The 288,358-nt window shown below is 37.9% G+C and overlaps 4 protein-coding genes across 5 annotated transcripts; 2 read left to right on the top strand and 2 right to left on the bottom strand.

Annotated features, from left to right (window-relative positions):
* Positions 1 to 35,263: 35,263 nt before the first annotated feature.
* Positions 35,264 to 91,497, bottom strand: LIPI (lipase I). The gene is made up of 9 exons (XM_068968023.1): positions 91,120 to 91,497; positions 88,298 to 88,406; positions 82,044 to 82,145; positions 70,439 to 70,528; positions 69,187 to 69,354; positions 67,373 to 67,477; positions 59,894 to 60,005; positions 55,152 to 55,328; positions 35,264 to 35,342 (listed from the first exon to the last, which is right to left on the bottom strand). Exons 1-9 carry the CDS (start codon positions 91,429 to 91,431, stop codon positions 35,264 to 35,266), a joined length of 1,254 nt encoding a protein of 417 aa, XP_068824124.1. The 5' UTR covers positions 91,432 to 91,497.
* Positions 91,498 to 115,456: 23,959 nt separating this feature from the next.
* On the top strand, positions 115,457 to 132,309 carry RBM11 (RNA binding motif protein 11). Of its 2 annotated transcripts, none has more exons than XM_068981542.1 (5): positions 115,457 to 115,575; positions 119,389 to 119,551; positions 120,854 to 120,926; positions 128,016 to 128,112; positions 131,029 to 132,309. In XM_068981542.1, the coding sequence occupies exons 1-5, from the start codon at positions 115,480 to 115,482 to the stop codon at positions 131,338 to 131,340; spliced, it is 741 nt and encodes a 246-aa protein (XP_068837643.1). In that variant the 5' UTR covers positions 115,457 to 115,479; the 3' UTR covers positions 131,341 to 132,309. The 2 variants fall into 2 exon arrangements, with proteins under 2 accessions (XP_068837643.1, XP_068837644.1); XM_068981543.1 differs by having other exon boundaries at positions 115,480 to 115,565; positions 119,379 to 119,551.
* Positions 132,310 to 172,178: 39,869 nt separating this feature from the next.
* LOC138077595 (multidrug resistance-associated protein 1-like) lies at positions 172,179 to 264,659 on the top strand. Its single transcript, XM_068969683.1, has 28 exons — positions 172,179 to 172,299; positions 179,181 to 179,242; positions 189,713 to 189,860; positions 190,534 to 190,676; positions 196,137 to 196,314; positions 203,618 to 203,872; positions 206,329 to 206,394; positions 212,448 to 212,585; positions 213,949 to 214,095; positions 215,751 to 215,835; positions 215,931 to 215,997; positions 216,403 to 216,529; positions 219,508 to 219,684; positions 223,536 to 223,703; positions 225,779 to 225,941; positions 230,361 to 230,436; positions 237,885 to 237,945; positions 238,442 to 238,661; positions 245,076 to 245,230; positions 246,576 to 246,731; positions 250,026 to 250,225; positions 251,509 to 251,635; positions 255,005 to 255,106; positions 257,556 to 257,699; positions 260,011 to 260,169; positions 261,674 to 261,840; positions 262,882 to 263,076; positions 263,418 to 264,659. Exons 1-28 carry the CDS (start codon positions 172,237 to 172,239, stop codon positions 263,572 to 263,574), a joined length of 3,906 nt encoding a protein of 1,301 aa, XP_068825784.1. The 5' UTR covers positions 172,179 to 172,236; the 3' UTR covers positions 263,575 to 264,659.
* Positions 264,660 to 271,722: 7,063 nt separating this feature from the next.
* Positions 271,723 to 285,007, bottom strand: HSPA13 (heat shock protein family A (Hsp70) member 13). Its single transcript, XM_068970987.1, has 5 exons — positions 284,983 to 285,007; positions 282,071 to 282,411; positions 279,112 to 279,325; positions 276,188 to 276,355; positions 271,723 to 275,024 (listed from the first exon to the last, which is right to left on the bottom strand). Exons 1-5 carry the CDS (start codon positions 285,005 to 285,007, stop codon positions 274,357 to 274,359), a joined length of 1,416 nt encoding a protein of 471 aa, XP_068827088.1. The 3' UTR covers positions 271,723 to 274,356.
* Positions 285,008 to 288,358: the final 3,351 nt, after the last annotated feature.

The following is a 288,358-nucleotide window of genomic DNA, read 5'->3' as shown; positions in this document are numbered from 1 at the left end:
CCTTCAGGGTTCTAATAGCCTAAACCCCCTCCTTGAGTGTCTCAAAATCACCAACACTTTTTCCAGTAAGATCCTTAGAAGACTTCTTGATAGTGTATTTATCTTCCATTTGAATTATTTTATAGCAAGGAAGATAGAACATTATCTTTCCCCAACCTAAACTCAATTACAGTTTGTATCATCGAGGACCTATCCTAAATACCAGAGGTCTTGTAGCTCAGCTGATAAACAATCTGCTTGCAATGCCTGAAACCCCCATTCAATCATCTGGAGAAGAGATAAGCTACCCAATCCACTATTCACGGGCTTCCCTGGTGGCTCAGATTTTAAGAATCTGCCTGTAGTATGGGAGACTTGGATTTGATCCCTGGATTGGGAAGATCCCCTGGAAGAGGGCATGGCAATCCACTCCAGTATTCTTGCCTGGAGAATCCCCATGGATGGAGAAGCCAGGTGGGCTACAGTCCATGGGGTCGAAAAGAGTCAGACACAACTGAGTGACTAAGTACAGCACTTCTTTTATAAATTTTAGTCTTGGAAATAATTTCTGGCTTCTCTATAAATTTAATCAGAATCCTTAACCTTTACTTGTATTCTGCTATTATGAGAATTATATAATATGTTAAAGACTAAAACCTGCCAAATCTGATTAGATTAATTTGAGAATAGGATTTTTTTTCTTTTCTTGTAACTAGGCAAAGATCCTGATTTTTCATGCAAAAATCCAGGCATACTCAATTATTCAAGATCCTAAGGAACTTGGTGCAATAATTTGGCTTTGAGTAGTTCTAGTTTCTAAAGTATGTGGTTGTGGTTTAGTTGCTAAGTCATGTCTGGCTCTTGTAACCCCACGGACTGTAGCCCACCAGGCTCCTCTGTTGCATGAGATTTCCCAGGCAAGAATACTAGAACAGGTTGTCATTTCCTTCTCCAGGGGATAGTCCTGACCCAGGAATAGAATCTAGGTCTCCTGTATTGCAGGCAGATTCTTTACCAACTGAGCTGTGAGGGAAGCTCATCTCTAAATTATAACATGGGCATATAAACATAAAGAGGAAAATCAACTGATTATTTTGTAAACTTCCTGATATCCAAGGGAAACTATATACCATGTGCTTGGGCTCACAAAGCAAGAGATTTCTTTAGCTATGATTTCACTAATGAAGATTTTTTGTAACTATTCATAGAATTTGAAAACATTTAAGCTATCTTGGGCTTCACCAGTGGCTCAGACCTTAAGGAATCTACCTACAATGTGGAAGACCTGGATTCAGTCCCTAGGTTGGGAAGATCCCGTAGAGAAGGGAATGGCTACTCACTCAAGTATCCTTGCCTGGAGAATTCCATGGACAGAGGCTACAGTCCAGTTCAGTTCAGTTCATTCGCTCAGTCATGTCGAACTCTTTGCAACCCCATGAATCGCAGCATGCCAGGCCTCCCTGTCCATCACCAACTCCCAGAGTTCACTCAGACTCACGTCCATCCAGTCAGTGATGCCATCCAGCCATCTCATCCTCTGTTGTCCCCTTTTCCTCCTGCCCCCAATCCCTCCCAGCATCAGAGTCTTTTCCAAAGAGTCAACTTTTCGCATGAGGTGGCCAAAGTACTGGAGTTTCAGCTTTAGCATCACTCCTTCCAAAGAAATCCCAGGGCTGATCTCCTTCAGAATGGACTGGTTGGATCTCCTTGCAGTCCAAGGGACTCTCAAGAGTCTTCTCCAACACCGCAGTTCAAAAGCATCAATTCTTTGGTGCTCAGCCTTCTTCACAGTCCAACTCTCACATCCATACATGACCACTGGGAAAACCATAGCCTTGACTAGACGGACCTTAGTAGGCAAAGTAATGTCTCTGCTTTTGAATATGCTATCTAGGTTGGTCGTAACTTTTCTTTCAAGGAGTAAGCATCTTTTAATTTCATGGCTGCACTCACCATCTGCAGTGATTTTGGAGCCCCCAAAAATAAAGTCTGACATTGTTTCCACTGTTTCCCCATCTATTTCCCGTGAAGTGATGGGACTGGATGCCATGATCTTCGTTTTCTGAATGTTGGTTTCAAAGAGTTGGACAGGACTGAGCAAGAAACACAAGCTATCTTGACAGTAGGACCCTGGGGAAAAGAACACATGGAAAGCTAGTTGTTCTTTGATTTGGCATTCCTCTGGATTAATTCAGCACTTTCTTCTAAACTCTCTTCCTTTGTAGGCGATGTGTAATAAACTTTCTACCTGTACAAGCAGAGCTACTTCCATAGGAAGGAATGGAAAACCCAGCACCCAACAGGGATACTTTGCTTGATACAGCCAAGCTAGAGCAATCTCTAAAGATGTGTCCAAACAATGTTCTTTCAGATTGATTTATTCATCCAAGCATACCCTGAAAATCCTGTTTATAAAGCTAAACTAAGAGGTTACAAGTGTAACATTCACAGACTTCAGAATCTAACAAAAAATGATTCCACCCAGTTCAGAGATTTTTTTTTTCCTTGTCTGTTTTATGCTTCTGCACACAGTCATAATGCTGTTTTGCTAACTGCCCTCTAGGAACAAATTCATACCAGCCACAAATATAGACCCTGAAAGAGAGATGTTTATTAATCTGCTATGAATTCTATCTCCTATTATGCTTTCAGAATGCTACAAACTTGAGCCATTACTATGTAGATGACATTTCTAGCAAGTCCCCAAATAATGTTTTATGAGATTTCAAATGCTATGATTATGAGACAGTAAAAGATTTAAGGAAAATAAAGGAAAGCACAGTATATATATATATGTATATATATTATATATAGGTGTGATTAATGTATACATTTGCAATTATAAAAACATAATAGTAGCAAGCTTTATTTTAAACACCAGTTAAATCAGAACCACCACACAGGGAATAAAAGTGAATATTAAACTACTGTACCAACAGTACTGAAACTTTCTCCTATGTGATGGAATTCAGCATTTACTAAGGAAAGTGTAAAATTAGATTATCTAAGAATTCTTCTATCAAACTTAAGAACTGCATAGCCTGGCAAATAAGTAAATAAAAAGAAATAGAAAATAAGTATTAGTCAACAACTAATTACATTTATTACCTTTATGTTAATAATATTTTAGCATTATTAAGCACTAACATTTCATTCTCTGAGCCAAAACATACGTAACACCAGCCATAGACAGCAGCGATATACTACTGAGAAAACAAAAGATTACCATCTTCCAGCTCCTTCTAAATCCTGTACATGTTATTTCAGGCAATAATTACAATAAAGCTATGAGGTATACACTGACTTTATACAGAGTACGTTGTAATGACATCCAGATAATCAGTGGCATAGTTGAGGCCTGAAGTCATCAACTATTAGAGATTAATTTAGGAAAGAAATATAAATGATGGATAAGAGCATGGGCTCTGGATTCAAATTCTAGACGATCTCCCTTAGTATCTGTGTGATTTGGGGGAAAGTTCCCTTACTTCTCTATGTCTTAGCTTTACATGCACACCAGTTTGTGCCTCTTCTGTGAGCTGGTGGGTATTATACTAGCTTATGCTTCCAGGACACTCAGACCGTGCCTGGCTCCTGATAAAGATTAGCCATCTTGTACCATTTTCTTTACCTTGAATAGTTTATGGCCTGATAGAAATCAATGTCAATATGGATAAATGCTTATAAAGGCAACGGGAGGAAATATAAAACCATATAAACAACTACATTTTACTGGAAAGGCTATTGAAAGCTTGTTAAATTGAGAAGGGGAAGGGAAAGCCTCTAAGGATGAGATCACAGTTGGGAATCAGTGACTGGAAACTGACCAGGCTTGTCTGGAATAATCTCTTGGAGACCGTGAGACTTTAAAGTTTTGACAGAGGAAAAAGGATGATTGAACAGTGTTGGGAAAAGACATTTCTTAAGTCAGCAGATATGACAGTTCAATAACAAGCAAGACAAATGCAGTAAGGGAAACAAGTAATAACATACTTGAAGTGCTTTCTAAAGGGCAACGTGTGTAAAACCTGTTACATGTAAGTTGTTATGATTATAGGATCATTTCCTGGCTGATACAGCTACAGCTGTGTCACCTAGCCACGTGAGAGCAACTGCCTATGCCTCAGAATACCAATAACATCTAATCAGAAGTATCAGTAATATCTGTCCAGGGCTGAGGAGACCCTTACAGCTAAGGTGAAATTGTCTTTAAATGCCACTTTTAAGATTTAAAAATCTGTTGTCAGTGAGTAAAGTGGGGATTACCACCAACACCTTTACCTTTAGTGGGTTCTCAAGTCATGGGCATGCTAAGTTGCTTCAGTCGTGTCCAGCTCTTTGAGACCCTATGAACTGTAGCCTGCCAGGTTTCTTTCTCCACGGAATTCTCCAGGCAAGAATACTAGAGAGGGTTGCCCTGCCCTCCTCCAGGGGATCTTTCTGACCCAGGGATGGAACCTACATCTCTTAAGTCTCCTGCATTGACGGGGGCTGGGGGGGGGGGGGGGGGGGCGGGGCGGTTCTTTACCACTAGCACCACCTGGAAAGACCTGTCAGATCACATTACAGTGCATATAACAATGTAACTATTTATCTTCTGTCACATTCCAGACATTCTTTCTTCCTGTGCAAACATCTTCTGTGAAGATCATGGCATCTCTACACCTTTGAGGTCTGTCATCCACAGACCATCAGCCTCTTGCTTGGTCTTCTGTTTAATCCTGAATTCTGTTTGTCCTGTGTCGGTCCTCTCCTGCAATGCATGTTCTTGACTGTATTTCTAGTAGTGACTGTGGTTACTTGGTTCTGTTTCCCACTCCATTTCCTGAGCTATGTCTTTAAGTATTTCTCTCTGAACTTTACCTCTAAGCCCCTAGAATCAGTTTCTTGTTTGCTGACTATACTTTCTTTCCCAGTGTTCTGCATATCACCTATTATCTCTTCTACTCCTGCTTTTTACAAATGCAAAATTTATTGACCCTCTAACTGATCACATTTTTTTATTTACTCCAAGCCATGTGTCCCTGCAATGTGTACATGTCCTCAGGAATTACGGCCCCACAGTATATTTATGACAATAGATCCTATATTAGGCATTATAAAGTAATGAATATTACTAAGGCTAAGAACAAATATTACTAAGGCTAAGGCTAAGAATAAATCCTAGTCTCTGCCTATAAGCAGCTAGTTTCCAGTCTGAAATACTGACAAGAAATGAAAATGCAGAATGGTAAATCTCCAGAAGCTGATGAGCACGTACCCAGTTGAGACTGAGAATATTAAGGAAAAATTCTCAAAAGTGATGATAATGTGCTGTGACCAGAAGAACAATAAAGACAGAAGTAAATGGAAATAGAGGACTATATGGGCATCAGTGTAGGGAAAGGCCGTCCATGTGGGCCAAAGGACCTTGGAGATGAGACAGGTGTGAGAGCATATAGGAAGTTCATTAGCATAATATGGCTGGAGGAAAGCTTGTGAAAGGAAAATCATGAGAGGAGGCTATACAGATAGTAAAATGTTCTGACACCAGGGTTTACATAAAATGCCAAGCTGTTTGGACTTCTTTATGGCTGTAAGAAGACCTAGAAGAACTTGATATACAAGAAAGCTAAGCTTAGACGTGTGTCTTAGAGCACTCACACAGCAGTGTGGAAGGTGTTGAGGAAGGAGGAAAAACTTCCAATGACTTGAGATTCTAAAATCAGGTACCCTCAGAGGAGATGGAAAGAACAGGTCATAGAAGCTAAAGAGTTGAAAGAGATAGACTATGGAGGAAGTGCGTGGGAGAAGAGGAAAAAATGCTGGGCATGACCCATGGCTGAAGGTGGATAACCGAGCGTCAGTGGTAACTTTCACAAAAGATGGAGCGGTAACAGCCAGCGAAGTAAGGAGAAAATTATTGGAGTGTTATATTTCCTTTTAAGTGGAAATCTAAGTAAAACTTTTATGTTTTAAAAAGGCCAAACACTTGATCTTTTAACTAATCTTTGCTTATATAGCTCCTGAATTAATATACATTTCAGTCTGAAAAACTTAACATTTTTGGCTACCAAGTTTGCTATTATATCCACATATTTCTGCTAATACCAGCTGAAGTGTAGGTTTGCCAAGGATGTCTAACTTGTTCTCTAATATATGCAGTATTTTCTCTTGTCATTATATGTAGAGATGTATTTAAATATTATGAACAGCAATAACATGAGTATAAATTTAGTTGTAAATACTGCAAAGGTTACATTGATACTTTTTCAATGGCTGTCACATCTTAGACATTGAGTTTTGAGTATGTGTTTCTAATAAATAGAATAATTACACAAACTATCTGATTTATGACTGTCTATAGCGGAGAGGGAGAAGGCAATGGCACCCCACTCCAGTACTGTTGCCTGGAGAATCCCATGGGCGGAGGAGCCTGGTAGGCTATAGTCCATGGGGTCACTAGGAGTCGGACACGCCTGAGTGACTTCACTTTCAGTTTTCACTTTCCATTCTCATGCATTGGAGAAGGAAATGGCAACCCACTCCAGTGTTCTTGCCTGGAGAATCCAAGGGACAGGGGAGCCTGGTGGGCTGCCATCTAGGGGGTCGCACAGAGTCGGACACGACTGAAATGACTTAGCAGCAGCATAGGGGAGAGACTTAATATTGTTCTGAAACTTAGGGAACAAAGGACCAGCAAATGAGTAAATGGTGATTCAGAGCCTGTACAACCTTAGCATAAAACACAGTTCACCTAAGTCAAACATTATTGCCTTAGGGAATTACACTCTTTAGTCAGTTCCAAAAATTAACCGTTTCAAAAATTAGACATTGGTCTGGGAAATTGCCATTGTATATATGAAAAGGTATAGAAATCTTCCTGAACATAGAAATTTTAATTATTTCCTTCATCAGTTATTTCCAAATGTGAGTCCATAGAAAACATACATAAAGGTTATTTGGAAAGATGTAAAAGAAATACACATCCCCAGCTCCCCAACCCAGAAATCTATGAGAAAGGCTAAAACCCTGCCCAATCATAGATAGAGATCTCTATGCTATAGTGTTGCTAGTAAAGGCCTCTAATCATGCCTATTGGTTACATCAAATTTAACTATTAAAATGACTGAAAGACTCTCACAAATGGTACTTACTATCCACATGATATATCAAAACAACATTCCTCAAATCAAGCATTGTCTTTCATGATAAATAGCCACAAAGTCATGACCCAAGCTTAGTTTATAATGACTGCCAAAACATTCAAGACAGATCAATGCCTCCTCAGTTTAGAGATTAAAAAGAAAGTGCACACTCTTAAAATGCAAAAATTTATCTTATTTGATAACAGGTAACCATTAGGCAGCAATAGAGAATTCTAGAATGTGTGAGATTCCAGTTTCTCAGGAAGCTGACATTTCAAGAGAAAGCCATGAGGGAAGGAAGAAAGTCATCTCCCATTTCAGGTAATCAGAACTTAGCAAACACCCTTCCTTTGTTGAATTTGCAACCGGCACTTCAGTGCCACTAGCGCTCCATCACAAATAGAAACAAGGTCTTGTTTATGATAAGAATCCCCATAAAAACACAGTTGTAAGATCACATCTCCCAGATAATTCACTTATTACCTCTACTGATAATGAATTGTCTGATCAGCATTCCTGTATGTTCACCTGTTCACATTTGATTCCATCATTCTGTGCATTGTTACAGAAGCTTCTTACATTAATGTCCTAACTACTGATTCAGATAATGTCACCATGCCATCTTGAGCAACAAAAAATGGGTCTCACTCATTGATGTGATGTAGGCGCTGGTCAGTGAAGTCTTGCTTATATATGACACCATATTCTACCAACGCCAAAGGCAGCCATACCTACAACCATCTAGAGAACACTGAAATGGGACAGTCCATAGATAAAAATGGAATAATAAAGGGTTAGGCTACCCGGCCTCCTGCTTAATCCAAAGCTAAATAGATTCAAAGTGCTATTGTCATTTATGCCTCATCAACAGTTCCAGATATATCTGGGCTACACTTTCCACTGCTAAAGTTACTCAATGTAGAGAAAATACTGAATGTTGATAACCTCATTCTGTACTTTTGACTGCCTTTATCTACAGTTGTGTGTTCCAATTATCTAATTTAGGTTTAAACCCTAAACTTTACTTGCCTTGATAAGGAACAGTTGTTAAGATTCTGCTTATTTATTGATTCTTGTTAGATCAATACTTGACTTACTGAATTCAATAGTGAGAATAATACATTCTTTTGTAACAAATAAATATGTCTTGTAAGCTGAGCACATCTTAACCAGGCATATTTCTTGGTCTTGCTTTGTACAGAAGTGTGCAGAGATAGATAGCCTGCAGTGTTGTGCTTGTTGCCTATGAGATCGAAATGCTGGCTACAGAGATTTGCTTATGCAAGGCACATTTCCCACCAGCAATTTTGAGAAGTTTTACCCACAGTGCATATATCTTTCGATACGTGAGTTACTTCTAAGGAAGAAAAACTCTGAAAGCAAGCATCAACTTTCCATAGAGCTGGACCTGTCCCAAAGCTTTTGCATAAATTTGCTTATTAAGCAACTGTTGTACATGGGCACATTCACACCATCAGACTTCAAAACAAGAGACCAAAATGTATATTCTGTGTTTTATAAAATTTGGTAAAAATATTTTTAAGCTTTGTTGTTGTTGTTCGGTTGCTAAGTTGTGTCCAACTCTTGAGACCCCGTGGACTGCAGCATGCCAGGCTTCCCTGTCCTTCACTGTCTCCTGTGGTTTGCTCAAATGCATTCACTTTTATGTTTACACTCTTACAAATGCTGTTATTAGATTTTTATGTCATATTAGGATATGCCAATTGGGAGATTACTTTCAATTTAATTTAACCAGACCCCTGGAGGTGGGCTAGTTAGTATACATCACCGTTATATTGGTGGCCATGAGTCTCACAAAAAGGTCTCATAAGTGTTGCTCCATCTACAAGGCATAAATGACTAGACTTAGGAAAATTAATACTTACAAAGGAAGAACTTTTGTAACCTAGCTTTTCACTTGTAAGAGCCAATTAAATTTGCCACTTAATATTTTATTCTGGTAGGCATTCCTCTTAAAAACCTGTAAGAATAGCAGAACTTGAAACTTGCTGAAAATCCAACTATAAGTGTGATATACACTTTGATAGAGGTAGCTATTTCAAGTTGACCTTTTGCAAATTAGATACCCTCAAAAATCTGTTGGGGATATTTTCAGGAGGTCATCACACTGTCCATAAATCAAGGTTACTGATTTTAACATAAATATAAAGACTTCATTAACTATCAACCACTTTGAAGAGTGCAATAAACAGTGCTTATTGCTTGTTGCACTGGCATGATCTACATAAAAAGATGAGCCATATTCTGTGGTATATTCAGAAAGCCCTACCTGGTAAAGTCAAGTTTTGAAGTTACCTTTCCTCTGATAATTTTTTATAAGATCATATCCACTTGAAGGCCTATTTCTGTTTTTCCTCATTTTCACTTCCACCCCATCTTTTGCCTCCCGCCTTTACCTCATGATCTGGGCCTTATAGCCTTAAGTATTCTGGAAACCCTTCAACATAAACAGACATAGGGAGAAAAGCACTTTATTAAACTCTGCTTCGTTCATGGATGTCTGGATGTGCTCACCTACAGATAACTATTTATAGATTCCATATGCTATTTATATGCATTTTTGAAGAAATTCCTTTAACATCAGAAGTTTTACAAAATTTAAATTGCCTGCTATTGTTACTATACAATGCTTCCACTTGTATTTCAAAGTTAAACATTGCAGGAATCAGTGTCCAGTTGCATCAGTTCAGTTCAGTTCATTTCAGTCGCTCAGTCGTATCCGACTCTTTGCGACCCCATGAATCGCAGCACGCCAGGCCTCCCTGTCCATCACCAACTCCCGGAGTTCACTCAGACTCGCGACCATCGAGTCCGTGATGCCATCCAGCCATCTCATCCTCTGTCGTCCCCTTCTCCTCCTGCCCCCAATCCCTCCCAGCATCAGAGTCTTTTCGAATGAGTCAACTCTTCTCATGAGGTGGCCGAAGTACTGGAGCTTCAGCTTTAGCAGCATTCCTTCCAAAGAAATCCCAGGGTTGATCTCCTTCAGAATGGACTGGTTGGATCTCCTTGCATAGGATTTATAATATAAGCACAAAGGTTGCTACAGAAAGCTGTCTTCCATATACATGTGCCTAATGACTGTTTATATAATTTTATATATACCAGTAACTCTGGAGGCCTGGGCTAGTCAATAATTACATTAAACAAAAGAAAGATTGCTCAAATTTCAACAAACAGCCATACTGAAAAGCTTATCCCTTTGAATAAAAATATTAGACAGCCTTTAAAATTAAATATTTTAACTATTTTAAGAAATTATATAACCATCAGAGGATGAAGGAAAAAATGAAATAATTTACTTTAACTTTTTAAATTTCATTAACCAGAGAGTGCTTATACCCTAACTTCATTAGTGTCATTTAGAGTTAAAAAGAAAACTTGTTTTTGAAAATTCACACAAATAAATTAATGTTGGCATTCATTTGAGGACTGTTTAACCTCTCAGACAACATTTTGAGAACTCATTAGCCAAATATCATCATAATGCAAGCAAGTAATACATGGAAATAATGATTTCATTGTGAAGTTTAAATCAATGCTAGCATCATCAGGAAATTTCATTAACCTAGAATGCTTAACTAGCTCTAGAGGTGAAAAAGAAAGATAAAAACCACTTCATATATTAGTAAAAAAACAAAGTAGAACATAAATTTATAAACTACTGCTGTTCCTTTGCTATTAAGAATCAATGAAATCTATAATTAGGGAACATTATGAAAAGGTTAAAGATGAGAATACATGCAGTCTGTCTACAGGAAATCTAAATTTTTTAGGTTAATGAAATGTCTGTGAAAGTCATACTAATTAGTAAGTTCGTGGGAACCTAACTTTAATTTTACAAATGCCATGATGGGAAGTATTACGGCTCCATGCATACCTGTGTCCCAGCTAGATGACTGCACAGTGCTACCTCTTTCAAATTTCTCTTCATTTCCCCCTCAGTGATCTGGATGCTACTAAGTATAACACATTTCTGAAAATTCTTCATGATTTAATGATATAGATTTTAAGATGATGAGAAACAGAAACTTTCTATTTTTTAGATAAGAGGATTGTTGAAGTTTCACTGTTGCACTAACATAACAAGATGCCATATTTCCTTATTTTCTTTTATTATTTCTAATATCAACCAAAACAATTTTTTCATTCAAAAGTGAAAAGTTTGCCCATAAATATCTAGTGTAAACTGGGGGAAAAAAGCTATAATAGAATCATATGTGAGGGATTGATTATAGAGTAAGTAGCAGGGATACAAAAAAGAAAAAAAAAAAAACAGAATGTTACCAAAATCAATCATTACCACAAAAACAATTTCAGTTCTGTACCATGAAGTTAACCTCTTATTCATAGTCACTGAAGACAGAATTCTTTGGTGAAAGGTAATTATTGTTGTCATTCCAAGTATCAAGTAAAATAATATCTATGAACAATATCTTTTATCACTTTTCTTACTTTCAAATGTATGGGCATATCTGATTAGCTGACCCTAAGTTTCGTGTGCACATCTGCCTACAAGGGATGTTGGTAATTCAAACCTTGATTCTATTTACAGAAAGATTGACAACTTGGAAACTTTATTAAATTTTAGAAAAGTTTTTCAAAATATGATATTCAAATGTTTAAATTACAATGATGTGGTAATAGCTTTATCTGACTAACTCAAATGCAGAGAAAAAATGATAAACTCTGATAAACCATTTTAAAAACACATTTGATGTAACGGAATGCAAGAGAAAATAGGTAGAGATCAGTTTAGTCAGTTCACGTTAGTCACTCAGTCGTGTCTGACTCTTTGCAGCCCCATGGACTGCAGCACAACAAGCCTCTCTGTCCATCACCAACTCCTGCAGTTTACTCAAACTCATGTCCATTGAGTTGGTGATGCCAACCAACCATCTCATCCTCTGTTGTCCCCATCTCCTTCTGCCTTCAATCTTTCCCAGCATGAGTCTTTTCAAATGAGTCAGCTATTCATATCGGGTGGCCGAAGTGTTGAAGTTTCAGCTTCAACATCAGCCCTACCAATGAATACAGAGGACTGATTTCCTTTAGGATGGACTGGTTAGATCTCCTTGCAGTCCAAGGGACTCTCAAAAGTCTTCTGCAACACCACAGTTCAAAAGCATCAATTCCAGTGTTCAGCTTTCTTTAGAGTCCAGTTCTCACATCCATACATGACCACTGGAAAAACCATAGCCTTGACTAGATGGACATTTGTTGGCAAAGTAATGTCTCTGCTTTTTAATATGCTGTCTAGTTTGGTCATAGTTTTTCTTCCAAGGAGTCAGCGTCTTTTAATTTCATGGCTGCAGTCACCATCTGCAGTGATTTTGGAGCTTAAAAAAATAAAGTCTGCCACTGTTTCCACTGTTTCCCCATCGATTTGCCATAAAGTGATGGGACCAGATGCCATGATCTTTGTTTTCTGAATGTTGAGCTTTAAGCCAACTTTTTCACTCTCCTCTTTCTCTTTTATCAAGAGGCTCTTAAATTCTTCTTCACTTTCTGCCATAAGGGTGGTGTCATCTGCATATCTGAGGTTATTGATATTTCTCCAGGCAATCTTTATTCCAGTTTGTGCTTCTTCCAGTCCAGCATTTCTCATGATGTACTCTGCATATAAGTTAAATAAGCAGGGTGACAATATACAGCCTTGACATACTCCTTTCCCTATTTGGAGCCAGTCTGTTGTTCCATGTCCAGTTCTAACTGCTGCTTCCTGACCTCCATACAGATTTCTCAAGAGGCAGGTCAGTTGGTCTGGTGTTCCCACCTCTTTCAGAATTTTCCAGATTTTATTGTGGTCCACATAGTCACACAGCTTTGGCATAGTCAACAAAGAGAAATAGATGTTTTTCTGGAACTCTTGCTTTTTCCATGATCCTGCGGATGTTGGCCATTTGATCTCTGGCTCCTCTGCCTTTTCTAAGTCCAGCTTGAACATCTGGAAGGTCACAGTTCACGTATTGCTGAAGCCTGGCTTGGAGAATTTTGAGCATTCCTTTACTAGCATGTGAGATGAGGGCAACTGTGCAGTAGTTTGAGCATTCTTTGGCATTGCCTTTCTCTGGGATTGGAATTAAAACTGACTTTTCCAGTCCTGTGGCCACTGCTGAGTTTTCCAAATTTGCTGGCATTTTGAGTGCAGCACTTTCACAGCATCATCTTTCAGGATTTGAAATAGCTCTACTGGAATTCTATCACCTCCACTAGCTTTGTTCATAGTGATGCTTTCTAAGGCCCACTTGACTTCACATTCCAGGATGTCTGGCTCTAGGTGAGTTATCACAGCATCATGATTATCTGGGTCATGAAGATCTTTTTTGTACAGTTCTATGTATTCTTGTCACCTCTTCTTAATATCTTCTGCTTCTGTTAGATCCATACGATTTCTGTCCTTTATTGAACCCATCTTTGCATGAAATGTTCCCTTGGCATCTCTAATTTTCTTGAAGAGATCTCTAGTCTTTCCCATTCTATTGTTTTCCTCTACTTCTTTGCACTGATCACTGAGGAAGGCTTTCTTATCTCTCCTTGCTATTCTTGGAACTCTGCATTCACTTCTCCTCTTTTCACAGCTATTTGTAAGGCCTCCTCAGACAGCTATTTTGCTTTTTTGCATTTCTTTTTCCTGGGGATGGTCTTTATCCCTGTCTCCTGTACAATGTCATGAACCTCAGTCTACAGTTCATCAGGCACTCTATCAGATCTAGTCCCTTAAATCTATTTCTCACTTCCAATGTATAATCATAAGGGATTTGATTTCAGTCATAACTGAATGGTCTGGCTGTTTCCCCTATTTTCTTCAATCTAAGTCTGATTTGGCAATAAGGAGCCACAGTCAGCCTCCAGTCTTGTTTTTGCTGACTGTATAGAACTTCTCAGAGTACAAAGGGAGATAACTGTGTTGGATAAGTATGCATTAATTCAGTGTTATCATCTAATGATGTTCTGCAATCTGTGGAGAACTGAATGACTGTATGAAACAGCACTGTTTTTCCAGTTTGAGGAATAAGTACATAGTTCCAGATTGAAAGAACAGAAGAGCTGGGAAATTGAATGTGGTGGGAGATGATACCATGCAAATAAAAGTCACAAAGGAAAATGAAGATTTGAACTACGTATCTAAGCACCATTCAAATTATGAGTAACTTCTAAATTGCACACCCATAGAGGAAATGCCATTAGACCCCAACAGAAACCAATAGCTCAGGAATTAGAGCAGAGATTTCAATATTACCCACTACAAAGGAACAAAATTCTGATGTTTGAGTACAGATAGATGGATAATACTAGAAAAGGATCATTCTTCAAGGAAAATAACAGAACGCAGAGTCTCTACAATATATGAGCCATAAAACCTAGTATATTATTGAAAATAACCAAATGTAAAAGAAATTGGAAAATATGATATTTTAACAAAAGCAAACAGTAGAAAGAGACATTGAGATGGTGTACATGTTGGAATTTGAACACAAGAACTTTAAATTAACTATTATAAGTATGTTCAAGATTAAAGGAATGCATTGTCATACATATATATATATATATATATATATACACACACACACATATATGGGGAATTTCAAGCAAGAAATAAAAACTGCGGAGAAATAAGGAAATAGAAGTTATAAAACTGAGGAATACAATATCTGATATGAAAATTTTCTTTGATGGGCTTACCAGAGCTATCAGAAGAAAATATCAGTAAACTTGAAGACAGGTCAAGAGGAATTTCCAATATGAAGAATACAGAGGGAAAAATACTAATTACATTCTACACTTTCTAAATAATGGAATGTAATTTCTTAAATCGACTGGAATGTTCATTGTCATATCATTTGCAACTCTCTTCACTTAAAATCCAGTGCTCTTCAAACCACAGCAGATTTGCTTGAAAATTTTAATACATCTGTAAGAACTGAATTAGTCTCTTGGAGGATAACACCCAGGCTTCTAAATTTTTGTTGTTGTCAGTTCCCCAGTGATTCCACTATGCAGTCTAGCTCTGCCTTATTCAACCACATGCACCTCATTAATTTTTTCCAAATTAAATTTTCTTTTCTATGTGAAAGCCAATTTTGACCATAAACTTGACCATTTAGTTACTTTGCAACTACAGTACATCCATTTATTCAACAAACATTGACAACTGACTATATTTTCAGTTATATGCTAGACCCAGAAATGGAGTTGAGAATTATCTAAGTTATTTTGTGTTGGCTTAAAGATAAAAAGAGAGGTATACTCAGTTTATCAAAAAGAAATGTAAATTTCCAAGAATAGAACTACATTATTCCATGAAATTCCCAACTGCTTTTATAATATGGGCTGAAGTTCTGCTAATATACAAGATTATGACTACACCATGCCACATAGAAATGGTTTAACTTTTAGGTAAATAATCTTCAAGCATTAAAAAAATTCTATCAATGCCTTTAAAAGATATTTTATTTATAGATGCTTTTTTTGGAGTTTGCTGGTCTAAAAATCCTTTAATCATAAGTGCATAAATGATTATCTATTTTCAAGTTATGAAATGCTAATTAATGTGGCACAGGCTTGGATTATAAAATAGAGATTTTTTAAAATTAGCCAAGTTCATAACATACATGATATAGATGTATACATATTTAAAATTATTATCATTAATAATTCTCTTCTGCTTTAGTCAAATTTGTTCTAGTTTGAGACCAAAGTTGACTGTAGTGATTAGATTAAATGCTTTACATGTTTCACAGATATACTATCCAAGATCCCTCATAAATTATATTTTAAACTTTCACTTTTAGTTCTTCCAGAATTTAATGAGTTTTTCCCCTGATACAAAATAAGTTTAATGAAGCTCAAAATGCATTGAAATATTTATGTTTTTGATTGAAAATTGATGAGTTACTATGATTTTTATCAACAGGAGACAAAATGTAGATTTTTAAATCTTACTCATTTAAGTATGTTCTGCTCTATCTCACATAAACATTAGCTGTGTACGTGGCGTCAGTCTTCAGGAGTAAAAAACATCCTGTGCTCTATGCTTAAATCTGCCTTGACAAGTATGTAAAGTTTCCCATCATTTTTAAATTTATAAAGGTGAGGGTCACATTATACTCAGAAAGTTATTTTCTCCTGGTGGCAAGGCTGAGAATTGGTGTAAATTGCCACCAAATGGGGACGGTGGCTGAGGCATGTACAGTCACGTGCACAGCCAGTAGACAGGAAAATCTGTCATGTTCTCCTTCACCCTCTCCTCAGAATTGAACATAGATTCCAAGACCATGGAAGGTGTTTTCTATATTGCTGAGATTTTGCAGTGGGTGGGAAGGAGTACAAAGTGTTAACCACCTAGATAGACTTACTCTTACTAGGTTTTCAGTCATTAGTCCATGAGGATCACTGCTGTGTCCACTTTGTTCCAAACGCAACCATAAGACCTCTCCAGACCTGCCAGGTCAGTGGAACACGTATTTCTGAGATCAGGTCCACCGGCTTGTGATGAAGCGCCCTTGTCACTCCACCAACTGCACTAATTTGGCTGAGATGCCTCACTTTTTCTTGAGAGCCAGTGTCCAGAACAAGGGCATAAAGTGTCCTCAGGCCGATCTGATTCCACCGCACGGCAGATATGTCTCCCGCTCCTATAACAGCTGGTACAGGGGAACTTTAGGAACTTTTTTTTTTTTTTTGAATTCTCCATTTCCAACCATCACTCCTGAATACCAGTTTCAATCTGAAGTGAAGAGAGGTCCTCACCATCCATTTCTAAGCTATCTTAGAAACTGCTTTCTATGTGGCTTCTCTTCCTTACCCACACCCTAACCCAGGGAATCAAGGGGAAGACATCTATCACACCAAAATATTTGCGTCCTGACCCAGGTTTTAAAACCCAAGAGCCTGAAAAAAACTTGACTGTTTTATTTTTCCCTCTTATTTTGCCCTACGCAGTGTCATCCATATTCAAACGAAATAACATTTGCCTTCACAGTTATGTGAAGTTTGTAGTGTATTTCTGTCTCCTATTTTGGAAAAAGTTCATGCCTTCTTCCTACGATATATTTTTAAACACATTGTGTTAGTCGCTCAGTCTTATCTGACTCTTTGTGACTCCATGGACTGTAACCTGCTAGGCTCCTCTGTCATTGGGATTCTCCAGGCAAGACTATTGGAGTGGGTAGCCATTCCCTTCTCCAGGGCATCTTCCCAACCCAGGGGTCAAACCCTGGTCTTCTGCATTGCAGGCAGATTCTTTACCATCTGAGTATAAACGGTGATAAAATTTAGTTTCCTCTCAGGGAATGGATGTTTTATCTGAAATCCTAGAGTAATACTCAAATTCTTTCAAACTGGCTTAGTTGGTATCAAGGTCATCTACAATTTCCACTTGCAGTCCAAAAAAGGAACATTAAGAGGAAGAATAGTTCTTCACTCATTAAAGGAAAAAGGAAAAAAAGCTGTCAAAACTCACAAGCCAGTGAGTATAGTTGAACAATTAAAGATCTATCAGGAAAGAAAAAAATTATTATTTCCCTCCCCTTTACACTACAATTCCATATGTAAGGAAGGCTTATTTCAGTTTGTATTAACCCCAGGAACTGTGCAGGCTCATGAGCATTATCTTGGAATTTTGTGGGGCATATCTAGTTACTGGGAGACAAGCTAGGTAAGGAGGGAAAGGCCTTGCTCTGATATAAAGTCCGCACAAGGAGTAGGTTACATGTTGTTAGATAGACAACCACCCCCCAGCCCTTCCCACCTTCGGAGTTGGATTCGCAGGGGACACAGTGGTAAAGAGTCTGTTTGCCAATGCAGGAGATATAAGAGACTTGAGTTCGATCCCTGGGTCAGGAAGATCCCCCTGCAGGAGAAAATGACAACCTACTCCAGTATTCTTGCTGCAGAATTCCATGAACAGAGGAGCCTGGTGGGCTACAGTCCATAGGGTTGCAAACAGTCTGACACAATTGAGTGGTTCAGCATGTACACTTCCAGGGTTTGGGAAAGAAGGTCCTCTCTACTGGAAAATAGGTGAGGTGAAGTCACTCAGTCGTGTCTGACTCTTTGCGACCCTGTGGACTGTAACCTACTAGGCTTCTCCTTCCTTCTCCAGGGGATCTTCCTGACCCAGGGATTGAACCCAGGTCTCCCGCAATGGAGGCAGACGCTTTAACCTCTGAGCCACCAGGAAAGCCCCCTACTGGAAAATGATACAGAGTAAACTAATTAATTACATCCAAGAAAAGTAGATTAGCAACAGTGTCTCAGATGAAAAAGTCTATCTCCCACAAAAGGACATTTAAAGCAGTCAATACTTGAAATTCAGAAAGAATTTAGACCTTTAGATTGAGTGAAACATGCAGGAAAAAAGCAGAGATCCAGCTTTAGAATAAAATTAGATTCTACAAAGATATATAATTCAAAAATTTAGAAGCAGCCAAGGCAGAAGGCTTTCTGCCGGGCCTCCAGGCAGTGAGAATGACTGGACTACTAAGCCAATTACCAAAACATGAGTGCAGGAATATAGATTCTTTGGGGACAGAAACTTACTTGCCAAATTATTCAGATAATTATAAGGTAGAAAGTGGTAGAGAGGAAGAGAAGAAGACTGGAAATAAATGGGGCAGCCTAAGAACATCGTTGGAAAACTCCATAACGTCAGAGTTGATGCAGAAATAAAATCCCTGGATTGGTCCTAGAGACAGGGAGAGAGAGAAAATCTACGGACAAGTGTGCATTCACAGCAGAGACCAGGCTATGGATCAGTTCAGTTTAGTAGCTCAATAGTGTCTGACTCTCTGCGACTCCATGAACTGCAGCACGCCAGGCTTCCCTGTCCATCACCAACTCCTGGAGCTTGCTCAAACTCGTGTCCATCAAGTCAGTGATGCCATCCAACCATCTCATTCTCTGTTGTCCCCTTCTCCTCCTCCCTTCAATCTTTCCCATCATCAGGGTCTTTTCCAATCAGTCAGTTCTTTGCATCGGGTGTCCAAAGTACTGGAACTTCCACTTCAGCATCAGTCCTTCCAAAGAATATTCAGTACTGATCTTTAGGATTGACTGGTTTGATCTCCTTACAGTCCAAGGGAGTCTTTTCTCAAGAGTCTTCTCCAACACCACAGTTCAAAAGATTCAATCCTTCAGCAAAGAATTCGCCAAAGAACTGAGGCTGAGGATAGAAAGTACTAACGCTAAAAACTCATTCAGTCTTTAAACTCCACAGGGCTATTTGGTCTTCGTTGCTGTCTGCCAGCAGCTTCCAGTAGTTCTCAATCAGAGTTACCTGGAGGGCTTGTGAAACCACAGTTGGCTGGGAGGGTTTCCGATTCTGTAAGAAGCCCAAATTGGAACAAGTTGGGGCAGGATGGACATTTATAGCACTGTGGGCTTCTCCTGAAAAGAACATTGACTTTGAGAGAAGTAACTGGTCAGCTTCGGACCGGGGCAGACAGCCAGCCTGGGAGAGATATGACATTGCTGATCTGAGGGTGCCCTCTCTGTGTCTTACAAACAAGACCAGCCATCCACCAAGAAATGGTGCTCGTTATCAATATGTCCAAATAGCACTGTGTCTTTAGGCAGTGTCTAAGATAAAAATTGGAAACATACATCCACTGACATTCATTTGCCTGTGGGTAATATATCAGTCTGGATCCTTCCAGCTTGCCCTTTCTTGGTTAGAATTTTGGGTAGCTCAGAGGAGAATTTCACATTTGATCACATGAGATTTTGGTGCACTCAACCCAGCCACTGACCTTCAGTTGATATTTAAAAGATACAACCTATATAAACCCTTCTTTCTACATGAAACAATTCAGTTCTTATTTTCCCTGTGGGTTTTAAATATTTTTATTAGTAATAATACAAAACAAAATATGCACAATGCAAAATATATGCTTGAATATTTTGTATTGTTTTATCATTATTTAGTTACATGGATTAAACTGTCTTAAATTATCAAGGAATGGCTTCAGATTGAGAAACAATCCTTGTTAAAAGGCTGCCCTCTTGTGACAATGTGTTGTATGTTTCATTGGTAAAACTTGACCTTATACCCCTTAAAAATCAATTCATAGTAGTATTAAAAAGAAATAAAACTTGATTGTATTCGGGGATATTTTAAAAGTATTTGTTTATATGGAAATTTTGGATAATGGATAGTTCTGATTACATAGATGTTCCAGGGAACCAAAGGTTTAAACCTCTCTCATTATTTAACTCACCTAACGGATATATTTCTAACATTGGTAAACCACTCTTCTGTTTAAAAATAAATAAATAAGTTTCACTCTAGATCATGTATCAGTGGCACACATCATATAACTTAATAACTTATCATCAATTTTACTGTAACTGTAAATGTCACCTCCAGATTAAAGAATCAGTTAATCAGTAAACATCACTAATGGAATGGTGAATGGTACCTATCTCCTGGTTTAGGTCTTCTTCCCCAGTTTTAGGAGCAAAACTATTTTGGGCTCACTGATTTAGACAAATAGCAAAGAAGGAAGAATTTCATGGAAAGAAATAAAAGCCTGCAACTCTTTCTGTCTTTTGACATCTTGAATCCTAAGCCTTACGGAGAATTTAGAAGCATCAGGAAACTGGTGGGGATAAGTATTTTGCTGAGTGAGAAAGACTTGTATAAATTAGGAAAGAGAAAGACTGTCCCCAGATTAGGAAAAAAATTCAGTTTCTGTATCTCTACATTCTCTCCCCGTAGTTCAGATGAGGGAAAACAGAGGGGCCTCTTGATGGACCATAGCGATCTAAGAGTAGCTCTCTAGAAATATCCTAGGATATGTAAAGTTCCCAGAAAAAGAAAAAAAAAAAGACAGCAACAAGGTAGAAGGGGTAGGTAGAAGAGGCCATGGGGTGACTCATGGAGGATTTTTGCACTCCAAGTATGATAACCTGAGCTGGTTGTCCTAAATGTCTCATGTAGGAATGGACGAAGAAAGGCCAGCAGACTGTGTGGACAGATGGCCAAGCACTAAATGCCTACCCACCACCGATCCCCATGCTCTGCTCCCCAAGGCTATGCTCTGCCACCTCATGCCATCTGCAGGACTAAGACACCATTCTTCTTGCTCATGGGAGCGTTGACAGCTGACTCCTTGCAATAATGCCCCCAGATAAATAGAATGATCTCATCCCAGTTCACAGCCCCTTCCCATGGACAGCCCATAGCCAAGGACTGGTCATGTGGGCCTAAAAGATGTGACTTCTTTGGAAGACTGATTTGGAAGATATTTTGGGCCCTCTCAGAGTCAAAAGAGGAGTAAATTAATTTTACCAAAGACTTGATAATTAATCCTAATAGTGTGAATCAAAATTGCAATTTAACACGGCACTTCATGATTATTGAAATGATTAGTTTTAACTCCAGATACAAGATAGCTGGATATATAGGAAATTGGTAATAGTTTTGTCTCTGGAGCAAGAATTCTAAATATACGTCCTTCTAGTGCTCTTTTATTCTTCATCATATTGAGACAGAAACCCTTAAACGAGCAATAGGAAATTCCCTATAACATTACGTATAGGTTCCAAAAGTTCTGCAGTTTATACGACTTAGAGAAGACAAAAAAACTATGGCCTAGGAAACTCTGTTAGGTAACTTTAAAGAGGGCCTAATTGATTTAAAAGATATATTTATATAAAAAATTCATGTGAAGAGCTTGGGTAAATTACCCATAAAATGTGAGAATTTCTAAATCAGCATGTCATTCTACATAATGTATATAATTCATAAATCTTAGATATTTAACTTTTCTGTACAGTGTAACTTCTATATTCAATTTACATATTCAATATTGTTCACATGAAAAACCAGATCTTCTCAGTGGGAAATTTTGGGAGATCTCTAATGCCTCTAATACCCCCCTTTCCCCTCACAGGGACATAAGTTTGTGTGTGTGTGTGTGTGTGTGTGTGTGTGATTTTTTAATAGGAAGAAAGAGAAAATAAAAATAACACTTAAAACCATTATCAGGATTTCTTTCAAAAACTGAGCAAATGAAAGTTACTCTGTTCTGGAAAAGGAATTGCAGAGATATGATGCAATTTTGACCTAGAGAGTATAGATCTAACTCCTTTGGGATCTGGCAGGTCCCATCCAGACTTTATTATGTAAGTCAACTCAATCTGCCATGTTCCTCGAGTCCCTGCTATTGTCAGGGAAAAAAAAAAAAAAGCCTACGTGCTTTTTCAGATTAAAACCCATACAACTTTCAAGTGGATGGTATGCAGCAATCCTTCATCATTTCTCTTGTTTTTACTCATTACATTTCAGGACATTTAATTGGACTCCTACTAGGTTTTCCCTTTGGAGCTCAAAAGGGGGGTCTCAAAATGTTTTAGAGAAGGGATGAAGAAAATTATGTCACATTAAAGGGCCACATCTACACAACATATGAACTTTTCCTTTGTTTTTGCCAGGCTGTTGAGGGAAAACTCCAGTGCATCTCTGTGCTGAGTCTCTCCATCTTATTCCACTTGTTTACCTAGTGTCTCTTTTTATTATCCTGCCTTGGTATGCTCAGGACACCAGCAGAGGCGTTGGTAACATCCTCTCCAATTAGGCATTTGAGAGATATCTCTTTTTAAAAACACAAGTGTGCTCATGCCCTGTTCTCACTTGTTAATCTTAAATAGCTCCTGACTAGAATAGCTCCTTTCCACAACATACACAACTTTATATAAATTGACCTACATGTGTCACACCTGTTCTCCTTCTTCCTCATACTCAACATCTAGAAAAAGCTACATTCTCCTCTCTAGCTCCCTCTTTACATGAGCTAGTCCCTAAACATCCATCAAGAACCAATATCATCTTTATCCAGTCAAACCGTCACACACTTCCACTACAGCTGATACTCAGCCTCTGTTCCATACCAGCCCTCAGAATCATCATCATTTCTGCAATAATCATGGGGTATGACAACATGTGTTCAACCAGGTAGCTTTCCTAATAGAATACAACTTCGTTGAGTCTAAGAATTCAAATTATTCTATTTTCTATGTTCCAAATACCTGTCCTACTTGAGCAAGGCTCATTGTCAAATACACATTAATCTCATTCTTTTTGGACAGGTACATGATGAACACATGAGTGTTTTGAAATCTTTTAAAGCTGAAAATACAAGTCTGAAGGGGTATACTCTCTCAAACCTATTTCAAGGAATAGGTAGCACAATACTGAAGGAAATGCACAGCATTGGAGGACTGACTGCTCCACTGTCAGACTTACTATGAAAGTGTAAAGTGAAAGTGAAAGTCGCTCAGTCGTGTCTGACTCTGTATAGTCCATGGAATTCTCCAGGCCAGAACACTGGAGTGGGTAGCCTTTCCCTTCTCCAGGGGATCTTCCCAACTCAGGGATAGAACCCAGGTCTCCCGCATTGCAGGCGGATTCTTCACCAGCTGATCCACAAGGGGAAGCAAAGACTTGCTATAAATCTACAGTAATCAAGATGGTGCAGTGAAAGGATGGACAACTAGATTGAGGGAACAGGATAGACATCCCAGAAACAGATCTGTAGAAATAGTCTACAGATCCTTGTCAGAGGAGCAAAGGCAATACAATGAGCAAAGGTCAATTTTTCAACAACAGTACTGGGACATTTGGACGTCAACATCCAAAAGAATTAACTTAGACAAAAACCTTACCTTTCACAAAAACTAATTATCAAAATGGATTACAGACCTAGATGTGAAATGCAAAGCTGTTAAACTCCTCCAAGATACATAGAAGAAAACCTAGATGACCTTTTTCATGTCCATTACTCCAAAGGTATGATCCATGAAAGAAGTCATTGATAAGCTGGACTTCATTGAAATTAAAAACTCTGCTCTTCAAAAGACAATGCCAAGAGAATGAAAAAATAAACCACAGACTGGGAGAAAATATTTACAAAAGACACATCTGATAAAAGACTTATCCAAAATATACAGAGAACTCTTAAAACTCAACAATAAGAAAATATGGATGGGGAAAGACCTTGATACCTCACCAAAGAAGATACAAGGATGACAAATAAGGGTACTGAAAATACTTAACGTCATATGTCATCAGAAAAATTTAAATTGAAACAATGATGAGATTTTACTACACATCTATAGAAAGTGAAAGTGAAGTCGCTCAGTCATGTCCGACTCTTTGCGACCCCATTTCCTTCTCCAGGCGATCTTCCTGACCCAGAGATCGAACCCAGGTCTCCCGCATTGTGCAGCAGACGCTTTTCCTCTGAGCCACCAGGGAAGCCCCACACATCTCTAAGAATGGCTCAAATCCAGAACACTGACAACACCAAATGCTGGTAAGATGTGTAGCAACAGGAACTCTCATTCATTACCAGTAGCAATGCAAACTGGTACAGCCACTTTAGATGGCAGTTTTATGGTTTTCTTGCAAAACTAAACACACTCTTACCATATGATCCGGCAATTGTGCTCCTTGATATTTACTCAAAAGAACAGAAAACTTATGTCTACACAAAAACCTACACATGGAGGTTTATAACAGTTTTATTCATAGTTGCCAAAACTTGGAAGCAACCAAGATGTCCCTCAGTAGGTGAATGGATAAATAAACTGTGATATATCCAGACAATAGAATATTTTTTGGCACTAAGAGGAAATGAGCTACCAAGCTATGAAAACACGTGGAGGAAACGTAAATGCATATACCTGAGGGAAAAAGCCAATCTGAAAAGGCTGCATACTGTATGATTCCAACGATATAGCATTCTGGAAAAAGTACGGCTATGGAATTTTCCCAAACATAGAATGTACAGTGCTAAGATTGAACCACAATGTAAGCTACGGGCTTTTGGTGTTTATGCTGTGTGGATTCATCAACTGTAGCAAATGTTCCACTCTGGTGGGGTGTGTTGATAATGCCGTTGACTCTGTAAGTACATGAGCAGGGAGCATGTGGAAAATCTCTGTACCTTCCTCTCAGTCTTACTGTGAAGCTTGAACTGCTTTTAAAATGTTAAGTCTTCATAAAATTTTCAGGCGATATTCAAATTGAGACCACCTCGCTTATGACAAAGCCAAAGGACCAGCTTTCAGCAATGTCTGAGCAGAATCTTACCCTGACATATATCGACCACTGCTCCATAGCTCCAGCAGTAGCTGACCCCAATGGCCAGTGTCCTGCTTCTAGTCTCTACTGTGCACACAGGTAATAGTTGTAATAATTACAATAGCTCTGTGAGTTCTGTCATTGTGTTCTAGACATTTTACTTATTTAATCCTCACACCAACCCTGTGAAGAAAGCATAATTAATACCACCACTTCTCAGTTAAGGAAACTGCGGTACAGGGGACTTAAGCAGTCAGGTGAAAAGCACCCAGATGGCAACGGTAAATCCAAGACTTGGACTCAGGAGGACTATTGCCCAGGCTTGTATTTGAAACCACGCTTGAGCACCACATCCCTGTTGCAGGAGCCATCTTCCAACAAAGTCAGAACCCCAGATACTCTGGTCCTGCGAAATGCATTCAGAACTGCTCAAGACATGAAGGCCCTGAAGGATGCCCAACGTCCTTCTGTGGCTTTAGTTTGTAAGATGAGATTTCAGGGAAAAAAACAGTGATGGTGAGAGAGGCACTGCATTGTTTTCTCCCATACATTTGTTCATCACAAGGTTTTATGGCTAAACACATATTTGCATGTTCGTTCCATAGATATTTTTGTAACTATACATCTCTCCTACCCAGTGTTAAAGAGAAACATAACATGGAATATTAAAGAGTAAAAAGAATGCTTTGAAAACTGATGGCAAGTTCCACTGACAAAGTTTCAGTGGTTTCAGAATCTATGCCTGCAGTAGACTTTATTTTTTTAATCTTCAAATTGTTTATTTTCCCAGAGAATTACTAAGGAAAAACCTGAAATTTATAATTCACCTGTGTTTAGAATGTTAACATTTTAATGCTTTAACAATATATGGGAAAGAAGTTTCAAATTTAATTATAAATGCAAATTATTCTTCAGTACTATATCTGTCTTGACTAAAATCATCTAATATGAAAATCATATCTGGTTTTACTACATTCTTAGAAAATAATGTAAGACAAAGAAAATCTTAAATTTGCTGTACTATGAGAGCTCTCTGATCTCAAACCAGAACCACTTGAAACATTTTGTTCTTCTAAATAGCCAGCAGTCACGTATCTGCCCACTCTTCCAGAGCTAAGCCAAAAAAGAGGCTGCTTAATTTTTTAAATTTTGTATTTATCATTCAACAAATGTTTTTGGAGCCCATGGAATATTCCAGGCAATTATCTAGACCGTGAAAATACAAAAATATGTATATAACACAAAATTTCTTGCTCTCAAGATTATGTTTTAGTGCTGGACACAAATAAGCAAAGTGCCCTAACAGAGACATGAAATATCACCTTTAAGAAGCAGAGGAGGAGCAAAAGCAAAGTGAGGAATGAGTTTGGGAGAGATAAATTAACAACAGAAAAGGCCAAGAAAGGGACCAAGTGGGAAGGAAGTTGGGAGGGCAAACCTGAGTTAAGAACTGTAAGGCGCTGCCAGGGATCCATAGGAAATCTGGAAGAATATTCAACAGGGCCCTGGTGAACCTGGGTGAGTGATCTGTTGCTTTGAATCTTCAAACACTTCCTGCAATGTTATGTTCCAGTGAAAGCACTTTAATCATGACTGCTAGCCTACATGCAAACACATTCTCCCATGTCCCTGTGAGATATACAATCCTACCCCTAGCCAAGAGACCTACATTCCAGAAACTTAAGTCATGGTACAGAAATCCAGATTCAACTCATCAACACCATCTGCATGACCAGCTGTTCACCTCCCGTATTTCCTTCTTTTTTCATGTAACGCATGTTCATAGGGAAAAAAGAAATCATGAATGAAAATGTTATCTGTGCTTTGAAGTCCTACATTTCATAATGCCAACGTCATCCCCAAATGTTCTCTGACAATGTTGTTTATGCCACCTGGAGAGGCAGGTTATATTATCTTGGGTAAAATTTCAGGTATTTGGTAACTGTTAGCAGTGTCTTCATCCTCAGATCCTGACAGCGCAGAACAGAAAACCAGCACGTGTGTCTGAGGACTCACCAGGATGTTTCCAGGTTACTGCTCCAAGGCTATTGGCAGGCACTCACTAACCACATTACGGTTTCTCAGGGCCAGGGTCTGCCTTTTGTCCTATGCCTTTTTATCCAAAGGATCTGATTTCCTGTTCACCCATCCATCCCTTGATTCATTCGCAAGCATTTGCAGAATGCCTAATATATATTCAACAGATAACTATCAAAACACAACATGTCTTCCAGGTATTGAAATAAATAATCTGACAGATTTTCTTCTCCACTTCTCCCCTCTGTCACAGAAGGTGAAAAAGCTACATACCTGATGAGGCATTTGTAAGGACTAAATGAAATATTGAAAGTCAAGGACTTAAAACACAGATTGGCACATTGTAATTACTCGTTACGTATTTGTTGTTACTATTATCATTATTATGTGAAAAAGCAGGATTAATGCATAGATGCTATCACCCACAACAACACTTACATGATTATAGCTGATTATAAGCATTACTACATAATTGTGCCTCTCTGCAGCTTTCTGTATCTGACCCAGACAGAGCTTCTTCAAAGTAGCCAGGTGTAACCCATTTTGTGCATAATGGCTATCTGTTCCTTCTGTTGTCGTACATGATTGCTATAAAATATCTGTGCTTCATCAGTCCTCCAGAAACTGCACTTTTCCCTCTCACTACTATTTTTGATCTATGATTTCTACAAATTTTGGAAAAAATGTGATTAAAAACATTGTTTGAAGACTATGAACTTGTGGGTCAGAGGAGTTTACTTCCTCTCATCCCCAAGACAAGTTCCAAAGTCTTCCTTTCATTGTTCATCATGAAAAAAAAGTAGAGGGAATTAGGACACTGGAGAAGACACTGCAGTATTGTTGTTATTGTTCAGTTGCTAAGCCGTGTCTGACTCTTTACGACTCCATGAACTGCGGCTCGCCAGGCTTCTCTGTCCTTCACTATCTCCTGTAGTTTGCTCAAACTTATATCCAGTTAATGATGTCATCCAACCATCTTGTCCTCTGCTGTCCTCCTCTCCTCTTGCTATCAATCTTTCCCAGCATTAGGGTCTTTTCCAATGAGTCAGCTCTTCCCATCAGGTGGCCAAAGTATTGGAGCCTCAGCTTCAGCATTAGTCCTTCTAATGAATATTCAGTATTGACTTCCTTTAGGATTGACTGGTTTGACCTTGGCAGTCCAAGGACTCTCAAGAGTCTTCTCCAGTACCACAGTTCAAAAGCATCAATTCTTCAGTGCTCAGCCTTCTTTGTGGCCCAACCCTCACATCCGTAATGACTGCTGGAAAACCATAGCTTTAACTATGTGGACCTTTGTTGGCAAAATGATGTCTCTGCTTTTTAAAACGCTGTTTAGGTTTGACATAGCTTTTCTTCCAAGCAGTATATTTTAATTTCATGGCTGCAGTCACCATCCAAGTTGACTTTGGAGCTAAAGAAAATGAAATCTGACACTGTTTCCACATTTTCCCCATCTGATTGCCCTGAAGTGATAGGAGTAGATGCCATGATCTTAGTTTTTTGAATGTTGAGTTTTAAGCCAGCTTTTTCACTCCCCTCTTTCATCTTCATCAAGAGGCTCATTAATTCCTCTTAACTTTCTGCCATTAAAGTGGTATCATCTGCATATCTGAGGCTGTTGATATTTCTCCCAGATATTGCAGTATGGAAACCTATAAACATTTCATAAGTTTATATCTTCAAGTTATCCTTGAAGGATCCCATCACCTTTGACAAGGAAATTTTGTTATGAGAGTTACAGGGTCTTTAATAAGCTATGAGACAGCTCAGGTACTGTTTCTCTGTTATCCAAAGTCCCTAAGCAGTCTCAAATGCTCGAATTCTCCCCCTAGGAAGATATCTCTAATGCCCTTTATTTAATTTTAAATGCCATTAATATCACAAACTAAGATTTAGAATTTCTGGGGCTATCTGGAAAACTAATTGAGGGGTGTGGGAAAAGTGAAATTACAAAAGGGTTTCTAGTTTTGTTTTAGAATAGGGGGAGTTTGTGAGCCAATACCTAAGTGTCAGAAAGGAGAGAGAATGTGTTTCTATTGATTGGAGTCAGAGGCCTATGGACCAAACGGCTGAGGCAGTCACTGAAGAAGGAATGTCCGACAGTAGGGATGCAGGGAGACTGCTAAAATCCCTAAGCAAAATGTGGAAAGCCTTCTACAAGTTTCTGCCTGGAACACATTTCTAATATATTGAGTCTTCACATACCAGTTTCTCAGGTAGGTATCAATAAGGGTCCCAATTCACCTTCAAATGCCACATTAGGCAAAGATGATCATTCTGGTCTTTCATACAGTTCATGAGATTCTCACAGCAAGTATACTGGGGTGGTTTGCCATTTCCTCCTCCAGTGTATCATATTTTGTCAGAACTCTCTGCTATGACCTGTCCATCTTGGGTGGCCCTGCATGGCATGGCTCTTAGCTTCATTGAGACACAAGCCCCTTCACCATGACAAGTGATCCATGAAGGGGAAAAATGCTGAAGAGATCAAGAAAAGGTAGCAAGAATACGTGAAAGGTGAAGGTGAAGTCCCTCAGTCGTGTCCAGCTCTTTGCAACCCCATGGACTGGAGCCCACCAGGCTCCTCCATCCATGGAATTTTCCAGGCAAGAGTATTGGAGTTGGTTGCCATTTCCTTCTCCAGGAATACATGAAAGAACTGTATAAAAGGACCCTAATGAACCGGACTACTACAATGGTGTGATTAGTCACTCAGAGCCAGACATTCTGGAGTATGAAGACAAGTGGGCCTTAAGAAGCACAGCAGTTAATAAAGCTAATGGATGTGAAGAAATTCCAGCAGAACTATTCAAATCCCTAAAGGAGGATGCCATCAAAGTTTTGCATTCATTACGTCAACAAATGTGGAAGACCCAGCAGTAGCCACAGGACTGGAAAAAGCCAGTCCTCATCCCAGTTTCCAAGAAGGATAGTACCAGAGAATATGCTGACCATAAGACAATTGCATTCATCTCCCAGGCTAGTAAGGTTATGCTTAAAATCTTGCAAGTTGGCTTCAGCATTATGCGAAACAAGAACTTCCAGATGTCCACACTGGGTTTAGAAAAGGAAGAGGAACTAGAAATCAAATTGCCAACATTCACTGGATTATAGAGAAAGCAAGGGGATGTCAGAAAAACATCTATCTCAGTTTCATTGACTAGGCTAACACCTTTATGGATCATGATAAACTGTGGAAAACTTTTAGAGAGATGGGAATACCAGACTATCTTACCTGTCTTCTGAGAAACCTGTATGCAGGTCAAGAAGCAACAGTTAGAACCCTGTATGGAACAACTTATTGGTTCAAAATTGAGAAAAAAGTACAAGACTGTCTGCTGTCACCCTGTTTGTTTAACCTATACCCTGAGCACATCATGAGGAATGCCAGGCCGGGTGAGTTACAAGCCGGAATCAAGATAGGTGGGAGAAACATCAACAACCTCAGATATGCAGATGATACCGCCCTAATAGCAGAAAGTGAAGAGGGACTTCACATCCTCTTGATTATGGTAAAGAGAGGGAAAGAGCCAGTTTAACACTAAATATTTAAAAAAAACTAAGATCATGGCATTCAGCCCCATTACTTCATGGCAAATAGAAGGGGAAAACGTGGAAGTAGTGACATATTCTTTCTCTTGGACTCCAAAATCACTGCATATGGTGACTGCAGCCATGAAATCAAAAGACGATTGCTTCTTTTTTTTTTAATTAATTTTTTTATTTAATTTTAAAATCTTTAATTCTTACATGTGTTCCCAAACATGAAACCCCCTCCCACCTCCCTCCCCATAACATCTCTGTGGGTCATCCCCATGCACCAGCCCCAAGCATGCTGTATCCTGCGTCAGACACAGACGATTGCTTCTTGGCAGGAAAGCAATGACAAACCTAGACAGTGTGTTGAAAAGCAGAGACATTACTCTGCCGACAAAGGTCCATATAGTCAAGTCTTCCCAGTGGTCATGTACTGTTGTAAGAGCTGGACCTTAAAGAGGGAAGAACACCAAAGAATTGATGCCTTTGAACTGTGGTGCTGGAGAAGACCCTTGAAGTCTCTTGGACAGCAAGGAGGTCAAACCAGTCAATCTTAAGGGAGAGCAACCTGAATATTCACTGGAAGGACTGATGCTGAAGTCAAAGCTCCAGCATTTTGGTCATCTGTTGCTCACACATGATTCATTGGAAAAGTCCCTGATGCTGGAAAAGATCGAGGGCAGAAGGAGAAGAGGGCATCAGAAGATGAGCTGGCTGGACGGCATCACCGATGCAATGACCATGAACTAGGAAAAACTCCTCCAAGGAGATGGTGAGGGACAGGAAGGGCCAGCCATGCTGCAGTCTGTGGGGTCACAAAGAGGTGGACACAACTGGGCAACTGAACAACAGCAACAATCATTGTGGTGCTAATGAGTGATGGGCAGTATTATGAGATGAATTCCCAGGACCTCAGAATGTGACTTTATTTAGAGGCAGGGTCTGTAAAGAGGTGATTAAGTTAAAATGAGCTCATTAGAGTAGGCTGTACTCTCATAAGGACACCAGTCAATTCTAATTTTGTATGAAATCCTGGGTAAGTTAAGTCAACATTTCTATGGCCTCCATTCCTGTATCAGTGGAGAGGAAAAGGCTAATCTCATAGGATTTTTGTAGGGGATTAAATGAATTGATATATGATAGTTGATATATACATATATATATATACATACATCAATAAATATAAATAAATATATATGTATATATATATATAAAGTATTAAACTGTAGCAAGAATACACTGCTACAGTGATATTAATAATCCTTATAAGAAAGTGATATTAATAATCCTTATAAGAAAAGGAAATCAAGACACACAAAAGAGAAACCAAGCACAGAGGAAAGGAAATGTTAGGACACAGCAAGGAAGTGGCCACCTGCAAATAAAGAGAGAGGTCTCAGGGAAACCAGACCTGCCAACACCTTGACCTTCGACTTCTAGCCTCCAGAACTGTAAGAAAATTAACTGTGTTGCTTAAGCCATCTTATCAGTAATTTTTTAATGAAAGTTCCAGCAAACTAATATAGCAGGAAATCAAAAGCATAGAGACTGTGACTGTAGTTGACAGACTAGTTTAGAAACTCACATAAAACAAATCTTGGGAGCTTTCAGACACAAGTGAGAGGGAGCTGAGGACCAGGAATTCCTGGACTGAATGGATAAATGGGAGAATGCCACGGGCATTTAGATTATTATCAATGACTCTTGAGCAACATAGGTTTGAACTGCATGGGTTCCACTTACAGAGGGTTTTTTCTCCCAATATATACTATAGCACTATGTAATCTGTGCTTGGTTGAATCCATGCATGTGGAACCACAGATAATGAGAACCAACTATGGGATGTGAACATCAGTGGATTTTGGTGTTTGTGGTGGGTCCTGGAACCAATCCCCCAAGGATAACTAGGGATGACTGTATTTCATAACTGATCATTTATAAATATCACAATTAACATGTATTGAACTTTGGAGAAACATGTGAAAGTCACTCAGTCATGCCTGACTCTTGTGACCCCAAGGACTATAGCCACCAGGCTCTATCCATGGGGATTCTCCAGGCAGTAATACTGGAGTAGGTTGCCATGCGCTCCTCCAGGGGATCTTCCCAACCCAGGGATCAAATCCAGGTCTCCCGCATTGCAGGCAGATTCTTTACCAACTGATCCACCAGGGAAGCATGGAGAAACATGAATAGGGGTTAAAAACCACAGACTCAAGAGACTTAGGTTTCAGTTTTGGTTTTGTACACAATCCTGGGTAGGTTAGTTAACATTTCTATGTCTCAGTTTATTCTTCAGTAGAGATAACAAGGCCAATCTCAGAAGGTTTCTTTGGGGATTAAATTGGCCCAGTATTAAACTGGGCCAAGAATACAGTGATGCATGTGTTAGCTGTTATCATTTTTATTATCATTATGGGCAGACACTAGTCAAAGTGTTGAATCAATATTCACAGACATTTTTAGGTGCCTGATATATGGTGAAGTAAATTTCGTTATTCATGATCATGCCATTAGTAAATGAATAAGTGGTAGACCCGAGATCTGACATTAATGATTATGGGCCATAGATTATTGTGCTCCATGAAACAAAGCCTTCATTTACAAAGCATTCAGTTCAATTCAGTCGCTCAGTTGTGTCTAACTTTTTGCAACCCCATGAATCCCAGTACGTCAGACATCTCTGTCCATCACCAACTCCCGGAGTTCACTCAAACTCACATCCATCGAGTCGGTGATGCCATCCAGCCATCTCATCCTCTGTCATCCCCTTCTCCTCCTGCCCCCAATCCCTCCCAGCATCAGGGTCTTTTCCAATAAGTCAACTCTTTGCATGAGGTGGCCAAAGTACTGGAGTTTCAGCTTTAGCATCATTCCTTCCAAAGAACACCCAGGACTGAATGGACTGGTTGGATCTTCTTGCAGTCCAAGGAACTCTCAAGAGTCTTCTCCAACACCACAGTTCAAAAGCATCAATTCTTTGGTGCTCAGCTTTCTTCACAGTCCAACTCTCACATCCACACATGACAACTGGAAAAACCATAGCCTTAACTAGACAGACCTTTGTTGGCAAAGTAATGTCTCTGCTTTTCAATATGCTATCTAGGTTAGTCATAACTTTCCTTCCAAGGAGTAAGTGTCTTTTAATTTCATGGCTGCAGTCACCATCTGCAGTGATTTTGGAGCCCCCAGAAATAAAGTCTGACACTGTTTCCACTGTTTCCCCATCGATTTCCCATGAAGTGATGGGACCGGATGCCATGATCTTCATTTTCTGAATGTTGAGCTTTAAGCCAACTTTTTCACTTTCCTCTTTCACTTTCATCAAGAGGCTTTTAGTTCCTCTTCACTTTCTGCCATAAGGGTGGTGTCATCTGCATATCTGAGGTTATTGATATTTCTCCCAGCAATCTTGATTTCAGCTTGTGCTTCTTCCAGCCCAGTGTTTCTCATGATGTACTCTGCATATAAGTTAAGTAAGCAGGGTGACAATATACAGCCTTGACGTACTCCTTTTCTTATTTGGAACCAGTCTATTGTTTCATGTCCAGTTCTAACTGTTGCTTCCTGACCTGCCTATAGGTTTCTCAAGAGGTATTCCCATCTGGTATTCCCATCTCTTTCAGAATTTTCCACAGTTTATTGTGATCCACACAGTCAAAGGCTTTGGCATAGTCAATAAAGCAGAAAGAGATGTTTTTCTGGAACTCTCTTGCTTTTTCCATGATCCAGTGGATGTTGGCAATTTGATCTCTGGTTCCTCTGCCTTTTGTAAAACCAGCTGAACATCTGGAATTTCACATTTCACGTATTGCTGAAGCCTGGCTTGGAGAATTTTGAGCATTACTTTACTAGCATGTGAGATGAGTTCCATTGTGCAGTAGTTTGAGCCTTCTTTGGTATTGCCTTTTTTTGGGATTGGAATGAAAACTGATCTTTTCAAGTCTTGTGGTCACTGCTGAGTTTTCCAAATTTGTTGGCATATTGAGTGCAGCACTTTCATATAAAATGCCAAATGGATCCCTAAACAGGTATATTTCTGTTTACAGGATTTACATGAATCCAAGGAACTTCTCAAAATTTACACAGTTTTTAAATATTCATTTATTTCATTACTGCATTATAGGTGGAGAATGATACTATTTAGATAGTGTGTTGAAGAAATAAGCTTCTTTTTTTTTCTAAAGATATGTTATCTGTTAATAATAAAAAAGGAAAACATTCAAAGAGAAACATTTGATTAAGGTAAACAGAAATAAACAGCTTTAAAATATATTCAAAATGCTTCACCATATGTATCTTAAAATATTCTATATCTTTGATTCTTAAAAACTTATACAGGAAGAAGAAATATACAAATTTCAGATTGAACAATGCAGTCTAAAAGAAATACTAATTGCATTGTTTCCATTTACAAGTTTTTCAATTCACAAACAAGCTGTTACATTTGATGGATGAAGGCATTTTATATTTCCTATGGTTTGCATGTGCTTGGAGTGAGAAATAGTTCCTTGCTTTCTTTAAGTACAAAATTATAGATGCATAGTGGTGGTCTGTGAAAGAGAAAAAAAAAGAGAGAAAAAAATAACTGTTAGTAAAACAGCAAAGTTTATTTTATTCTCATAAATATTAGAATATCCTATGCCTATAACTGGCTCAGACAATAAAGAATCTGCCTGCAATGTGTGATCCATCCCTATGTTTGATCCCTGGGTTGGGAAGATCCTGTGGAGGAGGGTAGGGAAACCCACTCCAGTATTCTTGCCTAGAGAATCCCCATGGACAGAGGAGCCTGGCAGGCTACAGTCCATGGGATCACAAAGAGTAGGACATGGACTAAGCATAGCACATACCTATAACTAACAAGTTCTCTAAAAGCAGGGAGTTGAAAAAACCTATAGGATCATTTCTGCTCCATCTCATTTGTCTATGTAAAGATGAACAGACATAGTGTTTGTGATAAAGAAAAAATTCTCTGTACTTCAACGTCCTCTCTCCTTGCTCCTTCACTGGAATACTATTTTGGGATACTGAAACAGCTAAAAACTGAACTCAACTCTTAGTGGCTAGGCCACTTCTATCATGATAGCCACCATGGAAGAGTTGGACTGAATTCACAAACAATTTTGCCAAAATGTTTAATCAATTCTCTGCCACCTGCTAAAATGGAAATAATAACATTTAAACATTCTATATCTTGGAGAAATTGTGTATTCAGTATTTCAAGATTTCTGAGAATTCAAGTCACTGTGGTGAATCATGTCCAATAATTTATCTTCTTTTTAATATCTTGAAACCCTCAAAAAAGTAATCAACTAAAATAAACAAAGATTGGTCAAAGTTGAGGAAAGGAGCTAAAGGAAAAAATGGTAGAAATAAATGGAAATTCCCAGTATCAGCCATACTAATTTAATCAGGAAAAGGGGACAATTCAACTGCACAGGTGCTGGTCAGTCGGTCAGTCAGTTCAGTTGCTTTGTCGTGTTCAACTCTTCGCAACCCCACGAACCGCAGCACGTCAGGCTTCCCTGTTCATCACCAACTCCCGGAGTTTACCCAAACTCATGTCCATTGAGTTGGTGATGTCATCTAACCATCTCATCCTCTGTCATCCCCTTCTCCTCCTGCCTTCAATCTTTCCCAACATCAGGGGCTTTTCAAATGAGTCAGTTTTTGCATCACGTGGCCAAAATATTGGAATTTTCAGCTTCAACATCAGTCCTTCCAATGAACACCCAGGGCTGATCTCCTTTAGGATGGACTGGTTGGATCTCCTTGTAGTCCAAGGGACTCTCAAGAGTCTTCTCCAACACCACAGTTCAAAAGCAACAATTCTTCGGTGCTCAGCTTTCTTTATAGTCCAGCTCTCACATCCATACATAACTCCTGGAAAAACCATAGCCTTGACTAGATGGACCTTTGTTGACAAAGTAATGTCTCTGCTGGTAGCTCACCCTTATTTGACATGTGCACTGCTCTAGATCAAGAGATATATTGCTCCCCATCTTCTTCTATCTTGAGACATGACTAAACACATTTTAAAATATTCAACAATATTGTTAGGTTAAATTCTTCCATTTTAAATCAACTTCCTACATCTGATAATATTTGAAAAGTAATAAAATATGGACACATTTATCTTCAATTATGAAAGCTGATATAGAATATTACAGTATTTTTCCACTTGAAGTAATAAATGCGTTTGAAAATTTAATAGTATAGAAGTGTGAAATATCAATAATTCAGTCTTAAAAGATTCTTAGATATTAGCAAAAGTAGCTTTTTGGTAAATTGTCAGAGACCAGAATGTAATTGAAAAATCAGACATAATCCTTTCTCTATTATTAAGTGGAAGAATGACTTTAACACTTCCGCTAACAAATGCATATATTCTTATATCAATTTTTAATTTTGCCTGCTAAATTAAAGACTTTTTCACTGAGTGAGCCCTCAATGGTCTGGATGTCCCTAATTCACCTCAGTTTTAAGTTGTCAGAGTCAGACAGGGTGTCAGATTTATTATCAGGTGAAAATGCATTATTGGTTATAATTATAAATATATTATTGGTGAGAATGTAACTGTGGATTCAGACTGTGAATTTTAAATCACTGTAACTAGGCTCAAACACATCTTTATTAAACAAAATAGGAACCATTAAAATCAACACACTTTTGCCAATGAGAAATAAGTTTGTTTATTCCTGTAGTATAAAAACCCATGCTTCAGTATTTGATGAACTCTTGGAAAGCATTTTCTGTCTCCTGCTGGTTATGGAAGTATCTTCCCTGCAAAAAGTTGTTGAGACACTTGAAGAAGTGGCAGTCAGTTGGTGAGAAGTCAGGTGTGTATAGTGGGTGAGGCGAAACTTCTCTAACCCAGTTCCTTCAAATTTTGAAGCATTTGTTTTGTGATGTGTGGTCAGGCGTTGTCATGGAGAAGAACTGGGCCCTTTCAGTTGACCAGTGCTGGCTGCAGGCATTGCAGTTGTCAATGCATCTCATCCATTTGCTGAGCATACTTCTCACATGTAATGGTTTCTCTGGGCTTCAGAAACCTTAGGTGGATCAGACAGGCAGCAGAGCACCAAACAGACCATTTTTGGTGAATATTTGGCTTTGGGAAGTGCTCTGGAGCTTCTTCTTGTTCTAAACACTGAGCTGATAATCAATGGTTGTCATATAAAATCCACTTTTCATTGCATGCCAAAATCCGATTGAGAAATGGTTCATTATTGCATAGAATAAGAGAAGACAACACTCAAAGGATGATTTTTTTGACCTTCAGTCAGCCTGAGGCACCCACTTATTGAGCTTTTTCACCATTCCAATTTGCTTCAAAAGCCAAACGACCATAGAACGGTCAACACTGGGTTCTTCAGCAGCTTTTTGTGCCGTTGTAAGTGGATCAGCTTTGATGATGGCTCTCAGTTGGTTGTTGTCAACTTCCTATGGTTGGCCACTCTGCTCCTTGTGTTCAAGGCTCTCGTCTCCTTTGCAAAGCTTCTTGAATCACCACTGCACTGTATGTTCCTTAGCAGTTCGGGGGCCAAACATGTTGTTGATGTTGCTGCTTTCTGACCCATTTTGAACTCAAATCACTCACATTGCTTTCTGTCTAACATAATTTCCCTAGTCTAAAATAAATATAAAATAAACAGGAAGTATTAAGTCATTAGCAAAAATATGAATAAATAAGGTGAGAAATGTGCATTAAAATGATGTATAATTACATTTATTTAAGAATGTCTCTCCGACATAAATCACAGCAGGATCCTCTATGATCCACCTCCCAGAATTCTGGAAATAAAAGCAAAAATAAACAAATGGGATCTAATTAAAATTAAAAGCTTCTGCACAACAAAGGAAACTATAAGCAAGGTGAAAAGACAGCCTTCTGAATGGGAGAAAATAATAGCAAATGAAGCAACTGACAAACAACTAATCTCAAAAATATACAAGCAACTTATGCAGCTCAATTCCAGAAAAATAAACGACCCAATCAAAAAATGGGCCAAAGAACTAAATAGACATTTCTCCAAAGAAGACATACGGATGGCTAACAAACACATGAAAAGATGCTCAACATCACTCATTATCAGAGAAATGCAAATCAAAACCACAATGAGGTACCACTTCACACCAGTCAGAATGGCTGCGATCCAACAATCTGCAAGCAATAAATGCTGGAGAGGGTGTGGAGAAAAGGGAACCCTCCTACACTGTTGGTGGGAATGCAAACTAGTACAGCCACTATGGAGAACAGTGTGGAGATTCCTTAAAAAATTGCAAATAGAACTACCTTATGACCCAGCAATCCCACTGCTGGGCATACACACCGAGGAAACCAGAATTGAAAGAGACACATGTACCCCAATGTTCATCACAGCACTGTTGATAATAGCCAGGACATGGAAACAACCTAGATGTCCATCAGCAGATGAATAGATAAGAAAGCTTTGGTACATGTACACAATGGAGTATTAGCCGTTAAAAAGAATTCATTTGAATCAGTTCTGATGAGATGGATGAAACTGGAGCCGATTATACAGAGTGAAGTAAGCCAGAAAGAAAAACACCAATACAGTATACTAACACATATATATGGAATTTAGAAAGATGGCAATGACGACCCTGTATGCAAGACAGGAAAAAAGACACAGCGGTGTATAATGGACTTTTGGACTCAGAGGGAGAGGGAGAGGGTGGGATGATTTGGGAGAATGGCATTCTATCATGTATACTATCATGTAAGAATTGAATCGCCAGTCTATGTCAGACCCTGGATACAGCATGCTTGGGGCTGGTGCATGGGGATGACCCACAGAGATGTTATGGGGAGGGAGGTGGGAGGGGGGTTCATGTTTGGGAACACATGTAAGAATTAAAGATTTTAAAATTAAATTAAAAAAATAATTATTTAAAAAAAAAAAAGAATGTATTCCAATATCAAATGGCAAAGTTCAACAACGCAAAACTGCAATTACTTTTGCACCAACCTAATAATAAATTGTATCTGTCATCAAGTAATTGTCCTACTAACATATTTTTAATACAACCTTAAAGCAAGTGTGTTTTCATTTATTTTCTACAATAAAATGAAAGCTCACAATCCTATTATGATTGACATATTTTCAATATATTAAATGCATATCTTTTATTAAATATTCCACATTTTACAAAGCTTCCACAAGCATTATAAAACAATTTGGTCAGGTTCATTACAGCTTCCAAAGTTAAATTTTACCAAAATATATGAGGAAAATTAATTTTCCTGTTTTTACATTGTGAAAGCTTATATAGTTCTATTGCCAGGAGACTAATATTGAGATCATTTATCCTATGTTATTAATAGCTCCTTGTCCCCAGGATAAAAAAAATGTAAACTGTATAATTAGAAAATATATGTGATATATGTTGAAATATTATAGGAATAAGAATATTTAGTGTTTTTTCAAATAAAAAAGCATTGGATGTTGCATTTCTAAAGCTTTGTTTACCACAAATTAGCAGAAATGAGCACAGTACATTGATAAAGTATAAACTATACTAAAAACACAGAAGAAATTCAAGGGTTAAAAAAATCTCTAAAATTCAAATATAAATAGTTTTTAATTTTAATCCATCTATATTTCACAAAATACAAAAAATATACACACTTCTTTATTTCTAAAATGTCTCCCCTAAGCTCTTGTACAACATATCACATTTATGCATCTAGTGTTCTTTTAAATAGTTACTTAGGATAAGGTTCCTACCACTAACAAAGGTATTTGTTCCTACCTGCAGGTAACTGAGTAAAGAGAATAGAATGATCTTGGCTTAGTAGTGGGAATTATTACCCATAAAGTTAGCATGATTCCAGTCCTACCTAAAAAACTTTGAAAGCAGAACCTGAAAGAACCAATCTTCCTAAAAGTAACTAAACAGTACCTTGAGAATAAAAGAAGAATATTTATAATAATACAAAAATATGGAGGACCTAACATGATAAAATACACAGTGTCTGCCATCTAACCAAGAATGATCAAGCATGCAAAACAGCAGGAAAATGGACCCATATGAAGGCAACCAATTGAAATCAACCAAGAGCTAGCACAGATGTGAGAATCAGCAAAGACATTATTGTTGGTGGTGTTGTTCAGTTGCTAAGTTGTGTCCGACTCTTTGCGACCCCATGGATTGCAGCACACCAGGCTTCCCTGGCTTTCATTATCTCCTGGAGCATGCTTAAACTCATGTCCATTGAAAAAGTGATGCCATCGAACCAACTCATCCTCTGTTGTCCCCTTCTCCTCTTGCCTTCAATCTTTCCCAGCATCAGGGTCTTTTCCAATGAGTCAGCTCTTCCCTTCAGGTGCCCAAAGTATTGGAGCTTCAGCTCAGCATCAGTCCTGCCAATGAATATTCAGAGTTGGTTTCCTTTAGGGTTGATGGTTACATCTCCTTGCAGTCCTAGGGACTCTCAAGAGTCTTCTCCAACACCACAGTTCAAAAGCATCAATTTGTCATTGCTCAGCTTTCTTTATGGTCCAACTCTCACATCCATACATGACTACTGCAAAAAACCATAGCTTTGACTATACGAACCTTTGTCGATGAAGTAATGTCTCTGCTTTTTAATATGCTGTCTAGGTTTGTCATAGTTTTTCTTCCAAAATGCAAGCGTCTTTTAATTTTGTGGCTGCAGTCACTATCTGCAGTGATTTTGGAAAGCAAGAAAATAAAGTCTGTCACTGTTTCTGTCGTTTCCCCATCTGTTTGCCATGAAGTGATAGGACCTGACGCCATGATCTCAAATTTTTGGATGCTGACTTTTGAGGCAAATTTTTCACTCTCCTTTTTCACTTTCTTCAAGATGCTCTTTAGTTCCTTTTTGCTTTCTGCCACAAGGGTGATATCATCTGCATACCTGAGGTTATTGATATTTCCCCCAGCAATCTTGATTCCAGGTGGTGCTACATCCAGCCTGGCATTTTGCATGATGTATTCCGCATATATGTTAAACAAGCAGAGTGACAATATACAGCCTTAATATCAGTTCAGTTCGTCACTCAGTTGTGTCCAACTCTTTGTGACCCAATGGACTGCAGCACACCAGATTTCCCTGTCCATCACCAACTCCTGGAGTTTACTGAAACTCATGTCCATTGAGTCGGTGATGCCATCCAACCATCTCATCTGGTGTAATCCCCTTCTCTTCCTGCCTTCAATCTTTCCCAGCATCAGGTCTTTTCCAGAGGTTCAGTTTTGCGCATCAGGTGGCCAAAGTATTGGAGTTTTACCATGAACATCAGTCGTTCCGATGAACATTCAGGTCTGATTTCCTTTCAGATGGACTGGTTGGATTTCCTTGCAGCCCAAGGGACTCTCAAGAGTCTTCTCCAACACCACAGTTCAAAAGCAACAATTCTTTGGTGCTCAGCTTTCTTTATAGTCCAACTCTCACATCCATACATGATTACAGGAAAAACCATAGCCTCGACTAGATGGACCTTTGTTGGCAAAGTAATGTCTCTGCTTTTTAATATGCTGTCTAGGTTGGGCATAACTTTTCCTCCAATGAGTAAGCATTTAATTTCATGGCTGCAATCACCATCTGCAGTGATTTCGGACCCCCTCAAAATAAAGTCTGACACTGTTTCCACTGTTTCCCCGTCTATTTCCCATCAAGTGATGGGACTGGATGCCATGATCTTAGTTTTCTGAATATTGAGCTTCAAGCCAACTTTTTCACTTTCCTCTTTCACTTTTACCAAGAGGCTCTTTAGTTCTTCTTCACTTTCTGCCATAAGGGTGGTGTAATCTGCATATCTGAAGTTATTGATATTTCTCCCGGCAATCTTGATTCCAGCTTGTGCTTCCTTCACCCCAGCATTTCTCATGATGTACTCTGCATGTAAGTTGAATAAGCAGGGTGACAGTATACAGCCTTGATGTACTCCTTTTCCTATTTGGAACCAGTTTGTTGTTCCATGTCCAATTCTAACTGTTGCTTCCTGACCTGCATACAGATTTCTCAAGAGGCAGGTCAGGTGGTCTAGTATTCCCATGTCTTGAAGAATCTTCCACAGTTTATTGTGATCCACACAGTCAAAGGTTTTGGCATAGTCAAGAAAGTAGAAATAGATGTTTTTCTGGAACTCTCTTGCTTTTTCCATGATCCAGTGGATGTTGGCAATTTGATCTCTGGTTCCTCTGCCTGTTCTAAAACTAACTTGAACATCTGGAAGTTCACGGTTCATGTACTGCTGAAGCCTGGCTTGGAGAATTTTGAGCATTACTTTACTAGCCTGTGAGATGAGTGCAGTTGTGCAGTAGTTTAAGCCTTCTTTGGCATTGCCTTGCTTTGGGATTGGAATGAAAACTGACCTTTTCCAGTCCTGTGGTCACTGCTGAGTTGTCCAAATTTGCTGTTGTATTGAGTGCAGCACTTTTACAGCATCATCTTTCAGGATTTGAAATAGCTCAACTGGAATTCTATCCCCTCCACTAGTTTGCTCATAGTGATGCTTCCTAAGGTACACTTGACTTCACATTCCAGGATGACTGGAGTCCGAAATGCAGTACTTAGATGCAGTCTCAAAAACAACAGATTGATCTCTGTTCATTTCCACCGCAAACCATTCAGTACCATGGTAATCCAAGCCTATGCCCCAACGAGTAATACTGAAGGAGCTGAAGTTGAACAGTTCTATGAAGACCTACAAGATCTTCTAGAACTAACACCCCAAAAAGATGTCCTTCTCATTATAGGCAACTGGAATGCAAAAGTAGGAAGTCAAGAAACACCTGGAGTAACAGGCAATTTTGGCCTTGGAGTACAGAATGAAGCAAGGCAAAGGCTAATAGAGTTCTGCCAACAGAATGCACTGGTCATAGCAAACATCCTCTTCCAACAACACAAGAGAAGACTCTACACATGGACATCACCAGATGGTCAACAGCGAAATCTGGTTATATTCTTTGCAGCCTTGACATACTCCTTTACCAATTTGGAAGCAGTCTGTTGTTCCAAATCCAGTTCAAACTCTTGCTTCTTGATTTGCGTACAGGTTTCCCAGATGGGTAAGGTGGTCTGATATTCCGATCTCTTTAAGAATTTTCCAGTTTGTTGTGATCTACACAGTCAAAGGCTTTAGCATAGTCAATGAAGCAGAAGTACACGTTTTTCTAAAATTCTCTTGCTTTTTCTGTTTTCCAACAGATGGCAATTCCCTGGTGGCTCCAACAGTAAAGGTATTGAAAGAGTTACTCTAATTGTATTTCTTGTGTTCAAATAGGTAAGTAGAGACATGAAACATATTCACAGATTAAAATGAAACATCCATAGGTGAAAAGTACAATATCTGAGATGAAAAATGCCCTATAATGGTTAAATAGCAGCTTAGACATTGCAGAAGGAAAGAATAATGAACTCGAAGACATAGCAAGAGAAACATTCAAAATGAAATGCAGGGAGAAAATTAAATTTAAAAATTCACGGAGCATCTGTGAACAGTGGGACACCTTCAAATAACCTAATAAATTTGAAATTAGAGTCCTCAAAGAGATACTAGACAGTAGGGACACAGCAAGAGATATTTCAAAATAAGTGAAAAGTTTAGATAAAATCTGATGAAATCTATAAACCCATGGATCCAAAAAAGGTCAACAAACACTAATCACAAGAGGTATGGAAAAACTTTCAAAAAGTCACATCAAATTAAACTGCTTAAAATCTGTGATAAGGAGAAACTCTTAAAACCAGTCAGAGAAAAGAGTTTTGTTTTGTTCATAGCAACAAAGGAAGGATAGTAATAAATTTCTCACTAAACACAATGCATGGTTTAAGACAGCACAGTAACATCCCTAAAGTATTGAAAGTAAAAGAACAACTGTCAAACTAGAATTCTATACCCAGAGAAATTATCTTTAAAAATAAGACATCATGAAAATGCACAAAAGTTGAAAGCATTCACAACTATCAGATCTTACAAAAAAATCTTAAAGGAGCTCCTTTTGTCATAAGGTAAATTGCACCAGGCTAAAATATACATCTAACAAGGGTTAGAAGTACACCAGAAATGGTAAATGTATGAAAAAATATGTAAGACTTTCTAATTATTCATGTATTTTAATAGAAACATCTCTTTAAAAAAAAGTGATGCACTTTACAGAGATTTTAGCACATGTATGAGAGAAAAGGAAGTATACTACTATAAGGTCCTCATGTTACAAGTGAAGTGCTAAAATTCACTTGAGGCAGACTGTGATTGCAGGCTTCTCTGGTGGCTCAGACGGTAAAGCGTTTGCCTGCAATGTGGGAGACCCGGGTTCCATCACTGGGTTGGGAAGATCCCCTGGAGAAGGAAATGGCAACCCACCCCAGTACTCTTGCCTGGAAAATCCCATGGACAGAAGAGCCTGGTAGGTTACAGTCCATGGGGTCGCAAAGAGTTGGACACGACTGAGCAACTTCACTTTCACTTTCAGGCTGTGATATAATGAAGATTATAATATAACTCCATAGAAACCACTAATAATCAACTTCTTCCATTGATAAAGACGCTTAAATGGAATCATAAGCATGCGTGCTAAGTTGCTTCTGTCATGTCCGACTCCGAGTAACCCTGTGGACTATAGTCTGCCAGGCTCCTCTGTCCTTGGGATTCTCCAGGGAAGAATATTGTAGTGGGTTGCCATGTCCTCCTCTGGATGGAATCATAGACTCAATTTATCCAAAAGGCAGACAATGAGAAAATGGGAACAAAGAAAAGATGGGACAAACAGAAAACAAAAGAGCAAGATGGCGGATTTAAACCCAACTGTACCTACAATTGGAGAAGGCAATGGCACCCCACTCCAGTACTCTTGCCTGGAAAATCCCATGGATGGAGGAGCCTGGTAGGCTGCAGTCCATGGGGTCGCTAGGAGTCAGACACGACTGACCGACTTCACTTTCACTTTTCACTTTCATGCATTGGAGAAGGAAATGGCAACCCACTCCAGTGTTCTTGCCTGGAGAATCCCAGGGACGGAGGAGCCTGGTGGGCTGCCAACTGTGGGGTTGCACAGAGTCGGACACGACTGAAGCAACTTAGCAGCAGCAGTGGTACCTACAATTACATTAAATTTAAAGATGCAGATACTCTCAATTAAATGGCAGAGGTCATCAACATCATTTGTCATTTGAGAAATACAAGTTAAAAACATAGTGAACAGAAGTGTTTTGTTTTCTACACAAGTATTAGAATAGCAAAATCAACAACAAAAAAACTGGTGAAGGTGCAGTTTTGGGTGTAAGAGAGCAATGGAACTCTGGTAAGTGCCAATGGGGATGCAAAATATTTTTGGAAAACAGCCTGGCAGTTGCTTATAAGGTTAAACATACACTCACAATGAACGTGAAAAGTGAATATGTTAGTCGCTCCATCATGTCTGCCTCATTGTTACCCCATGGACTGTAGCCCACCAGGCTTCTCTGTCCCCGGAATTCTCCAGGCAAGAATACTGGAGTGGGTAGCCATTCCCTTCTCCAGGGGATCTTCCCAACCCGAGGATCAAACCTGGGTCTCCGGCATTGCTGGCAGATTCTTACCATCTGAGCCACCAGGGAAGCCCCGACACTCACAATATGACCTTACAATCTCTAGGAACTTAAAATAAATGAAAACTTAGGTTCACATAAAAAGCTGCAGGTAAATATTTATTTTGGCTTTATCCTGGACAGATATAAAAAATTATGAACAAATTATATTTTTGCTCCAACTAGGATAAAGGAACTGTGGTATATACATACAATGAAATACTATGCATCAATAACATTCCATTGATATAAGCAACAACATGGGTGAGTTTTAAATGTCTAAAGCTAAGTGAAATAAGCGATATTTAAAAGGCAATATAAAGTTCTGGAAAAGGCAAATCTAGGTGCAGAGGTTGCCAGAGAGCAGGTGTGGGGAGTTGGAAATAAAGGGACAGCACAAGGCAGTTTTTGTGATTGATGAAAATGTTCTGTATATTAATTGTGGTGGTGGTTACATGACTCTATGTGCTTACTAACACTCACAGAACTATATGCCGAAAAGATTTTACTCATTAAGGAAACACTTTTAAAGTAGATTTAATTCAACTTTTCTCAGGAAGTCACCCAGGTACCTTCACTACAAATATTCCTCTCAGTCCCTAAGTTTGAAAGGCTAGTCTACTGGAAATGCTCAGAAGAACTATATTGTTTGTGTAGTCTCCATCATTGTTTGTTATAGACAGCTAATTATTGACTGAGTTAGATACACAGTTTATTCTGGACCATAAGGCATCACACTTTTATCACTCATATTCCCAATAGTTTGGCAGTGCTAATTCTCATTAATTGCACATTATCTGTATGGACAGATCCAAACAGGAAAAGCAACTAAATGGTTACTGCAATTATCTAGATAATTAAACTTAAAGCATGCATTTCATTCAAGCATCTGTTAGCATCCACAGTCAACAGGGAATGTTAAGAGTTCTGTTAACCACCCACAAAATGTATTTTAGTTTTTTCCCTGAATACAAGTAACTGCATCTAAATTTGATAAATTTAGCAAATTTTCATAGTCTATGTATTTAGATAGATTTTACATAAAAATTCTGCTTAGATTTTACATAAAAATTAAAATGACACACATGCTTATTTTTTTCCTCTGTGACATATCCTAATGACTTTCTGTTTAGAATATACATAAAACTTAAAATGACACTATTTAGAGTGTAGATTTTAGATTTTACATAAAAATTAAAATTACTTAGATTTTACATAAAAATTAAAAATTTTTATGTAAAAAAAGCTTAGATTTTTATATAAAAATTAAAATAACACACATGCTTATTTTTTCCTTTGTGGCATATCCTAATGACTTTACTCTATTTCTACTTAACCAGCGATGGAGTTGTATGTAACACTTGTCTATGTAAAACACGATTAAGAAGACAGTGAATCAAATAATTAGATTCATGATTCAACCATAGCATGTGTGATTATAAGTAAACATGACAAAATACTAATGGTATTATCTCTTAATTATAGGACTACATGTAAATTAATTTCCCAAATGTCCCACAATGAGAATGACTGACTATATTAATTAGTGAAAAACTTTATTCCTATAAAAATAGTAGCAACTAAAAATGAAGGAAACAACAAATGAAAAAAACCAAGAAAAGTTTGGCTTCCTGTCATGACGAAGGCAATTCTCAGCTAAGAGACCTTAGATATGTTATTTTAAACCTCTGAGTTTCTGTTCCTTTACTAACAAAACAAAGAAAATACTTAACTCATAGAGTTGTTGCAAAGATTGTAAAAATAGTATTTGAGATGTAGTAGATGCTAAATAAATTTATAGAAGACTGAACGCTGAAGAATTAATGCTTTGAACTATGGTGTTGGAGAAGGCTCTTGAGAGGAGATCCAACCAGTCCATCCTAAAGGAAATCAACTCTGAATACTCATTAGGAGGACTGATGCTGAAGCTGAAGCTCCAATTCTTGGGCCACCTGAAGGGAAGAGCTGACTCACTGGAAAAGACCCTGATGCTGGGAAAGACTGAAGGCTGGAGGAGAAGGGGACGACAGAGACAAGAGGGTTGGATGGTATCACTGACTCAACGGACATGAGTTTGAACAAGATCTGGGAGGTGATGAAAGACAGGGAAGCCTGGCATGCTGCAGTCCATGGGGTCACAAGGACTGAGAGATTGAACAACAACTCAAAATAAATTTAACCACTATTATTCACCTTATAAGAAGTTCACTAATAGTAAAACAAGCCAAACTTCTCTGGGATTCCCTTTAATGCTTAAATCTTCAATTAAGTCATCAATCCTTTATATACAATAATTTTTCCTTAAATCATATACATCATCCAAAAAATACACCTTGGTAAAAAAATAAAAAATCTTTCTTATATCATTTCAGTTCAGTTGCTCAGTTATGTCCAACTCTTTGCAATCCCATGGACTGCAGCACACCAGGCATCCCTGTCTATCACCAACTCCCGGAGCTTGTGCAAAGTCATGTCCATCAAGTTGATGATGCCACCCAACCATCTCGTCCTCTGTTGTCTCCTTCTCTCTCCCCACTGCCTTCAGTCTTTCCCCCCTGCCTTCAGTCTTTCCCAGCATCAGGGTCTCCAAGGAGTCAGTTTTTCACATTAGCTGGCCGAAGTATTGGAGTTTCAGCTTCAGCATCAGTCCTTCCAATGAATATTCAGGACTAATTTCCTTTAGGATTGACTGATTTGATCTCCTTGCAGTTCAAGGGACTCTCAAGTGTCTTCTCCAACACTTTTTTAAATACTCGTTCCCTAAAAGAGAAGCTTGAATTGAATTTAGGGCAAATAACTCACAAGATAAATTCCATTTTATCAGATAAATTTTTAATCAATGCAGATTTCTTTTTCTGAAGTTCTTAACTCTGCTCAGAGTCTTCCTATATGCCCAACAACGCTGATGGATGAGGATTATTCCAATCACTAAATTAAAAGAGTGAGAAGTGTGGTAGAAGTGAATATAGTGTTTGGATAAGAAGTTTACAAATTAGCAATGAATGAAACTTTTACAAAAAGGTACAGGTGTTTATCGGAGAAGGCAATGGCACCTCACTCCAGTACTCTTGTCTGGAAAATCCCATGGACGGAGGAGGCTGGTACTGCAGTCCCTGGGGTCCCTTCGAGTCGGACATGACTAAGCGGCTTCACTTTCACTTTTTACTTTCATCATTGGAGAAGGAAATGGCAACCCACTCCAGTGTTCTTGCCTGGAGAATCCCAGAGACGGGGGCGCCTGATGGGTTGCAGTTTATGGGGTCACACAGAGTCAGACACGACTGAAGCAACTTAGCAGAGGTGTTTATGAGGTTGCAGAATGAGACATAGCTTCACAGAATTTGGAGGAACAAAGCATTTTATTGATGAGTTATTTTGGCTAAACAGACCAATATTTTTCATATAATTATTGACTTGTCCAGTCTGTTGCTTGAAAAATATGTGTATAGATAAAATGAGTATAAGAAAACTTAAATTGGGGACCAACAAGAGAAGGGAATGAAAATGAAAAGAAAGGACTGCTATAAATTGAGCATCTGTGCATGAGTGCTAAGTCACTTCAGTTGTGTCCGACTCTTTGTGACCCTATGGATGTAGCGCACCAGGCTCCTCTATCCATGGGATTTTCCAGGCAAGAATACTGAATTCTCCATCCCTTCCTACAGGGGCTCTTCCCAACCCAGGGATCGAACCTGCATCTCTCCTGCATTGCCAGGCAGGTTCTTTACCACTAGCACCACCTGGGAAGCCCCCAGTCAAGCATCTGCTAGAAATCAAATACATATTTTACAAATGACACTGAAAAGCTATGGAACGTATTACAAGGCAAAAATATTTTTAAAAAGCAACTATTTTATGAATGAGGATTGATTATAAAATACATTTATATTTAGTTACTATTTTATTTATATATTTATTTATATAATTTACTTTCAATCAAACTTTGTTAAGGTGTGTATTGATTACTTGGTATTTATATAAGTATAATTGCATCTTATAGCATTGCATGCTTCGTTGCTCAGTTGTGTCTAACTCTTTGCTACCCTTTGGATTACAGCCCACTAGGCTCCTCTGTCCATGGGATTTTTCAGGCAAGAATACTGCAGTGGGTTGCCATTCCCTCCTCCAGGGGATCTTCCTGGCCCAGGGACTGAACCTATGTCACCCAGGTTTCCTATCTTGCAAGTGGACTCTTTACCTACTGAGCATAGTTACTAAGCATAGTTACTGAAAATATATGTGCTGTAGTTTTTAGAATTTTTAAATTTATTTATTTTAATTGGAGGCTAATTACTTTACAATAATTTTAACCTGAACCTTCCTGCTTACATTATCCAATTATACAATTATCAAGTAAAATTATGTCATAATTTTAGACAATTTAAAAAGATAATCACTTATCCTAATTATCAAACTTTTTCAAAAATCATATACACTTTTTTATCACAACAAAGCTTTAATCTAAAACAATTTTAGAAGTAGAAAATAATATCTTGTCCCTTAATATGGTAATTAAAATGCTAGATTTCTAAAAACATTTAGGTATAATAACCATCATGTTCAATACTCTAATGGTATATAAAAAAGCTCATATCCAGTCATCCTGCCGCCGCCGCTGCTGCAGCTGCTAAGTTGAATCAGTTGTGTCCGACTCTGTGTGACCCCATAGATGGCAGCCCAAGAGGCTCCTCTGTCCCTGGGATTCTCCAGGCAAGAACACTGGAGTAGGTTGCCATTGCCTTCTCCCAGTCATCCTAAAACCACATAATTCATATATGAGGCATAGCTTATATTGCAAATATAAATAGAAACACACAGTGGCTGTTCACACTGTTGACACTGTTTAGAGTTCTTAATCTGTATCACCTGTCAACATTACACTGACCTAGAACATCATTTGAGGATCGAGAAGAAAATGGAGCATGGACAGTGAAGATGGTGGACAAGTCTCAGAATGAATGAACAAACTTTGTTAAAAATGTAAAATAGTTTTGCCAAAATTGCTTCCTTTAAACACCCTTCAGAATTCTAGAGTTTCAATTCCCACAGTCTCCCAGGGTAACTTGGACTTTTAATTGGGAAGTTTAAAAGACAAAATGAAGTGTTAATGACTTCAGCACAAATAGCATAACTGTGAATTGGTTTTCTGAGGTTACTCTCTAAAGATAGTTTTTGGATCTTCTTAGCCAAATACTTAACCTCATTAAATCTAAACTTCATTTATAACGTTTTCAATATTATAAATTCAATATTTTTATATTTTTCAAAAGAACCTTGAAAATATTTAATGAAACCAATGCTGAATTAACAAGAGAAGTTATTCTAAAGTAAGTAAAACATAAAGGCCAAGCTACAAAATTAGATTTAAATGTTTAATTAATTTGATAAAAGAAAAATGTCTAAATTTGTACATAAACCCTCTATGTCACTGGAGTAAATTATTTGAGGAGTTACTTCAATGTTTATTCTTACCTGTCTTATCAGTCAAAATATTAAATTATATCCATGCAGGAACATAAACATACCTATTTAAGAAACCTAACCCTCAACTGTTTGAACTACTGAGATCTTAAGTGATCTTAATTTGCATGCTCTAGCTTACCTATTCATTTATTGCCTTCATTTACAAGTTAACTGTGTCAGCCAGTCTAAATTATGGTTTATAGTAAAATCAATATTTAACTTTAGTAGGATATATTGGACTTCCCTGGCGGCTCAGATGATAAAGAATCTGCCTGCAATACAGGAGAACTCAGTTGATCCCTGGGTTGGGAAGATCCCTGGAGAAGGGAATGGCAACCCAGTACAGTATTCTTGCCTGGAAAATCCCATGGACAGAGGAGCCTGGTGCGCTATAGTCCATGAGGTTACAGAGTCAGACACGGCTAAGTGACTAACACACACACAGGATATATTACAAGGAGGACAACCTATGTTTTGTAGGGAACTAGGTATAAGGAAGGTTGAGAAGTGCTTGCAAACGAGACTCTCAACCAGGGCTGAACATTCTTGCAAACGAGATGTTCAGCTAAGAATCCTCTGTTTGTTCCCGTGGGAAAAGAACATTTCTTACACACAAGGATGTTTCTCTGATTTCTCAAAAGGAACAGACCCAGGGACAAAACGGATTCTAAGTTGATAAGGAAGTTCCGCAAAACAAAGTCTTAGCTGCAGTAAATAAGTCAAGGTAAAGGTTATCTTGCCCTGCGCCTGCGCACTGTATAGTCTCTGAATCATAGTGCTTGGCAGCTTGCCCTGTAGGTTGTTGTGCAAGGGATATAAAATAAAGCAGTTGTAAGAAGCAAGTGTTAAAACATAAAGATTCAAACCACTCTGCAGTGTTGGTGTTTCATTCCGTCGCCAGCAATGTTTAATTAATGTTTTGCCTGATATCAAAATATTTTCAGTCTCTCTGTAGCGGCCTGTGATTTTTGTCACCAACCATCTATCCCTTTCATGTAATAATACCCTCATCTTTCTTTACTCTACCCTCAGTCTATAAACTTTGGATAAACTTGATCCCATCTTGTCTCAAAGTTAAGCATAAACCAATGAAGGAACTTATTTCCCTGGACAATCAGAAGAATCGAATTCCCTGAACACAGTGTGAGGTTCAGAGATATGAATTTGCCCAATGAAAACCAGTGAGATGCAGTGGGATCTTAAAACTTTATTTCTTTTCCTGTGGGATTTGAACTTGGAATCAAGTAGGTATGGGCAACCGACTTGATACCATGAAGACTGAGAATGAAGCAATGTTAATGCCTGAGCCAAGAGATACCCTGCAAAAATCCTTCATCCTCTGAATGCAGCCAAGCCAGAAGCCACATCTCCCATGGGATTTTCTATTACAACTGGCTACATAGCCCCTTGAGCTTCCCAGGCACCCCTAGTGATAAAGAACTCACCTGCCAATGCAGGAGAAAAAAGAGATGCAGGTTTGATCAGTAGGTCAGGAAGATACCCTGGAGAAGAAAACAGCAACCCACTCCATTGTTCTTGCCTAGAGAATCCCATGAACAGAGGAGCCTGGCTGGCTACAGTCCATTGGGTCACAAAGTCAGACATGACTGAAACAACTTAGCATGCACATATCCCCTTTATCTTTAGGAATTTGAGGTTGGATATTCTGTCTTTTGTAAGTTTTTTTTTGAACCCTCACCCCCTACAGTGGGAGTGCGGTCTTTTTTTTTTTTTTTTTTAATCGTATTTACTTATGTCTGTGCTGGGTCTTTGTTGCTGCACATGCTTTTCCCTAGTTGTGGTGAACAAGGGCTACTCTCTAGTTGCCCTGTGCAGGCTTTTCTTTGCAGTGGCTTCTCTTGTTGCAGGGCTTCAGGCTTCAGTAGTTGCATGGGCTCAGTAGTTGTGGCTCCTAAGCTCTAGGGCACAAGCTCAGTAGTTGTGGCATACAGACTTAGTTGCTCCAGGCATGTGGAATCCCACGGGATCAGGGATCAGGGATTGAACCCAGGTCTCCTGCATTGGTAGGCAGATGCTTTACTACTGAGATGCCAGGAAAGCCCTGCACAGGTTTTCGTTTGCTTGTTTTTGCCTGCTGTAAACTTCATGCCTATTATAAATACTGTATTGCGCACTTAAAACTTTGCCAAGAAGGTTGATCTCACTTGAGGTTTTCTTACCACAGTGACAACAATGAATAAGTTAGACAAAGGGGGCAGAGGGAGGGAGCTGGCCTTTTGCTTTACCTTTGAAGAGTGGGAGATCTTTAATGAGCAAGTTATTTGGTGAAATCTGTACAGCAGGGGTGTACTGATACCATTGAAGTGCCAGAAACAGAGCGTGTAAGACTACAGCAACTACACTTCTTTATTTATATTTACCATCCTGAGGCTCAGAGAGATATTAATGGAGGAGACCAGCGGAATATGATGGTGCAATAAACTTGACCTCTCTAAGATCTGTTTTTTGAGCACTACAAATATAGTTTCTACTTATATTTAGTGTATACTTTACATAGTTGAAAATAATAGATACAGAGATCAGTTGAAGATTAAAAATCTTGCAGCTCTAGTCCTTTATATATGACTGCCCTCCCCGCCACCAAAGTTTCTTTCTGTCTCTGATATATTTGTCAGGCAATGGTGTTGCTAATATTCCTAACTGATGATGCCCATATATTTGATATTTTTGTAAGTATTTCAGTCAATGGCAAAAGCAAAATTACCCTTTGATTTTTTTCCATTACAGTAACTTTTCACCCATTAACTTTTGAATGACTAAATAGTCTCATGCCAAAAGCTTACAAAATAATTTATAAATTATTTCAAAGAATTTTCTAGCCCCCCTCTGTGAATATAGACCTCATTTAAATGAATATTCTTACCACTTACCATTTTTATCATTTTTATTCTCCAAAAGTTCTTATTTACTATGTTCAACATTCACAAAAAGGTAATTGGGAAATCAAGTATATAAATATAGGAACATAAAGAGAAAGTGTTGCAGTCAACAAAGGAAGAGACGTTTTTAGCAATCCAGAACCCTATTGAAATAACTGTTAAAATGCAGGTTTATGTTTAACTTTTTTCATGTACACTGTATCTCATGAAGTAATTATATATCTTTTTTTTCTCTGCTTGGATAATGTGATTCCAAAATAAATCTCATTTAAGCCAAGAAATTCTATATACCTTTTAGATTGTCTACTGTTTTTATAAAATAATCTAAAATATACAGTAAACATTTGAGGACATGAATTTTTAAACCACTCTTTAGCAAAGGAATATTTTCAAGTTTAAAAGATAACATTGGAATTAGAGTTTAGTTTTCTTACCTTTCTGGATATGTAAGAGATTTTAGCTTGAGAAGCTGAATAGTGTATTTGCACGTGGAACATTGTTGATTTGAGCTTTGAAAATACGCCAAACCAATGCTTGAAATATTTGCAACATCATTTAAAAATTGACCAAGAATCTTGAATTCTTGAAGTTTGTAAAATATTTTGTGCCTCCTAAATATAAAATTTGATATCTCATCATATTAGTAATTTGAAATGTAATACAACTTTAAAATCAATACAACCTTATCAGTGTTAGGTAGAAATACCAATCTTACAGTGAAAAGGCCAAACAATAAAATATGTGACATTTATTAAAATAATATAAACTAATTAAAAACAAGATAAAGTAAAAAGATATGTAACTCCCACACTCAAATATTTGGGGAAAATATTTTGGAGAAAAATTGGGACGTCTTGTCTTTCCGCCTCGGTGTCTAGATTCTACACTTGTCTAAGATTAGAGAATCCGTATTTTGCTACTTTCTATTGGCCCCTGAACAGCTATCACCATTCTTTGAATGGACTGGACCACAAATAATAATCCTTTCCTGTTCTGTGCCACTCTGTCATATCATGGGTCTGCCTGCCTCTAAAGGAAAGAACAAGAGAGGAGGAGGGAAAATAAGAAAGAAGAGGAGGAGGAAAGAAAGGGAAGGAGGAGGGGAGAGAGGATGGGTGGGAGACATGAAGGAAAGAAGGAAGGAAGGAGAGAAGAGAAGGAAAGGGGAGCAGGGAAGGGAAAGGAAAAGTAGAGGACCGGAAATTTTTTTAAAAATCTGTTAAAGAAGTTCTTTGTTTGAGGCAACTGTCACACACAGAACGGCTGAAAAGCAACCGGCGGCACACCCAGCACTTGTGCCATCTTATATTTGGCCTGTTGCCTTCTCCTTTGGATTCTCCAAAGCATCTAGACCCCAGAAAGTTTGTTATCACTCCCCTCAAAACCCACCCCTGTCAGGGTGACTACCTCCTCTTTCACAGAACATGTCATTGGTCACATCTCTAACTTCTGTCCAAGAACTTATCTAGATTTCTCAGAGATACTTCAAAGTCAGCATATCCAGATGAAAACATGTTGTCTTCTCCACAAAACTCATATCTACTCCATTTACTCCAGATACCGACTGTTTGCTCCTGATCACCACGTCTCTACCTCCAGCTGAGCCCTGTCTAATGAGACCCAGACAACTGTTATTCACCATGTCTACTTGGATATCTCAAGAATGCCTAAAGCTCAGTAAATTCAAATTTAATGACATCTTCCCCAACACTCACCAAAAACCCTATAGCTTAGAAATTTCCTTATAATTTTACATGGAACCACAATGCACTGTCCATACCAGACAACTAGACTTCACCCTTCAGATCATCCTCTCTTTCAACTCCTACATCTAATCTATCCTATGTGCCTACACTCAGTGGGATATCTTGAATCTTCTTTGCATCCATCCTCATTCTCATTTTTTCATTTCCACTGAAAACACTTTATCTCAGGGCATTGTTTTTCTGTGCCTTTATTCTTGCAACAGCATCCTGTCTTTTCACTCTCCAGTCCACTCTGGTCAAACTGTTTTTCCAAAACAAAACCCCAGTCCTGGCTCTATCCAGACTGCCCCAAAGCAAATACTTTATTGGTTTTCATTTGCTCATGTGACTAACATAAAAACCCTTCAACATGTCCTACAAATTCGAATTCCTACAAAATCTAGGTGCTTTCTGTCTCATCATTCTCTTCCTTTCCCTGCCTCTGTTCTCAGACATATTAAAGTTCCTTCAGCTCCTGAAATGGACTACACTTCCTCCTGCTTCAGGAGTTTTGCCTTTGTTGGCCCTCCTGCCTGGAATCAGCAGAGCAGATTAACTTTGGCTCCTCAGTTTTGTCTCAACAAATATAAAAAGTCCTTAGAAAAAGCTTTAGTGACTCCACTATTTAATGTTCCCATACGTTTTAAGGTTTGCCTCTAGACACTTTTCACAGACAGATCTTATTTACATAATTTTATCACTACTCGTTTATTTTATATCCTTTATTAGACTATAAATTTAACGAGGGTAGTATCATGTTTTTCTCATCCTAGCATATTCAGCTCCTGGTACAGTGCCTAGCTCAATATGGTGGTGGTGGTTTAGTCACTAAGTCATGTCTAATTCTTGTGACCCCATGGACTGTAGCCACCAGGCTCCTCAGTCCATGGGATTCTCCAGGGAAGAATACTGGTGTGCATTGCCGTTTCCTTCTCCAGGGCTCAATATAGATATTAAAAGTTAGTTTGGAAACGGAAATAGTGAACATCATTATTTTATTTGTATTATGTACAGGAAGTTCCCCACATACGAATCTTCAAGTTGTGAAGTTTCAAAGACGTGAACATGTGTTCTCATGTCCAGTCACATGTTAGTTCATGTGTCTGGTGTACACTGCCCCATGCATTAATCTTCTACAAGTAGCTGTGCCTAATAAAGTACACAAAAGCACTGTGTAGAGTACAGGAGCACAGCATCGTTATCTCAAGCAGGATGTAAAAAAGCAAGTGTAAAGGCAGCAGAGGTGTAGCTGGTACTACTGTTCTTTTCAAAGTACTGCACTGTAAGATTAAAAATGTCTTTATTTATTTTTGTCTGTTTGTGTTTTATGTATTACTTGTGTGAAAAGTATTATAAACCTTACAGTACAGTACTAGGTAGCCAATTGTGTTAGTTGGGTACCTAGGCTAACTTATGAACATACTCTTGGAATGGAACTTATGAACTTACTCTTATGGAACTCATCCATATGTAGGGAACTTACTGTGTTTGTAAACTCTATCTGCTCTCTAGACTAAAAGTATGAAGGAACAGAAATCTAATTTTCCCTAAATTTGTCCTTAATTTCTAGTATAGTTCAAGAAATGTTATTGAATGGTTATATTGGTTCCTCTCCTTGTATCTCCTAGCTCAGTGAATGACACCATAATTCAAATAGGCACAAAATTTAAAGCTCAAAGTCACTCCTAATCACTGTTCCCTTCACGTTCACATTTAATTAATCACAAAAACAAATCTATTCTATATCCTATATTCCCACTTCCGTTGTCTTGATCCAAGCCCCCATTATCTTTCATATAAATTATTATGATAGCGACCACTCTGCACCTGTTTCACACTAATCTCCCCATTACTTATCATGTGAGGAGTCAATCTAACCTGAATACACAATATTGACACTCGGTTTTAAATCCTATATTGGTATATCAATATATTTGGCATCATATTACAATGTGTAAGTGATTTTTGGTGACATGGTAAAAAAAAAAAAAAGCTATATCATTCAGTATAAAGAGAGCAGAACACATTTGCAAAAATATCCTAATTTGCTAAGTGAAAAAATAACATATGCATGCACAGGGCCATATATAAGAATAAGAAAGAGGAGGAAAAGGAAGAGATTGGGGTGGAAGGGAAGGAGAAACAGGAGGAGGAGGGGAAGGAGAAAGAGGAATGGTTATAAACTAACTGGTAAATGGGAGTATCCCTGCATGATGTAATTATAGATTATTTTCACTTTCTACTGTATAGCACATTTTCTCCAGCAAGAAAATACTCCTATTTTAATTTTGAAAAGGGAAGTAAAAGATCATTTAAAAGTTTCTTACTCCCATGGCATCTAAAACAGTTAATATCCCAAAGCATGACTAAATTCATTAGCAAAGAATTATTAATAGAAAAACATTAAGGCCATTGGTCAGGCTTAGATGGACAGATTTACCTTGCGTATGGGTTTCATATTTTCACATTTTTTATGAAAAACGTACTCATCAGGTGTTTGAATAAAATGCATCAGTATTTAAAATAGTATTCTGCACAGAACATGATTCTTTGAAATCAAGACTCATAATGTGTTTGCCTCCTGAACAAGCTTGAAACAACTGCTCTAGGACCGCAGTCTGTGTGCTGTTACTGAACTCAGCCACTTTCTATCTGCATGCCTTTGAAAGCACCCTCATCCATTCCCTGATGATAATACCATCCTTTTGAACATTTCCTTGCTTCTCCCTCTGGACTCCCATAGCTCATGAGTGTTCTGTTACTCTAAGACTCATTACCGAAGCCTATAATTATGCATTAGTCTACTTCAGTATTCTGTGACCTCCTCGAGAATGGTCACATTGCTATTTCAGTTTGGATCCCCATTATTTAGTGAAACACCTGAATACATTTGGTTGGTGCTAAATAACACTTGTTAAATAAGTAAATTTAAAAGCTAACAGAGCATGTGTCTGATAAGAAAAAGTAATGAATCACAAATATGTGTGTGCATGGGTATATACATATATACACAATTTTAAGCAATTTAAAGTAATAAACTATTGGGTTGGTCAAAAAAGTTCACTTGGGTTTTTCCACAAGATGTTACAGAAAAATCTGGAAGAACGTTTTTGGCCAACTCAATATTATGGAATAATATCAATAGTTATTATAACAAATCCTAGCAGTGCTCAAAATTAGGTGGAAAGTTTTTTTATTTTAACTCTTGCAGTAGCTAGATGTATAACATGAACAAATTATTTCATTTCTTCCATATTTTGTATCTCCACTCATAGAGTGAGTGAATTAGAATATGACAACCAGAGATCCATTTAATATTTAACAATTTAAGACTCACTGCATAGAAAATTTATATTGCTTGGATTATCTTGCAAGGTGGATGCTTGAGAAAATATATCTTACAAAAGAAAGAGACACTAAATCATACTTACTCATAGAGCCTTGGCTCTTCAGCAATTCCGAGTTGGTTTAATAATTTAAATGTAACATAGCCATCCTTCATATTTTTATCCAGAACAATTATACTGAGAACAAAATAATAGGCTACAAAACAAAAATGTGGAATGCAATTCATGTTATTTTTAAAACTTTATTTTGGTGCAGGTATGCATGTAAATATATATTTATATAATCTAGGCACATATTATATCTGCAAATAATATTGAGAGGCACTCATTTGGTACACAAGTAATAGATTTTCCCTTTTGTTAAATTTTCACTAGTCTTGAAAAAATGAGGAATGAATGCTTACCAGTCAGTCATGAGTATAGTGAAAAGCTGGTCAAATAATCCATAAATACTAACTGGTCTCAAAACCAAAAAATATCAGAATTTAGGTCAATTAATTTTTCTCTATCAGTACATCTAAGGTAAGTATTATAAGGTTCCTTAATTATATGATTAATAGTCCTACCTATATTTGCTTGACAAATATAATTCCTAATTTCACTTGCTGTTTAGGAATGACAGTAAAATTGTTATTTCATCAGTAAGTCATGTGCAATTCTTTTGTGACTCCATGGACCATGGCCTGCCAGGCTCCTCTGTCCATGGGATTTTCCAAGCAAGAAGACTGGAGTGGGTTGCCATTTCATTCTCCAGGGGATCTTCCCAAGCCAGGGATGGAACCCTCATCTCCTGCACTGACAGACGGATTCTTTACCACTGAGCCACCAGGGAAGCCAGACAATAAAATTAGACAATCCTATATAGAGTGAGATCACAGTATCTCTTTTTCAAAATGTCATTACAAAAATTGATACAACTTTCAGAGGAAAAGATGCTGAACTCATCCCTTTACCCATTATTGTCTGGGCTACACAGAAATTTCCTACTCTCTGTGAATTTTCCCAAGTATTGTGCAAAACTCTTGGAAGACAATGTATATAAACAGAATGTGGAATAGATGAACTTTTCTTCTGAGATACATATGTACAAAAATTGTGCATGTTAGCTGTTAAATGTTTCTATTAAACAGCTAAGAGTACTTAGATCCTTAGTACACCTCAAAGTAATTGGCCCTTATCAATTGATAGCACAAAAGACATAAAGGAACACTTTTTACTTTTCAGTGACTGCCCAGCATTAGATAAAATATCTTGGTCCCCTCACCCAAAAAAGTGGGTACTCATACTGCTCAGATGATTCCTGGAAGTATGATATATTGAGATGTTACATAATTATCCTGACTCCTGGTATAATTACATAGAAATTCTGGGTTAAAATTCATAAATTAGATATATAACCAAGCACAGATGAAGAAAGACCAAATACTAGGAGGCAGCAATGAAGAGAAATTAAAGGCAAGTCTCAAGAATTGAAGCCCTGGGTCTCTAAAGGACTTGAGAACTGGTTGTAGCATGGAGACAGAGACGGAAGTGTCAACTTCCATGCAACACTGAGGGATGGAGCCTAAATGAAAAACCCTGCACAGAGTCAGGGACCGTAACTCTCTACTTTGTCATTGAAAGAGAAACTTGGAAAATTCTTCCTACTGGTTGTGTATTAGTCTTAAGTGGAAAAAAAAAAATTCCCTGAGACTAAAATAAACTCCAGGTAACAGAATTTAAATTTACAAGTCCCTATTGGTTAAGGAGTTACATAAATTTACATGAAAAATCCTCCAGGGTTATGGTACATAAATTCTGGAAAAAACAAAATCCACCTTGTTTTGAAGGGAGAATTTTGAAGAGCAGAGTGATGAGAGTTTTCTACGATAAAATGTGGCATGAATATTTATTTTGAAATAACACACACATTTTTCATTTAATTTTAATAGAGACTTGGATTCAATATCGAGACTAGAAAATGATAATAAATCATGACTAAATTATTAGATGAATAAATAAATATATATACACATATATAAGTTTAACCAGAAGAAAACAATAGATTATTTAAATTAACAGATTAATAAATACATATATACATATATAAGTGTAACAAGAATAAAACTGTAGATTATCTCCATTAGATTACTAATAAATGAAAATATAAATTTATATTAAAACAAGATAATTACTATCTTTAAAGTATTCAATGAAAATGACTCTCAGTGTAGAATTCTATTCTGGACTAAAATTGCACTCCAGAGTAAGAAAACGATAAGGACATTTTCAGGGAAACAAACTGAGAGACATTACTTAGTGAAAAGTTGTTAAGGATCTATTTTAGCAAGATAAAGATTAAGTCCAAAAGGAAGGAGATGAGGAGGGAAAAAAGGACAAATTAAAATGTAGAAAACTGAAAGTGGTAAATATAAGTAAACATCTGATTAATGATAATATTCATAATTATTCTTTGTTAAATAAGTGAAATAAAATACTACAGAATATATATTAAAGATAGAAAAAAAAGCACAAGATTTAAAGGCTTTATGAAATAAATTGTTGTTGTGTCAGAATCGGATAAATGTCTGTGAGGCAAAAAATGATGCATTTCTAATTATGAAGCAAAAAAAATAACCAAGTCACCAGGAAAATATGAAAATCCTGAAACTATATAGCTAAAACTCACAGCTTCAGAATACATAAAGCTAAAACCTAAACAATGTAACTCCTGCTAAAATAAAAGATTTAAACAGCATTTGAATTGTCACATAGAGAAAATGTCCACGATGTGACTGAAAATTATCTGTTATACCAAGAACAAAGAAAATCACAACTCTGGTGAGAAAAGACAATAACTAATGCCAGCGCTGAGATGAATTAGATGCTGGGAAAATCTGACAAGGATTTTAAAGGAACCATCATAAAAATGCTTCAGAGTCAGAGGCTGCTGAAAAAAGATGAAGGAATAGAAAAATCTCAGCCAAGAAATAGACACTATAAAAGAAAATAAAGTAGACATTACATAAATGACAGCTACCATAATGGACTCAGAACTTGTGGGATAGTCTCAGTAGTAGAGTGGAAATAATAGAGGACAGAAATCAGTGAACTGGATGACAGATCAATCTGCCGCTCAACCTGAAAACAGAGAAAAAACAGACTGAGAGAAAAATGGACAGAGCCCCAGGGACCTGTCAGACTATAGCAAAAAAAATTATAATCAAGCTTCAGAACACTAAAAGGAAACAGAAAAATATCCTGAAAGCGGCCAAAGAGAAATGATGTGTTATCTACAGAACAACCAATTGAGTTACAATGAATCTGAAACCACAGAGGCCAAAAAGAAGTGATAACAACACTTTTCAAGTGCTGAAAGAAGGAACTCAACTCTAATTCTTATACACAGAAAAACTATACTTTGAGAATAAAGGAGGAATAGAGACATTTTCAAAGAAAACGAATTTCTCTTTAGCAGATTCATTCTTACATATTGTGAGAAACAACACAGAGGAATTGATGAAGTAAATAATTCTGGAGTATCAGAAACAAAAAGGGGAAAATGGGAAAAGAAAAAATATGGGTACACACAATAAAGTGGGCTTTTCTGGTAGCTCAGACTGTAAAGAATCTGCGTGCAGTGAGGGAGGCCTGGGTTAAATCCCTGGATTGGGAAGATCCCCTGAAGAAGGGAATGGCAGCCCACTTCAGTATTCTTGCCTGGAGAATTCCATGGACAGGGGAGCCTGGCGGGCTACAGACCATGGGGTCGCAGAGGACTGAGTGACTAGCACCTTCACAATAAATTATCCTTACCCTTGTGAATTTATATCATATTTGATACTTAAATAAAAATTATCACATGATCTGATATTCGAGATAATAATATTAAAAAGTGGAGAATGTAAAGTAACCTAAATGGAAGTGAAGTTCTCACATTTCACTTGAAGTGATAAATATTGATACCAGTAGACTGTGAAAACTCACATATGTATATTTAATGGTAGTAGACCTCCCCAAATATGTCCATGTCCTAATCTCTGGACTTGTGAATATGTTACCTGAAATGTCAAAGAATAATTAAGAATGCAAATGGAATTAAGGTTGCTAATAAGCTGCCCTTAGAAGAGAGGGGTTATCTTGAATTACCCAAGTAGGCATAATACAGTTCCAAAGATTGTAATCACCAAGCCTTAAAGGTGGAAGAGGAGGACAGAAGAAGAGAATCAGAAAAAGAGTTACAATGCAGCAGGATGGTCAAAGTGATTGCTCCTTCTTTATTCTTCTTTGTAATAATTATTTTAGATATTCTAAGATATGTGCTTTTCAATATAAATTTAAAACAAGATTGTCTATGTTTAAAGGAACACATATAATTATATAACTGTTAGAAAAAAAATTGAGTGAAAATCTTTAGGACTGAGGGCTCATCAAAGAGTTCTTAGATGTCAAAAGAATATTCCTTGGAAAAAAAAGTGATAAATTAGACTTCATCAAAAGTAAACCCTTTTGTCCTTGTGAAAGCCCTTGTGAGGAAGATGAAATGACACTCAAGTTTCAAACTAGGAAAAAATATTGGCAGACCAAATCTTCAACAAGGAAAGAAGGACTACCAATAAAAATATATGAAGAACCCTCAAAAGCCAATAGTTTAAAAAATCCAATTGGAAAATGAGCAAAAGACTCAAACACAGTTCACCATACAGAGAAGTTATGTAAACTCATAAGCCATTAGGGTGACAAAAATTAAAACCTTAACAAGATAATGACAACACCAAATGCTAGTAAGAAATCACTCATTAGATCACTCATACTTTGCTGCGGGTAATATAAGATGGTCAGCCATGCTAAAAAGTTCTCAATTTCTTATAAGGCTAAATGTGAATTTAACTTCTGATTCTTTATTTATATTCCTGAGACTTTATACCAGAGAAATTATAAGTTCACATGAAAACTTGTATACAAATAGCCAAAGTAACTTTAATATAATAGCCCAACCTAAAAACATCCCTAATGTTCTACAACATATGAATAATAAAACAAACTTTAGTGCATACATGCCATGGAATACTATTCAGCAATAAAAAGGAATGAATTATTGATACTTGGCACAATACAAATGAACCTCCAGAAATTATGCTGAGTTTAAAAAGTTCAGTTAAAAAGTAACATAATGAATGCTGCTGTTGCTGCTGCTGCTGCTAAGTCGCTTCAATTGTGTCCGACTCCATGCAACCCCATAGACAGCAGCCCACCAGGCTCCCCTGTCCTTGGGATTCTCCAGGCAAGAACACTGGAGTGGATTGCCACTTCCTTCTCCAATGCATGAAGGTGAAAAGTGAAAGTGAAGTCACTCAATCATGTTTGACTCTTAGTGACCCCATGAACTGCAGCCTACCAGGCTCCTCCGTCCATGGAATTTTCCAGACAAGAGTACTGGAGTGGGTTGCCATTGCCTTCTCCGAACATAGTGAATAATTCCCTTTATATAACATTTTTCAAAATGACAAATTTTTAGGAATATATTAATGGATGTCAAGGATTAGAAACAGCAGGATATGAAGGTGGTATTAATATTTATAGCTATAAAAGTGCCACCCAAGAGGTCTGATAGTGATGGAACATTTCAATATCTTCACTGGGATGATAGATACAGAGCTCTATATTTGATGGTTAAGTTATAGAGAACTAGACACACACACACACACACACACACACACCACTGAGGAAATGTAAATAAGATGGATGGATTGTAGCAATATCGTGTGATAGCTGGACATGACTCAGCGACTGAATTGAGTGATATATTTATTCTATAGTGTTACAAAATTTTACAACTGAATAAAGTGTACACTGGATCCCTCTGCATTGGTTCTTACATCTGCATGTGAATCTAAATTTCATTCAATAAAAATTTTAATGAAAAAAATGGATGAGCCCAATTCTGAATTTGAAAGAGCCTCTTGAGGGCAGGAAAGGAAAGTGAAAAAGCCTGCTTAAATTTCAACATTCAGAAAAACTAAGATCATGGCATTTGGTCCCATCACTTTATGGCATATAAATGAGGGAAAAGTGGAAATAGTGGCAGATTTTGTATTATTGGGCTCCAATCACTGTTGACAGTGACTGCAGCTACAAAATTAAAAGACACTTGCTCTTTGGAAGAAAAGCTGTGACAAACCTAACAATGTATCAAAAAGCAAAGACCTCCTTGATGACAAAGCTCCACATAGTCAAAGCTATGGTTTTTCCAGTAGTCATGTCTGGATGAGAGAGCTGCACCATAAAGAAGGCTGATCGCTGAAGAATTGATACTGCTGAACTCTAGTGTTGGGAGAGGCCTTTGGACAGCAAGGATATCAAACCAATCAATCCTAACGAAGAGCAACCCTGAATATTCATAGAAGCACTGATAATGAAGATGAAGCTTCAGTACTTTGGCCACCTGATGGGAAGAGCCACCTCATTGGAAAAGATCCTGATGCTAGGAAAGATCGAGGGTAGGAGGAGAAAGGGGTGACAAAGGATGAGATGGTTGGATGGCATCACTGATTCAATGGACATGAGTTTGAGCAAACTCCAGGATATAGTGAAAGACAGGGAAGCCTGGTATGCTGCAGCCCATGGGGTTGCAGAGTCGGACACGACTTAGTGACTGAACAATTCTGAATAACAGGACACCTCAAAAACATTTAAAATTCTTAAAAATTGATAACAACTTTGACTGCAAAATATCTACAGTGGAGGTGAGGTGAAGTCGCTCAGTCGTGTTCGACTCTTTGCGACCCCATGGACTGTAGCCTATCAGGCTCCTCCCTCCATGGGATTCTCCAGGCAAGAGTACTGGAGTGGGTTGCCATTGCCTTCTCCAGGAGATCTTCTCAACCCAGGGATCGAACCCGGGTCTCCCGCATTCCAGGCGGATGCTTTAACCTCTAAGCCACCAGGGAAGCCCATACCTACAATAACTGACCAAAAATATCTTATTGGGTCTATTTCAAATATTTATTCCTCAGGAACCAGAATCAATGGCAAACTTATGGTAACGTATTTCATAATATTTTCATATAATAGTGTTTGCTTTATTTAAACCACTTTAAGCTCCTGATTGCTAAACAGAATAATTTTACTTTTTTTTAATACTTCCTCATAAATCTAATTATTTAATAAGTTTCTGAGATTTTCTCCTGTTCTCCAAATTTTCTCTTATTTAACTCTAAATAAATTGGGAAGATTATTATTTACTTGCACATTTTGTATTTATATAATTTAGTTTCAGTTTCCAAAGGGGAGCTAATAGTGTAGATAGATGTCTTAAACTCTGTGAGTTGTTATATGCTGACATAACACTAAACATGGGAGAATAGTCATGGAAATTGAGGGGAAAACAAAAGACATTGATTGTTTTTTGGAAGAATATTACCCAAAGCATATGCTCATTTTATTTGCATTTGTACAACTGACCCTCTAGCAAATTTTAAAGTTCCTTGAAAGCACATAATGAAATTTGCATTTCGGATAAAAATTGAAATTAGTGTATAAAAACTAATAATTAGTTCATTTGTTAAAAAAATGTTAACTTACTACAGAATGGATTTGTTCCAACAGTATCCAAAAATACAGTCGTCCTGAGAGTTGTGTTTTCTATCCTTTCTTTCAAAATATCTTTCCATAGCTCAGTTTGATAACCTGAGATTTGAGAAATAGAATATTAGTCACTGAATTTGCATCAAATATAAAATATAAAAACATCTAATTACTGAAAAGAACTAAAGGATCAATGTATTATAATAATAATTACAATTTATGGATTTTTATAACTTAAAATCACTTTTCAAAGAATTTCACATCCTATTTATTTCAACTATAACAACTCTTAGATTGAAGATTCACAAATAAATCTACACACTGGAAATCATATCAGATCTTTGCATACTCCATATGGTTAAAGTCCATTTGCCAAAGTTTTTATTTATAAGTTGGTAACTTTACCTGAAACTCCTTTTAGTGAATTCAGCAGAATAAACTGATTAGATAAAACTTGAACATAAAATTTAACTCCATGAGCACAGCCTCCAATTCTCTTATATACATATTCATGCTGATACAGCATGTATATGTACACATTATACATACAAGGTATATAGTATAGATATCACCTCTATTATATGTGAAATATATATATCATCTATGCTATTTATATATAATACTATATATTGTATGTATAGTACATATTTCAGATATAAATCTTATTTGTACATATAGAATATGTAATATACACACACATATCTAAGATGCTTCCTACTTCATGTATGTGTCTATTTCTATATTGCTACCTCCGAATTTGAAATCTGAATGCAGTAGACAGAATATTGAATTGAAAATTCAGAGATTTAACTCTAGTTTTCACTTGTGCCCTTAAGCAATCCACATGTTCACCCTGGGTCACAATTTACTTTGGAAAAGCCATAGGACCAGAAAAGCAATCGCCAACATGAGGGCTGAAGAAAACCAATCCCACTAAGATATATTATATAAACTAAAATATATTCTAGACAGAGAGGTCTATGAGGAAATAAGTCTAGCAAAGCCTGCAGATTGCTTGCCTCTTCTAGTGATTCTCTACATTTGTTAGTATATACCTCCTATGAAAGAAAATCACAGGAGGCTGTTTAATTCAGACTTTGTCATTGCTACCCATTTAATTGAAGCTACTTGGCTTTGGAAACATTTCTAGTAGACCTGTCGTCATACAATTAGATGTCTACATGCTCCTGACACACTTGGGGTCTGGTATTGTCTTTGGCAAACACTGAACAAGCAGCCTCTGAGATTCATTTCCAGCTTTAAAATTCTATTTTTATGTGGATTCTTTTTTCCCTATAATTTCCCACAGTCAGCCTTCAGTTCATCAAAAGTTGCAATACTTAACTGTTCTTACCAAGTTTATTGATTTAGAAAGTATAAACCATGGGTGATTCATATCTACTTGCTAAATAACAAATGCTAACCATGGCTCATACCTCTTCTTCACTTCTTAAGACTTCCCTTAAAAATACAAAGTAACAGCATCACTAAATAAGAATAAGTTTCTTTCTTTAGTGGAAACATAGATGGATGATAGATCCTTCTGTGTGTTAAGAACAAGGATCATCAAAAGGCCACCACATGCATACACTACACGCAGCATGGAAAAGAGGTTGACCAAGTTCCTGTCACTAAGAACCTTAAAAACATTTACTAGGAAATGAATTATTTTCTCTGTCCTACAGAAGACTTTTCCAACAAATGTTAGTATATTAACAAGTAAACATGAAAGCTTCCAGCAGAAAATAATAACACAATTATGTTGTTCACTTTCCACAAAGAATTAGAGTAATTATAACAATCTCTCTTACCTAGTTTAGGACATGATTTTTCCTTAAAGTCAGCACAATCCGCACATAAACCAGTCTTATAATCTTTGTATGAACGACAAGAAAATGAAATAAAATTGCAGCTCGTTTCCAAAGCTGCCATGAATAAGTAAACTGCTCTCTGGTGGTCACATTTAATAAATTCAAGTCCTTAAGTGTTAAAAATCAAGCAGTTAGATCAAGTTCAAGTAAATTAGAAAAAAAATTAAAGATTAAATTCTACCTAATTCTGTGCACTGTATGAATATCACAGTGCTGACTACAATGCAGTTTTATCTCAGGCAACTTAATAAATGGTACCAATGAAAGCTTAAATATAGTATGCCTTTTACATGAAACATATAAGAAAATTTTCTAAAGTAATTAAAGTAGCAAAAATGTTTAATTTCAGTACTTTGACAAATTACACACACAGGGCTACCATATTTAATTATTAGTGTACTCATCACTCCCTTCTAAACTCTCACCCCTAACATTCCTACTCAATGTCAAAGATACCTATGCAAACAGGTGACATTAAAGATTTATCATGTCCCTTTCCTTTCCTAACTTCTCACATTCCTGTTCCTTTGATTAAACTACTCTAGTTTTTGTGAACTTTAAAGATGTGGTTCTTGACCAGTTCCCACTGTAGATCTCAGGACATTTCTCACTGTGGCTCTAAAGTAAGCCAACTTCCACACAGAGAGCAGTTGTTTAGCTCTTTATGTACAGAATGACCAAGTGCAAAAGTTCACAATCTGTGAATAACACACAATAAAACTATGGTAATGTTTGGAGAAGAAAATGGCAACCCACTCCAGCATTCTTGCCTGGGAAACCCCATGGACAGAGGAGCCTGGTGGGTTATAGTCTATGGGGTCACAAAACAGTCAGTCACAACTTAGCAACTAAACAACAACAACAATGGTAAAAATTAAATCCTGAAACCAAAATTGTGTTATATGATACTTTGGCTACACATGCTTCTTCACTGACATAACTTCTAATGTTTAAACTGATAAACTCAAAATGTTGAGACTATAAGATAATAGGTTTCATCCACAATCAAATGAGATGTCTACTGTCAACATTTATGAACTCAGAAGGATCAAATTAGACCATTTCCACCAGTAACTCCTGAATAATGAGCAGTGGTGAAAAACTGTTGACCACAGATTAAAAAGGAAAAAAACGGATTTTCTTTCATTCTTTTGAAGCATGCACAATTTATTCTAAAATATTTTTTGTATACCTGAAAAAATTGATTTAGGACAGCCAGGTTGCTTTTTACCTCCATTTGGATAAAAATCGATATGTCCCAAGGGTTGTTTAATGCCTAAACCTGAGAAGAAAAGACCCAAGAATCACAAAGTATGTATAATCAGTTCAGCAACACATATAAAACAAAGTTTCCTATAAAATTCATTGACAGTAACTCAAAATGTGAATTGAAAATAAAAATCTCTTTTTCAAAAGATGACTTTTTTTGGTATCATTTCCTCAATTTAACATCTCATGCAAATTATATTTCATTAATTTAATACATTTACATGTGATCAGTGTATTATGGGCCCATAACAGTTCTTTGTGTTATGAATATATCAATACAACTGAAAAAGGAAGAGCAAAAAATACTCATTGTAGTGGAAATTACATCCTAGTGGAAGAAAGACATCATAAACAAGTAAAAATGCAGTATGTCAGATAATAATAAGTGCTACAGAGAAAAATTAAGCAGAATAAGGGACAGTGAATGTGGCAGGTTGCACTTTTAAATAGTTTGGGAAATTTCTTACTGATGAGGTGAGAATTGAACAAAGATGTGAAGTGTGAAGGATGTGAGTGAGGCAGAATCAAGCAGATATCTGTGAGCATATGGGCTATTTAAAGAATCCAGTTTATCTGGTATAACATGTGAGAGAGAGCACTGGAGGAAATGAAGCTAAGTCATTTAGGACTTTTTAGGTGTGATCTTTCACTCTCATTCTGGATAATAATGCATAGCATTTGATGCTAGACTCACTAACTGGAAAAATCAAAAGATGCTACTTCAACTGGAACAAGTTGGGCCAGAGTGACATGAAACATGTAGCTATGATTTAAGAATGTCTGTATACATTCATCCATTGGCATCCATGCGGTATTGGTTCCAGGAACTCCCCTCCATCTCCCACTCTCCCACAGAGACATGAAAATTTGAGGATGCTCAAGTCTGTTATACAAAATGGTACAACACAGTCATCCCCACTTGCCCATAAGTCCCACATTCATGCATATGGACAGCCAACTGTATCTGTAGAACCTTGGGACATTAGGGGAGGTGCAATTTCTAGGTATATTAACCAATATGGGGTCTGTAACCTAGGGGAGCCATAGAAATTAAAAAAAAAAAAAAGGTAGCAAGCTCAGAATATTTGGGACTGTGATCTAACTGCCAAGTAAGATAACAGTGCTTTGGCTTGGGTTTCAAGAAATTTCCTACAACACAATGAACTCTTCAGAGAGATCAGCAATAGACTGAGCACAGCAAAGATAAATACTTGGGTCTGACAGTAAGGATCAAGATGCAGCTACTTGATTTAGTTCTAGTTACTATCAGAACAAGATAACAGCCCTGCATTACCAGGGCATGGGGACAGTGGGCATTGAGCATTACAGGGAAGGGGATACAGGGTATAAGGAGAGACAAAAGGCAACTTGGGTGACTTCCTCAGAATTCCCTGGAATCCAGGGAAGTGCATGTAGGATTTGATTGTGTCAGCGGGGAGGATAAACTAACCAACTCCTCCTCCCATCCCATCCCCCACTTAGCTTGTAGAATTTTAGTAAGGAAGAACAGTCTTCTAAATGTAACCCCCAATAAGCCCAATAATTTTGGAGATCTTTAAAAATTCTTCATATTTGAACTCATCATAAGAGTTCTGAAACTAGGGGGCTTCAGGTTTAGAGCCATCGTTTTCTCCAATCTGCATCTGAAGTAGAATCAAAACTAAGAAGACTGCTCAGGAATCAGGAAGAAGCAAAAGATATTTATTATTAACTTACAAGTAGCCCTTGATTCAGGCATGTGTTTTCCCTTTTATCAGATGGAAGGGGCAGGGCAGTTGAGTCTGCTTGGGCCATTCATTCTCTTGGTTTCAAGAAGGGTGGGGAGAGCAGATATGTTTTTTTTTTTTTAATTTTCTTTTTATTGTAAAATATAACACATACATGCAGAAAAGAATATAAGACATAAAACTAAAGATTAATTAATGAATATAAAGCCAACAGCCACTTAGCTACCAAACCAATGTCAGGAAATAACCCAATAACAAGCACCTTACTTTTCTATAAAAATAAAAACCACTTTTTCTTTTCATACTTTTTCCTACTTCTATTCTTTACTTATAAGGATGCTTCCAAAACAATATATTTTATATTAGCTCATTGTGGAAATATGTTTAAATTGACTCATATTTCAAGCATGCTTTTGTGTCTGGCTTCTTTCAGTTATCAGTATATTTGTGATATTAGACCACATTGTCAGGTATAAATGTAGTCACTCATTTGCAATGATTCATTGCTATACAGTATTTCATTGACAAACCTACCACAACTTATTTATCCATTCTTCTGTTGATGGACATATGTTGTTTCAAATTTAAGGTTAATATATATTAATACTATGAACATCCTTGAACACATACATTAATGCATATTTGAAAGCATAAGTGTTGGTCACATACCTAGGAATAGAATTGCTGTGTTATAGAATGTGAGTATATTCAATTTTAATAAATGATCCTAAATAAATTGCCAAAGAGGTTATATCAATTTATACCACTACCAACAACATACAAGTATCTCTGCTGTTTTACATACCCTCTAATAGATGGTCTTGTCAGGCTTTTTAATTTTAGTCATTCTGGTAGGCATGTGGTATTACACGAGGTTTTAATTTACATGTTTCTGCTTACTGAAGATTTTAAGAACTTTCCAGTGCCTAGTTGGAATTTCCCTTTTGTAAAATGTCTGATCAAGTCTTGATTTAATTAAGTTCGATTTTTCTCTATTACTGATGTAAAGGACTTACTTACCTGTTTTCCTGTTTTGGCTTGGTGTTAGCTTTCATGAGGTTCTTTAATGAGTTCTTAATTTTAATATAATCAGACATCTTAATGTTTCAATTTGGGTTATGGATTTTCATGTACACTTTAGAAAAATGTTATGTTACAAATATTTTTAAAATAATAGTTCATAATATGTTTATTGCTTTTTCTTTCACCATAGGAAAAAAATTTTCCTATATATTTCCTACATTTTCCTATTTTGTGTTTTATGGGCATTAGAGATATATTATTTCATTTAGAGTTTTCAGTTGACTGACACAGAACCACTAACCAAAAAGTCCATAAATAACAAATGTTGGAGATGACATTAAGAAAAGGGAACCCTCATACACTATTGATGGGAATATAAATTGGTGCAGCCACTAAGGAAAACAGTATGGAAATTCCTTTAAAAAAAACACTAAAAACAGAACTACCATTGATCCAGCAGTTCCATTCCTGGGTATATATCTGGAGTAAATGAAAACACTAATTTAAAAAGATACATGCTCTCTAGTGTTCACAGTAGTACTATGTACAAGAGCCATGACAGGAAGCAACCCAAGTGCCCATCAACAGACTACTGGATTAAGAAGTGAATGGAATATTAGACAGCCATAAAGTGAAGTACTGCCATCTGCAGCAACGTGGACAGATCTAGAGACTATGCATAGTGAAATAAGTCAAAGAAAAACAAATACCATATGATATCACTTATAGGTGCAACCTAAAATATAATACAAATAAATGTATATAAAAAACAGAAACAGAGTCACAGATATAGAAAACAAAACTACCAAAGGGGAGAAAACAGGGGGAGGGACAAACTAGGAGCATGGGATTAATACATTAAACAGACAAGCAACAGGGCTTTACTGCATAGCATGGGGAGTGATACCCAATATCTTGTAATAACCTATGGTGGAATATAATCTGTAAAACAAACAAACAGAAACACTATGAAGTGTATCTGAAACTTACGCAATATTGTAAATCAACTCTTCTTCAATTTAAAAAATGAAACCCAGAAAAAATGAGAATCACTTTCATATTGTCCAGCAGTATCAAAATCATAATAAATCTAAATAAGTCCATAACTCTGTATTTTGTTTTACTGACTTTTTGTCTACCCTTACACTAATATGACACTGTCTTCATTACTACCATAAGATGTAAAAACTGGAAGAGCGTGTCTTTGTGTTTTTTTTTCTCTTCAAGAATACTTCAATGGTACTTGACCCTTAGCATTTCACGTTAATCTTATAATCAGCTTGTGAGGTTATTTTTTTAATGATTGGCTTTTAATAAAATTGCACTAAGGCTGCTAGTTAGCTTGTAAAAAATTGGCACGTATATAATATTCATGTTTGTATATGTGGTTTGCTTTCTTTTGCTCACTTTTTGGTCTGCAATGTTTAGCGGTTTTCTGCATAACGTGTTTAAGCAGTTTTATTGAATTATTACCAGGTACGCCATATTTTATTACAATGGTATAATTCTAGAATTTTATTTGCTAAGTCCTATTGCTGGTTTATAGAAAGCATTGAATTTTGTATATATAACTTATATTCAACAACCTTGTTAGTTTTTCCTGTGAATTCTAATTAATTATCTGGAGATTCTTTGGGGTTATCTGTTCATGCAAACATATCATCTGAAAATGATGTTATACTCTTATATCTTTTAATTCATTTCTCCCCTTACTACACTGAAGTCATACAGTTAAATGTTGCTGCAGAATGACAAGGACGGGTATCCTTGCCCAGTCCCCAGTCTCAAAAAGAAAGTCTTCCATATTCCATTGGCAATGTGACATTTTCTATTGATTTTTGAATAGATCTGTTCTACCAGATTGTGGACTTTTACTTTTGTTTCCAATTTGCCAATTTTTACCATACATAAATCCTCCCTAGAGCTTTTTCTATATTTACATGAGATCACTAAATGAATTTTCTCTTCTTTTGATGAGATGAATTAAGAAGTTGATTTTTGAATGGTAAACTAAATTTGCTTCTTAATAATAAATCCAAATTGGATGTGATTTGATACCAACTTTATATGTTGCTGGTTTACTAGTGTGATACTTGATACAGAACGTTTGCATCTTTGTTTTTAACAGAGAATGTCCAGCAAACTATCTTTCTGCAGTGTCTTTCTTTTGACATTAAGTTTGTGATGGCCTTCTCAAACATTTACAAACCATTTCCTATTTACTTTTTATTACCTGAAAGTGTGTGTAAAAGTGGTCTTATTTATTACTTGTTTAGTAGAGAACAAAAATTTGCCTGGGTATTTAGTTGGAAGGCTTTAAACTGCAGTGTCTATTTCATCAATAATTATAAAACTCTTCAAATTTTCCCTTTTCACTTGTCAGAAAATGCTTTTGCCTTTTCACAAGAATTTTTCTACTTTACATACCATAGCATATGGTCATATATTATCATATTTATCTGTAAATGTTGTTCATCATATTGTCTTACAATGATTTTAATACCTATAGTATCTTTAACACTATTTCCTTTACCTGTATTGATACTGTGTTTTCTCTCCTTGTCCTTTCTATTTTTTCTCTACAAGGACCACTTAATCTGGAAGTAAAGTACAAATTTTTGGCTTTTTAAATCACTTCTAACTGACTTTTTATTCCATTTTTATACACTTTCATTAGTTTCTTTCTCAATATCTATAGGTGTGCTATTTGATTAATTCTTAATTTCTGAAGATAGATGCTTTTTGTTGTTGTTGTTCAGTCTTTAAGTCATGACCAACTCTGCAACCCCAGCGACTGCAGCATGCCAGGCTTCTCTGTCCTTCACTGTCTCCCAGAGTTGCTCAGATTCATGTCCATTGAGTCAGTGATGCTATCTAAACATCTGTTGTCTCCTTCTCCTTTTGCCTTTAATCTTTCTCAGCATCAGGGTCATTTTCAATGAGTCAGCTCTTCCCATCAGGTGGCCAAAGTACTGAAGCTCCAGCTTCAGGATTAGTCCTTCCAATGAATATTAAGGCTTGATTTCCTTTAGAATCCGCTAGTCTGATCTCCTTGCTATTCAAAGGACTCTTAAGATCTTCTCCAGCACTGCCTTTGGAAAGCATCAATTCTTGGGCACTCAGACTTCTTTATAGTCCAACACTCACATCCATATATGACTACTGGACAAACCATAGCTTTGACTATATGGGCCTTTGTCACCAAAGTGATGTCTCTGCTTTTTAACACACTGTCTAGGTTTGATAGATGCTTAGATTATTGATTTTTTAGTCTTTTAAAATATCTGTATAAAAGCTGGACATTTAGTTCTAGTCATGATTCCAACAAATTTTAATATGTAGTAACATTAATACTATTGAATTAAAATATTTTATATTTCCATTATTATTTTTTCTTCCTTCATTAGTTATCTAAAACTATGTTCTATAAATATTTGGATTTTCAACTTATATTTTTCTCATCTATTTATAGTTTAATTTCTTTGATTATAGAGAATATTACTCTTTATGCTTCCATCTCCATGAAATATTTACAATTAATGGTATAGCTCGGTTTAAATTTCTCATTATTTACTTTTGTTTACTTGCCTGCTCTATGTGATTCTTTATCTCCTTGCCTTCTTTTGGACTTAAACACAACTATTTCATTTTTGTCCTCCATTAGCGTGGAAGTGAGGTATATATTCAGTAAATATTTTAGGAATAGCATTTTATGGGGGCTTTCCTGGTAGCTCAGACAGTAAAGCGTCTGCCTAAAATTCAGGAGGCCCAGGTTCTATCCCTGGGTCAGAAAGATCCCCTGGAGAAGGAAATGACAATCCACTCCAGTATTCTTGCCTGGAAAACCCCATGCACCGAGAAGCCTGGTAGGCTACAGTCCATGGGGTCGCAAAGAGTCGGACACGACTAAGCAACTTCACTTTCACTTTTCACTTTCAGGTATTCTTATATAGTTTTTTATCTTTTTAAATACTTAGAGATTTGACAGAAAGCCTTGATTTATGAACACCAGTTCAGTTCAGTTCAGTTGCTCAGTCGTGTCCAACTCTTTGCGTCCCCATGAATTGCAGCACTCCAGGCCTCCCTGTCCATCACCAACTCCCGGAGTTCACCCAAACTCATGTCCATTGAGTCGGTGATGCCATCCAGCCATCTCATCCTCTGTTGTCCCCTTCTCCTCTTGCCCCTAATCACTCCCAGAATCAGAGTCTTTTCCAATGAGTCAACTCTTCACATGAGGTGGCCAAAGTACTAGAGTTTCAGCTTTAGCACCAGTCCTTCCGATGAACACCCAGGACTGATCTCCTTCAGAATGGACTGGTTGGATCTCCTTGCAGTCCAAGGGACTCTCAAGAGTCTTCTCCAACACCGCAGTTCAAAAGCATCAATTCTTCAGCGCTCAGCCTTCTTCACAGTCCAACTCTCACATTCATACACGACCACTGGAAAAACCATAGCCTTGACCAGACGGACCTTTGTTGGCAAAGTAATGTCTCTGCTTTTCAATATGCTCTCTAGGTTGGTCATAACTTTCTTTCCAAGGAGTGTCTTTTGATTTTATGGCTGTAGTCACCATCTGCAGTGATTTTGGAGCCCCCAAAAATAAAGTCTGACACTGTTTCCACTGTTTCCCCATCTATTTCCCATGAAGTGATGGGACCAGACGCCGTGATCTTCATTTTCTGAATGTTTAGCTTTAAGCCAACTTTTTCACTCTCCTCTTTCATTTTCATCAAGAGGCTCTTTAGTTCCTCTTCACTTTCTGCCATAAGGGTGGTGTCATCTGCCTATCTGAGGTTATTGATATTTCTCCCGGCAATCTTGATTCCAGCTTGTGCTTCCTCCAGCCCAGCATTTCTCATGATGTACACTGCATAGAAGTTAAATAAGCAGGGTGACAATATACAGCCTTGACATATGCCTTTCCTATTTGGAACCAGTCTGTTGTTCCATGTCCAGTTCTAACTGTTGCTTCCTGACCTGCATACAGATTTCTCAAGAGGCAGGTCAAGTGGTCTGGTATTCCCATCTCTCTCAGAATTTTCCACAGTTTATTGTGATCCACACAGTCAAAGGCTTTGGCATAGTCAATAAAGCAGAAATAGATGTTTTTCTGGAACTCTCTTCCTTTTTCCATGATCCAGCAGATGTTGGCAATTTGACCTCTGGTTCCTCTGCCTTTTCTAAAACCAGCTTGAACATCTGGAAGTTCACGGTTCACTTATTGCTGAAGGTTATGTACACCAAATGTTGACAATTACTTTTTTTAATTTAAATTTATTAATTTTAATTGGAGGCTAATTACAGTTACTTTTAAACTTTCTTACATATAATTAAGGAACAATGAATGCTTGAACTTCATTTAACAGCCCTAACAATATACTATTTTTGTAATGTATTTTAATTCTCTATGTATTCCAAATTCTATAAAACAATTACAATGTTTTATGCCGTCAATATTCATTTAAACTGAAGTGTGTTTTACCATTTTCAGTGCTCTTCCTTCCTGAATAGCCATAAAAGGATAATTTTCCTTCTTTTGATGATAATTTCTCTTAGTGTATACTTGTCTGAAACTGTTAGTTTCATTTTTTTTCCTGAAACACACTGCAATACTAGGAAGCTATTTTCTTTCAACATATTGAAAATATAACTCTATTCTTTCTTAACTTCCACTGCTTCTCTTGAGAAATTAGTTGTAATTTAGATCATTGTATTCATTTAATTTTATGTTATATGCTTTAATGTGGTTTTTCTGTAAATTTATCATCATATGTCTCAATGAGTTTGTCTATTTATTCACATTGGAATTAACTGTGCAATTCAATTTTTTGATTGATTATAATTCCTGAGTTTTTAGAAATTCTGAGATATTATCCTTAAATATCACTTCTGTTCCATTTTTCTCCCTTTTTATTTGGAAATTGAATGAAATATGATTGACCTTCTTGCTATGTATCCTATGAACCTCTTACCTCTCTGTATTGTCTATTTTATTTGCTTTTTGCTCTGTATTGGATCTTTTTTCTTCATTCTAGAAATAGGCTATCACCGATTTTCCAAGTCACATGCTTTCTCTTTGAACCTGATTCAAATTCTTTGTTAAACCCACTCAATAATTGTCAATTAACTTACTTCTTAGGTTAAGAACTATTATTATTTTTATCAAATAGAATAGGTCATATTTATACTTAAATATCATTCTCTGCTGATATTTCCAATATCTCTATTTCAAAGAGATATCTATCTCTTTGAAAATAATAAGCACTTTTTAGCTGGTGTACAATAATTCCAATAGTCAGAGACCTATGGGTCTGTTTCTATTGACAATTGTTTCTTGGTTCTCATATGTGTTTCTTGCTTCAAGTGTACCTGGCTATCTCCAATAGATGCAGGACGTTTTAAAATATATATAAAAATAATTTGAGGCCATAGATGGCATGATCCTTGTACATAAAGAACTATCATTTGCTTCTATCAGATACCTATAGGGTCTGATAATGTAAGAACTCCTTAAACAAAACTTAATATGTGAGTTTTTTCTGGATAACACTGAATTACTAAAAGCTTGCTAAAGACTATAAAGAGTCTGGTTTGTTTCAAGCTTATTGTTACTGCTATAGTGCTACCCTTTGGGGTCTAAAAAAATAGCATAAGATGTTTTAAAACATCTTATGAGGGTTACAAAAACACTTTTTATACTCTCTACATCAGAAAACCATCCATGAGACAAGCGACTCCAAATGACCAGTTCACCTCCCTGGAGTGTTGTATTTTTTTTTAATGTTCTGGATATTGAACTGGTAATTTTTTCCCTGATATCCCAGAAAGAATATTTATTCAGATTATCTAATCAACAATTATGAAAGGCAACATAGCTTCTTTAACATTAACATCTGAATAAAGACAAGAATTACTGACAAGTAGAAAATGCACTTGTGGGTTAGTATTTCAGGAAAGAGAAATCTGTCAGGTTTATGTGCTGACCTCAAATATCTTATTCAGGGATTCTTTGAAACCAGTGGATATGCAGTATCAAAAATCTGTGTTCCTCATTGGTGAGAGTCATACAAAGATCAATTAAAGGTGGCAATTTATGGCACCTAGTGGCAAGTCGTACTTGATAAACTGAGTCATCAAAAGATATCAAGAATATAAGACAATCCAAAAATTTTATTAAGAAAACTAAAAAAATGCAAACAAAAAGCAATAAAATGTATGAAACATTAATTCAAAAGTCCATAAGCAGAACTGAAGCTGGAATTTCAAAAGAACTGCAGAGTACCTGGGCACTAGGTGTGTTGTCGTGTGTGGAAACGTCAAGGTGATATCAAGGGCTCGAGATTAGGGAGACATAAAAGGCTGAAGGTATCATATTAGAATTATGAAACTTTAGACAATGACTCTGTATGATGTAGATGAACTTACATTCCAAATAAAGAGCATGCTGCTGCTGCTGCTGCTGCTAAGTCACGTCAATCGTATCCGACTCTGTGCGACCCCATAGACGGCAGCCCACCAGGCTCCCCCATCCCTGGGATTCTCCAGGCAAGAATACTGGAGTGGGTTGCCATTTCCTTCTCCAGTGCATAAAAGTGAAAAGTAAAAGTGAAGATGCTCAGTCATGTCTGACTCTTAGCGACCCCATGGACTGCAGCCTACGAGGCTCCTCCATCCATGGGACTTTTCAGGCAAGGGTACTGGAGTGGGTTGCCATTGCCTTCTCCAAATAAAGAGCATAATTGTTCTAATTATAGGCTCAGCACACTGGTATATAGGCATAGAAGTTGAAAACTTGTCACCTATTGCATTAACGGTATTTATATTTCACAAAATCATTGATATCGATTCTCCTATAGTAAATTCAGGATAATAGAGGAGCAAATAAATTACCTGGGTCTAAGGGAAAATCGACCTGAAGAAATAGGGAATTGGGAACCATCTTTGGGTCAGTTTCTCCTGTCTGTATCATGGCACTATATCTTTCCCATGCCACCAACCATAACACATGTAAATTACTAGTTAATCTGAGCAACATACTGGTGAGGTGAAGATACTGGAATCAAAAGACACTATTTCAAATTGTGACTGCCTCTTACTGACTTTGTCACTTAGACCCGAGCCTCTCCATCAGCAGAAAGGGGAATGTTTACTTATTTCATGGGGATTTAGGAACATTCCAAAATTAATCCACATAAATAATTGAAAGTGATTAGTATATAGGAAGTACTCAATATCAGTTTCAATACAGGAAGGAGATCAGGGCCATCAAAAATATTTCTGGAAAGTGTTTGTCCAAGGTACTCTGGGCAAAACTATCAATAGTGAGTTAGACATTTAGAGAAAAATAATTTAAAATCTTTAGGGAAAATTATTGTTTCTCTGTGCTTCAATATATGTGCTCAGTTTGAGTTATTATACAACAAAGTGATAAAATGAGAAGAGAGAAGAGTAACCTAAATATATCAGGTATATTAAGCATGGGGGAAATTGTGATCAAATCAATAAAATTGTTAATAGAATGAAAGGATGAAGTATAATTTTTTATCAAATTTCTGTTTTTTAGGATGATCTGACAGTTCCTAAAAACTAAGGGCAGAGTGTCATTTTACACCACAGAATAAACTAACTCTAAGAAATGTTGCTTGTGGGAAATATAATAATCATATAATTTCAGACTTAACACTTCGTCCACTACTGTTTCCTTTTCCTCTTCCCCAGTGTCCACATCACTTTTTGCATTTTCAAATAAGTAAGAAATAAATCCTGCGTTGTTACCATTGATATCAGTATGGATGACATCCACAAAATTTGCATCAGTGTAATCTAATCTGCCATGTGAAGGTTTTCCAGAGAATTGTGGCCCAGCAGGATCAAGACCTGAAATTCAAGAAAGAAATTATTAATATATTAATCAAGTTATATTACAGAGTTATTACCACACACTTGCATTATTATTAATTATAAACATAACAAGTTTAAACCTGTCCAAAAACATATCTAAAGATAAACTAGATGAATAGCAAGTATCTGTTTTATTTGAATAACATTACTCCCAATCTTGAGTTTATCAGTGATGCAGTGTCAAGACACACTACACATACCTTGACAAAATACTGTGGCTTTCTTTAGGACGTTCATTGAACAAGTAATTACGAATATGCTGGTAGTAAAATTCTATTTAATAGAAAGTAACTACTACTCCTCCTGAGGGGGGAAAAATAATAAATATTATCCTGATCCTATCTATAACCTCATTCCATACCATCTCATCCTAGGTCTACTGAAAGGTCTAAAATGATTTTAAGTGCAATTTGAGCTGTGGGATAAAACATATTTATTATTAGCTTATCATTCATTTCTCGGAATAATTTACTGTACACAAAAAAGAAAAAATATATTAAAAGTGTTAGATAATATTATTTCTAGTGTATTCAGAATTCTAAATAAAATTCTAAGCTCATGATCTGCTGCAGAGTAAAAAAAAAGGCTGAGGAAGAGATGAAATGAAATGCCTTGAGAACATCTATTCAATAGGGCAATAATTATCTTAAAAAGATATTTTTAAAATAAAATATAATGTTGCTTATCTCAATCTTCTATTAACCCGAGTTTATCTGGCCCACATGATTGAATAGTTGTTGTTGCTCAGTCACTCAGTCATGTCCAACTCTATGAGACAAAATGGATTGCATCACAGTAGGCATCCCTGTCCTTCATCATCTCTGGGAGTTTTCTCAAACTCATGTTCATCGAGTAGGTGATGCAATCCAACCATCTGGTCCTCTGTCATCCTCTTCTCCTCTTGCCCTCAATCTTTTCCAGCATCAGGATCTTTTCTAATGAGTCAGCTCTTCACATCATGTGGCCAAAGTATTGGAGCTTCAGCTTCAGCATCAGTCTTTCCAGTGAATATTGAGGGTTGATTTCCTTTAGGAAATCACAAAATAAAGTCTCTGTTTCCATTGTTTCCCCATCTATTTGCCATGAAGTAATGGGACCAGATCACAGGAAGTGATGAGAAACAGTGAAAGATTTTATTTTGGGGTCTCCAAAATCACTGCAGATGGGGACTGCAGCCATGAAATTAAAAGATGCTTGCTCCTTGAAAGAAAAGCTATGACCAACCTAAACAGCCTTTTAAAAAGCAGAGACATTACTTTGCTGACCAAGGTCTCTAGTCAAAACTATAGTTTTTCTACTAGTCATGTATGGATGTGAGAGTTGGACTACAAAGAAAGCTGAGTGTTGAAGAATTGATGCTTTTGAACTGTGGTGTTGGAGAAGACTCTTGAGAGTCCCTTGGACTGCAAGGAGATCAAAGCAGTCAATCCTAAAGGAAACCAACCCTCAATATTCATTGGAAGGACTGATGCTGAAGCTGAAACTCCAGTACTTTGGCCACCTGATGTGAAGAACTGACTCACTGCAAAAAAACCCTAATGCTGGCAAAGACTGAAGGAGGGAGGAGAAGGGGATAGGATGGGATGACAGAAGATAGGATGGTTGGATGGTATCACCGACTTGATGGGCATGAGTTTGAGCAAACTCTAAGAGTTGGTGATGGACAGGGAGACCTGGCATTCTTCAGTCCATGTGGTCACAAAGAGTCAGACATAACTAAGCGACTGAACTGAACTGAACTGATGGTACCAGATGCCATAAGTCAGTTCAGTTCAGTCGCTCAGTTGTGTCCGACTCTTTGCGACCCATGAATCACAACAAGCCAGGCCTCCCTTAACACCAACACCTGGAGTTCACTCAAACTCATGTCCATCAAGTCGGTGATGCCATCCAGCCATCTCATCCTCTGTCGTCCCCTTCTTCTCCTGCCCCCAATCCCTCCCAGCATCAGGGTCTTTTCCAATGAGTCAACTCTTCGCAAGAGGTGGCCAAAGTATTGGAGTTAAAGCTTCAGCATCAATCCTTCCAATGAATACTCAGGACTGATCTCCTTTAGGATGGACTGGTTGGATCTGCTTGCACTCCAAGGGACTCTCAAGAGTCTTCTCCAACACCACAGTACAAAAGCACCAATTCTTTGGTGCTCAGCTTTCTTCACAGTCCAACTCTCACATCCATACATGACCACTGGAAAAACCACAGCCTTGACTAGATGGACCTTGGTTGGCAAAGTAATATCTCTGCTTTTCAATATACTATCTAAGTTGGTATAACTTTCCTTCCAAGGAGTAAGCGTCTTTTAATTTCATGGCTGCAATCACCATCTGCAGTGATTTTGGAGCCCCCCAAAATAAAGTCTGACACCATTTCCACTGTTTCCCCATCTATTTCCCGTGAAGTGACAGGACCGGATGCCATGATCTTAGTTTCCTGAATGTTGAGCTTTAAGCCAAATTTTTCACTCTCCACTTTCACTTTCATCAAGAGGCATCTCTTCACTTTCTGCCATATGGGTGGTGTCATCTGCATATTTGAGGTTATTGATATTTCTTCTGGCAATCTTGATTCCACTTTGTGCTTCTTCCAGCCCAGCATTGCTCATGATGTACTCTGCAAAAAAGTTAAATAAGCAGGGTGACAATATACAGCCTTGACATACTCCTTTTCCTATTTGGAACCAGTCTGTTTTTCCATGTCCAGTTCTAACTGTTGCTTCCTGACCTGCCTATAGGTTTCTCACGGGGCAGGTCTGGTGGTCTGGTATTCCTATCTCTTTCAGAATTTTCCACAGTTTATTGTGATCCACACAGTCAAAGGCTTTGGCATAGTCAATGAAGCAAAAATAGGCGTTTTTCTGGAACTCTCTTGCTCTTTCCATGATCCAGTGGATGTTGGCAATTTGATCTCTGGTTCCTCTGCCTTTTCTAAAACCAGCTTGAACATCTGGAAGTTCACGGTTCACGTACTGTTGAAGCCTGGCTTGGAGAATTTTAAGCATTACTTTACTAGCGTGTGAGATGAGTGCAATTGTGCAGTAGTTTGAGCATTCTTTGGCATGGCCTTTCTTTGGGATTGGAATGAAAACTGACCTTTTCCAGTCCTGTGGCCACTGCTGAGTTTTCCAAATTCGCTGGCATATTGAGTGCAGCACTTTCACAGCATCATCTTTCAGGATTTGAAATAGCTCAACTGGAATTCCATCACCTCCACTAGCTTTGTTTGTAGTGATGCTTTCTAAGGCCCACTTGACTTCACATTTCAGAATGTCTGGCTCTAGGTGAATATCACACCATCGTGATTATCTGGGTCATGAAGATCTTTTTTGTACAGTCCTTCTGTGTATTCTTGCCACCCCTTCTTAATATCTTCTGCTTCTGTTAGGTCCATACCATTTCTGTCCTTTATTGTGCCCATCTTTGCATGAAATGTTTCCTTGGTATCCTAATTTTCTTGAAGAGATCTCTAGTCTTTCCCATTCTGTTGTTTTCCTCTATTTCTTTGCATTGACTGCTGAGGAAGGCTTTCTTATCTCTCCTTGCTATTCTTTGGAACTCTGCATTCAGATGCTTATATCTTTTCTTTTCTCCTTTGCTTTTCACTTCTCTTCTTTTCACAGCTATTTGTAAGGCCTCCTCAGACAGCCATTTTGATTTTTTGCATTTTTCTTCCATGGGGATGGTCTTGATCCCTGTCTCCTGTACAATGTCACAAACCTCTGCCCATAGTTCATCAGGCACTCTGTCTATCAGATCTAGTCCCTTAAATCTATTTCTCACTTTCACTGTAAATCATAAGGGATTTGATTTAGGTCATACCTGAATGGTCTCATGGTTTCCCCCACTTTCTTCAATTTAAGTGTGAATTTGGTAATATGGAGTTCATGATCACAGCCACAGTCAGCTCCCAGTCTTGTTTTTGCTGACTGTATAGAGCTTCTCCATCTTTGAATCTTAGTTTTTTGAATGTCGAGTTTTAAGCCAGCTTTTTCACTCTCCTCTTTCACCTTTATCAATGGCTCTTTACTTCCTCTTTGTCTTCTGCCATAAGGGTGGTGTCATCTGCATATCTGAGGTTGTTGATATTTCTCATGGAAATGTTGATTCCACCTTGTGATTCATTCAGCCTGGCATTTCGCATGATGTACTCTGCATATAAGTTAAATAAGCAGAGTGACCATATGCAGCCTTGACGTACTCCTTTCCCAATTTTGAACCAGTCTGTTGTTCCATGTCTTGTTTTAACTGTTGCTTCTTGACTTGCATACAGGTTTCACAAGAGGCAGGTAAGGTGGTCTGGTATTCCCATCTCTTTAAGAATATTCCACAGTTTATTGTGTCCATCCAGAAAAAGGCTTTTGCATATTCAGTAAAGCAGAAGTACATGTTTTCCTGGAATTCTGTTGCTTTTTCTATGATCCAATGGTTGTTAGATCCAACATGACTGAATGAAGCAGAAATTTCTCTCTTCCTGTAAATTGCCCTGATGTAGATCCAACACATTTGCTGGCTTTTAAACCCTGATGATTGCTTGGCATGTGAAGCCATTCTAACCAGTCTAATATGTGAATAAACACTTCTTAAAATAAAGTAGGCTGACCAACTGTTCAAACTGCGCTAGTATGGTGGTTGAAACAGAATAGGCTTTGGATGCCAGAGAGCTTTGTATAAGTCCTGGCTTAGATGTTACTAAATTCTTGACCTTCCTGAATTTACTCAGTTAACCTCAATTTTCACATCCTTTATAAGGAAGATAAAATTAAGACTGATCAAAGTAAGTAAGGTATACTTAAGTTCTTTAAAGACTCTCAATTCAGTTCAGTTCAGTAGCTCAGTCACATCCGACTCTTTGCGACCCTGTGAATCGCAGCAAGCCAGGCCTCCCTGTCCATCACCAACTCCTAGAGTTCACTCAGACTCATGTCCATCGAGTCAGTGATGGCATCCAGCCATCTCATCCTTGGTCGTCCCCTTCTCCTCCTGCCCCCAATCCTTCCCAGCATCAGAGTCTTTTCCAATGAGTCAACTCTTCACATGAGGTGGCCGAAGTACTGGAGCTTCAGCTTTAGCATCATTCCTTCCAAAGAAATCCCAGGACTGATCTCCTTTAGGATGGACTGGTTGGATCTCTTTGCAGTCCAAGGGACTCTCAAGAGTCTTCTCCAACACCACAGTTCAAAAGCATCAACTCTTTGGCACTCAGCTTTCGTCACAGTCCAACTCTCACATCCATACATGACCACTGGAAAAACCATAGCCTTGACTAGTCAGAACTTTGTTGGCAAAGTAATGTCTCTGCTTTTGAATATGCTATCTAGGTTGGTCATAACTTTTCTTCCAAGCAGTAAGCGTCTTTTAATTTCATGGCTGCAGTAAAATATCTATAAACAATTTATTTACTTCTCCCCTCCCCCTTTGCTTAAGACTCTAGTATTAACATTTGAAATTATTATAATTCTTGGAATAGATCTCAATAATTCTAGAAAGCTAAATTATCCTTCTAGTTTTAAAACCACTGCCATTCCTAAAGGGAGGCCTGAAAATCCATATCAGCATTATTTGGTTACTAAACTTTGTGAAGGCAATAACTTTGTTAAGGAAATACAATGAGAACTGGGGTCCAGAATCTCCCAGGTATAAATACCAACTCCTGATTCTCTCTTCAGGTGTTCAATTTAAAAAATGAAAAATAAATTCAAAAGAATTAAATTATATCAAAGTTTCTAAAAATTAAATATATGATAACAGGTTATATTATTGGTTAATACATGAGAAAAGTTTTGCATGTGTAAAAGTTCTAATGGGTAAAACTTTCCTCAGGATTGTTACAATAAGGTCTCCTTAAAATTCACATGCAAATTAATTCACATGCAAAAATAAATCATTTCCCTTCCATTTCTATTTGGGTAACTTAAGTTTGGTTAAGAAATAAGTAAGACTTAAGAGTCTAACTAAAACAGAGACCAGCCTTTGAATATAATATAGAAAAATGATAAACATTTGTGCAGTTTCCATTGCTTAAATATTGCCCCTGTTAAATAAAGTAACAATTTCTGAAACTTAAAAGTATAGTAAAACATTAATTTTATCAAAAATATTTAAAATAAATAAATATAATTTAAAATATTTTACCTGTTATTCTTCCAACTCGACCATGAAATATCTTTCCAACAAATCCACTAATATGAGCCCCTAAGCTCACACCTATGAAATGAAAATTATCAAGAGATGCTCCATGCTTCTGCAATTCAAAATGCAGTGTTACAATTTTCATTTCAGAAAGTCACAAATTATGCCTCGTTGCATCACTGTTCTAAAAATCATTATTTTTTCTGGTTTAGTCCACTTCTGGGAGACAGGGAATACAATTTTATAATTTCAAACAACCATATCTTCGTTCAACTTTTTAATAAAATATCTGATTTTTCTTTACATATTAATACCATTAAATTTTTATCTAGAAAAGCAGATGTAAAATAATATACTTAATTAAGTATTTTGTAATAATAAAAATAAAACATATTTGAATACTTTGTGCTAGTGACCTTGATAAGTGCTTTATAAATCTCATACTTAATATTCACAAAGTCCTATGAGCTATTTATTTTTATCCATTGCCTAAAACTTTCCCTGGCACCTATTAAATGCTTAATAAATATGGTTTTATAGAGAGTTGCCCAAAGTCATATATACTTATTACTACAGAGACATTACTTTGCCGACTAAGGGCCGTTTTGTCAAGGCTATGGTTTTTCCTGTGGTCATGTATGGATGTGAGAGTTGGACTGTGAAGAAGGCTGAGCACCGAAAAATTGATGCTTTTGAACTGTGGTGTTGGAGAAGACTCTTGAGAGTCCCTTGGACTGCAAGGAGATCCAACCAGTCCATTCTGAAGGAGATCAGCCCTGGGATTTCTTTGGAGGGAATGATGCTAAAGCTGAAACTCCAGTACTTTCGCCACCTCATGCAAAGAGTTGACTCATTGGAAAAGACTCTGATGCTGGGAGGGACTGGGGACAGGAGGAGAAGGGGACAACAGAGGATGAAATGGCTGGATGGCATCACGGACTCGATGGACGTGAGTCTGAGTGAACTCCGGGAGTTGGTGATGGACAGGGAGGCCTGGCTTGCTGCGATTCTTGGGGTCGCAAAGAGTAGGACACGACTGAGCAACTGAACTGAACTGACTAAGGGAAAAAGATAGACTTCAAGTCTAGGTCTATTTAACTTCAAAATAGAAACTAACCTGCTGCTTTGTTTCATCTGTAAATTGTGTCAAAAACTTGAAGAAGACTGAACAATGTGAATATCCACTCTTACTTTAGAGATGATAAAATGAGATGCAGCGATTTTAAGTGACTTAGCCTGATTACAAACTGGAGAGCAATGGAGTCTAATTTTTAAAGCCCAAGTTTTGATCACCTCCTAGACTCGCAGCCCAGGAGAGGGGTATGGGGACATTAGGAGCGTAAACAAGGGAGAATTTCTCTTATTATATTCTCTTACACTCTCAGGAAGCAGGTCATGGTCCAGTCCACACAATCACACATCTGATGGCTGATAGAAAGATGTGGAACATTTATTCTAATGAGAAACTAGATTCTGATTTCCCAGGCATGGGGTGATAATTTTCTTCAACATTTCTCAGACTAGTACCTGCAACCTCCAGGGAATATTACTCTGAACTTTAGTGCTACTGAATTTTTCATCCTTCCTTATCAATATGGAGCCATTGCAAGGAAAAGCACTGTTAGAAATTTATCTAACATTAGACTTTTCCTAAACTTCTGTATTTAATATTCACAAGTTCCACACTTTGAAGTACATATGTATTAAGTATAGAAAAGGCCACGGCAAAAAGGAAAAACTAATTATGCAATTTTCAGGCTATCAGTAAGAACAAGTGAATCAATAGCCTTCTGTCTCCAGAGGGATGGTTTGGTTTTGTCCAAATTTGTGGATGTAAAAATAATAATGATAGCTGATTTCATTTAAAGGTTATTACATAACAAACACTGGTTAAGAATTAATTTTCCATAACACTTAAATAAAATATTGTTATAAAGTTTTGTTATCCCAAATGAATAGACAGGAATGAAGCAGAATGGTTAAGCTATTGCTCAGACTCACACTGATGGTGTGGATATGGTGGTCTTTGAATCCCTCTAGTCTGACTTCTAACAACTACATACAACTGTTTCTTGGATCTATGATGCTTGCTGAATTTCAGCAGAGGCTTGGAAGTTCAGCAAATACAACTCGAAGGTGGACTTCAAGCTCAAGAATGACCCCAAGTCTTTTATCACCTTTCTTTCTCTCGAGCACCATTACTATGACTTCTCTCTATAACAGACATAGATCTCTAGATCTCCATATACATTGACTTAAAGATCATTTGAAACACAGATGAACCTAGAACTGGCCTGAATTTACTTAACTGGACTTCATTTAAACTGGATAAGCCTAAAAGGAAGTGAGACCGGCCTCCAAGGTGGCGCAAGTATGCTACTTTTCAAGTTGTTTTTCATTTTGACCAATGTACACTTTGTCATTTTAGACATATCTTAGAAAATATATCTAAAAAGTCTAATAATTAAATAGTTTATTTCCTCTCTCCACATAAAATCACTAACTAATCCTGAAGTCAGCATAGGCAGAGTTAAAAAAACAAAAATCTTAAAATATTTTAAGATAAAATATGATAATTGAGTCTTTAAGATAACTTTAAAAAATAAGATAGGTCATGTCTAGGTATAGAATTATCCATTAACACAAAAGAAAAATGGCTGCATATGTGAAGCACATCAACACAGTAATTCTTCACACTTGTGCAGTAATTCTTGATTAACAAAGTCTTAATAAAGTAAATAGTATTTACTTTATCACCATTTTGTAGTATTATAAAACCACCATTTATTGTATAACATATATAACCCATAAAATTCCAGACTTACCAAAAGATTCTGAATGTACCTACTCAAACTGACAGCAACTTTCCTGGTATTTTTAACTGCCCTAATGTAAAGAAAAGTTGTAGCTCCTTGGTTCCAGTCTACTACAATTATATTCATATCATCTTGGTTCAACAAAATCCTCACAAAGTTCTGAAGCCATGAAGGAGTGGAGCCCAGTGGTCTGTATCCATGAATCAGCCAGACTACTTTCTTGCTTGTGTTGAAATTAACGTTAAGTGCATCATTCTTCTCAAACAGTGATTCAGCACAAGTTGGGTTGTTCCTTGTATACAACATCAAAGATATCTCCATTTTGGGATTAAACAGATCTCTGAAGGAATCCTTTAAACTTAGATGAGAGAATTCAAGGCATGGTGCCTTATTCTCTGAAATTAAAAAAAAAAAAAAAGTCAGTCAAGCTGAGTATTGGGATAGTATTTATTTGATTCTATTCTTGTCACTGCTGCAAAGGAAATAATTGAACTTGGAGGGTGTGGAGTATTTTATTTTATTAGCAGTTTAACATATTGAGCATCTGCAATGTTGAAAGTAATTCATTGATTACTTAAGTAGAGTTTTTGAAGTAGATGTATTCAAAAATTACAATAAAATATAGAAATGAATGTGGCTGGCTAAAAATTAAGAATTAGTTTTATCAGTACAAAATAGCAATGATGTGATTGAAATCATTAATATTGTTAATAAGGAAAGTGTTATACACACCAATAAAAGTCCACAAGTTGATTATGAACTTTAACAGTTTTGCAGAAGAATATCAAGATATAGATAATAAGCATCAGGAAAAATACATTTTACCTGAATAGTGATCAAATAAAAACAAAAATATATCAACTTCTTCCTATCAAATTAAACACAATGAAAAAATCCTTTTAATATGTAATATTTATAAGGGTGTAACAAAGATTCATATATATGGATGCTCAGAGCAAAAGTTGATACTTCATTTTGAAATTGTATCCGTGTATGTGTATACCACACATACAAAATATTAAAAATATTTAATCTTCCTGATTTTCTTGCTGCTGCTGCTGCTGCTAAGTCGCTTCAGTTGTGTCCGATTCTGTGCGACCCCATAGAGGGCTGCCCACCTGGCTCCCCCGTCCCTGGGATTCTCCAGGCAAGAACACTGGAGTGGGCTGCCATTTCCTTCTCCAACACATGAAAGTGAAAGTGAAAGTGAAGTCGCCCAGTCATGTCCGACTACTAGCGACCCCATGGACTGGAGCCTACCAGGCTTCTCCATCCATGGGACTTTCCAGGCAAGAATACTGGAGTGGGGTGCCATTGCCTTCTCCGGATTTTCTTGCTAGAGTTACACTAATGAAATGAGCATTGTGTTAAATATAAATATATTAATTATGGGGTTATGCATAATCACACAAAAATTTAAAACACTTTAGTTATCATCATATGTAATTTCATCAATCTGTGGATCCTATTTATCTATCATCTATATACCTACATATCTATCTATCCAGCCATCCATCCTAGATGAAAGCAGAGCAGAAAATGAAATATCTAAGCCAAACCAATGCAAAGGTCATTACCAGGCAGTGAAACATGGTTGTTTTATCTTTTCATAATTTTTAAGAATTGTAATTTTTTAAAAATGAGGATACAATCTCAAAATATTTTTTAATGACAGCATATGCTTATACTGCTTCTGGAAATTTAACTTGGTAAGAAGAGTTGGAAAAAAATTTGTCAATACATAGCAAAAATTCACAAAAGTGTTAGTAAAGTTTATGTAGTAATTACACTTCTAAGAATTTACACCAATAGTCTGAAAATACATAAAAAATGAATATGTATTATTTGAATATTAGAGAAATAGAGGTAATTTAAATGCCCAGAAATAATGTGCTCAAGTCATTACATACATTTATATGTATTTGATAAATTTAAGTACCTCTTTTAACAATTATAAATACACATTTAAAATGACACATCTATTTATACACAAATATATTTGGAAAAGACATAATAATATGCACTAGTTGCAATCATTCTTGTTGGGAGCTTATATATGTGATATTATCATAATTATTCAGAAGAAGACAAAGAAGGAAGGAAGTGAAATTGAATTCCCAGATTAACAGCTGAAAAACTTTGATACCTCATTTGTTCTAAGTACAAAGGAATGAGGAAGTGGAGAGGAGGAATAAATTAAAACTCAAGGCAATATCAATGCTTAACAGAGTACAAATAGGGTAGACAATTGTGCTTATCCAACTTCCCACCAGCTGGAACTCTGAGAATTCAAAATGCAATTGATATATCCAAACTGCTGGCCCACTAAAAGCCAAGGTAGATTTTACCTGGCCCTGGAATGAGTAATGAATAAACAAAATCCCTGTGATGAAATAAGGGAAAGAAATCACCTAAAACAAAAAACATGTATACTATCATGTAAGAATTGAATCGCCAGTCTATGTCTGACGCAGGATACAGCATGCTTGGGGCTGGTACACGGGGATGACCCAGAGAGATGTTATGGGGAGGGAGGTGGGAGGGGGGTTCATGTTTGGGAACGCATGTAAGAATTAAAGATTTTAAAATTAAAAAAAAAAAAATAAATAAAATTTAAAAAATAAATAAAAATAAAACAAACAACAGAAAAGTCTATTGTCTATTATCAGATGCGGAAGTAATTGCAGGAAACTCTTTAGAACTCTCATTAGAATGCAAGGAAAAACACATCTCAAAAACAGGATGGTATTAAGAGAAAATTTATTGAGGCAAAAACAATAGCTTAAGGTTAAAATGGAATAAAAATATACTCCAATTCACAAAAAGGAAAAATGCAATTGCAGAATAAAAATTCATTTTACAGATGTAAAAACATGAAAATCTCACCTTATAATATAGTAAGAAATGAAGGAGAAAATATATTTAAATTATGAAGGTAAACATAGACATGGGATAGAAAATAAAGATTCAAATTAAAAATCATCATTCCCTTGGCAGGTAGGGAGGAAATGGGGAGAAAGGGGGTAGCAGTTAAAACAACTAAGGAAATAACTGCATACCAGGGTATGCAAACTGAAAAGGGTTAACCAGTATCTGGAGAAATTCAGTTCATCAGACTCACTAAGAGACCTCCTAGAATCAGTTTTGGTTTCAATGAAAAAGAAAAATATCCTAAACATATTAAGGCAGAAAATCCAGGTTGCAGATAGAAAAATGAATTTATGATGACTTCAGATTTGTCTTCCAAAATAATACATCAGACATATACAAGTATAATAAATGAAGACTATAAGTGCAAAAGTTTGTGGCCCAATAATGTCATATTTTTCCTAAAGTACACCACCCAAGGTTGACTAAGTAAAGTTCCTGACATCATCACTATTAAATAAATGAGAGATTTATTGAAGACAAAATCCATAGAAACTCACACTAAAAAAGAAAGTGAGCATAGAAACAAGTTAGATACCAATTAAGTGTAAACAGTATAAAACTGAGTAAAACATAAATGCAATATCAGAAATTATTCTTATTCAAATGTTTAATAAGAATGTTTAGTATAAGTCAATATATACTAATTAGATGGTTCCTCTCTCCATGGAATTCTGTAGGCAAGAAAACTGGAGTAGGAAGCCTTCTCTTCAGGGGATCTTCTTGACCCAGGGATTGAATGTGGGTCTCCTGCAATGCAGGAAAATTCTTTACTGTGTGAGCCCCAGGGAGGCCTCAATATATACTAATACAAGATGGGAATTTAGGTTAAAAGGGGTATAGATAAAGTGGTACGAAAATTCCTTAACTGGGGAATTCAGAATATGTCAACTTAAAAAATGTTAATAAATAGATAACTATGGGTTTTAAAAAATATCGATTACCTTAACAGTTAACCATTATATTAATTAAAACAATAGACATGACTTTCTACACACTAAAACATGTGAAAGTATAGCAAATGTGTATATATACAATAGATACACAGAAAATGAAAAATATAGAAAGTAGAAAGCACAAAACAAAATGATAAACTTACACAAAAGATAAAGTTATGTAACTGTAATAAAGTCTTCCTATTAAAAAAATCAGCTTCATGAAAAAGAAACTTAGCTATAAAATACAGAAGTGCACAGGAAATTTTAAATAAATGGATAGGTAGGTATATTCCACACAAGTAAAATAAAGACAAACTAGGTTGATATACTAGATGCAATCATGGCTCCAAAACATCACTGTTTCCTGAATCTATGTCATTCGGCTTGTAACTCTGAGGTATTCCCCCATCACAAATGGGATGACTTGCTCCAATTTTTGATATGGGTACAAGTATTACAGCTTATAATATTGGAAAGTAGGACCTTGGTGATGTAATGCAAACAGATGCTGAACTTGGCTTGCACGTTAGAGCTGGGCATCCCACACTTCTGCCATCACAGTGAGAATACCCCAGGTCTGGCCTGCTAGAAAAGGAGAGACAGGTGTAAAAGAGCTAAGTTGTACTAGTCTCCCTAGTTGAGTGACACCCAATTAAAAGCCAAACATGCCAGCAAACCCAACAAAGAAGAGCGCTGCCTGTACAATTCCCACCTGAATCCATAAATGTAGCAGCTACATTACATTAAACACCACCGAGGGTCTGTGTTTTTCATTTTGTCTAGCTTTTTTGTGACATTGTATAGTCAATTTTGGGCTTCCCAGGTGGCGCTAGTGGTAAAGAACCTGCTTGCCAATGTAGGAGACATAAGACAAGCTGGTTTGATCCCTGGGTTGGTAAGATCCCAGGGCAGAGGGCATGGCAACCCACTCCAGTATTCTTGCCTGGAGAATTCCATGGACAGAGGAGCCTGGCAGGCAACTGTCCATAAAGTTGTAAAGAGCCAGACACAACTGAAGCAACTCAACATGTAGGCACACAGTCAATTTCATTAATAATATTAATACCAGATAAAGAAAAACAAAACTTTTCAAATGATACAAAAAAGTCAAACTAGTATACTGTAAAGCTCTTAAAGAATATCAAACTGACTCCACTCTGGTAGATTATAGGAAAAAAAATAATAAAGTTTTAGAAATCAAATACTTAACAGTTCAGTTCAGTTCAGTTGCTCAGTCGTGTCTGACTCTTTGCGACCCCATGGACTGCAGCATGCCAGGCTTCCCTGTCTATCATCAATTCCTGGAGCTTGCTTGAACTCATGTCCATCAAGTCAGTGATACCATCCAACCATCTCATCCTCTGTCATCCCCTTCTCCTGCCTTCAATCTTTCCCAGGATCAGGGTCTTTTCCAATGAGTCAGTTCTTCACATCAGGTGGCGTTTCGGCTTCAGTGTCAGTCCTTCCAATGAATATTCAGGACTGATTTCCTTTAGAATGGAATGGTGGACCTCCTTGCTGTCCAAGCAACTCTCAAGAGTCTTCTCCAGCACCACAGTTCAAAAGCATCAATTCTTTGGTGCTCAGCTTTCTTTATGGTCCAACTCTGACATCCATACATGACTACTGGAAAAACCACAGTTTTGACTAGACAGACCTTTGTTGGTAAGGTAATACTTATAGGGATTCTCAATAAAATTATCAGTGGATTTCTCAGCAAAAACTTTGCAAACCAGAAGGCAGTAAGATAATATATGTAGAGTAGTTAAAGAGGAAAACATTCAACCTAGAATTCTATATCAGGCAAAACTGTTCTTCAAAAATAAAAGAGAAATTAAGACATCCCCAGACACACATCCCTGGTGGCTCAGACATTAAAGCATCTGCCAGTAATGCAGAAGACCCGGGGGTTTGACCTCTGGGTTGGGAAGATCCTCTTCCCAAAATAAGATCCCCAATATTTTTGCCTGGAGAATTCCATGGACAGAGGAGCCTGGTGGGCTACCGCCCATGGGGTTGCAAAGGGTCAGACATGACTGAGCGACCAACACATTTTTTGTGTGAATGAGACAAACAAGAGCTGAGAGAATTCATTAACACTATAACTGCTCTATATGAACTGCAAATGGGAGCCCTTCAAGTTGAAATGAAAGAGTGTTATACAATAACTTGAAATCATATAAAATGTAAAATTTTCTGGTAAAGGCAAATTATGAACAAATATAAAAAATACTATTGAAATTTTTATTTGTAACTCCACTTTTCATTTTCCATAGAATTTAAAAGACACATGCATAGAAATAATTACAAGTCTATGTCAATGGGTATGCAATATATAAAGATATAACTGTGTCATCAGTAACATAAAATGAGTGAAGGAGAGCTTAATGGAGTAGAGTATTTTAAGTGAAAGTTTTTACTTAAGTCTTTATTGCCATTATTGGAGCTAAGTTAGTATCAATTTAAGATAGATTGTCATAACTTCAGATGTTATACATAATCCCAGTGATAAATACAATATATAGAATACACAGCAAAAAAGATAAAGACATCAAAATGTGTCAGCACAAAACAATCAACTAAAAATAAAGAAGACATGACACTTCCAACCCATTTGGATGGCTACTATTGAAAAAAAAAAAAAAAACAGCGAAAAACAGGAAATATTTGTTGACAAGAATGTAGAGAAATTGGAACTTGTGTGCACTGCTGAAAGCTGCAGCTTCTGTGTTCATTGCAGCATTATTCACAAAAGCCAAAAGTATCCAGTAAAGGTGAATGGATAAACACAACCTGGTGTATATATCCAGTGGAATATTACACAGCCTTTAAAAGGAAGGAAAATCTTATACATGAAACATGGAAGAACTTTAGATATGTCATATTACATGAAATAAGAGAGTCACAAAAATATTAATATAAATGCTATATGGTTCATTAAAATGAGGTACCTAAGGAGTCAAATTTATCAAGGCATAAAGTAGAACAATGGTTGCCAAGGGCTACGATAAAAGTGGTAAATGTGGAGTTAATGGGGTGCAGATTTTCAGTTTGGGAACATGAAAATGTTCTAGAGATGGGTGATGGTGATGGTGGCACAACAGTGTGAATACACTTAATAACACTGAGCTATACACTTAAATATACTCTCTCTCCCGCACACTGGGGCACTCTTCTCGTGTCTTTAGATCGACGTGCCCTCACGCCTCAAAGATGGGTTTTCCTGCTATCTTCTAAATAAAATAGAGCTGTAACACTGAGCTGTAACACTGATTTGTCTAAGAGCTATAACATGGTCCATTTGAGACCTGAAAGCTACAACATGGTCTATCCAAGGCCTGAGAGCTGTGACACGCCGAGGGGGCTTTAATGTCCGTCACTCCAAATCTTTGTTGTGACGAGACAAAGAATTGAGGAACATACACTCGCGTGACATCTATGGTGCCATGACTCGGATATAACCTGGCTGAAACAACCTCCGCGTGGAAGAGGCCAAGCACAGCCGGAGCCCAACTCAGCAAAGCTCCCGCGGTAGAGGTGGAATGCGAAGAAAATCCAGCGCAGGGGAAGGCCCATTGTGCTAGAAACCGGGACAGCGGAAAGCCCACACGGCCCAGTCTCAGATCCCAGAAGACCTCCAGTTAAGATGGGAAATAACCAATCCACTTCCCAGCAGACGCCCTTGAGATGCATCCTTGATAACTGGAAGCTGTTCGACCCCCTAGCTCTAAGGAGAAGTCGCTTGAAATTCTTTTGTGCCACAGCGTGGCCACAGTATCCACTGGGGGACGAGGAACACTGGCCTGAGGATGGCTCAGAGGTTAAAGCGTCTGCCTACAATGCAGGAGACCTGGGTTAGATCCCTGGGTCAGGAAGATCCCCTGGAGAAGGAAATGGCAACCCACTCCAGTATTCTTGCCTGGAGAATCCCATGAACGGAGGAGCTTTGTGGGCTACAGTCCACAGGGTCACAAAGAGTTGGACACGACTAAGTGACTTCACTAAAATACACTTAAAATGGTAATTTTTAATATATGTCTTACCAAAATAGAAAAGGCTTCCCTGGTATCTCAGATAGTAAAGAATCTGCCTCCACTGTAGGAGACCAGGGTTTGATCCCTAGGTTGGGAAGATTCCCTGGAGAAGGACATGGCAACCCATTCCAGTATTCTTGCCTGGGAAATCCCATGGACAGAGGAGCCTGGAGGGCTACACTGGGGTCAATGAAGCCCAATAGGGTCAATGAGTGACCTACCATGGGATTACGATGAGTTGGTCATGACTATGTGACCACACAGACACACAACAATAAAACAAAAACATCTTACAGAATCCAGTTCCCATCATTATAATATGGATATCTGATTCCAGGCTTACTTTACCTCTGTAAACAACTAGAACACTTGAAAAAATATATGAAAAAAAAGTTTACACATTGGACAACAAAAAGCATACAGCTATGGTATCTTTACAAAGGTAAACAAATGGTTTGAACCCTGTATCTAATACCTTTCTACCTGGAGGCAGTTTTCAGTCTTCAGTGCAGGAGGGTTGAACCCAACAAAACATGGCGGTTTTGCCAAGTTGGGGACAAAGACTGGAGTTTGAAAAAGTTGAATCTACTAGAATTTGTATCACAGTGTACCACAAAGGAGGGGGCTATGCAGAGGCTGAGCTCCAAACTCTGAGAGGAGTCCCTTCGAATCCACTGCTGAAGACAAACTTGTGCCTACATAGGGTGAAACTCCACAAAGAGCGGTAAGCTCAACAACTTCAAAGGCCACAGCCTGCTAGGAGGCACTGCAGTCCTGACCAGCCAGAGTAGATAAAACTTAATGAACATCACATCCATTCAGTGGAGACTCTAGAAGGGTCAGACTTTACTGCAATGGAGCTAAACTAGCTCTAGATTAAAAAAGAACTAAGGCCCATCCTTTCTCCTCGTTCTCTCAGCTCTGCTTGCTTTGATTTGGCTTCATTCTCTGGCAGACAACATGTGTGAAATATTGAGAGACAATATTAACAATCTTGCGGTAAGCAAAGATTTTTCAGATATGACACAGTAAGCACCCAACATAAAGATAATAAATTGGAAACTGCCATAGTGAAAAATGTCAGCTCCTAAAAAGACACAGATAAGAATGTGAATGTTCAGGTTTGTAAAATGTACATATGAAAAAGTTCCTATATCCCAAATATATATGTGTATGTATGTATGTGTGTATATATATATTATATATATTATGTGCATATATTTTAAGTATGTATACACACATGGGCTATGTGTGCTCAGTCACTCAGTCATATTGGACTTTTTGCAACCCCATGATCTGTAGCTTGCCAGGCTCCTCTGTCCATGGAATTTTCCAGGCAGGAATCCTGAAGTGGGTTGCCGTTTTCTACTCCAGGGGATCTTCCCTACCCAAGGATTGAAACTGCATCTCTTGTGTCTCCTGCATTGGCAGGCAGATTCTTTATCAATGCACCACCTAGGAAGCTCTGTATACACATAGAGAATCGTGTCCGACTCTTTGCAACCCCATGGACTGTAGCCCACCAGGCTCCTCCATCCATGGGATCTTCCAGGCAAGAATACTGGAGTGGGTTGCCATTTCCTTCTCCAGTACACATATACATATATGTAAAATTAAAAAGTTACTTTAAAAAAAAATGACAAAAGAATTGAAGGCACTTCACAAAAAGAGTGGTCTAATGGCCCGTAGGCTCAAAACTGATGTTCAACATCATTAGTAGTCAAAGGTAATGGATTTTTAAATATAATAACTACTACAATAATTATTTGATTTGAGTTATATAAAAACATTCCCTTTAAAAGTAAAATTATATGAACTAGAAGAAGAATACAATTAATGTATACATATATCATCTCAGATTGAGTAATGACTTTTTAGCATTAAAAAAAGGAAGAAACCATAAAGTATCAGACCAACAAATTTCACAGCAAGTGAATTTAAAAATTCTGTACATAAACACTACGGGTTTCCCTGGTGATTCAGTGGTAAAGAATCCACCTGCCAATGTAGGAGATGCAGGTTTGATCCCTGGGTCAGGAAGATCCCCTGGAGAAGAAAATGGCAACCCACTGCAGTATTCTTACCTGGAAAACCCCATGGAGAGAGAAGTCTCGCAGGCTATAGTTTGTGGTGTCACAAAAGAGTTGGACATGACTTAGCAACTAAACAACAATGTAAACACTATAAACTAGCCAAATGAAAAAAAAAAAAAAAACTTAGGAAAATATTTTCAATACAAAGTAGAAGAGGAATTAATATACATAAAGAACTATTAATGAAGAAAAAGAATGCCCCAAGTGAACACCAAGTGAAGAATATAAAGACATTTTACAAAATTAAATATTCAAACATAAATGCATCAAAATGTGCTCAATATTCTTAAAAACTAGTCAAGATTAATTCAAATAACATCACTGTATCGTTTTCACCATTATACCATGACCATTAACACTGATACATATCACATCATTTTTAAAGTGGTTATTTAGGAATCAACTAAATACATGGCAGAGTCTATAAATTATGATGTATCCATAGTAATGCAGCAAGTAAGAAATCTATGTAGTCTATAAATATATACATATAGTCCTAATTTTAGCTATAATACATAGTATATATGCAGTAAACTCTAGCTCACATTTGTGCACATACACACATATTTATTGCATTAGAACTGGTAGGAAATAACCACTACCATAACTGTAGTTTGTGGTGATGGTAATATTAGATTTTTTGTCTGTCTTTTTATATTTTCTGTTTCTCCCTCCTGAATTTTAATATTTTCTCAATGTTTTAAATCTAACATACTTATTTGTGAGTGTTATAAGGAGGAGAAATGGTTTAAATAGACTTGATTAAAAAATGATAACAAATAATGTTATTGGCTGAAAGATGAAGATATTTAGAACAGAAAAGTAAGTATTGATTTTGTTTGAAAATTTAACAAATTGAGGTTCTTGGGACTAGTCTAAATTACTCTGATTAGAAATTCAGTAGCAAGGGCACAATACTGGATTTCATTATCAAATATGTAGAAAGATAATGACTCTAGCAATAATCTCAACAGAGCAGTGCACTGAGAAAGAATTCTGAAAATCTTCCTAGGTTTCAAATTATAGAAGCAGTAAATTTTTAAAAAATATCAAAGACATATGACATCAGGAATAATGATTCTAGGCTGTTCAGCTCTAACTGAAGTATATTTCCATTATAGTTGCAATGGTTGTGAAGAAGAGAGCAAGGAGATCCAAACCAACAGAGTTCAGAGGTGTGAACAGCACCTTGGACATGGACCACTGAGACCCAAATGTCTTCAATTTCTTTCAAACTTCTCTTGTGAATTTGAGCAAATGTTTTTCTGCTCTCATTTATAGGCCTTGGTTTCTTTAAATGGAAGGAGTTGAAATAAATGGTCCCCTATGACTTCTATTATTCTAATATTCTTTGATTTCAAACCCACTTGCACACAAATTAGTCTGTCTTGCTAATTTGAGCACTGACAAAATGAATAACACAGAGTCCTCAAAACCCAGTCATAAAAAATTACCAATCCAAACACACTCTGTAAAGATTTACTTCTTCCTCTGATAATCCTCTGAAACCCACATTCATCCCTAAAAACCTGTATGAAAACCTCCTTCCTTCCCTTTCTTCATTTCTAAAAGAAAAATGTACTTCTTTTTCTTTCTTCATTTCTAAAAGCAAAACTGTACTTGTTAATAGCAATAACATCAATAATATCAATGATGGTTTATGGTTATTTAGCAACCACTCCATGTCAGGCACTGTACTGTTTTATATTTGCTATCTTTTTCCTCAAGAAAGTGAAATTTTAAAAGATTAAATAACCTGTGGAAGGTTATATACAAATATAAATTTTATATATACTACAAATATACAGAAGCAACACAACATTTGTGGGAGAGATCTGAAAAGCATGAGCTTATTTATGGTATAAGTTATTATGCAAACTGTCGAGCAACATAAATAAAACTCTACCACGAGTTCACTAGCTTGATTATTTATTCATGTGTGATAAGAACGAAGGCTTTCAGGAGCCAATAGAATTCCAGATACAAATGACTGACCACCAACTTGATACTATGAGCCAACTGACCAAACTAAAGTTAGAGTTTTACATGGCTATAGAGCCAGTTGAGACACAAAATTTTAGGTAGAACTTTAAAACCCCTGAAGGCTTCCAGGAGAGTGCCATAGTATGCTTAATTTTATGATTCTGGAGCAAACAGAGCACATTTTGAAAATACATTTATTTAACATGTAATAAGAAATCAAGATATTCAATCAGTAACTTTTCAACTGTGCAAATATTTGAAAAGCTGTTGAAAATACACTAACAGTTGACCAAACAAGCAAAATATAATAGGTGACTGATAAGTCTTTGATCAGGAATTCTTAAGCATGAGTTTAAAAATGGGTATAAAAAATGACAAGGAGAGTTTATTCAAATGTGGTTTCTTGAGCCATGCCCAGAGATTCTGATTTGGAAGGTACATCTACATTTTTAAAGGCACAACTCAGGGAATTCTGATATACCTAGTACATACAAGTCTACCATAACTGTACATGGGTAGATACAGTGTGAAGTCCTACAGCTGGAAATCAATCTTCGAGAATTAAAGAGAAAATGCATCTGGAAGAAAACAGTGGATTACTCTAGCCTAATTTATATTGCTTTATAACTGACCAAATCACTCATTTATGTTATCTCCTTTGAGCCTGAAAACGCACTGAAATGGTATTATAAATTTTACTTCCACTTAAAAATGAAGAAACTGATGCTCAGGGAGGTTAAATGATTTGGCCTGTGAGAACAGCCACCAGACTTGAATCTGAGTTTTTTAACTGTAAATCCCAGCTTCTTTCATAACACCCTGAAAGAAACTTTGGTACAATAAATTATAAAGTTGTTTGTGGACATTTGATGTTAGTAAATCAATAGAAATAGATTACTAGTCACATCAGAAAGATTTTTATAAAGTTTAGAGAAAAATAATGATGACTTTGTTGAGTCAGTGGGCTCAGAATTCCATGGCTTTTGGAATGACTATTGCCCTGTAGACAGTCCACTCAGTAAGGTTCTACAAATATACTCTTACTACTAAAAATGTGGTCTGCATACATATGGGCATCAACTGGGATTGAATTAAAATTGCAGAATCTTGGGCTTCACCCTCGATCCTGTGAAGAAGAATCTGCATTTTTAAACACAATGCCCAGGAGTCCAGGAGTCCAGGGCTGTAAATTCTATCATCTTAACAAAATGACTCCATCTTTCCGAATCTCAATTTTCCTGACCTGTGAAATGAGAAAGATGAACTAATCTATGTTTAACATCTCTTCTGTTAGTTACTTACTGGAGCATAGGAGTTGACAAACTATGGCCTGTGGGCTAAATCTGACCAGCAAGCTGAGAATGATTTTACAATTTAAAAAAATTAAAAAAAAAAAAAGAATATTTTGTGACATGAAAATTTTGGTAATTCAACTTTTAGTGTCCATTGTGCATACGTGCTCAGTCACTCCAGTCATGTTCAACTCTTTGTGACCCCATGGACTGTAGCCCGCCAGACTCCTCTGCCCATGGGATTCTTCAGACAAGAATACTGGAATGGATTGCCATGCCATCCTCCCAGGGGATCTTCCCAACCCAGGGATCAAAACTGTGCCTTCTGCATCTCCTGCATTGCAGGCAAATTCTTTACTCACTGAGCCACTTGGGAAGCCCTTAGTGTCCATTAATACATTTAAATTAGAACACAGCCAGACTCATTGGTTTATGAACTGTCTATGGCTATTTTCATGCCATGATAGCAGAGTTGAAAGGATGTAATCAAGACTGTAGGGCCCCCAAAGCCTAAAACATTCACTCTCTGGCCCTTTACAGAAATATTTGCTGATACTTGCTATAGTAATAATGGTAACAGCCACAACCACCAATTCAGCAGATATTAGGACTCAAAAGTGTACTAAGAACACATGTGCATATAATTTAAAAATATATGCATATACATATATATTTGTATATATAGTAGTTCAGCTACTTCTCTACTTCTATTTGATTCTATTTAAAAGTTTTGAAATGACCTAACTAATCCCAGTTTTTTAGGATGTTTTTCCATTTCTGAAGGCAGATGTAATGATTCTCATGTTGAGTGTAAGAAATGCTCTCTGAAAAATATATTTCAGAACCTCTAGTGGAGAAGGGAAGGGCATGTATAATTGAATAAAAACATATTTATCTGAAATAAATTACTGAAATTTCAACAAAATATCCTAGGTATGTAAGAACTTATGTAAAATGAGAGAACACTTGCATGGGCTAAGTATGATTCTAATACTTGGCAAATCTTTTAATTTTTCTTATTTTTTACTTACTGTTATTAATATCTAAAATATCTGATATTTTATTTCTGTCGACAGAGCCAGAAACACACTTCATAATTATATCTGTGTTTTCTCAACTGAGAACAACTTCCTATCTACTAATCAAAGCAACAATTTGAGAAAGTCTACCATGATATTGATGTAGAATGATGTCAACTATGATATAACACAAAGGATAGGAGTCTGTACTTTAGAATTCTTTCAAATTAAGGTACCACTACTGTACATTGTGGCTCAGCTGGCTCTCCTGCAATTAGGGAAACCTGGGTTTGATCCCTGGGTAGGGAAGATCCCATGAAGAAGGGAAAGATTACCCACTTCAGTATTCTGGCCTAGAGAATTCCATGGACTGTATAGTCCACGGGGTCGCAAAGACTAAGACAGGAGTGACTTTCACTTTCACATTCACTGTATATTATAAAAACATAAAATACCTATCAAAAGAATTCCACGTAAGTAAAATATAAATGATGAACTGTATATTATTACCATTCAAAGTCTATTTGAATATAAAACAAACATTTCCAGAATTTATTTTTAAGCTCACATATACAATTGAAAAGAAACAAGAAATAATTTGAATTTTTAGTTGATATTTTAAGGTTATTCAAGTATGCATTCAAGAAATTTTTAAAAAGATTTTTAAACAAAGGAAATGGCCTTCTTTTGCAAAATCTCTACAGAAAACTATTCATTACGGTTGTAAAATTGCTACTTATTATCATAAAGTAGAACAAGTAGTTCTACTGAACTATTTATTACCTAAAGTAGTAAATGATATTACTTAAATTAGTAAACTTTTTTACCGTAAGCCAGTAAACCAGGACAATCAAGTTCGACATTATTATCATAAACTTGTTCTGGTTTCTGTTTTGCTGTAACGTGATAGGACAAAACAAAACATTGTAGAATATGTTTCTATTGTTTCTTTTGCAACTGACAATTTACCTATGGAAAAAATGTCCTCAAAAGTAGGGTTATTTAAACAAATGAAAAAAAAAAACCACCAAGATGTTTATTAAGCCATGATTTCCAATACTGAAGAAAATTCTCTAGTACTAAATTATTCTAAATTTCTCTTGAATATTTGTATTTGTTCTATTTATATCTCCTTGAAAAAATAATTCCAGTAAGTAAAATAAAATACAGAACATACAATGTACCAAACACATACACATACAAATGTTCTTCATAATAATCTGTTTGCACATGAATACCCATAATTACAGTGTATTTTTATACCATAATGTTATATCATTCTTTATCCAAGAATTCAAACCATACTGAATATTTAATACACATTTTAATATAAATCATATTATCAGTTCTTACCAGATCTTGCCCAGCACATCAAACAGAGAAAAATGTATACTCTCATTTGGAATCTGATAAAAGTAAAAGAAGCACTCAGATTCACCAAAAAAGAAATTCTAAAATTCATTAAGGTTTCTCTTTGGTAGGACTGTCACAGTCTGGTAGGTTTTAATGTAAAATATCCTTGGCTTTTGCTCCTCCCTGTTTGTTGAAAAGGTGAGGCAGTTCGTTTTCTCCCATTTAGCTTGTACTTGTGAGAAGGTTTTATAAGTTAAACACTGTAATAAGTCACAAACATTCAGCTACACAAGCTGAATTTGGGGGAAAGAAAAAGATAATTATATCTTTCTTTATTCCTCTTAACCTCAGGATTTCAGAAATGGTTGGGAAGAAGATATTTGTTGAAACCTTAAAGTAAATGTGATGTTAGAAAATGCTAGAATTAAAAAGAGTCAGAAAAAGTTGTGGTTTATGTTCATTCTGATTACAAACTAAGTTGTCTTTGTAACCATGAAATCAGTAATAAAATTCATATCCACCAAGCTTTCAAGTATAAAATATGGCCTTTTTATATATATATATATGTCATTTTGCAACCCAAACTCAGTGACTATTTTAAAATTGAAAATGCTGGCCTTTCTCTTGAGATCTACTATTTGAAGATTTCAAAAAAAATTTTTTTTTAACATCTTTTTCTTTAAGTTGCTCAGTCATCTTCAACTCTTTGCAACCCCATGGACTGTAGCCTACCAGGCTCCTCGGTCCATGGGATTTTCCAGGCAAGAGTACTGGAGTGGGTTGCCATTTCCTTCTCCGGGGATCTTCCCGACCCAGCGATTGAACCCAAGTCTCCCACATTGTAGGCAGACGCTTTACCATCTGAGCTACCAGGGAAGCTCAGCATCTGACATCTCAGCAGCAGTTACACTTTTCATGATTTTTAAATGAATACTTCATTTTGTTTGAGGTTCCTCTGAAACATCTCCCCAGACCTCAGCATAGTTTGTACTGATTGATGTGAATTAAACAGGTCTGTTCTTAAAGTATCTTTTGAAATTTACAGAGACTTGAATTTCCAAACAAATTTAATTTTTGAACTTACAATGCATGTACATAGAGAACAGCGATTCTCTCTTTTCCTTGCCTACCAACATCCGTTTTTAGAAAGAAAGTAAGGAAAAATGAAGTAAATAGTTGAAATCTTGTAATAATTTTAAAATATTTGCTGTTAAAAACAAAAATATTTTTTAAATCTTCAAATTTTTAAATCAATATTTTTGTTTATTATAAGATTTCAACTATTTACTTCATTTTTCCCTTATTTTCTTTCTAAAAACGGATGTTGGTAGGCAAGGAAAAGAGAGAATCGCTGTTCACTATGTACATGCATTGTAAGTTCAAAAGTTAAATTTGTTTGGAAATTCAAGTCTCTGTAAATTTCAAAAGATACTTTAAGAACAGACCTGTTTAATTCACATCAATCAGTACAAAGTATGCTGAGGTCTGCGGAGATGTTTCAGAGGAACCACAAGCAAAATGATGTATTCATTTAAAAATCATGAAAAATGTAACTGATGATGAGATGTCATCATTATTTTGACCTGTTTGGTCTCTGGGAATTTTATGCGAGACTTCAGTTTTAAAAGGGTGCCAACATGATAATTTGACCAGAGACCAACAAATAATCATTTAGCTGTAACAAGTGTACCTTTCTAATAAAGATATAAGTAAACTACATATTTTCAGAATGTGGGAAGAAAGATGTCATACATTTAAGAGAAACTCTAAACAAGTTTATAGTCAAATTAACAGATAAGTCTTTCTTCACATATCATTTTCCTTTTGCTCTGTGCTTTTGATGTCATACTTTAGTATAAATCCTGCACATTATTTTCATCTTAACAATCCTAAAGAGCTCATATTGAAAATATCAAGTTGGCATTTAGGACAAAACAATTCATGGCCAAATTTCAAAATATAAAATTATGCTTCATTTTCATACATTCACTTACTGTAAATTGTGAGAAAGTTGAGACCATTAATGTCCACTACGTTAAATAGCAAAACTGGAGGGAAGGTGAAATATTATATAAAAGGAGTATAGTTTACTATGACAATATATATGTACTAATTAGTCTCCTTGTATTTAAAAGAATGATTTTAAGATCTTCCAGACATGTATACAGTATAAATCATACTGTAAGTGTGAAAATGAGGATGATGATGAAGACATAAAATTGATGAAGCCCTATATACCAAGTAAGTTTCTAGGCATGTTATAGTTAGTTATAGAAGGTAGTTGAGTAGACTTATTGAGATGGGGTCATTTTTTGTCAGAACATATTTTGGGACAAAAAGTTGTATAATTTAGCAATATGTGTCAAAATGCTTAATGTTCTCACCCTTTGGTTCTATAATTAAATATCCCAGATACTTTGCCAAAGAAGTACAATCACACCCATGCACAAAGATATATGAGCCAGGAAGTTCATCTCAGCATATTTATAATAGCCAAAAAAAAAGTGGAAACAACACAAATGATGAACAGTGGGGGATTCATCTAATTATATACATGGTGTTGCTGTTTGTTTAGTTGCTAAATTGTGTTGATTCTTTGTAATCCCATAAACTGTAACCCACCAGAATCCTCTGTCCATGGGATTTCCCAGGCAAGAATACTGAAATGGGTTGCCACTTCCTTCCCCAGGGTATCTTCCCAGCTCAGGGAGAGAACCTATGTCTTCTGCATTGGCAGGTGGGTTCTTTATCACTGAGCCACTAGCGAATTATATATTAATACATACTGTGAATTAAAAGTAATGATGCAGAGAAATCAATATTTATTGGTGTAGAAAGCCTTCATTATATCGTTGTGGGGTGATCAGTTCAGTTCAGTCGCTCAGTCATATCCAACTCTTTGCAACCCCATAGATGGCACAAAAGGCTTCCCTGTCCATCACCAACCCTTGGAGCTTGCTCATACTGATGTCCATCGAGTCAGTGATGCCATCCAGCCATCTCATCCTCTGTCGTCCCCTTCTCCTCCTGCCCCCAATCCCTCCCAGCATCAGAGTCTTTTCCAATGAGTCAACTCTTTGCATGAGGTGGCTAAAATACTGGAGTTTCAGCTTGAGCATCATTCCTTCCAAAGAAATCCCAGAATGGACTTGTTGGATCTTCTTGCAGTCCAAGGGACTCTCAAGTCTTCTCCAACACCACAGTTCAAAAGCATCAGTTCTTCAGTGCTCAGCTTTCTTTATGGTTAAACACTTCCCTCATAGCTCAGTTGGTAAACAATCTACCTGCAATGCAGGAGACCCTGGTTTAATTCCTGTGTCGGGAAGATATGCTGAAGAAGGGATAGGCTACCCACTCCAGTATTTTTGGGCTTCCCTTGTGGCTCAGCTGGTAAAGAATCCGCCTGCAATGTGGAAGACCTGGGTTTGATCCCTGGATTGGGAAGATCCCCTGGAGAAAGGAAAGGCTACCCACTCCAGTATTCTGGCCTGGAGAATTACGTGGACTGTATAGTCCATGGGGTCACAAAGAGACGGACACAACTGAGTGACTTTCACTTTCACTTTCACTCACATCCATACATGACTACTGCAAAAACCATAGCCTTGACTATATGGACCTCTGTGGCAAAGTAATGTCTCTGCTTTTAAATATGCTGTCTAGGCTTATCATAGCTTTTCTTCCAAGGAGCAAGCGTCTTTTAATTTCATGGCTGCAGTCACCTTCTGCAGTGATTTTGGAGCCCAAGAAAATAGAGCCTGTCACTGTTTCCACTGTTTCCCCGTCTGTTTTCCCTGAAGTGATGGAATCGCACACCATGATCTTAATTTCCTGAATGTTGAGTTTAAAGCCAGCTTTTTCCCTCTCCTCTTTTACTTTCATCAAGAGGCTCTTTGGTTCCTCTTCACTTTCTGCCATAAGGGTGGTGTTATCTGCATATGTGAGGTCATTGATATTTCTTTCACCAATCTTGAATACAGCTTTTGCTTCATCAAGCATGGCATTTCGCATGATGTACTCTGCATATAAGTTAAACAAACAGGGTGACAATATAGATTTGACATACTCCTTTCCCAATTTGGAACCAGTCCACTGTTCCACGTCTGGTTCGAACTGTTGCTTCTTGACCTGTGTACAGATTTCTCAGGAGGCAGGTAAGGTAGTCTCATATTCCCATGTCTTTAAGAATTTTCCACAGTTTGTTGTGATCCATACAGTCAAAGGCTTTAGCATAGTCAATGAAGCAGAAATAGATGTTTTTTCTGGAATTCTCTTGCTTTTTCTATGATCCGACAGATGCTGGCATTTTGATAAAAGGCAAGCTAAAGATAAAATGTATAGTAAGGTACATAGTAAGATACACATGTATTTTCCTAAAATATGTTTTATGTTATGTATATGGTAAGTCACTTCAGTAGTGTCTGACTCTTTTTGACCCTATGGACTATAACTTGCCAAGATCCTCTGTCCACGGGATTCCCCAGGCAAAAATACTGAAGTGGGTTACCATTTCCTCCTCCAGGAGATCTTCCCAACTGAAGGATCAAACACACGTCTCTTATATCTCCTGCACTGGCAGGTGGGCTCTTTACCACTAGCGCCCGGCAAAGTTCTCTAAAATCAACAGAGCTATCTACAAAAGCAGGCTTCTTCTCAGGACACGCTTAGCCACAGAAGCAGACACACACCCAGGCATGCCAGCTCTGCACACCGCTCCAACGCCACACATGTGTGGGCACTCAATCCCTGCTCCAAGGGGGACCAACCTGACCAGCTCTCATGGGTAGACCTGGTGAACATTGCAGGAGTGGGGAAAGGACATGCATCCTGACTTGTATATATGTATGTTAGGAAGGTTTTCCTCCAGAATATTTATATCTGCATGGTAGACTTTTTGATGAATTCACTCTCTTAGTTATCTCTTTAATATTACAAGTATTTCTTTTAATAAACATCTAATGCAAGTAAAACACCACAGCAAGTTATATTTACTTGGGACAAATATGATTAAGGAAATCAAAACAAAGAAAAAGTGAGAGTAAGAAAAATAATGAAGACAGGTGAGGTTAATTTTTCAAAGATATCCACTGCACATCCTTAACATTAATTTCCCAAGTTTCTCCATTCACTCATTCATGTGTTCATTCATTTATGCAACTTTTATGAAGCATCTACTGACTTCCAGGTTTAACTTGGTTGCTGAACATACAAAGCAGAGACATACAAAGTAGAGACTGTATTATTTCAGCAACTATGTATGATATATCTACAGAGGTTATCAGGGATTGTTCTAGATACCAAAATACATTACCTTATAGTATTTCACAGACAGGAGGGATTGGAAAAGGTACATCTAGAAAACTATGGAACCAGACAGGTGGAGCAATGAGCTAATCTACAGTGCTGAATGGCAAGCCTTGCAAGAAATGCTATTTGGGCTGAACTACAAAAGAGAATAAGTCATCTGGACAAAGAAGGGGAGAAAGGAACTCTGGAGCTCTAGTTATATATGTACATATATGGGCTTCCCTGGTGGCTCAGTAGGAAGGAATCTGCCTGTCAATGCAGGAGACATGGGTTTGATCCCTAGGTTGGGAAGATCTCCTGGGAAAGGAAATGGCAACCCACTCCAGTATTCTTGCCTGGGAAATCCCATGGACAGAGGAGCCTGGTGGGCTACAGTCCATGAGGTCTCAAGAGTTGGACACAACTTAGCAACTAAACCACCATCACCATATATACGTGAGCATGTATGCCTGCTTAGTCGCTTCATTGTGTCAGACTCTTTGCGACCTATGGACTGTAGCCCATCCGGCTCCTCAAGTCCATGGGATTCTCCAGGCAAGAATACTGAGGTGGGCTGCCTGTACCCTCCTCCAGGTGATCTTCCCGACCCAGGGATCAAACTGGCATCTTCTTCATTGCAGGCAGATTCTTTACTGCTGAGCCATCAAGGAAGTGCGTGCGTGCATGCACACGTGTGCACACGCACACACACACACACACACATTTTGATGTCTTCATGCAGTTAGGGGTATAAGGCATCCTGATATGAGTGAAAAAAGACTAACTATTTATCCATGCATCTAACCCATTAGACCTTATATGTGATTTTATGTGACTGATGGTGCAAGAAATGGTGAGAATAAAGTGGATTCTTTTTAAGCTACCACTAGGTTTATCACTGGAGAAAGCAATGGCAACCCACTCCAGTACTCTTGTCTGGCAAATCCCATGGACGAGGAGCCTGGTGGGCTGCAGTCCATGGGGTCGCTAGGAGTCAGACACGACTGAGCGACTTCACTTTCATTTTTCACATTCCTGCATTGGAGAAAGAAATGGCAACTCACTCCAGTGTTCTTGCCTGGAGAATCCCAGGGATGGGGGAGCCTGATGGGCTGCCATCTCTGGGGTTGCAGAGTCGAAGCGACTTAGCAGCAGTAGCAGCAGCAGGTTTATCACCATTCATTCACTCAGTATCAATTAGGAAATACAAAGAGAGAAAGGCCAAAATCTGAGCAAACAGCTAACTGCCTTAAGCTGATTTTCAGACCTTAAAACATTAAATAATTATTCTAGAGGTACACATGCCATAAACTTATGTACTTTCAAAAAGATGTGATAAGAACACCAAAATCATACACACCGTGGACAAAAAAAAAAAAAGATGCAAATTTCAGTCCAGCACGAAAACATGATGGCCTATATGCACTGAATATTTTACAGTCAAACCTGAAGTTACAGCTCCCAGATAGGCAACGTCTGAGGAGTTAAAGAGAAAATATCTTGGTTTGGATAAAAATTTGGAGGTAAATGAATTGAAAAATCAATAGATCTACTCCAAATAGAAACCTGCAAGTATCCATTTATTTGATCAACATATATTTGCTATCTGCTTGTAATGTGCAGGGTTTCCCTCATGGCTCAGACAGTAAAAAATTTGCCTGCAATGTGGGAGACCTGGGTTCTATCCCTGGGTTGGGAAGATCCCCTGGAGGAGGTAATGGCAACTCACTTCGGTATTCTTGCTGGAGAATTCCCAAGGACAGAGGAGCCTTGCGGGCTCTACAGTTCATGCGGTCGCAGAGTCAGACATGACTGAGCGACTGAGCACACACACACAATGTGCATGTTTTCACAACCCCCTCCTACGATATTACAATACTGATGAAAGAAGAAAGAAGAAATCGAGACAGGACTTAAAGACTTATGATATATCAACTGAAGGTAACTACTGAAGTCATTGACACATAATTTTCTATTTACATGTTCAAGAAATCTGCTTCTCCCATTAAGCTCTAAGGTGATTTACAAGGGCATATCTTTATAGGCACCTTTGTTTCCCAAGGATTAAAAAGAGTGCCTGGCACATAGTGAGCACTCAGAAAAGCTCTATTAAATGAGGTAATTATATTAGTCCAATACAATCCTTAAGAAATAGATCTTGAATTCTAAAAAGTGAAATTACTAAACGTTATAAAATTAAGTAATGTCAGAATTCAGTTAGAAATCCAGATTCCAAAGATGTGTCCTTTCCATCAAAAAAGATTATTTCTTTAGTCCAGTAACCATGTAAAAGAATACTTTTTCAACTCAAATGAACTATCACCACATTTCTATGTAGACATATGGTATCAGAAAGGAAGTCAAGTTAACAATATTTTGATTAATTTATCAAAATATTGAGATTCTGAGTAAGTTTTCTTCCTTTCAGGATTTTTTTTTTCCAATCCTCAAGTAAGAATTAATTCTTCACCTTGTTCCACAGTTTACAAAGTACAGCCCTGATATAAAATACAAACATTAGATCCTACTACAGTCACCCAGCATGCGTGCGTGCTCAGTCACTTCAGTCCTAACGGAGTCTCTGTGACACTATGGACTGTAACCCACCAGTCTCCTCTATCCATGGGATTCTTCAAGCAAGAATACTCCACTGGGTTGCCACGCCCTCCTCCAAGGGATCTTCCCAAACCAGAGACAAAACTCCTGTCTCCTGTGTCTTCTGCACTACAGGCAGATATTTTACCCACTGAGCCAGGTGGGAAGCCCACAGTCACCCAGCAGCCATCCTCAAAAATTCTGTCTTCAGTAACAAAACTTGCCATAATCGTTCCAGTATCCTTAGGTATAGTCTATTTTCTCAAGTTCAATGCCTTCTGCAGTCTACCTAAAACCTGTGTCCATTTTCAAAGACCTCACTAGGGAACACTTCCTGGCTAAATTAATTCTAATACTCTATCCACACCCATGCACGTATGCACTCATTCTTTCAAAACGAGTTTTATGAAAAACACCAATTTTAAACTCCAATGATTTATTCGTTTACTCTTTGGAAACAAAGAAATTAGTCTTCCCCCATTAGCCTGTGAGCTTCGGTAATGAAGTTAGTATGTCTTAAATCATCTCTATAGTCATTTTATTTTAAATGTTTGTTGAACACATCCAAAATGAATTAATAATGTCGTGCCCTGAAAAAATGAACGGATCTCCACAAGCAAGGTGTCAAGGCCCCTTGCAGACTAATCTTAGTCTCACTCACACTCCCAAGGTCCTGGTCGGATACTGGACATGGCGAAGGTGCGGTGGGCGGTTACCAAGGGGTGCTGGGGGCGTGGCCCCGCAGCCTCGCTCCGCCCCTGGCGCGCTTACTCTCCTCGTTGGCTCCGCCAGCAAGGAGAGAGGGCGTGGCCTCGGAGCCTCCTCCATTCTGGGGTCGAGCCGGAGGGATGTTGCCTGCTCAGGAGGAAGCCAACAGGACGGTGTTTGTGGGAAATTTGGAGGCTCGAGTGCGGGAAGAGATTCTTTACGAGCTGTTCCTTCAGGTACAGTCGGCAGGGAAGGGATATCAGAGGGGCGGAGCGCGTCGAGCCGGAAGCGCAGCAGGAGGGGCGGGGCGCACCTGAACCACCCGGAGTCCGGCTCCCTTTCCCTCCGCATCCTTTGCTCTGGTTTTAATTTAGTTCCGCTTTGGCTCAGCTGTCTCCAGGTTAGCAAGTGGGTAGTGAAGTGACAAAAAGTGCACCTCATTCCCAACCCTTCCCCTTCCCATCCCCATTGCAGAGTCCTGGGGTGTGCAGTGACTGGGATGCCCCCAACCCCCAACCCTGAGTCAGGGCTTTGCAGAGGCTGCCTGGGCCTTGGTGTGCTCAGGCAAAACAGAAAGCAGCTCTGTCACTGTCTTCCTTCAGATAATAAGCATCCTGACGCCCTACATCCCGCGAAATGAGAGGAATATATTTTAAAATGCTTCCGTATACGTTACTTACTCTCCCAAGCCCTTTTATACAGGAGATGATTTTACTCCAGAATAAATGAGATTTCTGCATAATTTGGGCAGCCAAATCATGACTGAGACCGATTGATACCCTGACTAGTTCCCTTTATTTCATACCAAGAGGATCTTACGAAAACTTTTTCAGACCTGATAACTTATATCTCCTGTATACACCTACTGTATACACATAGATCTTACATGCTAAAGAGATATCCACATTCGGCCGTTCATTTAACCGTTTAATGATCTATAATTACAATGACAGAAAGTAAGGTGCTAGGCATACACATTTGAGACAGTCCTTGGTCTTTCTAAAAGGAGAAATTTAAAAGTGATTATCATGTTTTAAAATAATGTGCAAAAAGAGGGACATTTAGTACGGCAAAGTTGTTTCAAGTGTGAATTCTGATATCTGCAGCGTGATTTTGGCCAAGTACATAAATAGCTCAGCACCACAGTTTCCTCAAATGTCAGTGGGAGTCATAGTATCTACAGTATGATGTGGTGTGAAGATTGAGTAAACTCATCCAGATCAGACAGAACTGAACCTGGTACTTCCTAAGTTTTTGCTGCTGCTGCTACTGCTACTGAATAGTACTACTATTACTATTGATAATAGTACTGATGCTTGTATCATGAGAAATAAAAAGTGACTTTCCTCTATTAGAATAAGAGCAAGTTCCAAGGGAGACAATAGCAAAACTAAATACCAAAGAGTCAGACACGACTGAGCGACTGAACCGACTGAACTGAAGCATGAGTACCAGAGGTGAAAGAAGTTCTTCATGTAGTTTCTGAAAGGCTCTACATTTGTGTCTGAACTAAAGTGCCCCTCTATTAATTATGAAATGAAAGTGGAAGTGTTAGTTGCTCCGTCCTTTCTGACTCTTTGCAACACTGTAGGGATTAGCCCACAAGGCTCCTCTGTCCATAGGATTTTCAGGCAAGAAAACTGGAGTGGGTTGACATTTCCTTCTCCAGGGGATCTTCCCAGCCCAGGGATCAAACCTGGGTCTCCTGCGTTGCAGGCAGACTCTTTACCATCTGAGCCACCAACATGCACAAAATTTGATAGAATGTTCTCCAGGAACACAGTTTCATTTCCTGGACATAAAATGTTACTTGAAAAATGTTACTGATTTTAAGGCTTTAATGCTTTTTCTTATAACTTGCCATCCTTTTAAACCTGCCATTTTTAATCTACTCTAATACTTAGTCTTTTCCTGCAGTTATTTTTCATCCTAGTATTATTTGGAATTTATTATTCTAACTTAAAAAAAATAATAAAAAAGAAGGAAAGAAGAAGAGGAGGGATGGAGGGAGGTAGAAAGAAAATTTATAGTTCTTTTTCTCCAGAAAGCTTCTCTCATGTTGAGTCAACAAAAAATAGGGGGGTGGGAATGATGAGGTCAATGGGATAGATAGACCTGAATGCCCCCATGCACATATATCATTTCTAGTCAATAGGAACTGGATCTGTATCAGTTGTATGTGAAACTACAAGATACATTAGATAGATTGATAGGTAGTCTCATTTTTTTTTATAATTTCTAGCTAAATGTTCATCTGTATTAGATCAGGCAGCAAAGCATTTGTTTTTATTTTTGCCTATGTTCTGTATTCTGGGAGGATTTACTAAAGTGAGGTGTGTTTTAGAAAGGTCTCAACCCAGCAAAACTTAGCAAATCTTGACAACTGGCAGCACTATTTATGTGTTTGACTCCGGTTTAAAAATACTAAAAACTTATGATGTGATTTTTACTACCAGCAAGTCTTGTTGAATTTCATCTTTTAAAATGCATGGATATATTTTTGAATTTCTAAAATTCAAAGCATGTCAGCATATTCTGTCCATTTTTGATTTCATATATTTAATATCACTTGTGGAGAAACACTGATTAAAATTAATTTGTTTTATTACTATATGGTTCTCCTTTTTACTAGTTTCTTTCAAATTTCTGATTATCCTTAGAAGAGTGAAAATCAGGTTTAGTATCTTTGTACCTTTAACCAAGAAATCTGGGCCATGAAGATCCCCTGGAGAAGGAAATAACAACCCACTCTAGTATTCTTGCCTGAAAAATCCCATGGACAGAGGAGCCTGGTAGACTATAGTCCAAAGGATCACAGTCCCACAACTGAGAGACAAATCACAGCACAGTACAGAGATCTCAAGGGGAAAGATAATGAATTTCGTTTCAAATGTGTTGAGTTTGAAATATAATCACGTGGAGCTCTCAAGGAAACTGTCTGCATGAAGGAGGCATGAGTGGGAAAAAAATAGATTCATTGATAAGGTGGTTCTTGAAGCCAGAAGGGAGGATGAGCTATTCCCTGGGAAAGTAGAGAATAAAGAAAGAAAGATTGAATCTTAAAATACAGTATCATTTTAAAGATGATAATTAACATTTTTCTTTAGATTAAAAACAATTCCTTAATATACTTATCCAACTCAACAGAGAAAAGCAGTCAGTCATTAAAGTGCAATGAAAAAGTATGAGCCATCTACCTTTAAATCTATATGAGGCTTGGGAAGTACTTCCTCTAACCATTGTCATGATGGAAATGTGACATTTGAGGGTGTAATTAGCACTCTTTTACAATATTTGATTCTGCTTTTGTACTCTGTATTGCTAATTATAGGTTCTAATCACAATAAAATCTGAATATTTTCAATTTTATTTTATCCTATTTTAATAATATACCATGGAATAACATTCCCCAGTTGTTAGACTTAGACCCTTACTAATTTTTCTTTCTTACAAATAATGCACCTACTTAAAAGTCTTAAACATATTAAAACACTTTTCCCTTTGAGAATATTTACCAAATGGGCTTACCATATTAAAATACAGCTTCTGTATAGATCAGAAATTTAATTTCTCTTGTGAAAATGTTTTACTCTTGTCAGAAAAAAAAAAAAAAAAAAACTTTGATGTGATGTTACCAGTTTCTTTATGGTAACATAAACCCAACATCTCAAGGAATGCTGGGTTTATCATTTCAATTATTTTTGAGTTAAACATGGTTTATATGTGTGGAAGCAAAGTAGTATTTTAATCTTAGATTTAAATGTACTCTAAATTGTTTTGTTAGGCCTATCTCTCCTTTTAAGATTTGAAACTATTACCAAAAATTTCCTGACCTTAACAACGTAAGTGTTTTTTGATGAGCCAGAAAATGCCAAGAAAGTGTGATGAAGTATGATATTTATTGTTAGGAAAATACATGATCAAGAGAACTATGTAAAGCTGTTATTGCTAACAGAATTAGAATTTTAGCCTAAATTGAATATAGTTGATTTTCTGAGTGTAAAAAAATATTTAGATTTATGACAAAATAATTTTTAAGTTTCTTGCAGGCTGGGCCATTAACCAAAGTGACTATATGCAAAGACAGAGAGGGAAAGCCGAAATCCTTTGGATTTGTCTGCTTTAAACACCCAGAATCGGTGTCTTATGCCATAGCTCTGCTGAATGGAATTCGTTTATATGGAAGACCAATTAATGTGCAGTATCGATTTGGTAGGTTCTCTCACTGATGAAATCTTCCAAGTGTGTTTTGTTGGTTGTGGTGTTCCCAGAGGTGTAAACTTTTTTTTTTTCTCCTATGTTTTCTATGTTATAGCCTAAGACCAAAACAGTGCTCCTGTAGCCTCTTAAACTTTCTCAGAACACGTTCATAATGTTATGTGATTAGTTAATACTACCAATAACATTGCCAAATCCATAGCATTGTTTCTATATTAAAATTTAAAGTGGTCTCTTTTAATGTCAGCCAGCAAATAGCCATGATGGTTGCTACTGGCTGTTAAAAATTAAACAAATCTAAGTGAACTGGGGATACTCAGCTCTAGCTTTTATGCAGCAAGGCTATTTGCTGATCTTCTTGTCAATGGTATCAAATATCTACCATTTGGAAGATAGGGTGGCCTTAGTCTTTGTCCTGGGTTTACCATGTTATACATATCACCCTGGATCTGAGCCCAGTAAAAGCAGCTGGCCAAAGGCTGACCCTTCATAGCCACAGAGAAAAGCTTCCTGGCATGAATGGCCTCAGACATCTCCTGCTACACATCAACGCTGTTCATCATTGATTAGATGCCCAGAGAACATGGCACTATTGCTCTAGCCCTTTTATAGTCTGAGGGACTCATAGAGGCAGTGCTTATACTTACGTTGCAATGCTTATGGCACTTATGTTCCTTCCTTCCTCAATGATTCAGGTTTATGAATGTACCCCCTGTTTGGTTTTTATGTTTCTTGCTGTACTAAAAAAGACATAAGAATAAGAAAACACTGCTGTCTTGTTGCAAACGAAAAGGGCCACTTCACATTTCATTTTATTTTGTCTTAACAAAGATAATTAATTGGCTGCATCAGGCTCTCAAGTACCATCCTGTTAACTCATACTGGCAGCATAACAAGCCAGGCCATATCATGTTCTGACGCATCCCCAGCCAGCTGCTCAGTGGCCTCTGGCAGGTTACATTCACGTTTGTCAGTGCAGTTTAGAGACCTCATGCCTTCCACACAGAGGCAAATAACACTGATCATTTGCCATCTTTAGTTTACAGGTATGTATTAGCAAGCAGCATTATATACTTTGTGTGGCCCCGTGTCAGCCTAATTCTTTTCTACAGCATTGCTTTGGACAAAGTTTGGTTATAATTCAGGGTCTTATAGTGATATAAGCAACCTTGTAAATAGTACTTGGGAGATCAGAAACATCTTGTGTATTTTATATGGAGTGTTTGAAAATGGCTTAATGTGAGAACTCCAAAAAGATGTACCATGAAATAATCTGTTATTCTTTTTCTTTTGAAGGGAGCTCTCGCTCTTGTGAACCTGCTAACCAAAGTTTTGAAAGCTGTGTTAAGATAAATTCACACAGCTACAGGTAATTAAAAAAAATTTTTTTTCATAAAGGTAAGGCAAATAAATATGGTCTTAATACCAGGAAGGGTTTTCATATGTTCTATAAAACCTTTCTGTTTAGGCATAGGTTAATATTAAAGAATTCATTTTTCCTGAAGCCATAAAAAGTGACAGAAAGTATTTTCATGTAAAATTCAGTCAATATTTTCTGCAGTAGGTGGGAGAGATTTATATTTGTAGCATTGTTTATAGATTACCATGTGCTTTTCATTACTGTGAAATCACTTAAGTGTGCAAAGTCTCACTGTGATGGATCATAGAAATACTATTATCCGTATTTTATACTTGAATAAATATAGAGATGCAAAAGTTAACTAATTGCCAAGGGCACAAAGATGAAAAGGTGATAGTTTCTAGGCTTGAAATTAAGCCTTTGAACGTTAAGTCACTCTACTATTTATTTTACTACTTTTTAGAATTTCTCTATGGTAATTTTCAAAATATTCTCATATTTGATGTAGGCTTATTTCTTGATGCAACCATAGCCTGCAGGGACACTCTCAGTTTAGCTATACCAAAGGTCATAGGACAGAAAGTCTCCCAAACCAGATTAAGATGCTCAAATCACAGCATTTATTAAACCAATTTAAAAGATACAGTGAAAAGCAAAAGGAAAGCTTTGGGTATTGGATAATTTAACATTTGGAGGATAGGCTACAAGTACGCAGAGGACCCTACTAGCCGAGTTCTGGTTACAATGATATTCATATGACCTGTTTCTCTCTCTGTTGCATCAGCCTTTCCCACTGATTATGTGGTTATTATCCCTAGAATGGGCTTCCCAGGTACCTGTAGTGGTAAAGAACCATCTCCCAATGCAGGAGACTTAAAAAGATGCAGGTTCCATCCCTATGTCAGGAAGATCCCCTGAAGAAGGCATGGCAACCCACTCCAGTATTCTTGCTTGGAGAATCTCTGGACAGGCTACAAGCCTGGCAGGCTATAGTCCATAGGGTCGCACAGAATCAGACACACTTGAAGCAACTTAGCAAGCATGCACGTATGAGCACTAGAGTTGAGGTTAGAGTAAGAGATTCCATTCAGATAGAAAGTTCCTAGAGCTAATCTCACTTACTTGCTTTCTCAGAGAGACAGAGGGGCAAATATACCTGGCCATAGAGGGACCTACATACCCACAAGGTCTACCTGAGTTTCTTAGGCAGAGCAGACACAAGAACAGCATAACTAAGCCCAGAGGCGCCATGATAATGACTTGGTCTTTCCTTCCCTTTCTACCCATGACTAAACAGTCTTATTTGTTCCATCATATTTTCTACTGAATCTATCCATGGCATCTCTTAACACATACTAAATTATTTATTTTAAATATTTAGTATATGTTTTGAATTCTTCCTATGTCTTCCAAGTCACTTGCTTGTTCTAATTACAGTATTGTCACTATCTCATAAATCTGTATTAGCTGAGTTCTAGCTACACCAGTGTTCATAGCCCCTGTTTCTCTCTGCTGCTGCATCAGATCCATCAGTGTATCTTTCATAAAGGCTACCATAGGCTTTTCTTCTGAGCTTTATCCATGCTGATTATTTTCTTGTTTTCTGTAGCAGAACTGAATGTTCTCAAGGAAACTAACAGCATTGAACCTCCCATGCCTGCTAATTATATCTACCCTCCTAAGCATAGAAGAGTGACCCCTTAGGACTGGCAGTTACCCAGACTCATCTTTTGGAGAAGTACTGTGCCCCACGCATAACACAGTGTGCTCCACGTCCTCATTGTCCCCCACTAAATCAGTGAAATCGGGACAAAGTAGGTGCTGAAATTAGACTATCTGAGTCTGAATCTTGCCTCTGTACTTTATTAACAGTATAACCCTGGACAGATGATCACACTGTGCCTCATATCTACAATGACGATAATTATTGTCAGTCAAATTTTATAGTTTCAAGGTACTTAAAATAGTGGGCATACAGCAATTATCCAGTGAGTACTTTCAGCAAAAGTTAGCAGGAGGTGTTGGTGATTCACTTCCTTGGTATGAAAGGAACTGTGAACTCATGAATTGAGCCACTTAGGTTACTTCCCCTCTTCTTCCAGTGGGAAAAGAAACCTCTTTTTCCTTATGAGTTTGGAAAAAAACAAGGTATTGCTAGGTGTGGGGCAGAAGACTAGATAAACAGCTAGAAGACAGCAGTAACTCATACATGTTCTATTTCTGTTTGATATACATTTAATTATCAAAAATTCTAGGCTAAAAGATCAGAGATAGGTATATATTCCATAATACTCCACTTGACTGGTAATATCTTATTCTTTAGTATGTGCTGCATTATAAAGGAAGAATGACAAAAGGTCATAGTGTCCTAGAAGTGTTGGACAGAGAATGCCGCTCTTGTTATACCCTAGTCTCTCACTAGTCTTCCCTGGAAATGTGTTTCTGTGCTTGTTATTACCTCTTATACTTTCTAATTTTAGTAAATAGTTCCTGTATTAGTGTGCTTGTGTTAGTCACTCAGTTGTGTTGGACTCTTTGCAACCCCATGGACTGTTGCCCTCCAGGCTTCTCTGTCCATGGGATTCTTCAGGAAAAAATACTGGAATGTGTTGCTCTTCCCTTCTCCAGGGGATCTTTCCAACCCAAGAATCAAAACCCGGTCTCCGGCCTTGCAAGCAGATTCTTTACCATCTCAGCCACCAGTGCTAGTTCATTCAGTTCAGTCACTCATTCGTGTCCAACTCTTTGCAAGCCCATGGACTGAGGCATGCCAGGCTTTCCTGTCCATCATCAACTCTCAGAGCTTGCTCAAACTCATGTCCATCAAGTCAGTAATGCCTTCCAACCATCTCATCCCCTGTCATCCCCTTCTCCGCCTGCCTTCAATCTTTCCCAGTATCAGGATCTTTTCCAGTGAGTCAGTTCTTCACATTAGGTGGCCAAAGTTTCCGCTTCAGCATCAGTCCTTCCAATGAATAATCAGGACTGATTTCCTTTAGGATGGACTGGTTTGATCTCCTTGCAGTCCAAGGGACTCTCAAGAGTCTTCTCCAACACCACAGTTCAAAATCATCTATTCTTCAGTGCTCAGCTTTCTTTATAGTCCAACTCTCACATCCATACATGACTACTGGAAAAACCATAGCTTTGACTATATGGACCTTTGTTGGCAAAGTAATGTCTGTGCTTTTTAATATGCTGTCTAGGAAGCTTTTCTTCCAAGGAGCAAGCGTCTTTTAATTTCATGGCTGCAGTCACCAACTGCAGTGATTTTGGACCCCCAGAAAATAAAGTCAGTCACTGTTACCATTGTTTCCCCATCTATTTCCCATGAAGTGACGGGACCAGAAGCCATGATCTTAGATTTCTGAATGTTGAGTTTTAAACCAACTTTCTCTCTCTCCTCTTTCACTTTCATGCAGAGGCTCTTTAGTTGTTCTTCACTTTCTGCCATAAGGGTGGTGTCATCTGCATGTCAGAGGTTATTGATATTTCTCCTGGCAATTTGATTCCAGCTTGTGCTTCATCCAGGCCAGCGTTTCTCATGATGTATTTTGCATATAAGTTAAATAAGCAGAGTGACAACATACAGCCTTGACGTACACCTTTCCCGATTAGGAGCCAGCCTGTAGTTCCACGTACAGTTCTAACTGTTGCTTCTTGACCTACATACAGATTTCTCAGAAGGCAGGTCAGGTGGTCTGGTATTCCCATCTCTCTCAGAATTTTCCACAGTTTGTTGTGATCCAAACAGTCAAAGGCTTTGGCATAGTCAATAAAGCAGAAATAGATGTTTTTCTGGAACTCTCTTGCTTTTTTGATAATCCAACAGATGTTGGCAGTTTTATCTCTGGCTCCTCTGCCTTTTCTAAAACAAGCTTGAACATTGGGAAGTTCATGATTCATGTACTGTTAAATCCTGGATTGGAGAATTTTGAGCATTACTTTGCTAGCATGTGAGATGAGTGCAATTGTGCGGTAGTTTGAGCATTCTTTGCCATTGCCTTTCTTTGGAATTGGAATGAAAACTGACCTTTTCCAGTTCTATGGCTACTGCTGAGATTTTTAAATTTGCTGGCATATTGAGTGCAGCACTTTCACAGCATCATCTTTCAGGATTTGAAAGAGCTCAACTGGAATTCCATCACCTCCACTAGCTTTGTCTGTAGTGATGCTTCCTAAGGCCCACTTGACTTCACATTACAGGATGTCTGGCTCTAGGTGAGTGATCACACCATCGTGATTATCTGGGTCATGCAGATCTTTTTTGTATAGTTCTTCTGTGTATTCTTGCCACTTCTTAATATCTTCTGCTTCTGCTAGGTCCATACGACTTCTGTCATTTATTGTGCCCATCTTTACATGAAATGTTCCCTTGGTATCTCTAATTTTCTTGAAGAGATCTCTAGTCTTTCCCATTCTATTTTTCTCCTCTATTTCTTTGCACTGATCACTGAGGAAGGCTTTCTCATCTCCCCTTGCTATTCTTTGGAACTCTGCATTCAAATGGGTATATCTTTCCTTTTCTCCTTTGCCTTTAGCTTCTCAGTGCTAAGGCCACCGTAAAAAGTATCACAAACGAAGTTAAACACAGAAATGTATTGTCTCACTGCTCAAAGTCCAAAATCATGGTGTCTGCTAGAGTTCCTTTTGAGGGCGATGAGAAAGAATCTGTTCTGTGCCTCTCTCGTGTATGCTGTGCTGTGCTTAGTTGCTCAGTCATGTTTGACTCTCTGCAGTCCCGTAGACTGTAGCCCACCAGGCTCCTCTGTCCATGGGATTCTCCAGGCAAGGATACTAGAGTGGGTTGCCATGTCCTCCTCCAGGGGATCATCCCAACCAGGGACTGAACCCAGTTCTCCCATACTGCAGGTGGATTCTTTACCATTTGAACCACCAGGGAAGCCAGTGCCTGTCTCATAGCTTCCCCTGATTTTTTGGCAATCGTTGATATTCCTTGACATGTACAAGCATCACCCAGTTCTCTGCCTTCATCTCCATATGATGTTCTCCCTGTGTGCATCTGTCTCCACAAGTTTCCCCTTTGACTGTAATAAGGAAGGATACCTGTTTAGCACATCCTACTCCAGTATGACCTCCTCTTAGTTAATTACTTCTGCAGCAACCCTCTTTCCAAATAAGGTCACACTTCAGTTCAGTCTCTCAGTCATATCTGACTCTTTGTGACCCCGTGGAATGCAGCACCCCAGGCTTCCCTGTTGATCCATCACCAACTCCCAGAGCTTGCTCAAACTCATGTCCATCAAGTCAGTGATGCCTTCCAACCATCTCATCCTCTGTCATCCCCTTCTCCTCCTACCTTCTATCTTTCCCAGCATCAGGGTCTTTTCCAATGAGTCGCTTCTTCATATCAGGTGGCCAAAGTATTGGGGTTTCAGCTTCAGTGTCAGTCCTTCCAATGTATATTTAGGACTGATTTCCTTTAGGACGGACTGGTTGGATCTCCTTGCAGTCCGAGACACTCTCAAGAATCTTCTCCAACACCGCAGTCAAAAGCATCAATTCTTTGGTGCTCAGCTTTCTTTATAGTCTAACTCTCACACATAAGGTCATATTCTGAATTATTTGAGGTTAGGACTAAACATATAAATTTTGAGTTGACACAGTTCAACTTATGACTTCCCAATTTACACGTGATTCCTCTATGGAGAAACATGCACGCCCTGAAATTCTCATGGGAAAGATAGTGGTTTTAGAAATTTTGCAGCTATTTTTATAATGATGCTAATCTCACCACCTCTGCTACTGGGTCACATCTTCCCCAGTCTATAACCTCACTGTGCTTTTTATCTTGTTTCTTTGCCATCACTTACTGCAAACACATGTTCACGTCTCCTTGAACTTTGTCTCCAAATCAGTCTGTTATATTTTCCCCTTCTTCTCACTGAAAAATTATCCTTCACGTCTTTACTTCCTATTCACTTCTTAAGCCCACTGTTGTTTGGAAGCTGTTCTTTTAACAGTTTGTTGTCAGGAATCTTCTGATCAATGATAGAGTAGCTCTGATGCTTATCCAGTTTACTCTAACACCAATACTGTCTAAATACTGAAACCCACTTTCCCACTGGCTTCTGTGATCCTGCTCTCACCATGAACTGACAACTCTCCGTCTGACAGCTTCTTGTTGTTCTCCTGCCCTTACCTTTGCCTCCATCTGCCTGTTTTAATTCACCCTTCCCATAGTAAACTTCCTGTCCTAAGATTAGCAGTATTAGTGTTAAAATTGTGGGATACTGTGGAGCAAGTAGAATGAAGACTAGCTATAATGAGGACTAGGTGAGAGTCCAGCCAGTACATATAACATTGGGATTTATTAGAGATCTCCATAGATGCAAGCATTACACATATAAATGAAATTTTTGGACACTTCTGATGTTAATCAGGGATTGTGCGTGTGTGCAAAATCACTTCACTCGTGTCTGTCTCTTTGCAACCCTATGAACCATAACCCCCCAGGCTCCTCTGTCCATGGAAGTCTCCAGGCAAGAATACTGAAGTGGGTTGCCATACCCTCCTCTGGAGGTTTTCCCAACCCAGGAATCGAACCCGAGTCTCACGTCTTCTGCATTGGCAGGCGGGTTCTTTACCACTATCACCGTGTAGAAGAAATCAGCAAATATGTGTTCATGCTCATATCAGCAGCCTGTTTAACAAAGAGCATAATTTTTTTAAACAGTGAAAGTACCTTCAAAAATGAATTGAAAAAATTCCTATTTTTCTTTCACCTTTTTTTATTGGTAAAAGATTGAGTGTACACTTGGTGATTATTGACTGACTTTGCTTTCTTCATATCTGAGTATTCTATGCCTTTATACAACTATAACACTGATTAACATTTTCCTATCAGAAAGCCAAATGTGGCTCTAAATATTGAGATTTCAGTATGTGGTAATTAATAAGACTTGAGATACTGCTATGTCACTACATTATTAGTGTAATATGTTTAAAGTTAAATTTATCTTAATTGAGCTTTTAGAGAAGTTTTTTAATTATGAAGCTGTATTTTTTTTTTTAAGACTAAAGTACCTCTGTCCATAGGAATTTTAACTTCATATTACTTCTTTTACCTCTCTCAAGAAATGAAGAAGCCATGGGCAGATCTTCCTTTTCCATGCAGTTCTCTCCAATTAATAATGCATCTTTATCTCAAGAATATTTTCTGTTTCAGAAGATGGTAAGTTTGATATGCCTTTGGTTGAAAATGTAACATGATAATACAAACTATAAAGGATATGAAAACTGCTTGGAACTTAAGCTAAACTCTAAGCCTATAGTGAAGGCAGAATATGCTTTGAGCATTGTGCCCCAGTGGCTATCTGCTCTTTTATCTGAAATCGATCATCTGAAATCCCACTCATGTTATCTCCACAAACATCCAGTGTATAAATGAAAAATGGCAGATGCAAGTGATAATGCACTGTGGTAAAGTAAAATTTGAATCACTTAAATGACTATATTTTTAAAATTTAAAAGGTATGTTTCTAGAATTGAATACTAGTTAACGAAGCATTTTGATAGAATGTAGTCATCAATCACCATATACCGCTTTTATACATAGATTTTTATTTTAACTAAAGGCAAAGTTTCTCAGTTGGTAGAGTAAACTACGTTTTTTCCAAAGACTCTCAAAAAATGTGGTTCTGGCCTAGAAATTGCAGTGGTGGACTATATTGTTAAAGGGGAACTTAGGAAATGTTTTCTTCTAACTTCTCATTTTATACATAGTAAAATTGAGGTTCAGAGATTAATCAGCAAGCCCAAGATTATACAACTTGTTAATGACAGCTGTGGGACTATAACACAGGTATTCTGATTAACACGAGATTTTTTGCAAACATCCAACATACATATGATCTTCAGATTTTTCAAATAGCCATTTTCACTTTGTAAACATAATGAAAGTTGATAATTTAATTTTTGGAAAAAACTTTTCTTGGTTATACGGTCTGTGCTTAGTTGTGTCTGACTCGTTTGTGACCCTGTGGACTGTAGCACACCAGGCTTCTATGTCCATGGGATTTCCCAGGCAAGGATACTGGAGTAGGTAGCCATTTCCTTCTCCAGAGGATCTTCCCAACCCAGGGATCAAACCCAGGTCTCCTGCATTACATGCAGAATTTTTACCCACTGAGCCATCAGGAAAGCCCTTTTCTTGTTTATGGTGAGATAGTAATAAACATCCAGTTCTCATCTAAAACCATCAATATCTTCTTTGTGGCATTATTTTTCTCTTTGATGAGATGAGCAATATGTACATACACATATGCACACACGAGAGCTTGTTTTCCCTATTAATCTTTTTTAATGGAAGTAAATAACTTTATGATCACATTGTCCACAGTCAATGGACAATTTATACTATTTATACTTTCACTGAAAAACATTAATAAGTATTAATGTTGCCCCATTCAGCATTACTGGTTACTAATTTTATTTTTTATTTTTTATTGGAGGAAAATTGCTTAACAATGTTATGTTGGTTTCTGCTGTACAACAACATGAATCAGTCCTAAGCCTACATATATGCCTTCCCTCTTGAGCCTCTCTCCTGTCCACCGAATCCGAGCCCTCTAGGTCATCACAGAGCACTGAGGTGAACTCAGCTCCGTATGTTTTGTAGCAGCTTCCCTCTAGCTGTCTATTTTACACATGGTAATGTGTTTTTTTCTACTACTCTCTCAATTTGTCCCACCCTCTCCTTCTTCTGCCATGTCCACAAGTCTCTGTGTCTGTGTCTCTATTCCTGCCCTGCAAATAGGTCCTTAATCTACTTTGAATAGCTAGAAATTTTGAGTTAATCTATCTTAAGAATTGACTGCTGTTCTGGAAAATATGGTGACTATCAGCCATCCATAAGGAGTGATTATTTTCATTTTACTTAATTAAAGTTTAAGTTTAGGAACAGAAACTTGATGCAATTATTGCAAAACTTTGAAGTATGTTTGCAAAAAAACTTGGGCATGTGTATCTACTATTTCAACTAAATTTTATATAATCTAAATTCTGATGAAATATTTTCAATGAAAATTTAGTATCCAAATTGAATATGCTTTTGAATATAAGTATAAATATATAGGGCTTCCCTGGTAGCTCCCTTGGAGAAAGAAATGGCAACCCACTCCAGTACTCTTGCCTGGAAAACCCCATGGATGGAGGAGCGTAGTAGGCTACATACAGTCTATGGGATTGGAAAGAATCAGACACGACTGGGCGACTTCACTTTCTTTCTCTTTCTTTCTTTCTTTATTTCCCTGGTAGCTCAGTCAGTAAAGAATCTACCTGTAGTGCAGGAGACCCCGATTCAACCCCTGGGTTGGGAAGATCCCCTGGAAAAGGAAATTGCAGCCCACTCCAGTATTCTTGCCTGGGAAATCCTGTGGACAAAGGAGCCTGGTGGGCTACTGTCCATGGGGTCACAAAAGTCAGACACAACTTAGCTACTAAACCACACCCATAAGTATAAAAGCCACACCAGATTTTAAAGACTTAGTATAAAAAAGTAAAATATCTCATGAATAATTTTTATATTGGTTACGTGTTGAAATGACAATATTTTGGACATTTGGAGATAAATAAAATATAAAAGGGCTTCCCAAGTGACTCAGTGATAAATAATCCACGTACCAATGCAGGAGACACAGGAGATGTGGGTTTGATCCCTGGGTCAGGAAGACCCTCTGAAGTAGGAAATGGCAACTCACTCCAGTATTCTTGCCTGGGAAATTCCATGGACAGAGAAGCCTGGTGGGCTACAGTCCATGGGATGGCAAAGAATCAGACACAACTGAGCAAATGAGCACACACACGATATATTATTTAAAATTGCACGTGTTTCGTTGTTATTTTCATCCTGTGACTATTAGATTTAAAACTACCCACCCATGTGGCTTACATTATATTTCTATAGGACAGCACTAATCTGTACTGCAGTACGCTATTTACACCAGCTGGAATCTTTGTTAATCATTTAAGGAAACTAGTGCATCCCTGTCCTAACTGACACATGGTCTGGTTTTCTCGTAGTTATTTGTATAGTAAATGTAAACTCTAACTGTTTCTCTTTTTGTCCTCTGTGGGCTTGTTTCGGTAGGTGAATATGTGTGGGGTTTTCCCACAGCAGTGGCCTACGTATAACCCAGCACTGCAGCTCCCTTACTATGAGATGACAGCGCCGCTTCCTAATAGCACTTCTGCATCTTCCTCACTGAATCATGTTTCAGATCTGGAGGCTGGGCCCAGCTCTTACGAATGGACTCACCAGCAGCCAAGTGACCCAGACCTTTATCAGACGAATAAACGAAAGAGGCAGGAACGAAGCAGTGATAGCGATAGTAGCACAGAAAACAGTAGAGGAAATGAATATAGCCCAAAGTTCCAAAAGTGTAAGAAAAAAAGATACTAGTATTTCCATTCAAATGAAATGTGTCTCTACTAGTCTTCATTCTCTTAGAAGAAAAATCTGTATTCTACTAAAGGACCAATTCCGTGGCTTTCTTGTCTTCTTTGAAATATATAACAATATGATAATCTGATTTGTATTTAATTTTTGTCTTGAATGACAAAAATCTTAAAAACAATATAATGTGCTTTTTGTATTTGTAATGGTATTGTTAACAAGAAATACACTCTGAGTTGTTATGTTTTAGTATCAATGATGAACTTAGACTAAACCATTAATCAAAAGTCATTTACTGAGCACTCGTGGAGAACGCACCATGATCTCCTACATTGTTGCCTATAACCCTCAGCTGAAGTTAGAAGTGGAATGGTCAGTTTTCTGAATGAAACTAATACAAATCTTTGAGTTGTATGTTTTTCCTAAGAAAAGAGAATAAGCAGAGTTTAGTTTCCTTTATTACTAATACTTTATGTCTAAATATCTTGTCTCAGCCTTACTCTCATACATACTTACTTCATAAAACAAGGATATACAACAGTGATACCAAAGGAAAGATGATTATCATGTGGCTAGCTTTTGGTTCCTTCCCTTTTCATATGATTATATATAAATAGGAATACATGCCTCTTAACTTCCTACTTATTAATTATATTTTATAAAAATTAGTTGGCTTTGTCAGTATTTATTGTCCACCTCTTTTGCCATCCAGGTTGGAGAGCATATATTGGACACATTTAGATCTTGATAATGAACAATAATTTCAATAGAAAATTTCACTATTGTATGATATTTAGTGTTTATCGTAAAACCAGCTTTCTTATTTCTGGACCATTTATTTGCAGGGATAAACAGACTACATGTAAAATTAATGATTTATTTGGACAATCTTGTTAACTCTGTAGCTTACCATAAACTAGAATGCTGAAAATATTTATTTATTGAATCCAGTTGAAAGGATCACACAGCTTCATTAGGAGCTAACCACCCAATTTTAACCATTCTTTGATATTTCTTTTGTGTATTGCATAGCACCTTATAGATATTTATTATTACTTAATAAAATATTTTTAGCAAAATTAGTAGCTGAATTTAACTTCTGGTTATGATTATACAATACAGTCATGCTTATGTAAATATTAGTCTGTTTTGATCTGACCAATGTGAAAACGTAAATTCTGCTTAATGTAGCTTGATTTATATAACTTCATATTGCTGAATATTCAAACTAAAAATGCTGACCTTTTTTAAATTAACACTTTTGCAATTTAGAATCATACCAAAGGGAAAATACCTTTCTATGTAAATAGGAAGTGATATATATCTAAAACACATTAACTTCACCTCTGTATTTTCTTCAATTCTTATACCTTGCAAATTTCCTAAGCCCCAGATTATTTCATTGTAATTGGCATTATAGGAAATATATACACCTAAGAAATATCTTAACAAGTACCAGGTTAAGAAAATTATCTTGAAATATTGTTACATGAGTTAAAATCTTCGAAATGCAAGGAATTCTTGCAATTTCTTTCATCACAGGCTGGAATTATCTGGATATCAACTTTGCCAAGTCAACCAACCAAAAGGCAAATTCACGTATTTACACTGGTGTCTTCTGTGATAGCTCAGTTGGTAAAGAATCTGCCTGCAATGCAGGAGACCCCATTTCTTGGTTGACAACACTCATATGAATGACGACTACCTTATGTTTTAAAGTCAGTTTTTTAAAAGCCTCTTGTAATTATTGTAAAGAAAGAGAAGTTAAAGCAGGTGGTTAGGTGGTCAAGAGATTTTCTGGGGAAGCCATAGAAGTTTGAGAGATTAAAAGAATTAGTTGAGGAAATGGAGGTGGATTCGGAGAAGGTGGATCTAAAAGATCTTCTGGGGAGTCGGGAATAAGGAGCTGTAGGTAAAGGTGAGTATAAGAAGGAGGCAGAGGAGAATTTACAGTAAATCAAATTTTTGTTCTGAGTCTGACTTCTGCTCTTGAATTTTGTTAAGGAAATATTTTCTTGTTTAGTCACTCAGTCGCTCAGTTGTGTCTGACTGTTTTGCAACCCCATGAACTGTACCCCACCAGGCTCCTCTGTCCATGAGATTTCCCCAGGCAAGAATACTGGAGTGAGTTGCCATTTCTTTATCCAGAAGATCTTGCCAACCCAGGGATCAAAGTGTCCCCCTGCAGGCAGATTCTTTACCAGCTGGGAAACCCAAAGGAACATTTTAGGCCAGTTTTAATATGCTTTGTGCCCTTCTTTCTATCTGATCCTCCCAGAGTACCAAGAGGGTATTTGTGTAGGATGAGAGCATTCTATAAGTCCCTTAAATATAAAAGCTTTTATAAATTATATGATCCATTGTCTGGCCTTTCACAGTTAGGATCTGCATGAGTATATCTATTCAAATGTAACACAAACTATTGTCTCTTTGGGGGAAGACCTGGAGGTAAACCTCCAGGCTTAGAATATAATTTAACTATGTGCATGAGAGATGTCCCTGAAGAGGACACAGAAAATGCAGCCTCCTAATCCAAAGGAACTCCCACAGGTAGCTAAAAAGAAGGAGAGCAAGTTGTCACAGGCAGTGAGGATGGTACTCCAGTCTCCCACAAATCCATCTAATCTATCTCCCATCTAATCCATGATTCCTGGTGGACAATACTAAGAAAGGAATTCTCAACACTACAAAGATAGTGTGATAGGAAAGGTTGTGGATTAGACAGTCCCCTGAGAGCTAATAATGGTTCTTCATGTCTTAGAACCTTGACCTGACAGCCGGCCTCATCCTACGATCTGCACCCCCAATAGGCAGAAAATGGGAGAAGATGCTCTTTCTGCAGCTAAGCCAAGCTCTCAGAAACCAAAATCAAGATGGTTGTCTTTTCACCTTGTTTATAGTTTATTTTGCTGTGCAAAAGCTTTAAGTTGAATTAGGTCCCGTTTGCTTATTTTTGTTTTTATTTCCATTACTCTAGGAGGTGGATCATAAAGGATCTTGCTGTGATTTATGCCATAGAGTGTTCTGCCTAAATTCTAAGTTTTATAGTTTCTGGCCTTACTTTTAGGTCTTTAACCGATTTTGAGTTTATGTATGGTGTTAGGAGGAGTTCAACAGCATTCTCAGAGAAAAACAGAAATCACATATTAATGCATATATATGGAAGCTAGAAAGATGGTACTGATGAACCTATTTGCAGGCCAGCAATGGAGCTTCCCTGGTGGCTCAGAGGTTAAAGCATCTGCCTACAATGCAGGAGACCTGGGTTTGATACCTGGGTCAGGAAGATCCCCTGGAGAAGGAAATGGCAACCCACTCCCGTATTCTTGCCTGGAGAATCCCATGGATGGAGGAGCCTGGTGGGCTACAGTCCACGGAGTCACAAAGAGTCGGACACGACTGAGCGACTTTGCTGTCAATGGAGACACAGACATAGTTCAGTTCAGTCATTCAGTCGTGTCTGACTGTTTGTGACCCCCATGGACTGCAGCACACCAGGCCTCCCTGTCCATCACCAACTCCCAGAGCCTACCCAAACCCATGTCCATTGAGTCAGTGGTGCCATCCAACCATCTCATTCTCTCTCATCCCCTTCTCCTCCTGCCTTCTATCTTTCCCAGCATCAGGGTCTTTTCCAATGAGTCAGTTCTTCACATCAGGTGGCCAAAGTATTGGAGTTTCAACTTAAGCATCAATCCTTGCAATGAATATTCAGGACTGATTTTCTTTAGGATGGACTAGTTTGATCTCGTTGCAGTCCAAGGGACTCTCAAGAGTCTTCAACATCACAGTTCAAAAGCATCAATTCTTCGGTGCTCAGCTTTCTTTATAGTCCAACTCTCACATCTGTACGTGACTACTGGAAAAACCATAGCCTTGACTAGACGGACCTTTGTTGGCAAAGACTCTGCTTTTTAATATGCTGTCTAGGTTGGTCATAACTTTTCTTCCAAGGAGCAAATGTCTTTTAATTTCATGGCTGCAGTCACCATCTGTAGTGATTTTGGAATCCCCCCAAAATACAATCTCTCACTGTTTCCATTGTTTCCCCCATCTATTTGCCATGAAGTGATGAGTCTGGACAGACATAGAGAACAGACTTATAGACAGTGGAGGGAGGAGAGGGTGGGAGGGATGAAGAGAGTAGCATGGAAACATACATTAGCATATGTAAAATAGTGGAAATTTGCTCTGTGACGCAGGAACTGAAGCAGGTGTTCTGTGACAACCTAGAGAGGTGGGATAGGGCAGGATGAAAGAGAAGTTCAAGAGCGAGGGGATATATGTATACTTACAGCTGATTCATGTTGATATATGACAGACACCAATGCAATATTGTAAAGCAATTATCAATTAAAAATACAAAAAAATTCAAAATACAATTAAAAATTTACAAAAACAATTTAAAAAATCAAGATGAATGAAGCGCCTCATTCAGTTTTATAGGTGACTCACAACAAAGTTGGTTCAAGTGAACACCAGTCCAGTAAGAATCTCAAATTCACTGGCCTCTGAGGCCAATTCAAACAACAGATAAATAGAACCTATGCCTGTATATTCTGTCCACCTTATGATTCTCACTCTTATGAAAAACACTTACAAACAGCACAATACAAAACAATGATACAAGAGACAAGGACAAATGGACACAAGGACTATCTATGGAAAAGTGAAGGTGTTAGGCATACAGTCGTGTTCAAATTTTTGTCCCCTAGGCTCCTTTTTCTGATGGATTTTCCAGGCAATAATACTGGAGTGGGTCACCATTCCCTTCTCCAGAGAATCTTCCTGAATAAGGGTTCAAACCTGGGTCTCCTACTTTGCAGGTAGAGTCTTTACCATCTGAGCCACCAGGAAAATCTGTTATCTCTGGGAAGGACTAATTTAAACCAAAAATCATAATACCTAGAGAACTAGTTCTAGCCCAAAATGTTTTCTTATATATCTAAACTATGAGTGTTTCCATTTGTAAAAAGGGAAATTTCTTATCACCCTCATTTAATTGAACATGTGGCAGAGACCCAAGAGTCAGACTGGTAAGAAAGTTGACTTTCTCTGGCTTCGTTGCAGGTTTCAAAATCACTGCACCCTCCAGAGTGAGTGGAGAGTCCTGAATACCCCATCCTCATTATCAAAACTCTTGGGAGGAAAACTTTTCCCCAGTCAACTTGTATCCAAGTGGCTGGGGACCTGTGAACTAATTAACAACGTACAGATCAACAAGATGTGTTAGAGTTCTCTGGAGAAGCAGAATCAATAGGACTGGTTGACTGATTAATAGATTGATTGTCAGGAATTTTCTCACATGATGTAGAGGCTGACAAGATCTGCAGTAAGCAAGCTGGAAAGCCAGGGGATCCAGGGATGTAGTTCCAGTCTATCTCTGAATCCCTGAGAATCAAGAGAGTCAGGGGTATGTTTCCAGTCTGAAGGGCATTCAAAACTCAGTGTCCCAACTTGAAAGCAACCACGCAGAAGAGTTTGCACTTCTCCAGGGAGACGTCAACCTGTTATTCCACTCAGGGCTGTGGTCCTCAGATTGCTTGAGGATAACCAACATTAGGGAAAGCAGTCTGCTTTACTGAGGAGTCATCAATTTAAATATCAGACTAATCCAGAAACACCCAGAAGAATGTTTCACAAAATGTCTGGGCACTCTGCAGTCCAGTCAATTTGACACATAAAATTAACCATCACATAGGAGAATAGTCCACATGATGTGAGAGGGAAGGGCTCCCCAGATTGCCAAAGACCATGGTTTCAAGACCGGCTTAACAAAAGCAGGAGCAGTAGGAGCTTCAGTGGGAAAGTATAGAAGGTTCTATCAGGTTTGTCCATCCAGGTGCTAGGGATGGTGCTCTTCTGGGATGGTTGCTGGTTGTTCAGTCACTAATTGTGCCTGACTCTTTGCAACCCCATGAACTGCAGCATGTCAGGGTTCCCTGTCCTTCACCATCTCCTGGAGTTTGTTCAAACTCATGTTCTTGAGTCAGTGATGCCAACCAACCATCTCATCCTCCGTCACCTCTTCTCCCACACTCAGTCTTTCCCAGCATCAGGGTCTTTTCCAATGGGATGGAAAGCTCCCCTAAAGGAGAGTTTAAGGCAGCTGAACTCTCACATCCCAGGACTAAGAATCAGCCTCCTCCTGAACAGGAAACTCCGTCCAAGGGGTTATTACAGCTCTTAAATCAGTAAAGGAAGTTTAGGTAAGGTTTCTTTCCAAGGCTGCTGTTTGTTCAGGTGTTTTTAAAGTAATCCTTACATCACTCTGGTGGGTGATTGGTCCCTTTAATAGAAAATTCACTAGGCTGCTTATATTCAGGTAAGGAACCTGATGCTAAAATTTGAAAAAAAAAATTAGTCTTTATTAAGTGGTAAAATTCAGTAACACTTCAATTCTGTTTATTATGAGCTAAGGCATATTGAGTTCAACTAACATATGCCTCTCTATGAATGGCCAGGCTTTTTTTTTTTTTAATTGAGTATCTCTGCAACACCTGGTCATTTTTCTTTAATCAGAGATTCTTAAATGAGTGATTATATTGCTTTAAAATTCACATAAAATTGCCTAAACTTAAAACAGCATCCCTCACTATTAGCAAAGCTCAGGCCCCAAAGCCAGATTTTGGATAGCAGATCAGATAAGCCATCAACCCAACTTGCCCTAACTCAGAATATGAGCACAAAAATAGAATCTGATTAAAATAAACATCATACTCAGAAAACAAGAAGATAAGAAACTCCAAATGTCAGCCTGTGGGTTGTATGTGAAAATGGGAGAGAGGCAGTTATAAGTCATTACTTTGATGAAAATCTCACGTCTATCTTTATCACAAATTGGTACCACCCCCACATTCTGCCCACATATTATCCAGCTGCCCATGAAGCAGCTTCTTTCCTCCCTCTCCCCCATCAAAGGAGGACTGAGAGAATCATTCTGATCCACTGTACCCCAGAAGTAATTGGGAACTTCATGAAAGAATTTTTCAGTTTACCATAATGTACTTTTCTGAAGAACACTGAAGATGAATTCACTGAACTGCTTCAAAGAATTAAATCTTCAGGCAATAGCAGAAGAAAATATTAATCAGATGTCCTTTGTTTACTGTAGAAGATGTCCTTACTTGATTTGGGGAGTAGGAATGAATGAATGGGTGGACAAATTGGTGAAGAAATAAGGGACTGAAGCTTTAAGAGGCTAGCTGAAGCTCCAGTACTTTGGCCACCTCATGCGAAGAGTTGACTCATTGGAACAGACTCTGATGCTGGGAGGGATTGGGGGCAGGAGGAGAAGGGGACGACCGAGGATAAGATGGCTGGATGGCATCACGGACTCGATGGATGTGAGTCTGAGTGAAATCCGGGAGATGGTGATGGACAGGGATGCCTGGCGTGCTGCGATTCATGGGGTCACAAAGAGTCGGACACGACTGAGCAACTGAACTGAACTGAACCCAAATTATTATTACTTATTCAGGCAGCTGCATGCCACACATTTGTTGTGAGAAACACACCCTATAAATGAGGAAACTGAAGTTTAATTGCCCAAAACTACACATCTTTCAGCAGAGAAAACCTAGGTTAAAAGTGTCATGAGACCTGTTCCAGTGCTCTAAATATACAACCACACTGTTGGTACTAAAGATTTGCTTGCAGGATCTGTAATAACTCGATGGTGCTTTTAAAGTTAACAGCTGTCATAATTACCTCTCTTCCCTGGTGTCTCAGCTGGTAAGGATCTGCCTGCAATGCAGGAAACCTCAGTTATATTCCTGGGTTGGGAAGATCCCCTGGAGAAGGGAATGGCTACCCACTCCAGTATTGTGGCCTGGATAACTCCATGGGCCATATAGTCCATGGGGTCGCAAAGAGTTGGACATAACGGAGAGATTTAACACTCACTCAGGGTTGATTTCATCGTCACTTTTCCTAGACATAAACCTATACCTTATGGTTAGTGTGACTAAAAATGAGGTTCTGGGTAAAGACTGTGCCTAAACTTAGTACAAATTTCAAATTTCTTCAGGTTACTTTGGGTAAATTCAGTTCAGTTCAGTCACTCAGTCATGTCCAGCTCCTTGCAACCCCAGGGACTGTAGCACACCAGGCAGCCCTGTCCATCACCAACTCCTGGAGTTTACTAAAACCCATATCCATTGAGTAACTGATGCCATCCAACCATCTCAACCTCTGTCATCCCCTTCTCTTCCTGCCTTCAATATTTCCTAGCATCACAGTCTTTCAAATGAGTTACTTCTTCACAAGAGTTGACGAAAAGATTGGAGTTTGAGCTTCAGAATCAGTCCTTCCAATGAATATTCAGGACTGATCTCCGTTAGAATTGACTGGTTGGATCTCCTTGCAGTCCAAGGGACTCTCAACAGTCTTCTCCAACACCACAATTCTAAAACATCAATACTTTGGTGCTTAGCTTTCTTTATAGTCCAACTCACATCCATACATGACTACTGGAAAAACCATAGCTTGACTAGATGGACCTTTGTTGGCAAAGTAATGTCTCTGCTTTTTAATATTCTGTCTAGGATGGTCATAACTTTTCTTCCAAGGAGCAAGTGTCTTTTAATGTCATGACTGCAATTACCATCTGCAGTGATTCTGGAGCCCCAGAAAATAAAGTTTCTCACTGTTTCCATTGTTTCCCCATCTATTTACCAGGAAGTGATGGGACCAGATGCCATGATCTTAGATTTCTGAATGTTGAGTTTTAAGCCAGCTTTCTCTCCTCTTTGACTTTCATCAAGAGGCTCTTTAGTTCTTCTTGGCTTTCTGCCCTAAGGGTGGTATCATCTGCATATCTAAGGCTGTTGATATTTCTCCCAGAAATCTTGATTCCAGCTTGTGTTTCATCCAGCCTAGCATTTCTCATGATGTACTCTGCAAAAAAGTTAAATAAGCAGGGTGACAATATACAGCCTTGAAGTACTCCTTTCCCAATTTGGAGCTAGTCTTTTGTTCCATGTCCAGTTCTAACTGTTGCTTCCTGACCTGCCTACAGATTTCTCAGGAGACAGGTCAGGTGGTCTGGTACTCCCATCTCTTGAAGAATTTTCCACAATTTGTTGTGATCCACACAGTCAAAGGCTTTGGCATAGTCAAGAAAGCAGAAATAGATGTTTTTCTGGAACTCTCTTGCTTTTTTGATGATCCAGTGGATGTTGGCAATTTGATCTCTGGCTCCTCTGCCTTTTCTAAAACCAGCTTGAACATCTGTAAGTTCACAGTTCACATAATGTTGAAGCCAGGCTTGGAGAATTTTGAGCATTATGTTATTAGTGTGTTAAATGAGTGACATTGTGCAGTAGTTTGAGCATTCTTTGGCATTGCCTTTCTTTGGGATTGGAATGAAACCTGACCTTTTCCAGTCCTGTGGCCATTGCTGAATTTTCCAGATTTGCTGGCAAATTGAGTGCAGCACTTTCACAGCATCATCTTTTAGGATTTGAAATAGCTCTACTGGAATTTCATCACCTCCACTAACTTTGCTCATAGTGATGTTTCCTAAGACCCACTTGACTTCACTTTCTAGGATGTCTGGCTCTGGGTGAGTGATCACACCATTGTGATTATCTGGGTCATGAAGATCTTTTTTGAATAGTTCTTCTTTGTATTCTTGCCACCTCTTCTTAATATCTTCTGCTTCTGTTAGGTCCCTACCGTTTCTGTCCTTTATCGAGCCCATCTTTGCATGAAATGTTCCCTTGGTATCTCTAATGTTCTTGAAGAGATCTCTAGTCTTTCCCATTCTATTGTTTTCCTCTATTTCTTTGCATTGATGACTGAGGAAGGCTTTCTTATCTCTCCTTGCTATTCTTTGGAACTCTGCATTCAAATGGGTATAGCTTTCCTTTTCTTCTTTGACTTTTTCTTTCTTCTTTTCACAACTATTTGTCAGGACTCCTCAGTCAACCATTTTGCCTTTTTGCATTTCTCATTCTTGGCGATGGTCTTAATCCCTGTCTCCTGTACAATGTCATGAACTTCCATCCATAGTTTTTCAGGCACTCTGTCAGATCCAATTACTTGAGTCTATTTCTCACTTCCACTGTATAATTGTAAGGGATTTGATTTAGGTCATGTCTGAATGGTCTAGTGATTTTCCCTACTTTCTTCAATTCAAGTATGAATTTGGCTATAAGGAGTTCATGATCTGACCATAGACAGTGCCCGGTCTTGTTTTTGCTCACTGTATAGAGCTTCCAAAAGAAAGGCAATTCCAAAGAACTCGAAAACTACCACACAATTGCACTCATCTCACGTGCTAGTAAAGTAATGCTTAAAATTCTCCTAGCCAGGCTTCAGCAATACGTGAACCGTGAACTTCCTGATGTTCAAGCTGGTTTTAGAAAAGGCAGAGGAGCCAGAGATCAAATTGCCAACGTCTGCTGGATCATGGAAAAAGCAAGAGAGTTCCAGAAAAACATCTATTTCTGCTTTCTTGACTATGCCAAAGCCTTTGACTGTGTGGATCACAATAAACTGGAAAATTCTTCAAGAGATGGGAATACCAGACCACCTGACCTGCCTCTTGAGAAACCTATATGCAGGTCAGGAAGCAACAGTTAGAACTGGACACGGAACAACAGACTGGTTCCAAATAGGAAAAGGAATACGTCAAGGCTATATATTGTCACCCTGCTTATTTAACTTTTTTGCATAGTACATCATGAGAAACGCTGGACTGGAAGAAACACAAGCTGGAATCAAGCTTTCTGGGAGAAATATCAATAACCTCAGATATGCAGATGACACCACCCTTATGGCAGAAAGTGAAGAGGAACTAAAGAGCCTCTTGATGAAAGTGAAAGAGGTGAGTGAAAAAGTTGGCTTAAAGCTCAACATTCGGAAAACGAAGATCATGGCATCTAGTCCCGTCACTTCATGGGAAATAGAAGGGGAAACAGTGGAAACAGTGTCAGACTTTATTTTTCTGGGCTCCAAAATCACTGCAGATGGTGACTGCAGCCATGAAATTAAAAGACACTTACTCCTTGGAAGGAAAGTTATGACCAACTTAGATAGTATATTGAAAAGCAGAGACATTACTTTGCTGGCTAAGGTCCGTGTAGTCAAGGCTATGGTTTTTCCTGTGGTCATGTATGGATGTGAGTGTTGGACTGTGAAGAAGGCTGAGCGCCGAAAAATTGATGCTTTTGAACTGTGATGTTGGAGAAGACTCTTTGGAGTCCCTTGGACTGCAAGGAGATCCAACCAGTCCATTCTGAAGGAGATGAGCCCTGGGATTTCTTTGGAAGGGATGATGCTGAAGCTGAAACTCCAGTACTTTGGCCACCTCATGCCAAGAGTTGACTCACTGGAAAAGACTCTGATGCTGGGAGGGATTGGGGGCAGGAGGAGAAGGGGACGACAGAGGATGAGATGGCTGGATGGCATCACTGACTCAATGGACATGAGTCTGAGTGAACTCTGGGAGTTGGTGATGGACAGGGAGGCCTGGCGTGCTGCGATTCATGGGATTGCAAAGAGTCAGACACGACTGTGCAACTGAACTGATAGAGCTTCCAAATCTTTGACTGCAAAGAATGTAATCAATCTGATTTTGGTGTTGGCCATCTGGTGATGTCCATGTGTAGAGTCTTCTCTTGTGTTCTTGGAAGAGGGTGTTTGCTATGACCAGTGCATTCTCCTGGCAAAACTCTATTAGCCATTGCCCTGTTTCATTCTGCACTCCAAGGCCAAATTTGCCTGTTATTCCAGGTATTTCTTGACTTCCTACTTTTGCATGCCAGTCCCCTATAATGAAAAGGACATCTTTTTGGGGTGTTATTTCTATGAAGATCTTTTAGATCTTAGAACCATTCAACTTTAGCTTGTTAAGCATTACTGGTTGAGCATAGACTTGGATTACCATGATATCGAACAGTTTGGCTTGGAAATGAACAGAGATCATTCTGTTGTTTTTAAGGTTGCAGCCAAGTACTGCATTTTGGAATCTTTTGTTGACCATGATGGCTACTCCATTTCTTCGAAGGGATTCTTGCCCACAGTAGTAGATATAATAATCGTCTGAGTTAAATTCACCCATTCCAGTCCATTTTAGTTGGTGGATTCCTAAAATGTTGACGTTCACTCTTGCCATCTCCTGTTGGACCACTTCCAATTTGCCTTAATTCATAGACCTAACATTCCAGGTTCCTATACAATATTGCTGTTTACAGCATTGGACTTTGCTTCTATCACCAGTCACATCCACAACTGGGTGTTGTTTTTGCTTTGGCTCTGTCTCTTCATTCTTTCTGGAGTTATTTCTCCACTGATCTCCAGTAGCATATTGGGCACCTAGACAGCATCTTTCAGTGTCCTATCTTTTTGCCTTTTCATTCTTTCATGGGTTTCTCATGGCCAGAATACTAGTTTGCCTTTCCCTTCTCCAGTGGACCACGTTTTGTCAGAACTCCCCACCATGACCCATCTATTTTGGGTGGCCCTGCTTGGCATGGCTCATAGTTTCATTGAGTTAGACAAGGATGTGGTCCATGTGATCACACTGGCATGATCCCATCTTACCCTAATTACTTCCCAAAGGTCCCATGCCCTAATACTATGACATTGGGGATAAGGTTTCAACATATGAACTCTAAGGGAACCAAGCCTTCAACCATACAATATAAGGTAGCTAGATAACTCATTTTCCAACAATCTTAGCCTTCTAGATATTTAATTTCTTTTAAGATTGCCAATCACTAATGTAATAAGCCAAGTATGTGATTTTGTTGTTTTTGCTGTTCAGTCGCTAAGTTGTGTCCTACTCTTTGTGACCCCATGGACTGCAGCATGCCGGGGAAATGATGGTGAGTGTTTTACTTTAATTGTTGATAATTACCTGCTCTATGTAAGTTAAGTTCTTTGTCCATTTTTTTCCTTGCTGCTGCTGCTAAGTCGCTTCAGTCGTGTCTGACTCTGTGCGACCCCATAGATGGCAGCCCCACCAGTCTCCCCTATCCCTGGGATTCTCCAGGCAAGAACACTGGAGTGGGTTGCCATTTCCTTCTCCAATGCATGAAAGTGAAAAGTGAAAGTGAAGTCGCTCAGTCGTTTTTAATCGTTTTTAAGTCCTTATATGAAAGGAATACAAACCATTGCATACACAGTTGCTGTAAATGTACTTTCCTTACTTGTCAAGTTTTGCTTGGGGATCTTTGAAATGAAAAACTTGCAATTTGTACTCAAGACTGTCATTTTCTCCTTTGTGGTGCCATCTTTTGGGTGGCATTCTTCAGAAGGCCTTTTCATCATTAAACTATGTGAATTTTTCCAGCTTTCCCTCTGTCATGTTATTTCATATTAAGCATTCAAATATATAATCGATATAGAACTAATATTATTGCATGGTATAAGTTAAGGATCTAACCTTATTTATTCTTCAAATGGTTAATTAAAATTATTTCTCTGTTATATAATAAATTCTTACTTATTTGTGTTTTCATGCTTTTTATTACACTCCACTGAAGTATCTGGCTTTTCAAAAATACTGCATTGTTTTAATATACAACAAAGAATATAAGAATATATGATGCTATTTCTTGCATCTCCATAAAACATTTAAATCCGCACAATTTTATTTCAGTTAAATGTTTTTCGCTTATTTTATTTTATTGATGTAAATGGTTTAAATTCAAGAACTACTTACCAATGATTAAATAAAGAACCTGGTAAAATAATCACCTTGAAGGGCTAATTTTGCTTAGGATATGTTTTACTTCTTTTCTAATGTGTCAAAATACCTAGAATTTTTGAAGTCCTGGCAATTTATTTCAAAAATATATATGAGAATCCTGCCCTCTTGTGTCAGTGTAATTTACATTTTATCAATCATTCCAGTTTTAAGTAGTCTCTAATCAGGGTGTAAAGGATAAAATAAAATCAATGTTTTTGAACATTTATATGAATGTGTCATTAGAAATAAATAGTAAGGGAAAGTGAACACTCTAATATTGCTCTCTTTTTTCTTTTGACTCTTGTCTTATTTGTTCAATTGGTAGCTCTTGTAACATGAAAATTATTTTCCTTCAAATTATTTTCTAGTTATAAAAATGTATTGACTCTTTTTCCAGTGATATTTGCATATAACACCTTAAAAGTTCTAAACATCCCCTAGTGCCTATATATATGTTATATCTATTTTAGACAAGTGTTGCCTTATGGAGAGACTTTCAGTGATATGGCTTTTTAGCATCCAGAAACCAGGAAGAGTCTAATCTGGAATTCATGTAACCTGACCTCCAGTTTAAGAGCAGGAAGCACTAGTGTTATTGGAAACAATCAGGATGGTAGAGCTATTACAGGTGGGCATGCAAACATTAACTGTCTTAAATGAACATGTACATGAATGGTATGAAATTCAAAAGTGAAGGAGACACTGGCAGAGTTATCTGTTTTTTCTGGGCGATTAGTTACATGGACACCAGAAACATCAATAGCAGCTTCAGCTGGGAAACCTAGAGAGTACATTTTCTCCAGCTGAAACAAATGTGAAACCAGGAAGATTTTGTGGTTCTAAGCGAGTCTACAACTGAAAGGTGAAAACAACAGGGCTAAAACTACCTTCCCACATGTGGAGCCCACATTGCCTGACAAACTCTGCTTTAACACAGCAGTGAAGAGTCAGGAAGTGAAAACTAAGGATTTTCCAGATTTCCAAGAAAAGCTTCCAACTTTGCAAATATCCACACTTTTCTAAGACATTAACAATGTTTTGATTGCCACTTCAGAAGAAAAGAAAAAAGTATGTCTTTGTGGATTTTCCCCAGAAATATGGTAAATACCTGTATCAAAATAATCCTCCTACAGGAATGAGTTGAACTTTAATTTATGTGTCTATACCATGAGCATTGACTATCTGGTATTAAATGGATAGCACTAGTATTCTGTCAGAGCTGAAACCAGAATATCCTATCCATCATGGCAGCCACTAATCACTGTACTCATTCACAACGAAGTCTCTCGCAACAGACTTCGGCAATGCTAAATACTGAGTTCCAGAATAATAGCCCTGATGGCTAGAATTGGCTTTTTTTCTAAATTTGCTGAGGGTTGGGATATTTATAAGTTTCCTATTAACTCTTGAACTCTTTAAAAGTTGAGGTACCTCAGAGACTTGAGAGAATGGACTCACCTCAAAGGACTTATTTCCATTTTCAGTGAATTTGCAGAGTATCAATTTAGCTGACCTGGAACTACATTTCCCAGAACTCTTATCTCTGTAATTTCAGGTCAGAGTAGGCATAGTGAAAATCATATTTGGAAGGAAACATGGAAACAGCAACAACTAGGCTTTGCAGGTGCATGAAGGATCTCAGAAGCTGTTGCAGCTCACTGCCACATGGTTACTGATCTGCAGGCTCCTGTACAGAGCAATGTTCAAACCCACAGCCCTTCCTTATCCCTGGGATCTCCTTGTTCAGTTTTTTTGAGTCCTGGGGCAGGCATGTGCATAGTTCTATGTGAAGGTGTCAGCTGCTTCTGCAGTCACCCACATCATCCTCACTGGAGATTCTGAGAAACAGATGTGGGTTCCAGTTTGTCCTTGATCACCCACTTTCACACCCACTTTTCTTTTCTCTGCTTCTGACCATAATGACCTATAGCAACTTCAGGCTGGCTACTAGATGCAGAGATAACACTCTTCCAAGAGTTGTACACCAGGTTCCACGATTGTGCAAGGTTTAATCCTTAAAATAAAGCCACATCCTTTATCACTCATAGTACTACTTCCTGGGTTGCGTCCTACAAAATTTGGTGCCTGGAATCAAGGTGCTGTCATAACAAAAACCTAAATCAGTTGACACTGATTTGGGTACAGCATGGCAGGAAGAAGAGAAAAGGCAGAAGCTGGAAGGGTCTGAGTAAAGTTGATAAGACCACAGAAGACAGTGAAAATTTGAAAAACAGTGAGAAAATTGGTATTGGAAAGTTTGGTAACATAGCTCTTAGTCATAACATAGAAAATAAACAAGGTATTTAATGAACTTGTTGAAGAAATGTATAGACAGAATGTGGAAAATTCCTACAGGCTTCTTCCTATGATTAAATGCAAAAAAAAAAAAAAAGGTGGGAAATGAAAGAGAAACAAAAGACAGAATTGTACCATTTTCACTTAGCCTTTAAGAATTTAGAGAAAATACAAAGGATCCAGGGATTGTTGGGCTTGAAAACTGTTTTTCATACCTAATCATTCCCCAAAAACTCTCAAAGAAAGAAATAGCCTTAACAGATATAAAATCCAATGCACCTAAAAGAAACTCACCGTAAAGATTGTAAATGTGTGGCTGCTATATATCCCCTTGTTGAGACCTCAACAAATGTAAGACCTTGACTCCTAAGGCTCTAGAGGAACTTATATATAGATGCTTCCCCACAGCATCATTACTCTTAGCCCTAGGTAGAAAGGGCCTATCTGGTTAAAAAAGAAAGAAAGAAAAAGACAAAAGGAAAATTGTGAATGGTTTATGCTAATGGAATGAATTTTAAAAGTACAAAATACAAAGACGTCTTTGGATCTCTCCAACCTACTGTGGGCAGGAAGCAGGCTATTGAAGTCACCTTGTTGCAAAAAACAATCCATCAGTAAATATAAAGAAGGACCTAAAAAGCAGAACCAAGAGCTAGAAAGCAATGCCAAGAGTAGAGGGCAATCATTCCAAGGGAATAAAATTATCCCCAATCCCTGATTTCAATGGGCTTCCCCAGTGGCTCAGACGATAAAGAATCTGCCTGCAATGCAGGAGACCTGGGTTCAATCCCTGGGTCAGGAAGATAGATCCCCAGGAGAAGGGAATGGCAACCCACTCCAGTATTCTTGCCTGGAGAATCCCAGAGAAATCCATGGACAGAGAAGCCTGGCGGACTACAGTCCATGGGCTCGTAAAGAGTCAGACACGACTGAGCAACTAACACTTTCACACATTCTAGATTTCATGAAACACTCTGCCTCTGATTCCCTCCTTATTCAAACTGGATTTTCTACCACTCTTATTTTGTCTCAGCACTGTGTGGTAGTGGAAAAACTTATGTCTTTAGCTCATAGCTTATCGGATGGAAATCAAGCCCCTAAAGTGAAGATGCTTCATTCACACCTGGTACTTGGCCTGAGTGTGATGTTGTGGTGTGAGGAAAATGCAGGAGTCGTGGGAGGGGCTGAATGTGTCTTCTGAGAAGTCAGAGGACAGGCAAACTATAATGCAGTAAAAATGACATAAATTCCTTGGCAGTCCTCTCATGGACTTATGGGGTGTCTGTGCCCCCTTTCCCACCCCCAGCCCTGCTGTTTGAATCTGAGAGGGCCCTTTGACTGCTTTGAAAATAAGATGTGATGAAAATGATGAGGTGCCAGGTTCTGGGGCCAAGTCTTAAGAGACTAATATTTCCATTTCCTGTATCTTAAATACTCACCTTTGGAGTCTTGAGTCTCCATGTAAGAAGTTCAGCTGGAGGAAACATGTGGGGAAGTCCTGAGACTACATGGAGAGGTAGAAGAACACAGTTGAACCTAACTTTCCAGCAGTCTCTGCCAAGGCAAATGAATCCCTTTTGGATTTCTCAGTCAGCCCATCAGCTGAATGTTCCCAAATGACCCCAATCAGTACCACATGGAACAGAAGAATTTACAGCTAAACCCTGTTTGGATTTCTGACCCACAGAACCATAAAATATAATAAAACATTTTATTTTTAGCCACAATTTGGGGGCAATTTATTACACTACCATGGATAACAGGAAAGACATTTCAGTGTGAGACATCTCGTATGCAACTGCTGGGATATAGAAAAAAAAAATTCATATCATTTTAAAATGGAAACAAAGAAGCGCTGCTTTTTCACTTTTTCTTCTTAGCTGTGAGTTCGCCTCAAGATGTATTAACTGTCTATTTCTCATATCATAGATTATATCAGCACAATCCTCAGTAAAAATTTTGAATGTTGGACTTCAATAATTGGAGACCATTTGTATCTATTATGCCACTACATATTTCCCCCACAAGCTTTATTAATAAAAATTGCTATGTTTGACCTCCATCTGCCAGTCCTTTATCTTCACATGTCTTTGGAATTCAGGCAGAGATGTGGCGGGATATCTTCTCATTCCTCTTTGAGGTATTTCTGCCAAACCCAACTTTCAGAATTGTAATGCAATCAAATTGGTTTTATTTGCTTTTAAATACCAGTGAGATGAAAAAGAAAGAACTTCATTTTTTGTGATGTCCCATTAACCAATGCAAATAACTTTCCATATGCTCACTGAACAATTTAAATGCATTTCTGCAAGTTAATCTGCCTTTTAATCTTTTTGCAATACATCTCTTAACTGGAAAGTTTAAGTCTACTAGAAAGTTTATATCTACACTCCCTCCTTATGGTTAGAGATGAGTAAAATTATAGAGATTTAATCCTGAGACTTACTCTATAAAATTTTTTACTGCTCATTTAATTTTAACCATAAAAAATCCCATTTAATCATACACTGTATCCATAAACATACATTTAAAACCTGGTCTTAGAAAGTATTGGGAAATAACTTGCATTAAAACTATCCTAAGAATTTGCATATTCTGCTTATTTTTGGCTTTTAGTTTCCTTTCTGAGCTGGCCAACTGTGTAGCTATCTCTTGGTCTTCCTTTGTCACATCTGAACTCTGGCTACCACAAAGCCACATAACCTGGAAAAATTCAAACCCACTTTAACTTCAGGTCAATTAGATTACAAAAGCGCTATTTATCTAACTAAATACCTTTCATTTCTTTACATTTCATTCAAGGAGACAAAATAGTCTCTTTTTATTTTCTTTCCAAATCCACCCTGGTTTGCACAGTGATTCTCACGCAGATCCAGCCTTGTCATTCTCAGGCCTCCTAACTCCAAACATCAAAGTTGCCGGGAGCCGCGAGGAATCCCGCCCATGGCAAAGGTCATGAGGAAGGAAGCCCGACAAAACGCAAAGGCGTGATCTGGCTTCAGGGGTTCCCCCTGAGTTTTTCCTGAACATCTACCCCCAAAAACCAGAGTCAGCCTGATTTTATTGTACTGTGCTTTTCCACTCTTCTGACACTCTCTGGAAAAAGTTAACTCAGGGCTTCAGTCTTCTGCATTTGAAAGGAGTGTTTCAGCTCAAACCCCTCTGATGGCTCTCTAACCTGCCTTATGGGAACTTTTACAACTACGCATGTGATTGTTTACAGCACCCCCCAACTGTGAGAGGCTCGGGAAGCCTAAAACATAAAGCCTTGCAAAGAGTTAAAAGTTATTAGAGTAGTGCTGGTATAGGATTTCATTATTGGGCCAATACTTGTTGCTAAGTTCCCATATCTCTTATCCACTGTGCACCTGGGAGCACATTCGTTAACATAGTTAAAATGTAAGAAAAAACAAGTGTAGCCTTGAAACCGACCACATCAGACTTTTGAGCTAATTGGTTCTTTCTTTGTTGTAACTTACTGCACCTTTGCTTCTTGAAAATGTAACTTTGTCTGATACTTTCTGAGGCTGACATAGATTAGAAATATAAAGAAAAAACACTTCAAGGGAAAATAAGTTTTCTGGCTGAGCAGCCTTTATCAAAAGAGGGTCTTAAAATGTTCACAGGCCTCCAAGGCCAGAAGATAATGTACACAACATCATTTGTGGGAAAGGTATAAAAGTCCTTTTAAAAAATAAAATTATTGGGGCCTCGTTGAACAAAGCAGCTTGGTCTCCCCGTGTCTTCTTTATTTTCTGGCTGAATTCCCATCTGGGGCATGGAGGCTCGCCATGTCTACTTACTTGCCCTGGCTTCTAAGACCCATGCTAGAGGGAGCCCAAGGTGGGGCACCCTCCACTATTCAAACGGGCACTGGTGGCCTAACTTAGATGGTGCAAACCTCTTGTCTCAAGGTTTTATTAGTTTCTCTATGTAAACCAAGTTATTCAGCATCTTTTCTCCACTAATTTTCCTACTACACTATTCTTTCCTAATCTAATCTTATATTTCTAATTAAATAAATCTCTCTTCACCGACTCCTTCCACCCTTCCAATTCCCTGGATCCACCGGGGCTGGACCCTGGCACAAAGTGTTAATTTAACCTTCCTCCGTGATATTTTCTAAAACATTGTAGTTCATTCACTAAGTTGTGTCCAACTCTCTGGGACCTCATGGACTGCAGCACACCAGGCTTCCCTGTCCTTCACCACTTCCCGGAGTTTGCTCAGATTCATATTCATTGAGTTGGTGATACCATCCAACCATCTCAACATTAATTGAGAGTGGCTATCTCTGCTCAGAGGAGTTATGGTGAATACTGAGAGATGCAGGAGACTTATTTTTTTCTTTATACCTCTATATTGTTTGAGTTTTAAAATAAGAACCAACATTTAAGATCAGTTATTGTCAGGAAGCATTTAACAGGAGGCTTCCTGTGTGCTGTTTTGGATCTGTCGGGAATTCTCTGTTCCTTATTAATTCCTGAATACTCAGGAATTAAGAGGAGAGACAAGCCTCTCCAGGGACTGAGGAATCCAGGCATTTCCTCATTAGTGTTTCTATATGGTGATAAGCACCCTCTTCCTCCTAGTGAACCATATGGCAAAAGTGACTGTTTACAACTCTCTCTTTAATATGGATCACCTATGTTTTATAAGCCTGGAATTTTAATCTTTATCTTTGCTGAGAATAACTACCTTGTAAGAGTATATATGCCCACACCATGCTGATTAAAACACCTTTGCTCCATCAGAGCTCTGGTCCCCGTGTCTTTCTTTCTCTTTCTTTCTCTCTCTCTCTCAGGCTATTTCTTTGGAGCACAGAGGCCCTCTGAGTTCACTTTCCTTCCCAGGCTTCTAAGACCTTCTTGAGAAGGCGCTCTGCACCTTCACCCCATCAAGAGGGCGCCTGAGGCCTCCGTGAACAGAGCAAGCCCCTGCCAGGGGCTTTATTGACTTTCTGTGTAAACCAAGGAATATCAGCCTCTTTCTCTCCTTTACTTTCTTATCGTCAACTCCGGACCACCAGGTTCGTCCATTAAAGGACTTCAACAAGTTATGAAACTGAAATCTTAGTTTTAAAAATAGTAAATAATATTAACTGTTGTTGTTGTTCAATCACTAAGTCATGTCTGACTCTCTGTGTCCCCAAGGACTGTAGCCCTCTAGGCTCCCTTGTCCATGGGGTTTTCCAGGCAAGAATACTGGAGTGGGTTGCCATTTCTTTCTTCAGACGATCTTCTTGGACCAGGAATTGAACCCAGGTCTCCTGCATTGGCAGGCAAATTGTTTCCCACTGAGCCACCAGGGAAGCCCAAATAATGTTGACTAGTGATTCACAAAAGAAAAAAAGCAAATTGCCAATGAGTACATGAAAACAGTGTTCCAAAGATAAATGCTGAGTCTAGTATGAATATCATGTCATATCATCATGAGAATCTCTGGGCTGGATGAAGCACAAGCTGGACTCAAGATTGCTGGGAGAAATATCAATAACCTCAGATATGAAGATGACACCACCCTATGGCAGAAAGCAAAGAAAAATGAGCCTCTTATTGAAAGTGAAAGAGGAGAGTGAAAAAGTTATTTTAAAGCTTAACAGTCGGAAAACTAAGATTGTGGCATCTGGTTCCATCACTTCCTGGCAAATTGATGGGGAAACAGTGAGAGACTTTATTTTGGGGGGCTCCAAAATCACTGCAGATGGTGATTGCAGCCATGAAATTAAAAGACGTTTGCTTCTGGGAAGAAAAGTTATGACCAAATTAGATGGCATATTAAAAAGCAGAGACATTACTAGCCAAAAAATGTCCAACTGGTCAAAGCTATGGTTTTTCCAGTAGTCATATATGGATGTGAGAGTTGGGCTATAAAAAAAAATTGACCACAGAAGAATTGATGCTTTTGGATAGGACTCTTGAGAGTCCCTTGAACTGCAAGGAGATCCAACCAGTCCATCCTAAAGGCAATCAGTCCTGAATATTCATTGGAAGGACTGATGTTGAAAGTGAAATTGCAATACTTTGGCCACCTGATGTGAAGAGCTGACTTATTTGAAAAGACCTTGATGCTGGGAAAGATTGAAGGCGGGAGGAGAAGGAGACAACACAGGATGAGATTGGGTGGCAGTAACGACTCAATGGACATGCGTTTGAATAAACTCTGGGAGCTGGTGATGGACAGGGAGGCCTGGCATGCTGCTGTCCATGGGGTTGCAGAGAGTCGGACATGACTGAGCAACTAAACTGAACTGAACTGAGTATGAATATTATTTTATTCTTGTAAGCAACTTTGTTAGTCAGCCTTGATACTTGTAGGATTTTTCTCTTTACCATTTTTTTTAATTTGAATGCATATTCAAGGTGTTAATTTCTTTTCATTCACAGGATATTTAAAGGTGTGAATTTATCATCATAGACTTTACCTGGAATGCTGTACTCTCCTTCCAGTTTGGCTTTTTTCCTTTAAGGAATACATAAAGTCTTTATTTTCCTCACCCATTTCCTTTTTATCGTGTCTATTCACCTTCATGCCAACCTGCTCTCTCTTTGTGGTCTTCTACAATTCGTAATTAATATGGAAACACCTTGTGTCCTGAGGAGAATTAACATAATCATCATTATATTTCTTTAAATAACTTTTGAAGTTTTCTCTTTCCCTGAAATTTCACAGACTTCTTTGCTGTTGCTTTATCATGTAAATCTATCATATTTAAATTTCCCTCTTTAAAAATGTGTGTGTGTGTGCGCTCAGTCTTGTCTGACTCTTTGTGACCCCGTGGACTGTAGCCCGCCAAGCTCCTCTGTCCATGAGATTACCCAAGCAGGAATACTGGAGTGGGTTGCCATTTCCTCCTCCAGGGGATCAAACCCAGGTCTCCCACATTGCGGGCAGATTCTTTACCATTTGAATCACCAGGGAAACTCATTTCTAAATAAGGAGAATTCTCCCCAGACACAGTGATTACTACATTACAAGGACCAAGGAATAAGTTTGTGTTGATTGTGAGCCAACTTGGATGCAAGTCCTAATCTTTCATTGGGATTTAATCCAGAATAATGTTTCAGAAGCATTTGCTGAATTCATATACTCTTTCACTAGTTAAAATGTTTTTGTCTATGTGGGTCCTATGAGATGAGCCCTTTCTATATTCACCACCTGGGTGTTTAATGTTTGGAATGAATGATGTACATGGACTTGTAGAATGCTGTCTGTGTACCATGACTGGAGGGCTTCCTGACCCCATCTTTCTTTCTAATGATTTATTTTTGCATATTACATCTTGCTTAAGATAGTAAGCTGCCACCACCTGTCTCAATTAAATGTGGGCCCTGGTGCCATCCCACTAGTATTACCAAAGTGTTGGTTTCTAATTAGATGTAGAAAATTTGAGTTGGGTTGTAGATGTTGACATCACAAAGTAGCATCTAAGAAGTAGAAGCATGGCTGTCAATTTTTCTATTTGATTTATCAAGTGTTCAAATTCTGAAACTGGAAGAAAATGGCAGAGGATGGAGACAGAATGGCCTACTTCTCATCACTGAACGTATTGGCTTCTCCCCCCATCATCCTGGCGTTTTGTAGAACGTGTTTCCAGATGCACTTAAGTTTACCACCATGGCTGTTGAGAGTTTTTATTTTCTTCTGTGTCTAGAATCGTTTATGTGAGTCAAGTCAGAAGCTGAGTGAAGCAAATTCACTACATCCATTTTCTCAAAAGACAAGAGATGATTAACTAGAAGTTTTCTTTTTTTTTTTTTTAATTCATGAGATATAAAAAGGAAACCAAAGCAACCAGGTCAGGAAAATACTGTATAAAAGATTGATTTTGTTTCCAAATTATCCAGAAAGAAAACTTCTGGATAGTTTCTGTTGTTTATCTTCTACTAAGAAAAGCTTTTAAATACATGCTAGGGGCACAATTAACTTAAACAGGAACAGTAAATATCATTTAAAAAATCACGTTAGTCCTGATTACTTCTCTTAAAGGCAGTCATATCATGAAACCAAGTTTATCTGTTCTTTCATCATAATTTCTGAGGGAGATAATTAGTACCTTTGAATCAAGTGGATTGTGCATTGACTCTTCTTAGCACTCATCTGAAGATATCATTGTTTACTAATCTTAATATTTAAGCCAAAGTGCAATGAAAAAAATAGTTTTATTGCTGAAAAATAGATATTTAAATGACATACTTTTATTTTAGAACATTTTCCTCAATTATCATATTCTAGTTGTCCTAAGTTCTCTAGAGAGAAGATCATTTTTTCTAGAAGTTGAATATCTGAAATGCATACCCATTCCAAATCAAATATAGAAACATGCACCCACAAAACGTTGTAAAATTTCTATTCTCAGTTTATTCATACATGAAGTGGGAAATGATCTTTTCCACTTGTTAAAGAAAGCAACCAAGAATGTCCTAGATATCTGATAAATGCTTAATATACATTATTTTTCCTCTGGACCACAAAAATTCTAAAATGCCACATTCAGTTTAAGAATTCAGCTTGTAACCATGAAAGGTGCATGGAAATGGACTAATGTTTTCTCAGTCCTTAAAAGCAAAAGCAAACTTCTATTGCACAACAAAGAGAAAACACTCAACACAGCAGCACAGTTTAGTAACTTATTTTTAAGTTTTTTTTTTTAATGGGCCATTTTGAAAGTCTTTATTGAATTTGCTACAATATTGCTTCTATTTTATGGTTTGGGTTTTAGACATCAGTCACGTGGGATCTTCGCTCCCCAACCAGAGATCGAATGCACAGCCCCTGCATTGGAGGGGGAAGTCTTAGCAACAAGACCACTAAGGAAGTTCTTGGTAGTTTTCAATATTAATACAAGGATATACTATAACTCAGAGGGTAAAGCGTCTGCCTGCAATGCAGGAGACCTGGGTTCAATCCCTGCGTCAGGAAGATCCCCTGGAGAAGGAAATGGCAACCCACTCCAGTACTCTTGCCTGGAAAATCTCATAGACAGAGAAGCCTACAGTCCATGGGACCGCGAAGAGGCGGACACGACTGAGCGACTTCACTTTCATACTTAACTGGGACTTCCTCAGTGGTTCATGCCTTCCCCTGGAGGAGGGTATGGCAAACCACTCCAGTATTCTTGCCTGGAGAATCCCATGGATAGAGGAGGCTGGCAGGCTACAGTCCCTGTGGTTGCAAAGAGTTGGACAGGATTGTAGTGACTGAGCACTTTTGCATGTTATAACTGGGCTTCCCTGGTGGCTCAGAAAGTAAAGAATCTGTCTGCAATGCAGGAGACCTGGGTTTGATCCTTGGGTTGAGAAGATCTCCTGGAGAAAGGAGTGGCAATCCACTACAGTATGCTTGCCTGAGAAATGCCATGGACAGTGAAGCCTGGCAGGCTAGAGTCCGTGGGATCACAAAGAGTTGGACATGACTGAGTGACTAACACTTAACTATAACTGTGTTCAGTTTTCCATATTTCTCTGTCTGTGCTTATCCATTGAGACAGGCCATTGATACAGTTCCCAAATGCAAGTTATCTGTGCAAGGATAAATTTTAATATTTTTCATCATAAAAGACATGATCAGGAGAAATGTATCTCATTTCCTTAAATTGTTTGCCCATTATCTAACTACCATATTCAGATTATTGCAATGTGACACAGCAAAAATAGTAAAGTAAAATTCTTTTTAGCATAATCTAAAGTAACCATCTGGATATCCCAGAGTGCCACGATGATATAGGAACATGCCTAGATCATTCAAGCTTTAAGAGGCCCCCTAACTTTATTCTCCAATTTTCTCTATGAAAGGAAAACATTAATGTTTTGATTCATCAACCTCTTAACTACCATGGATATAACATCATCATCTTAAATCACTCACAAAATTCATTTTTTGGAATAAGAAATAGAAAAGAGAAAAATCACAATTTACACACGTCTGAGAGTTGTAATATAATCATACAGCTTCCTAGAAAGATCGATAACACCCGTGAATATAGAATCATCGTACAGAATCACAGATCTTCACAGCAGATGTCAAAGGAAGGTTAAGAAAATCATATCAGTCCTGAGAATAAGGGCAAACTAAAAACTACTTTCAGAGAATAGGATTCCTCATCTTGTGTTCTCACCATTGCCACATTCTTGGGGTTCTGTAAATAAACCTAAAGACAGAATTTGACTATTAATCCCACTAATCCCGTGTGGAGGATTTTTTTTTTAAGTCTGAATTATCAAATCCAGTAAAGCATAGCAAGTGGTCAACTAAACATTAGGCAAAATCAAAGTTCACTTCAAGAGCCTCAACCTAAGAAGATTTAGACATTAAGCTTTTAGCAAAAGACCCAGAGTCAAACGCACTCAGGATACCTTGTATGTGTGCTCAGTTGCTCCGCCATGTCTGACTCTTTCGACTTTATGGACAGTAGCCCGCCAGGCTCTTCTGTCCATGGGATTCTCCAGGCAAGAATACTGGAGTGGGTTGCCAGTGCCCTCTTCCAGGAGATCTTCCCAGCCCAGGACTCAAACCTGCATCTGTTATGTTTCCTGCACTGGCAGATATGCTCTTTACCGTTAGCACCACCTGGGAAGACCCAATAGTGAAAATGTTAGTCACTCAGCTGTGTCCAACTCTCTGTGACCCCATGGACTGTAGCCCATCAGGTTCCTCTGTCCATGGAATTCTCCAGGCAAAAATACTGGAGTGGGTAGCCATTCCCTTTTTCAGAGTATCTTCCTGTCCCAAAGATCCAATCCAGGTCTCCTGCACGGCAGGCAGATTCTTTACTGTCGGAGCCATTCAGGGAATCCAGTAAACCTTAGGGCTGACCAGTAACTTTCCTTGACCGTTTGCTCTTCTCTCACTGTTCTCTTTGTCAAAAACGTCTCAGCCATGCTCTCTGTAGCTCAAACCTGAGTTCATACCCCATCTCTGAGCTCATGTCTGAAAACTGATCGCTTGTTCACAGGCGCCTACAATGTGCCTTAACTGCAGAGACATGACGTAACTCATTGACAACCAGACTGAGAAAAGCTGAGGTTATAGCTCTGCTCCAAGAAATAAGGAGTCCTCTCCACCTTCTCTCTCCGACAGGGAGCCCTCCAGAGTTGTATCGTAAGATAATGAAAAATGTGACAAGGGATGGCTTTCTTTGAAAAGATACTTTTAATCACACAAGTGTCTATATAGGTATTTGACTGAGATCTGATCATTGAGAATAAATCATATTATTTTGGCCCATGGAATTTTATGAATGGGTAGTAAAATCCAGTTGCCACTATCATTAAACAAAACAACAAAAACATCAATATAGTTCATTTAAACCTTCTAATTTTCATTATTTCTTCTGAAGTACTATGAAATGTGGCCGAGTGAATCACCCTGTTAGAATGTCTTTGTTATTTTTCATGGACAGATCATGTTTTTGAGATGCCATGTTTTTGCAATACATGTGGAAGCATACTTAATGTTTTCTTAATTATTGCTCAATACCCTAAATGAATCACAAAATAAAATTATATAAAGATTGTGCTGAACACCAATTTAGTCTAGTCCAAGTGAAATGTTTTAAAATGAGTTAATCTGAACTGACACCGAGTTCTTTTTAGGTGGGTCTGTGTTTAGGAAAATACCTTAAGAAGCCACTAGAGGGCAGTGGGAAATTGGGAAAATGTGTCAGAACTGTCTTAACGTAAAACAAAAAATACAATAAAAAATACAAAATAAAATGTGTCAGAATAGAAGGGTGTGAAAATGAGCTGATTAAAATTCTGAGTCAGGACGCTTTTTTGGTGGAAAATATTATGAAATAGTGTTTAATGTTCAATTTCAAATTATTAATTTGCAGCCTAGGTTAACCTAGGTCATCTGTCCAGAACATCGGTAAAGTCAGTTATGCCAGGAAAGGCCTTCACTAAAGTGTGTGCATATGTGTGTGTGTTGAAAATAAGGAAAATTCTTTCTGTTTTGTAAGTTCTTTTGTATTGTTTATTCATAGATTCCACTTATAAGGGATGTCATGCAATATTTCTCCTTCTCTGTCTGACTTACTTCACTCAATATGACACTCACAAAACAGAGACTCACAGACTTAGAGAATGAACTTATGGTTGCTAGGGGAAAGAATGGAGGGAAGGGGTTGTTAGAGAGTTTGGGATAGACATGTATACACATTGCTATATTTAAAATGGATACCCAACAAGGACCTACTGTATAGCAAAGAGAACTCTGCTCAGTGTCATTGACAGCCTGGATGGGGAAGTTTGGGGGAGAATGGATACAAATATATGTATGGCTGAGTCCCTTTGCCATTCACCCAAAATTATCACATTATTTGTTAATCAGCTATCAGTTAAGTTCAGTCGCTCAGTCATGTCCGACTCTTTGCCACCCCATGAATCGCAGCACGCAAGGCCTCCCTGTCCATCACCATCTCCCGGAGTTCACTCAGACTCACCACCATCGAGTCCGTGATGCCATCCAGCCATCTCATCCTCAGTCGTCCCCTTCTCTTCCTGCCCCAAGTCCCTCCCAGCATCAGAGTCTTTTCCAATGAGTCAACTCTTCTCATGAGGTGGCCAAAGTACTGGAGCTTCAGCTTTAGCATCATTCCTTCCAAAGAAATCCCAGGGTTGATCTCCTTCACCCCAACACAAAATAAAAATTTTAAAAAAAGAAGAAGAAAAGAAAGAAAACTCTGAGTTCACTAAGTTAACAGGGTGTGGAGCAGTGGCAGTCAATTATTTGCCATAATTTAGTGGAAGCAAGAGTTTGAGAGTAAAGATGGCTGTGACTAAAGAATAGGCTTGATATTCCCAGAAACCTTGGGGAGTCCCTTGAATATTTCATTAATTCATGGATATGGGGTTAGAATCAATCTTACGATCTCAAGTAGCAGGATGAGTTTAGTCATCACAGAAGACTTAAATATTCATACACAGAGAGACGTACACACACCATCATTATTAAGAAAAATATTAGCACAGGGTTTTTAAGGGTTATTGGTTCATGATGGGAGATAAAACAGTCACAGCATCAAAATAGACTCTCCTAGTTACTAGAAATGTATTTCTATCTCTATTCCTAACTCTATCTGTATCTATCTGTCAAAAATAAGCAGGGATATATATTTATCTCATGTATGTATCACATTATGTGATAGTCGGGTCCAACCTCACACAACCCCTTATAGCCCACCGGGCTCCTCTGCACATGGAATTCTCCAGGCAAGAATACTGGAGTGGGTAACCATTCCCTTCTCCAGAGGATCTTCTCGACTTAGGGACTGAACCCTAGTCACCTGCTTGGCAGGCAAATGCTTTACACTGAGCCACCTGAGAAGTCATATATGCGTCAGGGATTGGTAAACTATGAACCACAGGCCGCATTCAGCTTTCTGTTTGTGTAAGTTTTTATTGTATTAATGGCAATACAGCCACACCATTGCCTGTGGCTGCTTTCACATTACGGAGGCAAAGTGGAGTAGTTGTGTCAGAAATTTTAGGGACCTCAGGATTTGTGGTTCTGCTAGTTTAGTCATCTTTGTTCTCAAGGGAGGATTCTTCACCATGAGACCCAGTAATATAGTTCCATTAAACTAAAAGTTGAGCCTATCACCTGGCCACGTAGAGCTTCTCATACCAATAAATCAACATGCAAAGATGGAGGGGAGTGTCCTGCCTGGGTAATTAATTCTGAGTAGGTAGAATAAATGGATTGCTACTACACCAGGGCATAAATATAAACACTGTGTTGTGAATCTGGAATTCAGGTCATTCTCTGGTAGTTGGTGTTATCAAATTGGTTTTTATTTAAAGTGTCCAGCAGATGGTGCTCAAGCAACTTATTAATGCATGGTTGACTTAGGGGCTCCCATTGCCTGCCGATTTGCTCCTGGCCAGCCATCCTTCGCCTGAGAAAGGTAAAGGATGGATTTGCAATTGCTAATGCTAGAGCTGGACAGCCTCCTGATTCTATATAGGAGCTAAATGTAATTGCTTATTTAACTTTTCGTGTAGAAAGAAAAAAGGTCAAACCAATACCTTACAGCTTTTATACACCTTTACTGATACACTTTTGTATGGAATCATAGAATCATCTTGAAATTAAATCAGAAAGTGTTATGGGCATAAGGGCAACAATACTTTATAATCATATGCTATACTTTTAATTGAAAAGTCATATTTGAAAGGTGTGCTCTAATTTTAATTCATGCTTGGCACACTATTTTGTTCTACAATTAGCCTTTAATCCTGAACAAGAACACTCAGTAAAGCTTGTTTGATTTTTCTAAGACTCCCTCATCAGGTGAAATAGTCAAAATATTAAGGGGAATGTCAGCTAAAATGTACAATTCTATAGATAATCTAAAGCAATTGCTAGGCAAAGTTGAAAAAAGTTAGACCATATAAAGGGTTTAATTGTTCTGGTCAAAATGCTTGATAGCACGGGCTCTGGAGAACAGCTTGGGTTCAAATGCTCTGTAGAAGTTGGAGAAAACTTAGATTTTCTGTGCCTCATTTTCCTCACCAATAAAATTTCTTTCTAATTTCTTTCTCACAAGTTTACTCTGAAATCATATGAGTACAAAGAAAGCACTTTTAGAACATGTTTGGCATGTGGGAAGTACTAAATAAATTCAAATATTATTGTCATTATTACTTAATAAACAAATTTAAATTTTGTAAATAGATGTCTGAATTATTAAAATTTTATTGTATAATTTGGGCCGTTCGTTTAAGTTAAGTTTGTCCTTTTTCCTTATTTAAATATTTCATGCAAATCATCTTTCTTTATAAAATGCAATGTTATCTTCCATTTAAATAGCATGATATTTGGGGTATATGTAAGTAACTTGAAATGGATTTCAATTTTAAATCAGGATTATATTCATTAGTCAGAATTAATTTCCTTAGACTTATTTATGAATGACACATTCTGTTTCAATATACCAATATTTATATGCTTGATAATTAAAATATAGTTGTGAATTTTATGCTTAACTGGAATAAATAGTTTAGAATGCACATCCTATGTATTTTATTTTATTTTATCCTATGTATTTTTAAAAAGTGCTCAACTTAATATATCTCAGTTAATTCTGTAGATACAACCACCTACGGGTTTTCTTCTAGTGCAAAAGTTTGCTAAAGTTGACTGACTTTAATAGGAACACTGGAGGGCTCCTCTCTCCCCAAAGGTCTCATTTATGGAAACTGCTGCACCTGTTTACATTGAGCAACTATCCATGAAGTCCTAACAGTGTAACTTTGATTATATTGAAAACTTATCAGTACTCCTGAAGTTAATGACTGCATTTAATAAAACCCTACCACATACACTTATTTTGCAACTCAAGAAAATAATTCTAAATATTTATGATAAAAATGAATCTGCCAAACTGTTAAACAGTGTTTTGAAACAAATGGAACAATGAGAACCATGAGCCCTCATAGCAAAGCATAGCCTACTATTAAAGAATAAAACATACTTGGATGCAATAATCACTAAAGTATTATCATGTTGGCATGAAAATACATCAGTGAAAAAGAACAGAAAGTTCAGAAACATAAACTGTATATGATAACTTAAATATAAGGAAGTATATATCACTAAGTACTGGCAAAAGGGATCAGTCAGTTCAGTTCAGTTCAATCACTCAGTTGTGTCCGACTCTTTGCGACCCCATGAATTGCAGCATGCCAGGCCTCCCTGTCCATCACCAACTCCTGGAGTTCACTCAGACTCGCGTCCATCAAGTCAGTGATGCCATCCCGCCATCTCATCCTCCGTCATCCCCTTCTCCCCTTGCCCGCAATCCCTCCCAGCATCAGAGTCTTTTCCAATGAGTCAACTCTTGGCATGAAGTGGCCAAAGTGGATAACATTTAATAAACAATGTTATGGTAAATTAACCATTTAGAAAAATAGATACAAATATTATAACATGTTAAGAATTAAATTCTAATCAGGTTAAAAGGTTAAATTTAAAAAAAATCAGGTCTTAAGAAAAGCCAATCCTCTCAAAAATCCTGCAAGATTTTTTATATTATTTGCATAGTGTGACTGGAAAAGCTTATCTCAAAGACGTTAAGTAACCTACCCAAGGTCACTGTGCTAATTACGGAAAGAGTAAGTCAGTTCAGTCAGTTCAGTCACTCAATCGTGTCCGACTCTTTGTGACCCCATGAATCGCAGCACGCCAGGCCTCCCTGTCCATCACCAACTCCCGGAGTTCACTCAGACTCACGTCCATCGAGTCCGTGATGCCATCCAGCCATCTCATCCTCGGTCGTCCCCTTCTCCTCCTGCCCCCGATTCCTCCCAGCAAAGAGTAAGTAGTCAAATGCAAGTCTACTTTTTAATAATTTTATTTATTTATTTCAGTGGCTTCTCTTGTTGCTTGTTGCAGAGCAACAGGCTCTAGGGCTTCAGTAGGTATGACTGCCAGGCTCTATAGCACAGGCTCAGTAATTCCAGTGGATGGAACTTAGCTGCTCCACAGCCTGTGGGGTCTTCCCAGACCAGGGATTGAACATGTGTCCCTTGCATTGGCAGATGGATTCTTACCACTGAGCCACAGGGAAGCACATGCAAGTCTATTTAAATACAAAATCTATACTATTCTTTTACAATTCTATACTAAGTGCTTGGAATAGTGCCTGACATATTTTGAACTAGACAAATTTATCATTGTTAGTGGTGTTTACACCATTACAATCATTATTATCCATAGAATTACAGGAGAGTTTGAAAATTGATGAAATAAATAAACCAGTTTAGAAATAAATATGGCCTGGAAACAAGGTAAATTAGTAGTATACCTTTACATGATGTTGTCCAAGGTTACCAAGAGCCATTCAAATTTTTAAACCTTCTGTTTTAGTGATTCTCGGTAATTTTTTCAAGGAGGTAGCAAAAAAGTGAATGAGAATATTTTCTGCACAAAGGAAAAGCTCCTCTGTGACAGTAAAAATTTGAAAATCATCTAAAACTTGAAGAATTGACATTACTTCATTAATTAAATTTGCTGCATTATCACAATAGAATAGAAGGTTAATTATTTGATAATTAAGTGATAATGCAGCAAAAGGAAAGACATAAACGTAATCTTGGTAAAAAAGTAATTAATTGCAATAATGATGCTTACAGAGAAAATCACACAGAGTTACCATCCCAAGGATAAGGAGTTTCAGTATTTCTTTTCTTCGCTTTTTTAAAAAAATATATTTTATGTTTGTTCAACTCATAAAACTGGGAGGTATTATATTTAGGTAATTTGCTTAATATATTCATTAATATAATTATCATTTCCAAAGACACATAGTATATTTGACATTTAAATTCAAATTGATGTGCTTTAATTATATTTTTTCAGCTCATTACAAAGGGATAAATTTAACACACTAAGTAATATATTTTCACTTTTTTCCAAATTTGAAAAAAATAATTTTTTGTTTAATCTTTGTATTTAATCTCTTTAATCCTTAAATTAATTCCAAACTAATAATTAATCACTGGAGGAGGGTGAGAAACCGTGTCTAAATTTTAGTAAGAATTTAGTATGATTAAGGATAATCACTTCCATAGCCTTGGAAGGATCTATAACTTTTCTGATTTCTCTCTGTTCATTAATGTAACATTTTTAAAACCTAATTAATAAAACTCTTCCTCCTGTATCTCATCTTGTCCCATAAATTCATCTTGTTAATGTTAATTGGAAGATAATAACTGCATTCCTGTTTCATAACCACCACCTTTTCTTTAATAGACAAAGCTTAATAGTGATTCTAAGTAGGAGAATATTGGCCCAGGAGGGGATAGGCAAAGAAGCAGAAATCGTAAACAACCTGTTGTGACTTCTTTTTCAAGCTTTCAAATACACGTGATTTTATTATCTCTATTCCAGGTACTTGAACAATATTTAACATTATTTTGAAATGATGTGTTTTTAAATAAACAAACCAAAAACTACCAATGTAACTATGAACCAGTGTTCTCTTATCTATTAGGTGTGTTATTTTATACTTCTTTAGAGAGTTCCTTAACCCACTCTAGTACTCTTGCCTGGAAGATCCCATGGACGGAGGAGCCTGGTAGGCTATAGTCTATGGGGTCGCAAAGAGTCGGACATGACTGAGCGACTTCACTTCACTTCACTTCACTTCACTTATAGAGTTCCTTTAGATTTAGACAGAGGTTTTATTGTATCACTGTTGTGCCTACTTAAACAAGATAAATAGAATCAAACCAAATCAATTAATATATTCCTTTAAAAATGTTTTAATCTTTTTTCTACTTTCTTTTTTAATTGGAAGAAAATTGCCTTACAATGTGTTGGTTTCTGCCATACAACAACTCAAATCAGTCATAGTAGTACATGTATCACCTCCCTCTTGAGCTTCCCTCCGCTCCCCCCGTGCCATCCCCTAGTTATCACAGAGCGCCAGGCTGGTCTCCCTGGTCTCCCTATCAGCTTCACACTAGCTATCTGTTTTACACATGACAGTCTGTTTATGTCAATGCTACTTTCTCCATCCGTTCCGCTCTTTCCTTACCCTACTGTGTCCACGAGACCTTTCTCTGTATCTGCTTCTCCATTCCTTCCCTGCAAATAGATTCATCAATCATTTTTCTAGATTTATGTGTTTGTGTGTGTGTGTGTTAATATATTTGTTTTTCTCTTTCTGACTTGCTTCCCTCTGTATGACAGGCTCTAAGTTCATCCATTTATGTTGATGAACCAATTAATATATTTCTAAATGTCTTTAGACTCAGATCCAACTTTAACAAGTCTTTCTTTGAATTAGAGTAGTTTGGTCATCCTTGTCCACACAGTATCATCCACTGTGCCTCACCAAGAACTGCAGTGGGGTGGATACTCTGAAAAGTGCCCCACTGTTATCCAGCTTTCTTCCAAACTGTTGCTAGTTTTCATGTCAAGATTTCCTTGCATATTACCAAATACTACCACATTCCTTCCTCTTCTTTTACCTCAGGTATTTGCTGAAAGACCTTTTTTCATTAGCATCTTTTGCTGATCATAAATAAATTGCAACAAAACCACCCATATTCCTTTTCCTCTTCCCCTCATTATTTTTTCCCTTGGCATTTATTCCCCCCGACATCAAAACGTTTCCTCAACTTATGTTTTTATTTTCTGTTCCTCAAACATGCTAAATTGTAAGCTTATGAAGCAAGATTTTACTTCCCTTTCCACCTTCCCTTTTTTTTTAACCCCAAACCTATCACAGTGCCTATCCCATGATAGATATGTAATGAATAACTGATAAATGACTCAGAGACTACCCACCTAAACTATGGAAAATTCATACAAGTATTCCTAGTTCACTGGAATCAGAATGAAAAGGTTTGCACAGTGAGAAAGTGTACTTTCCAGGAACACTCCTCTACGGTAACAACCATGTCCCTTTTTGCTCACATCATCTTTCCTAGTTCTGTTAATATCAATGTGCACACAAGCCACCACAGCTCTTAAATTTAGTGTACACTCTTTCCCTCCATTCTGAATACCTTGATTTTAAAACTGTTTCTGGTCAACTCTTGGCTTAGAGACTATATGTCTCTCTTCACGTTATCTGTTTCCACAAAAATTCACGGGTTTGCTTGTGTGAACTTAATTAGATACTGAATGTGAACTGAACTGAACTGAACTAAATGTGAGTATTTTACTATGCAACTGATGCATAATAAATACACTCTAAATATGAGCTATTATTAAGTTGTAAGGTCCCTGGGCTCTGTTCTAGCTTCTTACATGAGTTTGACAAAAGTATTCAAATCTACTTGAAATGCATTATGTATGGAATGTCCAGAAAGAATCCCATAGAGATATGTGGAATAAGATTCAGCCGGTGTGCATGTAAGTTGCACTTTATCTCACGTCTGCCTCCTTAGAAACCAAATAATGTTTCAGATGATGGTAGGGAGAGGAAAGCAGGGAAATAAAGAAAAGTACTGCAGGTATAGCAGACTTAGTCATGGGAAGATTTTATAAGTAATTTGTACCATGAAAGGGACTTCGCCAGTGGCTCAGTGGTAGAGAATCTGCCTGCAATGTAGGATCCGCAAGAGACATGTATTTGAACCCTGGGTCCAGAAGACCCCCTGGAGGATGGCATAGCGACCCACTGCAGTATTCTTGCCTGGAGAATCCCATGACAGAGGAGCCTGGCAAGCTGTAGTCCAAAGGATTGCAGAGTAAGACAGGACTGAGGCAACTTAGCACACATGCACGCACATCATAAAAAGTATGAAAAACAGAGATGAATTCAGTTTTCTGCACTTATTATTCTGTCCAGTGTGTTCATCACATTAAACCTGTGAGGCTTCACTAGCTAATCTGGGAAGAGGTGCCTACCCTGGTTGACTATTCTCTAATATTGCATCCTGTTCACTTACTTCATTGCACTATAGATTTTGCAGTTATTTATTTGTTCTTGGTGTACTTGTTTCTTCTTTTTTCCCACTAGTGTATACTTTGATGAGGACTGGAATGATTCATTATATTTCTGGCACCTGCCAGAATGCCTAGTACAGGGAGGTACTAAATTAATGCTTGTTAAAAAAAATTAACAGGAACATTCAGGAAAATATAGTGGAGCTCTAAAGAAAAATTTTGTAAAATATTTGGAAATTCCTTTTTTGCTGACTTGTATGGCTATAACTTTGGGATGGCAACAAAAATGATCACAAGCCCAAGATCTTCTATCCATGGGATTCTCCAGGCAAGAATACTGAAGTGGGTTGCCATGCTCTCCTCCAGGGGATCTTCCTGATCCAGGGATCAAACCCACGTCTCTGTCTCCCATGTCTCCAGCACTGCAGATGAATTCTTTATCACTGAGCCAAGGGGGAAACCCCCTAAATGCGCAGACTTTTCAGCTTTTCTCTCAAGTTTGCAAATCAGTAGCAATGTGAGGCACAGTAGAAGGGTATTAGATTGGTATAGTGGGGACCAAAAAGCACAAAGAATCCTGGATTCAAGGAAATCTGATATTTTCCCCCAGTTTTCCTTGACTGTAATGTTGGGAAAGTCATCAGACTTTCTCCAGACCTAGTCACCTCCTCTGTGACATGGGGGGCTTGGGATATATCCTGAAAACCCTGTAATCTTAGTTTTAATTTCCAGCATTCTATCATGTATACTATCATGTAAGAATTGAATCGCCAGTCCATGTCTGATGCAGGATACAGCATGCTTGGGGCTGGTGCATGGGGATGACCCACTGAGATGTTATGGGGAGGGAGGTGGGAGGGGGGTTCATGTTTGGGAACACATGTAAGAATTAAAGATTTTAAAATTTAAAAAATAAAAAAAATAAAAAAAAATAAAAAACATCTAATGGGTTTTAAAATTAATTAATTTTTTTCCATTTACAGTTTTAATTTCTAAGGTGACAAACATCAATAGAGCTATCTCACACACAAAAATGTTACTTGGGTACTCAATAACTTTCAAAAATTTAAAGAAGTCTTGAGTCAAAAATATATATATATATATATTGAGAAAACTCGATCTAAGAAAAATGCAATATCAGTCCTCAAAAAGAGAAAGTCCTCCAAACACTGACCATGAGGCAGAGTTAGAGTTAGCCTATGCATTGTTCACTAAGTGACTAGCTAAGTAATAATCATCACAATAATTTATGCAGTGTTCACCACGTGCGCTTGCTGTTCTAAGTAATTTACTTGTAACATGATTGAATCACACAGTCCTTACAGCAAACCTATGAGAAAGGCACTACGTTTCTAGTTTACAAGTGAGCCAGGAGGTGTTAATGATTTGCTGGTAAATAGTGGTGCCAGGCCTGCGTCTGCAGGCTTCTTTAGAGTCTGTGTACTCAGTCACATTCTGAGTTCCTGGTAGGTGTGGTGTGTGCATGGAACAGAACATCATGCAGCGGCCAGGAACAATGAGTGGGATATTACATAGCCTCACATAGGTAGATGCTGTACTAATCACATTAAATTAAAAAATACAGGGGGATAGAGGGAATAATAAAAAGTTATTATTGTCCAATAACTTCATAGGAAAGTACCATTTGTCTATATATTTGAAACAGATAAAATAGCACCATAGTGCTTTTAAGTATAAAGAAGCGTCTCAATACATGTGTAGAAGTTGAACTGAAAAGACACTTATTCGGAACTCCAAATCAGTGACTTATGATGGGGAAACAGTATAAATTAAAATAAAATAAAAATGATACTTCACAAAATGATGATGCTATGCCATGAACTGAATAGTGTCATGAATTCAATTTTTAATACCAAGGTTAATGAGAGCAAAAAAAAAAAAAAAAAAAATCTCTTCCACCCCTCAGTCAGGAAAGATGAGTGACTTCTCACCCAGGATGATAAACATATCCCCAGAGAATTACAGGAAACAGGCAGATTCTTTTCAGTTTTACTTTTTAATCATCCTCAGAGATGCTTTTTCTGTTTTTAAAGATTTTGTTGTTGTAGACCATTTCTTTTTAAAAGTCTTTACTGAATTTGTTACAATATTGGCTCTGTTTTGAATGTTTTGTTTTACTTGCCCTGAGGCTTGTGGGGTCTTAGTTTCGAGACCAGAGATCAAACCAGCATCCCCTGCATTGGAAGGTGAAGGCTTAACCACTGGACCACCAGGGAAATCCCAACCTCAGAGGTTCTGACCCTGATCTATGATGCTTTCCACGATAAGGAAGGGTGAGGTGCAGTGCCTGCGGAATGCAGGAAGTAGAGCAAAATCCCTGGAAGGATAACAACTCTAGTAATGAATCTTCCTTGCAACCTAAAAAAATTAAATATTGTGATGTTAAAATATGCCCCGCTCATTATTAAATCCCTAAGCCCTTATATTCTACTTCTCTCTAATCTTCTTTTTGCTGGAAAAGGAAATGTTTATTTCCCAATTCAGCTAGCATGAGAATGGAGTGAGTCAGAATGCTAATTTTGTGGGAAGATTTTGTTTATGCCAGGGCCATGTTATTTAACATTTTCTGTTCCTTAGACAAATTGGAATGTTTCACTGAGTTTCCCTTAATTAAGCATTGGAGCAATAAAAACTGTAATTTCTTTCATAAAACAAAAACAAACAAGAAACCCCAGGCCTTCCCTTTCATTAGCACCGTCTTATCTTGTATCTCCTCCTGCAGAAACTTGACATTAAAATGTAATTTTCTGGGGCACCCAAGGATGTTTCCCTCAATCCCTTTTGGTGAGGACTCCAGCACTCCGGTTCCCCAACACACCTTAAAGCCTTTCTAACTTAATCTATTCCATTACCTTAGGCATTCCTCTTTCCCACCAATCCAGGAGCTGGGGCACTTTAAAGAGCTGAGTATTTATGGAAATCTGTCTGTTCCCTGTTGTTAGAACTACGCTTTCCTGAGGGAATTAATTCCAACAGGAAGGAAGAAAATGTTGAATCTGAAGCCTGATCTAGTTCCAGGCCTTGCTTTTCTTGTCTTCCCCCTCTGTGGTACAGGTTCAAGTTCCTTCTTTCCTTGTAACTAACAACCAGGAGATATCTCTTTAAGAAGAGGATGACTTTTCTGATTAGAATCCAAAGAATAAAAGGTTTAAACCTGTAGATGGGGAAATAATCCCTCAGGCTGAGGCTGATAAGTAAAAGATGTCCCCAAACTGATAGGTGAATTTGTTGAAAAGTCCTGGAAAATGTGAAACAGGATTTCTCAATCCTGAACTTTGACTTCAGTTCTTCACAGACACATTTACAGTGAAATCTACAACTTCCTCTTTGCATGGGGTCCGACAAATACAGTCTGAAGACAGGAAGAAAGCCACATTAATGGTGTTCTAAACATTCTCTAGCACTGTAACTCTATGAGGTGTCATTTGGTCTGTGTCTTATGTAGGCACTGTCGTAGATCCACTTTGTGGGCAGGCTAAAACTCCCCCTACATAACATCTTTGAACCATGTTTTCCAGGATGCTGTGTTTGTTTTTTTTCTTTCTCTAAATACTCAATTCTTTTTTCTACTTCTAACATTAATTTTAAGAAGCAGACAGAATATTTCTTGGTTCTAAAACTCTTGTAAAATTATCACATTTCCTTATCCTTATCTCCATTATACAGAATTCTTAAAGTTAGTCCCTCTTCTGTTATTTCAAGTTCTAAGTTAATCAAAACAAAATAATTTCATTAGACCAATGACACATCTCATGGAAAGGGATTTGTTGCATAAACGAATACTTATTTATACAAGGTTCATGATCCATGAGTATTTATTAAATGTCAAAATGCTATCCTTAATTTTCATATCCCCCTTTATATGTTATGTATCATATTTCACCTAGTTCTTTGCTAACCTTAGTTACTACGAAGTTACTCCATTTACTACATAGCCTTATGATTAATTTGAAAAGTAAAATTTAGATTCCCTATACTGTCATTTTTTCTTAATACTAAGAGAAGCATTTCATTAGTTTGTTTTTTTTTTTAAGTTTCTAATCTTAAAGTCCTTGCAGTTAATTTCTCTCTGTAAAATTCTACTGACACCTGTTTTCTATAAGGGACAGATATTAACATTCTGTTTGCAAACACATAAATGTCACCCCAGGGAGGAAAGAGCTTTGAGTTTCTATTACAAAGGGACACATTTTCTAACTGTGCAACCCTGGAAACTGAGGAGTGAGAATTACTGAGTCCAGTACAAGTTCCCCAAAAGGCAGAGATGTTTTGATTCTAAGGAAGGTCCCACTTCCCAGCGGGCCCCTCCCTCTTTCCAGCCGCCGCCCGGGCGCGGGCGGGGGAGGGCTGGGCGACCGCCGACACGCCCGGGCAGGGCGCTCGCGTCCTTCCACCTTACAGACGCCGGATTGACAGTCCCCCAGAAAGAGAGCTGTCAGCCCGGACCTCTCTCCGCTTCCCGTCGCCGGGAGTCCGCGTGGACCATGTTTTCCATCCTGGGGAGATGGGGCGCGAGCGGCTTCTACCAGCGGGTCACCGAGGCGCAGGTAAAGCTCTTTGGTGGAGGTGGGAGAGGCGGGGCGGTTTTCCGGCCAATCTGGGGACCAAGGGAAGTGGGGAGAGTTGACTGTGCAGACCCTGAAACGTGAATTGATGTCTTAGATCCCTGTATGTGTAGTAGTCAAACACACACACACACACACACACACACACAAACACACACAGAATCTGAAGAGCTAAGATCTGTCCATGGGATGGTGTGAAACTTCACCGAGCTAGATCTCAGTCAAGGTGGCTGCTGGAGGAGGGAAAGAGGCATCTTTGAAGGGATAAGTGCCCCCCCGCCCCCGTAAACAGAAACGAGCGTTTGAGAAAAGAATGAAGGGACCTGAGTTCCGCTTCAGGAGTAGAGGGTGGGACTGTGCCTTGCTCCCCCGGCACTCTATCCCTACCCCCACGCTGTGGTAACAGGTGCTTCTTCTACAGTGGAACTCATGTGCCGTGAATTCTGCTGTTGTATGCCGGCACGTGTACTAAGCCGCTTCAGTCGTGTCCTCTGACTCTTTGAGACCCCATAGACTGCAAACTGCCAGGCTCCTCTGTCCATGGAATTCTCCAGGCAAGAACACTGGAGTGGGTTGCCATTTCCTTCTCCAAGGGAGCTTCCCAACCCAGGGATGGAACCCACCTCTCTTGCATCTCCTACTTTGGCAGGCTGATTCTTTACCACTAGCCCCACCTGGGAAGTCCGATTTCCTAAAAATATCTTACTTGTTTTACTTCTCATCACTACACAAGATAGGTCTTAGAAATAGGCTTAATACAGTTAGATCTGTAGTACTTAAAAAAGGAAGATAAAAAATTTCAGATTCAGAGGATCTTGTTCTCATCCTGGCTTTTGTTAGTGACTTAAAGTGTCAAATAAGTAAGACAGTCTATTAATTACATATGAAACTATAAATTTCTTTAAAAGTAGGACAAATTACATGTACTCTTTTTGAATCTACAGAGTATAGGTATTGAATAAGTCTCTTAAAATGTGCAAGAGCTCCACTAGGACAATATACCTTTCGTTTTTTTTTTTTTGGTTTGTTTTTTTAACTTGAGACATGTCAGGCTTAATCAGCCAAACTGGTTTAACATCATCAGTCTAACCTCAGAGGTGGCCAAAGGCAGTGAATTACAAACAGGTGTGGTGGGAAATTATAAACTCAATTTCTTCACTCCAAATTCAACTGAACTCTTCCTTTAAGATTCCAACTATGTTTATTTCCTTGGCTATTCAGTTCAGTTCAGTCGCTCAGTCCTGTCCAACTCTTTGTGACCCCATGAACTGCAGCACGCCAGGCCTCCCTGTCTATCACCAACTCCCGGAGTTTACCCAAACTCATGTCCATTGAGTCAGTGATGCCATCTAACCATCTCATCCTCTGTCGTCCCCTTCTCTTCCTGCCTTCAATCTTTCCCACCATCAGGGTCTTTTCAAATGAGTCAGGTCTTCGCATCAGGTGTTACTCAACGTCAATCGCTTTTTGGACCAAGAATCCATTTAGAAAAGATTGAAAATACTAATTTAAACAGCATTTTCTGTTTGTTACTTCTATGACACCAAGGTTTTTTTTTGTTTTTTTAAGTTGATGGCTTTCAGGCATGTTGAAAACCTTGTATGGTTATATTTTACTACTTAGACTATATTTTTGGCACAGTAGAACTAAGATAAAAATCCCAGCCTAACCTATAAGCCAAGAACATGACTTTCTGATTGAGTTTCTAGGGCTGGCATAGTGAGGTATAAATAGAAAATCTCTTAAAAATTTTATTGGTTGTGATTAGCATTAATTCATTCACATATTTATTCATGTAAAACATTTTATGAGCTGGACCCTGGAAATATTAAAGAGCAGAGACATTACTTTGCTAACAAAGGTCCATCTAGTCACAGCTATGGTTTTTCAAGTAGTCATGTATGGATGTGAGAGTTGGACTATAAAGAAAGCTGAGCACTGAAGAATTGATCCTTTTGAACTGTGGTGTTGGAGAAGACTCTTGAGAGTCCCTTGGACTGCAAGGAGATCCAACCAGTCCATCCTAAAGGAAATCAGACCTGAATATTCATTGGAAGGACTGATGTTGAAGCTGAAACTCCAATACTTTGGCCACCTGATGTGAAGAACTGACTCATTGGAAAAGACACTCATTGGAAAAGACACTGAAGGCGGGAAGAGAAGGGAATGACAGAGGATGAGACGGTTGGATGGCATCACCGACTCAATGAACATGAGTAAACTCCGGGAATTGATGATGGACAGGGAGGCCTGGAGTGCTGCAGTCCATGGGATTGCAAAGAGTCAGACATGACTGAGTGACTGAACTGAACTGAACTGAAACATAGTATTTTCTACCCTCCAGAGAAGATAAGTTTGAAAGGAAAAAGTACCTGTGGGCAAATTATTGGATAGTCAGGTAAGAGTGAGGGTAAGTTCAGGGAGGACAAGTCTGAAGAGCCTTTACATCTCACGTAAGGAATTTGTTGAGTTTGCTTTGGTAACACAGAACAAGAAATTGAGACTTGGAGGTAGGGATGGGAGGAGAGGAATCACTAATGGTAATACAGCCTCCAGATGATTCAGGCACAAGGAAGATTTAGCCAGCAGAAGTGAAGTACAAGGAAACGGACAAGAAGAAAGGGGTTTCTAAGTAGCAGCAGACAGTAACAGCATGTGACAGGTAGAGCTGAGGGTGTAGAATTATGACCTGAAGATAGAATAAACTTACTGGGTTCAATTCAATGTCTTATGCTTCTCAGCTGGAGGACCTTGGCCAAATTTATTTTATAAACTCTGGGCCTTTGTTTTCTTGTCTGTAAAACTGGGTTGACAAAAATATTCCCACCACTAAGACATATTATATTTAATAATACATATATTTACAACAGAATCTGACACAGAAGCAATTGAAAACCTAAGTTCTAAAAAGCATAAATCCCTTTTGCTTTCTAGGTGGTTTTCCTTCTCTGTGAGACTTCCTGTATAGGCATTTTTCCATATCTTCCTTCACTCTTCCCAGGGTCATTCTCTAATACCCACAAAGGAAGTTCCTGAAGTTAGGGGTTATTAGATATTGTTAACGGTAGCAGTCACACAAACCAGATCCTCAGGAGGCTACATCTCAAGGTTGAACCCAAAGAAGATCGCCAGCAACATGTTTCATTAAATCCTGGACCCAGGTTCTGCTGTGGGCTAACCTTCCTGCTCCTCCATCACAATACAAAAATAACAGGCTCAGCATTCAAATGAAAATTGCCCATAAGACCTCCTGGAGGAGGGAATGGCAAGCCACTCCAGTATTCTTGCCTGGAGAATCCCATGGACAGAGGAGCCTGGTGGGCTACAGTCCATGGGGTGGCACAGAGTCAGACATGACTTAAGTGACTTAGCACACCCAGCAGCACAGCATTAATATTAAGGCATGTTTACAGGATGCCTAGTATATACCCAGTGCTAGATAAGTATAAAGATAATAAAAAGAAAACAGGCTTTTTAGAAAACAAAAGCCTGTAATAGGCTTGGGGAGATGAAAGAAATGAGAAATCGTTTGATATCAGGTCTGCAGAGGAAGTGGTGTCAGCGAGAACAGGTGAGTTGAAAGGACTACAGAATGTTGAGTGGAGAGGATGGGAGTGAATTCAAACACTGAAGGAAACTCACAGAATTGTCATAGCCTTGTTTGCAACACAGATGTTGCTTTGCAGCAATATGTTGACAATACACTCAGTGAGACCCATGCTATGAATTCAGTAATTATTTACTGAGAAGCCATGTGTACCTTCTTGGTACTTGGTAAGATTTAATTGCCTCTACTAGATATTTTGCCTGCCTGATATTTCTTCTGGAAGGTAAATATGCTTGGAATTCACTGTAATAACTTCAGTATAAGATGCCTGGCCTTCATCTAATGAGGCAGTTTATTTACCAGAGAACTCAAAGAATCTTGTATAAGATGCTTTCACATGAAAAGTGGACCTAGAGCAGATGTCAAATACCCCGTCCTTGGCCTGCTAAAGTAACCTTGTCTACTAGCCCTGCAAGACTTTTGCCCTGAAAAGTTGTTATTTAGCTGATGATTCCCTGGCCCAGCTAGATCATGGCTTCAATTGGGTTAGCTTGGCCAATCTCTGCTGAGCTCTTTCAGACATGTACTGTCAGCTGGAGAGTTGGCTGGTGGCTGGATAATGTAGGACCAATGTCCTCGTATGTTGGGCAGTCTTCAAGCTGTTGGTCAGGATGATGGGCTGTCAGATGAGAACCTCGTTTCTACTCCATGTGGTCTATCCGTGTAGCCTCCCTCCAGGAGGCTAGCTTGGGCTCAGTCACATGGTGCACTCAGGGTTCCATGCATAGCAAGACTTTTGAAGTTAAGAGTTGGAGTTTCTCTTAACATCACTCCTGTTGCATTCTCATAATCAAAATAAGAAACAATGCTAGCCCAGATTCAAGGAGTGGGAAATAGAATCAGCCTCTGGATGGGAAAAGCTGCAAAGTATTTGCAGCCATTTGCAGTTGGGCGCGGAAATATGTGTATTTTTGATGTGAATATGATCTTCACATTGGTGGCCAATTATCAAATTGGCAACTCCCTATAAAATAAAATGTGACCACTGAGTTAATCAGAGAGTTTTCACACATTTTCCTCACTGATATATGTACTAATTTTCCAAATAATGTGTTTGATAGCAAGATTTATGACAACATCATAGTTCACGTGTTGGCGTGGTTGTTTTGGGCCACTGTGTGATAAATGTTTTTACATTTGTTACAGCATTTATTTCTTGAAACAACAGTGTAAGGATATATAGCAATTTGTTAAAATACAGTTGACCCTTGAATAACACAGAGGTTAAAGGTGTCAAATCTCCTCAAACTAAAAAATCTGCCTGTAATTTATAGTCAGCCTTTCATGTATGTGGGATTCCCAGGTGTCTCAGTAGTAAAGAATTCGTCTGCCAATGCAAGAGACACAGGAGATGCAGGTTTGGTCCCTAGGTCAGGAAGTTCCCCTGGATAAAGAAATGTCAACCCACTTCAGTATTCTTGCCAGGGAAGTCCCATGGACAGAGGAGCCTAGAGGGCTACAGTCCATGGCGTTGCAAAGAACCGGATACCATTGAGCACACACACATTCTCATTCCATATATGTGGTTCCTCCGTATCTGAAGTTCCTCATCCATGGGTTCAATCAATCCATGATTGTGTGGTACGAAAAAAAGTCCAAATATAAGTGGACCCATGCAGTTCACACCCATGTTCTTTAAGGGTCAACTATATATTTATGTATATATATAGTTGTTGTTTAGTCGATAAGTTGTATCTGACTCTTTGCGATCTTATGGACTATAGCCTGCCAGGCTCCTCTGTCCATGGGATTTTCCAAGCAAGAATGCTGGAGCGGGTTGCCATTTCCTGCTTCATACACACACACACACACACACACACACATGCAATGATTTATAGTGTATCATTTGCTATAACTCAGAGAACAGATTTGAAGTGAGTATTATGCTTTCTCATCTTTAATCAGAATATTTTGCTGTGAAAAATGAAAATCTCTCAGTCGTCTCCCACATTTTGCAACCCCATGGACTGTAGCCTGCCAGGTTCCTCTGTCCATGGCATTCTCCAGGCAAGAATACTGGAGTGGGTACCTGTTCCCTTCTCCAGGGGATCTTTCCAACCCAGGGATCGGATCCATGTCTCCAACATTGCAGATGGATTCTTTACTGTCTGAGCCAACAGGGAAGCCCAAGAATACTGGAGTGAGTAGCCTATCTCTTCTCCAGTGGATCTTCCCAACCCAGGAATCAAACTGGGGTCTCCTGCATTGCAGGCGGATTCTTTAGTCGCTAAGTCTTCTCTGACTTTTTGTGACCCCATGGACTGTAGCCCACCAGGCTCCTCTGTCCATGGGATTTCCCAGGCAAGGATACTGGAGTAGGTTGCCATTTCCTACTCCAAGAATATTTTGCTGTTCAGGATGAAATATTGTTTCATTCTTTTAGAATAAGAATTATTTTTTAATGCGGTAAACAGTTCGTGAATATGAAATCAGAACTGGATTAGAGAGGATTAATGCAAAATTGTTAAATATGGGACTGTTTCTAACAGTGGAATTTAGTTTTGTGGTTAGTTTAACTTTGTAAAAATAGAGATTGATGCTGACCTTAGAAAATGTAAGATTATTGCCTTTGAGACCTTCTCTTTTAAACCCCTCTTCTTTGGGTCAAATTTATCAGGTCAATGGAAAGAGTATTATGGAAATACTATAACCTTCCCAAATAATATATAATTGTGATAATATATAATTATGTATGTATATATACATTTATATAAATTATGTAATTAAGCATTTACACAGAAGTGAGTAAACCAAATGCCTATTATAGCCTATTGTTTTCCTATTTATCAGAAGAAAGATAAAAGTGTTTTTCACTTAGCAATTAGATATTTTAAAGTTAGCTTATATTGTCCATATATGTAAGCCAAATTATGTATTTATATATATGCATGTATATACATACATATAGACACAGTCATTTTAGTTTGAGAAGCTATATATATATACATACATGTGTGGTGATTCATATGTAGAGAGAGACAGAGAAAAAGAAAAAATAATAGGAAATTTAGGAATAGTTTTCCTTTTCTACATGGTTTCTTGCTATGTAAAAGCCATAATATTAGAAGAAATCTTTATTTTCCTCTAATGCATTGTCCAAGGATATCTTAATTATATTAATTAAAGATTATATTATCAACATAGATGAAATATAAATTATTTCATGTTTACTTTCCATTTGCTGACAAAGATATTTCAAATGTAAAATAAAGGCATTTTCTTTGTACACTAGCTGTTATTTATTTATTTATTTTAGAGATGCAGTCCAGAGAAAAGTGCTTCATTCTTCAGTAAGATGACCTATTCCTGGTTTAGTAGGTAAGAATGTTACTAATTTATCTGTAGTGTAACACATTGAGGAAAATTCTGAGTGAAATAACACTTACATGTTATTCCTTTAATCTAAGCATGTATATTTTTACAAAATAACTTTGCAAAGGTTTTCTTCTCATGTGATTTATTCCAAAAACATCACAAATAGTAACATACAAATTAGGTTCACAGATAAGACTGTTAATACTCCTGCAATATGGCTGCCCATTTATAGTATTTCTATCCCTGTTAGCACTAGGAAGTGAAAATGAACATATACATATACATATACATATACATATACATATACATACACATATACATATACATATACATATACATAGGGCTTCCCTGGTGGCTCAGTGGTATAGAATCTGCCTGCAGTGCAAGAGACTTGGGTTCAATCCCTGGGTTGGGAAGATCTGCTGGAGGAGGGCGTGGTAACCCACTCCAGTACTTTTGCCTGGAGAATTCCATGGACAGAGGAGCCTGGTGGGCTACAGTCCATGGGGTCACACACAGTTGGACACGTCTGAAGCAACTAAGCAGCAGCAGCAGACGTGTATATACACATATATGTTTAATCATCATGTATCTGCAATTTACTTTTACCCACTTTATATATTTTATTTCATGTAATTTTCCCCTATGAGATAGGCATTTACAGAGAGGACATTTGAAGCTCAAGGAGAGGGAAACCAGGTAGGCTTGATATCCAGGTAGGAGGTACCTAGGTAGGAGGAGCAGACTGACCTGATGTTAGAAGTCAGTTTGAGTTCACGTGTCAAGCTTTCTTTGTTCTGTTTTGCTATTTCACTGTTTACTGGAAATGCTCTCATTTATACTTATCTATGTAGTATAGCATTAGTCACTCGTTTGTGTCTGACTCTTGTGACCCCATTGACTGTATCTCACCAGGTTCCTCTATCCATAGGATTCTCCAGGCAAGAATATTAGTGGTGGTGGTTTAGTTTCTAAGTCATGTCCAACTCTTGCGACCCCATGGACTGAGAGCCTACCAGGCTTCTCTGTCCATGGGATTCTCCAGGCAAGAATACTGGAGTGGGCTGCCATTTCCTTCTCTAGGGAATCTTCCTGATCCAGGACTCAAACCCAGGTCTCCTGCATTGCAGCCAGATTCTTTACTGACTGACTGACAAGGGAAACTCAAGAATACTGGAGTGGGTTGGTCAGATGGTAAGGAATCTGCCTACAACGCAGGAGACCTGGACTTGATTCCTGAATCAGGAAATTCTCTGGAGAAGGAAATGACAAGAATATTGGTTTGGGTTGCCATTTCCTTCTTCAGAGGATTTCCTGACCCAGGGATCAAACCCAGGTCTCCAGCCTTGCAGGCAGATTCCTTACCATCTGAGCCACCTATTCTGCTTTTTGCTGAAAATTTTCTCATTTATACTTATTTATACTCCCATTAAAACACACACACAATCATTTTGTAAGGCATATAATGTGGTTTATCTTACAGAATATTTATAATATGTGATAAGGGCTTTAACACAAGAATTATATCATATTGAATGAGAAGAGTTCATTTTTTCTAATTTTATACATTCAACAACTTTCTTTATGTTTTCTCCTATAACAGAAAATTTATGATAATGTGAAACTAAATGGATCATTCTAACTTAATGCCCCTTGCTCTATAGTTGGTAGAAACAAAATTGCCCAATTTGATCTACAAATATTCAGTTCAGTTCAGTTCAGTCACTCAGTAGTGTCCCACTCTTTGTGACCCCATGAATCACAGCACGCCAGGCCTCCCTGTCCATCACCAACTCCTGGAGTTCACTCAGACTCACATCCATCGAGTCCGTGATGCCATCCAGCCATCTCATCCTTGGTCATGCCCTTCTCCTCCTGCCCCCAATCCCTCCCAGCATCAGGGTCTTTTCCAATGAGTCAACTCTTCGCATGAGGTGGCCAAAGTACTGGAGTTTCAGCTTCAGCATCAGTCCTTCCAATGAACACCCAGGACTGATCTCCTTTAGGATGGACTGGTTGGATCTCCTTGCAGTCCAAGGGACTCTCCAGAGACTTCTCCAACACCACAGTTCAAAAGCATCAGTTCTTCGGCGCTCAGCCTTCTTCACAGTCCAACTCTCACATCCATACATGACCACTGAAAAAACCATAGCCTTGACTAGACGGACCTTAGTTGGCAAAGTAATGTCTCTGCTTTTGAATATGCTGTCTAGGTTGGTCATAACTTTTCTTCCAAGGAGTAAGCGTCTTTTAATTTCATGGCTGCAATCACCATCTGCAGTGATTTTGGAGCCCCCAAAAATAAAGTCTGACACTGTTTCCACTGTTAGGTTAGGCAAAAAGTTCATTTGGATTTTTCTGTATGATAGTATAGAAAAATCCAAATGAACTTTTTGGCTAACCCAGTGTGTTTTTAAGAGTAGATGAATGCTTTAAAAAAAAAAAAAAGTTTTTTGCATGCTAGATGTCCTACATTATGCTGACCTTTAAAAATGCAGAGATAAATGATCTAGAACTTGTCTTCCAGGAATTCATAATAGAATTAAAAAGATTAAAAAGTACACTATCAATTACACAAAAAGGCAGTCTAAGCATGATGGAGAAACACAATCTTCAGAATTGTCATTTAACCAAGTCTGCACACCTGGGAATGTTTCACAAGTGATTAATGCCTTAACCCAACATTTAAAAAGTATAGGACTGAGCCAAAGTGGCATTCCCAGTCGAGCAAACACCATATACAAATCATGGAGGCAGGGGAGAACTGACCCTTCCACGTTGGTATGTCAAGAGATCAAGTTGAAAAGACAGATCGGTAAGAGTTCTGTAGGATATTCTGAAGATAGTGAGAAGCCACTGAAGGATTTTAAACAGAGAGTGACATACGATTTGCACTTCAGAAAATCACCTGATCAATTCTGTGGGTATATGTAAGAGATGAAAATGGAGAGAGACTGGTTAGGAGGCTCTTTGAATATCTTGGTAGATTTATGGTTACCACCTGAACCATAGTAATTATAAAGATGATGAACAGGAAGGAATATATTTAAGAGAAAGATTGGAAGAGGAGATTGAAGATCTGGGGAAAGCGTTGAATAATGTTGGGTTTCTGGGTCAGATAACTGAGAGTTTCAGATATTGTGAAAATTTGTGAATTCAGTTTAGCAAAGTTTCAATTTCTGGTGCCTGACTCATCCCCATTTAAAAAAAAAAAAAAAAACTTACACGTTGGAGATGTAGATCTCAGGCTTACAGTTGTGGATTTGAGCCTCATTGACTGTATCTGTAGTCATGAATGTCATTGAAATCAAGCAGGAGAATCTATTCAACAAACAGTGCATTGGGAATCCTCAGTGTTTAAACAGTAAGAGGAGGGAGAGTCTACAAAGGAAGCTAAGTATTCAGAATGTAACAGACAAACCAAAGAAACAGTGTGATTGGAAGGTAGGGAAACTGTCAAAAAAGGAAAAAATGTTAAGTGACCAATAGGACCAAATACTGAAAATTAAAATAAGAAATGAACACTCTCCATTGAATTTGGCAATGTAAAAAGTATTGGTGATCTTTGTAAAAGTTGTTGAAGTAGAAAACTGATAGACTTGATAAGCAAATAATTGGGCAGGAGTTGAATTATGATAAAAATTCTAAGTTATACAAATCTATGAATCACTTAAAGAGGATTACAGAAATTTTATGACAATATGCTATATTAAATTATGCACTAGAAAAAATAAAATTTAAATGGAAACTATGTAAGTGTGGACTATTTACAGTTAATGATTTTGGTTTTTCAAATTTGTGTATGTTTAGATATGTTTTTCAAACCTGAGTTCTGTCTCATCCATGAATGGAGAATAAGAGTGATGGCTACACTGCCTTTAAAATTTTCAGACTGTCATTTTTAAGTCACAAGCTAACAATTTAAATGATGCAAATAATTTTAAGTAAATGTACTTTAAAAACTTTTGTTATCAAACTATATGCATTTTGGCAAATGAAAACAATATGCATTTATATTCAATATTACAAACACAATTTTAGGAGGCATGAAGTACGAAGCTGAAATTAAATTTAATATCAAATAAAACAGCAGAATTTAAAATATAGCAACTCAATATCTTGAAGTCTATATTTTAGATCAAACAACCAATAAGCTATAATTTTTGAATATCACATTTATTTTCTGTTTAACTCTCACATGTCAGAACTAGATAGGAAATATTTTCATGGCATGCCATTATCTGAAGCTATCATTGGCATTAAACTAATGTGGTTGCTTATCTGGTGATGAAACAATTGTAGCTGAATCATAGCTATTGTTAAGAGAATGTCTCTTTCAAGACACTGGTTAATTGTGTTCTCAGATCTGTTCTTTGAATGCAGTCAGAAATTATTTCCTAGGCCAAATTCAAGCTCCCCTAATTATATGAATAATTTGATTAAAATGTCCTCAGATGATGAAAATGATTAGGAAATTATATGCTTATGAGCCTTAATTCCTAAAGCAGTAGCTGTTTAAATCATGTTGATGATTAATAATTATGAAGATTTTATTAGCAAATATAATCTGTCAGTGTATAATAATCATGGTCACAGAATGATCCCCTTGACATACATGGAAAAATCTAGTTAAAATTTTTATAGTTCACAATTGAATTATTTTAACTGGGGATACACTATTCAATCTGTCCTACCTTTTCCTCACATATTAGTAAAATTTGTACACTATCTGACTTTGTCTCATCCTAAGATTTTTATACCAACTAACGCCTTGCCTTTTCTCATTATACAATCACCCCTTTCCAGAAATGTTTAAACAGATGATTAGCAATAACAAGGGCTTCCCTGGTGGCTCAGACAGTAAAGAATCTGCCTGCAATATGGGAGACCCAGGTTCGATCCCTGGGTCAGAAAGTTATCCCCTGGAGAAGGGAATGGCTACCCACTCCAGTATTCTTGCCTGCAGACTCTCCTGGACAGAGGAGCCTGGTGGGCTGCAGTCCATAGGGTCGCAAAAAAGACATGACTAAAGTGACTGAAGCAAAACGTGAACCGTGAACTCCCTGATGTTCAAGCTGGTTTTAGAAAAGGCAGAGGAACCAGAGATCAAATTGCCAACATCTGCTGGATCATGGAAAAAGCAAGAGAGTTCCAGAAAAACACCTATTTCTGCTTTATTGACTATGCCAAAGCCTTTGACTGTGTGGATCACAATAAACATGGAAAATTCTGAAAGAGATGGGAATACCAGACCACCTGACCTGCCTCTTGAGAAATCTGTATGCAGGTCAGGAAGCAACAGTTAGAACTGGACATGGAACAACAGACTGGTTCCAAATAGGAAAAGGAGTACAAGGCTGTATATTGTCACCCTGCTTATTTAACTTCTATGCAGAGTACATCATGAGAAACGCTGGACTGGAAGAAACACAAGCTGGAATCAAGATTGCCGGGAGAAATATCAATAACCTCAGATATGCAGATGACACCACCCTTATGGCAGAAAGTGAAGATGAGCTAAAAAGCCTCTTGATGAAAGTGAAAGAGGAGAGTGAAAAAGTTGGCTTAAAGCTCAACATTCAAAAAACGAAGATCATGGCATCTGGTCCCATCACTTCATGGGAAATCGATGGGGAAACAGTAGAAACAGTGTCAGACTTTATTTTTGGGGGCTCCAAAATCACTGCAGATGGTGACTGCAGCCTTGAAATTAAAAGACACTTACTCCTTGGAAGAACAGTTATGACCAACCTAGATAGTATATTCAAAAGCAGAGACATTACTTTGCCAACTAAGGTCCGTCTAGTCAAGGCTATGGTTTTTCCTGTGGTCATGTATGGATGTGAGAGTTGGACTGTGAAGAAGGCTGAGCGCCGAAGAATTGATGCTTTTGGACTGTGGTGTTGGAGAAGACTCTTGAGAGTCCCTTGGACTGCAAGGAGATCCAACCAGTCCATTCTGAAGGAGATCAACCCTGGGATTTCTTTGAAAGGAATGATGCTAAAGCTGAAGCTCCAGTACTTTGGCCACCTCATGCGAAGAGTTGACTCATTGGAAAAGACTCTGATGCTGGGAGGGATTGGGGGCAGGAGGAGAAGGGGACGACCGAGGATGAGACGGCTGGATGGCATCACGGACTCGATGGATGTGAGTCTCAGTGAACTCCGGAAGATAGTGATGGAGAAGGAGGCCTGGCATGCTGCGATTCATGGGGTCGCAAAGAGTCAGACACGACTGAGCGACTGAACTGAACTGAACTGAACTGAAAGTGACTTAGCACACACAGCACAGCCATAATGTAATTGACAGTGCTGCCATATATCTAAACTTTCCAAGTATTTCAATTATTACTCATCTGCAAAATGTATATTTCATCTCACCCTGTTAGCCAACTGCCACTGGTTTACTACCATTAATATCCATTGGATAAGATATTTATGCACACTTGTTAATGTTAAATACACTCAAGATTCTCTCTAATGTAATAAAAATGAATATACAGTGGAAAGATTACATTTAATGACATTGTCTGCCTTTGGGTAAGTAAGTACTGGTGTATATCACCTTTAAAAACCTGTGACCAGGCCCTAGAGTTCCTGCTGTTTAACAACCGATAGAAATGATTGCTCTGTATGCTTTAGAGAGTTGTCCTTTGAGAAAAGTGTATCAGTCTATAAAACACCAAGATGCTTGTATGTACCTTTATTATTGCCTAAGGACTAAAGTCCACAAGTTTGTAGGATCTGGTGCATTTCATTGTTGGGAGGGTCAGCTATTGGTCCAAGAAGCTTCCCCAAAGCTGCTTTATCAGTTGATTTAAAGAAGCACCACTTCCTCTTGTATGTGTAAAAGTTAGACGCAGAAGAGAGCAAAAGAGGTGGAAGAAGCACACACCTGGTAAAAGGAAGTCACTGCTGAGCCCAAGTACACTACAGTCAATTCGGCTTAAGTGTCACTTTTAGATGCCTCTTTATTTGGAGACTCAGCATGAAAGCCAGGGGTCACTTATCCCCATGAACCAAAACTGCTGAGTTTTGCACAGTTCTACCTCAAAATGCTGAGGCAGTAAATGTTATTAAAAATGCTTTTGTGAAAATCAATGCAATCTTATTTTGAAAACGAATATTTATTTTGTAGAATGGGTAGAAGAACTTAATATGACATTAAAGTAGTTTATTGCTTAATATGTTTTTAAAAGTGCACTGCAGAAAAATGTCCAGCATATTGAGCCAACAGAAACATGATTACAAAAGGTCCTTTCTTAGTACATTTAAGCTTTTTTGTTAAATATGAATTGTAATATGATATTAGGTAGTGTGTAATAAAAGTGAAATTGAATCCAGTGGAGACTGGTTACCGCGGGATTTAAATCCATTCCGGGGTCAATCAATTCAGATTGTTCAGTAACAATGACAATGAAAGCAGTTCCAATTTGGGGCAGTGTAATATTTTGTTATGGTCACTTGGACTAATATACTTTATAATGAAAAGAACTGAATCTATAGAGTCAGAAGGCCCAGGTTTAAATGGAAGTTTAATTTCTCACTGAACAAGTCATGTCATAAGGCTCAAAACGGAGTATATCTGAAACACATGACTTAGGAGTGCTTCACATAACAGAATACTCAAATAATAATAGCTTAAACAGATAGATTTTTTTTAAAAATTTATGTTATTGGGTAATACACCAGTGCTGGCGACGGAATGAACACCAACACTGCAGAGTGGTTTGAATCTTTGTATTTTAACACTTGCTTCTTACAGCTGCTTTACTTTATATCCCTTGCACAACAACCTACAGGGCAAGCTGCCAAGCACTATGATTCAGAGACTATACAGTGCGCAGGCGCAGGGCGAGATAACCTTTACCTTGACTTATTTACTGCAGCTAAGACTTTGTTTTGGGGAACTTCCTTATCAACTTAGAATCCGTTTTGTCCCTGGGTCTGTTCCTTTTGAGGAATCAGAGAAACATCCTTGTGTGTAAGAAATGCTCTTTTCCCACGGGAACAAACAGAGGATTCTTAGCTGAACATCTCGTTTGCAAGAATGTTCAGCCCTGGTTGAGAGTCTCGTTTGCAAGCACTTCTCAAGCTTCCTTATACCTTGTTCCCCACACACCAGCCTTTATCCTGCTTCTTCTCTCCAGGCTTCTTCTTTCTTTCCACCGCATCCTCAGTATTTGGCTATTCACCCACGGTGGCAAAGATGGCTTCTCCATTTCAGACCATCATGTCTTCAGTACAGGGAGGACAGAGGAAAGCTCAGGAAAAGCGAGGCACACATTTTTCTCATTTTGAAGTTTTGTGTCTCCTTTTCTTTTTACTTTTAAAATTTTTGTGAGGCTAGTGGGATCTCAGTTCCCCCACCAGGGGTTGAACCCTGGTCACAGTAGTGAAAGCCTGAAATCCTAACCACTAGGACACCATGGAACTCCCTGTTTTGTGTCATCTTTTGAAACAGAGAGTTCTCTTCAGTAGATTTTTTTAAATAGATTTTTTAGCTTTGAAGTGAAAGTATTAGTTGCGCAGTCATGTCTGACTCTTTATGACCCGATGGATTATAACCTCTGTTCATGGAATTCTCCAGGCAAGAATATTGGAGTGGGTAGCCATTCCCTTTTCTAGGGGATCTTCCCAACCCAGGGATTGAACCCAGGTCTCCCACATTGCAGGCAGATTCTTCCATCTGAGCCACAGCCTTAACTGACTTATTAATGTCAAGCAAATAGTAATGAGATTACAGGGACACGTTACTTTGCTAACAAAGGTCCATCTAGTCAAGGCTACGGTTTTTCCAGTGGTCATGTATGGATGACCATGTATGTATAGTTGGACTATAAAGAAAGGTGAGCACCGAAGAATTGATGATTTTGAACATCAATTGGAGAAGAACATCAATTGGTGTTGGAGAAGACTCTTGAGAGTCCCTTGGACTGTAAGGAGATGCAGCCAGTCCATCCTAAAGGAAATCAGTCCTGAATATTCATTGAAAGAACTGATGTTGAAGCTGAAACTCCAATACTTTGGCCACCTAATGCCAAGAACTGACTCATTGGAAAAGACCCTGATGCTGGGAAAGATTGAAGGTGGGAAGAGAAGGGGATGACAGAGGATGAGATGGTTGGATGGCATCACCAACTCAATGAACATGAGTTTGAGTGAACGCCAGGAGTTGGTGATGGACAGGGAGGCCTGGAGTGCTGCAGTCCAGGGGTCGAAAAGAGTTGGACACGACTGAGCGACTAAACTGAACTGCAGGGACTGATTTAGACCAATAGTTCATAACTCTGTCGTTGGAATATGGACTTACTCTGAGTTCAAGAGATTTTCAACTGAATAAATATCAAATTCTAGTCAGTAGGAAGATGATGAGGCAGAAGGAACGGATGTAAGGTAAATATAAATCATTGTCTGCAACAATATCATCTGTGGTATAACTAGACCATGCGCTTTAGTTTTCCTGGGACAAGCCCAGTTTAGAAATATTGTTCTTGCATAATTACTCACAACGTACTCTGGAGCAAGCTCTTTGAGTGGAGAAATGTGGAAGTACTAAGAGACTGACAGTATCTTAAGGCTTCAGCTCCAAAACGGCTCTGTGATATTGGTTCATGTTCTATTGGTCAAAGTAAGTCATATTTGACCTGAGACCCAAGTTGATGCGGCAGATAGAGGTCCTCCACTTGGACACTCTGTGAATTCAAGTGTCAGAGGGTCTATATAGTCCCAGCAGAGGACAGATTCATTTCTATTTTCACACAAGCTTAAAAATCAAATGTAGGTTTTGGAGTGAATATCTTACTGTCAATATTAGCTATTTAAGTTCCAGTAAGGGAGGTAAGCAGAGAAGGAAATGGCAACCCACTCCAGTGTTCTTGCCTGGAGAATCCCAGGGACGGGGGAGCCTGGTGGGCTGCCGTCTGTGGGGTTGCACAGAGTTGGACATGACTGAAGTGACTTAGCAGCAGCAGCAAAGGAGGTAAGAGTGGGTTTTGCTGGTGGCTCAGTGGTAAAGAATCTGCCTGCCAGTGCAGGAGATGCAGTTCAGTCCCTGGGTCTGGAGAATTCCCTGGAGAAGGAAATGGCAACCCACTTCAGGATTCTGGACTGGGAAATTCCATGGACAGAGGAGCCTGGTGGGCTATAGTCCATGGGGTTGCAAACGAGCTGGACATGACTGAAGCAACTAAACAACAGAAAAGGAAACAGAGTAGGTGGGTGTCTCCAATACGAGATGAGTAAATGAAATTAGTGTTTCACTGAGTAATTGGATATCTAAACAGCCCTTTTAAAAGCTACAAAGGATTATTATATATTATTGAACTTCAGGATAGAGTTGTATGATTTTTCAAACACACACTCTAGTGAGTCCAACCTGATCAATAAAATAAATCATGAAGTGAAACAAATGTATGCAGTTTAAACAATTGTTGGTTTTGATGAATTGTTTTCCTTGTTCTTTCATTTCTAGAATAATTATTTTAGGCTATAAGAAACCTTTGGAAAGAGAGGATCTTTTTGAACTTAATGAAAGCGATTCCTCCTATATTGTGTGTCCCATCTTTGAGAAACAGTGGAGGAAGGAAGTTTTAAGGACTCAAGAGAGGCAAAAAGTAAAGGTAACTATTAAATCCTTAGTACTTAACTGCATAACTTGTTCCAAATATGAGATATTATTATTAATATAGAAAATCCCTTAAATACATTAAATAACGTGTCATTTCCCTAACAATACTAGCTGTTATTAAAGCTAATTTCTGTCATCAAATTATTCAGCATCTCTTTAAAGCTCGGGAGCAAGTGTGTTATATGTATAGAATTTGGGGCTTCTCACCAGGATCCTTCCTCATCCATTGTAGCAAAGATAGTTTCCATATCTCAGAGCATCATATCTATTGGTCACAGTAAGTCATGTAGTGGCCAAGGCCAAGACTTATGGGGGGCAAGAGTAGGTTCTTCACATGTAGCATCATGCGCACACGCTAGACTTCTCAAAAAGAAAATATAATTTGAAGATAAAAACTGTATTAGTGAAACAGTTTCAAAACTCACAACAGTGATACAAAAAAATGGTTTGTTTTTCTGTTTATGCCACATGGTATGAATGACACCAAGTGGTTTGGCACCGTTCTGTGCCAATAGCAGGGACCTTGTTTTCAAGTTTAATTGAACTTATTCCTTTCATGTTGCTTTTGTATCTTTGGAGTACATTACCAATTTTATGATTATATATATTTTATGGAGTAGTTCTGTTCTCTTTTCTCATTGTTTTTGCTTTCTTTAATTATGTAGTCATCTTTTCATAAAGAGGCACACACGAGGAAGCCATCTCTACTCCGGGCATTGTGGAACACTTTTAAGTTTGTCCTGGTTAAGGTTGCTTTATTCAAAGTATTGGCTGATGTTTTGTCCTTCACTAGCCCACTCATAATGAAGTAAGTTGCAGTTGTTTTTTTTTTTCCTTTCCCACAAGTACCTCATAAGAAAGCTTACTGTTTCACTTTAAAAATGTACTAAAAAAGAGTGGAGTGAGTTCATATTACCGGTTTTATTTAGGATACAGGCATTCTATTAAGTTTGCTTGTGATATAAATGTGAATTATGATAATATAGTAATTATTGAAACAACCATGTATTAAGCACTATTCTAAAATCTTTATATTAATTATCTAATCTAATCTTTACAGCAATCCTACAATGTAGGAAGTAATTTTGTACTCACTAGCACAATGTAGAAACAAAGAAATCTCTGTAATTTGCCTAAGACCACACAACTAGAAAATGCAAGAGTCACAACACAAATCTAGGAAATCTGGCTTGAGTTTATATGTTTAGGAAATGAAAAGACACATACCTTTACTATTGTTCTTTGCTGCAACCTTTTTGGAATAGAACTTTATCAACCAAGGTCAGTTCAGTTCAGTTCAGTCGCTCAGTCATGTCCGACTCTTTGCGACCCCGTGAATCGCAGCACACCAGGCCTCCCTGTCCATCACCATCTCCCGGAGTTCACTCAGACTCACGTCCATCGAGTCAGTGATACCATCCAGCCATCTCATCCTCTGTTGTCCCCTTCTCCTCCTGCCCCCAATCCCTCCCAGCATCAGAGTCTTTTTCAATGAGTCAACTCTTCGCATGAGGTGGCCAAAGTACTGGAGTTTCAGCTTTAGCATCATTCCTTTCAAAGAAATCCCAGGGTTGATCTCCTTCAGAATGGACTGGTTGGATCTCCTTGCAGTCCAAGGGACGCTCAAGAGTCTTCTCCAACACCACAGTTCAAAAGCATCAATTCTTCGGTGCTCAGCCCTCTTCACAGTCCAACTCTCACATCCATACATGACCACAGGAAAACCCATAGCCTTGACTAGATGGACCTTAGCCAGCAAAGTAATGTCTCTGCTTTTGAATATTTTGAATATTGCATAGGAACCTGGAATGTCAGGTCCATGAATCAAGGCAAATTGGAAGTGGTCAAACAAGAGATGGCAAGGGTGAACATCGACATTCTAGAAATCAGCGAACTAAAATGGACTGAAATGTGTGAATTTAACTCAGATAACCATTACGTCTACTACTGCGGGCAGGAATCCCTCAGAAGAAATGGAGTAGCCATCATGGTCAACAAAAGAGTCCGAAATGCAGTACTTGGATGCAATCTCAAAAACGGCAGAATGATCTCTGTTTGTCTCCAAGGAAAACCATTCAATATCACAGTTATCCAAGTCTATGCCCCAACCAGTAACGCTGAAGAAACTGAAGTTGAACGGTTTTATGAAGACCTACAAGACCTTTTAGAACTAACACCCTAAAAAGATGTCCTTTTCTTTATAGGGGACTGGAATGCAAAAGTAGGAAGTCAAGAAACACCTGGAGTAACAGGCAAATTTGGCCTTGGAATGTGGAATGAAGCAGGGCAAAGACTAATAGAGTTTTGCCAAGAAAATGCACTGGTGATAGCAAACACCCTTTTCCAACAACACAAGAGAAGACTCTACACGTGGACATAATCAGATGGTCAACTCTGAAATCAGATTGATTATATTCTTTGCAGCCAAAGATGGAGAAGCTCTATACAGTCAATAAAAACAAAACCAGGAGCTGACTGTGGCTCAGATCATGAACTGCTTATTACCAGATTCAGACTCAAATTGAAGAAAATAGGGAAAACCGCTAGACCATTCAGATATGACTTAAATCAAATCCCTTATGATTATACAGTGGAAGTGAGAAATAGATTTAAGGGCCTAGATCTGATAGACAGAGTGCCTGATGAACTATGGAATGAGGTTCGTGACGTTGTACAGGAGACAGGGATCAAGACCATCCCCATGGAAAAGAAATGCAAAAAAGCAAAATGGCTGTCTGGGGAGGCCTTATAAATAGCCAAGGTAATACTATATAAATATATATATGCATGTATTTATGTGTGGGCTTCCTTTGTGGCTCAACTGGTAAAGAATCCACCTGCAATACAGGAGACCTAAGTTCAATCCCTGGGTTGGGAAGATTTCTTGGAGAAGGGAACAGCTACCCACTCTAGTATTCTAGCCTGGAAAATTCCATAGACTTTGTAGTCCATGGGGTTGCAAAGAATTGGACACAACTGAGTGAATTTTTGGAACTGAACTTTATCAGCCAAGCAAATAATAATACATAATAATACATGTATTTATGTGTAAATATAGAGAAAATATTTAAGTAATTTCTGTTTCTAATAGTGTCCATATGCAAGGATTCATGAGCAGACAGTAAAATTGAGTCTTTGATTATATGTCTCCTTGATTATATGCCTCCAAGGGTATAAGGAAAGATTTTTTTATTAACCAATTATTATAAATTTTTTGTTTTGAATGTTTTCAATTTGGAGTTTTTAAGAACAATTTAATTCATGAAAATAAAATTAATTCTGAGTTGCCAGATCCCAAATCACATCCAGGCACATATTTGGCCCATATTTCTTAAGCACCTACTATATGCCAAACGACTTCCCTGGTGGCTCAGACGGTAAAGCGTCTGTCTACGGTGAGGGAGACCCAGGTTCGATCCCTGGGTTGGGAAGATCCCTTGGAGAAGGAAATGGCAATCCACTCCAGTACTATTGCCTGGAAAATCCCATGGACAAAGGAACCTGGTAGGCTATAGTCCACGGGGTCGCAAAGAGTCGGACACGACTGAGCAACTTCACGTTCACGTTATATGCCAAACTGTCCTAAGTAGCCCATGGGAATTGAGCAAAAATCAAAAAGTCCCTGCTCTGATGACACCTAGAAGGGAGAGATAAACAATAAATGAATAAGTATAAATTTTATTAAGAGGTAATTACTGCTAAGGAAAACAGTACAGTGAGGTAGCGACACTGGTCACTGGAAGTTGCTGTTTTCTGTGAGGTGGTTAGGGAAGACATTGGTTATAATGGTGAAACTTAACACAGTTCTGAACGAAGTAAGGGAGAAAGCCGAGATATATCTGTTGCAAATAGGAAGAACAAAGAGAGCTAAAGCTATGAGACAGCAGCATGCTTGGTATTTTTGAAGACTCATAGGACACAAGTGAGTGGAGCAGGGAAGCTGAGAGGAAAAGCGGTAAGACTGAGGTCTGATATATACATGCGTATATACCATGCGTAACATAGACAGCTAGTGCAAAGCCGCTGTATAGCACAGGGAGCTCGGCTCAGTGCTCTGTGATGAGCTAGAGGGATAGGTTTGGGGGCTGGGAGGGAGGCTCAAGAGGGAGGTTAATAAATATATACTTATAGCCGATTTGTGATGTTGAAAAGCATAAACTAACACAACATTGTAAAGCAAGTATATTCCAATTTAAAAAAAAAATAAAGACATTGTGGGGGCAGGGAGAAAAAAAAGATTGAGTGTGGGCAGCTAAAAAGATGTTGAAAGGCCTTACAGAATGTGAGTGGGGCTTCGCCAGTGTTTCGGCAGTAAAGACTCTGTCTGCAATACAGGAGATGCAGGAGACTCAGGTTCAACTCCTGGGTCAAGAAGATCCCCTGGAATAGGAATTGGCAACCCACTCCAGTATTCTTGCCTGGAGAATTCCATAGACAGAGGAGCCTGGCAGGCTGCAGTCCATGGGGTTGCAAAGAGCTGGACACAACTGAGCAATTCAGCACACATGCAGAGAATGTGATGATACAGGCTTTCATTTCGTGTTAGAAAGGAAACCTCTGGAAGATTTTGAGCATAGAATGATATCATTAGACTGCAGTTTCATAGGAATCACTCTAGTAGCTATCTAGAAAATGACGTAAAGAGGAGCAAGAGTGGAAGAAGCAGCTGCTATTAGCCAACTATGGTAATCCAGGCAAAAGTCAATGGCAGCTTCAAGATTGCGGCAAGGAAGGTGATAGTGGTCAGATTCTGGCTTTATTTTCAAAGTAGAGTCAACATTATACCTTGATAGTTGAATGTAGGTTGAGAGGAAAAAAAAAGGAGTCATGGTGCCTTCAGAGTTTTTGTTTGTCACAAGATGAATGAATTACCATTTACTGACATACAGAAGGCTCAGAAAAGAGTAAGGAGAGCAATTTGCTAAATTTGAAATACGCATTAGATTTTCTGCAGAATTAAATTAACAGACCTGACTGCCGTCCTTTGGAAAGATTGTTTATATGGCTGGCCTCAGGCTGGCAATTAGAACTTGAATTTCAGGAGGGTTCCCACTTACCCTAGTTGATAAGAGTAGTTCGATGTGACCAGACTGTTTTATACGTGATCCATGCTGAATTCCTCCTTTTTTTCTGAGAGTTTGGAATTTTAGCCTGTGTTAGAAAGAGGGTACCCTGGATGCTGAGTCTTTAAGGGGCTTCCTTGTTGTTGTTCAGTCACTAAGTCATGTCCGAATGTTTGCAACCCCATGAACTGCAGCATGCAAGTCCTCCTTGTCTTTCACCATCTCCCGGAATTTGCTCAGACTTGGTGATGCCATCCAGCCACCTCATCTTCTGTCACTCACTTCTTGCCCTGCCCTCAATCCTTTCCAGCATCCGGGTCTTTTCCAATGAGGTGGCTTAAGGGGAGTGCCCACACCATCATGGATATCTGGGTCATTAAGACTTTTTTTGTAGAGTTCTTCTGTGTATTCTTGCCACCTCTTCTTAATACCTTCTGCTTCTGTTAGGTCCATACCATTTCTGTCCTTTATTGTGCCCATCTTCGCATGAAATGTTCCTTTTGTATCTCCAGTTTTCTTGAAGAGATCTTTAGCCTTTCTCATTCTATTGTTTTCCTCTATTTCTTTGCACTGTTCACTTAAGAAGGCTTTCTTATCTCTCTGTGCTATTCTCTGGGACTCCGTGTTCAGGTGGATATATCTTTCCTTTTCTCCTTTGCCTTTTGCTTCTCTTCTTTTCTCAGCTATTTGTAAGGCCTCTTCATACAACCACTTCGCTTTCTGGAATTTCTTTGTCTTTGGAATGGTTTTGGTCATCACCTCCTGTACAATATTGATGAGATTACCGTGTGAAAACTATAAAATACCTTTCTACCCAGAAGCCTGAGAAGCTAAGTGTTGATTGAGTGTGAGTGTGTGCTCAGTCACTCAGTCGTGTCCGATTCTTTTGTGACCCCATGGATTGTAGCCTGCCAGGCTCCTCTGTGAATAGGATTTGCCAGGCAAGAATACTGGAGTGGGCTGCCATTTCCTCCTAGAATAGAACTCAGGTCTCCGGCATCTGGCCTTATTTATATAAAGCGTGAGTGAAAACAAAGGGAGGAAGGATGCAAAATTGGACAAGTGGATAAAAAGAGTAGGCCAGAATGTGTGTGTGTATGTGTGTGTGTGTGTAACATTTTGACAGTACTTAGTTCACACATGTATTTTATTACTTTGGATGTTTAACACTTCTTCCCTTTTCTCAATTTGTATATGACCTTCAGGCAAATGATCCTTTTCTGTGAACAACGCCCAGATTTTAGCTGGAGTGGTTATGGCTATGCTTTGGCGCTTTTTGTTGTAGTCTTTTTGCAAACCCTGATCCTTCAGCAATACCAGCGTTTTAAAATGCTCACTTCAGCAAAAATTAAGACAGCTGTAATTGGACTGATCTACAAAAAGGTAAGAGATTTAAGAAATTCCAAGTTTCTAAGTGGACTGTGTCCAATATGTGCTTTAAAATAAGGGATCTGAAAAAATGGAAGCAGTATTTTAAAAATTTCTAGCATGCTCTTTGAATATATATTTATTTTGCTGAAAAATAACTTTGACTCATCAATATTGGTTACATCAATTTCTTTACAGGGTCCTCTCTCTATATTTCCTGAAGCTTCTAGTCAACCCTAATGCCTGAAACTAAATGATGTTCTTTGTCCACTCTTCATGTCACTTAACTCCTCCTCAGAAAATGAATGGAATTGACTATTTCATGATTGTCTGTATTTATGTATCAATAAATTAATTTCCATGGTCATTTTCCTTCTACATAATACCTTTTACTTCTTCCTCTGCTCACTCTACTTTTTCATGAAACAAAGCCATACTTCTCTACAGAGTTGTTATATATTTATCTTTGAGTCTAAGCCCCCTCCTACTGACCCCAAAAGCTGGTTGACCCTTATACCTAGCATAACTCTAAAGTTTAATTTGTCCTTTCTTGAAAATGCAGTTTTAAATGTCACCTCTTTATCATTCAGAGCATATTTACATCATAATTATAAACAATTAAAAGGCTTCCTCCTTTCTGTTGTTATTACTGAGTTATTCAGTCAAAAATATATTTTGCCCTCTTATTCTGTAGTCCTCTGTCAATCTGTCGGACACAACTGAGCGACTGGAACTGAACTGTCAATCTGTGCTCTTCAGATTTGGAATAGGAACTTAACTTACCTATTGTACCTTTATCATCTAAGACAGTGGCTTTCACATATTTTTATAAAAGTTGGAAGACTGAGTAAATGAATAAATGAGCCATTACCTTCAAAACTAGGGGACTATTAAGCATACATAATAAATGTGTGAAACTATCAATAAATGCAGATGTTTTAAGAAATCAGATGAGCAGGAAATTTACAATATTTGAAGGCAGTTAAGGAAGGTTTCACATAGAAAGGAGCCTTGAAATAATCTTTGGGAAAACTGTAGGATTTGTTGACCTGGACATGAAGTGTCACAGATCATTTGGACATATTAGGCCAAAATGGAGGCAGCAAGTGATTTTAGAGATTCTAGAATGATCCAAGCCCAAATGAGCCAGAATATAACTGAACTTGCAGTGAACCTAGCTCTGTGCGAAACTGAAAGTGTTAATTGCTCAGTTGTGTTCAACTCTTTGCGACCCCTTGGACTGTCCATGGAATTTCCCAGGCAAAAATACTAGAGTGTGTTGCCATTTCCTTCTCCAGTGGATCTTTACGACCTAGGCATTGAACCTGGGTCTTCCGCATTGCAGGCAGATTCTTTACCATTTGAGCCACCAGGGAAGTCCTGTATAATTAGCTCTGTGTCACAGTGCTTTATTGACTATAGCCAAAGCCTTTGACTGTGTGGATCACAATAAACTGTGGAAAATTCTGAAAAAGATGGGAATACCAGACCACCTGACCTGCCTCTTGAGGAACCTGTATGCAGGTCAGGAAGCAACAGTTAGAACTGGACATGGAACAACAGACTGGTTCCAAATAGGAAAAGGAGTATGTCAAGGCTGTATATGATCACACTGCTTATTTAACTTCTATGCAGAGTACATCATGAGAAACATTGGGCTGGAAGAAGCACAAGCTGGAATCAAGATTGCCAGGAGAAATATCAATAACCTCAGATATGCAGATGACACCACCCTTATGGCAGAAAGTGAAGAGGAACTAAAAAGCCTCCTCATGAAAGTGAAAGAGGAGAGTGAAAAAGTTGGCTTAAAGCTCAACATTCAGAAAACAAAGATCATGGCATCTGGTCCCATCACTTCATGGCAAATAGATGAGGAAACAGTGGAAACAGTGTCAGACTTTATTTTTTGGGGCTCCAAAATCACTGCAGATGGTGACTGCAGCCATGAAATTAAAAGACACTTACTCCTTGGAAGGAAAGTTATGACCAACCTAGATAGCATATTAAAAAGCAGAGACATTGCTTTGCCAACAAAAGGTCTGGCTAGTCAAGGCTATGGTTTTTCTGTGGTCATGTATGGATGTGAGAGTTGGACTGTGAAGAAAGCTGAGAGCCAAAGAATTGGTGCTTTGAACTGTGGTGTTGGAGAAGACTCTTGAGAGTCCCTTGGACTGCAAGGAGGTCCAACCAGTCTATCCTAAAGGAGACCAGTCCTGGGTGTTCATCGGAGGGACTGATGTTGAAGCTGAAACTCCAATACTTTGGCCACCTCATGCAAAGAGTTGACTCATTGGAAAAGACCCTGATGCCAGGAGGGATTGGGCGCAGGGAGAAGAAGGGGACGACAGAGGATGAGATGGCTGGATGGCATCACTAACTCGATGGACATGAGTTTGAGCAAACTCCGGGAGTTGGTGATGGACAGGGAGGCCTGGCGTGCTGCAATTCGTGGGGTTGCAGAGTCAGACACGACTGACCGACTGAACTGAACTGAACTGAACACACCCCAGATACAGGGTCAGAGAGGCTGTTTGTAATTCTACAGGTTGTAACTTCTGAGAAATACAAATATAGAGAAAAGATATGAAATACAAATATTAAAGAATCTAGGAATCAGTTTAAATGCTAACATCTGTTTCACATATATGGCCTAAAGGGAACAGGTCTTCACTCATTGATTAAGGCCTTGGAGTTTGGATATAGGATTTGAATGGATTTCTTTGGAAGGAATGATGCTAAAGCTGAAACTCCAGTACTTTGGCCACCTCATGCGAAGAGTTGACTCATTGGAAAAGACTCTGATGCTGGGAGGTATTGGGGGCAGGAGGAGAAGAGGACGACAGAGGATGAGATGGCTGGATGGCATCACGGACTTGATGGACATGAGTCTGAGTGAACTCCAGGAATTGGTGATGGACAGGGAGGCTTGGCGTGCTGCGATTCATGGGGTGGCAAAGAGTCGGACACGACTGAGCGACTGAACTGAACTGAACTGAACAAGTATAAAAGAATAGACAGCAGTAGAAATTGAAGCAAACCATCAGAAATGAAAAGGAGAGTCAAGTCTTGTGGGTGAGCACATTATAGCAAGAGCAAGGAGACCCTGGAGACAGTGTAAGGGGAAGAGCATCTGCAGGAGTGAGACTCTACGGGTCTTTAGAGATTGTTTAACAACAGAGAGCATTCTAAGATCAGAGGGGTCCCGTGGGTCCTGCAGTGTGGATTAAAATGTGATTCTTAGTCCATCAGACAAGCAGCAGAAGCCATTAGTCAGTGACCTGTAGTGTTCAGATGCCCTGGGTAGCCTATTGCGGTGACACGAATATAAGGCAGTCTTGTGAATCTCTTATCCTATGTCTGCTTTCCAAAGGGACTAATTGGGGTTATTAGATCTCTTGTCTCCTTTACAGATTTTAGGATTCTGACGTTTATCATGTTTCCATAGCCTCAGCTCTCATTGATGACCAGATAACTCATATTCATCTGACATTGGCACTCCTTCATCAGGAATTCATTACTAGACTTGGGTAAAGCTAGTTTCACATCCTTTTCCTGGTGAGGAGGGGAGGTGTTAGAAAGCTCTTTATCTCTACCCATCCGCATGACTGTTGCTACTCTAGTGAAGTTCAAGGGACTTCATTTTTAAGGTTTGTGGGGAAGAACACGGACCTCTTTCTACTTGACCACTTCATGAGTCTTTGGGTCTCAAAACTCAGTTTTGTTATTCCTTCACTCCCAATTACAGGCTCCATGAGAGTTTTTGAGGACTAAGAACAACATATGTTTCAAAAGCAGCATCAGTTAGTCCTGTGCTTAATGTGGGCAGCCTGTGGGCTCTTTGTCAAATGCCATCCAGTAGAAGTTTTTGTGATTTTTAAATTATTCTATATCCACATTGTGCAGTATGGTAGCTACTAATCACATATGACTGTTGAAACTGAAAACCTGGCAAGTAAGAGCAAGGAAGTAAATTTTTAATTTCAATTAAATTTTATATCCATAGTTAGACTGTCTACATTTGTGCCTCAAGGATATTCTTTCCTTAATTGTGGGAAGAATATAGTATAAAGAAAATTGATAAAATTCTTTTTCCATTCTTTAAAATAGAGATACTTAAATGTGATCAGAAAGAGAAGAGAGAATCCTGGCATACTTTTCTGCATCCAAAAGAGCTGAAGAAAATGAATTCTCATAGATTTATGAGGATTCACCTTTACATACACCATGACTCATTAGAAGTATGGTAACCACTGGGATAAAAATGTTTAGGGCTCTTCCAGCTCTAAATTATATAATGTCTATGACTCAGAGCTAGGGTGGTCAGGAAAAATAGTTCAAGAAATAAATATATGAACCAGGGCTGTGGCAAAAAAATTCAGCAAAGAACAAATATATGAGGGAGAATGTGAAATTGCACAGCAAATTTCATAATCATGTGACACAATGAACCATTACTGAATTGAGGTCAGTAATAAACAAGATATTTCCAGTCCATAAAAAGGATTCTTGAGGCTGGGAGCCATATATGCTTTATCTGGGCCTTTCTATGGCTTCCCTGGTGGCTCAGATGGTAAAGACTCTGCCTGCAATGCAGGAGACACAAGAGGCTCAGGTTCAGTCCCTGGGTCAGGAAGATCTCCTGGAGAAGGAAATGGTTACCCATTCCAGTATTCTTGCCCAGATAATTCCATGGACAGAGGAGCCTGGCGGGCTATGGTCCACATTTTCACAAAGAATCGAATACGACTGAGCAACTAACACTTTTTTTAGAGCAAATGCAATCAATGACATGAATGAAGTTTCAAAAATTAAGGCGTCACAAGGTTGTATTAGCAGTCTTCCTGAGTGGGACCCCAACAAGGGTCCTTCTGCCTAGTGCCCTTCGAGCATCTGAGTTCTGTTCAGAAGCGAAGGAAGGTGTTATTCTTTGATCAGATAATGAAGAGGTGTGGGCCTGTTCTCTTGAGCACCCACTCCTCCAATAGGCAGTAGGTAAGGCTGCTTTATAGGGATCTCTCAAAATGAGGTTCTTGCGGAATTGGAGCAGGGGCAGCTGGGCTGCTTAGGCTCCAGATGGCAGTTCCCGGAGCAGCGTCTCTGCACGTGGCCTGCAGCTACCATCTTGGATTTTGTGTCACACATGGCTTCTGAACGTGGACGCCCAGCTGAGGTGTAGGCTCGGCCGTTTCATTTCACAGGAGGAATCCTGGTCTGAAGGGCCAGATACAAGGCTCTGCACATGGCCTCCCTGTGAGCAAATGAGAATAGACTAAGTGCTAGGGAAAAGGGGATTAAAAAAAAAATTAAAAAGGTAAGACTTTATTTTATTACCCAATTCCCTGAGAATTATTAATGGCCTTTGCTAATGACAGTTGTGCTTTGTGTGTTTTCCTAAAGGAGGGCATTTATTTGATTCCTTCGGTAATTTGATTATTTTGAACTACCCAGTCTTTTAGTTTTTACATAAGTCAGTTTATATTTTCCTTCTAGAAAAGTAGGATAAAGTGTTTGTATTTGTTTATAATAGTAAGTTGGAGGTGGATGCTATTAGAGATCAATGGATCTCACTTAAAAAAATGCTGTAGTCTTAATGAAATGAGAATAACTGTTCTTGGATTTCCATTGTTTTTCTTGGCCACATTAAATGGTCAGTAACTTATTAGGGGAGATTAAAAAGCTGCCTTTGGAGGAGACATAGCTAGAAGCTTAACTATCGTAGTGTATTTTTTCCTTTTTTTATTTCCTCTTATGGGACCAGTATTTATTCGGTCGTATCATCAGCACCATACCTTGGAAGGCAGTATCAGAAAATTAAAGGATTCAGCATTGCAGCAGCCATCAAGGTTAGGAGGATCCTGACCCCTTGTGAACCTCCCAGGGTTGTGCCTTTCCTCTGCTGGCCCCATAGACTGCCATATGCCCTGAGCCCATGGGTTTTAAGCTAGGGAATGTTAGAAGTGTCCCACTGAAGGCCCTGCCTACTCATTTTCCAGAGGGGCTTTTTCTCTGGACTTTGTATTAGTCATTTATTGAGTGAAGAGAACTTGAGTGTCCCCTGTATCCTATTTACCGTTGTTAGATCTAGCTCTCAATCCTGTCTCTCTTTAAATCAGTGTGGTAGGAGTTTCTTAAAACTTTTGGCATATGGTGGGACTTTCACCTAATTTCTGGTATGAATATCAATTTCCTGCTTATTTTACAGTTGTTGATGCATTTTTCCTGGGCATTCTGAGCTTCCCAGGCTTCCCTTGTGGTTCAGCAGGTAAAGAATCTACCTGCAATGTGGGAGACCTGGGTTCGATCCCCAGATTGGAAAGGCCCGTGGGGAAGGACATGGCAACCCACTGCAGTACTCTCGCCTGGGGAATTCCATGGAGAGAGGAGCAGGACAGGCTGCAGTCCATGGAATCGCAAAGAACTGGAGACGACTCTGCAACTAACTTTCACTTTCACTTTCATGCATTTTTCTGGGAATTTTAAATGAGTGGGAAATTAAATAAATGAATTTCTAATATTAGCCTTAGTAAGAAATTACCAGTAGTTAACCTTAAGTATTCAGTTCAGTTCAGTTCAGTCGCTCAGTCGTGTCCGACTCTTTGCGACCCCATGAATCACAGCACGCCTGCTTCCCTGTCCATCACCAACTCCCGGAGTTCACTCAGACTCAGGTCCATCGAGTCAGTGATGCCTTAAGTATATTGAATTCAATATACAAATATTAAATGACATATACAGAGGGAAAGGGAGAATTAGGCCTTGGAAGAACAGAGAAGATGTATTTCCATCTTCTAATGAAGGCTTTTCAATACTCTTACCTCATGGCCCTTCTTAGCTACTGTTACACTTGTGTGTGTGTGTGTGTGTGTTTGTCCCTCAGTTGTGTCCAACTCTTTGCGACCCCATGGGCTGTTGCTGGCCAGGGTCCTCTGGAGTGGGTAGCCATTTCCTTTTCCAGGGGATCTTCCCAATCCAGGGATTGAACCCTGGTCTCCTGCATCGCAGGCGGATTCTTTACTGAGTCCTTGGAAGCCCTTATAATCAGCCTGTGTGTAGGAGGGGAGTGGACTCCACTACTAGACTGTAATCTCTTTAAGGTTGAAACTATATCATTAAAAAAACAGCTTTCATTAGATTTTCATTGATTCACCTGTATACTCTGTATTGATAAACTTTAGATGATTTAGTAAGGGTGCCAATGAATAGAAAGGAAGCTCAGAGCTAGAAATCTTTTTAGTTTTAGTTAAAAGTTATCATTGTTTGACTGTAAAGATCCTGCATGATCTACAGAACTGTAAGTATTCTGCTTCTCTTTTCCCAGGCCCTGCTTCTATCTAATGTTTCTAGAAAACAGTTTTCTACTGGGGAAATTATTAACCTGATGGTAACAGATGCCCAGCAGCTCATGGACTTGATGACAAACATCAATCTTCTTTGGTCGGCTCCTTTTCAAATCCTGATGGCCGTATCACTCCTTTGGCAAGAGCTGGGTCCAGCAGTGTTAGCAGGGGTGGCGGTCCTTGTGTTTGTTATACCAATGAATGCTTTAGTTGCAAATAGAATGAAAACGCTGAAGGTAAGAAAATGATTGCCTCATGTTACCTGTGTCAAACAGAAGCTTGAGTTTCCAGACTTGATAATAAGCATCTAGCTAATTCTCTCAATATGGAAAGTAGAGGCTTAAAATGGATATAATACAAATTAATCATTCATTTATTGAATGAGTATTGATTGAGCATCTATCCTGTCAGTCACTGTGAAAGGCACATAAAGTATAGGAGTGAAGAGAATTGACAAGTTCCAGCTCTCTTTGGATTATTGGGGGAGAAAGGCAACAAACAAGTAAATAAATAGGTAGATAGCATAATGCCTGGTGTTAATTTGTGTATGAAGAAAGATAATTAGGATAAAGTGATAGAGTAACAAAAAATTTCGTTTCACAAACAAGGTCTGGAACATCCTCAGGAAAGATATGATGTATCAGCTGAGTAAGGCAGCAATCCATGTGATGTCTGAGAAAAAGATATCAGGCAAACAGAATGGTGTGTATGCAGCCTAGAGGTGGGGGCATGCTTGGTCTGCCTTAAGAAGTGGCAAGAAGGCTAGTGAGCTAAAGTGAGCGAGGCATGGCTGCGTGCAGCCAGGGGATAGTAAATGCTTAACTGAATTAATTTTAATATTCTTCCTCTACATTCAGTTAGTCATCTTACTATCAAATATATTTTGACATCTGCTATTTCCAAGACAGTGTGTACTATGCTGTACTGTAGGAATGGGGGAACAGGACCAAGACATAGTTCACTTCTCCGAAGGAGATCACACTGTAATGGGAGAGACAGATGGTTTCCCATGTTAAAGTGACAAAGAGAGATGCAGATGTGTTGCTTATGACAATCATTTTATTATTTAAAATGAATAAAGGGCAAACAACATCTTATGTATGGACATGGAAATGAATCAATCACTATTAGAGGAAAAAGTAAATTGGAGAAACACACACACGCACACACATATCTATATATCTATATATATATATGTGGACACTTCCCAGGTGTCTCAGTGGTAAAGAATCTGCCTGCCAATGCATGAGTTGCAGGAGACGCAGGTTCGATCCCTGGATTGGGAAGAGCCCCTGGAGAAGTAAATGGCAACCCACTCTAGTATTCTTGCCTGGGTAATCTCATGGAGAGAAGAGCCTGGTGGGCTACAGTCAGTGGGGTTGAAAAAGTGTTGGACACGACTTAGCGACTAAACAACAAAAATGTGTAATATGTATGCCATGCATTTATATGGTGTGTATATATATGTATATATGTGTGTGTGTATATATGTATATATGATCCAGTTTTTAAAATGTGAATATACCTTTGAACATGAATATATATATATAAAGTGATATATTTATATCACTATTTATATAGTGATAAAGATGTATAAACATAGGTTTGAATGTATTTGTAGGAACATAGAAATAACCTAGAGATAAAACACTAGTCTTTCAAGAGTAGTTACCTGTAAAGTGAAATTAAATGGAAGGAGGGAAGATTTTTTTACTTATTACTTTAATACATTTAGAAGCAAAGGATTTATACCTTCTTTTACTTTTTTCTGAATTTTTCAAATAATTACCCAAAAGCCTAGTTTTTAAAGATAAGAACTAGGAAATAACATATAATTATAAAATAATTATGAATTACTAAACACATGGGTATTTAGAATAACAGATTTTTAAATGAATAATTTTAAAATATGTTTTTTAATATTCTGGATTTTACATAATTGTAAGTTAAACTTTTAGGAATGGAATTACATTATCTGGAATTTATCTAGAGTCCTAAAACATCCAAAGAGACTCCAATATTATGTACAATTATTCTAAATAAAAAATATACTTTAATCACACAAAAGATATAAAGGATGTTAGCTTGTAAATGTGTACTTTGTTAGATATACAAGTGCATATTATTCCATATAACATAATTGTGGCAATATTATTGGAGAAAATCCTTAAGATGAAATGATCAAATGATAATAAGTATTATAAATAAAGTTTTATAATATAAATAGTATGCTATATAATACTTATATAATATTTGCAAAAAAAGTTGGTATGTATATATATATGTATGTATATATATATTTGTGATAATAGAAGTACCACAGGAATAAAAATAAAGATTTACATACATATAATTGATAGAGTTTGGGGAATTTTTCCTATTTTGATTGAATATAAATATTTTTATTCCATTTATAACAAAATTTTTCTGAATAAATATTATATTTTCTACTCTTTTGCAAAGTGTACACCTTGTTTTTATTTTACTGCTGGCTACTTTTAGGTTTTAAAGTATCTATTTATAACTGTTATCTAATATTAACAGAATAATGTATGAATGTTATAATATAGTTTTTTTCAACTAAATATTATATAAAATAGAGGAAGTAAATTGCATTTTAAAAAATAGTTATGTAAATTAAAGTATTAGCAACTTTTGTCAAATATACTGTCATTTTCTTTCCATTATATAGAAAAATCAAAGGAAGAACAAGGACAAACAGATAAAACTGCTCAATGAAATCTTACATGGAATTAAGGTAATAAAAAAAGGACATGCATTTAATTTATCTATTTAGAATATAGCAATAAGCTAACCAATAAATGAATCACTCACCATTCTCAATATCAAAATAATGAAATATGTATAATTTTGAGAGAGTAATTTAGATTTCAAATATATAAGATTTCTTACATTGAAATAGCATTTAAATAAAGCCAAATAAAATGTAAGGTGCTTTTTTTTGTTCTCAACCAACAACTAAACACAAATATCTCAAAAGACACAAAATGTTACTCGTTTTAAAGACAGAAATTTGGAATGAAGCAGTGAAGAGTGGCAGTTACACTGTCATCAGTGTGAAGGTAGATACATGGGGAAAGTGATGAGAGGCCATTCAGTTTCTTTTATACATCATACATTGCTCAATCATGTCTGACTCTTTGTGACTCCAGGGACTAGAGCTGCAAGGTGCCTCTGTTCATGGAATTTTCTGGGCAAGAATACTGGAGTGGGTTACCATTCCCTTCACCAAGGGATCTTCCCGACCAAGGGATCAAACCCAGGTCTCCTGCATTGCAGGCGGATTCTTTACTGTCTGAGCCACTTACCTGGCTATTCTATGAAAAGTATGTTACTGATTATTTGTTTCCTAGAAAAACTACCTCCACTCCACACACCTAACATTTTCTCTGTGATAAAATGAGTGAAGCCTTATACATTTTGCATAGAGATATCCCTCAATTTTGGGGAAGGAAATGGCAATCCATCCAGTGTTCATGCCTGGGAAATCCCATGGACAGAGGAGCCTGACAGGCTACAGTCCACGAGGTTGCAAGAGGAGGACACAACTTAAGACTAAACCACCACCACATTCTTCAATTTACAGTGGCTTTATATCCTGATATACCCATCAGAAGCTGAAAATATCATTGTTGAAAATGCATTTAATACACCTAACATAAGGCAATGGCACCCCACTCCAGTACTCTTGCCTGGAAAATCCCATGGGTGGAGGAGCCTGGTAGGCTGCAGTCCATGGGGTCGCTAAGAGTCGGACACGACTGAGTGACTTCCCTTTCCCTTTTCACTTTCATGCATTGGAGAAAGAAATGGCAACCCACTCCAGTGTTCTTCCTGGAGAATCCCAGGGACGGGGGAGCCTGGGGGGCTGCGGTCTATGGGATCGCACAGAGTCAGACACGACTGAAGCGACTTAGCAGCAGCAACATACTTATTACCATAATTTAACATATACTTACATCACTTACATTAGACTACAGTTGGGCAAAATCATCTGACACAGAGCCTATTTTATAATAAAAATGAAAGTGAAGTTGCTCAGTTGCGACCCCATGGACTGTAGACTACCAGGGTCCTCTGTCTGTGGGATTTTCCAGGCCAGAATACTGGAGTGGGTTGTCAGTTCCTTCTCCAAGGGATCTTCCCAACCCAGGGATCAAACCTGGGTCTCCTGCATTGTGGGAAGATGCTTTACCATCTGAGCCACCAGGGAAAGCATTGAAAAGTTCACTAATTTATTGAATACTGTACTGACAGTAAAAAACAGACTGGTAGTATGGTTGCAGAAAGCTTAGTAGTATATTGGTTATTTATGCTTTAGATTGTGTGGCTGCCCAGCACCATGGCAGAGTATTATATCACATAGTAGTAACCTGGGAAAAACATCAAAATTCAAAATTGGAAGTGCAATTTCTACTGAATGAGTATTGCTTTCACACTGTCCTAAAGTTGAAAAATCCTAAATTAAATCACTGTATATCAGAGATCATCTGTGTATAATTTCAAATCCTATTGCACTTAGATTATAGCTCATCAGATTTTTCTAAAGCACAAAATTTGCAAAGTTCACATGGAATTTCCTCCTGACATTTAAAACTCCATTGGATATTTCCATCTACCTGCAATGTGGGAGACCTGGGTTTAATCCCTGAGTTGGGAAGATCCCCTGGAGGAGGGCATGGCAACTGACTCCAGTATTCTTGCCTGGAGAATCCCCATGGACAGAGGAGCCTAGCAGGCTGTAGTCCTTGGGGGTCACAAAGAGATGGACACAACTGAGTGACTAAGTACAGTGCAGTTCAGTTGCTCAGTCATGTCCTACTCTCTGTGACCCCATGGACTGCAGCACTGCAGGCTTCCCGGTCCATCACCATCTCCCAGAGCTTGCTCAAATTCATGTCCATTGAGTTGCTGATGCCATCCAACCATCTTATCCTCTTCTTCTCCTCTGCCCTCTATCTTTCCCAGCATCAGGGTCTTTTCACATGAGCCAGTTCTTTGCATCAGGTGGCCAAAGTATTGGATTTCAGCTTCAGCATCAGTCCTTCCAATGAATACTCAGGAGTGATTTCCTTTACCATTGACTGATTTGACCTCCTTGCAGTCCAGTCTCAAGAGTCTTCTCCAACACCACAGTTCAAAAGCATCAATTCTTCAGCACTCAGCTTTCTTTATACACAAATAAATTATTTATCCATGGAATAAACCCATTGTATGTACACAATGATTCACCTTAGAATCCGTAAATGATACAGTGCATTGTGCTGTATAACATGTTTACAAAAATATACATTACTGAAGCGAAAGACATTGTTAGATTGAAGATACCTTGAAAGGAGACTGATATCCATAAATGGCAACAAGATTGCCTGGAGAAACATCAATAACCTTAGATATGCAGATGACACTACCCTTAAGGCAGAAAGTGAAGAGGAACTAAAAAGCCTCTTGATGAAAGTGAAAGAGGAGAGTGAAAAAGTTGGCTTAAAGCTCAACATTCAGGAAATGAAGATCATGGCATCTGGTCCCATCACTTCATGGGAAATAGATGGGGAAACAGTGGAAACTGTGTCAGACTTTATTTTGGGGGGAATCCAAAATCACTACAGATGGTGATTGCAGCCATGAAATTAAAAGACGCTTACTCCTTGGAAGAAAAGTTAAGGCCAACCTAGATAGCATATTAAAAAGCAGAGATATTACTTTGCCAACAAAGGTCCATCTAGTCAAGGCTATGGTTTCTCCAGTGGTCATGTATGGATGTGAGAGTTGGATTATGAGGAAAGCTCAGTGCCAAAGAATTGATGCTTTTGAACTGAGGTGCTAGAGAAGACTCTTTTTTTTCCCCATCATTCCCCCTTTTTTAAAAATTTAAATTTATTTTAATTGGAGGCTTTGTATAGAACAGTCTTTTGGAGAAGAATCTTCAGAGTCCTTTGGAATGCAAGGAGATCCAACCAGTCCATCCTAAAGGAGACCAGTCCTGGGTGTTCATTGGAGGGACTGATGCTGAGGCTGAAACTCCAATACTTTGGCCACCTCATGCGAAGAGTTGACTTATTGGAAAAGAGTCTGATGCTGGGAGGGATTGGGGGCAGGAGGAGAAGGGGACGACAGAGGATGAGATGGCTGGGTGGCATCACCGACTCGATGGACGTGAGTTTGGGTGACTTCCGGGAGTTGGTGATGGACAGGGAGGCCTGGCGTGCTGCGATTCATGGGGTCTCAAAGAGTCAGGCACGACTGAGTGACTGAACTGAACTGAACTGAACTCAGATTATTCTATAAAGTCACACATCCTCAAATTATATGATCCAGACGCACCTTGCACTTCTTTGTGAGTTAACTGAGACCCCCAGCATCCATTAGAAAATAGTGATGTATGTTTATATGCTGTAAGTATTGATATTCATAAAATGAAATTTGCTTTATCAGTAGGACCAAGACAATGTAGATAAAAGAAATTTTCTCAAGATCTAAGCAAAGTTCAAGATTTAAAATAGCAGTCCCAGCAGTAAATACACTAGAATATTGGAAGAGGTCCAAATGGAAATCAGGATAGTTTAAAAGTGGGAGCAGTTTGTATCCTTGGTGTTTGAAAACAGGTGTCATAAAGCCTCTCTCTAACATTGATAATAGCTTAGCATTTATCAAACATTTTCTGTATGTCACGCACTGTACTTATCCCTATATCTGTTTCCTCATATAATTCTTATAAACCTAAAGAAAAAGATTTCTCATTTTCATTTTACAAATAAGGAAACAAAGTATCTGAGCAGTTGAGGGTCATGTCTAAGTTCACAGAGCTGGTAAGAGATTATTAGAGATTTCCAGAGGATTCACGGACATATAGATAGATAGATAGATAGATGATTAGAGAAACAAAGATTTAGTTTAAGCAACTGGCTTATGAGTATAGGCAGTGACATGTCTGAAATCTGTTGAGCAGGCTGGAAATTCCTGCGGGAGTTGATGCTAGAGCCTTGAGTCTGGAGGCAAAACTCCTTCCATCTCAGAGAACCTTAATTTTTTCTCTTGAGGCCTTCAACTGATTAGATTGGGCTCACCCATCTGAGGGGATTCCCAGGTGGCTCTAGTGGTAAAGAACTTGTCTGTCAATGCCAATGCAAGACATGTGAGAGATGAAGGTTAGATTCCTAGGTCAGGAAGATCCCCTGGGAAAGCAAATGGCAACCCACTGCAGTATTCCTGCCTGGAAAATCCCTTGGACAGAGGAGCCTGGCTGGGTGCAGTCCATAGGGTCGCAAAGAGTTGGACACAACTGAAGCAACATAGCTTGTTACCACCCATTTAATGGAGGGCAATCTTCTTTATTTAAAGTTTAATGGTTTAAATGTGAATCAGATCTAAAAATTACCTTCATAGTATCATCTACTAGTATTTGATAAAATAACTGGGCAACATAACCTAGCCACATTTACACATAAAACTAACCATCACAGAAAACTAAGATCATGGCATCCAATCCAATCAGTTTATGGCAAATAGATGGGAAAACAATGGAAACAGTGACAAATTTTATTTTCTTGGGTTCCAGAATCACTGTGGTCAGTGACTGCAGCCAGGAAATTAAAAGATGCTGTTCCTTGGAAAGAAAACTGTGATAAATCTAGACAGCATATTAAAAAGCAGAGACATCATTTTACTGGCAAAGGTCCATATAGTCAAACGTATGGTTTTTACGGTAGTCATGTGTGGATGTGAGAGTTGGACCATAAAGAAAGCTGAGTACCAAAGAATTAATGCTTTTGAACTGTGGTGTTGGAGAAGACTCTTGAGAGTTCCTTGGAAAGCAAGGAGATCAAACCAGTTAATCCTAAAGGAAATCAACCCTGAATATACATTGCAAGAACTGCTGAAGCTGAAGCTCCAATACTTTGGCCACCTGATGCGAAGAACTGACTCTTGAAAAGACCCTGATGCTGGGAAAGATTGAAGGCTGGAGGAGAAGGGGTGACAGAGGATGAAATGGTTGGTTGCTTTATCAAGTCAATGGACAAAAGCTTGAGCAGACTCCAGGAGACAGTGAAGGACAATGAAGCCTGGTGAGCTACTGTCCATGGGGTCACAAAGAGTTGGACGTGACTGAGCAAATGAACAACATAAGAGGCCTGGAATTTGAATGTAGGTCTGTCTAACTCTAAAAAGTATGTGGTAAGCCATTGCATGATTCTGCTTCTCCATGTTTTCCATTTCAGGAAATAGTTTGCAATCTCAAAACACCTGTAACCTTTCGGAAAATGGCTTGACATCCCAAGACATAAGTTTTCAAGAAGTTGGGAGGCCGGGGGAGAAGCTTAACTATTAAAAGATATGAAAAGAATAGAATTGAGAGTTGGACCAGTGGAACATTTGTCAGGATTAAACTAGACAGAGGGCTTCCCTGGTGGCTCAGACATGTCCGTAATGCATCCATGGACAAAGAGTCAAACATACCTGAGCGACTCTCACTTTCACTTTCAAGCTAGACAGAAACTGCTATGGAGCTCCAGGAGCTGGGATGTTGTCAAAGTCTGGCTCAGGAATAAGCTAGTAGTGGGTAAGAGAGACAAGAGTGGGGAAATGGTGATTTCCTCCACCTACTCACCCTAGAAAAACACCACAGGAAATATTATGACTCAGTCGAAAACAGGAGTAATTTACTTCCTGGGTACCGTTTTCACCTTCACAGTTATGAGTGTGTGTGTGTTACAGTGTGTGTATTTGTACGTGTGTATGCTTTTTTATTTCTTCTATGATATTGATTGTCATCATCTGACTTCTTTACAGATTCTCAAACTTTATGCATGGGAACCCTCCTATAAAAAGAAGATTATTGAAATTCGAGAACAGGAATTGGAAGTTCAAAAATCAGCTGGGTATCTTACTGTATTTTCCATGCTAACTTTAACTTGCATTCCATTCTTGGTAAGTGTGTATATTATTTCTTGTTTTGATTTTCAAGTTTGGTTTGCATTTTCACCTTCAAATTCCCTGGAATTAAGGTTTCCAAAGTGAAGTCTTCTATATCTAAATTTAAATTTTCAAAAAATGCAGTCATTAATCTGTAGAGATAAGAGAATGAAAGTTTTAAAGATGGGGAAAAATTTTTGGTGCATTTTCATTGGTCTGTATTTTTTATATTTAATAAGATTTTACATCCTTGTAAATTTCTCATAGATTGAACACATGCCATCCTCAATCTTAAAAAAAATATAACCTATACTTCAGAGTTCCTTTTCAGCTCGATTATTTTTCATGATTAATCCCTTTTAAGCAAGACTGAAAGGCACATTACGTAGAGTTGGAAAGGGACATTATTGAGCATTTCTACTGTGTGTCAGACAAATTGTATGCATTTTATTTCATTCTTGCAATACTAAGGTATTACTTTTCTCATTTCACAAGAGGAAATGGAAATAGTTTGGAAATATCCTCAGAGTTATAGAACTAGTATTTTTAGGTGAATTGATATGAATTGAAGTCTCTTTCTTTCTGTCACTTCATGCAAATATTGGGAATCTCATTCTATTTAAAGAGTATAAATTGCCTTGAGATATTGAAACAGTGGCTGGAAGCCAAAGGATAAGAAAACCATGTATAACTGAAGGATCAATTTTAGCCACTCTCAATAGTGATGGGGTCAGGAAACATTCTATATGTCTCCCCTGTTGTTAATTTAAAATATTATTATTTTTTATTTAAACAAACGTGGATATTATGAATGTAAAAGCAATATTTACATTTGGAATACTTTAGTAAAAATAGCCAGTAAGCATTTGCTTAAGACAGTGTTATGTACATGATAAATAGTCAATACAGTCTCATGCATAAATGAACTTTTCTGCCTTTTCTAAATGAAACGTATGCAAGTAAATATAAATCCTACTAGTCATGATTTATTTATACATTCTTCAGTTAATATTAAGACACAGAGAAAGTAAAATTTCTGCATATGAGACAAAAGGTATGCACGCATCACTGGAAAAAATTTACACAAGGAAGGAAAAAATGAACTGTTGTATGTGTTAAATGGGGATAATTACTGTAGTGAAAATGTGCCATGTTGAAGAAGGGAGCTGGACCTATGACATGTTCATAGGATGTCATTATCTAAGATACTTAATTGTATGATCTGTACTAAACATTTATTTCATATTCTTCAGCAATAGTACTAAATAGTACCAAATTTTGGTAAACAACAACAAATGTTATTGAAGATTTCTTTCCTAATTTTGAGTCTGTAATTAATAATTGCACAATTGAAGAAAATTACATGTCTACTTTTAAGGTGTCCCTGGCAACATTTGGTGTCTATTTCTTACTGGATGAAGGAAACATTTTAACAGCCACTAAAGTGTTCACATCTATGTCTTTGTTTAATATCTTGAGGCTTCCTCTGTTTGATTTACCGATGGTGATCTCAGCTGTGGTCCAGGTACGTCCAAATTATCCTTAAACTGAGAATCATTCCTCTACTGAAATCTTTAGTTTTGCATATTTCACTTCTTAATCTTTTTTTTTAATTTTGCTTTTTGTAGTTGTTTTATGCTGCTTTCAAAATTTCCCTAAGTTAATGAGCAATAGAGAATATTATATAATAAAATGAATCATGTTTTCTTTGCCTGTGCTTTTCATGTATAAAAATGACTTTTAAGCATTTCAACATGTGATATTGTTTTCTTTGCTAAGTGTTGGTTCTCTTGTTTAGCTTTTTAAAATGTAGAGTTTGACACTATGCCATCAAATGGTTTATTTTCCGGTTTCAGTTGAAAAATTTTGAGTAAGTGATTTGCACAGTAGTAGGTCTGAATTTTCCCAGGGTTCAGCAAAACTTCATCTGTACTGAAATAATAAACTAGGGACAAAAGTGCACTGATAATATCAGTCTGTCAGCCAACCTTGTATGAGGTATCTCGTTTAGCCTGCTTTTATTGTAATCTCCAATCACTGAAGCCTCTTTAGATGCTATGATGAGTAGAAAGCAGCTAAAACCATAGGAAATCCAAAGAAGTGAGTTCTTTGATCCCTTTACCCCTAGATTTTCTCAATTAAATTTTTTCAATATCAGGTTTGGGTATTCACCCATCAAAACTTTTTCAAGTCTGGGTTCATAAACAAAGTGAATTTTTGCTTACTGGAACTAGCTCTTTGATCTAAGAACTTTTCCTTTTAATTCATAAAAATTGAGATATAGAAATTATATCTGAATGAAAAGTAACATAATTCTATAGTAAATAGCACTTAAGCTATTTTTGTTCCATAATACTGTTTTTATATTCTTTTGCTAATAATCACCAGCAGAGGGCATAGAAGTACTATTGATGCTTTTAGCACATTTCACAGCACACTTCTCTTAAAACAAATATTCTTAGAATAATGGTTCTATTTTGCTTTTGAAACTATATTCTAGCTAAACGTCTGGTATCCCAGAGTGTTTTCCAACTCCTAGTGGTATGCTACTACTGTCACTAAACAAATAAGGAGAACAATTGTAAAAAAAAAAAAAAAGAGAAAGAACCAACCTTGCATACTGGTATGACACACTTGGTAAACAAAATCACAGCTTTTAATTATATATTATCCATTAACAGTAGACATATCCTAACATAAAGTGAATAAAAATGTACTAGAGGTTTCATGCAAGTCAGTATCAGAGGAAAAATGATTCTATTTATCCTATCTGTAGCAAAACATTTATAGCTATTCTATTAATTAAATGTTACCATTGCTAAAATTATTATTTTGTTTATTCTCACAAGCAGATTTCATTCAACCAACCTGAAGTTGCTCTGAAAAACTAATTATTCTATGATTATTAATTAATCAGTTATCATGTTTTTGCTAGAATGTTAAGGAGAATTTTTGGTTTCTAACCTCTCATGTTTTCCTGCATATATATGTTTGTTTTGTTTTTTGATTCTTGAAACTTCTTTTTCTTGATCGATGGACTTATTTATAAACATTAAAACAATGCAAATCATGCTTGCTGAATATTTGTATCAATATCTCCAGTTTACATCAAAAACTTTTAAATGTTTTTTCATTTAACTTCTTGAAACCCAAAAATTCCATTTGTGTTTATTTTGATAGACAAGAATATCACTGGTTCATTTGGAAGACTTTCTGAACACTGAGGAACTTCTTCCACATAGTATTGAAGCAAACTACATAGGAGGTTAGCAGTTCTTTTTTGTGTTTAATATTTATTTGACTTCTGGGCTGAAGACAATTGATTCTAAGATACATTTCTGTATTTATTTTTCTTCCTAGATCATGCCATTGGTTTTATAAATGCTTCCTTTTCCTGGGATAAAACAGGGACTCCAGTATTAAAAGAGTAAGTCATGATTTGGGGAAAATTAAAAACAAAACAAAAAAAAATTAGCATAGATTCTATCATGCTTCATGTGTTTATTTTTTAGAGGTTTTAAGCAGAAGATGAATCTATTGGAATTTGTAGGATTTTTTTAAAAACCTCTCACTACATCTTTCATCTTTATGATTGTTTTACAATCTTGTTTACCCCCTGTTCATTTCCTCTATTTTCTTTGCAGCATTTACTGCTTGCATTTTGAAAGGATGGGTGTTTGTACAATAATGTAGGACAATATGAATAACAGCAATTTCAAGGATGATGCCCCGTATATAGTGACTTGTGATACAGTGACTTTTCTGGGAATATACATTAAAAACAATTATAGCAGAACTTCCTATATCGTCTCTTTCTTTCTTTGTTGTGCAGCTTGAACATAAAGATTCCAGAAGGAGCCTTAGTGGCTGTTGTAGGGCAAGTTGGGTCTGGAAAATCATCTGTGCTTTCTGCAATTCTGGGGGAAATGGAGAAACTAAAAGGAGTAGTCCAAAGAAAGGTAAAGTCACCAATGCATTCTTTGCACATCTCCTGGTGTAATGGACTGCAGCCAGCACATCGTTAGTGTCAATAAGAATTTATCAAGTTGAATTGAAGAACAAAGTATTTAATGAGCATTTCTAGTTTGTAACAAACATTTAAATTTCCACAGAAATTGATTTGCTATGGATGGATTAGTCAGAGCATTCTGTCCTCCATATACTTCAGCAAATCATTTAGGAATGCTTAATGGTAATTGTTTGATGATATTAACTAAATTGCAACCAATTATGGAGAAATGAATGTGGTTTATAACATAATTTGATTAGGTTTCTAATTATCATTCATTGCAATGTTTCCTAAGTAATTACGGCCATTCCATTTCTAAGAAATGGTGTAGTTGCTCACAAGAAGGATCTCTGACCTAGGAAAATCTCAGGAAAATAATAATTATTAATAGCTTACATTTAAATTTCAGCTTTTGGACTATGGAGAGGTCTACTTCCAGCCATTTGTTCTATTCTTAAAGGTCAATAGGAATAAGAATTCAACACGTTCTTCATCAGCTATTTCTTTTTTGAAGTAGTACTTCAGTGGGTATCCAATGAATTTTTCCTTAGACCTACTCCCTAAGAAGGTAAAATATTACCTAATCACTCCTTCTCACTTCTGACAATATGGAGAGGCTCTGTGAATATGAAACTAATGTCTTCATAGTTTTTTTGTTTTTTTCCTCTAGGAAAAATCAACTCCAGACCTTTTAATTTTTGTTCATGATGTATTATTCCTTGTGTCTATATTTATTCTCCTCTGGAGAAGGAAACCACAGCGCCCTCCAGTATTCTCACCTTGAAAATCCCATGGACAGAGGAACCTGGTGGGCTACATTCCGTGGGGTCACAAAGAGTCAGACACAATTGAGCAACTAAGCGTGTCTTTATATCTTTCCTGATTCTAGGTCTTTAGTGATTAATTGGTAAAGAATCCACTTACAATGTGGGAGACCTGGGTTCCATCCCTGAGTTGGGAAGATCCCCTGGAGAAGGGACTGGCAACTGCTCCAGTATTCTGGCCTGGAGAATTCCATGGGCTGTGTAGTCCATGGGGTTGCAAGAGTCAGACACAACTGAGTGACTTTCAAGTTCAAGTTCAATTTCATGTCTTTATATCTTTCCTGATTCCAGGTTTTTAGTGATTAATTTTTTATTTATTTTTCTCTCATCGAAACATATTCTTAATTTGGAATCAAGCATAATCAAGCATAATTTCAAGGACTTTTTCTGATAAGATTACACTTAATAAATACCACTACTTTTAACTTAAAATATACTATCTTTTTTACTTATGTTCTCTTTAAAGATTACAATCAGCCATTAGTCTGTTGATCAAGATGACTATAAATTTTCCTAGCCCAGTTCAGTACAGTTCAATCACTCAGTCATGTCTGACTCTTTGAGAACCCATGAACCACACCATGCCAGGCCTCCCTGCCCATCACCAACTCCCGGAGTCCACCCAAACCCATGTCCATCAAGTCGGTGATGCCATCCAACCATTTCATCCTCTGTCATCCCCTTCTCCTCTGCCCTCAATCTTTCCCAGCATCAGGGTCTTTTCAAATGAGACAGCTCTTCACATCAGGTGGCCAAAGTATTGGAATTTCAGCTTCAACATAAGTGCTTCCAATGAACACCCAGGACTGATCTCCTTTAGGATAGACTGGTTGAATGTCCTTGCAGTCTAAGGGCCTCTCAAGAGTCTTCTCCAACACCACAGTTCAAAAGCATCAATTCTTCAGTGCTCAGCTTTCTTTATAGTCCAACTCTCACATCCATACATGACTACTGGAAAAACCATACCCTCAGATGGACCCTGAGAATGTGACTGTATTTGGAGATAGGGTCTTCAAGGGGGCCATAAGTTAAAATAAGGTTAATAGGGTGGGCCCTTTGGCTGATATCTTAGGAAAAGAAATTAAGACACATACACAAAGGAAGGACCGTGTGAAGACTGGGGAGAAGACAGCCATCTTCAAGCCAAGGAGATGGGTCTTAGGAGAAACCAGTCATGCTGTCCTGGTCATGATGCCAGTTGTCTTGCTGTTCACACTGTGCCCACTGTTCGTTGAACCCAGGGTAGGCAAGGTGCAAGCTAAGAGGCTGGAAGCAGATGCGAAGAGCTGCAGGAACTGCAGACATGTTTATTCTCTCCTGGCTGGCACAGCAGCTGTAGCAGCAGACACGCTTTTCTCTGCTCTCATGGCTGACCCAACAGACGCAGCCGTGACATAGCAGTAATGCCACCACTTTCTAGGTGGAGCTCACATATCCCTACAGCACAAATAGCTCGTGACCAACCAAGTACCTCATGATGCACGTGTGCAGTGCTATGAATGACCTCAGCTGTCACATTCATAGAATGTGGGGTGAGGGAGTCTGAACACACCATCTTGGCTAATTTACTCTCTCCTCACATGTGCCAACACCTTGATCTCAGAATCGAGAAGAAAAAAAAAAAAATTCTATTGTTTAAACCACTCAGTTCATGTTACCTTGTGAGGGTAGGAAGAGCTGACTAGTAAACGCAGTGTCTGCCAAAAATCTCACCAGGGACCTTTGATAGAAAGGAAATGGGTTGCCTTTTCTTTCTCCAGGGGATCTTCCCAACCCAGGGATCAAACCTGGGTCTCCCGCATAGTAGGCAGATGCCTTTACCATCTGAGCCACCAGGGAAGTCTTGATAGAAGCTACTTGAAAGTAAATAAAAAAAACACAAAGTAATTCATTTGAAGGGGCCTCTAATAAAAATACATAAGATTAAAACAGGATATGATTAAAATATATATGGAATATATTTACATTTAAGAAATAATCTAATTTTTTAAAAAAATTCAATTTAAAGGAACCAAAACCGTGGACAAATATGTTCCCCTTATCAGGCACATGCAAGTTCTCCTTTCCCCTGTCAAGAGTATTTCTTTTATTTTTTCTTTTTTAGGGCTCCGTGGCTTATGTTTCCCAGCAGGCCTGGATTCAGAATTGCATTTTGCAAGAAAACATTCTCTTTGGCTCTGTCATGCAGAAGCAGCTTTATGAAAGAGTTTTGGAAGCCTGTGTTCTCCTTCCTGATTTGGAGCAGTTACCAAATGGAGATCAAACTGAGATTGGAGAAAAAGTAAGGAAAACATATTTTATCCCATGCAGGAATAACATTCCAATCAGCAGCACTAATAAAACATCTATAGCCCTTTTCCTGAGGTCTTGAAGAGCTACACAACTATAATTTTTAAAAGTTATTGTAGAAGTCCTATGAAAGACATGGCAATATTAAGGATGAATAATTATTTATTTTTTATTGACTACTTGGAAAGCAGGTTAAAAATCAGCAGGAAATTCTGTTGTTAGTGTCTGTACAGGGGAATGAAAGCCCACCAAGAGGATCATCAACACTTTGCCTTAGTTTCTGGCATAATGCTCTTCGCTATCTAATGAGGGAGCAGTAGTTTTATTTCTTTGTGAATCTCTTGCGCACAAAGTCAAGCCTAGGAGAGTAGCAGCGGAGCCCCAGTCTCCAGCGGTGGCACCAAGACCAGGTTCCAACAAAGCTCCGAGACGACGCTGTCATTATGTACCCGTTCCATGCTCACACATTCTTCCTTAGGAGGAGCTTGTTTCCCAGACGTCATATCCTTTGTTCTACTTGTTTTCATCGAGTTAATGAATAGTGACTCCGGGAGTTAGTGATGGACAGGGAGGCCTGGCGTGCTGTGATTCATGGGGTCACAAAGAGTCGGACACGACTGAGCGACTGAACTGAACTGAACTGAATGAATAGTTATCATGCTGCCCAGTGTTTTGTAGTTAAAAACAAAACAAAGTAAGATATCACAAGTCAAATAATGAATCCCAAGAGATTATCCCCAATCCTTGACTAAAATCCATTAATTAAACCTGAATGCAAAAGCAGCCTCTGCCTATGATTCACATGTACTATGAAGATAAGTAAATAATCCTTAGTGTTTTGAATTTCTGAGAAGAGAGTTACCATCATGTTGTTAAGCGTTTTTACCCTAGCCTCTTATTATTTAATTGTCTTGTTATATAAATTGAAAACCATAAACAAAATTGTAGAAAGTGCCAGTATTTAAAATCTAGGATGTACACTTTGCTGTACATCTGAAACTAACACAACATTGTAAATCATCTATATTTCAATAAAATATAAAAGCTAGGACAAGGTAGATCTTACCTTTTAACTAGACTTACACTGTTTTTATTCATAACCTGTTAGTTTGCAGATGTATGTTTTCAAAGTGTTAAGTAGATTTAATTTTTTGCAACCTCTGTGTTTTTTCTGGCATCTTCACTATCCCTCTAGGCAATAGCACCATAGCTAAAATTATACAGTAATGTGACTCCTTCAAACTTGTTAATACATGTTGAATATTTTGCTGATAAAGCCAATCTTTAATAATATGAAATAGCTAATGCGTGTATGCATGCTCAGTCGCTTCAGTCATGTCCTACTCTTTGTGACCCTATTGTAGCCCACCAGGCTTCTCTGTCCATGGGATTCTCCAGACAACAATACTGGAGTATGTTGCCATTCTCTTCTCCAGGGGATCTTCCCAATCCAGGGATCAAACCAGCGTCATTTATGTCTCTTACATTGGCAGGCAGGTTCTTTACCACTATTGCCACTTGGGAAGATGGAAATAGCTAATCGTATGTAACTAAATAATTAAAGTGGAAAATTAAAAATGTGAACTATAGGTTTAATAGTCCTTAAGTGTTATTACCACTTTTAAATTCTGCTTTTTATATTTTATAATTAAATTTCTCCCAATCTGATGATGTACCTTAAAAATGTAATCGAATATTTCGGAAGGATATCTGTTTACAGCTGTGTATGGTCTATGGGTTCACAAAGAGTCAGACTCAACTTGCCAACTAAAAAATGAGATGACGAAGATAATGAATGTGGGATTTTCTTCACCTTTATTATCTTTTTCTTTGATGTAATTCAGTTGAACACAAATATTTATTAATCTGTTATTTGCCCTTTTTCTACAATGGAGGGCATAAGGGTGAGCAAGAGAGCTATCACTTTGTCTGCAAGGGATTGGAATCAACTGGATCTCTGCCAATGATGTTATCAATTGCCTTTACCAGTATTTATTTGGACACTATGTGCTGGGAGTGCAGGGATAAACTAGGTAGGAGTGGATAGGAGAATGAGATGCTGACATGAGTATTGCTATTTCTAGCGATGGATGAGTAAACAGAAAACTATAAGACAAGAAGGGAGGGAAGGAATCGCTTTACCTGAAACTCTGGGTAGAAGATTGATTTCAAAGAATACTTGCAGTGGGTAGCTTTTGAGTTGCAAAGGGAGGGTGTGGGTACCCAAGCAGAGTGAACACTCTGTGCAGATAGGAAAAGGCAGGCTAGTCTGATTGTAGGTCAGTCACTTGAGGGCAGCATTGGGTGAGTGGTTGAAAGATGAATTTATGCCAAAATATAAGTGCCTTGGATTTCTACTAAGGAATTTTCTGTTGCTCGTGAATGATGAGAAGAGAAAGATGTGACTATCCAAGATTTTTAAGCAAGATGACATAATTGCAGGATACATGATGACAAGTCAGAGGACGGATTAGAGAGAGAAGTGATTGAGTGACAATAGCTAATGTGTATTATATCTGTACTCAGGATTGGATTCATCCTAGATACTTTAAGCTCATTAAATGCTCATGACAAACCCGTGATTGGAGACTGTTACAATCACACATACTCACAGATATATGTATCATATTACTTTGTTGTATTTATGTATCATATTACTTTGTATGTATTTTTTTTGCTCTTGTCTCCTTTGCTAAAATATGACCTCCCCATGACAGAGGCTCAGTTTCATTTATCATTAAATCCCAAGTGCTAGCATAGCTCTCCACCCGAAGAAGGAATGGCAACATATTTCAGTATTTTTGCTGGGGAATTCCACAGAGGGAAGCAGGCTACAGTCCGTGGGGTCTCAAAGAGTCGGACATGACTGAGAGACTAGCACTTTCATATTCTTTAACAGCTCTCAGAATATAGTAGATATTTGTTGAGTAGAGGGAAGATGAAAAAGGCAAAGAAGCAATGGTGTTTTATAATTATAGGGCACTGGTTAAGTTCTGTGCTGCATGGAGAGCTTTTAAACCAGATCTGTAAACACTAAATATAAAATAAATCAAGTAAATTGGGCCTGGCCACATAATTCTCCATACATAGCTGTACATGTCGATTCTAATTCTCACATAGAGTGATGTATATTCCTTTTTCTTGCTTCTTAGAGTTGTACTTTTGCCAGCAAGATTTGTAGTAATCTTTCTACAGAAGAAAATAGGACATGTTGATTACTGCTTTGGTAATTTAGCTATTATTCTCAATTTCCTATATGTCAATTTAAAAATTATCAGCAGTGTCAGTATACAAATGACAGCCAAAAAAGTCTCCTTTAATATTCCACAGGCACAACCTTTCAGAGGTAAGGAAGTGGACATTGTTTTCTCCATAACTGTTAGTGTCTACTTTTTAAAAGTCAAGCAATTAAGAGAAAGCAGATATGTCTGTTAATTTACACAAATTAATGGCACTAGGAAATAGAGGCTTTTGGAATTTCAGAAGAAAGAAAGGTTGAAATGTGAATCCTGAGTTATTACTATCCCTGCTACAGGAGAGAATTTGGACATAACTGTGTTCTTTGGGGGCTTCCCAGTTGGCGCCATGGTAAAGAACCTACTTGCCAGTGGAGGAGACCTGGGCTAGATCCCTGGGTCAGAAAGATCCCCTATAGAAGGGAATGGCTACCCCCTCAGTATTCTTGCCTGGAGAATCCCATGGACAGAGGCACCTTGTGGGCTCCAGCCCTTAGTGTCGCAGAGTCAGACGTGACCGGAGCGACTGAGCACACGCTCATGCACGCCTGTGTTCTTTGAGATTTACACATTTTTCCTATTTTTTTTCCTCCTGCTTCATTTTCAGGGTGTGAATATAAGTGGTGGACAGAAGCATCGAGTGTGTCTGGCCAGAGCTGTCTACAGTGGGGCTGACATCTACCTCCTGGATGATCCCTTGTCTGCAGTTGATGTTCGTGTTGCAAAGCAGCTTTTTGAAAATGTGATTGGGTCCTCTGGCATGTTAAGGAACAAGGTAGCCACAGCATCACAGATGCTTGTGTGAGGGAAGGGGAGAATAATCTACGTAGCATTGGGTGCCGAATTCTAATACTTTATTTATTGGTGCAGAGTAGTCAAATTTCACCTAAAGAATGGGATGGTATATTGCTCTTTCACAGACTTTAATGAACATTTAAAAATTCTTACAAGTTTACTTATGTGATTATTACCTCATTGACTCATACTGTGTCCAAAGGTGATTTACACATCAAAACGAGTAATTTAAGTTTAGCTGACCATTTTTTGGAAAAATGGAATTTTGTTGTATGGCACTCTTATGGAAAATAGTATTTATTATTTTTTACTTAAAATTAGGTATTTTAAACACAACCTTAATAACAATCCAATTGTTTTGTGAAGGAACAAAAGAAAAAAGAATTAATATTTACCAAGTGCATATCATATTTGACACTAGTTAAATATGACTAATTTGACACTAAATTTGTTCATTTAGTTCTTATAGAAAGTCTCTGAGATAAGCATTATCAATACTCCTGTTTTATATATGAAGAGACTTGGAACTCATAATGACTTGATATAGTTTGCCCAATTTAGGAACCACAGAAAATTTTTTTTTTTTTTTGGCTGTGCTGGGTCTTCCATTGCTCTGCAGGCTTCCTCTAGTTGTGAAGAGCAGGGTCCGCTCTCTAGTTGCGGTCTACGGGCCTCTCATTACAGTGGTTTCTCTTGATGCAGAGCACAAGCTCTGTGGGCAGGAGTTTCGGTAGCTTCAGCACATGAGCTAATAGTTGTGGTTCTCAGCTCTAGGGCTCAGGCTCAATAGCTGTGGTACGCACAGGCTTAGTTGCTCCGCAGCATGTGGGGTCTTCCCGAATCAGGGATGACACCAATGTCTCCTGCATTGGTAGATGGATTCTTTACCACTGAACCACCAGGGAAACCCCAAGAACCACAGAGATTTTTAAAAGTCTCTCTGACTGCAGAGCCATATGCATGTATCCACAGTGTGTGCTTATAAATTTATTTATACAGAGAATTCTGGAAAAAGTAAATAAATGTATAAGATGGCAAAATAAATATTTAGGTAGATCACAGACAAATGTCTTTACTTATTGAAATGAACCCAAGATAAATCTTCTCATTCAATTTAGTGTATATTATACAATAATATGGAAAGATTTAAAATTAAAGATTATGTGTTATAACTTAAACATGTTTTTGTAACACTACGTGCATGCTAAGTTGCGTCAGTTGTGTCCAACTCTTTCCAACGCCATGGACTGTAGCCTGCCAGGCTTCTCTGTTCATGGGATTCTCTAGGCAAGAAAACCCACTAGAGTGGGTTGCCATGCCCTTCTCCAGGGCATCTTCCCAGGGCTCGAACCCAGGTCTCTTGCATCTCCTGCATTGGGAGGCCAGTTCTTCACCAGTAGCACCACCTGGGAAGCCCCTTGCAACAGTACAGGACCTTCAAAAAAGGACGCAAGAATGACAGTTATAAGACTGTTTTTAATTTGTTGTAAATTTGATTCATTCTTAATGAATGAAGAAAACCTGAACTAATGGGGTAAAACATTTGCTAACTTTTTTAAAAATTTTTGTCAAGTAGTGTATCACCATTCACTGTGAAATATTTATGTGCTATCTTAAACTGGTGCCTCCCAAGAATTATACTCTAAAATAGTAAAGACAAAAAATAATGATTGCTGCTCTCTTTTTTTAAATTTTATTTATTTATTTTTAGTTGTGCTAGGTCTCCATTGCTGTGCAGTCTTTTCTCTAGCTGCAATGCATGGGCCTTCTTATTGTGGTGGCTTCTGTTGTTGTGGAGCACAGACTCTAGGGTGATCGGGCTTAGTAGCTGCGGCATGTGAGCACAATAGTTGTGGTCCCCAGCTCTAGATCACAGCCTCAGTAGTTGTGACGCGTGGGCTTAGCTCCTCTTCCCCGACCAGGGATGGAACCCGTGTCCTACATCGTCAGGTGAATTTTTTACCACTGAGCCACCAGAGACACCCTGAAGCTCTCTTTAAAATAGTTATTTTGACCATCCTTTGTTAACCCAAGGGATAAAATACTCTTTTTCAGACTCGAATTTTAGTGACACACAACCTCACACTTCTACCACAGATGGATCTCATTGTTGTGATGGAAAGTGGCAGAGTAGCACAGATGGGAACATACCAGGAAATTCTGTCTAAAACCAAAAATCTCACGAGTTTGCTTCAGGCCTTCAATGAACAAGAAAAAGGTGAGGACACAAATAAGCCTAAGATACAGTGTGCTAACCCATTCTGAAAGGCCATTGATTGTCTGATTTCTTACTCCGCATTTTTCTTCATTCATGATTGTTAAGTCAGGAGCCGAATATCTTCCTTTCTCTAGAAAAGAAACAAATACTTTGGGATACATCAGCTAAAAATCAACCTCATATATGATTTTTAAGCAGAATGTTATGCCCCAGGATCAGTTTGTTCATCTATGAAATAAGAGGTTAGATAATTTATGAACTCTACTGCAAATTTAGGATATCATGAATCTAAACATTCTGCTTTGTTTACATTAGATCCATATCAAATAAATAATAAGTCTTTAAACTGTATTATTGCATGTTGTGGGAGAGAGACAAACAAAAAGAAAATCTGAAGAATGACAAAGGGGAATAATTGCTGTCTAACTTTTACAAAACAACTAATGAGTTTATTTACTACTAATTCGTATTTCTATAGTCCTAGCATTTTACATTAAGATCCAAAGATGTTTGTATAAGTGAAGCTGTTGATCTTTATGTAATTAGGACGCAAGGGTGTTTGAAATCTAGCATTAGTTTAATGTTCTAGAGACACATCATTTTCTCCCTCTGAAAACTTGATGTGCTATTATCTCTTTTCTCAGCTATAGATGGTTTCTCATATAGACCGCCATCATGATCCTTGTGCTGCACCTTTCCAGGACACCACTGAGAAATGACTATAAAATCAGTGAACTATTTCAAAATTCCAGGCTAAAAAGAAACACAGGGTTATGTCTTAGTATTTTCTGCATGAACTGTTATCTATTAATTCGCTTTACATTTTACCTGGATGTTAAAAGTCAGAAAGATATGAAACCAGTTCATAATAGGATCAGTACAATTTAGTATATGAATGCCATGAAATCAACAAAACAAAGCCATTTTGCTGGTTTTTTCTAAGCTAAACACATCAGGTATGCACTACTATTCTTTTATTCCTTGTTTACACTCCTTTCTCAAATTGAAATGTTCTACATGTAGATGCATTCAGAAATATCTGATGCATCGTCAGATGGCTGTGGTCATTCTTAGTAAGAGAGGCACCTTATCTTTTCTTAAAGGCTAGCAATTTTGGAAATGAGCCCTTGCCTGCTTGGTCAGCCTAAGTAATAACTTACGTTTAGTGTGTAGGAAAGGCAGGTCTATGAGTATCTCTGAGGGCTAGAATGAGGATGCAGTCTGTCATTGTTTCTGTCCCCAGCACTTAGGTAGCCTCATGCTAGGTACTCCATAACTGTTAAACAGATGAATTTGCCTCCATTGTTTCTACCAAAAGTATGTCTCTTCAGAGTTAATGGAATGATTTGTAATGAGCCAATATTGCTATTTATTGCTATGAGCCAGTATTGCTATTTATTTTAAAGATCACATGAAATATAAGTTACATTACCTTGGGAAATATAGCTTTAAAAGCAGGCAATATGTAAGTTTTAAGTTCAATATTTAATTGACCATAAAATATGGAATACACTTTTGAAAGCTGTGGCTCTTGTTTAAATCTCCAGTTTTGGAAAAAAACATCATTCCTTCCCAGCACTGATAAAACTTCTTAAGTACACCAGTCCTCTGCGGTAACAAGTGGAAAATATTCTTGAAGCTGGGCTGACATTAATAGATGTTACAATCTCACCATCAGAAAAATGCCATAATTAGAAAAATGTAAATGGAACTTTTTTCTAATTATTTCAATATTGTGTGTTCTCTGTTACAATTCAGAAAGGTGGTGAGTAGAGATCATTTTTATACTGGAACTAGAATATGTTTTCCAAAGTGAATATTTCTGGGATTTTGATTTTTTGGATGCTGAGTAAAAGATACATGAAAGCTTTTAAAAAGCAGGCAAAATAGTACTCATGGTAATGCTAGATAGATAGATATATGTAAAAGGTCAGCCATATATATTGTCATTTTATTACTGATCACACGGAACAGGGCAAAAAATAGATTAACTGATATAAAATTGATAATAAAACATCCCAGCAAACAACTTCAAATCTAGTTACAGTTAGTGTCACATGCCTGCAGTTATTTCCCTTGGATTTGGGCCAGCTGTGTCCAGTCCTCTACTATGTCCCTGCTCTGCCTTTCCTCACTGCTGATGACCCAGACACTTCTTCTTCTCCTATCATTCGCCCTCTCGCTACCAGAGCTGATGACAGATAAGTAGAGTTTATGGGCTTCCCTCATAGCTCAGCTGATGAAAGAATCTGCCTGCAATGCAGGAGACCCCGGTTTAATCCTAAATCAGGAAAATCCACTGGAGAAGGGTAGGCTACCCACTCCAATATTCTTGGACTTCTCTTGTGGCTCAGCTGGTAAAGAAACCGCCTGCAATGTGGGAGACCTGAGTTCAATCCCTGGGTTGGGAAGATCCCTTGGAGAAGGGAAAGGCTACCCACTCCAGTATTCTGACCTGGAAAATTCCATAGACTGTATAGTCCATGGGGTCGCAAAGAGTCGGACACGGCTGAGCGACTTTCACTTTCTTTCAAGTAGAGTTTATATTATTATTTGGTTTGGATATATCAGATCTCCAAAAATCCATCCAGCTCTGAAAAACCTACAAGTCTCACCTCATGGGTATATTATAAACCAGAATCGATCAGGAGTGAGAGAAGACTTTATCAAAAAAGATATGAAAAATAAAAGCCAAAGGTATGAAACATAAAGGTAAATTTACATATTTATAACTTTAGGCTCTTATTCATATTAATAATACTTATTATAGCTAGGATGTCTTGGATATTAATTTTGTCAGTATATTCACAAATGTTTTGCTTAAATCTCTCCCAAAACCCAAAACCTCCTGAGGCTGCATGGTCCTGATTTTACAAAGAGAATATGTATCTTGCACACGTTAAGACAGATGATAAATTGTAAAATTTAAATCCATCGCTGCCTCTGTTGCATGCCAGGGGCCAATCAAGCTCTTAAACATTATATCAAATTTGTAGGAACAAGCCCATTGACTTAGAGTGAAAGACAGGAAGGAACATGTCAATCTTTCTCTCTCTCTCTCTCTCCCTGTTTGTCTCTTTGACAACTTTGGGCTTTAGGCAAGTCACTTGTCCTGAATTTTACTTTTCCCTGAAAAATATGGATAAGCTTACCTATTCTATTCTCTTTATCTTATCAGGTCATTCTGATGCTCAAATTGTACAATGTATGTGAACATATTCTGTAAATTGTAAATACGTAAATTTAAATGTTTATCATTATCAACTATGAAGATGGAAATGTGCCTTAGGCAGAAGTGGCTACAACATCCCCAGATTTTCATTCTGTGAAACATGGAATCCTATGTTTCAAAGAGGCACTTGATGCAAATCAGATGCTTCCTTTAAGGGCCAGATGTTTATTTCTATAAATAAGAAGCATAGAATGCATGTAGAGAGCTCAGACATCTCCAATTCCTTCCTTTTAAAAATAAGAAGTCTGAAACTCAAGTATTATACTATGAAAAAAAGACAAAAGTCTGCCGAACTCGAGATGTTTCCCATGGAATTCACTAACAGCAATTTGCACCTCAGGGCTTCTTCAGTGGCTCAGCTCATAAAAACCCTGCCTGGAGTTTAGGAGATGCAAGAGACAAGGGATAGATACCTGGGTTAGGATGATCCTCTAGAGAAGGAAGGGGCAACCCCCTCCAGTATTATTACCTAGGAAATCCCATGGACAGAGGAGCCTGCCAGGCTACAGTCCATGGAGTGTCAAAGAGCTGGACATGATTGAGTACACATTCATGCTCACACAACTTGAGCCTTATTCTTATAGTTCCAGATATGCGACTTTGATTTGTGTAACCTGCTTTACTTCTCTGTACTTTTTATCTGTAAAATAAGGATAATTGTAGGATCTTCCTCACAGGGTTACTTTTGAAACATAAGAGTTAAAATATATAAAATGTTTAGAATATTGCTGACACATAGGAAGCTGTTGTTAATATTACTGACATTAGTAAGAACAAGACAGAGATTTGGGAATTTACATTGCATTTTCTTAACAATTTTCACCATAATAGCATTTTACAATAATAAGACTTGATAATATTCCACTTTTCTTTTAAAGAAAGAAAACCATTCCACTTTGGCAAGTATGAAACCCTTCTGTGGAAGATCCAAAACAACTTAGCACTCTCTCTAATGTCTAAGAAAGAATTTTCTGTAGGCTTTTTCATTATAGAACCTTAGTTTTATCAGGACATTACAGGACATTTTAGATGAGGGGAAAATACTGGGGGAAATGGAAGGGCTCCCAGTATACCTGTGAATCCAGAACACAAAGAATCCTCTAATTTGTATAATCCTTCATGATGTTTCTATTTTGTGCATTGATTGCCTTTATGGATATAAAAGCACTCACCATCTTCTTCCCCAGCTCATGCTTTAAAGCAAGTCAGTGGAATCAACTCCAGAACTGTACTGAAAGACCAAATCCTGGTGCAAAATGACAGGTGAGTATTAAGGACAATACTAGATTTTTGGGGATTATAGACTAATTGATTACATTTTTAGCATTTAAAATGTATCCTATAAAAAGGATCTATATGTTATGATGGATATAAAATGTACTTAGTGGTTTCCAAATTTTAAACTATAAGTTACACGGTTGTGTCAAAGTATTTAAGTGAGATGTATCTGAGTTAGTTTGGGAAACATAGTAAGTCTTAGTAATTTCTAGTCAAATTCTACTAGAAGAAATCTACTCTGATTTGTGCATCTAAGTGCTAATAATATCCCTCAAATGAATCTATTTAGAAAAATGAGAGGAAGGAAGGGAAAGAAGGAAGGAGAGAGGAAAGAATAAGAGAAAGTGAAAGAGAAAAAAATAATAATAAAACTCTGACTCTGACTGAATTGTTATATTATACTTATTTTTCCTTTTTGTAAATAACTAAAATGAGCAGTGATTGAAGAAAATTAGCCTAATCAGCTATTTGCCCTAATTCTACCCCCAACAGTTGCAAAGAAGAGATTGAAAGAAAGAAAAAAATAATAGTAATGAGTCATTTAAAAATAAACACCTAGAATTACTGAAAGCTGCCTTGTGTCAAAGTTGCTAATGTTGAGAGCTGGAATGAACTACAGAGAAATGAGTACTTTAGAATCTAATAGCTCAGAATTTTGTAGTTTCAACCTTGAATTGTTTTAAAGGATTGATAGTCCTATGAATGTGTATATGATACAGGTGCTGCACATTGGAGCTTTGTTTGTATACCAGGTTTAGATGAGTAGGTAAACTAAATTGTTCCTCTTTGATCCTAAAGACCTTGGACTGCTTCTTTTTTTGGCTAGGTATTGTCATCCAGTCTCTTGACATTAGTTACCTTTACTCCAAGTTTATATCTCCAGCCCAACCTGTCCTCTGAACCCCAGAGGTGGACCCTCCTCTTTGACATCTAATCTCAGCTCATGGCAACACTGTTCTTCCAGTTACTTAGATAAAAATATCTTGCAATCACCCTTGACCTCTCTCTTTTTCCACATCCAATCCATCCTCAAATCCCCGTTGGCTCTATCTTCAAAGTATATCGAATAACCCGGAATTCAAACACTACTCATCAATTTCACAGCTACCCTTTGTCCAAATCACTATCATTTCTCACTTGAATTATTGTAATTGTCTTCTTATGAGTCTTCCTGCCAACAGCCTGTCCCTGTACTGTCTGTTCACAACATACATCAAGTTGTTTGTTTCACAGATATGAGTCAGATCATATCAGTCTTGTGTCCCAAATCTCCAAAGATTCACACCTCAGAGTGAAATCTCAAGTCTTTACAAGGGCCTGTTAAGGGCTTCTCAGGTGGTGCTAGTGGTGAATAACCCCCCTGCCAATGCAGGTGGATGTAAGAGATGTGGGTTCCATCCTGAGTCAGGAAGATCCCCTGGAGGAGGGCATGGCAACCCATTCCAGTATTCTTGCCTGGAGAATCCCTTGGCAAGCTACAGTCCACGGGGTCACAAAGAGTCAGACACAACTGAAGCCATTTAGCACGCACATATGCTTAAAGCCTTGGGGGACCTGAACCTGTTTATCTTTTTTATCTCAGAACCTCATAAAGCTCATTTCACTATTCTATTCCAGCAGCCCTGACTCTGCTATTCCTGGGCCATCAGACACGCTCCTTCCCTTGGATCCCACTGGTTAGGGCATTTTTCTCCCAGATATGCACATGGCTTATGTTCTCCCACCTTCTGCAAGTCTTTCCTCAAGTGTCACCTCATCAATGAAGACTTGTCCAACCCCCCTATTTTATATCACAATACTTCCTATCCCTTCTGTGCTTTTCTCCCCATAATTTTTATTAATTACCTGCATAGTAGAAAATGTATTTGCTTGTATTTTGTCTTTCTCTTACTTCTAGGTTTTAAGCTTTATAAGAGCAGGAATTTTTGTCTTTTTGTTCTCTGTTACTGCCATCTAAATAACACATTTCAACTAAACGCTCAGCAGCTTGTAACCTGGTGTTCAATAAGCATTTTGAATGGATGAATAAATAACTAGAAACTGAAAGAACACCCAGGGAACTTTAAACTATCATTTTATTTTTTCTTACCATTATAACAGTGTTTCATTTATATGAGTGCAATTTTTAAGGGTCTCCAAGAAAAGCAAATCCACTGAAGCAGAAACACTGAAGCAGACTTTGAAATTTGTGTGCTGTGGCACACATCTCTGAATCATAGTTTCCATTTGTGTATAGTCTCACCATACACTCAACAAGTAGCTTGCTTTAAAGGTTAAAAGTGAAAAAGTAATAATTATTGTTGTAAACATAATCATACCCTTTCCTCTATAATAAATCATTTTCCTTGTTTATAAGTCATTGAGCCTCTCAAAGTTTTGGTGGACCACTTTTGCAAAATTTTTCCTTAAAAAAAGAACCCCAGTCCTTATAGAGGTTTGTTTACAGATCTGGTTTCTAAACATTTATCAAGTTATGGAGGCTCAAACAGAAACCAGCTTGCCGAAAGTTACTTCTTCAGTAAAGATCACATCAAAAAGATTACCTCATTCTACTATGGTACATTCATGTCAACACAGTCTGGCCTCAAACTTACTTCTTAATTACTAAAAGTAATTAAAAATGATGGAAGTGTTATTGGAGGTCCCTGAGTCCCCCATACCATTTTTATGTTGTCTATGAGAGAGAGATCAGAGACTTATTTTCATTTCTCCAAAATATGTGCATTTCTTTACATATTTCCATGTGTTTCCTACTTTATGACTTTCTATACGATCCCTAGTCTAGCTTTCTTTTTTTTAATCCACTTTACTTTTTGATAAAATAACATTATATGGAGAAAATTTTCCTGACTTTCAACCTAACTTGTATTTCTTAAACTTACTCAGTTATTTCAATTTGTGCAGAATTAGAGATTGGAAGATACAAGGAAGTAATAGCGAGAACAAAGACTCTCTACAGGTGGATGTACTGAGATAGAACAATGAACCTTCCTTGTGGAAGGATTCTCAGGAAAACTGACTACCCATCAAGAGAAAAGGTGGAAAGGAATGTGGACCAAATAATGTTTGAGAGTCTCTCCTTTTGAAATTTAAGAATTAGAATTGCTTTATGACATTAGTTTTGTTTTCAAATAGGGACTAAAATAATTGGAACTGTTTCAACATTTTATTCTTCATTTTGTGGTTTAATTTTGTATGGTATATATTAATTATTTTATTTCCTTAAAATCCTTATTACTATCTTCCTTGAATAAAATAAACTGGAAATGCCATTTTAGTATCTAGACTGCCCCCTTCTGGCTTTCATGTCAGATTCTATTAATCACTTTAATTCTCCCATACATACTCCATACTTTGTAACTGTATGCTCAGTTCAGGGTTAATGGTTTCAGTATGTTAATTTTATATATTTTATACAAAAATATGCAGACAGGTATTGTGCCAACTTTCCCAAGTGTTTCTGAAGGACAGAACAAGACTCATTTTTAAAACTTCTCTACCAGCACAAAATAATTTGCTCTTTTAAAATTCAAATAAAACCTGTTATTCGCAACAAAATGCCCAGGATCAAATGCAGTATTTTTGTGGAAAAAGAATAATTAACATTGTGGTTTGGAAAAACTGAAACTTTTTGTGTAGTGTTCATTAGATTATTGGTCTTTGTTAGTTATGTCTAATTAAGATGCTTTAATTCCCTTTTAACAGTTGGGTTTCGTAGCATTTTATATCCCACTACATTAAGAATTAATTTTTTGGCTTGACACCAATGCTAAATTTGCTTATCCAAACAGAAGCCATGCCAAGGGCTTGAAGGATGATGACAGTAATTAACCCAAATCATATACCAGGAGCTATTCCAATGAAAGTGTCTGTGAAATAGTGTATCTTTTTTTCTGATGGTGAAACTGATCTGGCAAAGGGCATGTATCGCGACCTCCCACAGAATGTTTCTTGACAGAAATGCCAAAGATGGGCAGGGAAAAACTACTGAACTGATCAAATAGCCATTTCTTATTCTGATAAACGGAATAGGAAGCATGGAGAAATGGGGGCATGCATATACCTCAACTCAGAATTTCTAGAGGTCAGTTTGATATTTCATATATCAAATGACTTAAAACTTAGCGTGTCTTATGCTCCTATGTCCTTCCAAGGGACCATGAGAGATATATACAGAAAGAGCATTATAGCAATAATGAAGTAGGAAAAATCTGCAACAGGCATACATTTTGATTTTGTTAAGTCTTACTTTAGTAAATAGATAAAATCTTATGTTGCCATATGACAGAATAAAGTGTTATTATAGAATGATATTTGAGGTTGATTATATTTGTTGTTGTTCAGTCACTCAGTCGTGTCTGACTTCTTGCGGCCCCATGGACTATAGCACGCCAGGCTTCCCTGTCCTTCACCATCTCCTGCAGCCTGATTAAACTCATGACCACTGAGTTGGTGATGCCATCCAATCATCTCATCCTCTGTTATCCCCTTGTACTCCTGCCTTCAATTTTTCCCAGCATCAGGGTCTTTTCTAATGAGTCAGCTCTTCACATCAGGTGGCCAAAGTATGGGAGCTTCAGCTTCAGCATCAGTCCTTCCAATGAATATTCAGGGTTGATTTCTTTTAGGATTGACTGGTTTGATCTTCTTGCTGTCCAAGGGACTCTCAAGAGTCTTCTCCAATACCACAGTTCAAAACCATCAATATTTTGGCCCTTAGCCTTCTTTATGTTCCAACTTTCACATTCATACATGACTACTGGAAAAACCATAGCTTTGACTGTACAGACCTTTGTTGGCAAAGGTCTGTACCTTTGTACAAATATCTCTGCATTTTATATTGAGTTGCAAAGACCATGTGTACATTAAAAAAAAAAAGTAAGACTGGTTATGGAGCAACATTTGAATTATGACACCACACATATTGGAGAAGGAAATAAAAACCCACTCCAGTGTTCTTTCCTGGAGAACCTCATGGACAGAGGAGCCTGGCAGGCTACAGTCCATGGGGTCACAAAGAGTCGGACATGACTGAGAGACTCACACACACACACCACACATAAAGACTCTAGCAGTACTCACAAGCACCTTAGTACCAGATATCTCTGGAATATTAGCATTATGAGTATTTCCCTTCGGCTTCTATTCCTTCTCTGTTTTCTTTCTTCTCTCTCCTCCTTTGTCCTTGTTCTTCTTTGTGCTATTCGGTATTTTCCAAATATTTCTTCAGCAATACAATTCCAGAAGAATTGACAGCTCCATGATGATGGTTGGAAATGTGTCAAGATTGAGACAGAGGAAGTGTTTTGGCCAAAGTAAGCTTTAGAAGAGGTAAGAAATAACTGGTTCAGTGCAGGGTGATTGAGATGAACAAGTAGAGATGAAGCAGATGGCAAGTAGGCTTTTTACTGTATGTATCTGGAGCTCAGAAAAGAGGTTTGGACTTGAGAAATCCGTTTGAGAGTCACCAACAGAGAAGTTTGTTGAAACTGGGGGTGGAGGTGATTGCTCAGAAGAGGAGCATACGGAAGGAATAATGGCTAGAGCTGAGTGTCGTGAAATATAAATGTTAAAAGAAGACAAAGAAACTAATGGAAACCCAGACAGGTGGAAGAAAACACAAAGGTATGATGGTAAGGAAGTAAAAGGAAACATATCTTAAACAAGCGGATGATGAATGATGTTAATTTCTATGAAGAGTTTAGGTGAGGTAATTTTCAAAGTTTCCCAAGAATACTGTATTCTTGGGATAAAGTACAATTGCACTTTCTTTGCCAAGGCCCCACTGATGGAAACCCTTTCAGCCAGGTGTTGGAAAGTTCAAGGAGAAAAAAAAAGGTGGTTTGGCAGAAAAATATTTGGCTACAGAAGGAAGGCAGGAAGTAAGAGGGTAACTGAACATAGGAAGGAGGGTGGAATCATTTTTGTGGTGATGGCATTAATTATAAGATGAGAAAAATGTGTAGTTCTCTGTGGGCTGATGGGAAAGAAATGCTTGAAAGGAAGTTGAAGATTAAAAAAGAGAGAACAATTGAGGATCTTAAAATTTGCCTTACGATAAAATGATCCCTTGCATCGTTCCTTTAAAGATAGGTTTCCAGGGGGGGAATCTTACAGTCTGCATTTTCATCAAGCACTGTCAAGTGACTCATCAGCAGGAAAGTATGGAAACAATTGTAGTTAGTAAATGTATTTTGAGGAAATGGGCAGAATGTGATTCGGATCATAAGGTTCTCCTTGGGTCTGAGGAGAGAATTATCTTTGCTTTTTATAGGAGAGAGTCAGAAAAGGCAGAGTGGAGATGCGGGTAAATGTAGAAGTGTGGCGACTGACTTCCCTGTCTGTGTTGATGTTCTCCATCAGAAAGGATGTGAAGGCCCCTTCTGAGAGATGCAAGAATTTCTAGGCACTATGAAAACCCACATGGAAGGAAGATACTAATTTATGGTGGAGCCAGTTTGCAGGGCTTTATGGTCTTCTGAAGTAGCACTCCACATATAGGGAGCAAGTATGATCAGCACTGACTTGTGAGTTCTAATGTTGAAGCTTAATAGAAGGAAAAGGAAAACTATTAAAGTTTACAATATCACCACCATTTGGGTGAAATGTAATCATGGAGTACAGGCTGAATAATGAAAAGATTCAAGACAGGACATAGGTGTGCTTAGCCCTGAGAGTTTTCCTGAACGTGGGACCGTTGATTCTAAAACCAGGAAGATCCCAGGTAAACCAGGATCATTGATCATCCTAGGGAGCATGGATGATAGAAAGTTGCATTTTTAAACTGGGAGTCTCGATAGAATAAGAACCAAATATAGTGAGACTAACTGAATGTACAATTTAGAAATAGAAGAGGCTACATTATGGCCAGAGGCTGGAATAATTAGAGTTGAGTTTTCAAAGGTGGATTAGTTCCAGGTAATAAGATTCATGGTTTATGGTCATGAAAGCTGATTGCCAGTGTAGCATGCTGCTGACAGACTCAGAAAGTATGAAGGTCACGAAGTTGAAAAGAGATTGAGTTGAATGCAGTTGTCCTTTGTCAGCGATGCCATCTCCCAGAATGGTGGCAGAATGAGGTGACATGAATTAGCTTGATGCTAGTCTTCTGGTAGGACAGGAGGCAAAGACCTGAGGAGGCACAGATTATGGTCCAGCCAGATGGAATTAGCTTAAACAATCTAGGAGTTCGGCTCAAGTTTGCAGGATAATTTTCTAGAAGAAACAGTGGAAAAATCAGGCAGTATGGAAGAATAAACAATTTCCCTTCCAGAAGATTAAAGAAACAAAGTTATTATCAAAGCAAGTCAGATTTGCTGTTAATGAAGCAGACGAATATGTAAAAAAATGGATTGAGAATGTATAACTTTAAAAAAATGTTTGGTTGATCTAAAAATCGAAAGGAAAAAAAGAACGTTGTCTTGCTTTATCAGGCCCTTATTGGATCAAAGGAAACAGTTCTCAGTGAGAAAAGAAAAGATTCCTGTTGGTGGGGTGAGTACCAGAATAATTATTGTTATTTGTTACTAACCACTCCCATATAAGTATTATTAACAGATACCATCTATTTTTTATTGAATTTGAAGGGAGTTGCTATATAATATTTTGAAGAAATTAAATGACCTGTCGGACATTAGAGTGATGTTTAATTATTTAGCTATGTATATTTAGCTGTGTATACTCTTATTTACTGAAGATATTTAGCTGTGTATATTTCACTGTGTATATTCTTGTTAGTGATAGTAACTAACATTATTTGAGCACTTATTTTAAAGCCTTCAGGAAACTTTTCAGGTACTTTGCTTGTACTTATAAGGTGGCTACTATTATTATTCCAATTTATAAATGAGTAATCTGAGGATTAGAGGAGTTAGCAACTTGAATCGAGGTCATAAAGCATAGAATATATCACAGTAGGTTTAAATCTAGCTTTTAGTGTGACTTTTAATTACAGTAATTTATCATTTTTAAAAAACAATTTTGCTTTTAGGTGAAGTTTTCAGTCATTCTGAAGTATCTTCAAGCCTTCGGCTGGCTCTGGGTGTGGCTGAATGTGGCCACTTGCCTGGGGCAGAATTTGGTGGGAACTGGACAGAATCTCTGGCTTAGTACCTGGGCAAAAGAAGCAAAGCACATGAATGATTTCACAGAATGGAAGCAAATAAGAAGCAATAAATTAAGCATCTATGGATTACTGGGATTAATGCAAGGTTAAAAAAAAGTCTAGCTTTTTTTTTTTTCAGTTGCTTTTCTTTTCTTTTTCTAACCTAACTGATCTGGATGCAAGCATAAGGCATGTTTTTTTTGTTTGTTTGTTTGTTTGTTTGTTTTTAAATCTATGTCATAATATTCAGATACTTTGGGATAATTCAAATGCATATATTTTTAATTCACCATATTTGAGAGAGTACACAGAAACTTGTATGTGTCAACTACATGACCCATACTAAAAAATTTGTCTCATTTAATCTTGCCAGTAAGTATTTAGAAAGGTATCGTTATCCCAGTTTCACAGCTGAGAAAATGGAGGTTTATCTGTTAAGTCATTCAGGACTCAAAGTCTTGACTACATGGCCATTCACTGTATGTGGTAGGCTTGTGACTGATGTAAAGATCAGTAAGTGAGTCTGTTAAAAACTGCATTGTAAGTAAAGTTTAATACTACATGGCAAGCAATATTTGTATAATAGTAAAAGATGACACTGGGAGGGGGAAAGCTATATTTGATTGAGAGATTAAGATAATTCCCAAGGCATAGTTGGCATTCAAGGCGACACTGAAAAGACGGATTGAGTTTTGCCAGATCACAGAGAAGGGAAGGTGAGAGGTCCAGAGAAAGATGTTCATAAAGATGGATAGGAAAGGGGAGGGGATCCAGGCATAGCTGAGGATGCCAGGCTGAGTCATCTTCAGGTAACTGATGGGGCAGGAGAGGAAATGGAGGTAGAAAGGTAGTGTGGAAATGTGTTAAAGATGATGGTTAGAAAGGCAAGTGGAAAACTTTGAGAATTGGGGGAAAAAGAAATGACAGAATTTGGAGTTATTTTTCAGAATATTAATAAACTTGGCGATGAAAAAACAGATGGATTTTTATTGGAGGAACTAAAGTCAGAGACCAGGGAGAAGTTGGGATCGGTAGGGATAAAAATAACCAAGTATTGTCAGGAGTCTAGATGAGAGATACTCTAGAACAAAAAGATCTCTTATCTGATCAATCTCCTTGTCACCCAAAGCATCTAGTCCAGTGCTAACCAATGGGTAGGGTGTGGAATATGGCTGAATATAAAGTATGAATGGAGGAAGGGTCAGAGAACTGCAGTGGGGGTGGAGAAAAGGGATGGATAGGAAAGACATTGTGGTGAAAAGATATATAAAATTTGTTGTAGGTAAGAAGAGCGCATCACTTGAGATTTTGAAGTTCGAGTAATTGGGAAAACAATGAAGACAGAAGTAAAGAAACCAGTGGGGAAGAGTCTTAAGTGATAAAACAGAGAAATTATTAATTCAGTTTGAAACACATTTAGTGGGAAGTGTGGATATATTTTTCTACTGCTTTTCCCCCCAGTAAGCAAAGTAGATTCACACTGTCCTTCAAAGAAGTTAAGTGATTTGAAAGAGTAAGAAGAAAGATTCTCAAAAGTACAGTACTCAAAAGTACAGAACCATTAAAGGAAAGGTTTTTTAAATTAGAGACAATCTTTGTTTATTTATAAGGAGAAAAGAGGATAACGTGAAGGAGAGTGATAAAGTTAACAAATAACAAATCAGCTACATGGAAATCTTGCTATCTAAGGATGCATAAGAGAAAACAGAAAGAATACATACTTTTGGTAACAGAAAATGAGGATAACATTTAAAAGTATGTGATTCAAGGCCTTCCTTTGTTTTCTCCTCTCCCATCGTATTTTTTATTATGTCACCATCACTTCAGTTCAGTCGTTCAGTCGTGTCCGACTCTTTGCGACCTCATGAATCGCAGCACGCCAGGCCTCCCTGTCCATCACCAACTCCTGGAGTTCACTCAGACTCACGTCCATCGAGTCAGTGATGCCATCCAGACATGTCATCCTCTGTCGTCCCCTTCTCCTCCTGCCTCCAATCCCTCCCAGCATCAGAGTCTTTTCCAATGAGTCAGCTCTTGGCATGAGGTGGCCAAAGTACTAGAGTTTCAGCTTTAACATAAGTCCATCTCCTTTAGGATGGACTGGTTGGACTGCCTTAGTACTACCTATAAGTATCTCCATCGGAAAGTAAACAAATATTTTGAGGCAAATTTATGCTTGTTTTGTTACACTCATTGGGAAAAGAGTTGTTATGTTAATAACTAAAATGAGATTCAGGGACTTAGAATGTGCTGGGTTCTAAACCAGTGAGTCAAGTTTATTGGCTCGTGGTTTGCAAGTCAATGAGGTGAAGGTAGATTTAGAGATATATCAATAGATGCTGAGCAGCAAAAAAAATATCCCACATACATCTCTATACCTATGTCTATCATCATATATAGGAGAGTTAAACTTTTATCAACCTAGTGAGCTCATGTTGCAGTTTTTTTTTTTTTAGAGTTTCTTTTATTTTATTTCTTTATTTATTTTTATTTTTTAATTTTTTAAATATATATATATTAATTTTATTTTTACTTTATTTTACTTTACAATACTGTATTGGTTTTGAGATGATATGGGGTGGGAGGTGGGAGGGGGATTCAGGATTGGGAGCTCATATACACCCATGGGGGATTCATGTTGCAATTTTAAGGGAGATTCAGTATCCTTTGGAGAATGTTTTAAGTGACCAAATACCGTTATTTTCCTTTACTAGGCAAAGTGTGCAAGTTTAGTATTCAAAATTTTACTCGTTTACTTTAACTAACTGTCAGGAGGTATAAAAAGTATTTTGTAATGAAAGTAACAGATTATATACAATTTAATCAAAAAGATTTTTTTCATGACTGGATTTTTATTTTTTACATTTAAAAATTTAACGTTTTGACTTATTATGTTATAAATTTTAAATATATTTCATAAGAAATGAAACTCTATATAATTTCTGATTTTATTAGTGATCCACAGCTGCATCCTCTGGAACCTGATCCAATCAAAAGCAGGCTGTATTCACTGATATCATAAAAGCTTACATTAATTTTTGAGCCTTAAAGCATAAATAGCACTTTCACGTGTTAATACCAGAGGCCTGCTATGAATAATATAGAAGGCTAACATTCAAACAAAACTAGAGTACTGAAGCAGAAAATACTGCATCTATATTTTATAAGAATAGTAATGATCTTACCTTATCTTCTGAAAAAGAAATAGCCCTAAACATTTTATTTCTTGTTCTCAGCTATGTGCTGCCTCTCTGGAACACTCTGGACATCCCTAATCTATTGTGTTTTATGCCCCCTTGTTAGGAACTTCCTTTTCCAACCCAATGTGTAAAATATAGACACCTTATTTTCAACGTGTAGTATTTAAGGAGTACACTGCTACTCCCTGTTTGAGATGAATGAGTGGGTCATTTACTTTACTTACCTCACAAAATTCCACTGAAATGACAGGGAACAAATCCAAAAGTAAAGGGTTTAGGGAATTTCACAGTGATGAATTTCTACATAAGCGATTATACTGATAATCAAGGGTAGAAGAACCTGTAACCAGGAACAAATACTAGATGAAGCTGTAAAAGCAAAGTGGTTCAGGCCATCCACTGGAGAAAGACAAGTACAGGGAGTAAGATTAAGTAGCACAGAAATAATCAAAGTGGTTCACTAGAGCTTTGTTCTGGCCTGTCAGCCTCTCCTACAAGCTCAGCCCCACCCCCAGCACTATCTATGTATTATTATATACCAACTGGCACAGCAGTAGTACAATGAAAACTAGGAGCTGATGCTTAAAAAGAAAGTGAAGTTTACTTGTGTGTGTGGCATATGTTAAGGATGGCCTCCATATGTGGCTTTTGAAGAAGTTCCAGCCTGCATGTCTGCTGCTGCTGCTGCTGCTAAGTTGCTTCAGTCGTGTTCGACTCTGTGTGACTCCATAGATGGCAGCCCACCAGGCTCCCCGTCCCTGGGATTCTCCAGGCAAGAACAGGAGTGGGTTGCCATTTCCTTCTCCAATGCATGCAAGTGAAAAGTGAAAGTGAAGTTGCTCAGTCATGCCCAACTCTTAGCGACCCCATGGACTGCAGCCCACCAGGCTCCTCTGCCCATGGGATTTTCCAGGCAAGAGTACTGGAGTGGGGTGCCATTGCCTTCTCCAAGCCTGCATGTCTAAATCACGATATAAGACTTGCAGTGTCACACCCGCTTATGTGGAACTTCCATTCAGAGGAGAGAAATGTTGGGGGAAATTAATGTATACATTGGCCGAAGAAAGGCATGCCAAGTACCTCTTGATTAACCATCTCTTTATCTCTCATGTTTAAACTGGTCATGATGGATGGTCATGCATTTTAATCCAGTGAACAGTATAAATAAGAGCTAACAAATAGAACAGTGGAACCAGGAAGTAAAATGCTCATACTCAGTATATAAGAGCAGCTTAAAATATCTAATTAGTATCTTTAGATATTCAAATGGCAGAAGAAAAGCAAGTGCAGAATATGCTGAAATAAGGTCAGTCTAAGAGCAAGAAAGTTCTTTAAAAATTTAAAGAATTTAAAGAGATTGTACAAGTGTGAGAAGATAAATTGGAGGAGATAGTCCCAGATGTACCACATCAGAAACAGATGGCAAATGATAAATAAGGAAAAATTAAAGTAACAATCCAGGATGTTCAACATCCCTATAGTAAGACTTTAGGTAAATGCAGATAGAAATTATCAAATATATAATATTTAACAACGTTTTCTGTAATTGAAGAAAACTGAAGCCTGTCCCCACAAATGTTCCAGTTCAGAGCAGAAATACAGGGGATTCCAAGATAGTATTTATGTTGCAAGAGGAGGGGGCAAAAGAGGATAAAAGAAATAATAGAATATCTGATAAGTTTGAATATATTCAAAAGAATTTTGCTGACTATTGAATTGTTTGGGAATAGATGATTTCTTGTTGCCTAGAAAAATAGTGGTGTAAGCATTGTAAATGTAGTGAACTTCATGAATACCATGTTTAGTAGTAATGTAAACACTGAATATTTGAGGGAAAAAAGGCCAACAACCTATTTTTAGAAGGGCTAGAAGAAAGTATGGGGGATTGAGGTAGGAATATAATAAGAAATAGTTAAGAGTAAGAAATTATTAAACAGTCATGTGTGATATTATTTAAAATATAACAGAAGTAGCTAAAATAATTTGAAATAGTCAGGGTCAACTATTTTTGTTTTGCTTTGTTTTACACATTATACCTACAAGAATCATGTTACCAACACACTTTTATTAGCAATTTTATATAGTAGAGATCAACAAAGTAATTGTGTATCCCAGAAGACTCAAAAGCAAATGTCTCAGATAACATGAAAGTTTATTGATGCCTCAAATGGAGAAGTCCAGGCACAAGTCTTTAAACTCATTTGATCCAGGGGGCTCAAACTAAGTATCCACTACTCTTTATTTATCAGTTCTACGCATTTTCCTCATTGGCTTAATCCTTAAGCTTCACATGGTGATGGAAATGTTATCTTTCAAAGAATCTCCCTTCATAGAAACCCAGGAAATTACTCTCCTTGAAACAACCGAGTTATATGTCCATCTTTGAATCAATCATTATAACCAAACATCTCTTCTTCCAACCTTACAGGTTCCCCAAGTTGGCGATTCTTTTCCTTTCATTTCTTCTTGCACACCTGGATAGCTCTTTTCTGAGCTTGCCTCGTTCTTGTTATATTCAGTATTTTGTCAAACACAGCTTGCAACTGTCAATAGATGCTGTTAACTGTTTTTTAACCTCTTCCACTAAAGTTACATGTTGATTATATTTTCTGACTTTTTAGTTCATCAAGAACAACCCTTCCACCAACCACATCTCCATGGCTTGACAGGCCAAAAAGGTTTATTCCTCACTCACACCACTTGTGCATTGTTGATTGCGAGGGGGATTTTTCTGATTCTAGAGCCCACGTTGAAAAACCAACCCAACTATGTTTTTTTTTTTAAAACTTTGGCAGGCACCGTGCAAAGGGAATAGGAGCTTTAGCAGATCCGGCACCAACAATTAAATGCTCCAATCTGGAAGTGTCATGTGCTGTTTTTCCCTCAACGTATTGTTCAGAACTATCTCTTTGTTCTCTCCAATCACAAAGGGGTCAAAAAGTACAATTCTACCATGGACCTAGAAATTAGGAGAACTGAAACTGTTCACCTAGTAGCACCAGTGACTACCATTGTCCCTCAGGACATTATAAAATTAATAGGTTGCTAACATTTTATCCACCTGGTTGATCTCTTATCTTCAGAGCATTTCTCTAGAAGCTATGCTCAAAAATAAGAGAGCCCTGCTCTGATACCCCATCAGAGCATCTGTATTTATTTTCAGTGTGCCATGTACGTTTATACTTAGTTTGGTCCAGAGTTACACATTCTAAAGTTGGATACTTTTCCACTAAAAATAAATTCTATTATATGCAATTTCTTGAGTGTTAAAATGTGAAGTTTAGGCTGTTAACATGTCCCTGATAGCAGTTTGTGTTTAGGTCTCTTTGTGTGCTCTGGAGCTTACGTAGTCACCAGGGGATCCTTGGCTGCCTCTCGAGTTCTGCACGCTCAGCTTTTGGACAATGTGCTGCACCTCCCACTCCAGTTTTTTGAAACCAATCCCATAGGCCAGGTCATCAATAGGTTCACCAAGGTAAGGAAACCCTATCTTATTAGATAGCATACGTAAATAAATGATGATTTATAATCTCATTTGTGAAAAGTCTCATTCTCAAAAAATGAGATGATGTTCAGTGTAGATTTCATTGTTTCATTTCTAATTCTTGGGACATTCATAATTGATGTAGAACAGAGTCGCATCTAATACAATTAAAACTCTTAAAAAATTGTTGAAAGAATCCAAGAAGTGCATGTGCCCTGGTGTCTATAGCTCCAATTCTTACACACATATAGTTTGAGAATCAGTGGTTCAGACAGAGAAGGGGAAGAATATGTAAGTCTATATTGAGATATATGGATTTTAAGCATTGTACCTTTTAAACAATATCTTTCTTTCTTTCTTTATGTGGCTGCATTGGGTCTAAGTTGCATTGTGTAAGATTTTTCATTGCAGCCCACAGACTCTCTAGTTGTGGCAAGTGGGCTCCCTAGTTATGGCACACAGGCTTATTTGCTCCATGGCACGTGGGATCTTAGTTCCCTGACCAGGGATTGAACCCACATCCCCTGCATTGCAAAGTGAATTCTTAAGCACTGGACCACCAGGAAAGTCCCTAAACATGCTTAGAGACTTTAAAAAAAAACGTTTTAAAAAGCCTTTTAAAAAAACTATCGACTCACTAGTAATGAATGAGGAATGGTTGGAGGTTCCCAGAATGTCTCTGCTTACCCATTGTGTTTACAGCTAAGTACTTTTAATTGTATTGGCCAGTAAAATATTATGCAAACCACATCGGTAATTTAAAATTTTCTAGTAGCAACAATAGGAAATTAAAAAGAAACAGTTGAAATTATTATTTCTAATAATGTATCTTAATGTGTAGAGTATCTGACAGAATATCTGAATATCTGAAACATTAAAGTGTAATAAATGTAAAAATATTGATTGCATACCTTGATTTTTTATTCTTACCAAATCTTTAGAATCTGATTTGTGTTGTAGACTTAGGTTATATCTCAATTTGCAGTAGCCACATTTCAAGTACTCAATAGCCATATATTTGCTAGTGGCTCCTGTATTAGACTGTGCATAGCCATAACCTTAAAATATGGCAGCCGTATAAATCAAGTGTCATGTAGTTGTGACTGGGAAATGCAGATTGCTTGATCATAGACATCTTGGGACTGTAAAACCCTCTTAATTGTTATAACTGAAAAATATGTAGGGGTGAGTTGAGGAGGGCAAAAATCACTTAAGATTCAGATTGTGACTCCTGGGTAAATGTTTTTATTTTTACACTGAATGATATATGTCTTCCTCCCCTCATTTTAAACCATGAAGAGTTAAAAATAAAGTGATCTCATGTCAAATTTTTCAGGACATGTTTATAATTGATATGCGTTTCCATTACTACCTACGGACCTGGGTGAATTGTACACTGGATGTTATTGGAACAGTTTTGGTCATTATGGGAGCTTTACCACTCTTCATTCTGGGGGTTATTCCCTTAGTTTTCCTCTATTTCACTATACAGGTAAGTTCATGAATGTTTATGTTTTAATAACTTCCAAGTTCACAGTCAAATAGTAGTTGGGCTTCCCTAATGGCTCAGATGGTTAGGAGTCTGAGGAAGAAGGGAAAGGAAGAGGATGGTAGGAAGTCTTGGACTGCAGAACAGTTTCATAAGAGGTTTGGTTGAATGAATGGAAAGTCCACAACCAATACTGCCCATTGATACTCCCATGTGACCTCTGAATGAGTCTGTTTTAAAAGCCCTTCCCTGCTGAGTCATTTCCTGGGAGCCACCTGAGGGGAAAATGGCCTCCATTCTAAAATAGGAGTGGATTTGGAAAGACAGCAGCCACGCTGTCAGGCAGCGATGTGCCCTGCAACAAGAGAACCGAGTTGTGCGTTTTGAAGGCCACCACAAAAACTAGGTGTTATTTACATTGTAGCAGAAAGTCAATTTGCCTGAAGATTCAAGAGAGAAACAAATATTCCCTTTTGCCCTGTTACCCTGCTATCAAGAAACTATTGCTAGAAGTATTCAACACATCTCTCATGATAGGTGTACAACTTTATATTCTAATTAAAATGTAGTCAGCCAATTTGAATTTCAAGATAATGTCACTGGGAGGCTATAGTGTAAAAACAAAATTTAACACTTGTTTAAATTAAATTTAATAGTGTTTTGAGGCTCTTTATATGAAAGGATGCCATTCTTGTAGTTTAATGTTTTCTCAAATTCCAAATTTTAAAATTCTTATTGGAGTTCAATTTGTCCAAACCAAGCTGTTAATCATTTGCTCATTTCTACATGTCTACTATCATTATTGTTCTTATTTCTTATGATGCCCCTCTTCTCTCTGCCGCTGGATCTTACTCACCCTTTATGCATAGGTTATATTCTACTTTCTGTGTGAAGCATTCTCTACCAAAACAGTGCAAAGATATGACTTATGAAGGTATTATGGATTTATTATACTATATTATTACAGAATATTATTGTATTATGCTATATTATTTTGTGGGTTGTTTTGTTGTTATTTTATTTTTTAGTGGGCCTAAAATTATCTGCTCAATAAGATTGTAAGTTCTCTGGGGCAGACACTATGTCTTATAGTTTAAAAATAACCAAAAAAGTTGATGAATGACATTGAGAATCAATTGTATCTGCTTAAAAAACCAAAAACAACAAAGCATATCACAAGTGAAAATTTTGTGCTTGGTGCACTCTAATAGGGTGACTAGGAATGGAAAAGAGTCTAGAAACCATGTTTTGTGAAGGGGAACTTATTAGGTTGAGCCCAGAAGGTAGAGTCAGGAGCCTCAAATTCTAGTCACTTTCTTGACTCCTGTGCTTGGTACATCACTTCCCTTTCCCACCTACATTTCTTTCACCTGTAAGATAAGAAGTTTGCTTTAGATCGGTGCTACTCAAAGTGTGGTCCCTGGACCCGTGGACCTATTGAATCAGAATCTCCAATTGTACCTCTTCTTTTAAAAATATCATATTTTGCAAGCAAATATGTATAATTTTTATTTATCATACCCTAATAGAGCTGGGGTGGAGGGATGAAAAATCTCTCAGGTTGGGGCCCAGAAATCTGTGTTTTTATAATCCTTTGGTAATTTTTGCTGAAATATGAGAAGCATTGATCTATGAGAAGCATTAATCTAGATCAAGGGGCTTCCCTTGTAGCTCAGTTGGTCAAGAATCTGCCTGCAGTGCAGGAGACCCGGGTTTGATCCCTGGGTGGGGAAGATCCCCTGGAGAAGGAACTCCAGTATCCTTGCCTGGAAAATCTCATGGACAGAGGGGCCTAGAGGGCTGCAGTCCATGGGGTCGCAGAGAGTCAGGCATGACTGAGCTACTAACACAACAATCCAGATCAAAGGTTCTTAAGCTCAGAGCTCTCTAAAATTTTATGGAGAGACTCCAGGGCTTCAACAGTTCATTGAACTGTTATGAAACTCTTTTTGGGACAATCTCTTAGGTCCCCTGGCGGGCTCAGAATGCCATCATCCTTTGTATTCTCCAGAGCGCTTAGCATAGAGCAGAGCTTGTAAACGCCAAGATGATAGACCACATGTGGCTTCAGATGTGTTTTCGCTTAGCTAGCTCAATGTTTCTTACTAAAATGAAGACATTTTTAAAATCAGGAATTTTACATAAAAGATTTTCCTGAAAAAAAAATTGCAAGATGTGGCAACTCTTTATTTTCATTTCCAGTTTATAGCAACTATTTGGGGCTGATGAATGATGATGGTCCAATTAACTTAGGCTTACTCCTTCTAGCTTTCCACAGTCCACTCATCTCAACTATCCAGAGGGGAAGCACCAGTTATAAGTGTGGCCATATAGAAATTTTTTAGTGGAAAAATTTTCCATAATTATAGTTAGGTATAGGTGGCTCAGATGGTAAAGAATTTGCCTACAATGCAAGAGACCTGGGTTTGATCCCTGGGTCAGGAAGATCTCCTAGAGGAGGAAATGGCAACCTTCCCCAGTGTTGTTGCCTGGAAAACTCCATGGACAGAGGAGCCTGGTGGGCTACAGTCCATGGGATTACAAAGAGCTGGACATGACTGAATGACTGAACACATTCACTATCACAAAAATATTATTGCTTGTGCACTCGATATGCTTCCTTCATTTAATGGGTTAACCACCTGGCCGCAATTTCAACTATTTAACATAGAGCTTTTTCCACAGTAGGTGCTCAATAATGGTTGTTTGAGAGCATTACCAAGGTGAAATTTTGCCCAATTATGTTCGCGTTGTTCTATCCAGAATTTGGGCTTTTTACTGTTACTAACAGGTTCACTTTCACTGTTACAAAGGTACATTCCTTTCCTGGGGCTCCTATAACAAACTTGGTCGCTTGAAACAACAGAAATTTTGTTCTTTCACAGTTCTAGAGGCCACAAGTCCAAAATCCAGGAGTAGGCCTCTGTTGCATGCTTCTGTCCTAGCTTCTGGTGACTGTCAGTGACCCCTGGCATTTTCCTTGGCTCCCAGGTACATCACTCCAATCTTGTCCTCCATGGGTTTCTCCCTATGTCTGTGTCTTCTCCTTTTCTATTTTTTATAACACTCAGACTGGATTCCAGGCCAACCCTAAGGATCTCATCTCAAGATATTAATGACATCTGCTAATATCCTCTTTCCAAATAAGGTCATATTCACAGGCAATGGAGGTTAGAACTTGAATTTAACTTCTGGGGGCTGTTCATTAGCCCACTACACACGTATCTTGGCATTTTCAAACTGCTGAAGAAATTTTGGCTACATCTGCAAGACCACCTCTTTCTGTTTTCCTGTTAGAGATACTACATGGCGAGCTCTCGGCAGATTCGACGACTGGCAGGAGCATCTCGCTCTCCAGTCATTTCCCATTTTTGCGAGACTCTGCTGGGAGTGTCCACTATCAGGGCATTTGGACATGAACAGAGGTTCATCCAGCAAAACAAAGAGGTGGTGAATGAAAACTTGGTCTGTTTCTACAACAATGTGATTTCAAACAGGTAAGTCATATCCACATACCTAATTCAGGACTAGTCCCTTCTTGGATGTTTTGTTTACTGACATCTAAATAGAGTATTTTTAGTAACATTTCATCAAAAATATTAAAACCTTAAATATTTCTAGTATTTAATACACATTTAAGTTAAAGTACATCTATTTATATCCATATGAATAGTCCATGCTACTTACGTAAATATAAGTTCCTACATTTTTTTGAAAGTTACACAGGATGCTATTAGAATTACTAAAGATATGACTCTATGTTGTATTTATGTATGTGAACATAAATTTTATTTGCATAAAATCATTTATAATATTTTGAATTTAAAGCTATACATTTCACCCAGTGTGGGGGAACGTTAAATAGTACTTAGGCACATTTTAACTTTTAGAGATTAATTTTATTGTATAAAATGTGCATGTAATCAGAAAGGTAAGTGACGTTCCAATGAGGTTTTAAAATAAATGCATCATTTCAGATGGTGTTCTTTCCTTTTTCTTTTTAATTCTGATTAAGTTTACTCCTTGGAAGGAAAGTTATGACCAACCTGGACAGCATATTAAAAAGTAGAGACATTACTTTGCCAACAGAAGTCCATCTAGTCAAGGCTATGGTTTTTCCAGCGGTCATGTATGGATGTGAGAGTTGGATTGTAAAGAAAGCTGAGCACAGAAGAATTGATGCTTTTGAACTGTGGTATGGAAAAGACTCTTGAGAGTCCCTTAGACTGCAAGGAGATCCAACCAGTCCATCCTAAGGGAGATCAGTCCTGGGTGTTCATTGGAGGGACTGATGTTGAAGCTGAAAATCCAATACTTTGGCCACCTGATGCAAAGAGCTGACTCATTTGGAAAGACCCTGATGCTGGGAAAGATTGAGGGCAGGAGGAGAAGGGGACAACAGAGGATGAGATGGCTGGATGGCATCACCGACTCAATGGACACGGGTTTGGGTGGACTCCGGAAGTTGGTGATGGACAGGGAGGCCTGGGACGCTGTGGTTCATGGGGTCACAAAGAGTCGGACACGATTGAGCGACTGAACTGAACTGAACTGAACTGAAGTTTAAAAGCAAAGTTCTGCAAAAGTAAAGCATATTTTTATGAAGATAAATTCTTTATTGTCATTGCAACCATCCTATGTTTGATTGAGTTCTAACTAAGTGAGAAAAACAGTAGAAAGCAGCTATTGATGTTTATGTCTTCATTTCCCAGAGGAGAGTTCATATTGAGTGCACCAAAGCTTTTGCATCTCATTTCAGGAATATTTTCCATTATTTCAGGTGGCTGTCTGTTAGACTTGAATTTCTTGGCAACTTAATGGTGTTCTTCACTGCAGTGCTTACTGTGCTGGCTGGCAATTCTATAGATTCAGCAATAGTTGGTTTGTCTATATCCTATGCCCTAAATGTAAGTAATAATGATTGTGTGGTATATGACATGTTTATAATCCAATTAATTAAGCTTTCTTCTTTTCCTGTCTGAATAAGAGATGGTAGTAACTAAGTAATGAGAGACAAATCTGGATTACCCTGGAGGCGCATTTCTTTTTCTCTTTTGCTGCTAGCAAAATAGTTGGCTCAGCAGTGAAAGAAAGCTGATCCCCAAGGCTCAGTGCTAGAGGACCAGGATCCTAGTGTTGCATCATTACCGAGACATTTCATTCTCTCCTATCCTTATAGATTGTAAAGTGTAACAAGGGTAGGGGGCTTCCCAGGTGGTGCTAGTAAAAAGATACCGCCTGCCAATGCAGGGTAGATGTTAGAGATACAGGTTCAATCCATGGGTCAGGAAGATCCCCTGGTGGCATGACAACCCACTCCAGTATTCTTGCCTGGAGAATTTCATGGAGACAGGAGCCTGGAGGGCTACAGTTCATAGGGTCACAAAGAGTCAGACAAGACTGAAGCAACTTAGCACGCATGCCATGCACACGACAAGGGTAGGGCCTTTCTCTACCATATCCTGTCCATCTATTATGTTGGGACAAAGGTAATTGTGGTCTCAGACCATGAATTTTAAATCTTTGTAACTAGGCTCTAACACATCTTTATTCATCAAAATAGGAACCTTTAAAATCAATGCATTTTTGCCAATGAGAAATAAGTTTATTCCTGTTGCATAAAACTCCATGCTTCAGGATTTGATGCACTCTTGGAGTGCATTTGCTGCCTCCTGCTGGTTGTGGAAGCATTTTCCCAGCAAAAAGTTTTGGAGATGCTTGAAGAAGGGGTAGTCAATAGGCAAAAGGTCAGGTGAATAAAGTAGATGAGGCAAAACTTCATAGCCCAGTTAGTTCAGCTTTTGAAGCATTGGCTGTGTGACATGTAGTAGGGCATTGTCATGGGGAATCGAGCCTTTTCTGTTTGTCAGTCCTGGCTGCAGCATGCAGTTTTTGGTGCAACTCGATTTACTGAGCATGTTTCTCAGATGTAGTGGTTCTGCCAGGATTCAGAAAGCTGTAGTGAATCAGACTGGCAGCAGACCACCAGACAGTGATCATGACCTTCTTCTGATGCAAGTTTGGCTTTGGGAAGTGCTCTGGAGTTTCTTCTTGGTCCAACCACTGAGCTGGTCATCACTGATTGTGTATAAAATCCACTTTTCATCACACATCACAATCTGATGAAGAAATGGTTTGTTGTTGTTGCAAAGAATAAGAGAAGGTGACACTTCCAAATGACAGTTTTTTTGATTTCTCGTCAGCTCAGGAAAGTGAAAGTCACTCAGTCATGTCCAGCTCTTTGAGACCCCACGGGCTATAGCCTGCCAGGCTCCTCTGTCCATGGGGTTCTCCAGGCAAGAATACTGGAAGAGTTGCCATTCCCTTCTCCAGGGGTTCTTCCCAACCCAGGGATCAAACCCAGATCTCCTGCACTGCAGGTGGATTCTTTACCATCTGAGCTACCAGGGAAGCTCATAAGGCACCCACTTACTGAACATTGTTACCTTTCCAATTTGCTTCAAACGCCGAATGGCTGTAGAATGGTTGATGTTGAGTTTTTGGGCAACTGTTCATGTAGTTGTAAGAGGATCAGCTTTGATGATCCTCTCAATTGGATCTTGTCAACTTCCCATAGCCAGTCACTATGCCCTCATCTTCAAGGCTCTTGTCTCCTTTGCAAAACTTCTTGAATCACCACTGCAGTGTATGTTTATTAGCAGTTCCTGGGCCAAATGCGTCGTCGATGTTTCGAGTTGTATCTGCTGCTTTACTACCCAATTTGAACTCGAATAATAACATTGCTCAGATTTGCTCTTTTTCTAACATCATTTCCATAGTCTAAAATAAATATAAAATAAGCAGCAAATAATAAGTCATTAGCAAAGACACAAAACAAGAAATGGGCATTAAAATGATGTATAATGTAACCACATTTAAGAATGAATTCCAATATCAAATGGCTAATTTCAACAGTGCAAAAACTGCAATTACTTTTGCACTAACTTGATAGTTTATCCAACCTAAGCAGAAATAATGCAAGTTCTGGGAAGAATACATGCTCTGCTTCCTCTCTGCTTTTACTTTTTTCCCTAATAAGCTCTGTGTATATTATACTGCAAAGTGCTAGTGGTATGACTGTGTTCAGGTCCCCTTTGTAAAACAGAAAATGTCTTATACTGCTTTATATATATATATATACACATATTATTTATAAGGTGAGTGTAGATAATTTGCGTACATGCTCTTAATCGCTTATCTAAAACCTTCAAGGTCAGTTGCATTTCAGAATTAAGAATTTAGGCTTCTAGAAAAGAAATATAACATATATACATATATATACATATACATATATATGTATACATACACATATACATATATACATATATATATAGCATATATATATATGCTTCCCAGGTGTGGCACTAGTAGTGAAGCGCCTGCTTGCCAGTGCAGGAGACATAAGAGACATGGGTTCGATCCATGGATCGGGAAGATCCCCTGCAGGAGGGCATGACAATCCACTGCAGGATTCTTGCCTGGAGAATCTCATGGATAAAGGAACCTGGCGGGCTACATTCCATACAGTTGCAAAGAGTTGGACATGCCTGAAGAAACTTGGCATGCACACATGCATATACATAGTATATGGAGTGCCAGGGCAGAACTCTGTAGTCAAACTATTTGTTCTGCAGTGAAACATGTGAATGTGTAGCCTGAGTGAATTAAATCAACACCTTAAAGAGGCCCACATTAGTTCAAGTCAGGTTGGCCATCAAATCTTTTAACAACAAACTCAAGAAAAATTTGAATTGTGAGGGCTTTTTGACTTTCAGAACTACATTTGAAGTTATAACCTTGGAGAACTTGTATTTTGAGGAAAGGTGAGTGTGAAGAATGTACAATTTGGGGGGAGAAAAAGGAGACAGTTGTAGTCAGAAAATTAGAAGAATCCTTCTAGTGGAAAATGGTGAAGTGTGGCAAAGGTAACATTGTGCACAAATTTTTTGCCCCGCTTAGGATGTACATTTCTTAGGGCCTATCCCATCAGTCTTGGTACTCATCTTTCCTTACACCAAGTATGGGCCCCTTTAATATATAGTGAACAGTCTATCTTCTGCCAAATAACCATTATTTATGGCATTAATGAATTGAACAAACCTAAAACAGCACATATGTGTGTGTGTAGATAAAAATGCTTACTTTGAATTAAGTTGTTAAATAATTCAAAGGGATAAAATATACTAAAACTCTGGGAAAAAAGCTTTGTAAAGTATTATTAACGTTGTGTAAAAGACAGCTACTTATTCATTAAGCTCTTGGTTTTTCACTCCCAGATTACTCAAACCCTGAATTTTTGGGTAAGGAAAGCATGTGAAATTGAAGCCAATGCAGTTTCCATTGAAAGAGTTTGTGAATATGAAGATATGGATAAAGAGGTAAGCACTCATGAATAACTAATAAACAGATACAGAATTTAAGATATTGCAGTGCACCTTGAACGGACATTCTGAAAATCAATTCTGAACAAAATCTGTATTTGTTATAAAAATGAAACATGATCACCTGTTTTTAAGAGGCACAGTGATTTGTCCCCTACCAATGTAGAGTAAAATATGCAACCTCTGATTACAACTTTGTAAAGATTTTACCTTGAGAAGTGTCTCAATATAGTCATCTCTTAATTATTTAGAGTCTGATTGTATAATTTAAAAATTAAGTATGCCTTTATTGTTTATACCTTCTGTTCCATTTACTCATCATTAGCATCTCTGTGGATGGGAAGGAAGAGGAGAATAAATCAGTCTGCTTTTTTCCCTTTAATTAAGTATAATTTGAGGGATAGAAGAATTAGACTATCGACAGAGTATAATGGTTGCATTATCTGCATATTTTGTTAATTTCAGTTACTTCTGTCTCCCAGTTCCATGAATTAACAGGGCAGATGATAAAGGTTATATGTTGAATTTCTATATCTTCTTCAATCTGACTATAAAGATATCTAAATCTTCATGAAAAATTCCTCCTTTGCTCATAACTCAAGAAGGTGTATTCCTCCTCCAAATAAAAACCTGCAGATTTCCAGTTGTATTTTTGGTAGCATCTCTTCATGTCTTTTCTCAGACCTTGTTCCATTAACCATCTTCTCTAAGTCCTAACTTCAGCACCCTAACCCCTTTGCTCCTTTCAGCCTACAAATATGGTAAAATATTTTCTGCATACTCCAACTCCTACCTAAATGTTGATTCTTCCTCCAGATTCTTCCCTGAGTCTTACCTTCATTTTTCACAAAAATTTCTTGAAAGATTAGTCTACCTTCACAATCATAATTATCAATATTTAGTTTGTTCAGCCTACTGCTATATAAGGACTATATTAAAATTTTATCATTCTCAGGACTTCCCTAGTAGTCCAGTGGTTAAGATTCCACTTCACTTCCAATTCAGGGAATGTGGTTTTGATCCCTGGTCTGGAAACCCAAGATCCCACGTGCCACATGGCATGGACAAAAGAAAGGAAAAAAAAGTTGTTTTCTGTATTTTCTAAACCTTTTGCTATTAATATATATTTTTTATTTTGCAAAAAAAAAAGACAATAAAATGTGTGTGTGTGCACACACATTTTTAAAAATTACCTTTATATTATTTGATGCCTTGTAAGGTAAGAGATACCATTACAAAAACTCTTGATGTGGAAAAAAGTAAATACGTCCAAATAACCTTATTTACTCAATAGCCCCATTTCTCTGCTCCTCTTTACAGCAAAATTCTTGGAAATAGTTCCTGTACTTGCTCTGTCTAACTCCTTTTCTCATTCTTTGTTGGAACCTCTTCACACAGGCTTTAACTCCCACCTCTTCACTGCGCCTGCCCTGGTCAACGTCACCAGCGGCAGCCTCTCAGTCTTCACTTTACCTAGCCTATCTTTTGTTGCTTGTGATCACTTCCTTTCATGAAAACACTTCCCCTCACTGGCCGGACGCCACACTCTTCTGTGTATTCTACCTCCTGTCCTCAGATTATATACCCAGCTTCTTTTACCTGGAAAGCCCTTCCTCTGATATCCAAATGGCTTGTTTCCCAATCAGGTCCAGTCAAGACTTTCTTAACCACTTAAAATTACACCAACACTGCCTATTTCTTGACCTTCAAAACTTTATCATCAACTAACATTCTGCATGGGCCTCCCTGGTGGCCAGTGGTAAAGAATCCACCTGCCACTGCAGGAAACACGGGTTTGATCCCTGGGTTGGAAAGATCCCCTGAAGGAGGAAACAGCAACCCACTCCAGTATTCTTGCTGGGATAATCCCATGGACAGAGGAGCTTGGTGACCCACAGTCCATGAGGTCACAAAAGAGTTGAATATGACTTAGCAACTGAGCAACAACAGCAACAATATTCTGCATAAACTGTAAGATTCTTTCTGTCTCTCATCACCAGCAAGTACTCTCCTGAAGGGAGAGTTTATGTTTATTATTTATTGTGTTTTTCTCACTGCTAAATCTCCAACAACTAAAGCATTGGCTGGTGTGGTAAACACTCAGTATGTGGGAAATAAATGACAAACTGTCCCCTGTCAGTTAAAATTTTAGGTTACTTTCATATCCTTATTATAAAGTTATAGAACACTTTTCTTGATAACTTAATAGAAGATGGAAGCCATTTTATGTGTAAAAATTGATTTATAAAATCTTCTTATAACTAGATGAGAAGTTTTATGTTGGTATTATTTAAAACTATTTTCAGAAAAATCATAATATTTACAAATGTTGTCTTTCCTCATTTTTGTTTCATCACTTCTGTTTTTATGCCTGAGAACAATTTTTTTTTTGAGGGAAGGTATTTTTATTGTAATTGCAGTTTAAAAAGTATTTATTTGTTTTAAGGCACCCTGGATAACGTCTAAGAGGCCTCCATCACAATGGCCCAATAAAGGGGTAGTGGAGTTTGTTGATTATCGAGCTCGATACCGAGATGATCTTGGTTTAGCATTACAAGATATCACTTTCCAGACTCATGGAGAAGAGAAGGTACCATAAATATTTCATAAGTTTCACTTTACCTTTTATCTGAATATATTTATTCTCATGGCCAAAATATACTGTGGTATTGAGTATAAGATGGTCATTTGTTCAAATTTCATTTAAAAATAGTAAAGATGTTGGTATATAAAGAATAAATTTTTCCTCTACAAATAAAAATATATTTTTTAAATTGTTCATAATCTATTATGAAACATGATTTTACTATGTTTACCTACATTGAGGTATAATTAACAAATGAAAATTGTGTATATTTAGAGTGTACAGTATACATAGGGTGTACAGCTTAATATGCATAAATTGTGAAATTATTATCATGATTTTAAGCACTTAAGATCTCTTAGCAAATTTCTGTGTTATTAACTATAGTCACCATGCTATGTCTTAGATATCTAGAATTTATGTGTCTTATAACTGAAGTTTATACCCTTTGACCAATATCTTCCCATTTTCCCACTCAACCCCTGGTAAGCACTATCTACTGTCTGTGAATTTGACATTTTGAGATTCTACATGTAAGTGAGATTATAAAATATTTTCCTCTGTCTGGCTTCTTTTGCTTAGCTTAATGTCCTACAGGTTCACCCATGTTACCACAAATAGCAGGATTTTCTACATTTTTTATGGGAGAATTATATATATATATACACTTTCTTTATCCATTCATCCATAGCGCATATTTAGGTTGTTTTGATATCTTCTTGGCTACTGTAGTATTGCAATGAACTTGAGAATGCATGTTTCTCTTCATCATACAAATTTCATTTCCTTTGGCTACAAATCCAGTATTATTAGTATATTTTATTTTTACTTCCTCTAGTAAGTGAAGTGCAGCAATAAGACAGTAAGATAATAGTTACTATCCAGTAATACACAGGTGAGAATGTTTGTATAGTCAGTGACATTATGTTTTCCAAGACTATCAGTGAAATGGGGAAATTCTTGAGACGTAATTTAGTTAATAAGAACAATATACAAATCTTTTGACAATGTATCATTTTTGTGTTTTAAAAAAGCAAACAGATAGACATATTACTAATAGCAAAAAGAACAGTTACAAAATATAAACAGTGATTCTCTCCAGGTGTTGGGATTTAGATGATTTTCGCTTGTATATTTTTTCAAAGTGTTTTATGAAAACATATTATTTCCCTGATCAGATTGATAATTTTACAAATAAATAAAGGTAAAAAAAATTTTTTTAAGGAACAGCAGTATTCCACTTTCCCCTTTCCTAAGACTTGTTTCAGATAAACCCAAATTCTCCTTTTCTAACCCTCTAAACCAGGTCCACTAAGGCAGCCTCAAGGACGAATTAATTTTTGGAAATAATTGTGGAATTTTAATTATTCTATTTCATTCAGTGTATTCCTGGTTTTCAGATGTAGTATGTCAGATTTAAGATCTTTAATTAGGGCAAACCAACCACCAAATGTTCTCTCCATCCACTGTTTCCATTAACACCAAGACACTAACCAACACCCAGAAGAGGTTGCCTTAGATCTCATGGCCAAAGGAACACTGCAATCACTGGATGCCTATGACAAGCTGATTATTTTTGTCCAAAAGTCCAAAATCCTCAGACATAATCTATGACCACCCTTAGTAGTTTTGATGCAATAGTTGTTTTGCAGGCATTCCTTTAGATTTTCTAGCCTATCTCAGCACAGGGTTCCCATCTCCTTTGTTTGCTTGTTTGTTTTGGAGGAAGAATGGAAGAGAAGCCTCGTTCGGAAAGTCTCATGGAATCAACCCCTTTATCAGTCTCTCCTTAAACCCCACATTTAATGGCTAGTTCAGGGATGGTTCAGGGATGATCTGCTCTGTCTGGGGCCGTTCTTGCTGGGTGATAACTAAACTATTCAAAACCAGAGGAAACACACAAATTAGCCCAAGCCTTTCTAGTGAGTAAAGTGAAAGTGTTAGTTGCTCAGGTGGGTGCGACTCTTGGCAACTCAATGGACTGTAGTCCACCAGGCTCCTCTGTCCATGGAATTCTCCAGGCAAGAATACTGAAAAGAGTTGTGATTTCCTTCTCCAGGGGATCTTTATCCAGAGATCAAACCCAGTTCTTCCTCACTGCAGGCAGATTCTGTAGCTCTGAGCCACCATAGTAAGTGGTACCTAGATAAAGATGGATCCTTGAAAGTCATGTTAAGTCCTCCATGATAGTCAAGTTTACTCTAGTTGGCAGTTAGATCCCACTTACCAGACACATAATGTATTTTTTGGTCAGTACAAATGTCTCCTTCCCTTACACAAAGTGTGGTGTAAATTGTTTATGATTAATTCATTATAGGTTGGAATTGTAGGACGAACTGGAGCAGGCAAATCAACACTATCAAACTGCCTATTTCGAATTGTAGAAAGATTGGGAGGCAAAATTATAATCGATGGAATTGACATATCTACTATTGGGCTTCATGACCTTCGTGGCAAACTTAATATTATCCCACAGGTAAAGACGGTTTTGCTGCTAGTCTTTCTTAACTCCCTCTGGTAAACTTTTTTGTTGTTGTTTTTTTAAGAATATATTCCTTTGAAGCCTATACATTTGGATTTGAGAGCCAAATTATTTTAAATAAATTGTGAAAAATAACTATGTAATTAAGTCCTATTAAATACTCTACCCTGATGCATTCTTCCTAAGTGCATTTATCTATTTGAAAAACTAGTATGTTGCTTTGCAAGTTTCCTTCATAATAGTAAATACAAATAAAATTAAAATGAAGAAATCATACTGAAACACACTGGTATTTCTTAGAAGAAAAAAAGCAATTAGTAAGGCTTTTGCTTATTAGTTGGTACTTTGTTGAATTTTGACATTTTTGACTTTTTGACTTGAGGTTTAGAAAAATTTTTTTAAAAATTAAAGGAACCATAATTCAGTTAGATCTTTTTTTCCAACTCCTTTGATTTTTCCATCTGTGGCATCAAAGGAACTTGATCATTAACAAGTATGCAAGTCGGCTCAATAATATGCTTCTATAGTCAAATATGACTCATTCAGTTGTGTTTGCAAGATTTGAGCTGAGAATTTATGAAGTATGTTTATATTTGCTTCTAAAAATGCTATCATCTCTTTGTCATATTGTTTAAACATATACTGGCATTCATGAATTTACTTTGGAACAAATTTAAGTAAAATCTGAAATTTTGGCAGGGAAAAAAATTGGTGGAGAAAAGAAACTGTCATTCCTTTCTTATAAATCAAAACAGGTGTAGTAAAATGCAGTTTCACTAGACGTGTAAATGTATTAGAAAAAGCATGGCCTTGTTGTCTTCGAATTCTGCTTAAGCACTTACTTTCTGTGTGTCCTTGGACAGGAGCTTTTTGAAACCTCTAGTTCGCTATCTGTCTAACAAGCGTGTTTGCTTCCTTATTTCTGGGTTGGTGGGCTAATTGATAATATTATATACATACTATAGATACATTTATTCTATTCTTTTCTATATTATATGTTATATTGTTGTTTAGTTGCTAGCTCATGTCTGACTCTTTTGCAACCCCTTGGATTGTAGCCAACAAGGCTCCTCTGTCCATGGGATTCTCCAGGTAAGAATACTGGAGTGGATTGCTATTTCCTTCTCCAATGCCAATTTCCTTCCTGACCCAGGGATCAAACCGCCCCCCATCTCTTGTATTGGCAGCTGGATTCTTTTACCACTGAGCCACCTGGGAAGCCCATATTATATTATATCCCTGACTAAATGGTGTTTACTATCATCATTATTATTGTGGTTGGAAAGCTGTTGTCAACATTATGAACTAGAGAAAGAAGAAGAATCAGGAAGTTTATAATAATTTAATCAAACACAGCTTATTCTGACCTTCTGCTTTTGGTTTCAATATAAAATGAATTTGATAACTATTTAGTTTTTCATCATTTTGCTTTTTCCTTATTTAAGGTACCCATGCCTCATGTGACAATAAGATTACCAGTGATTGTTCTATTCTCTAGGATCCTGTTTTATTTTCTGGAACCCTTCGAATGAACCTGGATCCCCTAGACAAGTATCCTGATCATGAGCTATGGGAGGTGCTGGAACTATGTCACTTAAAAGAGTTTGTGCAGTCCCTTCCCAAGAAGCTGCTGCATGAGATTTCAGAGGGTGGTGAAAACCTCAGGTAAGCTTAAAAGAACAGAGCTTGCCTGAGTTACTCATTCCAGGCTTTTTGGAAACAAGTTGGCCCCAGAGGGAAGTCACTCCTGAGCCACCATGGATTTTGTTGTTCAAAGCACATCATTCCTTCTAGAGAAGAGAGACAGGAATAAATAAAATGGTAGCCACCAGCTGGAAAACTGCTGGTGAAGGAAAATGGAGGGGAAGGAAAGCAACAATGCAGTGTGGAAAGTCATTAGTTAACTGACTCCTCTTTAGTAAAGACTCCTACCCTAATAGCTTTCTTCCTGAAAAAAATGTTTGAGCAAACTGGGAGATAGGAAGGACAGGGAAGCCTGGCATGTTCCAGTCTGTGGGGTTGCAAAGAGTCAGACACGACTGAAAGACTGAACAACGACAGCAAAATGCTGCTTTTTCTTCATCACTGTCAGAAACCTAAGGAAAATCAATCAGACCCTCTCTGCACCTAAGAGACGCAGCCTGCATGACTCAGCTGCTTCTTTGCTTGCTCCCCGCTCTCCCTCTCTCTGTTTCTGCCACCTTGGCCTCGTTGGCTTGTTACAGTTCCTTGAATATGCCAGGCCAGTTCCTGCCTGCCTCAGGAATTTTACATCTGCCAATCACTTTGCCAGGAGCAAGTTCCCGTTGGAAATCTGTAGGATTCACTTTCCATTTTCTTCAGGTCTTGAATCTAAAGGCATCGTCTCAGTGAGGATTTCTTTGGCATGCTCATCAAAAATCTCCACCCATGCCCACATTTTACATCCTGCCTTTCTGTATATTCGAATTCTTCTTATGCCTTTTGCTCATTTATCTTGTTTATTTTTTGTCTCCCCATGAAAACCCACAGACTTTTGCCTGTTTAATTCATTGTTCTGTTTGCAGAACTTGAACCAGAGGCTGGCATAATCACTCAGGGAATACTTCTTAAAGAATGAATGAATGTGGCTTAGGAAGAGAATAATAATGTCATCAGAATTTTAGAATAGGAAGTGTGTGACCATAAAATCCATTGTTGAGACCATTTTACTATTTTTTATAACAGTGTTGGACAACGACAGCTAGTCTGTCTTGCTCGTGCTTTGCTGAGAAAAACAAAAATTCTCATCTTGGATGAGGCAACAGCCTCCATCGATTTTGAGACTGATAACTTGGTGCAGACCACAATCAGGAAGGAGTTTTCTGATTGCACCATCCTGACGATTGCTCACAGACTGCATTCTATCATTGATTCAGACAGGTATGCTTTATTTGTTTTCAGAAGTAAAACAATTTCTATAGAGATAGCTATTGCACATCTGAAACACAGTAATTACTTGCCACTAATAATGGATTTTATCTGTGCTGAGAGATACAAAGTGTCCCCTAATAGTATGGAAGATACTTTCCAAAATAATTAGAGGAAAGCGTTAATGCTAAGAGAATATTAGAAAACTTGATATATTTCCTGAGTCAAATTGTACTTTTATTTCGTACTGATAGAACTTACCTAGTAATTTAAATTTTACAGTTGCAAGAACAAGAAAGGTGAACTGACATACTGATTATAGGTTACCTGACTGGATTCTTTTCACATTGCAGGGTACTTGTTCTAGACTCTGGAAGAATTACAGAATTTGAAACACCACAGAATTTGATACACAAGAGAGGACTTTTCTTTGACATGCTAACAGAAGCCGGAATAACAGGAGACTCAGGGGCGAAAAATAAACAGTTATTTATGGATTATACCAAATAAAAAAATATTATTTGAAAAAATAAAGACAGGAGAGAAATGCCGAAAAGTAGGCCTAGGTTGGCACAAACAGAGATAAGCACCATAGTTCTAACCATCCTGAACTGTGTCCAACCTTCTTTCTTCCATTCTGCCCTCCTGAATATATGCCTTTTACTGATTTTCCAAAGTGCAAAATGCCACTTATCCTTTAAGTCTCTGACTTTGTTCAGGAGTTATCTTCTGCACAAAGTATCTCTTGGTTTCTCTCCTTGGTCCCCGGTCTTATCTAGATACCCTTTGATATGCTCTGACTAGCCCTATGTGCATACCTTTATCACGGCAAGGACCAAAATCTGTTTAAATTCTTTTAGTGCGCCTCCCCTTAAAGCTACTTGAAAGCAAGAGCTTAGTTTTATTATCTTTGTATGTTGGGTTGCTAGCATAGTGCTTTCAGATTGTTGATACTCAACAAACATTTGTAGAATAAATCATTAGGCACTTTAGAGTAATACTATATAGGCACCTATTTACATATGAACAAAGTTTTGAGTTACTGTACAGTATATAAAGTTTTGGAGGAATCAGAAAAACTTTGAGTTATTCAGCTGCTTTTTTGAAAGAGAAAGTATATATTATTTATGGTGTGCTTTATTTAAAAATAATATTTTATAATATTTTTACCATTTGAGTAAAAAGCCAGTATTTTCTATGGAATGTCATTTTTTAATTGATTAAGCTCAGTGAGTTATATATCAGATGGTATGCATTCACAAGTAATTGCTAATTTGTGGTACTAATTATATTTTGAATGGCTTTTTCATTTGGTAGTTTTATGCAATAGAAGCAACATTATTTCTCTGAATTGCCCTTCAAATTTGAAGTTTCCAAACTTCAATTATATTTTCCTTTCAAGATTATTTTAATAAAATGTTTTAACCTGTTCAGACCCATCAGTCATTTCTTCTATCCTCCTTTTCTCCTTAACAACTTTGCATAACCTTGCTTCATCCCCTAAAGCTATTTATGAAATGTTAACTTAAATTGTAAAACCCTACATTATCTAAAATTTCCTTGCTTAAAACATTAGCTACTGAGAGTGTTGTCCTGTCTTTATATTCCTGTAGTACTTACCACTGTTTTGTGTTCAGTAGGCATTGAATAAATATTTGTTGAAATCTCTTAAGAAAGGAATTGTATATTTCATTAACATCAGTTAAAGTTTATGTCTTAGCTTCTTTACATCTGTAATAAGTCAGTCAGAGACATTGCATAATTTAACAGTCTAATGGTATGTCAACAGTCACATAGATATACTGTGGTATCTTCATGCCATGGAATTCTACACAGCTATAAGAATGAGCAACCACTACAGGCAATAACACCAATGACTCTCACATGCATAATGTGGAGTGAAAGAAGTAAAGCACAAAGAATACTCTTATATGATCCCATGATTCCATTGATATGAAAGTTTGTTTTTTAAAAAAGTAAAAGACAATTATACTCCTAGAAGTTGGGATACTGGTTACTCTTGGTTGCTGGTGTTAAGTCGCTCGGTCATGTCTGTCTTTGTGACCCCATGAACTGCAGCATACCAGGCTTCCCTATCTTTCACTGTCTCCCAGAGTTTGCTCAAATTCATGTCCATTGAGTCAAGGATGCCATCCAACCATCTCATCTTCTGTTGCCCCCTTCTCCTCCAGCCCTCAATCATTCCCAGGATCAGAGTCTTTTCCAATGATGGGTAATGATAGGGTAAACAAGGTGGGCTTCTGGAAAATGGTTATGTACTGTTTCTTGATCTGGGTCTGAGTATTGGTTCAGTTTGTGAAAATCATCAGGCAATATACTTAGGGTTTGTACAAATGTAGATAGATTTATATATTTATCTCATGTATGGGCTTCCCAGGTGGTGCTAGTGGTAAAGAACCTACCTGCCAATCCAGGAGACATCAGAGATGCAGCTTCAATCCCTGTATTGGGAAGATCCTCTGGAGGGCATGGAAACTCACTCCAGTATTCTTGCTGGAGAATCTCATGGACAGAAGAAGCTTTGGGGCTGCAGTCTATAGGATCGCAGAGTCGAAGGTGACTGAAGTGACATTAGTATATATGCATGCATGTATAATATAGTTTATATATTTATATATATTTATATAGTATATATTTAAGTCATATTTATATTTATATAATACAGTTAAAGAATAAAAAAGTAAAATTTTAAATGGTTTTTAAACAGTTAATATTTCATTCTAATTTCTACTATGTCCATCAAGTTTGTTCAATGATTTAAGTGGTCTTTGAAGCAAAATGCGAGAAATTTAGAAGACTGGATTATAGAGAAGTAGTAAATTTAAATTTTGCTCAGTCATGTCTCACTCTATGTGACCCCATGGACTATAGTGCACCAGGTTCCTCTGTCCACAGAATTCTCCAGGCTTGAATCCTGGAGTGGGTAGCCATTGCCTATTCTAGGGGATCTTCTTGACCCAGGAATCAAGTCTGGATCTCCTGCATTGATTAAATGATTGATTTATTTCAAATTGTAACTTAAAAAATAGATTAAGAAAATAATTATTATTTTTGACATGCAGAAATATTCATCTTAGCTAACAGAAGGAAATTCTAAGCAGCATTAAGTTGAATTACTTTAGGACAAGAATATTTATCACTGAAAGCCCAGTATATGCCAAGTGATGTACAAAGCACTAGAATAATTTATTACTTTTAATTCTCACTGAAGAACATAAGGAAGGTATTACTACCTACCCTTTTTTACCAAACATGATAAGATACCAAGAGGATCTTAGACAACAAATTGTAAAATCCAGACCCAGGTGACTGTAAAACTGTTGATGCTTATTTCAGTTCTCTAATAATATGTCTCATTTCTGGAAGAGCCACTTAAAGAGTCTATAATTAAAGAATGGGAGAGAAGAATTTTAAACCAATAGCTTTCAAGTAGATAAATGGTATTTGTCTTGGGGTCTGGGTTCTTCTTCAAATATACTATTAGTTAAACCCAAATGAATTAGTTATCATTGTAGGTAAAAAATGGTTGAATAAAGGCAATTTCACATACTTTTCAATTTAACTTTGATATCTAAGTTAGTGTTAAGAGGATGTAATGAAGTATTTTAATACACATGAAAATAACAAATAGTTATAACTGATCTAGAGGGCTTTTATTCTGGGAAAAATAATCAACAAAATTAAAATAAGAAAATTTTATTGTAGTTAAAAGAGTTCAGAATCTAGAGACAGAATATCTATGTTAAATCTCAACTCCACAGCTTTCTAGATGTGCAAACTTGGGCAAATTAACTTATTTCTCTGAACTTATTTGGGTGTAAGAATTTTATCTACCCCTTAAAGTTTCTTTTTTTTGGAAATTAAATGAGATGACACAACATTTAGGACAGAGAGAACACTTTCTGGAATATAGAAAATATTTAATAACCACTTTGATATTAACATTCATAGTTTCTTGTAGTTATATATAGTCTCATGTTTACAAACAAGATCACATAGGACACAGTTTTAAGTAAACAAAAAGGGTGAAACAGCCAATATTTATGATAGTCTATTGTATACACAGCAACTTGGGGATAATTGGATATTAAAATAAGATATGGTCCTCAATTGTGTACAATATGATCTTGGTGAGATTAAGCAACACTGAGAAGGCAGTAGCAGGGCAGATCTCTTTCGAGTCCTTTCAGTTAGCCTAGCTCTTGCTTTTCTAGCTGTCATTTTCCGAGTAAGTAGACCATCTGTGGAATATAGAAATCAGGACTTCTGGCAATATTCTGAGCCACATTTCTCTAAATCTTTTTCATGAAAATGAAGACTACCTCAGTAGTTTGTATGGCAACTGCTACGCCATTGGGTTAATGGCGCCAAGGTAATGGGTAATAAACCTGGTAAAGGCTGATTGGTTTTGTGACCAAAAGTGGGATCTGGCTGCAGACCTCTCTAAAAGCCAATGAAGTGTCAAGGTTGAGGTAAAGGAAAGTTTGCTTTATTTTGTATGTGGACAGTTGGGGGCAGGGGGAGGACAGACTCCTGTCCAAAGGCCAATTCCCCCCAGCTCAAACAATCAGGGAGCAAGAGCTTTTCTAGACAGAGGGGGCTACATACAGAAACAGCATAGTTAGCTCTGACAGTCACCTTGAAATTGGTCAGTGGTCTGACCAGCATCATCTTGATTGTTTTAAGTACAGTTAATCTTCAATTCCAGGGCCACTTTGCTTCCATTTCTTGTGGCCTGTTCTCAGAATTGTCAGCTATGTCATGGCTAAAGCCTGATCATCATGTAGTTAACTTCTCCACCTGGTGGGGTGCCTTCAGTATCTATTACACAGCTCACAGGATGTGGCTCAGAGTATTATCTATAGGCTTTGAGAAGAAACTAAAAGTCCTGGACTATGCTTAATGAGTACATTTTATTATTTGGTCTCCTTTGACTGTTTTCCTTTGTTTCTGGGTGTTCTCACATCTCTGATTAGCCTTATTCTTTGGCAAAAGTTTTTCCACAGACAAAAGTCAGGCAGAGGACATGGGGGACAAGGATCCATAGGGTCCCGATCCATTTCAGCTTCTTTTGTTAATGATTGCTGACTAGGTAACCAAGCTTGGTCACTTGCTATTTACAGACTGACCAGATTGAACCCATGCTTAGTTATCATAGCTGATCAATGATAGTAACATTTTATCTCATGAGGGGAGCACAAGAGAAAAAGAAAAATGAATAGGCATATGAGCAAAATGTAAAAATAACATCATAAACTAAAAAATTATCTGGTGATATTTGTGAAAATTTTGAAAAATATGTTTCCAAAACATTTAAAAGGAAAATGACACATATGCATTTTTGTGTGTCAAAGGAAGGGATACAGGGTTGATTTTGAGTTCATACTTGTAGCACTCAGCTTATCATTAATATACTTGGGGATGATTATGGGTTTATTGCTATTTTTCAACTTTTAATAGACATAATAGAAAATGTAATATGGTCATCAGAGAATAAGACTTAATGAATGATTGAGAATGTGTTACAGTGGAGTACCACAGGAACTAGGCATAAATATTAATCCAGCTTTAGTCAACACTAATTCTGTCTGAACATTTGCTTCTGGCTTTCTGTTCTGAGCATTTGTGCAACAATCTCCAGGTATTACACAACAGACTCTGCTTTCCCTGTATTGCCAGAGCTATGATTTTACAGAGATAACAGACAAGAATTAATGTCGACTGTGATGCATAAGGTCTTGAAAAAACCATTTCGTGTATTTTCTTCTTTTTTACTTAAACCACTTCCTTTTTATTCCATCTTGGCCAGAAGCAGACAGCCAACAAATAACAATTTAACACCATAAATTAAGTGTCAAAGGTTCAAAAACACAAAGAAGGAAAGAAGGAAAACAAAGAAGTGTAAACAACTAAGGGCTTATTTTTCTTAGGCAGAAAGAAGTCCCAAGGTAGAAAGGACAAACATGGCCAGAGCAGTTACATGACACCACTGGCTGCTTCTGCCCTTGGCTCAACCACCCATTACATGTCTGTTGATTGTTAGTTGCAAATTCATTGCTTTATCTCCAGCCTCATGTCGGTATTTCAAGAAGGTAGGTCAGAGTTATGTCACATGCTCATCCCTAGCTGCAGAGGAAGCTGGAAAATAATTTAAAAGTATGGGATGTTGCCTCTCCAAAAAAACTCACTTCTGAAGTAAGAATGAACAGAAAAGATATTGCGGTAGCATTTAGCAGAATCTGCCATGACCACTTTTGTTGTTGTTGTTAGTCACTAAATTGTATCTGACTCTTTGCGACCCCATGGACTGCAGCATGCCAGGCTTCCCTGTCCTTCACTGTCTCCTGGAGTTTGCTCAAACTCATGTTAATTGAGTTGATGATGACCCCTTCTCCTCCTGCCTTCAATCTTTCCCAACATCGGAGTCTCTTCCAATGAGTCGGCTCTTTACATTAGGTGGCCAAATTATTGGAGCGTCAGCTTCAGTATCTTTCCTTCCAGTGAATATTCAGGGTTGATTTCCTTTAAGATTGACTCGTTTGATCTCCTTGCAGTCCAAGGGACTCTCAAGAGTCTTCTCCAGCACCACCGTTCAAAAGCACCAATTCTTTGGCATGTTACAAAGTATTAATATTTTTCAATCTTGACAAAATACTCTTAATTTAGTTACTTGGGAGACAAATGAGAGGTACTATTTACAACTAATAATTAAGATCCAATTTCTAGTTTCCAATACTACATAGGACACATTAAACAATTTAAGGTGAATGGATAAACTCTTAACAGAAGTATGTATTTATATTATTATATATATGTATATATACAAAGTTGTGACTAATAATTTGCCTTCCAATGCAAGAGTGTGGGTTTGATCCTGGTCAAGGAGCTAAGATCCCTTGGCTTGAGGATTTTAAAAAGCAATATTGTAACACATTCAATAACTTAAAAAAAAAAAGTCCACATCAAAGTTGTGTTACATATTTTATGTAAGCCATTTTAAAACATTTTAAATGTCTTTTTAGGTAAGCCAAAGCATGGTTAATTCAAAGGGGTATAAAAGAAACTGCATTTGTTACTTTCTTAACATCCACATAACTTGAGGTAAGGCAAGCTATTAATTCTTTCCAAAATTAAATAAATGCTTTACCATGGCAAATTTATCTTCTCTCCTCTTCAGAATTCTCAAAAATTTTCAGAAGTTTTAGACTCATAGAATTAGGGCTTTGAGTATATTAGGGAAAACAACCTACATTTGTGGCATTTTCTTACAATTCTTATAAAATTAGCCAGTCACTGAAACTTGTTTCAATGTTTCTTATGGAGAATTATTTATCATCTCCATTCATAATACTTGGCACTTTCGGTGCCAGGCACTTACAAAACCCCAGTGAATTAGGTACTATTATCTTCATTTTGCATCTGAAAAATCTGTAAATTCAAATTTCTCAGTAATGTGAAGAATTAAATGTGTGTGCTCAGTCACTCAGTTGTATCCAACTCTTTGTGACCCCATAGACTATAGCCCGCCAGGCTCCTCTGTTCATGGACTGGATTTGAATCATAACTCTGCTACTTACTAGCTGTGTAATGATGTATTAATTACATAATACATCTGTACCTTAATTTACATACCTGAAAATGGGTTAACAGTGTATGCATGCTAAGTTGCTTCAGTTGTGTCTCTTTAGCAACCCTATAGGCTGCAACCTGCCAGAATACTCTGTCCATGGGATTTCCCAGGAATCTGTTTTTAAGGGCTCATTTGAAAAGACTACATGAATCGAATGAATTTCTTTAAAAAAAAGTGTTTTTTAGTCCAAATAATAATACAAACTTTATTGGAGAATTATAAAGTATTAATCACCAACCAAAGTTATTAAGCAGGGTTATTAACTATCTAAATTAGTTTTGGCTCCATTAGTCAAAAGCCATGAACTGGTATTCAGAATTCTAGGTATATGTCATTTCTTTAAATTAGAAGAGACATTTTCTGTATCATGAATAGGATACCCAGAATTCTAAATATAAATTCACAGCTTCTGACTATAATGGAGCCAAAACTAATCTAGAAAAACAAACACTATATTGCTTATACATGGAATCTATAAAAATGATACAGATGAACTTATTTTCAAAGAAAAACCAGAGACACAGGCCTAGAGAACAAATGATAAGCAGAGAGGAGGGAAGAATTGGGAGATTGGGACTGACATATATACACTATTGATACTATACATAAAATGGATAATGAGAAACTACTATATAGCACATGGAAGTCTCTTCAGTGCTCTGCGGTGACCTACATGGGAAGGTAATCCAGAAAAGAGGGGATATGTGTACACATACCACTGACTCACTTAGCTGTGCAGCAGAAACAAAACACTGTAGAGAAACTATACTCCAATAAACATTAATTAAAAAATAAATAAGTAGAAAACTAAGCAATTTCAGGGACATTCAGGATGCAGGAAATTAAGCCATACCTGCTGAGGTCATGTGCCGTAAGCATCAGATCAGCTCTATTCCCATTTCCTTTCTTATTTATATACCTCAAAAATGTGCTCTGGCATAGTCTCAAATAGAAAATAAAGGACACAGTTTAAAAAACAAACTGCAAAGTGGCATTTATTTACATTAAAACGTAAACCACCTGTATGCACACAAAGTTAAGAGGCACAATGTTATGCACAGTAACTATGATTTTCAGAACATGTTACACACAATAGTGTCTGCTGATACATCAGTGGTTCCAGTGAAAACAGGAGGTACCAAAACATTCCTGACACCAAATAAATTATTCACATATTCTAATCATATAAGACAGTTAATTTTTTTAAAAGTTATGTACTTCAAAAAACACTAGCAAGATGTACAACCAAAATATAGTTTTATGCAAAATGTCTTCAGATTATTATATATAAATGATCCCTTTCAGAATGCATTTTTACCTTTTAAATAAACTACATTGACTTCAAGACTATTTATACATAGCCTCCTAAATATGATTGCAGACAGACACTATTTTTTAAAAAGTGTAATATACTAGAGAATATGCTGAACTATTGGCTCCAAATTCCAACACTGCCACTCTATTTTTCAGACACAATCAAATTTTTTAAATTCCAATTTTAGAGTATGAGATTAGCTGTTCTGTTTTGCAGATTGTTTCTTCTAAGAACTCTTAACAGACTGTCCTAACTATCTCATGTATCGGAGAAATTTGAACTTTAAAAATCTTAAAATGCTTTAGTTAAAGCTATACATATACAGAGATTTTAATAAATTGAACACTTTTCTTTTAAAAGACCTTTGCACAAAGATCTTTTCCAATTTTTAAGTCTAGTAAAAATTTTTATAAAGTTCAAAAGAACACTTGAATATATTTATAATGCAGTGAAGGCTTCCTCTTTGGCATTTCTCCATTCAGTTCTAAAATAAAACATGTGAACAGACATTTTCTATTTTTCTATTTATCTACTACAGACATTTTCTATTCACAGAAGTATCTGATTGAAATTAACAGCAATTTCATTGCTAAGAAATATTTTCTTTATAATCTACAAAAACACTTAGATTTTACTATGAAAAGCAGAAATGTTTTGATGTTGCTGAAATGAGTTTGCTTATTTCCTTTTTTCAGTGATTGGAAATTCAACATCCTTTCTAATTCAGCAATGGACAGAGACATATTTTACATTAGCAAAAATGTTGACCAGAGTATAACTTCTGAATATTGAGAGGAAGTAGCCTCTATTAAGGAAAATCTTCAAATAATAGGGGCATAACAAATAAAACCACTATGTGTTCTTCCTTGGTTCCTGCAGCTTTTCTAAAAGAAAACAAACTAAAACTACTGCACTAAACCAATATTACTATAAACTATACTGATTTGTGGACATTTTTTAACATTGCCTTCTGTAAGAGTTCCACATTACTTCCAGTATTCATGAGTTTTTTGTTATTATCACAAACTAACCTTAAGGTTAAAACAGTCCAAGTCTGATTATTTTTAAATGATGATAGGAAACAAATAACAAGGATTTTGCAAATGAGTACAATTCTCCTCATTCACAACTAAATATGGGGAAAAATGTCAGTAAAGCTGACACAAACGCAAGCTAAATTCTGCAGGGCTTACTGACAATAAACACTGAAAAAAAACCAAAAACATAAAATAAATAAATACTGTACCTAATTACTGCTGTTTATCAATGTCTTGTTGTTTAGTAGCTAAGTTGTGTGTCTGACTCTTTGGGATCCCACTGACTGAAGCCCCAGATTCCTCTCCATGGGAGTTCCCAGGCAAGAATGCTGGAGAGGGTTGCCATTTCCTTTCCCAGGGTATCTTTCCAACCCAGGGCTTGAACCTGTGTCCCTTGCATTGACAGGCAGATTCTTTACCACTGAGCCACCAGGAAAGCCCCTTATCAACATCTACAAAGGTCTTAAATAACCAAAAAAATTATAGTAATAAATACTGTGATATTAACACATTTTTAAAATGCAATTAATAATTCTCTTTTGTTTTCTAACCATGCAGAACCATGGAAATCGAAGCAGAGAATGATAGCAGATTAAAGAAATAAAATATAAATTGGTAATGAAGTATTTGAATAAATTTGTAGCTTTTTTAGAAAGAAAACAAACTGATTCAATAAATATATTTTAAAAATCTGGAGAATGCAGGTTACATGAATAGGACACATAACAGGACACTGAATTTGTGACGGTTAACTTTGTCATATAATATGGCCGTTATTGAATATTGTATATGCACTTATATAAATAACACTGCTATCTCCCAGTCAATGTAAGTACATGACATCAACACTGTCCTTCAAGTATAGTTCAAATTAAGAATTACATTTGATAACCAAGTAAATAAATTGCCAGCCCCTGCTAACACAATTTAGTAAGAACTGGGAATCATATAACTGGCACTAGGCAATGTTTACAGAATATAATTTTAAGTGCACATGGATATCTACTTCCAGAATCCAGAAAATACAGTCACCTATGCTCCAATAAGAGAGTTTTACCTCAATTCTATCATTTTATAAGTACTTATAGGAATGGGATCTCTCCAAAATCAAGAAGGATCGATCTGGTCACATTCAATCTTAAAGTGTTATGCAAAATTTCATATATATAAACATTATCTTTCAGGTAAATGTGTGAGACATTTTTGAGACTTTATTTGGCTGATGGAGGTGGTCTGATAAAGAGGAAGAGATCATTAGACAAGATCTCAAATGGCCATCCCTCTGTACTTCAGTTGAAGTTGGTCTTCTGTAAATGCTTATTGGGAATTTCTAAAGCACTGACTTGGAGAGGCCAAGAGCCTCCATCAATCCCTGCCTGGATAGCCACTCCTGTCACCACGGCCAGGTCAGGGTCTACAGACGTGTTGGGGTCCTTTCCGAAGAACTCTTGGATGACTTGGCGGATTCGAGGAATACGAGTTGAGCCCCCAACCAAGACCACCTCATCAATCTCAGTCTTTTCCAGGTGGCCTTCTTTCAACACTTGTTGAATGGGTACGAGTATTTTCTGGAAAAGATCTTCATTAAGAGTGTCAAAGAGCTTTCGTGATATTTCTGTTTCAAATAAAACCTGACCCTCTCCATTTTTCTTTTCAGAAAGGTTAGCTCCAAACATGCTGTCCACATGGGGGTCATCTGCTGGGGAAAATTTGTCCTTTGGCAGTCCACTGTCACTAGGCGGAGGTCCCTTTCTGTCATTTTCTTCCACTGTTAGTAATACTGACATCTGGGCAGTCTCATGAAGTGTCAGGTTTAACTTGACCATTTCTACAGCTTGTCTTAATCGGTGGATTTCCTCTTTCCTAGAGGGCAGGAAGCCATATGTTTGATAGATCTGTTTGTATAAGTACTGAAGCAATCTTTGATTGAAGTCTTGTCCTCCAAGTTTATTGTTTCCTAAGTTAAAAATAAAAAAGTTTATATTATATTATGACTAAGGCAATGGCACCCCACTCCAGGACTCTTGCCTGGAAAATCCCATGGACGGAGGAGCCTGGTGGGCTGCAGTCCATGGGGTTGCTAAGAGTCTGACACAACTGAGTGACTTCACTTTCACTTTTCACTTTCATGCATTGGAGAAGGAAATGGCAACCCACTCTAGTGTTCTTGCTGGAGAATCGCAGGAACGGGGGAGCCTGGTGGGCTGCCGTCTATGGGGTCGCACAGAGTCGGACACGACTGAAGCGACTTAGCAGCAGCAGCAGCATGACTATATGTATGTGTTTACATATGCATGTATCTGTGTAGTATGTATGTATAAATGATATTCTGGGAATGATAAATCCTTATTTAATGTATTTAATTCAAAACTATACTATTAAAATACAGTGCACATCTGGGTTCAATTGATGTAAAAGGAAGTCTCTCAGTGACATCAAATACTTTTTCAGAAAATAAGAAATTGAGAACACAGACTGGGCTTTAAGTAGCAATTTAGAAACAAAAAGTGGCATTAGTCTCAAAAGAAAGAAGTGTTTCTTACAATTAAAAAGTACTAGTAAGCATTTATCTTAAAAAAAAATTTCCTTTTTAAATGATTAAGAGCTAAAAAGTAGAAAAAGTAATTTAATAAGGAAAAGAGTAATGTGATATAAATTTCCATCACTGAACTTGCTTCTAAATGGAGTCCAGTTAGAGTACCTATAACTTAAGTTCCATAGGCTTAATTCCTTAAACTAAAACAAAAACCGTAAAAAAATTTAGAATGCAAAATACTATTACTGGATTTCCTAAACATACCTATTTAGTGAAACAGATTATTAAATGAAGTAAACTGACCATCCTTCATTTTAAATGATTTCTTTCCTTCTGTTCCCTTCACAACGGAGGTGAAAACTACTGGCTGAGTTAGCTCAAATATTTGACTTACAGTATATCCAGTCATTTTTAGAGGCTTAACTTTTTGCTATAAATAAAATAGGTGGTGGCATTAAGATCACAAGTACAGAAGATTACCAAAATGAATGCGAAGAATACTGACACATTGAAAAATGAACACTTTACACATTAGATATGTCAACATGGCTGAATCTCGTTAACACTCCCTACATTTTTCTTACCAGACATGGCTCGAGTTAAAAACATTCCTCCTTGTTTATTCAGCAATGACACATCGAGAGTTCCTCCGCCCAAATCTATCACCAAGACGTGAAAGACTTCAGCTTTGTGGAGACCATAGGCCATAGCTGCTGCTGTGGGTTCATTTATTACTCTTAAGATCTTCAGTCCTGTAAAATTGGTTGGAGGGAAGAACAATCATTAAAGGACATGATTAAGGAATTTTTTTTCACTTAATCCTACAACATATTAGTATCTTCTCCAACATGAACTCCACTGAGTAATAATAAGAAAGAACAGTCACAAGCCAAATAAAACAATGAAACGGGAAGGACAAATACTGGTTCTTCTAAATGGATATCATTAAAATTATTCTAAAAGATGACTACAGTATAAAGAAATAAAGGCCCAGATTCAGTGAAATACATCACTCTACTCTTTTTAATACTTAATTTTAAAAGATCTCTCAGCCTCTTCTAACTTTCATATTTTACTTGGGAAGGGAAACATTAACCATATACTGTAACAAATAGCTATGGAAATAAGCTTATGGAAATAAGCTTATTTAAAAATGACTTTTTTTGTAAAAGAACAAATCAATAGATAGAAAAATGATAAAAAAGAAAAATCTGAGAAGATATGCTTTAATAGCTACAATGTATTTTTAAAAAGAATTTAAAATGCAAGATCCTTGAAAGCAACTCTGAAATATACAGCAAAATCTGATTTTAAGGTAATGCTAAACAGTAGAATGTGCAAACAAAAGATCAAAATTTCCTTGAACAAAATTCCTGCTTTAAACTAACTGCCACATATAATAAGTGGCCTTGAAAGTAGTATGACTCTGTATCAAGAGCCATAAAAACTAGTCAAACTCTGAAGAATTTATTCAAAGACCATAATACTATTCTCCTTAGCTTTCTGACTTCATCACTCACTCGCCTTTGGTCACACTGGCCAACCTTCCATCTTCTAAATTCTCATCTCATGGCTGCTACACTGGCCATTCTCTCTCCTGCAACTTATTTCCTCCATGCACCTGCTTGGCTCACTACCTGGTTTCCTTCAACTGCTTAAATATCACTTTCTCATTGAGGTCTATCTGACCACTCCCTTCAAAACCTGCAAGTTCCCCCTATTCTCTGATCACCTAGCAAGCCCATTCCCTTATCCTGTCTTTTCTTCCGTAACATGTTCAGTTTAGTCACTCATTTGTGTCTGACTCTTCCAACCCATGGACTGCAGCATGCCAGGCTTCCCTGTCCATCACCAACTCCCAGAGCTTGCTCAAACTCATGTTCATCGAGTTGGTGATGACATCCAACCATCTCGTCCCGTCATCCACTTCTCCTCCCACCTTCAATCTTTCCCAGCATCAGGGTCTTTTCCAATTAGTCAGTTCTTCACATCAGGTGACCAAAGTATTGGAGCTTCAGCTTCAGGATCAGTCCTTCCAATCAATATTCAGGACTGATCTCCTTTAGGATGGATTGGTTTGATCTCCTTGCAGTCCAAGGGACTCTCAAGAGTCTTCTCCAACACCACAGTTCAAAAGCATGAATTCTTCAGTGCTCAGCTTTCTTTATGGTCCAACTCTCACATCCATACATGACTACTGGAAAAACCATAGCTTTGACTAGATGGACCTTTGTCAGCCATGTAATGTCTCTGCTTTTTAATATGCTGTCTAGGTTGTCATAGCCATAGAATGTTACTTTTTTTTTTTGGCATAAAATTGCTTTACAATGTTGTGTTAATTTCTGCTGAACAATGAAGTGAATCAGCTATATGTATGCATATATCCCCTTCCTCTTAAACCTCTATCCCACCTTCCTCTCCCACAGCATGTTACTTTCTGATACACACTGTATCAAGGCTCTCAACCAGAGATCATTTTCTTCCTCTAAAGACATCTAGCCATGTCTGGAGACATAAAATTATCACTACCTGGTAGAGACGGTGCTATTGGCTAGCTTCTAGTGAGTACAGGTTAAGGGATGCTGCAAAATGTCCTATGATACATAGGATAGTTCCCCAACAAAGAATTATTCAGGCTAACATGTCAATAATCCTAAGGGTTGTTGTTCAGTCGCCCAGTCATGTCCAACTCTTTGCAACCCCATGGACTGCAGCACACCAGGCCTCCCTGTCCCTCATCATCTGCTGAAGTTTGCCCAAGTTTATATCGATTGTATCAGTGATGTTATCCAGCCATTTCATCCTCTGACACCAAACCTGGTATATTAGGTCCATGAATCAAGGTAAATTGGATGTGGTCAAACAGGAGATGGTAAGAATAAACATCAACATCTTAGCTATCAGTGAACTAAAATGGACGAGAATGGGCGAACTTAATCCAGATCACTGTATCCACTGTATCTACTACTGTGGGCAAGAATCCCATAGAAGAAATGCAGTAGCCCTCGTAACCAATAAGAGTCCAAAATGCAGACTTGGGTACAACCTCAAAAATGACAGAATGTTAAAGGTAAGAACACTATATTTATCTTCAATACTGATTTTCTGTTTCCTCCAATAGAATATAAGCTCCATGAGAAAAAGGGTTTACCTGTTCTGTTTACCTAGGTAATCAGTATTTGCTGAACGGTATCAAATAAATTTTCTCCCACCTCAGATTTTTAAAAATCATTGTATTATATTCCTCTCCACATTAAAACAAGTTCAGGAGAACAAACTCCTCACTGCTAATGTGTCCATGTTTTTTCTCAGCCTTGGTCATATACCTGATAGGCTGTTGTCAGAATATACATATTTTACATTGTACCATGGAGCCTTCTTAATTGTTTATCTACCATATAGTTTGTCTAGGCGCCTAATCAAGTGGTTTGCAAAATAATACACCTCATTACAGATTTTCAGCCTAAGAAAATTTTGAGAAAAATGCAACTCAGGCAAGTGATATTACCTGCAAGGTTAGCAGCTTGAATTGTTGAATTTCTCTGCTTTAGATCAAATTCTGCTGGTACAGAAATAACAGCATTGGCAACTGGCATTCCAAGATACTCCTCTGCCATTTCTTTTAATTTTAACAACAGTCTAGAGCCAACATATTCTGGGGAAACGGTGATGGTTTCATTACTTGTCACAGAAAATTCAACCATTCCATTTTTGTTTAAAACCTGTGAATAAGGTTTGCAAAGATGAAAACACTATACATAAGTGTGTGTGTGTATATCTACATACATATTATACATAACACATATACTAACACACATAAATATATATATATACATATATACATTGAATGTATTCAATCAAAACTTACCCTGAAAAGGTCATAAAATTTCATTTGTTATCTAGCAAGTGCATGTACAAATATTAGAGGCTATTAAAGGATACACTCTAAAATTATAAAATGAATCCACTCTAGTTTTTAATAACAGCAGAAAAATAAAATTTATCACTGAGTATGCATTGAAGAAGGAAATAGCAGTGTACTCCAGTATTCTTGCCTGGAGAATCCCAGGGACGTAGGAACCTGGTGCACTGCCATCTACAGGATTGCACAGAGTCGGATACGACTGAAGCGATTCAGCAGCAGCAGCAGCAGCATATAATTGGAACAGAGAAGATTCTCAATACATATGTTAAATATAAGAAAAAAAAGAATGATGAGATAGAGGGAATTTAGTCAGTCGTGTCCAACTGTCTGCAACCCCATGGACTGTAGACTGCTAAGCTCCTCTGTCCATGGAATTTTTCAGGAAGGATACTCGAGTGGGTTGCCATTTCCTTCCCCAGGGCATCTTCCTGACCCAGGGACTGAGCCTGGATCTCCTGCATTGCAGGCAGATGCTTTACTGTTTGAGCTACTAGGAAAGCCCAATAGAAGGAATAGTCGCTGCTAAATCATGTATGTGACTCAAGATCTTCGTTTTCAAAAAACTTATTTATTTCCAAACATAACAGATAATTGAAAGAATGTGCTGGCACATATTAACAAGAATAATTTTACTACTTCACTATTTTTGCTAAGAATCAAGTATTACTCACATTCTTATTTCCATGAAAACGTGTATTAGTATATTATCCTTGCTAATGTAGTTGTATATTTGTACATTTTAAAAAATTAGATTAATTCCAGTATGTTCAGAATAACCATGAAAGAGAAACAACAAAAAAATTGGACTACTGAGAAACTCCAAAACAAAACCACACAAAAAAAAACCCACCTTAAAATAACTCTAGGATCAATAAGTAATGTACCCAAAGCTGCAATTTAGAGGAAAATGTATAGCTTTATACAATTTTATCATTACAAAATAAAAATTACAAATTAATAAAGGGTCTTAACAAAAGACCCTGATGCTGGGAAAGATTGAGGGCAGGAGGAGAAGGGAACGACAGAGGATGACATGGCTGGATGGCATCACTGACTCAATGGACATGGGTTTATGTGGACTCTGGGAGTTGGTGATGGACAGGGAGGCCTGGCGTGCTGCGGTTGATGGGGTCACAAAGAGTCGGGCATGACTGAGCGACTGAACTGAACTGAACTGAACAAAAAATTAAAAGGAAAGCAAAGAAATAAACCAAATACATACCTGGAGAAATTTTTTTCTCCTCTGAAAAATGAATAAAAATTTCAGAGCTCTTATATATGGGTTATTCAATAAGCAGCACTGATACAATCATCTAATTTCAAAACTATTAGAATCCTATTTCATAATTTACCAAAAAAAAAAACACAAAACCCTACATAAATATCTAAATATTTAAGAGAAAAAGCCCAGCAAAACTCCAAACCTACAAATACTTACATAAAAGCATTAGAAAAAAAAATACAAGTGGATAGGATAGCAAAGGCTGTTGTAAGTAGCATAAGACTCTAAAAACATTTTAAAGGAATTATTGAGATGATTTTACCACATAAAAAATCTAATACTCTTGACAGTTAAAAAACAAAATTATACATCAGTTAGTTAAAAAAAAAAGGGGGATACTTAAATGTCACAAATGTATTTTTATAGTCATTCAAAAAAGATAAGCATCCCAAAAGAAAATAGGACAAAGGGTGAGAAATGGATCACTGAAGAAGAATGCAATAAACTGATTTTTTTAAAAGTCTGACTTCACTAGAAATCACAGCAGTGCAAATTACTACCAGATACCATTTTTTACTTATCTATTGGCAAAGACTGAAAAATAATAACTACTGAAGACATAGGCAGTCTGAAAAATAGATAAGAGCATGTAAATTTTTCAGTGCCCAAAGTTGGGAATACAAATCAGAAGCCTTAAAAACATACAACCATTTGGCCTATCAAATTTAGGAAATTATCAAACAAGTGTAATACACATGTACAAACAATGATATTCACTGAAGCTCCAATGATAGTGGAAAACTAGGGAAAAAATAAAACATACAGAGACTGGACAATTAAATGGTGGAACAGCTGTTTCACACAACCATGAAAGATAATGATGTAAACTATATATATGAGTTTCAAAGAAGTCAAAACACAGCATGCCTAGTATGATCTCTTTTTCTATGTACAAATACGTATACACACACAATACAAAGAGAGTATCTATTTATCCATCCATCTATCTATAGATACACGGGACTTCACTAGCCACCTGCTACAATGCATTTTGAGGATGGTAGAGTGAGAAGAACAATAAAAGAACAATGCATTTTTGAGGATGGCAGAGTGAGAAGATGGTAGTGTCCTAAGTCCTCAACAGTGTTGTGGAACCAACGAATTAACCAACCCAGGAGCCGCTGGGGGATTGCTTGTTGAATGAGATAATATAACTTCCATACAAACTGAGTCCATTGAAACATACATTTTTGTAACTTGAAGCCAAAGAACTAATTGAAACAGTGTGCTGAACTAAAAATACATTTCAGCTTAACTTACCTTAAATGGGTATCTCCCAATTTCAGCCTCCAGTTCTTCCGGGGTAAAAACTTTGCCTATGAATCTTTTAGCATCATATATTGTGTTCTGAGGATTTGAATCTGCAAGCTCTAAGCTTTCATACCCCACATAAACATCATCGTCAGTGAAGGATACCATGCTGGGTATGCTGATATGACCATTTTCATCTGGAATGACCTTTACTTTTCCTGTGCCAGGAAAAAATACCCCAACTGAACAATAGGTAGTGCCAAGGTCAATTCCAATCACTTTAGGAGTAGGCAATGGTAAATATTGTTGTGCCAAATAGCCAGCCAACAGGAGAGTCAAAACAGCTGATCCTGAAATACAGGCAAATTAAAAGTTATGTCTTATCAAACTAGTACAATTTGATAAATTACAACACTAAAATCACTCTTCAATACTAGACTATAAAGTCTCAAAATTTTTTTCTTTTATACTCATAACATTTCTCAAACATCATGTTTTTCACAATTCAAACTGACTATAACACCATTAAAATGAAGTAACAAAAACAAACCAAAAAAACCCCTGTATGTTAGTGTACTTAACTTATGGGTGAGTAAAGGGCTGAAAAAGAAACATTTCAGTAATACTTGTACTAATATTGACAGGAAAAAGTCATTTATCTGGAGCAAAAGTCAGAATGTGACCCAGTTCAGTTCAGTTGCTCAGTCCTGTCCAACTCTTTGCGACCCCATGAACCGCAGCACGCCAGGCCTCCGTGTCCATCACCAACTGCTGGAGTCTACCCAAACCCATGTCCATTGAGTCGGTGTTGACATCCAGCCATCTCATCCTCTTTCATCCCCTTCTCCTCCTGCCCTCAATCTTTCCCAGCATCAGGATCTTTTCAAATGAGTCAGCTCTTCACATCAGGTGGCCAAAGTATTGGAGTTTCACTTTCAACATCAGTCATTCCAGTGAACACCCAGGACCGATCTCCTTTAGATGGATTGGTTGAATCTCCTTGCAGTCCAAGGGACTCTCCTTCTCCAACACCACAGTTCAAAACCATCAATTCTTTGGTGCTCAGCTTTCTTTACAATCCAACTCTCACATCCCTACATGACTACTGGAAAAACCATAGCCTTGAGTAGACAGACCTTTGTTGAGAAAGTAATGTCTCTGCTTTTTAATATGCTGTTTAGGTTGGGTATAACTTCCCTTCCAAGGAGTAAGCGTCTTTTAATTTCATGGCTGAAATCACCATCTGCAGTGATTTTGGAGCCCCTAAAAATAAAGTCTGACACTGTTTCCACTGTTTCCCCATCTATTTCCCATGAAGTGATGGGACTAGATGCCACGATCTTAGTTTTCTGAATGTTGAGCTTTAACCCAACTTTTTCACTCTCACTTTCATCAAGAGGCTCTTTAGTTCTTCTTCACTTCTGCCATAAGGGTGGTGTTATCTGCACATCTGAGGTTATTGATATTTCTCCTGGCAATCTTGATTCCAGCTTGTGTTTCTTCCAGTCCAGCATTTCTCATGATGTACTCTGCATAGAAGTTAAATCAGCAGGGTGACAATATACAGCCTTGACATACTCCTTTTCCTATTTGGAACCAGTCTGTTGTCCCATCCAGTTCTAACTGTTGCTTCCTGACCTACGTACAGGTTTTTCAAGAGGCAGGTCAGGTGGTCCAGTATTCCTATCTCTTTCAGAACTTTCCACAGTTTGCTATTTAGATTTTATAGTTTTATAATTAGCTTCAGATATCAATATTAAAACAAAACCCTATTATTAAAATTTCCACACCAAAAGCCTGATATTGTAATGCTAAAACTCTTTTATCTCTCCTCTCCTTTGTCCTTTCAAAAGGATGAAATGAATAAACTAGATCGAAATAGTTTTGGAAGTTGCTTAGATATTAAACTGTCTTCATAACAGAACACAATTAACCTTTTCTGTACTAAATATGAATGAAGGACATCTTGCAGCAGTGATATTTAGGAGAATAGAAGTGTGTAACTCAATGCTAATATAAATGGAAACTCTTTGAAGTTAGGTTTTAGTCATGTTGAATCCCCTGCACAAATGGTTCCTAGCTATCAGAAGCTGGCCAATAAATGTTAATTATGAAAAAACCAAACATGTACAAATGTTACACTGCCTGTAAACGTAAGTGAAGGAGAAAGAAGCCACTTCGAATTTATAATTAATCTGTTACTTGGTTTCAGGAGGCTGTGTTATACATCTGTGTCCACCCAGGTTACATACAACTCAAAATGCCAATCTAAAGGAGTCTCTTGTACTAATTCTTAGCTTAGTAACAATTAATTACTCAATAAAAAATAAAAATCCTCATCAAAACGCAATGAAATGAAATCAACTGCCATTTCCACCTTCCACTCGCTCTTACAGACTCATTTTCAGAAACATCTGATCACATTCTGGCCCGGAGAGGGTAATTCCTACCAGGATTGGTGGAAACAACACGGGCCTACACATTTAAGAGCCCTGGATCTCTCAAAATCCAGCATCCCACGAGCCTACAGGTCGGGAGGCTGCTAGTGCTACTTCCCCTTCCTCCACAAAGGGGTCTCGGAGATGCACATTCTAGAGGCCTCTCAAAGACCCCGATTCAACCAACGATTCAAAAATCGACATTCCTTGGATAAGAACACTTCCTGAGGTCCAACATCCTTGAAATGTATGCAGAGGGTCGCCACCGGCCCTACCCGGGCCTACAGCGGCCAGGTCATTCCTAGAGGCGACCCCCAACCCGGCGTCGGGAACAGCCCCAAACCGCCTCAAAGTCACCTTTCTGACGCCTTTCCCGCCACGCTAGCGGAATCGAGCGGTTGCAACAACGACCCCGACCCATCCCTGCTTCCCTCAACCGCTCCGGTGCCCGCGACAGCGTAAAGAACCCCCCTCGTTACTAACCTAAGATCGTCATCTCTCCGGCCATCACAGTCCCGCCGAAGAGGCTTGCGATGACTGTAACATACGTGAGGCACCGCCCCCAAGCCGCCTGGCAGACCCGCGCTCTGGGAAATGTAGTCCTATCGCTCTGACTCGGTCAGAGAAACTATTAGAAAGGACTTCATTTCCCGTGAGGAGGCGGGGATTAGGGCCCCCATTCAACCGCTGCCAGTGACGCCTGAGCCACCCTCCCACGCACGGGCTACAGAGCCAATTACGCGGAGATGGCGGAGTACTAAGAAGAGGGACTGGAGTTTCTAAGCAAACGTGAGGTAAAAACAGGCCATCTTTTTAGCACCGCCTCGCCGCTCTGCATTCTGGGAGGTGTAGTTCCTCCCTCTCCCCGTTCGCCTAGGGGAGAGTGAGGACTGTTGGGTTTTGGCGTGGTCCCTGACCAGGCCCAGGTTCCAGCGTTTGTTATTTCGTTCTTAGTACCTTTTGAAACGTGCTTTTTTGCCTGGGATCTAGATTCCAGATGTGGGTTCTTAAATGTCCCCCATTCCCCGCCCACAGCATCCTTTAGAAGAGCCTCTGTCACAGTGCAGGCCTAGAGGGTGACTGGGAGGGCTACCTTGGAACTCGGATAAGAACCTCAGTGCTTTGCTTTTCTTTTGGGAAAAAAATGTATTAGAGCTATCTAAAGTGAGTGCGATTTATCCAAAGGAGTAGGGACAGGTTTTCTCTGTTGCTAAAACTGAGGGCCGTTAAAAACAAAAATGTAAACAAGATACCTTAACGTTCTCTTGAGTTAAGTCATAAGTGGCAGGAATTGTTCTCATGTACAGATCCCATAACATGCCGCGGCCTTTTAGGACCCTTGTGAAGTGTTTTTCTGATTCTAGTCTTCAATAAACCCCATTTTTCTCCCTTCTTTGTCACTGCTTGTACATAATGGCTCCTTCGGAGACTGTTTTGTTTGTTACTAATGTTAACATTCATCAGAACTATGATCTTGGAGAATTTAACTCTTATTTCCTCACCTTAGGTGTAAGTCAGACGATCCGTGTTGACAGCAGGTCAACCTGCTAGGAGAATAATCGGCCAATGACTTTCTAACTAGCTTTCTAACCGATTTAAAAATGTATGTGAAAATGTTGATGGTTATTGAATATATTATGGTTAATGGGGATTCATTATAATGTTCTCTTCACTTAGGTGGTATTTTAAAAATCTTTCATAATGTAAAGAATAAAAAGTATGTGTATTTTTAGTGAGTAGTATTCACTACCATTTCCTTATGAAGAATGCATAATTCAAGCAATCCATGAATATTATTAAGTATAATGATCATTTTCACACTTATTGAGCACGATGTTAGCCACTGGTAACAATCACAAGGAGAGACAGAAGGTAGACACATAAATGTAATTTACTATGGTATATAACACAATTATGGTACGGCCATAGGGCATAAACAGTACTGAATAAAGGCTGTATAATTTTATCTTGAAGAGAAGACTTAGTGGAAAATAATATGTCTAACAGTACTTTGAAGAGTGAAAGGGGCTGGGAGAGGTTGATGGGATAATAAGAAGCAGTTGGTTGGAGGTGTTTCAGGATGAGGGAACTGAATTACCAAGAGTGTAGAAGCAGAAGGCAATCTCATAGATCAGAGCTGTGCTGTGTGCTTAGTCTCAGCCGCGTCTGACAGTTTGCGATCCCATGGACATAGCCCGCCAAGTTCTCTATTCATGGGATTCTCCAGGCAAGAATACTGGAGTGGGTTGCCATTTCCTCCTCCAGGGGATCTTCCCAACCCAGACATTGAACCCAGGTCTCTCACATTGCAGGCAGATTCTTTACTGTCTGAGCCACCAGGGAAGCCCCAGATCAGAGCCGCTGGATCATAAAGCATCAGGTGAAAGTTTGAGAGACAGGACAAGAGATTAGACCAAATCAGGAGGATTAATTGCGGCAGGCACTGATCATTGCCTTCTTCCTGCGACACACCCATGCTAATAGGAACTATCTAGTGAGACTAACCTGGTTGATTCTCAGGGTTATAGTAATGTTATTAATAACAGAAAATACCAGAGTTGGAGAGTAAAGATGAGGGCAAGAATATGGAAAGAAGTGTGGATATACTGATTTCTTCATTTTTCCTAGCAAGGAGTTAATAAGTATTGTTTAGAATGGAGAATTTAAGAAATAGAAGCATAGCTAGATCATATAAGTTCATGAAGGCAACTTTCTGAGAGACCAAAAAATGATAACATTTATAAAGAAGAAATAGTTTATTAAGAATAAGTGAGATAAAAATATACATTCTTTCAGTTTTTCATAAGTGTCAATATATATCAAAATTAAACTTTTAAAATCCATGTAGTAAAAATATATCAGGAAAAGAAGCAGCAAAACCAAAAAACATGGCAAATTTAAGGTTAGTTTTTATTATATTTATAAATATAAATGAGATAGACTAAAAAGTTCCAGATTGTCAGATTGTAAGTTATTTAGCAAATATAGTTGTCACTGTTATTAGAGACTTTTAAGTGGATAACCAAATGAAGTTCATACCTTGAAAATATCCTAGAGGGCAATTTGGACCTACCCCTTTATTTATAGAGAAAAATAAAAGGCCAAGCTAAGGCAAGAAAATTATACTCTCAATTAGTGTTCATTCTCTTAATAAATTAAACCCACTTTCAATTTAGTGATTAGAGGTAGGTACTATTTAAAAATACTAGGTAGAGTGAGTGGAGAAGGCAAAGGCACCCCACTCCAGTTCTCTTGCCTGGAAAACCCCATGGATGGAGGAGCCTGGTAGGCTGCAGTCCATGGAGTCACGCTGAGTCGGACACGAATGAGCGACTTCACTTTCACTTTTCACTTTCACCCATTGGAGAAGGAAATGGCAACCCACTCCAGTGTTCTTGCCTGGAGAATCCCAGCGACGGCGGAGCCTGGTGGGCTGCCGTCTATGGGGTCGCACAGAGTCGGACACGACTGAAGTGACTTAGCAGCAGCAGCAGCAGCAGGTAGAGTGAAAATTGTCTATATATCCCAATAATTCACATTGTTACTTCATGAATGTGCATTAGGAAAATCATTGCCAAATAATAAACTATTACAACATATCAATGTAATTCAGAAGACAAATAGCCCTTGTTGTTGTTTAATCCATACTTATTTCTCTCTCCTCATCTATATAAGAGAAATTCATTGAGTGGAAAATCGATCCAGTTCTCTGCACATTTATTAAAAGAGTAAGTGTATTGAAATTACAACTTAGTGTGCATAGCATTGTTAGATTGTATGAAACACTATAATATTTGAATATAAAAGATTATTCCTATGTTAAAAGTATGCTGTTAACAGGACAAGTCTCATTTAATGA

This window comes from Capricornis sumatraensis, chromosome 1 (assembly GCF_032405125.1).
Source record: "Capricornis sumatraensis isolate serow.1 chromosome 1, serow.2, whole genome shotgun sequence".
NCBI classification, from domain to species: domain Eukaryota; kingdom Metazoa; phylum Chordata; class Mammalia; order Artiodactyla; family Bovidae; genus Capricornis; species Capricornis sumatraensis.
The sequence above is the reverse complement of the archived record's forward strand: the minus strand, read 5'-3'. Positions and strand labels throughout refer to the sequence as shown.

Excerpts from the sequence above, each read along its gene's own strand:
- HSPA13 (XM_068970987.1), bottom strand. The coding sequence starts at position 285,007 with ATGGCCGGAGAGATGACGATCTTAG. Across the intron at positions 282,412-284,982 it reads CGGAGAGATGACGATCTTAG|GATCAGCTGTTTTGACTCTC; the intron begins GTTAGTAACGAG and ends CCTGTATTTCAG. Across the intron at positions 276,356-279,111 it reads TCAAGCTGCTAACCTTGCAG|GACTGAAGATCTTAAGAGTA; the intron begins GTAATATCACTT and ends CCAATTTTACAG.
- RBM11 (XM_068981542.1), top strand. The coding sequence starts at position 115,480 with ATGTTGCCTGCTCAGGAGGAAGCCAACAGGACGGTGTTTGTGGGAAAT. Across the intron at positions 120,927-128,015 it reads ATAAATTCACACAGCTACAG|AAATGAAGAAGCCATGGGCA; the intron begins GTAATTAAAAAA and ends ACCTCTCTCAAG. Across the intron at positions 128,113-131,028 it reads ATTTTCTGTTTCAGAAGATG|GTGAATATGTGTGGGGTTTT; the intron begins GTAAGTTTGATA and ends TTGTTTCGGTAG.
- LIPI (XM_068968023.1), bottom strand. The coding sequence starts at position 91,431 with ATGGAGATATCTTTGATGTTGTATACAAGGAACAACCCAACTTGTGCT. Across the intron at positions 60,006-67,372 it reads TGGAACAAATCCATTCTGTA|CCTATTATTTTGTTCTCAGT; the intron begins GTAAGTTAACAT and ends TTTGTTTTGTAG. Across the intron at positions 55,329-59,893 it reads GAAGAGCCAAGGCTCTATGA|GAGGCACAAAATATTTTACA; the intron begins GTAAGTATGATT and ends TTTTATATTTAG.
- LOC138077595 (XM_068969683.1), top strand. The coding sequence starts at position 172,237 with ATGTTTTCCATCCTGGGGAGATGGGGCGCGAGCGGCTTCTACCAGCGG. Across the intron at positions 179,243-189,712 it reads ACCTATTCCTGGTTTAGTAG|AATAATTATTTTAGGCTATA; the intron begins GTAAGAATGTTA and ends TTTCATTTCTAG. Across the intron at positions 245,231-246,575 it reads TCATCAATAGGTTCACCAAG|GACATGTTTATAATTGATAT; the intron begins GTAAGGAAACCC and ends CAAATTTTTCAG.